Source organism: Oncorhynchus kisutch, linkage group LG30, assembly GCF_002021735.2.
Source record: "Oncorhynchus kisutch isolate 150728-3 linkage group LG30, Okis_V2, whole genome shotgun sequence".
NCBI lineage: Eukaryota > Metazoa > Chordata > Actinopteri > Salmoniformes > Salmonidae > Oncorhynchus > Oncorhynchus kisutch.
The window spans coordinates 14374689-14624689 of NC_034203.2; the positions used below are offsets into that span (position 1 = coordinate 14374689).

Here is a 250001-nt window from a genome sequence, read left to right on the forward strand (position 1 = left end):
CGGGATCGATTTGGAGGTGCAGGATCCGTCATGGACTGGGGCAGTGTGTCACAGCATCATCGGACTGAGCTTGTTGTCATTACAGGCAATCTCAATGCTGTGCGTTACAGGGAAGACATCCTCCTCCCTCGTGGTACCCTTCCTGCAAGCTCATCCTGACATGACCCTCCAGCATGACAATGCCACCAGCCATACTGCTCGTTCTGTGCGTGATTTCCTGCAAGACAGGAATGTCAGTGTTCTGCCATGGCCAGCGAAGAGCCCGGATCTCAATCCCATTGTGCACATCTGGGACCTGTTGGATCGGAGGGTGAGGGCTAGGGCCATTCCCCCCAGAAATGTCAGAGAACTTGCAGGTGCCTTGGTGGAAGAGTGGAGTAATCATCATTAGTCATTTAGGTCAACATTGGATCATTCAGAGATCCTCACTGAACTTCTGGAGAGAGTTTGCTGCACTGAAAGTAAAGGGGCTGAATAATTTTGCACGCCCACTTTTTCAGTTTTTGATTTGTTAAAAAAGTTTGAAATATCCAATAAATGTCATTCCACTTCATGATTGTGTCCCACTTGTTGTTGATTCTTCACAAAAAAATACAGTTTTATATCTTTATGTTTGAAGCCTGAAATGTGGCAAAAGGTCGCAAAGTTCAAGGGGGCCGAATACTTTCACAAGGCACTGTATGTATTTAGTATTTTCATTTTTGATGTAGGGATGTAAGGTTTTGATAATTTTGTATAATATAAACAAAATACATTAAATATAAAAAATTAATTAAAATAAAAACACCGCAATAATGTTTTGCAGCACAACCCCAATACACTAGGTTCATGATCCTAATCCTATGACTGGATGGACAACATGTCAGTTCATACCGCAAAAGCTTTGATTGGTTGGAGGTCGTCCTCCAGAAGTGGTCATAATTACCATGTAGGTCTATGGAAGGAGTGAGGCCTATGAGCCTCCTAGGTTTTGTATTGAAGTCAATGTACCCAGAGGAGGACAGAAGCTAGCTGTCCTGGTGCTACCACAGAGAGTGCTGAAGTTACTTTAGACCTTCATTGCAAAACAGTGTGTTTTAATCAATTATTTGGTGACATTAATATATTTAGTATAGTTTTATCTAAAAAGGATAACTTTTTTGTTTTCACTATTTTTATTACATTTCACTGAGGAGGATGGTCCTCCCCTCCCTCCACTGGTGTGTGTGTGCGCATCCGTGTTGTGGGAGTCGACTCCTTTTGACTCGGGGTCGACTCCAAAAAACCTGGAGTCGTGCACCACCAGCCAGCTAAGCTAACTAGGCGGAGCATTGCATCATTGGAGATTAAATGCACCCTTGGAATTGTAGTATACTTTAGACAAAGGCAATGCAGAAGCTTAAAAAAATACAAAAACAAGGAATATACTAAATACTAACAGCATAATAACTGGTTATAAACGGGTTCATTAACCAGCTCTTCTTAGAAAGAGGAATCATCAGAAGCAGTCATTGCTTGTAATTATTTCTCTAGCCATCTCGGATAGACAGTGCACGGTAACATAGCTCCCATGAACCTGTAGAAACTAGTACCCTGTTTTGAAAAGCCTGCCTTAGAGGGTTGGAACACAATTGGATAAAATAATAGAGCTCCAGTCAGGCAGTAGTCTTCACAAAGCCAAGGAAAAAATGTCAACCTAGATATCCTGCAATGTTGTGACAGATGGGAACATCATTGAGACAAGACCAATGGCTCTACTGAACAATGCCAAACATATCTACTTCCTGCTAGCGTGATCTTGCAATCGGCGAAACACAAAGGCCACACTAATTGCTACAAAACATGACTCCGTTCATTTTTAGATCAGACAGCAGGCTCAATCAACCAACGATGTAATTGGTTGAACTCTCCCAGCACGAAAATGCAAAAATATCACTATGGTGCATAATAATGCAAGTTGAAGACTTAAGACAGGATCCTGATGTTATCTCCAACCTAGCTTGTAATGACCTAGACAGAGTGACCTCCGAGACCGGTTCTGGATCAGCGAACCACGGCTCAGAGAGGGCTCAGAGTGAAGCGCCCTGTTCATCAGCTAATATGCAGGAGCTCCTCTCTAGGGTTCTGAAAGCTCTGGATATTAATCTAGACCCTAACAGCTGCCCGGGAAGAGTGTATATTCCTCAGTGCCCCAAGTTCTTCAATAAACTGTGTCAAACTTGGGCTTAGGTGAACTCGGTCCTCCCAGACAGGCAGATCATTAGTAGGTCTCCCCGCTGTCCTCCGGGAGCTCATTGGGCTGCTGACGATCACACCTTCATGACCTTGGCAATGGTGGCTCACCTCATGAATGAAACCACTCTTCTGCAGGCATACCTACACAGTCTGATAGCTTGCCTGTCCACCGATGGTGGCCCTGAGCTGATGGCTGAAATGACTCAGGTGTCCACATTCCGCTCCCTATTAAACGCTGAGATGTCACGTGCTAATGGAAAAACCCTGCATACTGTCATCTCATCTATTGTTGGCTCTCACAGACAAAGATGTCAGCCTCCGTGAAGAAAACATTTATGGAGCTCCCCATCTCCACAGGCCAAGTTATTGGTCCTGGTGTGGACGCCATTTTGGACCAAACGGCGAAGCTGCAGTAGCACAGAGAGACCCTGCAGTCTTTCATGGGTCCCTCTGCACCGCGTTACCCTACCCAGAGACCATTCAGTCTAGACCTCAGCTCTCCCCTGTCATGAAAGGCCGCTTGGGTCCACCCCCAAACCAGCCACGCCCTGACCAGCCACGCCAACACCAGCACAGGCAGCGGCATAACAAGCACCGTCCCTCTGCTCCGAAGATAGACGGGCCACCTCACTCATCCTGATGGGTGTTGTCACGGCCGCTCCTCTGCAGTGCAGGGGCGGTTCCTCCTGCAGGCAGAGAAGGGTCGTTAGTGGTTGGAGTCACCTGGGCTCAAAGTATTTAAACTGTTTCACTAATCACTCGTCTCTCTGCTCCTCCAGGTATGATCCTGTTTTGTTTGTTCCTTTGTAGTTTTGCATAGTTTTCACTCAGTCATATTCACACACACGCATCCCTGCACTTTACATACACCTTACATTATGATACTTTCACACCTCATTCCTTTTTCTTTGTTTAAAGTTGATAGTTTGGTTTATAATAAAGAACCTTTTTGATTGGCCTATACCTGTTGTTCGTGTCCCCTCATTTTTGCCACAGGCTATGAGCCGGCCTGTGACAGTGTGGCCCCAGCATCGGCCACTTCTTGTGGAGTCCCCCTGGGTGCTGGATACCATACTACAGGGGTACAAACTCCAGTTTCAGAGGGGTTTGGTGAACTACAACAACCGACCCCCTGAGAAGCTCTCCCTTCTGGAGAAGAATGCAATCAGACAACTGGAACCATCAGAACAGCTCAGTGGGTTCTATGGAGAATATTTCCTAGTCCCCAAGAGGGAAGGCGGCTTTCACCCCATCCTGGACTTGAGGCCTTTCGACCGGTGGTTGAAAACCCACCCCTTCAAGATGCTATCTCCGTCCCGTATCCTACAGCCTATCATTCCAGGCCAGTGGGCTGTCGACATTAAAGATGCCTACTTCCACATTCTCATTCACCCGGATCACAGGAAGTTACTGCGCTTTGCATTCAGCGGCATAGTGTACGAGTATCAAGCGTTACCTTTCGGCCTCTCCCTGGCACCAAGAACATTCACAGAATGCATGGATACCACTCTAGCACCCCTAACATCACAAGGGATGATAGTACTAAATTACCTAAATGACTGGCTAATCTGCGCTCAGTCACGTGAACAGACAGCAGCAGACACAACCTCTCCTGAGGCACATCTCGGAGCTAGGCCTCAGGTTGAACATGCAAAAAAGCCACCTGGTCCCCACACAAACTTTGATGTTCATGGGCATGCGAATCGACTCATTTCTATTGAGGGCTCCCTCACCGAAGAGAGAGAGTCCAGAAAATTGTAGATCACCTCAATCCTTTTGTCCAAGACCAGAAGATGACTGTTCTTTGTTGTCAGAGACTAATAGGTCTCCTCTCCGCAGCCTCTCTTTGACCCATTAGGCCTTCTACACTTGAGATCCCTGCCAAGGTGGTTCAATGCTCAAGGTTTACATCCCAAAGAACACAGGTATTGTTGCCTGACTGTGTCCAAGGAATGCACACGAGCACTGGCAAGATGGTGATCCCTGAATTTCCTTTCAAGTGGGATACATCTGGGCAGAGTCCATCGTAGGAAACTGGTTCAAACAAATTCCCCCTTGAGAGACTGGGGAGCAGTATTGAGAGGGACGGTGGCCAGCGAGACATGGAGCCCCAGCTGGTCCAAACTCCACATCAACATGCTGGAGTTGAGAGCAGTCCAACTAGCTCTGCTCAACTTTCTCATACAACTGCGGGATAAACGTGCTGGTACAGACAGCACCACAGTGGTAGCATAATAAACCACCAAGGAGGTCTGGGCTCCATCTGCCTCCACCAGATGGCACATACCCTTCTGCTGTGGTCACATAAGAATCTGGCCCCACTACAAGGGGTATACCTCCCAGGGGTCCTGAACACTGCAGCGGACATGCTGTCCAGGGAAGGCCCTACGGAAGAGGAGTGGTGACTACATCCCCGAATAATGTGGGGATTCTTTGGGAAAGCGGAGGTGGATCTGTTGGCCTCAGAGAGAAACACACAGTGCTCCCTCTGGTTCTCGATATCCAACCCCTCCTGGGCCACTTGGCCTAGATGCAATGAGGAAGAGGCCATACACCTTCCCCCTGATCCCGCTGTTTCCAGTGACTCTGGACTGAATGTTTGCCCCAAGATGGCCGAGACGCCACTGATTCAGCAAAATACAGTCACTCCTAGCGGGGACATCATGGGACCTACTTTAGCCTGTGACAATAGTTCCGGCATCTGAGGGCACATTGTGGCATCTGAATCCCTCCCATCTGCTGCTGTGGGCTTCGCCGCTGAACAGCGTAAATAGTCTGGTTTAGATCTTGAGCCCTCTGTTGTTAATGTCTTACAGAGTGCCAGGGCCCGGCACACCACGTCAACGTATGACACAAGGTGGCCCGTGTTCGATGCTGGCAGAGTTGCATCCATACTTGCATTTCAGCAATTCCATGATGAAGAGCAGGATGGTCCGATTGGCAGACAAAAGGTTTTTTGTAAGGGAATCTGTTGAGTACTGTTAGACCTCCCTTCGAACCGTTAGACGCTATAGACTTGAAATATCTCTCTTAAGACAGCATTTCTGGGTTGGCAAGCTCCATGCTTTATCTGTAAGTGATGAGTGTTATCATCTAGGCCGGGTAAGACAAGCGTTACTCTGCGGCCTAATCCTACCTACCTACCTAATCCTAGTCCTGCCGCCAGGAAATGGTGCTGACAGCCTTGTACACCTCCATGCACCCTGGGGCTCTTGATGTTGATGTACGCGCTCTGTGTCCTGGGAGATTCCTAAATGCGTACATGGAGTGGACTCAGGCGATCTGTCGCTCTGATCAGCTGTTTGTGTACTTTGGAGATAGGCTTACCCTGTACTCTCTCTCAAAACAACGGTTGTCACATTGGATTGTAGACACTACCCTGCAAGCATATAGCCTAGCTGGCCGCCCAGCCCCATCCTCTGTGGTAGCGCACTCCACCAGGGGAGTTGCCACCTCCTGGGCACTGCTTAAGGGAGTCCCTCTCTCGGACATATGAGCGGCTGCCAGCTGGTATCGCCCAGTACCGTTGCAATGTTTTACCAGGTAAATGTGGCTGACCCTCACAGTGTGAGTTTAGATGTGCTTGGTGCTACCCTTCCCTCCCAACAGTAACCTGTGGTTGGGCAGGGTACTGCCTTGAGCAACTGTGGTGATGTGTTGTCCTAGGCCAGTGGTTAGCCTTCCTTTTAGTCTTGACTTGAGCTATTGATAGGGAAGTGCAACATTGTATCAAATCATCACTTGGTCCTGCCAGTCTCTGTCTCTATAGCGAACTTACATTCTATCAACTAGCCTATTCCGGGCCCTCAGAGTTTTCTGCGCCAGTGAGCTCGGGACAGAACGGCGGTCAACTCCTACTCATTCAAGGTTGTTTTTTTGTGTGTTTTTTAAAACTATTTTCTACATTGTAGAATAATAGTGAATACATCAAAATTATGAAATAACAAATATGGAATCATGTAGTAATCAAAAAAAGTGTTAAATAATCTAAATATATTTTATATTTGAGATTCTTCAAATAGCCACCCTTTGCCACACTCTTGGCATTCTCTCAAACAGCTTCACCTGGAATGCTTTTTCAACAGTCTTGAAGGAGTTCCCACATATGCTGAGCACTTGTTGGCTGCTTTTCCTTCACTCTGCAGTCAGACTCATCCCAAACCATCTTGGAGGTCAGGTCATGTGATGCAGCACTCCATCACTCTCCTTCTTGGTAAAATAGCCCTTACACAGCCTGGAGGTGTGTTGGGCCATTGTCCTGTTGAAAAACAAATGATAGTCTCACTAAGCCCAAACCAGATGGGATGGCGTATCGCTGAAGAATGCTGTGGTAGCCATGCTGAATTCTAAATAAATCAGACAGTGTCACCAGCAAAGCACCCCCACACCATCTCACCACCTCCTCCATGCTTTACGGTGGGAAATACTCATGCAGAGATCATCCATTCACCCACACCACATCTCAGAAAGACAGCAGTTGGAACCACAAATCTCTCATTTTAACTCCAGACAAAGGACACATTTCCAACAGTCTAATGTTCATTGTTCAGGTTTCTTGGGTCAAGCAAGTCTCTTCTTATTATTGGTGTCCTTTAGTAGTGGTTTCTTTGCAGCAATTCGACCATGAATGGCTGATTCACAGTCTCCTCTGAAGAGTTGATGTTGAGATGTGTCTGTTACTTGAACTCTGTGAAGCATTTATTTGGGCTGCAATTTCTGAGGCTAGTAACTCTAACATGCTAACCAAAACGGACGTCCGCACATTGATTTTGTTCACCAGCACGAGAAGCGACCAGGACACGTAGGTTGAAATATCAAAATAAACTCAACCAATTATATTAATTTGGGGACAGGTCAAAAAGCATTAAACATGTATGTCAAATTAGCTAGCTAGCTTGTTGTTGCTAGCTAATTTGTCCTGGGATATAAACATTGGGTTGTTATTTTACCTGAAATGCACAAGGTCCACTGCTCCGACAATTAATCCACAGATAAAACATTAAACTGCATTCATTTCTCATCTCTCCTCCTTCCTTCAGGCTTATTTGTCTTTGGACTTTACATGACGGTTGTCAACCAACTTTACAGCATTACTACAACCGACTGGAGTGTGGACCTCCAGTTAATCTTTCAAATCACCCATGTAGGAATATGGTATATGTTCCTAAAAACCAATGAGGTAACGTTGAGCGTACCTTGTCACAACACAACTGATTGGCTCAAACGCATTAAGGAAAGAAATTCCACAAATTAACAAGTCACACCTGTTAATTGAAATGCATTCCAGGTGACTACCTCATGAAGCTGGTTGAGAGAATTCCAAGAGTGTGTCATCAAGGCAAAAGGTGGCTATTTGAAGAATCTCAAATATATTTTGATTTTTTTAACACTTTTTTGGTTACTACATGATTCCATATGTGTTATTTCATAGTTTTGATGTCTTCACTATTATTCCACAATGTAGAAAAATAGTAAAAAATAAAGAAAAACCCTTGAATGAGCAGGTGTTCTAAAACCTTTGACCGGTAGTGTGTGATCATCTGATCATGATATTTTGCTCTTTCACATGGCTTGGTGATTATCGAGGCCGGGCGTGTTGGGAAGATTTTTCAAATACTGAGGAACTATCATTCTCAATGGATGTTTAAAAAACATACTTCGTTGACTTGTGTGAGGTAAAGTAAAAATTAGCGGTGTACGTGGTGAGTAAAGACAATCAGAAATCATACTGCCAAGATGTCACTTACCAACAAATGCAGGCATTCTTGAGAGAGACGCACCATATCTTCGTCACATCCCCCTCCCCTTCTAATTGATGCAACATTTTCAATTATACTCAAGACATTATCCTCACACATATTTTAGACGCTTTTCACTGACCACCGCAACTCAATCAGCTAGACCTATTGCCATGCGCACTACCCAAATCGCGAGTTTCCCCAAACACAATAGTGATGTGAAATAATTCACAGCAACATCAACAAAATGTAGGAAGCTAATGATTTTCTGTGACTAAATCATGCTCCCTGGTGAAGTAGTGCGTATTTTGAACGATTTGATTTAGACCGAAGTAATTATATCATTTTGGCGAAACATCAATTTACTTTAGGGCAGTCCAGCATCCTAACAGTGCACCGTGCACTCGCCAACTTTTATGTCCAATTCGCAGTAGGCTGAAACCAGAGATCTGTATATAATGATGAAATGCTCATACCTCCGCCCTAACATTGGGACTCTGTCCCAAAGGCAGGTTTAGGACTGCATATTATTCCCATATAATCCAATTTTATTTGTCACGTGTACCGAATACTTACAAGCTCTTAACCAACAATGCTTTGAGGTTTTAAGAATAATAAGTGTTAAGTAAAAAAATAAAAAACGTTTAAAAAAATAAATAAAAGTATTTAACAAAGAATTAATCAGCAGCAGTAAAATAGCATTAGCGAGGCTATATACAAGGGGTACCGATACAGAGTCAATGTGCGGGGCACGGGTTAGTCGAGTATAGAGTAGAGTTAAAGTGACTATGCATAGATAAATAACAGACAGCAGCAGCAGCAGCGTAAAATAGGGGTCTGAGTAGCCCTTTAATTAGCTGTTCAGGAGTCTTATGACTTTGGGGTAGAAGCTGTTAAGAAGCCTTTCGGACCTAGACTTGGCACTCCGGTATTGCTTGCTGTGCGGTAGTAGAGAGAACAGTCTATGACTAGGCTGACTGGAGTCTTTGACAATTTTTAGGGCCTTCCTCTGACACCTGGTATAGAGCTTCTGGATGGCAGGAAGCTTGGCCGGAAGCTGGATCATACGCACTATCCTCTGTAGTGCCTTACATTTGGAGGCCATACTAGGCAGTGATGCAACCAGTCCGGATGCTCTCGATGGTGCAGCTGTAGAACCTTTTGAGGATCTGAGGACCCATGCCGAATCTTTTCAGTCTCCTGAGGGGGAATAGGGTTTGTCGTGCCCACTTCATGACTGTCTTGGTGCATTTGGACCATAATAGTTTTTTGGTGATGTGGACACCAAGGAACTTGAAGCTCTCAACCTGCTCCACTACAGCCCCGTCAATGAGAATGGATGCGTGCTTGGTCCTCCCTTTCCTGTAGTCCACAATCATATCCAGTTTCAACTGTTCTGCTTGCGGCTATGGAACCCTGACCTGTTCACCGGACATGCTACCTGTCCCAGACCTGCTGTTTTCAACTCTCTAGAGACAGCAGGAGCAGTAGAGATACTCTTAATGATCGGCTATGAAAAGCCAACTGACATTTACTCCTGAGGTGCTGACTTGCTGCATCCTCGACAACTACTGTGATTATTATTATTTGACCATGCTGGTCATTTATGAACATTTGAACATCTTGGCCATGTTCTGTTATAATCTCTACCCGGCACAGCCAGAAGAGGACTGGCCACCCCTCATAGCCTGGTTTCTTCCTAGGTTTTGGCCTTTCTAGGGAGTTTTTCCCCAGCCACCGTGCTTCTACACCTGCATTGCTTGCTGTTTGGGGTTTTAGGCTGAGTTTCTGTATAGCACTTTGAGATATCAGCTGATGTAAGAAGGGCTATATAAAAAAAAAGATTTGATTTGTCTTGATCACGTTGAGGGAGAGGTTGTTGTCCTGGAACAGGTCTCTGACCTCCTCGATATAGGCTGTCTCGTTGGTGATCAGGCCTACCACTGTTGTGTCATCGGCAAACTTGATGATAGTGTTGGAGTCGTGCTTGGCCATGCAGTCATGGGTGAAAAGGGAGGACAGGAGGGGACTGAGCATGTACCCCTGAGGGGCCCCTGTGTTGAGGATCAATGTGGCAGATGTTACCAACCCTTACCACCTGGGGGTGGCCCGTCAGGAAGTCCAGGATCCAGTTGCAGAGGGAGGTGTTTTGTCCCAGGGTCCTTAGCTTAGTGATGAGCTTTGAGGGCACTATGGTGTTGAACGCGGAGCTGTAGTCAATGAATAGCATTCTCACATAGGTGTTCCTTTTGTCCAGGTGTGAAAGGGCAGTGTGGAGTGCAATAGAGATTGCATCTGTGGATCTGTTGGGGCGTTATGCAAATTGGAGTGGGATAATGGTGTGGATGTGAGCCATGACCAATCTTTCAAAGCACTTCATGGTTACAGATGTGAATGCTACTGGTCGGTAGTCATTTAGACAGGTTACCTTTGTGTTCTTGAGCACAGGGACTATGGTGGTCTGCTTGAAACATGTTGGTATTACAGACTCAGTCAGGGACATGTTGAAAATGTCAGTGAAGACACTTGCCAGTTGGTCAGCGCATGCTCGGAGTACACGTCCTGGTAATCCATCTGGCCCTGTGGCCTTGTGAATGTTGACCTGTTCAAAGGTCTTACTCACATCGGCTGCAGAGAGCGTGATCACACAGTCGTCCGGAACAGCTGATGCTCTCATGCATGGTTCAGTGTTACTTGCCTCGAAGCGAACATAGAAGTAATTTAGCTCGTCTGGTAGTCTCACTGGGTAACTTCCCTTTGTAGTCTGTAATAGTGTGCAAGCCCTGCCACATCCAACGAGCGTCAGAGCCGGTGTAGTACGATACAATCTTAGTATTGGATTGACCCAATGCCTGTTTGATGGTTCGTCAGAGGGCATAGCGGGATTTCTTATAAGCTTCCGGGTTAGAGTCCCACTCTTTGAAAGTGGCAGCTCTACCCTTTAGCTCAGTGCTCAGTATTTTACCTTTATTTAATCAGGTAGGCTAGTTGAGAACAAGTTCTCATTTGCAACTGCGACCTGGCCAAGATAAAGCAAAGAAGTTCAACACATACAACACGTATGTTGTCGAACCGTTCAGTACGCCCCCTACGGTTCAATACACATGTGAACCGCGGGATTACGATATTCCTGTCATTTTCCTAAACTTGCTTATTGCGCTGCAGACTACATGCACGTTGTACATTCAGATCCACAGAACCAGACGTGCAGCTTGTGACCAGGCTTGGCAGGCAACAGCTTGGGGCCCCAAGCCATTAAGGGGCTCCTGAGGGCTGACAAACTTTACTGCACAGCAATGCCTCATTATGTGGCAACCGCAGAGATCGCAACCCCCTCCCCTTAAAACAACCAATGGACGAATTGCAATGACATCTCAGTAGGAAACCTCCCTAAAAGGGCCCCATGAAGAGAGGGCAACTAAAAACAAATATTCTCTCAGCTCCAACTTGACAATGGCAAGCGCTAGCGAGGCAGAGAAGCACATTTGAGGAGGCACCATTGTCTTTCAAATCCACTGTGGGGAACATTTTGGATTCAGCATTCAATACAATGACGAGGGTAAGAAGACCTTAAACAACGAAGTACAGTCTGCAAGCATTGCTTTGCCACTGTCGGCTACTCAAGTGGAAACACTTATAACATGTAATTTACATAACCCGGCCGTATCCCTTGCAGGTGGAGTTGGAGCAAGGAGAGTCCACTTGTTAGCGAAAACACAACAATCTTTCGCTGCTGCCTTCCTACAACAAATTCAGAAAAACAAAAAATAACTGAAGCAGTGAGAGTATTCATAGCCAAAGATTTGCAGCCCTATTCGGTGGTTACTGACTCGGGATTTCGTCACCTGATGAAAAACATTGAACCATGTTATAAAGTCCCCTTCCGCACACATTTCAGCAGCAAAGTAATTCCCAAACTCCATGAAACATCAGAGAGAAATTGGATACGAATTGACAGACACCCTATCTAGCTCTCTCCACTGATAGTTGGACCTCCAGAGCAACTCAAAGCTACCTCACTGTGACAGTTCACTATGTACTGGTTTGGGAGAGCTACGTGTTGCAAACCTGTCCCCTGTATGAGAGTCACACAAGCGCACACTTTTCTTTAAAATAAAGTTACCCACAAACCGTGATACATAGCAAACCATGGGCCCACTGTACCCTTGCATCCCTAGTACGTACTGTCGTGTACTCCTCAATGTCATCGGCTGAATCCCGGAACGTATTCCAGTCTGTGCTAGCAAAACTGTCCTGTAGTGTAGCATCTGACCACTTCCTTGGGGGTGCTGAAGATGGCGGCGAGTGCAGACGAGATTTCAGCTTGCTCCGAGTAACCTTACATTTAAGTACGTTTGAAAGGGATAAAAGTTAACCGAACTTGGCTTATAGTAAACACAATAGAGAACAGCGCTTAGTTGACTGCTAATTTGATCTGAAACTTTGAGAAATGGAAGTAAAGCAATGTGCCAAAGAGCAAAGGGAGGAGACGGCAGTTGCTAGCTGAGCACTCATACATTGGAGAAAAACTGCCACCTGACTCCTCGGGAGAAGACATGGAGGATTCTGGACATTCGGTTGATTCTGAAAATCCAGTCAATAGTCCTGCACCCAAAAAGACACAGAAAGAATAGTATTTGCGCGAACTACAGGTCAACATAATCAATACTGTCTCTGCAAAGATAAACGAAAGAGCCGATGGTCTGGAGAAAATTATATGCGAAAACACATCAAAAATAGTTGACCTTGAGACCTCTCTGAATCATGCATACAAGAGTATCGAAGAACTTAAACTTTCAAACATTGCTACTTCTGAGAAATGTATTGCACAGGAGAAGACCATCACAGACATGCAAGAGCACTTATCGGAAGCAGAGCGATACCGGAGAAGGTGGTGGCTAAGGCTTTACGGTGTCCCCGAGGACCAGGATGAGAATTTGAAGCGCTTTGTAAGAGACATCTGGCACCGAACTTCCCCGATGGATATGGCTGTGGATGTCGCTCATCGTATTGGGAAGAAACAAGATGCCATCGTCAGCCGCTAGATCATTATCCAGTTTGCTTTTCGCACAGCGAGAGATGCAGTTTGGAACCAAGCAAAGGAAAGCGCCTTTCTGAAAGAGAAAAAATGTAGATTCGGTAAGGACTTGACTGCAGCAGACAAGGCAACAAAGCCAAATTGTGGCCTCTTGTACAACCGGCCTGAAATCATGGAAAGGGTGGATACTTGTAACGCTTGTTGTTTGAAGGATCAGACCAAGGTGCAGCGTGGAAAGCGTTCATCATATTTATTAAAGTGAACCAGCAACAAAACAAAATAAATAGTAACAAAACGAAACGTCCAGCTTTGTAGGGCTCAAAAGCAACAATACAAAATCAAGATCCCACAAACAACAGGTGAGAAAAGGCTGCCTAAACATGATCCCCAATGAGACAACGAAAGACAGCTGCCTCTGATTGGGAACCATACCAGGCCAACATAGAAATATACAAACTAGAGTATCCACCCTAGTCACACCCTGACCTAACCAAAATAAATAATAAAAATGCTCTCTAAGGTCAGGGTGTGACAGTACCCCCCCCCCCGAAGGTGCGGACTTCGGCCGCAAAACCTGACTCTATAGGGGAGGGTCCGGTTGGGCATCTAGCCTTGGTGGCGGCTCTGGTTCGGGACGTAGACCCCGCTCCGCTCGTGGATCCCTCCGCTTCCACGGGGACTCCGGGCCGCGGATCGTCGCCGGAGGCTCCGTGCACGGAGCAGGCACAGGACGTACCAGGTTGGAGACATGCACAGGAGGCCGGGTGCGTGGAGCTGGCACAGGATATACTGGACCGTGGAGGCGCACTGGAGGTCTGGAGCGTAGAGCCAGATATAGACCTGACTGCCCTCGACCAGCACAAAAACATCCTGTGGTGGACTGCAATAGCATCGAATAGTCCCCGCGATATGCAACTGTTCAGGGAAGTCAGGAACCAATACACGCAGTCAGTCAGGAAAGCAAAGGCCAGCTTTTTCAAGCAGAAATTTGCATCCTGTAGCTCTAACTCCAAAAGGTTCTGGGACACTGAAAAGTCCATGGAGAACAAGAGCACCTCCTCCCAGCTGCCCACTGCACTGAGGCTAGGTAACACGGTCACCACTGATAAATCCATGATAATCGAAAACTTCAACAAGCAATTGTGTAATGTATATGGAGGACTAGAACAGTATCCATATACATTTAACTTTCATACATTCAATCCAAAACAATTAAAGCTTATCTTCTTGTTAATCTACCCATTGTCTGATTTCAAAAAGGCTTTACAGCGAAAGCATACCATATGATTGTTAGGCCAGAGGCTAGTCACAAAAAAATACATTTTCCAGCCAAAGTCACAAAAAGTAGAAAGAGAGAAAATTAATCACTAACCTTTGATGTTCATCAGATGGCACTCATAGGGCTTCATATTACACAATACATGTTCGATAAAGTTCATATTTATATCCAAAAATCAGTTGGCGCGTTAATGTTGTGCTTCAAAAACATCCGGCGAATTTGCAGAGAGCCACATTAATTTGCAGAATTTCTCATAAACTTTGATAAAAGATACAAGTGTTATGCACAGAATTAAAGATACTTCTCCTTAAGGAACAGGACCAGTTAGAAATGCAAATGCCAGTGCCGGGGACAAAATGGCGCCGTAGAGAGAACACGGTGTCTCAGCGAGCTCTCGTGGCATTCGTAAATTTATATTCTTACATTAATCTCATAGCTTGAAAAAGTGGTAGAATTGGCTAAATAAGTTACCATATAATGAGTCTTGACGACTATTTCGCAAAAATCTCCGACAACATGCCCAATAGACCTACGAAGAAGTCGACCAAAACCACCACCCCTGTGGATGTGCATGAGGAGCTAGCTAACGTTAGCGAAGCTAACACCATTGCGGATCCAGGCACAATGGACCTGATGATTCAAAAGATGACTGATAACATTACTAAAGTGATCGATGCTAGGATAAGAACGGTCTTGGAAGCAATAGCAGGCCATTCAGCTGAACTACAGAGGGTTGTGAAACGTGTTGTTGAGGCGGAAGGAAGAATTGATGCAGTGGAAACTTCAACTACATCTATGGACGCTAAGATAAAAACACTTGAGAAACAGGTGCGCGAAATGGCGGAGCATGTTGACGACTTGGATAATCGAGGACGCAGATGCAATATTCGTGTTGTGGGACTCCCGGAAAATTCTGAAGGGACACGTTCAGTAAAATTCTTTGAGGAATGGATCCCTGGCTACCTACAAATGGACACTAAGGCTGGTCGTGTGAAGCTGGACAGAGCCCATCGCTCTCAAGCACCGATACCCGGTCCCAATCAGCGCCCACGGCCGGTGGTTATAAAGTTCCACAACTTCACCGACAAGCAGCGCGTCATGGATGCGGCTAGAAACATAAAGGTCCAAAGGTCTCATTCTTCAATGATTATTCCACAGCGGTTGTACGAAGATGCAAAGCGTTTGATGAAGCGAAGGCTCGACTCAGGAGAATGAAGATGGACTACGCACTGTTGTACCCGGCCACATTGAAGATTATGGTCAACGGATCACCTAAAAAGCTCTACACACCTGAAGAGGCTGCTGCGTTTATTGACTCTCTCGGGTAAATAACTTTAAGCTGCACCTCCACAGCATTGAATAACTTTGTTTATTTTTGGTTGAATCTGATCATGAAACAGTGGTGTGAGTCCTCACGTACTCTGGCTCAGTAATATTCGTATCTTTATTATTTTTCTTGCTAAAGTAATAGCCGCTATAGCTCAGGCTGAGATATGTGTGAATCCATATTGGTGCCCAGGCTTGGTTTTAGGTGGAAGAGCCTCAATCTTCTTCTATTGATTTTCTTTTTCATATATATAAAGGATGAGGCTATTGAGCGGCAATGCGGACTTAAGAGTCTACATTGGAGAGTTGAAATCCCCTGCATGTTAGCTAGTGGGAAAACCCCCTTTTGGATCTTTACATGTTTAATTTTTGGCTTTCGTATAGTTCGAGTTCAGGGTTCATATCGTTTGTTTATGCTCAGTGAGATAGAGGAGAGTTCAACACATGGAAAAAGGTACCACCCCACTTTTACAGTAGGATCCAGTCTGGATATTGAATGGCCAAGATACAATGGCAGATAACAGACTGAGTGTATGTACATGGAACATTAGAGGGAGCCATAACCCCATTAAAAGGAAGAAAGTACTGTCTTTTTTGAAAAAAGAAAATATTGATATTGCCCTGTTGCAAGAAACTCATTTGGTTGATAAGGAGCGCCTGAAATTACAACAAGGGGGGTTTGGTCAAGTGTTTTTCTCATCATTTACATCCAGAAGTAGAGGTGTAGCAATTCTGGTGAAAAAGAACTTACCACTTAAGGTCTTGAATTGTGTGAAAGATACATTTGGTCGCTTTGTTATCATTAATGGTACTTTACAAGGGCAGAACATTTCCATAATGAATATTTACTTCCCCCCTGCTCACCCCCCTGATTTCCTCAATAAGGCATTTCTAGACTTTTCAGAATTAAACTCGGACACTGCAGTGGTTGGAGGAGATTTTAACTGCTTGTTGAACCCCCTTATTGATACATTTCCCAGCGGTATAGCTTCACTCTCTCCTCAAGCTAAGTCACTTAAAGTTATTTGTGATGATCTGGGGTATGCGGATGTCTGGAGAGCTTTTCATCCCTCCAACAGAGAGTTCACTTTTTTCTCTGCACCTCATGGATGTCAGACTAGAATAAATTATTTTTTTATGCCCAGGACGTCTTTGCAGTCTGTTTTATCCGCTAGGATAGGAAGCATAGTCATATCTGATCATGCTGAGGTGATCCTGGACATAAAACTCAACGGGGCATTCAATCGGTCAAGACATTGTAGGTTGAACACAACCATTCTTAAAGACCATACATTCACATCATATTTTATTACAGAGTTGAAAGCATTTTTCTCTATTAACTCTCAATCAACAGATAACCCCTCGCTCCTTTGGGAGACCTGTAAAGCGTATGCCAGGGGTCTGATTATGTCATACACAGCTACTAAGAGACGGAAAAAGCGTGAAAAGCAAAAAATGTTAGAGGGTGAATTAGGAACTAAAGAGAAGGACTACATTAAAACGCCCACTCCTGCCCTATTAAAGGAAATATCAGTCATTAGATCAACGTTAGACTCTCTCCTAACACAGGACGCTGAAAAGAAAATGAGATTTGTCAGGCAAAAGCTATATGAACATGGCGATAAGCCAGGAAAGTACTTGGCATACCTAGCTAAAAAGAGGGCTGACTCTCAGTCAATTGCTACTATTACTGATTCTGATGGTAATCATTTATATGAAAATAAATTGATAAGTGACTCATTTAAGAAATTTTATACAAACCTTTATGCCTCAGAACTGCCAAAGGATGCACCCAAATTAATGGAGAACGTATTTTGTAAGATTGAGCTCCCTACTATCTCCGAAGAGCAGAGGTCCCTCCTTAATGCCCCTATTACCAAGGAAGAGATAATGTTCGCAATTAAGAATCTGCAAAATGGTAAGGCCCCAGGACCAGACGGGTTTTGTAGTGAGTTCTATAAAGAGTTCCATGGACTGATCCTTGAGCCATTGTGTGATATGTTTAACCACTCATTTTCAAATGGCCAACTCCCTCAAACGCTGAGAGAAGCCAACATTTCACTTATTCTCAAAAAGGGAAAATGTCCAGAGTCTTGTTTCTCGTACAGACCAATTTCCCTTCTGAATGTGGATAGAAAATTGCTTTCTAAAATTCTAGCCACAAGATTAGAGGACTCACTGCCACTAATTGTGAAAGGAGACCAAACTGGCTTCATTAGGGGCTGTAAGTCATGCAACAATGTCAGGCGGCTTCTTAATGTAATTCAAGCCTACCAACAAAGTGCTGTGGATGGTCTTGTGCTCTCCCTAGATGCTGAGAAAGCATTTGATCGTGTGGAGTGGTCTTACCTATTATTTGCTCTAAATAAATTTGGTCTGGGGGACAACTTTATAAAATGGGTGAAAGTTCTATATGATGATCCTCAGGCTGCTGTCCTTACTAATGGGCTACGGTCAAATAGCTTCTCTATACACAGAGGTACCAGACAGGGCTGTCCTTTATCCCCCCTCCTCTTTGCACTCGTTATGGAACCACTGGCCGAGGCCATCAGGGTAACGCCTGCTATACAAGGGCTGCTCATTGGTGATGTTCACCATAAAATAAGCTTGTATGCTGATGATGTCCTGATATTCATCTCTAGTCCCGAGACATCAATTACATCTCTTATTAATATTATTGAATTATTCAGCGAATTCTCAGGCTACAAGATTAACCTTACTAAGTCAGAGGCTATGCCACTTGGTAGCCTACACTCTGTACCTAATACTTCTCCCCCTTCCCTTTTAAATGGTCTCCCTCAGGTTTCATGTATCTGGGTATATTTGTAGCTCCTAAATTCCAGCTAATGTACAAAGCCAATTTTGTTCCCTTGTTTGATACAATAAGACAGGATCCGGAGCGCTGGAACTCTCTCCCGATTTCTTGGTTGGGTAGAATATCCCTCTTGAAAATGAACATTTTACCTAGACTACTTTACCCAATCCAAATGATCCCAGTATTACTCTCCAATAAGGTAATAAAGGATGTAAATGGATGGCTAAGTTCCTTTATATGGAGTAAACGCAAGCCAAGACTTAAGATGGCAATATTGCAGCTGCCAAGTTCTATGGGCGGCTTGGACCTGCCCAATATCAGGTTCTATCAATGGTGTGCCCACCTTTGTTATATTTCTGACTGGATCACAAATGATGACTCCTCTATTTGGTTAGACATTGAGACTTCTCTTTCAAAATACCCCTTACAGGATCTTTTATTTTTCAGAAGTTTCAAGTCTGTAGAAGATCACTGCAATAATCCCGTTACACTTAACACACTCAAAGTATGGAGGTCAGTTCAACACTTCCTGGGAAGGTCCAAACTAACCTCTGCTCTTACCCCAATTCTTAACAACCCAGATTTCAGTCCAGGATTGCTGGATGCTGGCTTTAACTTTTGGCTTAATAAGGGCATACGCAGGCTAAATGACTTATTTGCTGATAAGATTTTGTCATTTGAGCAGATGGTCGAGAAATATCGACTCCAAAAGCAGGACTTTTTCCACTTCCTACAAGTAAGACATATTCTGAAGAGCACCACCTTAATTGGTAACCCTGATGTGTCTGTCATTGAAATAATGCTTTTTTTCCCACAAAGGAAAATGTCTGTAAGTGTTTTATGATACTTTAAGGTCCTTTTCTGCTGTCAACACACAGAGGGTGAAACAAGTGTGGGAGAAATAATTGTCTGTTACTATTGACGAAGAGATTTGGGAGGACATTTGGAGATATGCAAAAACGATATGTAACCGTATTAGAGCAATCCAATTAATACAGATTGCATATATCCCCAAATCGCAGACATGCTTTTAGCCCCACTTCCTGTGTCTTAAATGCAAAACTGATACAGGCACCCTAACACATTGTTTATGGTCATGTACCAAAATACAAAGATACTGGTCTGGTATTCTGCAAGAAATTGAAAAGATCCTAGGGGTTGATCTAGAATTGGACCCCGTTTCTTTACTGTTAGGTCTCCCTAGTAGGCATGTTACTTCTGTGGGTAAAAGGAGGCTTTACAACATCCTTACCTTCGCGAGGAAAAACATCCTTTTACAGTGGATTAGTGATAAGGTTCCTTCTATTAAAGATTGGCATAAGATACTATTTGAATGGGTGCCTCTGGAATATCTGACATGTACATTGCATTCTAAAACAGACCAGTTCTACAAAGTATGGGAACCTTATCTAAATGACCTAGAACCTGAGGTATCAGCTATTATGCTGCAAGGATTCTCTTAGAATGGCGGGGATCTGTATTTCAGAACTACACTGTACGTTCCATGTGTGGAACCTAACCTCTTGGTTTAAACTGAGGTTCTGTTTGTAAGTTTGTTTAAAATGTAGAGAGACGCAATGGGGTGAGAAGCACCGAGCGGGAAGAGGAAAATGGAATGGGTGTGTGCGTATATGCATATATGCATGTAGATGTGTAAGTGGGTGCTGTTTCTTGTTTTTGTTCTGTGTGCTTTCTGTTGTCTCTTAATATGGGTGAAAATTGTGAAATTCCAATAAAAATACTGTTACAAAAAGAAATGCCAGTGCCGATTTCTGGTTCCAGTCCGCCAGTGGAGGTTGAGGGAAGAACGGCACGAATGGCTAACACTTGGAAACCATGGGTTTGATACCATTCCACTGCAGTTACCACAAGCCCTGTCGCCCCAATTAAGGGGCCACTAAACTCCTGTGCAGTCCACCCATTCCTCAGACCCTTCATAGCAAGCCCAATAGCTTACATGCTCAATCAGGAACCTTGGGACAGAGTCACATTAATCCAGGATGTGATGTCTGGCTGCGCAAACACCAATACAGACCAAAGACTAAGCTAGGAAATGTAATTTGGCAGCAACAGGCCCTCACTTTAACACATGAAGGCAATATGTCAGATTACTCTAGCATGTAGTGCATAATGGTGAAGACAAAGTCAGTCGAAGTAGCATTAAATCATTTATTTTTCAAAGAGATTAACAGGCATCTCTTGAGATATCGTCTCGGTGTTGTGGTAGTCCCTTCACTGGTTGAGTTCGCCAGGAGCAGATGTGGTGCTTATGTCACTTTGTTGGAGGGTCATCCGCCTTGTGCTGGGACATCAGGACCGGCACCAACCTCAGTGAGTTGGAGTGTGCTGCTGCTTGGAGCAAGTCTATTATGGGCCACCACGACAACAGCGCCTCCCAATTCTAGAAATTGGATAGTGGACTGGGAACATAACCCTTCCTTATGAAACCACATCAAAAGCAGATATTTAAAAGTGATACTGGCAATTGCCATGTGCAGGTTGACATTTATTGAGACGGTATTGTCCTGGAGGCAGAACTGAGCGATTTCCACTAGATGTGCCAGATGGAAAGTCAAAATTGACTACATTGTAACAATATATGCTTTTAATTTAATGTTAGACATTAGGGTTGGATGTGAGGTTAATGTTTAAAAATCATATTTTATTACCTTGTGGCTGTGCCAGCTAGTGAACATTCTGTGGAGCCATCCCAATAAGTGCTAACCTGCTTGCCATGTGCAGGTTATTTCCCTCTATAATAGCAGTACCATCATCCCATACATACCCTTTCAATTAGGTTCCTATCTCATACTGAGCCTCCTCTTCACCCAGACCCTCTTTCTCTGTGGTAACCTCAAGGTCTCCAATGGGCTCAGGTGAAGGAATCAACTCAGGGTCTGGAGTGGCCTCCAGCTCTGAGAACAGACGATTTAGCACAGAGCCTACATACAATTATCATACATTCAAAACAGTAAGGTACTGTCATTACCTCGTTGGGCGATTAGTTCTTTCTGCCTGATGAAGCCATCATATGTTGCAGAGCTAACGAGACCATGCTTGTTGTTGGGTCCGACCCTTGGGCCCAAGGGACTAGCCTCATTTTGGGATTGGGCGAAATAAGGTCCTGGAATTAAATGTAACAGATTAACACAGCCAGTGTTGGCAGAATTGCTAGCCTATAGGGATAGGAAAAGACAGGTGTCCGAAATGACACCCGATGACCTATAGAGTGCACTACTTTTGACCAGTGCATCATGGTCTGGGCAATAGTCTAGACATCCTGGTGGCCTCCCACACATTTTAAAAGCTGGCTTTACACTTCTGTATGTACTAGAATGCGAGTTTGGCATAGAGGAACTAAGTCTGCCTATGTCACTACCTTATCCGCTTGAATACATACAAAATAGCTAGCAAGATGGAGATAAAAATAACTTGAGTGCATTCTGCAAGTGGCTAGTTTGCCTCAACTACCTTCACTAACACCACTGCAAAGGTATTCCCTGAAAAATTTGGTTTCAGATCATGACGTTCTGCCTCGTGATTTGTTGGGAGAAGTTGCCAAACGAGTCAGTCATTGAAACCAGAACCTAGTTACTGCTGTTGCCTAGGGTTGGGTTCTCAAGAGAACCTGTTCAAAAAGGTAGTGCACCTACATAAGGAATAAGATTATGCCATGTCAGAGTCAAATTACCTCTCTTGAAGTCCATGCCACGCCAACGACTGCCAGGTGATACGGGCTTCCTGTCCCCTGTTGAGGCAGGGAAGCCAGGTATATCGATACCTCCACTCGTCCGTGGAGATAGAGGTGTACTCTTCTGTTTACTTGGGAGGACCATCATGGGGCCCAAAGTAGTATCCTGGTCCCATACTAAAATGACAACATTAAACACATACATTTGCAGTCAAGACACTCAATTAGTTCTCGGATATGGTTGAGATGGAAATTGGGGGAAGGTCCCGCCCCTGAAATGTGTTTTGAGAAGGTGGTGATGGAATAGAGGGATTAAGATGTCAAATATACCTTTCTTGGCCTTCATCCCAATACTCCAATTGTCAGAGGCTGAGGGTTTCTTGCGGTAGACACGTGGTTCAAGTTGGCTACCACCTAGTCTTGGACTGAGGGGACGTTGTGCTGGAGCTTGAACCCCCTTCTGTCTACTCAGGCTTGGACAACGCCCACATAGCAAATCATTCTCATCAGCAGACCTCCATCTGAAATGTATGAAAGATCTACTCATGGACCAAGAACACACCACTTTTTTAAAAAGCTATGGTTATTCCAGTGAATAGGTCACAGCCCAGTAACAGTAGCTAAGGAAATGTGACTTATCCCACCTGCCATCAATGAAGGAGCATGCCTTGTTGCTAGGCTCTGCATGGTCCATGACAGGGACTGCCATAAGGTGGCAGGTGATGTACAGCTGTGAAAAACAGGATAAGCAAAACAAAGATGCAGAATCACAGTAGCCTACATAATGTCTGTAAATTATGTTACTGTAGAATAATTTAACTGCAGTACATAATGGCCTCTACAACATTTTTATTAAATACCGTCCTCACCTCTGCCCTGGCCCCCTGGTGGAACCTAAAGGCATCGATGTGGAACCCGAGCTTGTTGTCCTGGGTTCTACGCATGAAACCAGAGCGGGAACCAGGCAGCTGGGAATCCATCAAGCACCTGGAGGGAGATAATATTAAAATACATATTGGGGCATCTTCCTTAGTAACCAATTGAGAAGTCTCAAAGAAACCAGTTGACTACTTTAAAACTGGTGGAAGCCCTCAAATGGCATATTCCATCGTTCTCTACGGGCCAGCTGGAGAATAGTCAAAGCCATCCCCCCCTGCTTACCCATCACTCTCAATGAAGACATATCTGGGGACAGAGTTGCTATCAGAGCCCAGTGTGGCCACGCAGCTGCTAACAAAGACCCTGAGCCTGGTGTGGTGAGCAACCCTGACAGACGCCTCAATGTTGATGGGATCACCCAGGAAGTAGACTCCAGAACCCCGCTCATAGAGCCAGTCACCTGGAAAGGAAATGGCAGTAAAGAAAGACCGTACTGCAACAGATTAGTTTTAAAGTTACGAACGCGAGTCGCTATTAAAACTACCCCGGACAGAACATATTGTCAATAGGCGCTCAACTAGTGAGCATCTAATAATGGATTAAAATGAGGGCCATGTTTAGGAGGCAAACTGTATAACGTTGCAGATAGAAGTGTCCCCAATAACAGTCTGATGTGATTCTGTATTTTGCATGTCAGAGGGGCATTTGTGCTACATAGTACATTTATAATCTGCCTGCGGCTATGGAACCCTGACCTGTTCGCCGGACGTGCTACCTGTTCCAGACCTGCCGTTTTCAACTCTAGAGACAGCAGGAGCGGTAGAGATCCTCTCAATGATCGGCTATGAAAAGCCAACTGACATTTACTCCTGAGGTGCTGACCTGTTGCACCCTCGACAACTACTGTGATAATTTTTTGACCATGCATAAACATTTGAACATCGTTGCCATGTTCTGTTATAATCTCCACCCGGCACAGCTAGAAGAGGACTGGCCACCCCTCAGAGCCTTTCTAGGGAGTTTCCTAGCCACCGTGCTTCTACACCTACATTGCGTGCGGTTTTAGGCTGGGTTTCTGTACAGCACTTTGACATATCACCTGATGTAAGAAGGGCTATATAAATAAATTTGATATCTTAACATTCAATTCACGGGTTTTTACCAAGCTTCTGGGAGAGCGCCATTGTATCCTTTTGATTCATTATCTGAATGGTCAACAAAATTGTACCCTGCAAAACGCAGCCCGGGATTTATATACCCACTTGTCATAAGCTTCAATGAGAACTGCAGGGTGTCTTCAGCAGACACTGTGGCGGTGAAAGGGATCCAGGTCGGCTGGAGAGAAGAGCTGTCCAAACTGTACTTCCTGAAACAGAAAGTACAGACCGGTAAATACACCAATAGGTCAACGCAGGATTCCTATGACCATCATACAACAGTATAGCCTAAACTCACCTTCCATAATGACACTCAATTGGGATTACAGCACCAGCCATTCGAATAACGCCATCTGGTGTGGTTCTGGGTGTATATCTGAGGAGGTTTGCGTAGATCAATGAGTCTTCGTTCAGCTGTGGAGTCACAAAGCAGCATTTAAGAGAAGGTTGTTTCAAGAAGTCAACTACTGATTTAAAAAAATATATATATATATTACCATGTACTTGGTTCCACAGTCTGAAAGTGCTGCAAATATTCTGTACTCATCTCCGGCTGCTGAAGCTGTAGCCCTACACGGCTCTTGGTCTTGGTACTGTTCAACTCCAAGTCGCAGGTCATCCACGTCGATTAGATTACCGAGTTTAAACAGATCAGCCTTCACAACTATCTCCATGTAGTCTGAATGGCACGACACAGCGACAGTTTCTACTCGAACTGGCCTTGAAACTGTTTGTTGGAGTGGAGGCTGTTTAAATCGTGGACGATTGTCAAATTGCGGTGTTCGCCTTGGAAGTTGTTGCCATGTGTCAGTGCTATAAGTATATGACAAAGCAGGAGAGATTAAGAAGTTTTCCACAAGTAAAAACCAAACCAGTTGCTTGAAGAATAACCTGAGCGTGTTTGCCATCATGAGTCCCATGCCAACAACTAATGTGACTCTGTAGGTTAGAGGACAGCGTGCCTCTACTATGCTACAATTGATGAAACTGAGGTAGCTTTTATCAAACAAACCAGGCTGCACACCTGGGCTGGATTACGCCCTAATTTGGCCTTGCATCTGATTAGTCAAGCTCTTTAATTGGCACACATGTTCAAATCAAATCACATTTTATTTCTCACATACACATGTTTAGCAGATGTTAATGCGAGTGTAGCGAAATGTTTGTGCTTCTGGTTCCCGACAGTGCAGTAATATCTAACAAGTAATCTAACAGTTCCCCAACAACTACAACTAATACACACATCTAAAATGGGTGAATGAGAAAATGTACATATGCGGTTCCACAGTGAACAACGGCCAAGCTGCATAGGCAAGGTGCAATAGATGGTATAAAATACAGTACATAAATATGATATGAGTATTAGAAGATATGTAAACATTATTAAGTGGCATCGTTTAAAGTGACTAATGATCCATTTGTTAACGTGGCCAGTGATTGGGTCTCCATGTAGGCAGCAGCCTCTCTGAGTTAGTGACTGCTGTTAAGCAGTCTGATGGCCTTGAGATGGAAGCTGTTCTTCAGTCTCTCGGTCCCAGCTTCGATGCACCTATACTGACCTCACCTTCTGGATGGTAGCGGGGTGAACAGGCAGTGGCTCGGGTGGCTGTTGTCTTTGATGATCTTATTTTTGCCTACCTGTGACATCGGGTGCTATAGATGTCATGGTGAGCAGGTAGTTTGCCCCCGGTGATGCGTTGTGCAGACCGCACCACCCTCTGGAGAGCCTCTGGAGAGCCTTGCGGTTGAGGGCAAGCATTTGCTGTACCAGGCTGTGATACATCTTGACAGGAGGCTCTCGATTGTGGATCTGTAAAAGTTAGTCAGGGTTTTGGGTGACAAGCCACATATCTTCAGCCTCCTGAGGTTGAAGAGGCGCTGTTGCACCTTCTTCACCACACTGTCTGTGTGGGTGGACCATTTCAGTTTGTCGTTGATGTGTATGCCGAGGAACTTTCCACTTTCCACTTTCTCCACTGGTGTCCCTTCAATGTAGGTGGGGAGGTGGGGGGGCTCCTATAGCTGTTTCCTGATGTCCACGATCATCTTTTTTGACGTTGAGTGAGAAGTTGTTTTCCTGACACCACACTCCACACACTGTTATTTTCCACCATAATTTGCAAAGAAATTCATTAAAAATCCTACAATGTGATTTTCTGGATTTTTTTGTCTCATTTTGTCTGTCATAGTTTAAGTGTACCTATGATGAAAATTACAGGCCTCTCTCATCTTTTTAAGTGGGAGAACTTGCACAATTGGTGGCTGACTAAATACTTTTTTACCCCACTGTATTTAGACTTGTTTATACTGTATTATTGACTGTATGTTTGTTTTACTCCATGTGTAACTCTGTGTCGTTGTATGTGTCAAACTGCTTTGCTTTATCTTGGCCAGGTCGCAATTGTAAATGAGAACTTGTTCTCAACTTGCCTACCTGGTTAAATAAAGGTGAAATAAAATAAATAAAAACTCTGAGTGCCCTCACCTCCTCCCTGTAGGCTGTCTCGTCGTTGTTGGTAATCAAGCCCACTACTGTTGTGTCGTTTGCAAACTTAATGGTTGAGTTACAACGCAGTCGTTGGCCACGCAGTCATGGGGAACAGGGAGTACAGTTGGGGGCTGTGCACGCACCCGTGTGGGGCCCCAGTGTTCAGCGAAGTAGAAATGTTGTTTCTTACGTTCACCACCTGGGGGCAGCCCGTCAGAAATGTCCAGTAATGAATTGCACAGGACGGGGTTGAGGCCCAGGGCCTCCAGCTTGACAATGAGCTTGGAGGGTACTATGGTGTTGAATGCTGAGCTGTAGTCAATGAACAGCATTCTTACATAGGTATTCCTCTTGTCCAGATGGGATAGGGCAGTGTGCAGTGTGATGGCGATTGCATCGTCTGTGGACCTGTTTGGGCGGTATGCAAACTGAAGTGGGTCTAGGGTTGCCGGAAGGTGAAATGATCTGATCCTTGACAAGTCTCTTAAAGCACTTCAGGATGACAGAAGTGAGTGCTACGGGGCGGTAGTCATTTAGTTCAGTTATCTTTGCCTTCCTGGGTACAGGAACCATGGAGGCCATCGTGAAGCATGTGGGGACAGCAGACTGGGATAGGGAATGATTGAATATGTCTGTAAACACACCAGCCAGCTGGTCTGCGCATGCTCTGAGGACGCGGCTAGGTATTCCGTCTGGGCCAGCAGCCCTGCGAGGGTTAACACGTTTAAATGTTTTACTCACGTCGGCCACGGAGAAGAAGAGGGGCGCCTCAGTTCTTGTTAGCGGCTCGCGGCGGTGGCACTGTATTATCCTCAAAACGGGCAAAGAAGGTGTTTAGTTTGTCTGGAAGCGTGACGTTGTCCGTGATGTGGCTGGTTTTCTTTTTGTAGTTCGTGATTTCCTGTAGACCCTGCCACAGACGTGTCATGTCTGAGCCGTTGAATTAGGCCTCCACTTTGTCCCTGTACCGGCATTTCGCTTGTTTGATTGCCTTGCGGAGGGAATAACTACACTGTTTATATTCAGCCAAATTCCCAGACCTTTTTCCATGGTTAAATGCGATGGTTCGTGCTTTCAGTTTTGCGCGAATATGCCATCCATCCACGGTTTCTGTTTAGGGTAGGTTTTAATAGTCACAGTTGGTCCAACATCTCCAATGCACTTCCTAATAAATTCACTCACGAGTCAACGTATAGGTTGATGTTATTCTCTGAAGCTGACCGGAACATATCCCAGTCCGCGTGATCAAAACAATCTTGAAGCATGGATTTCGATTGGTCAGACCAGCGTTGAATAGTTCTAGTCACTGGTACATCCTGTTTGAGTTTCTGCCTATAAGACGGTAGGAGCAAGATGGCGTCGTGGTTGGATTTGCTTGAAGGGAGCGCTTTGTATGCATCGCGGAAGTTAGAGTAGCAGTGGTCGAGTGTATTACCCCTGCGAAAAGTGCAATCAATATGCTGATAGAATTTAGGTAGCCTTGTTCTCAAATTTGCTTTGTTAAAATCTCCAGCTACAATAAATGCAGCTTCAGGAAATATGGTTTCCAGTTTACATAGAGTCCAGTGAATGTCCTTTAGGGCCATCTTGGTGTGTGCTTGAGGGGGGATGTACACAGCTGTGAAGATAACTGACGAGAATTCTCTTGGAGGGTAATATGGCCGGCATTTGATTGTGAGGAATTCTAGGTTGTGTGAGCAGGACTTGAGTTGCTGTATGTTGTTATGATTACACCATGAGTCGTTAATCATGAAGCATACACACCCGCCCTTCCTCTTCCCAGAGAGGTGTTAATGCAACCGCTGTGTCAGATTTCAAAAAAACTTTACGAAAAAAGCACACCATGCAATAATCTGAGTACGGCGCTCAGACACAAAAACAAGCCATACAGATACCCACCATGTTGTAGAGTCAACAGAAGTCAGAAATAGCATTATATATATAATCTTACCTTTGATGATCTTCATCAGAATGCACTCCCAGGAATCCCAGTTCCACAATAAATGTTTGTTTTGTTCGCTAAAGTCCATCATTTATGTCCAAATACCTCCTTTTTGTTAGTGCGTTTAGTTCACAAATTCAAACTCACGAGGCGTGGGAAAGTCCAGGCGAAAGTTCAGACCAAGTCCAAAAAGTTATATTACAGGTCGTAGAAACATGTCAAACGATGTATTGAATAAATCTTTAGGATGTTTTTAACATAAATCTTCAATAATGTCTCAACCGGATAATTCCTTTGTCTTTAGAAAGGAAAAGGAACGCAGCTACCTCTCACGGGCACGCGCGAGACTGAGCTCATGGCACTCTACCAGACCTCTTACTCAATCAGCTCTTATTCTCTTCTCCTTCACAGTAGAAGCCTGAAACAAGGTTCTAAAGACGGGTGACATCTAGTGGAAGCCTTGGAAAGTGCAATATGACCCCATTTACACTGTATATTAGAAAGGCAATGAGTTGAAAAACGACAAACCTCAGATTTCCCACTTTCTGGTTGGATTTTTCTCAGGTTTTCACCTGCCATATGAGTTCTGTTATACTCACAGACATAATTCAAACAGTTTTAGAAACTTCAGAGTGTTTCCTATCCAATACTAGTAATAATATGCATATATTACCTTCTGGGCCTGAGTAGCTGGAAGTTTACTCTGGGTACACTTTTCATCCGAATGTGAAAATGCTGCCCCCTATCCCAAACAGGTTAATTTGAACCCTATAACTGAATCTGTCAACAACAAAAATATCCTCATGGTTAGGGAGGGATTTAAGTCTTCAAGAAAGGGTGCTTTTATCCAAAGCTGAGGGGCTATCTTGTGCATCCTATCTTTTTTCATCTATTGACATTCCCAAATCCACTTGCTGTACCTTAGATAGGCTTTTGTACAACTTCATATGGAAAGACAAGCCACATAAAATAAAAAGAGATGTTATCACCAACAGGGTTTGTGATGACAGTCTAAATGTCTTAGACTTCACTTTCTTTAATCAGATATCAAAGGTCAACTGGATTAAAAGGTACATAAAAAATCTTCATAGTTTCTGGAATATTATACCTCATTTTGTTTTTCAGAAGTTCGGAGGGATTAATTTTTTACTACAATGTCCATATATTGTGGGTAAACTTCCTGTGCAACTGGAGGCTTTTCACAAGAAGGCTTTAATGTGCTGGACTTTGTTGTATAAACACAACTTTTCACCTCATAAATGTTTTATATGGAACAATGGGTCAATATTACAAAGAAACAAGATGTTATTTAACCATAAATGGTTCTCGATAAACATTGTCCTTCTCAGCCAATTAGTTAATATTAGTGGGAATCTATTTACACGGAGATCATTTATGGAAAGATACAACTTTGAGGTTTGACACTGTTATTAAAACTATACCTAGTGTTATTAAAACTATACCTAGTGGAATAAAAACTTTACTTCAGAATAATTCAAATTTTGGAATATCTCCGATTGTAAGTCATATCCAGGTGAATGGCATTGGTCTACTAGATACGAAATTCAACAATAGTTTATTATGGGATATTTTCTACAGGAAGTCTATTCCCTCTGCGATATTTTATTGGGCTTCATTGTTTGATGTAAACTGGCACCATGCTTGTCTCACTCCACACAAATTTATGGTGACCAATAAAGTAAAGGAGATATCCTTTAAGATTATTCTGTCACGCCCTGACCTTAGAAAGCCTTTTTATTTCTCTCTTTGGTTAGGTCAGGGTGTGATTTGGGTGGGCATTCTAGTTTTCTATTTCTTTGTTGGCCGGGTATGGTTCCCAATCAGAGGCAGCTGTCTATCGTTGTCTCTGATTGGGAATCATACTTAGGCAGCCTTTTCCCCACCCGTGTTTGTGGGTAATTATTTATTTTCTGTGAGTGTTTGTGTCCGTCACATTCTGATTCTGGTTTACTTGGTTTTTTTTTTTGTGAAAGGTTTCACTTCAATTAAAGATGTGGAATTACATGCACGCTGCGCCTGGGATCATTTATGACAGGAGTTTGAAGATACCTGATGTTACCAGTGAATGCAGTTTTTGTGAACTAGAAACTGAATCTATTGAACACTTATTCTGTCATTGTTTATATAGTGAAGTGTTCTGGACTAATGTAAAACTATATCTTGGCCTCAAATTGCATACAACCATTGAAATTTCTAAGTTTGACATATTATTTTACTACACTGATTCCACAATTGATTGTGAGTATGTCATAAATCAATTTTATTAGGAAAAATGTTAATACACAAATCAAAATGTATGAAGAAAAGGCCCCTTTTCTTAATTTTATCTGATTTGGAAAAACTATTTAGAGTCTTTAAAACAAAATGTCAAAAAAATGTATTCGCTATATGTTTGTATTTGAATTGATATAATGTGGATTCATTTTATTTTTGTTTAAAAAAATCTAATTTCTTTGTAGAATCCCTCTGGCTGTTATGTTAATGTTTTGCATGTTACTGTAAATAAAAAAATTAAAAAAATCTGACCACTTCCGTATTGAGCGAGTTACTGGTACTTCCTGCTTTAGTTTTTGCTTGTAAGCAGCAATCAGGAGGATATAATTATGGTCAGATTTTCCAAATGGAGGGCAGGGAAGAGTTTTGTATGCATCTCTGTGTGTGGCGTAAAGGTGGTCTAGAGATTTTTTCTCTCCTCTGGTTGCACATGTGACATGCTGGTAAACATTTGGTAAACCTGATTTAAGTTTGCCTGCATTAAAGTCCCCCGGCCACTAGGAGCACCGCTTCTGGATGAGCATTTTCTTGTTTGCTTATGGCCTCATAGAGTTGGTCGAGTGCGGTCTTACGAAAAATATAGATAGTGTGGTCTACAGTTTATCATAAGGTACTCTACCTCAGGCGAGCAATACCTTGAGACTTCTTTAATTTTAGAAATCGCACACCAGCTGTTATTGACAAAAAGACACACACCCCCACCCCTCGTCTTACCAGGCATAGCATCTCTGTTCTGCCGGTGTATGGAAAATCCAGCCAGCTCTATATTATCCGTGTCGTCGTGAAACATAAAATATTATAGCAAAAATTTTTTTTGCCCTTTTTTCTCCCCAATTTCGTGATATCCAATTGGTAGTAGTTACAGTCTTGGCTCATCGCTGCAACTCCTGTACGGACTCGGGAGAGGCGAAGGTCGAGAGCCATGCATGCTCCAAAACACAACCCAACCTAGCTGCACTACTTCTTGACACAATGCACATCCAACCCGGAAACCAGCCACACCAATGTGTCGGGGGATACACCATACACCTGGCGTTCGCAGCCAGGATCTCTATACCAGGCGGTGTCAGAACAAGGCCCTAAAAATTGTCAAAGACTCCAGCACCCTAGTCATAGACCGTTCTCCTTGCTACCGCACGGCAAGTGGTAACGAAGTGCTAAGTCTAGGTGCAAGAGGCTCCTAAATAGCTTCTACCCCCAAACCATAAGACTCCTGAACAGCCAATCAAAAGTCTACCCAGACTATTAGCATTCTCCCCCCCCCCCCCCCTCATCTCTGGAACGCTGCTTCTACTCTCTGTTATTATCTATGCATAGTCAGTTTAATAACTCTACCTACATTTACATATTACCGCAATTACTTTGACACCGGTGCCCCTCCACTTTGACATTGACACCGGTGCACCCTGTATATAGCCCCGCTATTGTTATTTACTGCTGCTCTTGAACTATTTGTTATTCTTATGTCTTACTTTTTTTTTTGTATTTTCTTAAAACTGCATTGTTGATTAAGGGCTTGTAAGTAAGCATGTCACTGTAAGGCCTACACTTGTTGTATTCGGTGAATGTGACAAATACAATTTGATTTGAATAATGAGACCTCTGACCATTTTTATCAAAAGTTTAATCATCATGATCTACTTTTTCCTTTTACAGTCCCTACTACAATTCTGACATTTACATAGGCAGCTCAATTTGGATCTTTTGCCCAATTATTGGCAAAATATCTGTTCTGATTGGCTAAAATGCAAATTAGTGGCAAACGATCAGAATTGGGCTGCCTGTGTGAACGTACCCTATTGATCGAATAACATAGCATTATAAAGTATGGTACTCAGGTTCAAATGGGCAGAGACCTCCAAGTTGGATTGTGTGCAGGGTGGGACTCGCCGGTTGCATTTAGACCAATTCTGATATTCTTTCTACTAATTGGTCTTTTGACCAATCGCATCAGATTGTTTCACATCAGATCTTTTTCAAAGCTGATCTGATTGGTCAAATGACCAATTAGTGAAAAAAATATATCAGAATTGGGCTGCCTGTGGAAACACATGGCCTTTGCCCCCTACATTGTTTGTTTGACCATGATTCTTTTGAACTACCATGACTATAATGTTTTTCAACTGTAAATTGTAATTTTAAAAATGTGTTTTGTGTTAAATCAATTACTGGTAGTTTACTAATGAATCTGAATATTAACCCCACATCATATACTTCCAAGTTATTCCATAAAATAAAACGAGGCTATTTACTAACCTACTCTCAAAATTATAGCCATTATAGTCTGTTCAGTGCGACGTGTTAATTCCCTCCTCATGGATACTAGGCCAGTAATGAATGTATAATTATGCCATTACCCTACCTCGTCACAGAGATAGTGGTTAATCAGGCATTAATTGATTATTTGCTCTTAATTACCGCAGCGCCTTAATTACTCGGGAAATATGTTTTGCGTCTGATTCACATTGAAATAAGTAAAAAGCAAAGGCCAGATCTTTAATTTAGCATTTTTTGTCCGATTCATTTGAAGTGGTAAAATATCTTGCCTATGCTTCCCCACGTTGTTCCTCGTTCCACCACCAGATGGCAGTGCTATCCAAGACCTAGGCGCGTTGATTAGGACGCAAGGTTTTGAAATGTTCAGAACTTCAGATAGAAATGTTCCTCTGACATGTACAATAAGGAATCACATCGTCTCTATTGGTGGAATTTCCTGTCTGCAAAGTTCGACAACGTGGCCTTGAAATCCTCAACCGGATACATTTTAGTCCATTATTTGGTGCACGTGCTTAACTGTGGTGCAAATTATATTTGCAGTCCAAAAATTCAGGCAGGCCTAAAGCTTAGGTAATAGCCTAACATTGATAGCCTAACATTGATTATAGGTAATTATTCATGGTTATTGTGTGGTTTTTATTGCTCTTTTTAGGGTTAACTTTGAGCAAGTTCATTTATAATAATTTAATTGTTGCATACCCCTTAGATCTACAGCATTTGTAATGGATTAATATCCACCGGTCAATTTAGTATTTTATGGGCTCTAGATATAAATCATAATTATGTCCAGACCCCATCAGATACAACACTGCAATACATAATAACAGAACTGTAATATTAAATATTCTAGGCGGCCTCAACTGAGTGGTTTTCTATGGCCTGTCAGCACGATCCATAATGGTGCTTAGTATCACATGACCTGGGGACAAAATCTGTTGTCGGAGCCAGAAGAGTACCCAGTGATGAGAACCCTGGCTGTGGCCAGGGATAATTGTCTTAACCATTGGGAAGTGTGCAGGTGCTTTTTGTAAAATGGCAGTGTGTACAGTCTAGTCTGGAGCAGGAGGATGAGATAACATGTAACCATACCTTACATTTACAGCAGGCCTACTGTATCATCTCATGATATCATCTCATGATAAACTAAACATACTATCTGATGTAGATCAACAGCTTTGCTCAAGTCCCCCATAATTGCACATATAGATCACCCCGGGCAACACACATGAACTATGCAACACTTTAGGGAAAGCCAGGGAATTTGGATCATGTAGTCTACTCCTTCCTCACCATCAGAGATCCCACCCCATTATCCTTTGTGCATGATTACTGACCACGACACATCTGGATGAAGGAGACGATCCGGTCGAAACCCCTCCCCTTAGACACCATTTCTGAAAGGATTGAATGGTTGGAAACAATATGGTGGAAAAACAGTTCACTAAAGCTATCTGGAGATATAACCACGTTTCTCACACCCATCGGGATCCTTTCAGATCCATGTGTCCAGGGGAAGGGGTAAGAGGTTGATTTGGGAGTGATAAGGTATCCCCCCTCACAATCACAAATAAAATAGTAGAGTCCTTTGGAGTGGAGAAAATAGATCCACGTATCTTTTAAATGAAAAGAGAGACGGAAAGGAACTGCCCTAAAAGATTAGTGGAAAATACTCTCTGGAGAATTAAGAGAGAGAAACACGTCTTTATTTAGGAAAGGAGAGGACCGGACACAACTATTTGATGCAACGACAGAAGGAAAGACAGACCATTTTTTATGGAGATGAAAAGAGGGCAGTAGGCCTATAGCACGAGAGGGGAGGAGGAGAAAATGAGAAGAAAAAGAAGACACTTTTCCAGCAGAGAGGAGAGCAACGTCTTCAAAGCGGACCGCATAGATGGGATCGTAACAGTCTGTCCAGTTGCATTCTGTCCCTGTGATATCACGTCTCCACCCCTTCATTACTCACTGGCTCACTAGCGGGGGGGAGAGGTGGGGGTTGAGAGAGGGGGAAGGGTTGTTGTGTGGGAGGGAGGCTCGGGCAGGGGGGCTCTTTTGTGTTATGCAGTGGTGCAGTTAATCTAAAGGCCTGTGATGGACGTCTTTCCTCCATCCCTCCTCCCTTGGAGTCCTGGGTGGTTGGGGGAGGGGATGGATGGCGTGAGGAGGGGGTAGGGTAGGAGATGGAGAGGGAGTAAGAGGGGGAGGGGGATAGGTTATTAGTCAGCATGGCGAAAAGGAGAGCAGCAGGAGATATTCTACTTGTTTTCCTACTTCTCTCTCAATTCAATCCAACGGGCTTTATTGCTGTGCGAAATTTGTGGAATTAGGTAACAAAAAAAAGTGAAATAAACAATCAAAAATGAACAGTAAACATTAAACTCACAAAAGTTTCAAAAGAATAGAGACATTTCAAATGTTATATTATGGCTATGTACAGTGTTATAACAATGTGCAAATAGTTTGGATTTCCAATGGTGTTTGTGCTTCGTTGGTTGCCCTTTTCTTGTGGCAACAGGTCACAAATCTTGCTACTGTGACAGCACACTGGTATTTCAACTAAAGGATATGGGAGTTTATCAAAATTGGATTTGTTTTCGAATTCTCTCTCTCACTCTCACGCACACAGACCAAATCAAATCAAATCAAATTTATTTATATAGCCCTTCGTACATCAGCTGATATCTCAAAGTGCTGTACAGAAACCCAGCCTAAAACCCCAAACAGCAAGCAATGCAGGTGTAGAAGCACGGTGGCTAGGAAAAACTCCCTAGAAAGGCCAATACCTAGGAAGAAACCTAGAGAGGAACCAGGCTATGTGGGGTGGCCAGTCCTCTTCTGGCTGTGCCGGGTGGAGATTATAACAGAACATGGCCAAGATGTTCAAATGTTCATAAATGACCAGCATGGTCGAATAATAATAAGGCAGAACAGTTGAAACTGGAGCAGCAGCACAGTCAGGTGGAAGTTGAAACTGGAGCAGCAGCATGGCCAGGTGGACTGGGGACAGCAAGGAGACAGGTTATATTCTTCTATCCTCGTAGGACCTAAAATTAATTTCCATTCAAAATCTTATTTTCCCTCACCCTTACCATAACCATAACCTAACTCCTAATCCTAACCACTGACCCCTTACCCCAACCCCAACCCTAATCCTAAACCTAACCCTTAAATTTAAAATAGTCTTTGACCTCATGGGGACATCGGAATAGACCCCCACAGGGGAGAATTTTCCTTGTCCCCACAAGGATAGAAGAACCAACCCCGCCCCTACACACACAGACACGCACACACACATACTTATGTGTGCTCTCCAGCCCACTCAACTTTGCTGGCACTCACACATTCACCCTCTCCCCTTTCCTCCTCCTAATGACAGTGTGAGTGTGTGAGGAGTCTCAGTGTGAGGGCCCTAGCTGCTCTCTCCCTCAGGCCCTAGCTCTTTGTAGTATAATGTCGTGGCAGTTCTAAGCAGGGGGCTGAGCTTGTAAATATGTATGCTAAACAATCAGTAGCACCATCTCCTTAGCAACAATCTAAGATGGGGACTGGGGGGTTGGGGGTTGGAGTGATAAACTCACATCAATGCCCCGGTGTGTATGTGTTGTGTGTGTGTGTGTGTGAGGGGGGGGGGGGTCATTGTGTAGGTGTGCGTTTGTGTGTGTGTAGGCTATGTGTGTCACTACCAGAATGTGTTTGTGCATGTCTGTGCAGGCTTGCATGTTCTGCACAGCAGCGTTGTTGATGATATTATGGATGTAATAATTTTTTCCCTTACAGGAATAGTGTGCAACAGCACTAGTGGAAAGTTTTTCAGTGCACTACATTTGTCTGGGTGAACATTTGACGGCGACGGGATAAACCAGTCATGTGAATGAATCCCTAGAAATCATCAAATTAGTACTGCATTATGAGTAAGGCACATACTGGATCCATTAGGTCAAACATAGTCCAACTTCACAAAATCAAATGCACAGAAGCACATTTATCCCATAATACAAGCATGAACTCAAACAGAAAGTACCCAATACGGAAGTGGTTCTGTAACGGTTCTCTCTTGGTAAAGGAGAGTCGGACCAAAATGCGGCGTGTAGATTGCGATCCATGTTTAATCAACAAACGTAAAACACGAATCAATACAAAAACTACAAAAACAACAAACATGGAAACGTAACGAAAACCGAAACAGCCCTATCTGGTGAAAACACAGAGACAGGAAAAATCACCCACCAACACACAGTGAAACCCAGGCTACCTAAATATGGTTCCCAATCAGAGACAATGACTAACACCTGCCACTGATTGAGAACCATATCAGGCCAGACATAGAAATAGACAAACTAGACATGAAACATAGAATGCCCACTCAGCTCACACCCTGACCAACCAAAACATAGAAATATACAAAGTAAACTATGGTCAGGGTGTGACAGTACCCCCCCCCCCCCCCCCCACCCAAGGTGCGGACTCCGGCCGCAAAACCTGAACCTATAGGGGAGGGTCTGGGTGAGCATCTGTCCGCGGTGGCGGCTCTGGTGCTGGACATGGCCCCCACTTCACCGTAGTCTTCCCCCACCTTGTCCGCTTCCGTGACCTCCTAGCCACGGCAACCCTACTTAATAACACGGGACAGAGGGGCAGCTCAGGACAGAGGGGCAGCTCGGGACAGAGGGGCAGCTCGGGACAGAGGGGCAGCTCGGGACAGAGGGGCTCTTCAGACTCCGGCAGCACAGGAGAGGAGGAAGGCTCTGGCAGATCCTGGCTGACTGGCGGATCTGGAAGAGTCTGGCTGACTGGCGGATCTGGAAGAGTCTGGCAGACTGGCGGATCTGGAAGAGTCTGGCAGACTGGCGGATCTGGAAGAGTCTGGCGGATCTGGAAGAGTCTGGCAGACTGGCAGATCTAGAAGAGTCTGGCTGACTGGCGGATCCTGGCTGACTGGCAGATCTGGAAGAGTCTGGCTGACTGGCGGATCTGGAAGAGTCTGGCTGACTGGCGGATCTGGAAGAGTCTGGCTGACTGGCGGATCTGGAAGAGTCTGGCAGACTGGCAGATCTAGAAGAGTCTGGCTGACTGGCGGATCCTGGCTGACTGGCAGATCTGGAAGAGTCTGGCTGACTGGCAGATCTGGAAGAGTCTGGCTGACTGGCGGATCTGGAAGAGTCTGGCTGACTGGCGGATCTGGAAGAGTCTGGCTGACTGGCGGATCTGGAAGAGTCTGGCTGACTGGCGGATCTGGAAGAGTCTGGCTGACTGGCGGATCTGGAAGAGTCTGGCTGACTGACGGCTCTGGCTGCTCCATGCTGACTGGCGGCTCTGGCTGCTCCATGCCGACTGGCGGCTCTGGCTGCTCCATGCTGACTGGCGGCTCTGGCTGCTCCATGCAGACTGGCAGCTCTGGCGGCTTCTTGCAGACTGGCAGCTCTGGCTGCTCCATGCAGACTGGCAGCTCTGGCAGCTCCTTGCAGACTGGCAGCTCCTTGCAGACTGGCAGCTCCTTGCAGACTGGCAGCTCCGGCTGCTCCATGCAGACTGACAGCTCTGGCTGTTCCATGAAGACTGACAGCTCTGGCTGCTCCATGCAGACTGGCAGCTCTGGCTGCTCCATGCAGACTGGCAGCTCTGGCTGCTCCATGCAGACTGGCAGCTCTGGCTGCTCCATGCAGACTGACAGCTCTGGCTGCTCCATGCAGACTGACAGCTCTGGCTGCGCTAAACAGGCAGGAGACTCCGGCAACGCTGTAGAGGCGGAAGGCTCTGGCAGCGCTAAACAGGCGGGAGACTCCGGCAGCACAGGAGAGGAGGAAGGCTCTGGTAGCGCTGAACAGGCGGGAGACTCCGACAGCGCAGGAGAGGAGGAAGGCTCTGGCAGCGCTGGAGAGGCGAGGCGCACTGTAGACCTGATGCGTGGTGCTGGCACTGGTGGTACTGGACCGAGAACACGCACAGGAAGCCTGGTGCGGGGATGTGGTGGGGTGTGGAGGTGGTACTGGATAGACCGGACCGTGCAGGCGCACTGGAGCTCTTGAGCACCGAGCCTGCCCAACCTTACCCGGTTGAATGGTCCCGGTCGCCCTGCCAGTGCGGCGAGGTGGAATAGCCCGCACTGGGCTATGCAGGCGAACCGGAGACACCGTGCGCAAGGCTGGTGCCATGTAAGCCGGCCCAAGGAGACGCACTGGAGACCAGCTGCGTAGAACCGGCTTCATGGCATTTGGCTCGACGCTCAATCTAGCCCGGCCGATACGCGGAGCTGGAATATACCGCACCGGGCTATGCACCCGCACTGGGGACACCGTGCGCACCACTGCATAACACGGTGCCTGCCCGGTCTCTCTAGACCCCCGGTAAGCACAGGGAGTTTGCGCAGGTCTCCTACCTGGCATAGCCATACTCCCTGTGAGCCCCCCCCCAATAAATTTTTTGGGCTGACACTCAGGCTTCCATCCGCGTCGCCCGTGCTGCCTCCTCATACCAGCGCCTCTCCGCTTTCCCCGCCTCCAGTTCTTCCTTGGGACGGCGATATTCTCCAGGCTGAGCCCAGGTCCTTCACCGTCCAGTTCGTCCTCCCATGTCCATAAATCCTTATGTTTCTTCTGCTGTTGCTGTTGCCTGTTACCACACCACTTGGTCCTGTTGTGGTGGGTGATTCTGTAACGGTTCTCTCTTGGTGAAGGAGAGTCGGACCAAAATGCGGCGTGTAGATTGCGATCCATGTTTAATCAACAAACGTAAAACACGAATCAATACAAAAAACTACAAAAACAACAAACGTGGAAACGTAACGAAAACCGAAACAGCCCTATCTGGTGAAAACACAGAGACAGGAACAATCACCCACCAACACACAGTGAAACCCAGGCTACCTAAATATGGTTCCCAATCAGAGACAATGACTAACACCTGCCTCTGATTGAGAACCATATCAGGCCAGACATAGAAATAGACAAACTAGACATGAAACATAGAATGCCCACTCAGCTCACACCCTGACCAACCAAAACATAGAAATATACAAAGTAAACTATGGTCAGGGTGTGACAGGTTCGATGAAGCGGATGCTAAACTACAGCACTGTTTAGCTAGACTAGATTATTTTCCTGGATTCATCCGATGGCATTGAGGAGTTTACCAATTCAGTCACCAGCTTCAATTATAAGTGCATCAACGACGTCATCCCACAGTGACCAATACCACATATCCCAACCAGAAGCCATGAGCTGCCGCTTTTAAAGAGCGGGACACTAATCCGGACGTTTATAAGAAATCCCGCTATGCCCTCCAATGACCCATCAAACAGGCAAAGCATCAATACAGGACCAAGATTGAGTCCTACTATACCCGCTCTGACGCCCGTCGGATGTGGCAGGGCTTGCAAACTATCGCGGAATACAAAGGGAAACCCAGCCGCGAGCTGTCCAGTGATGCGAGCCTACCAGATGAGCTAAATACCTTCTATGCTCACTTCGAGGCTAGCAACACTGAACCATGCATGAGAGCACCAGCTGTTCCGGACGACTGTGAGATCACACTCTGCGTACCCAATGTGAGTAAGACCTTTAAATAGGTTAACATTCACAAGGCCGCAGGGCATGTGCTGATCAGCTGGCAAGTGTCTTCACTGACATTTTCAACCTCTCCCTGACCCAGTCTGTAATATCTACATGTTTCAAGCAGACCACCAAAGTCTGTGTGCCCAAGAACGCCAAGATAAACCTGTCTAAATGACTATCGCCACATAGCACTCACATCTGTAGCCATGAAATGCTTTGAAAGACTGGTCATGGCTCACATCAACACCATCATCCCAGACACCCTGGATCCACTCCAATTCTCATACCACCGCAACAGATCCACAGATGACGCAATCTCTATTGCACTCTACACTGCCTTTTCCCACCTGGACAAAAGGAACAACCTACGTGAGAATGCTGTTCATTGACTACAGCGCAACTTGCAACACCGTAGTGCCCTCTAAACTCATCACTAAGCTAAGGACCCTGGGATTAAACACCTGCCTCTGCAACCGGATTCTTGACTTCCTGACAGGCTGCTCCCAGGTGGTGAGAGTAGGCAACAACACATTGCCACAGTGTGGGGGCCCTTCAGGGGTGTGTGCTTAGTCCCCTCCTGTACTCCCTGTTCACCCATGACTGCGTGGCTGTGCACGACTCCAATGCCATCATTAAGTTTGCAGACGACGCAACAGTGGCAGACCTGATCAGCGATGACAATGAGTGGTTTAGAGACCTGGCAGTGTTGTGCCAGGACAACAACCTGTCCCTCAACGTCAGCAAGATAAAGAAGCTGATCGTGGAATACAGAAAACAGAGGGCAGAGCACGTCCCTATCCACATCGATGGGGCTGTTTTGGAGCAGGTTGAGAGCTTCAAGTTCTCGGTGTCCACATCACTAAGCAATTATCATAGTCCACTCACACCAACACAGTTGTGAAGAAGGCACGACAGTGCCTCTTCTGAAAAGATTTGGCATGGGCCTCAGATCCTCAAAAAGTTCTACAGCTGGACCATTGAAAGCATCTTGACCGGCTGCATCACTGCTTGGTATGGCAACTGCTAGGCATATCTACCCGGACTATTTGTTGACTCTTTTTGCACTCTTTTGACTAATCACATACTCTGCTGTTACTGTTAATTATTGTCTATCCTGTTGCCTAGTCACTTTATCCCTACAAATATGGACATATCTACCTCAACTACCTCTACCTCAATTCGGCACTGGTACCCCGTGTATATACAGTGCATTTGGAAAGTATTCAGACCCCTTGACTTTTTCCAGATTTTGTAACGTTTCAGCCTTATTCTAAAATGTATAAAATCGTTTTTTCCCTCATCAATCTACACACCATACCCCATAATGACAAAGCAAAAACAGTTTTTTAGGAATTTTTGCACAAAACAGAAATATCACATTTACATAGGTATTCAGACCCTTTACTCAGAACTTTGTTGAATCATCTTTGTCAGTAAGAACAGCCTCGAGTCTTCTCGACAACTTTGGAAATAACAACTATATTGCCATTTTGTACCCTTCCCCAGATCTGATGCTACAAGCTTGGCACACCTGTATTTGGGGAGTTTCTCTCATTCTTCTCTGCAGATCCTCTCAAGCTCTGTCAGGTTGGATGATGAGCGTTGCTGCACATTTATTTTCAGGTCTCGTCAGAGATGTTCGATCGGATTCAAGTCCAGGCTCTGGCTGGACCACTCAAGGACATTCAGAGACTTGTCCTGAAGCTACTCCTGCATTGTCTTGACTTTGTGCTTAGGGTCATTGTCCTGTTGGAAGGTGAACCTTCACCCGAGTTGGAGGTCCTGGGCACTCTGGAGCAGATTTGTATCAAGGACCTCTCTGTACTTTTCTCGGTTCATCTTTCCCTAGATCTTGACTAGTCTCCCAGTCCCTGCCGCTGAAAAACAAGTGGAGGAACTCTGGAGCTCTGTCAGAGTGACCATTGGGTTCTTGGTCACCTCCCTAACCAAGGCCCTTCCTCCCCGATTGCTTAGTTTGGTCCTCTTATTATTTTTGAATTTTCTATTATTTTTCTAGTTTTTTCTCTGCATTGTTGGGAAGGGTCTATAAGTAAGCATTTAACTGTTAGTCTACACCCGTTGTTTACGAAGCACGTGACAAATTCAATTTTTTTTTATTTATTCTATTGCTATTTAACAACACATTCTTTAGACACGCACATACACAATTGCATATGCATAAACACACACAGAGAGAGAGAAGGAGGAATGAAGGAAGAGGACTCAATTAAGCCACAAAACAGGCAGGGGAGTGGGAACATCGGTCAACTCACAGCGGAGATCCATCTATCCCCATCTCTTCCCAATCGATACTCAGTGTCATGATGAGATAATTTATGGGGCCACGATCATTATAAAATATTATGGGTCAGAGAGGGATGTGATAAAACACTGTAGCAGTTGCCTGAAGACGGATGCCTCTAAACACCTCCGCTCCTATTTCAGCGCTGCCACTCCTTTCATTTAACACCCGGGTCCTTAAATCCGAGCGATAGCTTTCGCCACGGTAAAGTATGTGTAATGAGTGCTCGATTTGACTGTGAGATACAGGTTGTCCAGATTAGGCCTTCACATTGAATTTACTGCATATCCCAGTGGACTCTCACAGATGTGGGATGCTGAAATGTTTGAATTTATTGTGTATTAGTAATTTTTTGAGAGATTAGAGTGTTTACATTGACTTGAGCCGATTGTGAAACGATTATCTTCAAATCTAATTTTATTTGTCACATGCGCCAAATACAACAGTGAAATGCGTACTAACAAGCCCGTAACCAACAATGCAGTTTTAAGTAAATAAAACAACAACAAAAAAGTAAGAGATAAGACTAACAAATAATTAAAGATCAGCCGTAAATAACAATAGTGAGGCTATATACAGGGGGGTACCGGTACAGAGTCAATGTGCCGGGGCAACGGTGTCGAGGTAATTGAGGTAATATGTGCATGTAGGTAGAGTTATTAAAATGACTATGCATAGATAATAACAGAGAGTAGCAGTAGCGTAGAAGAGGGGGGGCAATGCAAATAGACTGGGTAGCCATTTGATTAGCTGTTCAGGAGTCTTATGGCTTGGGGGGTAGAAGCTGTTTAGAAGCCTCATAGACCTAGACTTGGCGCTCCGGTACAGCTTGCCGTGTGGTAGCAGAGAGAACAGTCTATGACTAAGGTGCTGGAGTCTTTGACCATTTTTAGGGCCATCCTCTGACACCGCCTGTCACGGTCTGACCTTAGTTCCTTTGTGATGTCTTTGTTTTAGTATGGTCAGGGCGTGAGTTGGGTGGGCAGTCTATGTTCTTTTTTCTATGATTTGGTATTTCTCTGTTTGGCCTGGTATGGTTCTCAATCAGAGGCAGCTGTCAATCGTTGTCCCTGATTGAGAACCATACTTAGGCAGCCTATTTTTCACCCTTGAGTTGTGGGTGATTATTTTCTGTGTCTGTGTGTTCCACACGGAACTGTTTCAGTTTTTGTTATTTCATGTTGTTATTTTGTATTTTTCAGTGTTCTATTAAAAGTATCATGAACACTTACCACGCTGCGCATTGGTCCTCCGATCCTTCCTACTACTCCTCGTCAGAGGAGGAAGAAGACCGTTACACCACCTTGGTATAGAGATCCTGGATGGCAGGAAGCTTGGCCCCGGTGATGTACTAGGCGTAAGCACTACTCTCTGTAGTGCCTTGCGGTTGGAGGTCGAGCAGTTGCCATACCAGGCAGTGATGCAACCCGTAAAGGATGCTCTCGATGGTGCAGCTATAAAACCTTTTTGAGGATCTGAGGACCCGTGCCGAATAGGTTTTGTTGTGCACTCTTCATGACTGTCTTGGTGTGCTTGACCATGTTAGTTTGCTGGTGATGTGGACGCCTTGGAACTTAAAGCTCTCAACCTGCTCCACTACAGCCCCGTCGATGAGAATGGGGGCGTGCTCGGTCCTCCTTTTCCTGTAGTCCACAATCATCTCCTTTTTCTTGGTCACGTTGAGGGAGAAGTTATTGTCCTTGAACCACACGGTCAGGTCTCTGACCTCCTATAGGCTGTCTCGTTGTTGTCGGTGATCAGGCCTACCACTGTTGTGTCATCAGCAAACTTGATGATTCTGTTGGAGTTGTGCCTGGCCTTGCAGTCATGAGTGAACAGGTAGTACAGGAGGGGACTGAGCACGCACCCCTGAGGGGCCCCCCTGATGAGGATCAACGTGGTGGATGTGTTGTTGCCGACACTTACCACCTGGGGGCGGCCCGTCAGGAAGTCCAGGATCCAGTTGCAGAGGGAGGTGTTTAGTTCCAGGGTCCTTAGTTTAGTGATAAGATTTGAAGGCACTACGGTGTTGAACGCTGAGCTGTAGTCAATGAATAGCATTCTCACATACAGTTGAAGTCAGAAGTTGACATACACTTAGATTGGAGTCATGAAAACTAGTTTTCAAACACTCCACAAATTTCTTGTTAACAAAGTATAGTTTTGGCCAGTCGGTTAGGACATCTACTTTATGCATGACACAAGTAATTTTTCCAACAGATTATTTCACTTATAAGTCACTATCACAATTCCAGTGAGTCAGAAGTTTACATACACTAAGTTGACTGTGCCTTTAACCAGCTTGGAAAATTCCAGAAAATTATGTCTTTAGAATCGTCTGATAGGCGATCGTCTGACATCATTTGAGTCAATTGGTCAATTGGAGGTGTACCTGTGGATGTATTTCAAGGCCTACCTTCAAACAGTGCCTCGTTGCTTGACATCATGGGAAAATCTAAAATCAGCCAAGACCTCAGAAAGACCTCAGAAAAAATGGTAGACCTCTGCAAGTCTGGTTCATCCTTGGGATGGTACCACGTTCATCTGTACAAACAATAGTACACAAGTATAAACACCATGGGACCATGCAGCCGTCATACCACTCAGGAAGGAGACGCATTCTGTCTCCTAGAGATGAACATACTTTGATGCGAAAAGTGCAAATCAATCCCAGAACAACAGCAAAGGACCTTGTGAAGATGCTGGAGGAAACAGGTACAAAAGCATCTATATCCACAGTAAAACAAGTCCTATATTGACATAACCTGAAAGGCCGCTCAGCAAGGAAGAAGCCACTGCTCCAAAACAGCCATAAAAAAGCCAGACTACGGTTTGCAACTGCACATGGGGACAAAGATCGTACTTTGAAGAAATGTCCTCTGGTCTGATGAAACAAAAATAGAACTGTTTGGCCATAATGACCATCGTTATGATTGGAGGAAAAAGGGGAGGCTTGCAAGCCGAAGAACACCATCCCCACAGTGAAGCACGGGGGTGGCAGCATCATGTTGTGGGGGTGCTTTGCTGCAGGAGGGACTGGTGCACTTCACAAAATAGATGGACTCATGAGGCAGGAAAATGATGTGGATATATTGAAGAAACATCTCAAGACATCAGTTAGGAACAAGGAGAGCAAGGAGGCCTACAATCCTGACTCAGTTACACCAGCTCTGTCAAGCTGAATGGGCCAAAATTCACCCAACTTATTGTGGGAAGCTTGTGGAAGGCTACCCGAAACGTTTGACCCAAGTTAAACAATTTAAAGCCAATGCTACCAAATACTAATTCAGTGTATGTAAACTTGTGACCCACTGGGAATGTGATGAAAGAAATAAAAGCTGAAATAAATAATTATCTCTACTATTATTCTGACATTTCACATTCTTAAAATAAAGTGGTGATCCTAACTGACCTATGACAGGGAAGTTTTACTAGGATTAAATGTCAGGAATTGTGAAGAACTGAGTTTAAATGTATTTGGCTAAGGTGTATTTAATCTTCCGACTTCAACTGTAGGTGTTCCTTTAGTCCAGGTGTGAAAGGGCAGTATGGAGTGCAATAGAGATTGCATCATCTGTGGATCTGTTGGTGCGATATGCAAATTGGAGTGGGTCCAGGGTTTATGGGATAATGGTGTTGATTTGAGCCATGACCAGCCTTTCAATGCATTTCATGGCTCCAGATGTGAGTGCTACGGGTCGGTAGTCATTTAGGCAGGTTACCTTAGTGTTCTTGGACACAGGGATTATGGTGGTCTGCTTGAAACATGTATATATTACAGACTCAGACAGGGAGAGGTTGAAAATGTAATTGAAGACACTTGTAATTGGTCAGTGCATGCTCGGAGTACACGTCCTGGTAATCCGTCTGGCCCTGCGGCCTTGTGAATGTTGACCTCTTCAAAGGTCTTACTCACATCGGCTGCGGAGAGCGTGATCACACAGTCTTCCAGGAACAACTGATACTCTCATGCATGGTTCAGTGTTACTTGCCTCGAAGCGAGAATATAAGTTATTTAGCTCGTCTGGTAGGCTCGTGTCAGTGGACAGCTCTCGGCTGTGCTTCCCTTTGTAGTCTGTAAGTGTTTGCAAGCTCTGCCACATCCGACGAGTGTCGTATCTGGTGTAGTAGGACTTGATTTTGGTCCTGTATTGACGCTTTGCCTGTAAGATGGTTCATCAGAGGGCATAAGGGGATTTCTTATGAGCTTCCGGGTTTGAGTCCTGCTCCTTGAAAGTGGCAGCTCTACCCTTTAGCTCAGTGCGAATGTTGCCTGTAATCCATGGCTTCTGATTTGGGTATGTACAAGCAGTCACTGTGGGTACGACATCCTCAATGCATTGATAAAGCCAGTGACTGTTGTGGTGTACTCCTCAACACCATCGGAAGAATCCCGGAACATATTCCAGTCTGTTTTAGCAAAGCAATCCTGTAGTTTAGCATTTGCTTCACCTGACCACTTTTTTTATAGACCGTCACTGGTGCTTCCTGCTTTAATTTTTGCTTGTAAGCAGGAATCAATCAAATTCTGTTGCCAGGTTTCATGGGTGAATCAAAAGCATCTAAACGTTGTTATGCTGAGAGAATCATTCTTAAGAATGTGTGCAACTAAATTTAACTCAGTACATGTATTCAAACACTTTCTCACCTCATGGGAAGAATGTAATTTATTGACTTTCTCTATAAATACAGTTTACAGTTTTGATTGATTTGGACCCTGAGTCTCTATTGGGCCTTCAAGCTATAGGGAAGCCCTACTTTTAAATACAGTTTATTTCTCAGATTTCACAGCCGTATATCTCCCAGGGCCCCAAGGCTAATAGGGGTTAATTTCTATGAAAAATACTGTTTCTCACTCTGGCCCTCACATTATAGAGATGTTTTAACTGAGAAATACATTATCTCTTGGGCCTTGGAGCTACAGGGAAGCTTTGCTGTGAAATTCATTTTTTTCTGATTTCACAGCTACAGGAGAGAGGGACACTTTCTCTAAAACATCACATCAATCTAGGGAACCAAGACATTAAGAGGGGTTCATTTCCCTGAGATAGGCTGTTTTCTCACTCTGGCCCTAAAACTACAGGCATGCTGAATTTCACTGCTATAAATTCCCTCAGGGGCTGTGTAGTGAAAGGCCCCTGGTTGTTTTTTCTCTGGGTTTTCACAGTTACAGGGGCTACTAAACTTCACAGTAAAATCTGGTGTCACTGTGAAGGCTTGAAGCGACAGTACTGGAGGACTACTTACTGTATGTCTCTCTCTCTCTTTCAATTCAATTACATTTAATGGGCTTTATTGGCATGGGAAACATAGGTATACATTGCCAAAGCAAGTGAAATAGATAATAAACAAAAGTGAAATGAACAATAAAAATTGAACAGTAAACATTACACTCACTAAAGTTCCAAAGGAATAGAGAAATGTCAAATGTCATATCATGGCTATATACAGTGCCGTGCAAAAGTATTCATCCCCCTTGGCGTTTTTCCTGTTGTTGCATTACAACCTGTAATTTAAATGGATTTTTATTTGGATTTTATGTAATGGACTTCCCCAAAATATTCCAAGTTGGGGAAGTGAAATATAAAAATAACTTGTTTAAAAAAATGCATATGTTTTCACCCCCTTTGCTATGAAGCCCCTTAATAAGATCTGGTGCCTTCAGAAGTCACATCATTAGTTAGATTTCACACAGGTGTACGTCATTTAAGTGTCACATGATCTCATTATACAGTTGAAGTCGGAAGTTTACATACACCTTAGCCAAATACATTTAAACTCAGTTTTTCACAATTCCTGACATTTAATCCACATAACAATTTCCTGTCATAGATCAGTTAGGTTCACCACTTTATTTTAAGAATGTGAAATGTCAGAATATTAGAAGAGAGTATGATTTATTTAAGCTTTTATCTCTTTCATCACATTTCCAGTGGGTTAGAAGTTTACGTACACTCAATTAGTATTTGGTAGCATTGCCTTTAAATTGTTTAACTTGAGTCAAATGTTTCGGGTAGCCTTCCACAAGCTTCCCACAATAAGTTGGGTGAAAGTTGGGCCATTCCTCCTAACAAAGCTGATGTGACTGAGTCTGGTTTGTAGGCCTCCTTGCTCACACACACTTTTTCAGTTCTGCCCACAAATCTTCTATAGGATTGAGGTCAGGACTTTGTGATGGCCACTCCAATACCTTGCCTTTGTTGTCCTTAAGCAATTTTGCCAAAACTTTGGAAGTATGCTTGGGGTCATTGTCCATTTGGGCAATGTCTTGAGATGCAAGCAACACCATGAAGACCAAGGTGATCTCCAAACTCCAAAGTTGTGTAAAGTACAGATCAGGGTTGGGTTATAAGAAAATATCCAAAAATGTGAACATCCCAGGGAGCACCATTAAAGCCATTATTAAAAAGGGAAAGAATATGGTACCACAACAAACCTACCAAGAGAGGGCCCCCACCAAAACTCACGGACAAGGCAAGGAGGGCATTAATCAGAGGCAACAAAGAGACCAAAGATAACCCTAAAGGAGCTGCAAAGCTACACAGCAGAGATTGGAGTATCTGTCCATAGGCCCACTTTAAGCCGTACACTCCACAGAGCTGGGCTTTACGGAAGAGTGGCCAGAGAAAAGCCATTGCTTAAAGAAAAAAATTGGCAAACAGGTTTGGTGCTCACCAAAACGCATATGGGAGACTCCCCAAACATATTTAAGAATGTACTCTGGTCAGATGAGACTTAAATTGAGCTTTTTGGCCATCTAGGAAAACGGTAAGTCTGGCGCAAACCCAACACCTCTCATCACCCAGAGAATATCATCCCAACAGTGAAGCATGGTGGTGGCAGCATCATGCTGTGGGGTTGTTTTTCATTGGCATGTACTCAGGAACTGGTCAGAATCGAAGGAATGATGGATGGCACTAAATACAGGGAAATTCTTGAGGGAAACCTGTTTGTCTTCTAGAGATTTGAGACTGGGACAGACGTTCACCTTCCAGCATGACAATAACCCAAAGCATACTGCTAAAGCAACACTCGAGTGGTTTAAGGGGAAATAATTAAATATCTTGGAATGTCCTAGTCAAAGCCCAGACCTCAATCCAATTGAGAATCTGTGGTATGACTTAAAGATTATTGTACACCAGTGGAACCTATCCAACTTGAAGGAGCTGGAGCAGTTTTGCCTTGAAGAATGGGCAAAAATCCCAGTGGCTACATGTGCCAAGCTTTTATAGAGACATTCCCCAAGAGACTTGCAGCTGTAATTGCTGCAAAAGGTGGCTCTACAAAGTATTGATGTTGGGGGGTGAATAGTTATGCACGCTCAAGTTTTCAGTTTTTTGGTCTTATTTCTTGTTTGTTTAACAATAAAAAATATTTTGAGTCTTCAAACTGGTAGGCATGTTGTGTAAATCAAACGATACAAACCCCCCAAAAATCTATTTTAATTCCAGGTTGTAAGGCAACAAAATAGGAAAAATGCCAAGTGGGGTGAATACTTTCGCAAGCCACTGTTACATTGTTGTAACAATGTGCAAATAATCATAAATATGGGTTGTATTTACAGTGGTGTTTGTTCTTCACTGGTTGCCCTTTTCTTGTAGCAACAGGTCACATATCTTGCTGCTTTGACGTCACACTTGTATTTCACCCAAAACATATGGAAGTCTCTCTCTCGCTGTCTCTCTCTCTCTCTCTCTCTCTCTCTCTCTCTCTCTAGGACAGATGAGCAAACACCCATCAACGTGACCAGGATGAGTCGCCACCTTAGGCCGGATTCTAATGACAGTGTTGTGTCGTGGCATATCTTAAACCATAGCTTCGATTAGACAGCAGTAGTAAATTGTGTTGTTGTCGGGGATTGTATCAAATCCCGAAGTGGGTTTGTACCCCTTGTGTATGATACTTTACCTAAACCTTCCCATAATGCTAGCTACATGAATGACACAGGAGAAGTCAAAGAGGGGTTTTCTATTGTGGTGTGAATACAGTATAGGAAAATATATACAGAGCATTCGGAAAGTATTCAGACCCCTTCACTTTTTCCAGATTTGGTTATTTTACAGCCTCATTCATAACGACAAAGCGTTATTTACATAACTATTCAGACCCTTTGCAATGAGACTTGAAACTGAGCTTAGGTGCATCCTGTTTCCATTGATCATCCTTGAGATGTTTCTACAACTTGATTGGAGTCCACCTGTGGTATATTCAATTGATTGGATATGATTTGGAAAGGCATACACCTGTCTATATAAGGTCCCACAGTTCACAGTGCATGTCAGAGCAAAAACCAAGCTATGAGGTCGAAGAAATTGTCTGTAGAGCTCTGAGACAGGATTGTGTCGAGGCTCTGGGGAAGGGTACCAAAAACATGTTTACAGGAATGAAGGTCCCCAAGAACACAGTGGCCTCCATCATTCTAACTGGAAGAAGTTTGGAACCACCAAGACACTTCCTAGAGCTGGTCTCCCGGCCAAACTGAGCAATCGGGGGAGAAGGGCCTTGGTCAGGGAGGTGACCAAGAACCCGATGGTCACTCTGACAGAGCTCCAGAGTTCCTCTGTGGAAATGGGAGAAACTTTCAGAAGGACAACCATCTCTGTAGCACTCCACCAATCAGGCCTTTATGGTAGAGTGGTCAGACAGAAGCCACTCCTCAGTAAAAGGCACATGACAGCATGCTTGGAGTTTGCCAAAAGGCACCGAAAGGACTCAGACAATGAGAAACAAGATTCTCTGGTCTGATGAAACCAAGATTGAACTCTTTGGCCTGAATGCCAAGCGTCACGTCTGGGGGAAACCTGGCACTATCCCTACAGTGAAGCATGGGGGTGGCAGCATCATGCTGTGGGAATGTTTTTCAGCAGCAAGGACTGGGAAACTAGTCAAGATCGAGGGAAACATGAATGGAGCAAAGTACAGAGAGATCCTTGATGAGAACCTGCTCCAGAGTGCTCAGGACCTCAGACTGGGGCGAAGGTTCACCTTCCAACAGGACAACGACCCTAAGCACACAACCAAGACAACGCAGGAACGGCTTCGGGACAAGTCTCTGAATGACCTTGAGTGGCCCAGCCAGAGCCCAGACTTGAACCCGTTCTAACATCTCTGGAGACCTAAAAATAGCTGTACAGCAACACTCCCCATCCAACCTGAGAAACTCCCAGATACAGGTTTTCCAAGCTTGTAGCATACCCAAGAAGACTCAAGGTTGTAATCGCTGCCAAAGGTGCTTCAACCAAGTACTGAGTAAAGGGTCTGAATACTTAAGTAAATGTGCTATTTCAACTGTTTATTTTTTCTACATTTGCAAAAGTAAAAAAAAAACGTGTTTTTGCTTTGTGATTAAGGGTTTTGTTTGTAAATTGATGAGGGGGAAAAAACAATGTAATCCATTTTAGAATAAGGCTGTAAAATAACAAAATGTGGGAAAAGTCAAGATGTCTGAATACTTTCTGAATGCACTGTAATGGTGGCTGTTGTGCTGTTGCTCTCTCAGCAGGACCCATATAGAGCAGCCAGGTCCTGATGGTTGGTTCTCTGAGTGAGAGAGTGTGTGTATTATTGTTAATTTGTAAGTGTAGGGGTGGTCTTATGTGTGTGAGTGTTTAACTGCACACAAGTGTTGTGTGTGTTTGCACATCAGTGGGTTTATGAATGTATGTGTGTGGTGTGAGTTTAAATTAGTCTATGTGTGTGTATCACTGGGTCTGAGTGTTAGTCCACAGAGTGTGTGTGCGAGTGTGTGTATTAGTGTGTCGCTGTGTGTGTGTGTGTGTGTGTGTGTGTGTGTGTGTGTGTGTGTGTGTGTGTGTGTGTGTGTGTGTGCAGTGACAGGAGCAGGGCTCTCTCTGTGACACTCATCATGCAGCCCGCGATTGATGCTCTGCCTCTCGCCCTCAATGTCACGCGCCACACATCCGTCTCCCGGGGAACCGGGTGGTGTGAGAGCATGTGACACTTTTAAATCCCCTCAGGTGGAGAGAAGGACATCTGCCCCCCCTCCATTCCCCTCCTCTTTTCTCTCCTTCCCCCCTACCAACCGGTGTCTCCAGCACAGGTTACCGCGATCAATCACGCTGCCATGACGGTCAGGCTCTGGGTCGTCACGGCGACCGCAGATGGCTCTTTATCTGCAAGGAGCAGAGCCCCCGCCACCATGGAGACCAAAGCAGGAAGTGACACATCCAGTGGGCTGAATGAGGGTTCATCCGGCAGGTCTGCACTGTCAACAAACAGCCGTCTGGACTGATTGGGACTGCAGCCTGCAGCAGTGTCTGGTGAGAGGTGGGCCTCTGGGCAGCTCTAGGCCTCGAATAGCTATTTAGCCTGCCAAAAGACTGGACTGAACAGATCAGTGTTGGGTAGTAGTGAACTACATGTATTTTAACTAGTACTTTAACTACATTTTGAAGTAGCTTAGTGCTAGTTGAACTCAATTCAAATATTGGTAGTGTTTTCAGTAGTTAATTACTTGTTTGCCAAGTAGCAATGTAGCTAACTACTGGAATTAATGGAACACACTACTTTTTTGCTAAAATTAAGTATGGGTGAAGTAGGCAATAATTTATTTTTCACCATCCGACCTGCCTAATTCTCACTGCCTTTTTCTCACCCATTCTGACTCCAGAGTGATCTGTACTTGCAAATTTTCCACAAAGTAGTTTTGATGTAGTGAATTACTTTTTCAAAGTAACTTTAGTTTAGTAAACTATATATTTTTAAAGTGTAGCTTAACTTCTTCCAGTGTGAAGTAATTGGTAGCTTGGTAAACTATTTATTCAGAGTAGCTTCCCCAACAGTGGCAGATCTAGTCCTGGGGTATCTATTTTATTTTGTCTAGATGGGCTGGCTGGATCTAGTCCTGGAATGTCTACAGGTCTATCAGGCAGAAAGGTATATACAGTGTCTTCATGAAGTACATTTTGTTGTGTTACAGGTTGAATTTAAAATGGATAAAAATGACATTGTGTGCCACTGATCTACATCCAATTCCATACAATGTAAAAGTGGAATAATTGTTTTAGAAATGTTTACAAATTAATACAAACCAAAAAGTTGAATTGTCTTGAGTCTAAGTATTCAACCCTTTTGTTATGACAAGCCTAAATACGTTCAGGAGTAAAAATATGCTTAGCAAGTCACATAAGTTGTATGGACTCACTCTGTGTGCAATAATAGTGTTTAAAATGATTTTTAAATGACTACCTCATCTCTGTACCCCACACATACAATTAACTGTAAGGTTCCTCAGTCGAGCAGTGCATTTCAAGCACAGATTCAACCACAAAGACCAGGGAGGTTTTCCAATGGTTCGCAAAGGGAGGCAGCTGGGTAAAAATTAAAGAAGCAGACATTGAATATCCCTTTGAGCGTGGTGCAGTTATTAATAACATTTTGGATGGTGTATCAATTCACCTAGTCACTAGAAAAATACAGGTGCCCTTCCTAACTCAGTTGTGGGAGAGGAAGGAAACCACTCAGGGATTTCACCATGAGGTCAATGGTGATTTTAAAGCAGTTACAGAGTTTCATGGCTGTGATAGGAGATACACTGTGTACAAAACATTAAGCACACCTTCCTAATATTGAGTTGCACCCTCCCCTTTTCCCTCAGAACAGCCTCAATTCATTGGGGCATGTACTCTACAAGGTGTCAAAAGTGTTCCACAGGGATGCTGGCCCATGTTGACTCCAATGCTTCCCACAGTTGTGTCAAGCTGGCTGGAGGTCCTTTGGATGGTGGACCATTCTTGATACACACGGGAAATTGTTGAGCATGAAGAAGTTCTTGACACAAACCCGTGTGCCTACTACCATACCCTGTTCAGAGGCATTTATATTTTTTCTCTTGCCCATTCACCCTCTGACTGCCGCACACACACAATCCATGTCTCAATTGTTTCAATGCTTGAAAATCCTACTTTATTAAATTTTTTACCTCGTTTTCTCCATAATTTTGTGATATCCAATTGGTAGTTACAGTCTTGTCCCATCACTGCAATGATGGGACAACTCCAAAACACAACCCTGCCAAGCCGCACTTCTTCTTGACACACTGTTCACTACAATTGTGTCGGAGGAAACACCATACAGCTTGCAACCAGTCAGCTTGCAGGTGCCCGGCCCGCCACAAGGAGTTGCTAGAGGGTGATGGGACAAGGAAATCCCGGCCGACCAAACCCTCTCCTAACATGGGCGACGCTGGGCCAATTGTGCGCCACCTCATGGGTCTCCCTGTCCGGCTGTGACACAGCCTGGGCTGTAGTGACGCCTCAAGCACTGCGGTGCAGTGCCTTAGACCACTGCACCACTCGGGAGGCTAAAAAGCCTACTTTAACCTGTCTTCTCCCCTTCATCTACACTGATTGATGTGAATTTAACAAGAGACATCAATAAGGGATCATAGCTTTCACCTGGAGTCACCTGGTCAGTCTGTCATGGAAAGAGCAGGTATTCTTTGTACACTGAGTATAGTTACTCCACAATACTAACATAAAGGACAGAGTGAAAAGAAAGAATTCTGCACAGAATAAAAATATTCCAAAACATGCATCCTGTTTTCAATAAGGCACTAAAGTAATACTGCATAAAATGTGACAAAAAAACTAAACTTTTTGTCCTGCATAAAAAGCGTTATGTTTGGTGCAAATCCAACACATCACTGAGTACCACTCTTCATACACTGCTCAAAAAAATTAAGGGAACACTAAAATAACACATCCTAGATCTGAATGAATGAAATATTCTTATTAAATACTTTTTTCTTTACATAGTTGAATGTGCTGACAACAAAATCAACAAATTTATCAACCCATGGAGGTCTGGATTTGGAGTCACACTCAAAATCAAAGTGGAAAACCACACTACAGGCTGATCCAACTTTGATGTAATGTCCTTAAAACAAGTCAAAATGAGGCTCAGTAGTGTGTGTGGCCTCCACGTGCCTGTATGACCTCCCTACAACGCCTGGGCATGCTCCTGATGAGGTGGCGGATGATCTCCTGAGGGATCTCCTCCCAGACCTGGACTAAAGCATCCGCCAACTCCTGGACAGTCTGTGGTGCAACGTGGCGTTGGTGGATGGAGCGAGACATGATGTCCCAGATGTGCTCAATTGGATTCAGGTCTGGGGAACGGGCGGGCCAGTCCATAGCATCAATGCCTTCCTCTTGCAGGAACTGCTGACACACTCCAGCCACATGAGGTCTAGCATTGTCTTGCAGTAGGAGGAACCCAGGGCCAACCACACCAGCATATGGTCTCACAAGGGGTCTGAGGATCTCATCTCGGTACCTAATGGCAGTCAGGCTACCTCTGGCGAGCACATGGAGGGCTGTGCGGCCCCCCAAAGAAATGCCACCCCACACCATGACTGACCCACCGCCAAACCGGTCATGCTGGAGGATGTTGCAGGCAGCAGAACGTTCTCCACGGCGTCTCCAGACTGTCACATCTGTCACATGTGCTCAGTGTGAACCTGCTTTCATCTGTGAAGAGCACAGGGTGCCAGTGGCGAATTTGCCAATCTTGGTATTCTCTGGCAAATGCCAAATGTCCTGCACGGTGTTGGGCTGTAAGCACAACCCCCACCTGTGGACGTCGGACCCTCATACCACCCTCATGGAGTCTGTTTCTGACCGTTTGAGCAGACACATGCACATTTGTGGCCTGCTGGAGGTCATTTTGCAGGGCTCTGGCAGGTCTCCTCCACAAAGGCGGAGGTAGCGGTCCTGCTGCTGGGTTGTTGCCCTCCTACGGCCTCCTCCACATCTCCTGATGTACTGGCCTGTCTCCTGGTAGCGCCTCCATGCTCAGGACACTACACTGACAGACACAGCAAACCTTCTTGCCACAGCTCGCATTGATGTGCCATCCTGGATGAGCTGCACTACCTGAGCCACTTGTGTGGGTTGTAGACTCCGTCTCATGCTACCACTAGAGTGAAAGCACCGCCAGCATTCAAAAGTGACCAAAACAACAGCCAGGAAGCATAGGAACTGAGAAGTGGTCTGTGGTCCCCACCTGCAGAACCACTCCTTTATTGAGGGTGTCTTGCTAAATGCCTGTAATTTCCACCTGTTGTCTTTTCCATTTGCACAACAGCATGTGCAATTTATTGTCAATCAGTGTTGCTTCCTAAGTGGACAGTTTGATTTCACAGAAGTGTGATTGACTTGGAGTTACATTGTGTTGTTTAAGTGTTCCCTTTATTTTTTTGAGCAGTGTATTTTCAAGCATAGTGGTGGCTGCATCATGTTATGGGTATGCTTGTCATCAGCAACAACTAGGGAGTTTATTTCTAAATGAAAATACTTTGAGCTAAGCACAGGCAAAATCCTAGAGGAAAAACTTGGTTTGGTGTGCTTTCCAACAGACACTAGGAGACAAATTCACCTCTTAGCAGGGCAATTACCTAAAACACAAGGCCAAATATAAGCTGGAGTTGCTTACCAAGAAGACATTGAATGTTCCTGAGTTGCTTAGTTACAGCTGTACTTAAATCGTCTTGAAAATTCTATGGTAAGTCTTAAAAATGGCTGTCTAGCAATGATCAACCAACTTGACAGAGCTAGACATTTTTGGTTGTTGAATAATGGGCACATATTGTATAATCCAGGTGTGCAAAGCTCTTAGAGACTTACCCAGAAATGCACTACCAAATGTGATTCTAACATGTTGATTCAGGGGTTTGAATACTTATCTAATCAAGATATATTAGTGTTTTGTTTTCCATTAGAATTTTAACAAATTGTTCTTCCACTTTGACATTAGAGTATTTTGTGTAGATTGTTTTGTAAACAATGACTATTACAATCAAGTTGAATCCCACCTTGCAGCACAACAAAATGTGGAAAAAGTCAAGGGGTGTAAATACTCTGTGAAGGCACTGTTATACTGGTATCTTACCTAGGCTAGGGACAAGGCTAATGCACTAGTACATTCTCCAGTCATGTGAAATAGTCTGAAAAACATGCAGACCAATGGAAAGGTGCAGATGTAGGCCCTCATGGTATCCAGACGTGTAGCAGTCAGACCTGTTGAGGCGACTTACGATATCGCCTCTTTAAGGATGCAAGCATACCCAAATGAACTCACTAGGGCCTCACAATTAGGATTAGTCTCAGACCAGCAAGCCAGCCTTCAAATCAAATCAAAGTTGATTTGTCGCATACAGAGATTGGCAATGTTTAAACTGACCCTCTATTTAGCTTACTTCTTGTGTTCTTATTTTTATTTCTCGTGTTTTTGTTCTACCTTGTTATTTTTAGTACTACATTGATATTGATGACTGCATTTTTGTGTTTAGAGTTTGCAAGAAAAGCACTGCACTTGTACACATGACATTAAAACTTCAAATACCTGAAATAAGGCACGTGCAGCGAATTGCTTGAATCTCGCTCCAGCATTGCAGTAAACGTCTAACAGTACAGACATTTCAGAATGAGCAATATTGGAAAGTTTGGGGTCACTTAGAAACGTCCTTGTTTTTGAAAGAAATGCACCTTTCTTGTCCATTAAAATAACATCAAATTGATCCGAAATACAGTGTAGACATTAATGTTGCAAATGACTATTTTTAATGAAATATCTACATAGGCGTACAGAGGCCCATTATCAGCAACCAACACTCATGTGTCCCAATGGCATGTTGTTAGGTAATCCAAGTTTAACATTTTAAACGGCTAATTGATCATTAGAAAGCCCCTTTGCAACTGTTGTGCTGATTAAAGAAGCAATAAATCTGTCCGCCTTTAGACTAGTTGAGTATCTGGAGCATCAGCATTTGTGGGTTTGATTACAGGCTCAAAATGGCCAGAAACAAATAACTTTCTTCTGAAACTCATCAGTCTATTCTTGTTCTGAGAAATGAAGGCTATTCCATGCAAGAAACTGAAGATCTCGTACAACGCTGTGTACTACACAGAACAGCAAAAACTGGCTCTAATCAGAATAGAAAGAGTGGGAAGCCCCGATGCACAACTGAGCAAGAGGACAAGTCCATTAGTGTCTAGTTTGAGAAACAGATGCCTCACAAGTCCTCAACTGGCAGCTTCATTAAATAGTACCTGCAAAACACCAGTCTCAACGTCAACAGTGAAGAGGCGACTCCGGGATGCTGTCCAGTGTCTGTGTTCTTTTGCCCATCTTTTATTTTTATTGGCCAGTCTGAGATTTGGATTTGTTCTTAACTGACTTGCGTAGTTAAATTTCAAAAATGGAGGGTAATATTGAATAATATGAGAAGTACTGTATATACAGCTGTTATGATTGTTTTTATCTCAATATCAAAGAATTTCCAGGTAACAATTAGGTACCTTACTGTAATAGTTTTCCATAAAAAAGGTCAAAAGTAACAAAAATGGCATTTTAGCAAAATACTATTTCTCTCTGGGAGTGGTCTGAGTGGGTAGGGTAAGGGCACCAAAGCGATGGGAGGGGCTAATGGGAAGGATATGTATTCTTAAAACTAGCTGTTATTATTATTGGAACTCTTAGTTATTGGTCTATTAACATATCGCTTGGTGATGTCACCAGGCAAGCCAAAACTCCATACATCCGAAACCTGTTGAGGTCCTGTGTAGTTTGTATTTTCAACCAGCAACTATCACATTTTTTCACCCTTCTACAGTGTTAGTTTCATCAGCTGTAGTACAATATATTAAATACAGAGGAAACTTAATTTTGACTGCACTGGGCCTTAAAATGAAATAACATTAGATTTGATTTTACAACGCTACCTGCAATGAATTAATCTGTTATTATTTCTCAATATCTTTATATAAAAACATCTTAGTACTGAATAATGACACATTTTTTCCTGGTCAAGTGTCCCTGTCTAACACTGAACGCTTCCCCGACAATACATGCTGGGAAATCACGGGAGACCTATGGATTTCACGACCCACTTCATTGAGAGCGCACGATTATGAGAGACGTCTATCATGGGAAAACCAGTCACCCATCCATCCGCTTGAGTAAACACACAGGGTCTCCAACTCCCCACCATACAGGCTGCTCTCCGCCACACACACACAGCTAGTCTTCCACAGCCACACACACACAGTCTGCCCCTCCTGTCAGTTTGGGTCACATCAGCAGGTCCATTGGGAGAGCTGCCATTTATGACTGCCCGAGTTAGCAGACCGACAGCCCCCAGTCTCTGGAAGCGCTGTAGTGTCTCCCACTAGCCCTACCCCTCCTCTCTCCTGTGCCTCCACCCCACTGGCCCTAGACCCCACCAGCCAACATATGCTTCCAATGGCCCAGTTGGTTGGGGTAGTGTTTTGTGCAGAAATCATATTCGATTCCTGCATGAGCCACACATACGGAATAAATAGGTTGAAAGCATCATCGGAACTACCATTTTATATAAGGCATGAGTTCGAACACTCCAGTAAGAATCCAAGTTGGTTACCCGTAGGACTCTCAATGACTGGTCAAATTCTCAAAATGGCCTAACCACATTCGTTGGCTTCTTCACAGCCATAAAGACACACCTAATTAGGGTTGTATCAGATTGCTTTCACCTATAAATACCTTTCTGATCACAGTCAGAGGTGAGCTGGCATGCAGTCAAGGTAGACATCTCAGCAGGGGCCCCTCTTCTTCCCTCCTGTAGGGTAGGTTGATGGTGTGATTGTTCGGCCAAATTATTATGCTTATTGCGCAATGAAATATTTCTATAATGTGATTAATTGTAGTGGATTTTATTGAATTGTTAGTAGATATCACATTTGGCAAAAATATGTCCATCTGCACTTAAAAAGCCTTTATTTTCCTATTCTGGGGGTAATAACTTCACCACCATGAATCAACCAAGGTCATTTAACACTCAAAATAGACATGTACATTTAACATCCAATTAAAAAAAATAAAAATAAAAAAATAAAATAAACTGGTCAACAAGCACTCCGGGTTTGGTTTCCTAGGCGAATATCATGATTCACTTTTATTAAAAGCATCATAACTACAGTTCATCATACATGATGTAAAAAAGAAAAAAAATGACAAGAAAGAAAACATTTACAACTTATGTCTGTAAACTTCAAGGCTAGTTAGAATTGAGGTAATGCATTTCAGCTTGGTGGCTAAAAGTAACAAAAAGCCCATTCAATAGTTCTAATAAAGGTACCTGATTATTTTACTCTTACACCAGTGCATCAACAGGGATAGTGTGAGACAAATTGATTGCAGTACTTTTTCATGTCATCGTTTATATGCGATTTAGTTTCTCTTTTTCACCGACACTTGTGGTTGTGTTTTAATGGGAGAGCGATGTTTGAGACATTCAAAAGCTGCCTTAGGTTATTGCTGTCTCCTTCCGCGTTGTGGAAGAGAGGTCTCTCCCCTGCTTGGCTTTGTCAGTGTGTCAGACTAAAAACAGTCAGGAGAGTCAGGGCCATCAGTGTGTGAGACTGGAAAACAGTTTCTATAACGAGTGTGACTTGGAAGAGTCAGACAATATGGGTGTTAGTAGTAGTAGTAGTAGTAGTAGTAGTAGGCGGCAGAAAACTGGAACTGGGAAGAATTTGACTGAGAAGGGTAACGGGGTCATTTCATAGACTGGGAGAGGAACGGTGGGTGAGGGTAAGACCGTCCGATTGAGACGGGGAAGAGTCAGAGATTGGATTGTTAGTGTGTAAGATTACAGGAAGAAACAGTCAAGTGTGTGTAGACTTGTGTGGGAGATCATCAGTGTGAGAGACTGGGAACAGTCAGATTATTAGGCCATCTGATATGTGAGGACTTCATCCTGCTCTTCAAGGCAGAACAGTAAAACAGCAACAAAAAAAAAGATCATTTTCATCAGCAGCATATAGACGCTTAATGCCGTTAAATTGTACGCCAATGGAGAGTTACGAGATGCTACTTAATTTCACAATATCAAGAGAGTAAAAAAAAATATACAGAAACAGAAAAGCAGCATAGCACTATTGGAACGATTCATTCCTATAATAATATTTCGGAGGAAATGTTCCATCTCATCTAGTATGCACTGTTCAGAGAGCACAAAGACCAAAAATAACACCCTTTTGACATCTGCAAAACTCTAGTTCAGTTTGCTTTTTCCCTGACTACGCTATTAACGCTACAGTGAGAGCCTTTTAGTTACGTATACTCTCCCTGATTTTCATTTTTACCTGTAAAAGAAAAAGACAAATAAAAGAAAAAAACTAATTTGGATATCAAGTTGGTGTGTAAACGTGTCATGAGAGCACTGGGGGGTGGGGGGGGGGTGGGGGGGTCAAAGGCCAGTTTAGTTTCAGTCACTCTTCTCAGGGGCATCCTCTCCTTCCTCCTCATCCTCGGCCGCTAGGTCTTGCGGCGAGTCAGCTTCCTCAGCCAATGCGGAGGCCTCGTCTTCTAGGGCAGACGACTCGGCCGTCTTCTCCAGGCTCTCTGCTGAGTCACTGTCGTCGGCTGTCTCTGGGTCTGCGGTAGATGCGGCAGGGCGGTCCGGGGCGGGGCCAGCCTGGCTGGGTTCCTTCTCCTGGCCCTGAGCTCCGGAAGCAGCCCCCATGGCTCCAGCCATGGCGCTCTGCAGGTCAGCCAGGGTGGTGGGGGGAAAGCCAGGCATAGTGAGACCTCCCAGGCCAGGGGGCAGGAACATGTAGGGGGAAAAGAGCCCAGGGGCCATGGTGGACAGCAGGAAGGGGTTGAAGGCAAGGGAGCTGGCCGACATGCCGGAGGCGGCCATTGCGGCAGCGGCTGCGTTCAGAGCCGCGGCATCCCTGTTAGCCTCAATCGACTCCGCCTCCAACCCAGTGTCCTTCTCCTTGTCCTCATCCCCCTCTTCTCCTCCCTCCCCGTCATCTCTCTTTGACGTCTCGTCCGAATCGCCCTCGTCATTGGTGCCGTTGGAGGCTGTAGCGGGCGTGGCTGCAGCCGAGGCAGCTGCGGCCAGGTTATTTCCGAACAGGCCTCCCAGGCCAAACATGTTTGGCAGGCCGCCCATACCAGCCATACCAGGCAGCATGAGAGGCAGCATGGCTGAGGCGTGTTTAGAGTCAGCCCCCCCCATGCCGGGGAAGCCCATGAGCTGCAGCTGAAGACTCTGGAAGCTCTGTAGGCCCTGCAGGCTGGTGAGGTCCATGCCTCCAAACAGGCCATTCATCAGCAGAGGGTTTAGGCCCCCGGATGATGCAGCCTGGGCCTGAGCTGCCGCAGCAGCCGCCGTCGCTTTGGCGATCTCCGATTTTGGGCGTCTCCCCCGACGACGGACGCCCTCCTCGCGCACCACGGGCCCAGTCAGGAGACGGTCGAACATGGCCTCAGGGAGGAAGCCCTGTGGAATAGGGGAAGAGACCGTGGTTAGTTAGTCAAACGACTTTTGCAATTCTGCATTCATTTCTCCTCAAACATCAGTTTCCAACTGATAAGGTTAAAATCTAAAACAAGTGCTGATTGGAATCATTTGAGGGCTAACCGGGAGAATGACAAGACTCACCGATTGCTTGACAATGTCGGTCCAGTCAGGAGCGATGGCAAACTCTGGGTTCTCCAGGAGCCATCGGGGCAGTTCCTTCATGGGCGGCGCCATGGCTCCACCCATCTGAAAAAAAAAGAGGAACAAATTGTTTGGCAAGATAGCAATACCTTCAGTTTTGCTATGAAAGGCCAAGTTGAAACTGTTTCCAAATGGTGACCAATGCATTTGTGACAAAGCTAATGTGTACTGTACTGAAAAGAACCCATACCTTTCTGCCGTTTCTCCGGTTGACCACGGGAACCCTCTCTTCTCCGGTGAGAGTGTTGATGTCGATCTTGTTGGGGTTTCGGCAGCGGTGCCGCTTCTGCTTGGGTTTGGGGAACTGGGAGGAGAGGAGCAATTCCTCACTCTTCTACAGAGAGACAGACAGTAGTGTGGACAGGGATTAGGAATCACAAAAGGACCAGACATGAAATTCTTGAATGCTTCATGATAGACACTATAACCGTTACGAATTAGAATAGCTAAATGTTATATTTTGTAACCATATTTTAAAATCACTGAAAGGGATGGTGTAAGATCTGATTTAGGAAAGGGAACAGGGGGTTGAAGGTAGGGGATATGCTCATATTCCACACTGATGGGATAGTTCTACTGTATAGGGACATCTGGTAAACAACTAAACTGTATTCCAGTTTATTGAAGTACATACTGGTGTGTATGCAGTAGGCATGTCCATTGTGTACGTGGGGTGCTGTCTGAGCCAGTCCCTCAGGTCCTTGTCAGAGGGGGTACCAGGGTCCCCGTCCTCCATAGCGCCGACAGAGGGGACGCGGGCGGAGGCGCTGGGACTGGGAATGTTGTGGCGGTAGGAACGCGGGGGCATCTGCACCCCCTCCACTGACGCTTTGGTCCCCTCTGAATCCTCCTATAGAGGGTGGGGGATGAAGACCAGGAAAGGTTAACTCTTCATTCATTACCATGTAAAGTTGAGCTACTCAAATTGTATCTAAAATGTTTGATTTTGTATGAAATTTGATCAAAGTCCTGTCAAGCTTGTATTTAAATGTACGTTAGTCTAATTGAGATATCCCAGGCATACCCGTGTTCATTTAACAATTTCTAAAACCGAATTCAGACTTGTTCCCAGTTGAACCTGTTTTCTATCAGGTTCTTTATAACCATTTAGTAAAAGGTCCAATGCTGTCCGAAACATGATTTCCTGTGTTTTATATACATTTTCGCACTAAGGTTGGAATAATACTGAAATTGTTGAAAATTATGATAATGCCCTTTAAGTATAAGACAACGTTTCCCAAACGTGGTCCTGGGGACCACAAAGGGTGCACATTTTGGTTTTTGCTCTAGCACTACACAACAGATTCAAAAGAAAAAGCTTGATGATTAGTCGAGTCAGCTGTGTAGTTCTAGAAAAAAAAGGGAGATCCCGAGAACAGAGTTTGGGAAGCTCGGTAAGAGCTGCTTGAGTGGAGCTGAAGGGAGGGACTAAAAATAAATCACTAACGTAAAATATACTGTGTATGTAAAATGTATATAGGTTCAGAACGTTTGTGAAACACAATAGTTGAAAAATATATGGCAAATAGATATCAAAACTGGTTGGTCTTCAGATAGATGGGAGGGGTTGAGGGTAACTGAAGGTGGGACTAAAAACAAACAAAAAGATGACCATTGTAAAATGTATACAAGCTGGAAGTAGAAGCCCAAGTGTTGCTGTCCATTAGTTTACTGCAATTAACACATATGGAATCATACATTAACCAAAAACATGTTAAACAAATCAAACATTATATTTGAGATTCCTCTAAGTAAACCACCCTTTGACTTGATGACAGCTTTGCACACTCTTGGCATTCTCTCAACCAGCTTCATGAGGTCGTCACCTGGAACGCATTTCAATTAACAGGTGTGCCTTGTTCAAAGTTAATTTGTGGAATTTTCATTCTTAATGCCTTTGGAGCCAATCAGTTGTGTTGTGACAAGGTACGGGTGGTATACAGAAGATAACCCTATTTGGTAAAAGACAAATTCCATATTATGGCAAGAACAGCTCAAACAAGGAAAGAGAAACAGTCCATTACTTTAAGAAATGGTCAGCCAATCAGGAATATTTCAAGAACGATGAAAGTTTCTTCAAGTGCAGTCTCAAAAACCATCAAGTGCTATGATGAAACTGGCTCGCATGAGTACCGCCACAGGAAAGGAAGCCCAAGAGTAAACTGAGGAAATCAGCAATTAACTGCACTTCAGATAACTGCTTCACCGAGTTCAAGTAAGACATTTCAACATCAAATTGGTCAAATTGCTGCAAAGAAACCACTAAAGGACACCAATAAGAAGACTTGCTTGGGCCAAGAAACACAAGCAATGGACATTAGACCGGTAGACATCTGTAATTTGGTCTGACGAGTCCAAATTTGAGATTATTGGTTCCAAACTCGGTCTTTGAAACGGTTGTTGAACAGATGATCGCCGCATGTGTGGTTCCGACCGTTAAGCATGGAGGCGGTGGTGTGATGGTGCTTTGCTGGTGACACTTATTTAGAATTCAAGGCACACTTAACGAGCAAGGCTACCACAGCATTCTGCAGCAATACGCCATCTTATCTGGTTTGCACTTAGTGGGACTATCATTTGTTTTTCAACAGGACAATGAACCAACACAACGCCAGGCTGTGTAAGTGCTGCATCAGATGACCTGGCCTCCAGAATCACCCAACCTCAAGCCAATTGAGATGGTTTGGGATGATTTGGACTGCAAAGTGAAGGAAAAGCAGCCAACAAGTGCTCAGCATATGTGGGAACTCCAAGACTGTTGGAAAAGCAATCCAGGTGAAGCTGGTTGAGAGAATGCCAAGAGTGAAAAGCTGTCAAGGCAAACGGTGACTACTTTAAAGAATCTCAAATATAATATACATTTTGATTTGTTTAACACTTTTTTGGTTACTACATGATTCCATGTGTTATTTCATAGTTTTGACATCTTCACTATTATTCTACAATGTAGAAAATAGTCAAAATAAAGAAAAACCCTTGAAGTACTGCATATATACATACACATCTCAATTTTTAAAAAAAGAGCTGTTTTGATGGATGGAGTTTTGGCCGGTAAATTAGTAAGACCAATAACAGTTCAAAACCGCTCTGCCAATAAGAGCTAGTTTTCAGTTCCCCCTTCCAACTCAGAACTCTCTCAGACAGGTCTAGCAAAATTGCTCTTTGCTAAGAAGCGGTTTGCTTCTTTTTGACCATTTTAATTTAACACAATCACAGTAACTTAATTGTTACCCAGAACCCATTTGATTTAGCAATTTAAAAAAAACGCTGCATGGACCTTTAATAAATGAATAAAATGTGACTGTTAGTGACCATGCTGTGTACCGTGGCTCCTCTCTTGTTGTTGATAAACAGCAGCTCTAGCCCCTCCACATTTTTCCTGCGGCCTCGTCTCCTCCGGGTGGGCAGGTCAGCATCGGCCAATGAGCCATTGGCCCTATGTCTGGAAGGCGTGGCCGCCTGTAGCAGCTCCATCTGAGCCTTGAGGGTAGCAGAAGGCACCATGCTGCTGCTGGAGTAGCCCGCCAGGGACGACGCTGCCTTGTGGTGATGCATGCCCTGGAGCAGAATAAGTCCCAATGATAAGCAATATGGAAACTTAAAGTCAATGTATAGACTAAAATGCAATGCCTGTAACAAAGAGGTTAATTTACATGGCAACTAATATGACCATAGTGCTTTACATACTTGATTCCTTTATATAAATAGATGTGATAAATATTCAAATGCTTTATTTCAGTGGGATCAATTTTACTCATACATATCAGGGAGACCAGAGGGGTATTCTATGAAGCAAGCTAGATCTACTCAAGTTTTTCTAATGCGAACCAGCTTCAGTTCCCTTCACATTCCAGCTCAGGCTTCATCCGTACTACAATGGTGGGTATTGCTTGTCCGCCTGCCGATAATTCGAGCAGTCTCGCAACTGTGACGCATTTAGATTTGTTGAAATCATAATCAAGGAAAAGTTCTCTTGCGAATTCAGCAGGGTATGGTATGATGAGAAATATGCTTTTAGAAGTGACGCCTTCATTTTATTACGTATCATTAACAACCCTAACAACCTAACCCTAATTATCATTAACGCGCTTATCAATGAATGAGCAACCCCCACCACTATCAATAAAATAATTTTACCAAAATAACATTTCATATAAAAGTCACTGTCCCTGTAAAATACCAAATGCCTTTTGTCATTACTAAATAATGTGATACACTTTTTAATTTATTTTTTTTTACATTTAATACCAACAAAACATTTGATAATTAAAAAAAAATGTCTTCTTCCTCAAATGAAGAGGATGGCACAATCTTTGTGAGAGGGAGGGAATCTGTATTTAATTGGTCCTCAACTCACTGCTCAGACACTTTATTCAGGATAAATGAGTTAGTCATGAGTAACCCAGCCCTGGAAGAGGTTACTTCTGTAGGATTCATTGCCATAGAAATTTACCTGACTGAAAGGTGAGCCACATACATTGGTACGACTGGTTATCCTGAGTTGAATGCAAGAGTTGACCAGGGTTACCTCGCTAACTCGTCAAACCTGATTCGTAGGACACCACTGACCAAAAAGTGTAATTCAAAAAATACAATGCAGTTGTAAAAAGTGATAGATAATTCTAAATTTAGAATTAATTCATAAAATTCTAAAGACCCTACCTTGGTGAGGTCCATGGCCTGGCTCTGGGACTCAGGTTGGTGAGACTCTCTGAGCTGAGCCACCATATCCATCAGGTTCCTTCGTTTGGCGGCGCGCTCCGCCTCAATCTCCACCTTCCTCCGCCTGCGACGACGCTGCTTTGGCAACGACATGCTCAGAGCATCCTCCTTTACAGAGCGAGAGGGAAATATAGGGTTGAGAATTCAAGGTTTTACTGCTATCCTACAAAGCATCACATGGGTTTGCACCTTCCCATTTCTCCGATTTGGTCCTGCCGTACATACCTACACGTACGGTCAAAGCGCAGGCCTCCTAATTGTCCCTAGAATTTCTAAGCAAACAGCAGGAGGCAGGGCTTTCTCCTATAGCGCTCCATTTTTATGGAATGGTCTGCCTATCCATGTGAGAGACGCAGTCTCAACCTTTAAGTCTTTATTGAAGACTCATCTCTTCAGTAGGTCCTATGATTGAGTGTAGTCTGGCCCAGGGGTGACAAGGTGAAAGACAAGGCACTGGAGCGACGAACCGCCCTTGATGTCTCTACCTGACCGGCTTCCCCTCCACTGGGATTCTCTGCTTCAGACCCTATTACAGGGGCTGAGTCACTGGCTTACTAGTGCTCTTCCATGCCGTCCCTAGGAGGGGAGCGACACTTGAGTGGGTTGAGTCACAGACGTGATCTTCCTGTCCGGTTTTGCGCCCCCTCAGGCTTGTGTGGAGGAGATCTTTGTGGTTTATACTCAGCCTTGTCTCAGTGTAGTAAATGGGTAGTCTGTTGATATCCCTCTAGTGGTGTGGGGGCTGTGCTTTGGCAAAGTGGGTGGGGTTATATCTTGCCTGGTTGGCCCCGTCTCAGTCACCAGTAGCTATGCTTCCTTAGTCTATGTGCCCGGCGGGGGGGGCTAGGGTCAGTTTTATATCTGATGTAATTCTCCTGTCTTACACAGGTGTCCTGTGTTAATTTAAGTAGGGTCCCTCTAATTCTCTCGACCCCCTCCCGGAAAACCTGAGTTCTAAGATCATGCCTCTAGACCACCTTGTCTGATGACTCTTTGCTGTCCCCAGTCCACTTGGTCGTGCTGCTGCAACAGTTTCAACTGTTCTGCCTGCGGCTAGGACCCCTGAACTGTTCACCGGCTATGAAAAGCCAACTGACATTTACTCCTGAGGTACTGACATGTTGCACCCTTTACAACCACTGATTATTATTTGACCCCGCAGGTCATCTATGAACATCTTGAAGAACAACCTGGCCTTAATGGCCGTGTACTCTTAGAAATCTCCACCTGGCACAGCCAGAAGAGAACTGGCCACCCCTTGGAACATGGTTCCTTCCTAGGGAGTTATTCCTAGCCACTGTGCTTCTACATCTGCATTGCTTGCTGTTTGGGGGTTTAGGCTGAGTTTCTGTTTAGCACTTTACATCTTCTGATGTAAAAAGGGCTTTATAAATACACTGCTCCAAAAAATAAAGTGAACACTTAAACACAATGTAACTCCAAGTCAATCATACTTCTGTGAAATCAAACTGTCCACTTAGGAAGCAACACTGATTGACAATCAATTTCACATGCTGTTGTGCAAATGGAACAGACAACAGGTGGAAATTATAGGCAATTAGCAAGACACCCCCAATAAAGGAGTGGTTCTGCAGTGGTGACCACAGACCACTTCTCAGTTCCTATGCTTCCTGGCTGATGTTTTGGTCACTTTTGAATGCTGGCGGTGCTTTCACTCTAGTGGTAGCATGAGACGGAGTCTACAACTCACAAGTGGCTCAGGTAGTGCAGCTCATCCAGGATGGCACATCAATGCGAGCTGTGGCAAGAAGGTTTGCTGTGTCTGTCAGCGTGTCTGTCAGTGTCCAGAGCATGGAGGCGCTACCAGGAGACAGGCCAGTACATCAGGAGACGTGGAGGAGGCCAACAACCCAGCAGCAGGACCGCTACCTCCGCCTTTGTGCAAGGAGGAGCACTGCCAGAGCCCTGCAAAATGACCTCCAGCAGGCCACAAATGTGCCACAGTCTGCTCAAACGGTCAGAAACAGACTCCATGAGGGCCCGACATCCACAGGTGGGGGTTGTGCTTACAGCCCAGGATGTTTGGCATTTGCCAGAGAACACCAAGATTGGCAAATTCGCCACTGGCGCCCTGTGCTCTTCACAGATGAAAGCAGGTTCACACTGAGCACATGTGACAGATGTGACAGTCTGGAGACGCCGTGGAGAACGTTCTGCTGCCTGCAACATCCTCAAGCATGACCGGTTTGGCTGTGGGTCAGTCATGGTGTGGGGTGGCATTTCTTTGGGGGGGGCTGCACAGCCCTCCATGTGCTCGCCAGAGGTAGCCTGACTGCCATTAGGTACCGAGATAAGATCCTCAGACCCCTTGTGAGACCATATACTGGTGCGGTTGGCCATGGGTTCCTCCTAATGCAAGACCTCATGTGTCAGCAGTTCCTGCAAGAGGAAGGCATTGATGCTATGGACTGGCCCGCCCGTTCCCCAGACCTGAATCCAATTGAGCACATCTGGGACATCATGTCTCGCTCCATCCACCAACACTACAGACTGCTCCTCATCAGGAGCATGCCCAGGCGTTGTAGGGAGGTCATACAGGCACGTGGAGGCCACACACACTACTGAGCCTCATTTTGACTTGTTTTAAGGACATTACATCAAAGTTGGATCAGCCTGTAGTGTGGTTTTCCACTTTGATTTTGAGTGTGACTCCAAATCCAGACCTCCATGGGTTGATAAATTTGATTTCCATGATTTTGTTGTTAGCACATTCAACTATGTAAAGAAAAAAGTATTTAATAAGAATATTTGTGTTATTTTAGTTCCCTTGGGACACCGGAAAATTGGGACACCGGTTTGAAAGTAAAATTAAGTTATTGAAGTAAATGATGTAGTAATAAGGGAATATTCATTTTCAGACCTCACCCTATATAAATGTATGAATACATTTCATTTCCCAAGACCAATCATCTGAGATGCATGTTATGTTAACCGGTATGTACAAACTAAATCTGTTGAGTGGGCGTTTTAATTATTATTATTATTTTTTACTACTTACGTTAACCTGTGGCGAGAGGGTTAGGTCCTCGCTGCCGCTGAAGCTCGTCTGAGCAGCCGCCACCATTGACAGCTCGGCCAGGCCCCGCCTCTGCAGGGGGCTTTCTGACGCCACGGGGCCAGGGTATCCAGGCAACAGGCCCGGGATGTCGAAGAACTGACGACGGTTGGCGGGCCACTTGCCCTTGATGACCGCCTCGCAGATGTTGTCCATGCGGTTGATCATTACACGATCCTGGAAAGTAAAAATGGCGCACAGAGGAATGGATTAATACAACTAGAGAAGTATATTGATGATAGAGTGGGGTCCAACTTGAACAGGGCTTATCGCTCCAGTTCTCCATTTTATTGCTTTACGTAATCTGATGTTTTATTTCTTTAATACTAAACTGTTCAAGTACCTTATGTTCATAGTGTGTGCCTAGAAAAAGTATTCACCCCCCTCTGCGTTTTTCATATTTTGTTGCAACCTGTAATTTAAATGTATTTTCATGTAATGGACGCACAAAATAGTCCAATTTGGTGAAGTGGAAAAAAAAATAACTTTATAAAATAAAAAAACTGAAAAGTGGTGCATACATATGTAATTCACCCCCTTTGCTATGAAGCCCCTAAATAAGATATGGTGCAACCAATTACCTTCAGAAGTCCCATAATTTGTTAAATATAGTCCACGTGTGCACATGATCTGTCACATGATCTGAGTACGTATGTATGTATATATACATACACACGTTCTGAAAAGCCCCAGAGTCTGCAACACCACTAAGCGAGGGGCACCACCAAGCAAGTGGCACCATGAAGACCAAGGAGCTCTCCAAACAGGTCAGGGACAAAGTTGTGGAGAAGTAGAGATCAGAGTTGGGTCATTGAAAAATGTCTGAAACTGAACATCCCACAGAGCACTATTAAATCCATTATTAAAAAAATGGAAAGAATATGGCACCACAACAAACCTGCCAAAGGAGGGCCACCCACCAAAACTCACAGATCAGGCAAGGAGGGCATTAATCAGAGGCACCAAAGATAACCCTGAAAGAGCTGCAAAACTCCACAGAGGAGATAGTGGTCCTATGGACAGATAATCCTAAGCCGTACGCTACACAGAGCTGGGCTTTATGGAAGAGTGGTCAGAAAAAAGCTGTCTGGCACACAGCCAACACCTCACCCCAAGAACACCATCCACAGAGTGAAGCATGGTGGTGGCAGCATCATGCTGTGGGGATAATTTTCATCAGCAGGGACTGGGAAACTGCAGGAATGATGGATAGTGCTAAATACTTGGAAATTCTTGAAGGGTTAAACCTGTTAAAGATAGGGCTGATTGCTGCCCCCTTTGGGGGGATTGCGTGCCCATAGTAAACAGAAAAAAAATCTGTCAAAAATTGCTAATATATGCATTTAAAAATTATTATTGAATAGAAAACTCTAAAGCTTCTAAAACCATTTAAATTATGTCTGTATGTAAAGCAGAACTCAGGGCACTAATTCTCCCAAACTCTCTCGTCATCATAAAAGTTGGCCCAACTTTGACGTCATCGCCCCCACCCTTCCCAAGCACCTACAGTCCTGGGAACAGTTTCTATGTCTTCAGCGCGATGTCTGCTTTCAATGGGGCTTCTCATTGTGAGAATCGCACGCTCACGAGAGTTTTGGCAGGCCGAAACCTTTCGGTCACGCGAAAAAACAGGTTACTCTCATGCGCACTCTGCTGGACTCCAAGATAGAGCCAAAATGCTAATTCCTGAGCGCCGACTCATATTATAGCCTAGTGAACGAAATCTGTAACGTTAAAAATAAATGTAACACAGCGATTGCATTTAGAAGAAGTGTATCTTTCTATATATATGTAGAACATGCATATTTAGTCTAAGTTTATGTTGTGTATTCCATGTTAGCTGACGGCATCTGCCGGAGCTATCGTCATTTCTCCAGACATTTGAGTAGCAGTTTTTGAACAATGCGTCATTGTAAACAGAGATTTATGGATATATATAGCATATTATTGAAAAAAACATAAATATACTGTGTAACATGTTATATTACTGTCATCTGATGATTTCAAAAGGTAATCCTGCGTTTGGTGATTGCATATTTTGTTCAATTTGGCTATGGAAATGAGCTGTGTCTTCGGTGTGTCTTCGGTGGTGGTTTGACATAAATATGTGCTATGTTTTCGCCGTAAAACATTTTAGAAATCTGACTTGCTGGCTAGATAAACAAGTTGTTTATCTTTCATTTGAGCTATTGGACTTAATGTGTGGAGGTTAAATATTTTTAAGAATATTTTTTTGCGTTCCATGCGCCACATTCCAGCTGACGGTGGGATGGCTGGTTCCCAGTTGGGAACCAAGATCCTCAACAGGTTTTAAACTATTTTAGTCTTCTGGAGATTTGAGACTGGGACAGAGGTTCACCTTTCAGCAAGGCAATAACCCTAAGCATACTGCTAAAGCAACACTTGAGTGGTTTAAGGTGAAACATTTAAATGTCTTGGAATGGCCTAGTCAAAGCCGAGACCTCAATCCAATTGAGAATCTCTGGTGTGACATAAAGATGATTGTACACCAGCAGAACCTATCCAACTTGTAGGAGCTGGAGCAGTTTTGCCCTGAAGAATGGGCAAAAATACCAGTGGCAAGATGTGCCAAGCTTATAGCGACATACCCCAAGAGACTTACAGCTGTAATTTCTGCATTTCTTATTTGATTCACAATAAAAATATTTTGCATCTTCAAAGTGGTAAGGCATGTTGTGTAAATCAAATGATAAAACCCCCCCCCCCCTCCATTTTAATTCCAGGGTGTAAGGCAATAAAATAGGAAAAATGGGGTGAATACTCGCACAAACCACTGTATAGTGTGTGCCTATTATGGGGTATTGTGTCGGTTGAGGAGAAAAAATATTTATTTAATCCATTTTAGAATAAGGCTGTAACGTAACAAAATGTGGAAAAAGTAAAAGGGTCCGAATGAATTCTTTCCAAATGCACTGTACCTTTCATAATATTTCCCTTAAAGTTATTTGCCTACCTAATCTATTGTTGCTTCATTCTTACCTCATTTTCAACATTTGAATGCAATAAGTTTCATTTTCCTTATCTTCATAAATCTAATGTTATCCTTGAATAATATATGACTAGATTCAGAAGGCTTTCACTTCTCTTCGCGAAGATTGAATGTTACAGGTCTGAATAAATGCAAAAAAAAGTCAAGCAAGTTATTCTAGATGAGCTTTTCCTGGGATTCCAAGAGCTAAGGAGTGTTTTTTTAAGTAGAGGCCAGTGGCACACAGGTGCTTGCGTGTTGCGCAAGAAACAGAAGATTATTATGCATAACCCAACATTAATTAGCTAAGGCTAATACGGCATTGAATTAATTACCTGAAAGAGGTTGGCTACGACATCTAGATTGATATATAACCCTACATATATATAGCACAAATTTGTATTTTGGATGCAATTTGAATGGAGTCAAAGCAACAATATTCAAGTCATAAACTGTTTTAACTCTTAAAATAAAATAAAAAGTAATCTTTACAATTAAAAAACAAGCCAGATGGAGATGGGTAACTTCGACGCACATTCAGTCTTTATATTACTGTGGCATAGGTCACAAGAAAAAAAAGTTACCATGAGATGAAAGGTCTACATGCATTGTGAACTGCCGCTCCATACTGAGATGAGTAATCATGCAGAGGCTGTAGAGATGCCAGATTTGGACCACACAATTTAACAGTTCCAATTAATGCCATGCTGTTCATATAAATCATTTATTACAATTGACCAGTTTCACAGTTATTTATACCAGTGAAAGGGAGTGGTAACCGGGTTCTTGTCATTCAACCCTAATCAGGTGTGACCGCCTGATGCAGAGCGGCATCTCCGTTGCATAGAGTTGACCACTTCTCTTCAATGGCTGTGCGAAGTTGCTGAATATTGGCGGGAAATGGAACAAGCTGTCGTACACTTTCATCCAGAGCATCCCAAACAGCTCAATGGGAGACATGTCTGGTGAGCATATGCATGCCGTGACAGAAGTGGGACATTTTCAGCCTCCAGGAATTGTGTACAGATCCTTGTGTCATACATTACCATGCTAAAACATGAGGTGATGTGGCGGATGAATGGCACGACAACGGGCCTCAAGATCTCATTAAGGTAAATCTGGGTATTCAAATTGCCATCGATAATATATTGCGTTGATTGTACGTAGCTTATGCCTGCCCATACCATAACCACCATTTGTTATTTACCCCTTATTTTAATTTTTTTATTTAACTATGCAAGTCCGTTAACACATTCTTATTTACAATGACAGCCTAACCTGGCCAAACCCAAACGACGCTGGGCCAATTGTGCGCCGCCCTATGGCACTCCCAATCACAGCTGGTTGTGAAACAGCCTGGAATTGAACCAGGGTCTGTAGTGATGCCTCTAGATGCTGAGCAGCATCTGGTCTCCCATCCAGGGACCAACCCTGCTTTAACTTAAGTGGTAACCCAGCAGTGGGATGCTGGATGGTATGAAGCAGGCTTCATGGGACACACTGCTCACAAAGTTGACATAAGCAAACCGCTTGCCCACACAACACCAAACTCAATGTCTGCCATCTTGCCTGGCACAGTTAAAACGAGGATTAATACGTGAAGAGCACACTTCTCCAGTGTACTAGCGTCCATCGAAGGTGAGAATTTTTGCCCACTGAATTAAGTTATGATGCCGAACTGGAGTCAAGTCAAGACACTGGTGAGGATGACGAGCACACAGATGAGATTCCCCGAGACTGTTTTTGACAGTTTGTGCAGAAATTCTTTGGTTGAGCAAACCCAGTTTCATCAGCTGTCAGGGTGGCTTGTCTCAGACGATCCCGCAAGTGAAGAAGCCGGATGTGGAAGTCCTGGGCTGGCATGGTTACACGTGGTCTTGGGTTGAGAGACCAGGTGTACGTACTGCCAAATTCTCTAAAATGACGCTGGAGGCAGCTTATGGTAGAGAAATGAACATTAATTTCTCTGGCAACAGTGCTGGTTGAGATTCCTGCAGCCAGCAGGCAAATTACACACTCCCTCAAAACTTGCGACATCTGTGACAGTGTTTTGTTACAAAACTGCACATTTTATAGTGGCCTTGTCCCCAGCACAAGGTGCACCTGTGTATTGATCATGCTGTTTAATCAGCGTTTTGATATGCTACACCTGTCAGGTGGATGGATTATCTTAGCAAAGGAGAAAATGCTCACTAACAGGAATATAAACAAATTTGTGCACAACATTTTAGAGGAATAAGCTTTTTGTGAGTATGGAACATTTCTGGGATGTTTAATTTCAGCTCATGAAACATGGGACCAACACTTTACATGTTGCATTTATATAATTATTTATTCAGTATATATATTTCACCACTAAATGAATATGAGCATGTATCTGTGAATTAATGTACATCTTTGTTCTACAAACCTTTGGCCAGAAAGAGAAGGAGAAGGTTCTCTGGATGGCTGAGGGTTCTCCATCCTCGGGACAGAACCCATCGCGGGTCTCGTCTCTGGCCGTCGTGCTCAGTGAGGCATTGCTCTCCTCGTCAAAGTTCTTCTGCTCAGAGGTGGCACCAACTGAAAAATGACAACGCTTGGTCAATTGCAGCCACAAGAGAATCTAGAAATGGCTTCATGTAGTGCTTTCTCAAAATTAGCAACAGCAGTATACGAGATGGGTCATACAGTGAATCTTCAATTCAACACTAAGCAGCAAGCTTAAATAGACCACATACAGACATATGGTAGTTTCTAAATGCCAGCTAAAGCAGACCAACTACACACAGCCACTTACTGTGTTGGGGCTGGCTTCAACAGAGTAGTTATGAGTCATGCACTTGCATGGCCCAACGGTCTATAGTATAGACCTCTACACAGACCCACGGTTGATAGTTTGCATGAATTCACACCCTAAAATTGAATTTATCCTTGAGAAAAGCTATATTTTTAGCAATGGAGTTGGGAGTAAGACATACCTTCAGCTTGAGACGACTTCTCAGACTTGTCGTCTTCCTCCATCTTCTCCTCATCCTCCTCTTCAAGGCCTTTCTCAGCCACTGGATTGGGAGATTTGGGAGACTTGGCTGGACTCCCTTCTTTCTCCTTCTTGGTTTCCTGGTCTTCCGATGCTTTGGAAGCCTCCGGTTCTTCCTGGAATTCTGGATTCTTGTCCTGGTCCCTGACGTCCTCATTGGGAGTGTCTTCTTTCTCAGGTCCGGCCTCCTTGGAAGACTCTCCGTCAGAATCACCGTTGACCTCCATTTTCTTGTCCTTCAGTTCTTGGTCTTCCTCGTCTTTTAGGTCATCTCCCTCCTCCTTAGCTTTCTCGTCCTTCAACTCCTTCTTGGGAGACGCAGCCTTCTCTTCCTCCATCTCGTCTTCCTTGCCTTCCTGCTCGTCTGGTTTCTCAGCTTTAGTACATGGAAGGTCGTTGTCACCTTCCTCTTTCACCTCCTTGCCTTCCACATCCTCCTCTTTGACATGAGAGGGTTTCTCAGCAGCAGCCTGCTCAGAGGCAGTAGAGGGAGCTCCATCGCGGGGCGGCTGAAGCGCCCCAGCCGATCCCCCCTTGGTGAACTTCCTGTGGGCCTCAAGGAAGCCCAAGGCTGGGTCGTTGAGGATGTGGTAGTCGGTGCGGCTCACGCCGTGCTTAGAGGCGCCCAGGAGGAGGTCGCGGTCGTGACGGCCGCAGTCCCACCACTCCGGCAGGTCAGAGCTGGGCTGGCAGAGGCGCAAGCGTTCGCCCAGCAGGGGGTGGGGCAACACCTGCTCGCGGATGCGGCGCAGCAGCTCGATGCGGTAAAGGGTGCGTGATGCCCGCTCCTCCGTGATGGGGTCAATGATCAGGGTGGGGTCTGGGAGCTCTGCCAGAGAGACAGAGGGAGGGGGTGTGAGGAGAGAGGAAAATAGTTGTTAATCTAGTCAGTCTTTCCAGGGAATGATCCTTTGCTTTAGCTTAATTAAATGTAGGTATGGCTGAAGTTGTGTTCAAGAGCTCTGTAATTAAATGTGTGAGGGCATTTACCTGTGTCGGTCTTGACCTGCATGCGACACACCCGTTTGCACATGGCCACGAAGGAGAAGTAGTATTTCTCTAGGCTCTCGTCAGTCTTCTTGTCCAGACGGGCGAAGGCCCTGAACTGGGTCCAGTCAAAGCGCTGACGGGCCGTGTCATAGATCACTCCAAACGTGGACACCACGCGGTAAAAGTCGGCTTCCTCACGCCTGGTCCACCTGATGACGAGACACGGAAGGGTTAATCCAACAACCAATGGGACGGAAAGCAATGTATGAGTAGTGTATTGATTAGGAGACTGGAGCATTATGGGTACTGTAGTACATACATCATGTTACAAGTAGCGCTTCTCAAACAAGCACCAAACAATACAGGAAGTTGATAGAACTTCAAGAAACTCTTGACTGTACTGCCTTCCATACAGCCGGGTAACAAATTGAAATGTTTATTATATACATATTGTTTATGGTGTATAACATATCCTAAGAAATCTGAATGGAAGTGTGCCTCGAAAACATCTAATCAACCAATCAAACTATTAATGTTTCTATACCTTTGACGCCTCTCTTTGAAGAAGGCCCCTCCTTCCGCCAGGAGAGCCGTCGCCTCGGGAATGAACGCTCCGCCCTTGGCCATATAAGGACTGCCCTCTGCCATGAAGGCTCCGCCCTCATGCACGTAGGCCCCTCCACCATCTGTGACCATGGAGAGTAGCTGTTCTCGGGGCCGGCGGCGGCGGCGGCCGTCGGGCCGGGCCATGGCCTCCTGGCGGAGCTGCTCACGTTTGTGCGTCCGCTGGTAGGCAGTGATGAGGCGGCGGAGTCTAGCGGTGAGGGCCGAAGCTGCCGGCCAGTACAGACGACCCGCCCCTCTGCTGCCTGCTCCATTCTCACCTGGTTTAGCTGTGAGGGGGAGGAGAAAGGGTGGAATATTAAGACTAGGACAAATAAATGTGACTGCATACTGTTGAGATGGTTCTGAAAAGCAACTTTGGTTTCTTTGGGTGCGTACATTGGTGGTTTGATATAAAAATAAATATATACATATTTTGAACTAAGAATTGGTGAATCATCGTCAGACAGATTGCTAGTAAATAATACAATGTCAAGCTTTTTATTGAATTTATCCCAAAAATTGTGGTCAACATAGTGCTACATCATGTGAACGCAGAGATGGCCGCTCCACTTACATTCACCACTCTCAACGTCCATAGCTTCCTCTTTGTCATCAAGGGGAGAGTTAGTGAAGTCATCCATCTCATCTTTAAAGGGCATGCGGAGAGGCTTGTACTCTGGGTCCTCATCCTCTCTGTACACACAAAGAACCAGGGATGGAGGGATGAAGAGAGAGAAGAGAAATTAGTTTTAAACTTAAAACAGAATCAAACAAAGGAGCAAGGGAAAAAGTGGTAGACAGCCAGGAAGAGAATATTGAGGGAAATTGGAGATGGGAGGGAAAGGAAGATCGAGTGGAGAGAGGGAGACCAAGACAGGTCGAAAAACAAACAAATAGGAGGGAGAGACAGGAAGGAAGATGAGTTGGAGGGTGACGGGGACAGGAGGTTGATAAGAAAAAGAGGAGGAGGAAGAGGGGAAAGAGGTGGTGGGTAATTTTGGCTGAGTGTCTTACCCCTCCGGACCATCTGCCATCATGTCCGCCCCCCTCTGCTCTGCAGCGATGGCCTTGGCGTCAGGCATGCCCACCCGCTCCAAGAAACACAGTGCAGGGTCGGCGCGCACCGAGTTATACTTCTCATAGCCTGGGATGGAGAGAGGGAGCGAGAGAGCACGATTGAGAAAGAAGGAGAGAGGTTGAATTAGTTCTACTTCCTACATCCGGTGAAGAGAGAGGGAGTGGGTGAGAGATGATTGCATTGTGACTGGGAAACGACACGCACCAGGCCTAGAACATAGCAGACTGACAATTTACAGTGGAAATACATATACACCTAGGCATTAATCATGATACACAGTAGCATCAATCCTGAAAGACTGAACAAAAAGCAAGAGAAGCCAAATTGAGTTTAAAACAAAACCCATCATGAAGTTCAGAATCACATCCTAAAAACGAACTGCCATCCATATATAGAGATGAGAAAAACAAAAACAGAAGGACAGACCCCAGGGTCCAGATGCAGACAGGGGGGCAGTGCCTGTTGGAGCGTATGTGAGTGCGCGTCTGACTGTGTGTGTGTGTTAATGTGTATAAGAAAATCTGTGTGTCTAAGTGTGTGTGTGTGCCTATCTCAGTATGTGTGTGTATTTGCCCAAGTGTGTGTAGCAGAGAGAAAAGTGCCCGTTGGAGCTTTCCAAGCAGAACAGATTAGAGCCTGCAGATCCCACTGAGCACGGCGGGTGGGAGGAGGGGGAGACAGAGGGGGGCGGGGGGGAAGAGGCACAGGCTGGAGCCCCCTCAACCGTGCCAGTTTGCAGACCAGACTATCCCCCCCCTTCTCCTCCACCTCTCAGCCTGCCCCCCCCCCCTCCACTCCCCAAAGCCCCCACCAGAACATCACATTTCAATTAGGATTTATGCGGTGACACATTGTTCCTAACCGCTGTTGCGCCCCGAGCCAAGCGCTAATCATGAGGGGGTTTATAGGCCATCACTCTTCCTTCTCACAGCCCTGGAGAGTGTGTGTGCCTGTACAGTGTGTACAGTGTGTGTACGGTGTGTGTACCAGACATGTGTGAGGGTTTGGTCTGTGTGCGCATGCTGGTGTATGTGTGTGTGAGAGGCAGAGAGTAGCTTCCTCCCCCGGCCTCCCAAGTGAATGAGGATTATGATAAACTATAGGCTCTCTCTATTGTTTCCATGTGTGTTTGAGAGAGCACCCGTGTGTGTGCGCGCGTCAGGGCTGAGGCCCAGCTCGGATCCATAATTGAATCAGAGAGGGTGGCAATTATGGAGAATAATGACAATTATGACAATTATTCCCAAATTAATATGAATATTTATCACCATCAATACAATTGACACTTAAAATCGTTACAATTCTGGCTTATCTTGTTTTGCACTGTAACAAAAAAAAAAAAAAAGGTGGTTAAATCTAAACCAGCTAGCCCATAGCTAAAAGAGAACTAACCTCATGATAAAGTGCATCAACCAATTGTGGTTGATAGAACACTGGATAACCAGGGACTAGATGGAAGCTGCAACAAGTCTGTGCTCACACACACCTACCTACACAGCCCATCTTCTCGGGCTGCTGGACATAGCCATCAATCAATCTCCTGACGTCTCACTGAGCCAGCTGTGCTCCACGGTCGCTATGGGAACACCAATCAAGCCAAAGCAGCCAGAACTCGGGCGGTGTGCGTATGTGTGTGCGAGTACCGGACGGGTGGGGCTTACCGTGTTTGAAGACACCGATGAGGAGCGATTTGTCCGACTCGCTGTCCCACCAATCGGCAGGGACCTCGGCGTGGAAAGGCTGAGGGATCCAGATATCCATTTCACTGTGGGCCCAGACCAAGGGGAGAGGAAGAGAGAACGAGGGGAAAATGAATTAACAGGGTCTAAAAATCGGCGCGTGTCCGTATTAGGCCCCATCTCCAGGCATCTGGGAGGAAATATGGTCATTAGCCACGCTGCTGGAACATCTCCACTGTGGCCCAAATGGAACCGTATTTCCTACATCGTGCCTCGACCAGAGCCAAAAGTAGTGCGCTATATAGGAAATAGGGTGCCATTTAGAAAGCAGCCCTCATCACTAAGGAGACCTAGGCAGAGCAGGCCTAACCTTATCACCACTAGCAGCCTGCCCTGATGCCTGCAACGCTATCACCACTAGCAGCCTGCCTGGCCTAATCCAATACAGACACACACACAGGCAAGCTGGCACTTATACACAGGCACACACATACACAATAACTGGCACATATATGCGCACACACACACAATAACAGCATTGTAGCTATTCAGCGAAGAGCCTCAGACGCCATTGACATGGTGTGCACGTTTTCGGCATTATATATGCATGCACATCTGGGTGATGGGGTGAAACGAGGGGAGAGGGAGGGAGTGTGAAGATAAAGCAGGCAGGGGCTTGGGAGTGTTGGAGTGAGAGATAAAGGGATGGGAGTGGATGCCAACCTTGAGTCTGTTCCCTCTAGGATCCGGTCGGCTTGGTCACCGATGACTTCCTGTCGCAGATAGTAGAGCATACGGACCCTCAGGAGAACTCTGTGTGTGTGTGGGGCGGGGGGGGAGACAGAAATAGGAAAGAAAGAAAAGGGAAGAGGGGGAGGGTAATAAAAGTGAAACTCTGGTCCCGTGCGCCAGCAGCAGTAGCTGGCTAGAGCGGCTAGCTGCGGCGGCGGATCTTTGGCACTGGCCGTTACCCATCCATCACGCTGCCAGGCCTGATTAGCCACGCCGCGCGCCAGCCCCTGCGCCTGACAGATGGCACCACATAATCGCCCCTGTGTGTGCCGCCTTTCACCCGCTTCCAACAGGTCTGCCTGGCACCTGGCCTGGCGCGGCGCCAGCCTCAACCCCAAAAAACCTGGCCGCCACAAAATCTCCCCGACAACAACAGAGTAGAAAGAAGAGTTGTGGCCAAGGAAGGAGGGAAAGTAAATAGGACACTGGCTAGAACTAAACAAAAGGAGTGTGTGTGTGTGTTGTGTGTGGGGCTAGTTGGAGTGGAGCTATGGAACTCATGTGAAATAGGATTACCGGGGACTAATGGGTGTTCGCTTTTTTGGGAATTATAAAGAAACCACCAACTATCAACGGTGTGTTGGCCTGCTTATCTATGACAATATGGTGGTGTGTGAGTAGGGGTTGTGTTTCCGTTAGGTTAAAGGTCAGAGGTTAGGGTAGACCAGTGTGTTCGAGACCACGTAAAGTGAGACCGGTTCAAGACCAGAGCAAATCGAGGGGGGGGGGGGGGGGGGGGGCAAGAGAGCCAAAACCAGCTAAATATGAGTCCAATTTAAGACAATGACAAAAAAATATATAAAAAAATTCAAGTATTTCTGTGCTCATATTAGAGGAGAACTTGGCAAGTCCGTTAAGAACAAATTTTTATTTACAATGACTGCCTACCCCGGCCAAACCGGACGACGCTGGGCCAATTGTGTGCCGCCCTATGGAACTCCCAATTATAGCCAGATGTGATACAGCCTGGAATCGAACCAGGGACTGTAGCGACGCCTCTTGCACTGATATGCAGCGTCAAAGACCGCGGCGCCACTCGGGAGCCTTCAGAAATTGAGAATGGTGAAAAATGCATGCAGAGGGAAAATAGTCACTCTACAAGTTGTTACTAACCCAAACACAGTAGGGAACAATGACGACCTTCAGAGAATTTGAAAAATAATAAACGTTCTGATTTTATCTCTTCAGTTGTTGTTGGAAAGGAAAGCGTGAACACTGAAGATGAGAAAAAGATCCAATAAGGATTTTTCTTTGGTGGTTTTTGGGAAGATAAATCTAGCTGGCTAAACTCTATTAGGGAATCATTTTGGAGTGACAGTGGACATTCAACCAATCACATGTTGATTTTTAATGGGTTGGGCGTTTAACCAAAACTTACGGAAACGACTTCCTTCAAAGGCCAACAGGTCACTGCGAATAGCGAGCAGTAGTTTTTCCACGATCTAGCTAGCTTTCGTTGTAGACTAGTTTGCAGCAGGTGCTATTCGAAGAGGATGGTAATTTGTTGGTGAGTGGAACTGTTTTTATTTATTGCAGCTCGCAGCCATTTCTTTGAATTTAACTTCAGCGTGAAACGCTGTTGCATCTAAACTTAAGTTCACCGGTCACTTTGTGTGCTGTTTGTGAAAAAGACATTTGCAACGGGAAGTAATAGTTAACGCTTAATGGTTGTGTTTTTGTATTCTTATGATGGGGACCTACTGGCGTATTATGTCAGTGAATGTGCGCCACGTCCTTTAACATCATGCTGTGTGTGACTGCTGTCTATCGGCCCCATGTGTTTAACATAAACTGCACTCTCCTACATAGTGCGCTCTGGTATTACAGCCGCTGTCCATCCGGCATCACGAGCTTGTCTCGCACATCCTTTGACGTGTCACTGTTCTTGCTTTTGGTGATGTGTGATCGTGATGGCGTAAGGCTAGGTTGTTTAAGCAGTGTGGTTGTGGGTAGCATTATACGTGTGGGTGCTATCTGTGTGAGTGGCAGCCAGAAGCTCGATTCAGTTCTGTTTTATTCAGTAGGGTGCATTAAGTGATGGTATGATTTTTGAGTGCAGTACATGTTGGAAGTTGCCACATTTCACCACTGAGCAAACATGTCTATAATAGATATTAAGACTGTTACAATTCCCCCCCTCCCCATTATTAATAGTGAGCACGCAACTTGCAAATAATTCCCCTAACTCTACCCTACTAGTGAATCAAGGAAATTCTGAAGAGCGCAACGAGGTTTGAGGATATTTGTCAATGAAAGTAAAGAACAGTAATGTTACGAGTCAAGTAGGAGGCCCAAGTTTTAATAGGTGATAAGATCGTTTAATGAAAGGTGGGTATGTATATTTCACCTGGCGAAGCAGTTCAACGAGCTGACTAAATGGAAGCTGATAACTACTGAGTTTCTTACGCCACTAGTCTCGGGAAGAAATGACGAGTCCTCACTGTCCGACACAGTCAAAATGTACCAGACAAACATGGGGTCTCGAGACCGGACTCGAGCACAACGACACTGAGCTTGATCAATGGCTAATTTGTTCCTTTGGTGTTTGAAAAACGACAGCGTTGAGGTTAGGATTTAGGGGTGACTTACTTATTACAGTGGTGTTTGAGGTGTCTTTTGTAGCTGTCCTCCTGCAGTAGCAGGTCAGGGTTACAGCTGGCCAGCCACTCTGCCCTGGGGAGCTGGGGAGGGGCAGGCGGGACTGGTTTCCCTTTCTTGCCCTTACGACCCCGTGGTACTGGAGTAGACAGACCTGCAGGAGAGGGGGGGGGGGGAATCACAACAACAGTCAGAGACATTACAATTTAGGGTAATAGATTCATTAGTTCTCATTGAGATCCCTTTATAAAGAGAGACCTGGGTTTGACAAGTCTAGTACAAGCAAGGATTTGATCAATTATGACAATTATTTATTTGAAATGGCCATCTGCAAACTAATTGATAACATTGAAATAGCAAGGAATTGGGCTAACTCTATGGTTCGTGTAACCAAATCAGATTCCAGTTTGCTTAGGCGGGAAACCAATGAGGATCAAGGTCAAATAAGTTATGTAAAGTCAGACTGAACCAGTTTGAGCCGGTTCTAGCCAGCGCTAAACCAGACAGAGCATAAGGTTAAAGCAAGGTCATGTCAGGAGTTGTTGTGGAGGGAATACGTGGGTGAGGGGTTGAGTGAGCGAGCGAGGGAGGGACGTTGGTGGTGGTACTGTGAAAAATCCTATGGAATTCAACGCATGTTTATTCACTACTCCTACTGGGGGCTATTGGGCAGGTCTTAAAGAGCAGCTGGTGAGGTTGCTACTGTGAGACAGTGGAAAGGTGGTGGTGTTTTCATTACGTTTTTGGTTAAGCTAAGGTAATGCTGCAGTAAGGGTGCTTAGGGATACGTACCGGAATGGTTAGTGAGCGTGCGGCTCTGTCCGTCCTCGGTGGGCGTGATGAGGTCCCAGATGAAGCTCTTGATGTTCTCGTCGCCACGGTAGTGCAGCAGGCAGTAGGCCAGCAGGGCGCGGCAGATGGTCTCCACATCTTGCTCGCGCAGGGGCCGCTTGAAACGCCCGTGGGACAGGATGTCTCCCCAGCGACCCCACCTAGCAGGGAGGGGGAGATCATCACAGAGAGAGGGGAAGAAAAAGGGAGGGGAGAGACGGAGGGATAGAAAGTGATAACGGAGAGGGGGGGGGGGGGGGGGGGGGGGGGGGGGGGAAGAAAAAAGGAGAGCGGGAAAGAGAAAACAAGATGAAGGAAATGATAAGAAAAGAAGAATAGACGAACGAAGCAAGGAGAGAGAGGAGAAAGAGATGAGAATTATTTAGTCAGTGTCTCAAGTATTATCATTTATCCCGATGACTCACATTTACAATCTGGAGCTGGAAGGTTTTTTATTTCCATATTCCTCCCCCCACCCAAACTACTACAGTAAGGTTGAGGGGCGGGTATGAATGGGGCGGTGTTATGTCTGGCTCTCTGCCTTTCAACCAGGTTCCAATGTCACACCACGATCTGATTCCGTGACCCCGTTTGCTCATGACCGCACATGCAACCGACAGCACATCTCATTACCGCGGGTGACCCAGAGTAGATTTCTACTTGTGACAACCGAGCGAAGACTCTTGTCTCGCCCTAAAACGTTTCTACACAGCAGTGAGATAACCCCACTGACATCCAGACGATAGGAGTGTGTTTGTGGGTCGAGGGAGGCTGGGGCTGGTCTATGGAGGGAGAGAGAGAGGGAGGGAGTCAATGGCAGCAGCGTCAGTTGAAATGAGTCCTCTCAGACGTGATGGCTCTAATTTGCCCTACAGCCCTGGGGTCTAGACAGTACAGTTGACTCGGTCGCATGTGAAAAACAAACCCCACTGCTGGTCAGATGTGGTGAGTGCATGCAGCCAGCCGTGATCTCTCCCTGTGGAGGGCAGCCGGGCACGGCGACTAATGAGTGTGTGTGTTTATAAGTGCTGGGCCATTGTGTGTGATGTAGGTGCTGGTTGGTTGGTTCACTGTGTGGTTGTGTGTTGGGTCATTATAGGAGTGCACGCAAGATCGATCTGGGCTCGTGTTTGTGTAAGTATACAGGCATGTTTAATGGCCCCTTGCGTGTGGGAGCCTCAGATGGCTAAGTGTTAAATTACTCTACATGGGAGTGTGCAAGCAATAGCGCTCCGTGGGCATCATTTCCCCCCAGACCACCGCAGCATGACCAGACCAGTCGCTTGTGACTGGTGTTTAGGCAAGCACACATCCTCAACCTCCTGAGCCTACAAAGGAGGGAAAGGAAAGATGAGATCGGTACCCTGGAAGCCAGACAAGATATGACATCTCTCAGGAATCAGGTGGACTTCCTGACCGAGAAGATGTAGAGGTGAAAGGATATCCCTCTGTGGTAATATCCCTCTGGTGTGTTTGATTAATTTCTTACATCCATCTAACAGTCTGTAGTGTCTAGCTGTAGATATTGACCACTATGGTGAAAATCTTTCACCAAATTCCCCCCAGAAAAAAAGAAAAAGATTACATTCTTTCAGATCTATCAGGGTTAGCCTTCCAAAGGGACTTGGGGCTTGGAGAACAGTCATCCCTTCCCTAACAAATGTCTAGGTCTTTCAGATGTCCACTCACCCATAAACCAGGAGGTTCTTCTCCACCCTAAAGCACTCGCTGCGGGGGTACCCTTGGGCTCGGTCCTGTGGCCGCCTGGGTTTAGTCAAGGGCTTCTCGTTCTCGCCGTCACTCTCCAGCTCGGAGAACTCCGCCAACTCGTCCTCCTTCATTGAGCTGTAGTGGCGTGTCTGCTTCCGTACCCTCGGCGTGTCAATCACCAGGGTGTTCTAAGAAAATTGTTATTTAAATCACACAAAATTAAATTGTGTCAAACCCCCCCAACCACATTTCCCTCCCTGTTAAAACACTCAAAACAGGTAGCATGTTATTATTGACCTAATTACCAGTTTCCCTGCGGATAGAGATCGATATATTAGGTACAGTACAAGTCAAAGGTTTGGACACCTACACATTCAAGGGGTTTTCCTTCTTCTTACTATAATAACAGAAGACATCAAAACTATGAAAACACACATGGAATCATTTATTATCCCCCCCCCCCCTTTTTTTAAATCAAAACATATTTGAGATTCTTCAAAGTAGGCACTCTTTGCCTTGACAGCTTTGCACACTCTTGGCATTCTCTCAACCAGCTTCACCTGGAATGCTTTTCCAACAGTCTTGAAGGAGTTTCCACATATGCTGAGCACTTGTTAGCTAAACTCCAAGCGGGCTGTCGTGCCTTTTACTGAGGAGTGGCTTCCGTCTGGACACACTACCATAAAGGCCTGATTGGTGGAGTGCTGCAGAGATGGTTGTCCGACTGGAAGGTTCTCCCATCTCCACAGAGGAACTCTGTCAAAGTGACCATCGGGTTCTTGGTCACCTCCCTGAACAAGGCCCATCTCCCCCGATTCCCCAGTTTGGCCGGGGGGGCAGCTCTAGAAAGAGTCTTGGTGGTTCCAAATTTCTTTATTTGAGAATAATGGAGGCCACTGTGTCTTGGGGATTTTTTTTTGTTTCCCTGCCGCAGATTTGTGCCTCGACACAATCCTGTCTCGGAGCTCTACAGACAATTCCTTCGACCTCATGGCTTGAATGTTGCTCTGACATGATTGGATTTTGCTCTGACATGCCGGTCAACTGTGGGACATTATAGACAGGTGTGCGCCTTTCCAAATCATGTTCAATTAATTGAATTTACCACAGGTGGACTCTAATCAATCATCTCACGGATGATACATGGAAATGGGATGCACCTGAGCTCCATTTTGAGTCTCATAGCAACGCATCTGAATACTTAAGTAAATAAGGTATGTTTGACATTATTTATAAATTTGCAACAATTCCTAAAAACCTGTTTTCGCTTCGTCATTATGGGGTATTGCGTGTAGATTGATGAGGATTTTTATTTATTTAATCCATTCAAGAACAAGGCTGTAATGTAACAACATTTGGAGTCAAGGGGTCTGAATAGTTTCCGAATGCATTGTATATATACACACACACATATATAAAAACTCATCCAGGGTGACTTGCAGAGATGACACGTCTGTTTATGCGGCTGGATTAAGTGCTATACTCTAGGGCCCTTGAGAGGGAGGAAAGAGCAAGAGCGGTGTGGGGTAGAGGCGGCGAGGAGAGGAAAAGGACTTGCTCTCTAGACTGACTAAGTGATGTCTCTGTTCCCCTCCGGCAGCAGCATAAGCTGCTTACTGCCTCTGGGTCCACCGAAGAGGGGAATGCGGGGTAATTAAGGAACAGAAAGAGATTCCCACAGCCACCGTTTTAAATGAGCTTGACTTAGCCCAGTTATGACTGGGGTGCCACGCATGGCTAGCCTGGGGGTAATAAGCCATATTAATTAACGCTTTAGATTAGTGTATGTATGAGGGAGATAATACTATTGAGCGCCGATACTTTAGCATGTGGTGTCTAAAGGGAGGGGAAACGCTGGTGTGACCACCCCGGGCTGGGTTTCTCCCATTCCCATAGTAAATACTGCAACTGAGAATTCAGCCCCAGAAGCCAAACTGTCAGCACAAATCGGTAGCCTTACTGTCCTCAAGTAGCCAGTTACTGTACAGTCCTTGAGACTGAAATACTGACCAAGCCAAGTCTCTGCCCTCCTAGGTCACCCCTGTCACACTACATTTCCCACAATTCAATTTCCTGAGGCTCACCCGTCCATTGATAGCATCCATGTCGAGCTCCGCCTTCTTGGCCCACTTCTGCCAGAAGTCTGGGTCCTCCAGGGAAATGTCCGTCCTGTTCCCAGCGGCCACGAAGCTCGCCTGGGGAGAAAGGGAGAAGGAGAAACGGTACCAACGGCGAATCTCCTGAATGCGTTTTCTCCACCTTCTTTTAATCAAATGACACTTTTGATCTCAAAGAAGTGCTGCTGGGTTAGCTCCCACTGACACTGCACAGCTTGGTTCTGAACGAGCCTGGCTCTCTAGTGTTAATGACCATAGAAATAGAATTACTAATAGAATGGGGCGACGGTCCACCCAGGCCCATAGACTTGAAAGGGTAAATCTGTTCTAGTAATTCAATTCCTATGGTAATGACTACTGGATTGAATGAGGGAGCTAAGAATACATAGGAAACAGCGTATTGAAGCTACCTTGGCGAAGGTGGAGCCCTTGCCCTCGGACTCAATGGTGATGGTCTGGGTTCGTCTCTGGAGGATCTGGTCAATGTCTTCCTCGCAAAACTTCGAGCCCTCGTCCTCCTCATCCATCAGAGCGCCGTAAGCTCCTTTGCGGAGGAGGTCCTCTACTTCCTTCTTAGACAGCTGCTGCACCTGAGGTGGTAGAGTACATTTGAGGGTTTAGATCACGGAGCTCGGCACATCAACAGAAGTTTACCTTTATTAAGGTAATGAAGTACAGTTGAGAAGACCATCTTTCCAAAAAGACAGATGAGCAACCTTCACAGGTGACCAACCTTCTATTGCTGCATATATAACTTAGACTATAACAAGATGTCTCAAGCCTGGTCTTGCTATTTGACTGTGTGAGAACTGTGTGTGTGTCGTACCCCGTTGGCTGCGTTCTCTCGGCCACTCATGGATTGCAGCACAGCCTTGTCAAGGCCTAGCTTGAGGCTGGCCTTGTCAAACATCTCCCTCTCATAGGAGTTCCTAGTGATCAGTCTGTAGATCTTCACCGCCTTGCTCTGGCCAATCCTGTGGCATCTGGCTTGGGCCTGAGAGAGAGGAAAAGAGAAAGAGGTATGGAGAAAAAAAAGAAAAAAAAACACGCTTAGATTCCAAAAAGCATAGATCAACTGATAATAAACGAAGTCATGGAGCTGTGTACCAGTGTGATAACATCTCGTCTGCCCTGTTTTGGAACGTTCACTCGTCTGTGCCCTGTGTTTTGTTTAATTTGCAAACATGTGTACTGCATTTTGACTAGTGTCTGTCTACTGTATTTAACAGCACTGTATTGACCTGTGCAGTTATTTGAGTTGTGACCACAGTATTCTCAAAGATAAAAAAAAATTGCATCTTCAACTATCAAACTTAGTAGTGAGACTATTTCCAAGTCCAGCCCAGTCTTCATACCTGTAAGTCATTCTGGGGGTTCCAGTCCGAGTCAAAGATGATGCAGGTGTCTGCAGCAGTCAGGTTGATGCCCAGGCCCCCGGCCCGGGTACACAGCAGGAAGACAAAGCGGTCGGAGTCCGGTCGAGAGAAGCGGTCGATCGCAGCCTGCCGGAGGTTACCCCTCACGCGGCCATCGATACGCTCGTACGGGTACCTAGTCGGATGGAAACGGTCACGTGAGTGTCAACAACACATTCATACTAAAACAACCCACGTTTCTGACTGTCATCGATGTGCTCCTACAGACTACTAGTAATGCGTGTGTGTGTGTGTGTGTGTGTGTGTGTGTGTGTATCTATATACACACACAATGATGTTCAAATGCATCAACTATTCAAAGATAAAACATGGCCAACATTTAAAAAGAAAAAAAAAGAAAAAAGAGGGCTGCATCTGGCACATGGGAAACCAGTTTCAGACACCTGGGTTAGGGGACTGAAGAGAACATCTAAAACAGTCAGATTCACACCGTTTCTGGATGAGGTAGTCCTCCAAGATGTCCAGGCAGCGCACCATCTGGGAGAAGACGAGGACCCTGTGTCCCCCGGCCTTCAGCTTGGGCAGCAGCTTGTCGATCAGCACCAGCTTGCCCGCCGCCTGGATCATGGCCTGCAGGTGGAACTGGGCCATCTCAGCATGGTGGTTCTCGCGGAAGTCCTCCAGGATCTTCTCCTCTGCACCTAGAACATAAGAAGCATCAGAATCATTCAAAGCAGCATGACTAAACCCAGTCAGTTCACAAACAAACCCAAGCCAAGTAGGTGGGGCACAGGACACCAAATTAACATCCAGAGAGTCCAAAATATACACATTCTAAGCCAAACGATTTTTGAATGAGTGTGATCTGCGTTAGTGTGTGTTCAGTACCATTGATGAGGTAGGGGTGGTTGCAGCACTTCCTCAGCTCCATCATGGTGTTGAGCAGGTTGGGGACCTGAGCCCCTCCGCCTCCCCATGCACCACCACCACCTCCCGGTCCTCCTTTAGACAGAAAGGAGAAGTTTTTCTCCAGGATGGCCCGGTAGTACTTCTTCTGGATGTTGGTCAGCTCCACCTGAGAACAGGGGATGGGAACGAAATCAGTCAGCAAGACCTCATAATACAGCAGTAGTAATCTAACAGAGTAGGTAAGATGGCTTGCACGTTGAAAGAATTGACGTTAAGATAATTCCATTCAAGTACAAGGAAATCTCACTATTTGACCATGAGAAACGCACTCAAACACACACCTCGATGATGGTCTCCTCCTTGGGGGCCAGGTTCTTCTCCACATCCTCCTTGAGACGTCGCAGCATCATGGGCTTCAGGATGGCCTGCAGCTTCTGGACCTGCTCCTCAGTCTTGAGGTCTCCAAACTCCTGCATGAAGGTGTTCTCTGAGGGGAAGCGTTCAGGCTCCAGGAAGTTGAGCAGACTGAAGAGCTCCTCCACAGTGTTCTGCAAGGGCGTTCCGGTCAACAGCACCTTGTGCTCCTTCCCAGGGGGAGAGGGGGGGGGGGGGGGGGGGGGGGGTATTTAGTCATTACTGTACTTAGTTCCTTCCAGTAGGTCTTTATATACGTTTTGTTTTATTACTCCTATGATAGGAGAGGAGGAAAGCGGAAACATATTGTCCCATTAATGTCCATGAAATATTAGCATTTCATCATTAAGTTGCATATTTTCCAAAAGTCCAATGGCAAGTAGTCTTTGTATCCACATGTGGTTGTATTGTGCATTTTTTGAATTGTCAAATAAATCATACATTTCTCTCCGTTTCAACTCACCATGTCCATCATCTTGAGTCCCTCGAGCAGTTTGCAGTTCCTGTTTTTGAGGCGGTGAGCTTCGTCGATGACCACACAGCGCCACGGGACGCTGCGCAGCTCCGGGCAGTCCGTCAGGATCATTTCAAACGTGGTGATGACTGCATGAAATTTGTATGCTCCCTTTATCACACGACCCTGAGGACGGAGGGAGAAGAGAGCGAGGGAGAGGAAGGAGTGTTATGGTGAACATTAGATTTTCCTGCCCACGCGACTCAATCAGGGAAAACTCAGGACCCTGGTTATAGGATTACAATGTCTGCCGAGGTATTGGTGGTAATGCAGATGGTCCGCAAATTTTATTATGATTTTATCTTTTTTTTGTTGCCAAAAATAAAAGTTGGGAGTATTAAAAGGTATTGTAATTCATTTTACATTACTTTTCACAATGCTAATTGTAATAATAATAAGCCTTTAATCTGTTACATATACAGATAAAATTGACTCAATTTGGCTGGCAAGATATTTTGGTACAAATTCCATAACTCTGCGAACTTTCGACAGTGATGTGGTGTTCACCGGATCAGAAAAGACGGTGAACCGCTGGGTTAACACATTTAAAATAGTTATTAGAGTAGGTTCCGGTCACATTTTGGTCACTGTAGTCTTTATACGGTCTGGTAAGGTCAGTGTGGCTCTCTGGTTAATGAGGTTAAGTACCTGACAGTCTATCTAAAAGTGCTTACTGTGGGATTATTCTTAGATTAGGGTGAAGAACCTAGTGTACCATACTATAGTCTGACTTAGGCCTAAGCGTGTTGTGAGGTCATGTTTGTTATGCAATGCTAAAGTTGTGATAGAATAAGGTCATGTTGTGCTTGGGATTATCGTTACATTAAGGTCTCGTTACCTGTGCGTCTGGCCTTAATGGTCATGTTACGGTCAGGTTAAATTACGGTATGGTCACGCATATGCGCCGCAGGAGTTCATCTCGTAGGCCTGGATGGTCTTATAGTTGTGCTGTGGTTAGGTCATGGTTAAAGTACGGCCACGTTACGGTCAAGACGTACCTGCGCGTCACGGTAGTTCATCTCGTAGGCCTGGATGGTCTTGCGGCTGGCCTGGCTGCCATGGTAGACGATCACGTTGAGTTCGGTCCAGGTGCGGAACTCCCTCTCCCAGTTTGGAATGGTGGAGAGGGGGGCGATGACCAGGAAGGGCCCGTGGATCCCCTTCAGGTAGATCTCATAGAGGAATGTGATTGACTGGATGGTCTTACCCAGGCCCATTTCATCTGCTAGGATGCAGTTCCGTCTGGGAGGGGGAGAAACATTATGAACATGATGACAGGGAGTCCTCAGTGGCTATTAGCGGTCGTGGGTTCTCAGTGGCTATTAGCGGTCGTGGGTTCTCAGTGGCTATTAGCGGTCGTGGGTTCCCAGTGGCTATTAGCGGTCGTGGGTTCTCAGTGGCTATTAGCGGTCGTGGGTTCTCAGTGGCTATTAGCGGTCGTGGGTTCTCAGTGGCTATTAGCGGTCGTGGGTTCTCAGTGGCTATTAGCGGTCGTGGGTTCTCAGTGGCTATTAGCGGTCGTGGGTTCTCAGTGGCTATTAGCGGTCGTGGGTTCTCAGTGACTATTAGCGGTCGTGGGTTCTCAGTGACTATTAGCGGTCGTGGGTTCTCAGTGACTATTAGCGGTCGTGGGTTCTCAGTGACTATTAGCGGTCGTGGGTTCTCAGTGACTATTTGCGGTCGTGGGTTCTCAGTGACTATTAGCGGTCGTGGGTTCTCAGTGACTATTAGCGGTCGTGGGTTCTCAGTGACTATTAGCGGTCGTGGGTTCTCAGTGACTATTAGCGGTCGTGGGTTCTCAGTGACTATTAGCGGTCGTGGGTTCTCAGTGACTATTAGCGGTAGTGGGTTCTCAGTGACTATTAGCGGTAGTGGGTTCTCAGTGACTATTAGCGGTAGTGGGTTCTCAGTGACTATTAGCGGTAGTGGGTTCTCAGTGACTATTAGCGGTAGTGGGTTCTCAGTGACTATTAGCGGTAGTGGGTTCTCAGTGACTATTAGCGGTAGTGGGTTCTCAGTGACTATTAGCGGTAGTGGGTTCTCAGTGACTATTAGCGGTAGTGGGTTCTCAGTGACTATTAGCGGTAGTGGGTTCTCAGTGACTATTAGCGGTAGTGGGTTCTCAGTGACTATTAGCGGTAGTGGGTTCTCAGTGACTATTAGCGGTAGTGAGTTAAGAGGAAAGAAAACAATGCAATAAATGAGATGTATCCAGGATAGTGTCTCAAATGACACGCTATTGACTATATAGTGCCCTGCCTTTGGCCAAGTAGTCCACTATATGGGCAATAGTGTGTCCTTCACTCTGTTCACTCCATTAGTGAGTGAGTAATCTAATGAACAGTTAAGCTAACCCGGTTAGGGCAGATCAATGACATTCAAATTAAGAAGTGAGTGTGTGTGGAAGCTTTTCTATAGTGTTATACTGATATATTGGGGTAGGCAGGCTACACTGGTGACGGGTTTGTGTGTGTGTGTGGTGAAGGGGTGTCCGTGTGTGCGTGCAGTAGTGTGTCGTGTGCAGCAGCGGTAGATCACACATTAATGATTAGTGTGAGAAAAGCACAGCTTGGGTACACACATGTCCCTATAACACATGGGTTGGAGGACACCCTATGGGGAATGGATGTGTTGATTGTATTCACGCATGTTCGGTGACATGTTTAAGTATTATCCATGCGAATGTGTTGGATAAACATAGCATCTACACTACATGACCATAAGTATGTGGACACCTGTTCATCGAAAATCTCCTTCCAATATGGAGTTGGTCCCCCCTTTGCTGCAATAACAGCCTTCACTCTTCTGGGAAGGCTTTCCACTAGATGTTGGAACATTGCTGTGGGGACTTGCTTCCATTCAGCCACAAGAGCATTAGTGAGGTCGGGCACTGATGTTGAGCGATAAGGCCCTTGCAAGCAGTCAGCATTTTAATTAATCCCAAAGGCATTTGATGGGGTTGATGTCAGGGGTCTGTGCAGGCCAGTCAAGTTCTTCCACACCGATCTTGACAAACTATTTCTGTATGGACCGTGCTTTGTGCAAGGGGGCATTGTCATGCTGAAACAGGAAAGGGCCTTCCCCAAACTGTTGCTAAAGTTGGAAGCATAGAATTGTCTAGAAAGTCATTAAATGCTGTAGTGTAGAACTGCAACTAAGGGGCCTAGCCTGAACCATGAAAAACAGCCCCAGACCATTATTCCTCCTCCACCAAACTTTCTAGCTGGCACTATGCATTGCGGCAGGTAGTGTTCACCTGGCATCCACCAAACCCAGATTCATCCGTCGAATTGCCAGATGGGGAAGCGTGATTCATCATTCCAGAGAATGCGTGTCTGGTGCTCCAGAATCCAACTGCATTGTTGTAAAAGTGGCATTCTATGACGATGCCACATTGATAGTCACTGAGCTCTTCAGTAAGGTAATTCTATTGCCAATGTTTACCTATGGAGATTGCATGGCTGTGTCTTCGATTTTATACACCTGTGAGCAACGGGTGTGGGTGAAATAGCAAAATGCACTAATTTGAAGGGATGTCCACATACTCAATTACAAACAAAGTATTTGTTATTGAGTACCTGTGGGGTTTTAAAAAATCGATATCATGTATATTATACTACTGTTAAATAATAAACGTTGTATAATAGGCGGTCATACAGATACATCATACAGCTTAGCACAAACAGAGAGCGTTATAGTACTTCTCCTTACGTATTGTACCAGTTGAAGAGCAGCCAGTTCACTCCCTCCAGCTGGTATTCCCTGAGTGCGTTGTCGTTTTTATAATCCCTGGAACTCTCGGATTTCTGCCAGCCGTCAGTGGGAGGTCGCTCCTGTTTCAAATAAAAGCCTGCCGTTAGTGGTTTCCGTGCGACTGCAGGAGCGTGGCCTTGCTGGCTCCGAATTAAAGGGCCGGGACCATAAAAAAATGTAAGAAAAAGGTAGCAGGAGAGTCTAGAGTGTTAGTGTGTGTGGAGGTTTTTAATACTCACCACGCGCTTTGTCTCGGGCTGGCGGGCCGAGACGGCCTCGTACTCCTCGATCTTGGCCAGGTCGATGTCGGCCTTCAGCTCCCACGTGCTGTCCTCATAGGGCAGGGAGCACCACTTCACCAGGTACAGGTTGACAGGCTGGGGAAAGAGGAGAGAGAGAGGGTTAGTGTGTCTTTGTGACTCCAACATGAAAGGAAAGGGCAACCAACGTTTGGTCTGAACTTAAAAGGAATGTTCAGCCAATGAACTTCAAAACAAGGATAAGTCAAGGACATAACCATACCTATCCAACTTTGGAGGCCATTTAAAGGCCATAGAGAACAGGTAGAAAAGAAAGGAGGAACAAACCTCGCCGTTCTCATCTGTGCTCTCCGACTCATCCAGGACCCGGTCCACCTCAACATAGTCCGGGTTGAAAGGCTCGTCATCCATCTGCAGGAGGGAGGGAATGAGAGAAGGTTATCTTGACCATTATGATGGCAGATGAAGATGGCAGGAAGAGTGAAGAGCAGAGAAAGTCTAACATTCACCCAACCAAATAACCGTATGTTATTGAATCCTCTGAAGTTGAAAGTAGGAGGAAAGAAACCGATTGTACAACGCGTGTTAAAACGGACACAAAATGGCAGCCAAACAGTGGGGAAGATAAAGGTGCGGGACTAACCTCTGTTACGAAGGTGGCGAGGGCCTGCTTGGCCCTGAACCGCTTGACCTTCTGGTGGATCCTTTTGTCCTTCTCCAGCTCCTCCAGATCTGCCCAGCGACAGTGCAGGTAGGAGCTACACAGAGAGGGAGAAACACAGTTACACACACACCATAAACCATGACACAAACACCATAACAGACATGCCATGATACACACCTCATATCAGACACACACACACTACCAAAAAATGAGCTACTCTAGAGAATTAGAGCATTATATTATAATCTTAATCCAAACAGTAGTCCTGTGGTTTACAGAGCGTGTATTAGATACGTTTTATTACGATGCCATTTATCCTCCATTTCCTCCCCCAAAAGCTTGAGGTAATCAAATGACACGGTGAACTAAGGGCCCTGTATCGTAGTGTGTCGGTACTTTGGTCACTCACAAACTCTTGAACTTCACATAGAATTCTTCCACTTCCGTTTCCTCTCCCGATTCCACCTGTGAAAAAACAACCAAGACGTAAATATCTGTGTCAGCTGTTGTGGATTACAGTTGGGAGATAGGAGTGTGAGTTTTGTGTTAAGATGCAAAGTTTGTCCTTGAGCGTGATTCGCTGATAAAAAAAACTAAAAACTAAATCCAGGCCCCGTTTTCTCTAACATATTAGTAAAGTCTAACAATTGTATCTCGGTACAGAGTTCTCTGTACTGTAGTGGAGAAGAGAACTGACAATAGCCCACCACCCCCATTAAAGACCAACCATCTCTACTGTGTGGTGCTGAGGATGACTCATGAATCACTTCTATGCTCACAGACACACTACACGCACACGGTTCCATTCACAGAGAGCTGACCCGAGGCCTGGCTTCCTGCCAAAACCACAGCGCTACGACAGACGCCAAACTAGCATTTCCTCAGGCAGAGTGTGTGCGTGCTTGCAAGGTGGGGGGGTAACCCATTCGCAGCTGCCTTACTTCGAGTCCCAGCCGCCAGCCAGCCTGCACGAGTGTTCGTATTGTTTTTGGCAGAGGTGAACTAAGCTTTGTTTTGGAGCAGCTTTTGAAATGGAATGAAGAAACACACACCCCGAAGACAGACACACACACACAACTCCCTCACACACACACACCCTGTCTGGAGTGTAATGTACCACATAAAACCAGCCGGTCTTGGGGGAACACAAAGCGCTAGACAGCCTTATACTTCAATTCCCTACACTGCCACTACTGCAGGAGTACAGCGTAGCCCCTTCACTGCCAGCAAGGGATACAGTCACAATGGAAGTATCTAGACTTTAATGCAAAAGAGACTCAAGGCTCATGTCAACTCCAGGGTTGCTAACGTCTGGTCTAATCAAATTACTAGTCCAACCCACAAGTCCAGAGACCCAAGTCCACACAACTCTAACCGGCTTCATTCCACACCCCCGCTAGACTGGTCTATGAAGCGGCTGTCTAGGAGGGAGGATGAGCGCGAGTATAATCTGTTTAGAGCTGGTCGAGCAGCGGTTGTTAAGATGACGCCTGTGCAGGGGTGCCGGTACCCATTTTCTCTCCAGAGACGCAGCTGTGAGTGTTGTGTGCGCGCGCACGAGCCTCACCTCTTTCTTCCCCATGCGCATGGCCATGATCTTCTCTACCACAGGCCCCTCCGTCTCCACCACCTCCTACAGTCACACAGATGGAACAATGTTAGCAGGCCTAAGTAATGGAGGGCAGGGAGCACAAATCTATCCGCAGACGAAACAGAGAGATGATCTGACACACTTTGGCTCTCAGTCTGACAAGCTCCTTCTGACATACACACGCCAGAGCACCTCGCTCTGCCTCTCCGTTGGTGCTGACCTGCTGTTCAGAGTTGTTGGAGGGGGACTTGGGAGCCGGGGAGTCTCCATCATGGTCCTCATCCGAGATCCTGAATTCCAGTTCCTCGGTGTAGCGCTTTCTCTTCACCTGACGACTGGAGCGACGCTTCTATAGAGACGGGAGAGGTCAGAGAGAAGGACGAGGGAGAGAGGAAGGTGATAAGTGAACAATTGTACTTTACAGTACCGCGCTAGCCTGACAATCCCAAAAACAGAATAACCATAACAGAAACGAGATTGACAAAATAAAACCAGGGTGGAAATTGAGGTGAATTCTATGAGTGTTTTTTTTAAACATTTGTATTCTATTGCAGATATGATCAATCAAGTAAAAAAAATAGTAAAAAAATAAAATTCTAGCTTCCACAATCCGCAAGCCCAGTCGAACCGAGGTACCCAGCCACACAACCACACTCTAGCGCAGGGCAGGCCCTCTCTTCAGCGCTCCTAACGGGCTAAATCGTGCCGGCTGCAATCATGGTATTACATCTGTCAGGCCGTGCCTACTGTTTAAGAGTGGTGTAAATTGGACAATGCCTCAGTGTCAGACGGCTGGGTCACCTGGATGTTTGGGTTAGTGAAGTCCTTTGCAGCTAACAGCTCCCATTTGCCTGGCTCAGAGCAGGGTAGTGTGTTTATGTTTGAGTGAGCATCTTGCATTAAGATATTTTTTATTGTATTCACTCCTGAAAAACACCGGGACCAGATGAGGTTAATAATTTAACACCAGGGCCTGTGGCTGAACGCCCGGTAGATCAGGGCCCATCTAGGAAATAGGGTCCCACTTGGGATGCATACATAAGACTTAATCTGGCCCCTTTAGTTCAACCATCATCCATACGGCTGTATTATTAAATCCATATTAAGACCAGAATGAAGTCAATAAATTAGCATGGGGGGTATTTGGTAGCTTCTAACAGGGTTGACATTGTTGGAAAGTGTGCGTTTGTCTGTCTGTACTGTACCACTGATGTTACTCTGTATGTACAACTGACGTTACTGTGTGTGTGTGTGTGTGTGTACCTGGACACCGTCATCATCCTCCTCATCAGAGGGAGGTGGGGGTGACTTCTCCACATCTGAGTTGACCGAGACTGACGGTTCTCTCTTCCTCTTGGTCTCCTTCACACTGCTGCCACTGCCCTCTGCTGCCTCCACCTTCTTAGTGCTGGAGGAAGAAGGGATGAAGAGGGATGAAAGAGAGCAACAGGAGAGGAAGGGGGGATAATGAGAATAATTAAATGAAGAGATGAGTGTGAGAGATGGATAATAAAGAGAAAGATGAGTGAGTCTGAACCCCATCTCCTATCACCACCACTGTGTATTGCACATAAAAAGACATTGCCGCCAGCTTTCGGTCATCTGGGTCTCTGATAGTCTAAAGTCAACAATGGCAAAAGTATAATTACCTTCACAACATGAGGGACAACCTCTTATCATAATCTGCCCCCAATATAAAGGCTGTTACCATAGCATAAGAACCTTAGGAGAGCATTTTCATGACCGTTGGAACAATCAACAAATCACCCTGTACACAAGGAGAACTCAGCAGATGAACCGGTGGTTTCAAAGTTGATGTTCAATACACAAGAAGATGGATGTCATCTGGGATTTCTAGTAAGTAACCATCTTGGAGAGGCCATGTTTTGAATTAACAGTTTGAGGTCCTTTCCTCGAGGCTGGAGGACAGAGGGTTAAAACATGAAAGAGAAGAGGGGGAGAGAAGGAGAGAAGGGGTGTTGTCTCCTCTCTTTCCACTGTGTGTACTACACACACATACACATACACACAGCTCCGCGGCTGCCACAGATTACACAAAGCCCAGGGGGTGGGCAGTCAACCCCCCCTTGCCTTTCTCTCTCTCCCTCCCTCCCCTCTAGGGCCCCCCTCTCCTTTCATTTGCACGCCAAGAGCAATCACATCGCCCTGGTAACCGGCGGTCACATGACCCGCACCTGTTCCTTTGGCTGGACGCCACCGGCTGGAGCCATCTGCTCTACTCAGTCAGTCTCCCTCTCTCTTCTCCTTTTCTTCTTTCCCTCGATCACGCCTCTCCTCTAAAGCCTCTCCTTGCTTTCTCTTCCCCTCCCCGGCCTCTCCATCTCCTACCTTGGCCTCCCCGGCCTCTCCTCCTCCGTGGCCTCCCCTCCCTTGCTTCTCCCGCTTTCTCTCATCTTGTTTAGAAGGGTAATTGTTTAGAAGGGTAATTATACTGAGAGTCCAATTTTTCTATTTAAAATGTATGCCAAACAAAACCATTTGATTTCAAAGTTGAACTATCCAACTCTGACGAAATACAACTTAAGAATTTACACAGAAAATGTAGCAAGAACACATTTACTTGACCGGCGCAGATGCAAAATTTGTTAACAGAATGCCGTCATTCTGTTACCGAATTTTGCATCTGCACTGTTCAAGTAAATGTGTTCCTGTGTAAATTGTAGTCCTTGTGCATAGAGTTGTATGCTTCGCTAAACTACATTTTAAAAGTGAAAAATCTGAGTGTCATACGTCCATAACTGTTGAATTGCCCATAAGCTTCCCCATCTCTTTTCCCCTCCCAATCGTCCACAGATTTACTCTATTTTCCGTCTGTCCATTCTCCACTCATTCTTCTGGGCCAGCTCCTCCAATGTCCATCATTTACCCTCACACGCCATCTTCCTTTCTCATTTTACCGGGCCATCTTAGTGACCAGTTTCATCATCCCTTCTTTCAATCTCTCTTTTCCCCTTCCTTCTCTTCTCCCTTTGGTCGGCCTTTCAATCTCTTCTCCTGCCTTAGTCTTTCTACCCCTCTATCAAGTCTCCATTCCTTCCCTCACCACTCAGTCTCATTCACTCAATTTTCACGACCATCTCCCCATCTTCTTCACCCCCCCCCCCCCCACCGGTCTCCTACTCCATCTCATCCTCCAGTCACAAGGTATTGTGGGCAGGGTTCAAGGAAGGACTCTGGGGCTGTGTGTGTATGCACCCAGGGGAGGAGGGAGGTAGTGAGGCAGAAACACAGAGGGCTAACACCGCTAACCAAAGCTGTTATAGATACAGCACAAGGGCAACAAAACATGACGTTTCATAAGATGGCGTGTGTAGTACCAAAATACCAGTCGGCCATGATGGTGTTGTAACTGCATTAACAAGCAGGATTTGTTCCAACTGCACCACTGAAATGAATCTGGTCTCTGGGGTGTACTGAATGGCATTTAGGCATGTGGTCCTCCAGCAGTGGTGTGTGTGTGTGACTTTGCTCAGTGTGTGTGCGTGTGATGGTCCATGCTGACAGCGAGGAGACGGGAGGAGGAGAGGGAATAGAGTGAGGAGAAGGTCGGAGGAGGGAGGGAGGGAGAGTTATAGGACACCTGCCGTCCGCTGGTGAGATGAGTCATACACAGCTGGACCCCCTGACACTTTCTCCCCGGGCCCACACACACACAGCTTTAGCATACTTGCAAAGGCCAATGAATGCACACAGGAGTACCCACACACACACACACATTGCTTCAGCAGAGCGCTGGCAATAACTCTATGGAGACATTAATAAGGGAAGGTTCTCAGTCATGTGACTGGCTTGGAAGGGGAGGTGCCTCGATGCAGAGCGAGTAGGCAGCAGATTAAGATAAATGGTCCGGTGTGTTGAGAGTGAGGAAGGCCCTTCTATCCTTTCAGTATGAAGGAGACGTTGTGGTATCACACATTTCGAGGGTTAACACAGTGTGTTTGTATTAAGGGAGAGACACAAACACACTCAATGTGATGTGCTGCACGTGCGCTTCCCTCTTCCTGACGGCTGTGTGTACAGCAAACAAATCTGCCAGCACACACACCCCATGTTGCACACACACGGGTGTGGCAGCGAGAGGAGCAACGACGCAGGAGAGGGTGTAGCTATTAATAGCGCAGCTCTCTCCCAGGATGACCGAGCACAGAAACACAAGGTCAAAAGACAGCCTTCTGCATGCCAGCCACTGGCTCACTCTCTCCTGAAGCCCCTCACTCCATCCATGTCAGTGATGCTGGCTAGGGAAGCAGGGGACAGAAAATGAGCACATGCACTCGAGCCAAACTGAGTATCTCTACACAGTGCAAAAGGAGAGGTCTGCTCCGTTTCAGCTGTACTCATGACTTATTCAGATATGGCTTCCACCATATTGCTTTCGCCTATCCTATCATGAAAGGTACTTTAACCTAACCAGTGTATCAAAACACATAGGATTTTTAGGGTGTTTATCTAAAATCAAAAAGTTACAAAAGGAGACCAGGTTGAGAAAGCCACTTTAGACCAGAGACATTCAGACATGGAGGTTCCCTCTGTGTGCTCAGAGAGCAACCCTCTGTGGACAGATGAAATGGCCATTGGCCAAGACAAAGTTAGACAGTGTAGGTCTGGGCAGGCAGATCTAGGATCAGTTCTATTGCTCCCACCTCATGGTTGAGGCCAGGGTTGGCGGTGGAGGATGTCTGATCTCTGATCTGGACAGAGTAGAAAACTTCTGCCTGAAGACTGGGAGAATGTTTAGTCCACCATTACAGGGTGGAGGTTGAGTGAATGAGCTGCCACCATTATCATGCTAAATTAACCCATTGGCCTAGCCATCACAAAATGGAGGAAGGTTATGAAGAATGGTGCTCTCACAATACCAGACTGACTGATACAAGGTTTAGTATCAAGATAGTCAATAAAACGATAACACCAAAATCATACCACAGCAAAAAAAAACTAATGAGTATTAGCTAAAGTTACTGAATAACCACTGGGCTTTATTTCATTTATTTTTAACAATGTTGATAACTAGTATAACAAAAATAACAAAGAACATTACTATTCTATTTTCAATTATTGAAAAAAATTAAACACCATATTAAATAAGAAACTTAACCTTACATCTAAAGTGTTTTAAAATGTTACTTGATACATCGCAGGGTTAATTTGCTCATCTATGACCATAATATTAGGTCAAATGACATTCATTACACTTAAAATAACATTATGTGACAGCTAAATCATTTAATGTATTAAATTAACAGTTTAATTCCAAAACGACAAACATTTAAGTTAATTTCTGAAGCATCTATATTGTTGTAGTCTAGACGTCACACAAATACAATGGGACTTTACATGGCACACTACGATTCCCAGAGTGTATTTCAACTCCCAGGGTGCAATGCCCCACCCAGTGCAGTTGGCTGTCTAATGGTAGAAAGCCCAGACAAACACGAAGTCGGACTAACGTTGACTATGACAGAATTATATGTAAGGTGTGAGTGCATTTCACATTACTTTTGGGATGTAATCATAGTATTTTTTTTGTTGTTTTGCAACTAAACCTCCCTTGCACTGCACTGCTTTTAACACCTTTCGCAGTTGTTTCGGGAGGCTTGCCCTCATCGGTTGTGTAAGCAAAGTATTCCCATAGTTCACTTTTGGAGCCAGTTTTGTCAACAAGCTGCGGGTGTGGAGGTATGTTCGTTAGAAGCCAATGCTGGCGGCATTTGCCCTCTCCTCTCGTTTGCTTCTCAAAAGTGGCTTGCACTGTGTCGGCTGCATGCGCAAGTAGCCTGGCTAGCTTGCTACTAGCCCCGTGAGAAGATCGACAAATTACTAGACATATGGCTTGACAGGATTGAGTCTATGACGTGAGACATTTGAAAGAAGTACCTTTGAAAGAACAAATTCTAGTACCAACCTGTTTTTCATGTTCTAGTATCGAAAACATCTGTACATTTAGGTATACCGTGCAACACTAGTGGAGAAGGGAGTTGGCCCCAATTGATTGGAGCTCATTTAGCTCCCAGAGACAAGAGCCTTTTTGCAGGGCTTCCTTCCGGTGCTGGAGTCAGGCTTGGTGGCTAAATGAGGCCGCATGGCCTTGATTACCATTAGCGGCCATTTTACGCCACAAGATTACCTCCTCCCCCTCTAGGCGCACACACACAAACAGAAACGCACTCACTTCCCTCTACCACACAGCCAGACATGAATCTTTTTTCCTTCCCCCCACCGCTCGCTTCCTCTCTCACACACACACACACACACACACCTCCCCCTCTGCTGACCCCTGCTCCGGTGCTGGGCCACAGATGCGGGGGCTGACTGGCGGCTCTAGCCCCTCCCTCTTCCTCTGGATGAAAGGGGCCAAGCGGCAGGAGGAGTGACAGTACTGCGGAGTAGGGGAAGAGAGGGGGATGAGGGCAGCGGGATAGAGGAAGGAGGGGTGGGGGGGCTCTGCTGACACATTCCTCAGGCAGCTCATGTTACTACCTCCACAATGAAAAGGCCAGATCGCTCACTGGCTCTGCCCACCTGCTTTGCATTTCCACCCAAGGAGGCAGAGAGCGAGAGAGAGAGGTAGACCGAGACACGGGGTCTTTAGCATGCTAAGGGCTCCTGAAGCCGTGTGATAGACGAGAGAGGGTGAGAGAAGCCAACAGCGTCTGAGACATGGTGTTGAGATGGACAGACCAGGTAACATGAAGGAACTCCTCCATCCATCTCCAGCCCTAGATGAATCACTCAGGTTCACGCAATTTCTACCTCATAGGTTAAGTTTACTGGAGATTTTGTTAGGTCATGACTGAATGCTAAAGGCCAACCAACATGTTCCCACTAAAGCATGAGGATGGAAGGTTCCCATCGCTGTGTAAGCCAACGCTCCAAAGCTCTCAGCTTGGTTTGGCAGCAACTTGGTGTGCTACTACTGCTGCTGCTAACGTCAATAGATGGCTGCTTCACAATTCACAATGTACACTCACAAACCCATGGACACTCCACCACACCAGCGGCATAGCTAGTTCACGGAGTCAACCAACCAACCAGTGCCCCTACCGACATGTGCCAAGACACCGAAAATCACTCCTCGTCCACCTGGGTGTTCACAAACTCAGGGTCGTGACCGGTGTTTCCCACTGACTGGTCCCGTGATTGAAGAGCAAGGTTTATCCAACTAAGTACTAAAAGCATAAATACTGACCTGAACACACAGACTGAAATCAGCAAGGCGTTCAATAACAGTAGTTAGAGAGCAGCTTATGTAGAGGTATGTGCCTTGCCTAGATGTAGACCATCAAGTAAATGTAATGCTGCTATTAATAGTTAAGCCTCTACTAGAGTGATGTAGCCTACATTCAGGTCAGGTAATGCAGATGTAACCTACCTGTGCTTCTTGGGCATCTTGGCCTTAGGGGTGGTGCTCCTGGCCTTCTTCTCCTTGGGCTCTTTGGGGGTCTTGGGCATTTTCGGAGTCTTGGGTGGCTTGGGTTCTTTAGGCTCCTTGTCCTTTGGTTTCTTCTTGGTCTTCTTATCCGCCGCCGGCGATTCCTCCAGGGCGCCTGTCAGAGGGTCAACCTCAGCCCCGCAGCTGTCCCCGACGTCTGGCTTCCTCTCCTCGTCACCTTCCTCCATAACTCCTTTCTTCTTCTTCTTCTTCTTCTGCTTCTTCTCCCCGTCTCCACCCTTCTCCCCCTCTCCACCCTTCTCCCCCTCTCCACCCTTCTCCCCCTCCCCAATCACATTGGCTTTCTTCTTCTTCTTCCTTTTTGGCTTCTGCTCTGTGTCCGTGGGCTGCTGGTCACGGTAGGCTGGCTGGAGGTTCGCCCCCGAGGCGGATGTCCTGTCGGAAGCTGTCGTCACGGATGATGGATCTGAAGGGGAATGCTGCCAGGAGAAGAGATGGAATAAGATCAGTAAATATTTTCAGCGGCAGCGGAAAACAAAAATGCTGATCACATAACGACTCTTTAGGGTTGAAACCGTTTTTGTAAAAGATGTGGAAGACATCTTTTTGTTCACAAGTTGCCCCAACCATTACACCTGCCGTTCCCCACCGTAGTCATCACCTCTATCCCGGTAGGGCTATTGCTAGCTTAATACTTTTCTTAAAGCTTCTACCCCCAAGCCATAAGACTGCTAAATAGTTAGCCCAACAGCTAGCTACCTCTTTGCATACTAACATATGCTGCTGCTACTATTTATTATCGATCCTCTTGTTTAGTCACTTGATCCCCACTAGTGCTGAGCGATTAGCTTTTTGAGGTTGGTTCAGTTAGATTATTTGGGTTGAATGCATTAACACAATAAAACATTAATAAAAGTCCCATGATGCTAGTGACTGCTTACCAATTTTTAATTCACATGACTTTAATAAAATATTCCAGTTGTGTATATTACATTTGTTTTATTTGATGACTATTATTTCATTCCAAGACAACTCATCGAGCTGCTGCCTATGTGGCCTGACAACATCACTACTTTCTAGTTCTTCAAAGGCAGGCAGGCATACTTTGACAGCTTAATACAAATCAATCGCAATACCCTCATGATCATGCATTCTTCTCTCTTCCGTAGGAGGAGTAAAATAAAAACAGACCGGACAAGTAGATGCGCAATGGATTATGGTCATTGTAGTTAATTACCACATTCAATGCACTAAACTAGGTAGAACATTGGCTTGTTGGAAACTGTCGCACAGTTCAGGCGGGATGTGATGCATCTCAAAATAAATTGTGCAATGTGCACATTGAGACCACAGAAAAGAAAAAAATATATACCGAACAAAGATATAAATGCAACAATGTCAAGGATTTGACTGAGTTAGTTCATTTAAGGAAGCAGTCATTTGAAATAAGTTCATTAGGCCCTAATCAATGGATTTCACGACTGGGTATACAGATATACCTGCCCATACCATACCCGCACAATGGGGCCCTCTGTTCACAACGTTGACATCAGCAAATCGCTCATCCACACGACACCATACAAGTGGTCTGCAGGTGTGAGTCCGGTTGGAAATACTGCCAAATTCCCTAAAATGACTTTGGAGGCGGCTTATGGAACATTCAATTCTCTGGCAACAGCTCTGGTGGACATTCCTGTAGTCAGAATGCCAATTGCACGCTCCCTCAAAACTTGAGACATCTGTGGCATTGTGTTGTATGACAAAACTGCACATGTTAGAATGGCCTTTTATTGTCCACAGCACAAGGTGCACAAAGTGTATAATGATCATGCTGTTTAATTAATCAGCTTCTTGATATAGGTGGATGGATTATCTTGGCAAAGGAGAAATGCTCATTAACAGGGATATGAAAAAATTTGTCCACAACCTTTGAAAGAAACAAGCTATTTGTGCTTATGGAACATTTCTGGGAACTTTTTTCCAGCAACACTTTACATGTTGCATTTATGCCTTTGTTCAGTGTAATTGAACCGACGTTGACCAATTAGTTTAATTTTGGCTAAATCGCTCAGCACTAACCCCCACTATATGTACACATCTATTTCAATTACCTCATACCCCAGCACATCGACTCCATACTGGTACCCTGTGTATGTATATAGCTTAGTTATCGTTACTCATTGTGTAATTATTCCTTGTCTTATTTTCCAATTTTTACCCCTCTGCATTTTGGGAAGGGCCCGTAATAAAGAGTCGCACTGTTAGTTTACACCCGTTGCTTATGTGACAAATACAAATTGTATTTATTCTTTAGTTCAGCATGGAGACAATCGACTAAATCTAAACCTATAGGTCTATAGCCTTAGAGACAATATATGCAATTTATCCAGGCTGTTGGCTCTAATCTGAATTCTATTGCTAAAGAGTCTGGGGCTAGGTCTAATCTAGCCTCTATTCCTAAAGAGAGAGGGACTTGGTAATTCTAGTCTAGCCTCTATTCCTGTAGAGACAGAAGTAGCTCTCCTCTCCCCTGCTCTCTATCCCCAGTAGAGCTGGGCTGACAGGAAACACGTTGGCAGCTGTTTGGGGCTTCCAGCTGCCCGCAGTCCCAGTAGCAGATGGGGCGAAGGCATTATGACACGAATAAATTATATCCATACTTTTAAAAAATGGGGGGGAGTGCGTTTATGGACATAAGCAAATTTACTGCAATATGCCACAGCTCTTGCCGAAGGAGTCTTCGAAAACATCCCCCTTGTCTGAGCTGGTTGGAGTGTGCGCAAGTATTTTCACTAAAGAGAGTAGAGAAAGAAAGGAAGGAAATTCAGACGAATGAAAGACGAGGTCCCGTTTGTACCGTGCTCGTTTTATCTGGGAGGCCTGCAAAAAAAACAAAAAAAACTTTAGGGAACCACAACTGCGGCAGTCAAATGCAAATTTCCTGTAAACAAGCGGAGACAGATTGGGTGCATGGTGCATGCCAAACATCACCAAGGTCACAGAGAATGCGTTTATGCCCATCCCCAAACAGAGGTGTGCAGAAGACAGGCTGGCCATAGAAATAGAGAGAGGCGAGAGAGGGCTTGGACTGCTGCTTTAATGGATAAACGTCTCCTCTTGCCCAGCTTCCCCGATAATCAATCACATGAATGACAATGGGCCTGGTGCACGCACGCACACACTCACTGCATTGCTAATGTGACAGCAGCAGTGCAGAATACGATACGGACGGTATTGGGTTTCATCTCTCGGAGGGGAAGAGTGATGTGCCGGTTATTCTGGCAGCCAAAGTGCTCTCTCTCTGAGCTAAATACTCCCTGAAGGAGCAGAGCAGAGGGCGGCCACTGCTGCCGAGTGGCTGTGGTCCTTCACCACAACACCTCCAGGGTGAACGACGCCATCGCGATGCTACAAATATGGTCCTTCATTTTTCATATTCCTTGAAGGAAGCATAAAATATGGACAACGATGGCATTAGAAACAGTCAACTGTATCGTCACAGGTGATGGAGAACCACCATCTGGGGTTTGTCAATTCCTTGCGACTAGCAGACCACTGCTCACAGGCTACGGGTAGAAACACCTGGGACCACCTGTCTTTCAGCCCTGTGCAAATCAGTGTTAGGGTCAGTTTCATTTCAATCCAGAATATTTCTTTACCATGTCGGTTGTTCAATTCATTTTGCGGAATTGAAATTGTTCCCGACTGATGCCAATTCGACACTTAAAACAAAAATAGCAGGCGTGTGGCCTAAGGGTGTAAAATACCCAAGATGCCAATCAACCAATGTTTTGTGTCTTTTGGAGTTCAAGCACTTGAGGGACAGGGCTGGATATCCTAAAATGGGCCTTATCCTCCAGTGATGGTAAGTTGGTGATCCAACAGCCCCAAAGAATAAGGCCTTTGACTAAGTTATTTATTTATTTATTTTTTTTAATTTTTTTTTACAGTTTGTTGATGCCAACTAAAAATAACATCCACTGTGTTAGCCAGGAGGTAACCAGGTGCAGAATTCCTACAACAGCTGAAATTGAAAAGGCAGAATGACTCCAAGGACACCTTTTCTTATTCAAAAGTACTCTTGAATTCGTCTTTCAGTCTATCCCCTTGAAAACAAAACGGACTAGAGGGAGCTGAAGTGAAGTGATAAACGTGCCAGCTCCAGCAGTCATGGGAGAAGCCCACATTTGTAAACATTAACTCTGTCAAACGGGTCCAGTTAGCTAGCATCTGCTGATTAAATCTATGGGCTTTTTAAACTCGTCCATTCTCCGAATGGGATCATAATGGACGAAATGCTACTGAAGAATGGAATCCATATTTGTAGCCTTCAACATGTGCAGGTACAGCTTATGGCCTTCCTAATGCACTTTTATAACAAAATAAACATATCTGGCACTGCCAAAATGCAAAGCAAGGCAGATGCATTCATAATATTCCAGGTAGCTTGGTAATCCAATGTTTCCCACATCATTGCTTTGGCAGATGGGGAAATGATGAATCAGAGTAGTCTCCACACACTTGCTCTGCTGCCTCCTTGACTGATGAAAAAAAAAAAAAGGCATTGTGTCGTTCGGTTGGAAGAGTTGATGCCGCCTGCTCTAGATGTCGCTAGGAGCGGGAAACACAGAACACCGATACCGTCAGACCAAGCAGCAATAGTTTTTGCTCAGGCCTATAGTGATATTTACGTGGGTGACTCTTTCTTTAGAGCATGATTGGTTCTGCTTGCTATATAGAAGAAAGTTCATGGAGCCAGTATCCATCAGCTCAGCAACCGTGGCCGACTTAAAGAATAGGTAAACCGCGTGGACTAGACATGGATTGGGCCGATATACGATTGTCATTTGACAGTGACAATATATTGTGCATGACTATCAATTTGAACTTTACAAATCCAAACTGCAGTTTTAGCAGTTAGGCTGTATTAATATGTTGAAAATGACTAAATTAATCAACTAATACCCTGACTACACCGCTCGCAACGTTGCAATTATTGTACCCACACTGCTGGCGCGCCCCAACGAGCATCTGCGTCGCCAAGGGATAAAATAGAAGTCATTCCTATTTCTGACGTAGATCGCGCTGCAAGTCCTGCCTCTCCCATCTCCTCGTTGGTTTACAGAAGCAGGTACCATCTCCTCATTGGTTATACCCAAATGGGTGATTGAAAGCCTAACTTTTGCCGGTTGTTGTGGCAATACTATGAAAGTGTAGATGCCAATCACCATATAAGTTCAAAGATGAAAAGGCCTGGGAGGAAAGATGACTAGGTTGACATTTTTATGTGTGGATTAATTGTCGGAGTAGAGGACCTTGTGCATTTCAGGTCAGATAACAACTCAATGTTTATATCCCAGGACAAATTAGCTAGCAACAGCAAGCTAGCTAAATAGGACAAATTAGCTAAATTGCCATACGTGTTTAATGCTTTGACCTTTCCCCAAATTAATGTCATTGGTTCAGTTAGTTTTGATATTTTAAACCTGAGTATCATGATTGCGTTTGGTGTAGGGGGACAATAAACTTATGCACGATAGCGCAGCCGGTTTGGGTTCCGTATAAGCCTTATTTTTTCAACATACTAAGATTATTTCATGAGAACGCAACTATTTTAAATTAGGACAGCAATTTTACAGTCTGGAATTACCTAGTTATTAACAGTACAAAATAATTATCAGATTGAGGTCTCCCCAAATATGTCCCACCCCTACTAGTGACCCATAAAAGGGTTCTACACTAACTTGTTCCACTGGTGCTTTGAGTTGAACAGGAAGAAAACAGCACAACAATCCCAACCCCTTATTACTCCACCCACCAAGGCATCATACAAAGATATCACAGAAAATTAAAGACAAAAAAAGGTAAAATGGAGAAGAAAAAAACCTGTATCACAATATGGCCACTAGATCAGACATGACTTTTGTAGGGCGCCCAAGCAAAGTGCACCAAACCTTTTCTAGAGGCAGAGATGACATCACCTCCTTAACCCACTGCATAAAGGAAGTTGTCATTTCAGACTACCAGAAAAAGACGACAAGGCAGAGAGCTAGCAGTGAGGCAACTGCTGTTGCATTTGCCTGATGCGTGGTAACATTCTGATCTAGGGGAAGTACTCCAAAATTAGTTGAACAGGTTGGGGTTAATAGTTACACATACAGTAGCAGTCAAAAGTTTGGACACCTACACAAGGGTTTCTACTTATTTTTACTATATTGTAGAATAGTGAACATCAAAACCATGAAATAACCTGTGGCGTTCCTCATGAGAGCCAGTTTCATTATAGCACTTGATGGTTTTTGCGACTGTACTTGAGGTTCTTGAAATTTTCCGTATTGACTGACCTTCATGTCTTAAAGTAATGGACTGTCGTTTCTCTTTGCTTATTTGAGCTGTTCTTGCCATAATATGGACTTGTGGTTAACAAATAGGGCTACCTTCGGTATACCACCACTACCTTTTCACAACTGAATGCCTCAAAAACTAAGGAAAGAAATTCCACAAATGAACAAGGCACACCTGTTAATTGAAATGCATTCCAGGTGACTACCTCATTAAGCTGGTTGAAAGAATGGCAAGTGTGCGCAAACCTGTCATCAAGGCAAAGGGTGGCTATTTGAAGAATCTAATATAAAATATATTTTTAATTGTTAAACCTTTTTGGGATAGGGGGCAGCATTTTCACTTTTGGATGAATAGCGTGCCCAGAGTGAACTGCCTCCTACTCTGTCCCAGATGCTAATATATGCATATTATTATTGGATAGAAAACACTGAAGTTTCTAAAACGGTTTGAATGATGTCTGTGCGTATAACAGAACTCATTTGGCAGGCGAAAATCTGAGAAAAATCCAACCAGGAAGTGGGAAATCTGAGGTTTGCAGTTTTTCCAATTCAGCCCCCATTGAAGATACAGGGTGATATTAGTTATGTTTCACTTCCCAAGGCTTCCACTAGACGTCAACAGTATTTAGAACCTGTTTTGAGGATTCTACTCTAAAGGAGGGGCTCATAAGAGCTTTGAGTGAGTGGTCTGGCCCGCTCACGTGAAAGGTAGGTACTTTCCACTTCATTTGTACAGACAAAGGAATTGTCTGGTTGGAACATTAATGAAGTTATGTTAAATACATCCTAAAGATTGATTCCATACTTAGGTTGGCATGTTTCTACGGGCTGTAACGGAACTTTTTGAACGTTTTGTCCGAAGTTCGGCGCGACCTGGGCATGCTTTTAGATTTGTTTACCAAATGCCCTAACAAAAGAAGATTTGGACATAACTGATGGACATTATCGAACAAATCAAACATTTATGGTGGAACTGGGATTCCTGGGAGTGCATTCTGATGAAGATCAAAAGGTAAGTGAATATTTAAAATTCTATTTCTGAGTAATGTTGACTACCCACTATGGCGGGTATCTTTTGGGCTGCTTTGTTGTCTAAAGGCTGTACTCAGATTATCATTGCACGGTTTGATTTGTTCGATTTCTCAGTAAAGTTTTTGAAATCTGACACAGCGGTTGCATTAACTTCTTATGGCTGGGGGGCAGTATTGAGTAGCTTGGATGAATACGGTGCCTAAAGTAAACGGCCTGCTCCTCAGTCTCAGTTGCTAATATATGCATTTTATTATTAGTATTGGATAGAAAGCACTAAAGTTTCTAAAACTGTTTGAATGATTTTTGAGTATAACAGAACTCATTTGGCAGGCAAAATCCTGAGTTGAAATCAAAACAGGAAGTCAGAAATCTGAGCTTTGTGTGTATTCACCAGAGTCCCCAATGAAATCCCTTTGAGGTATTATTGATGTGGCATAATATACATTATAATGAGACTTCTATGGTGTTGTGGGAGTGAATGATAGCAGAATGAGTCAGGTGTCTGGCAGTCAGCCATTTTCTGATCATGCTTATTCCTCATGGTAGTCACTTACGTTCCATTGCTCACGAAGACAAGGGTTGGAACTTTATTGAAGCTATATGTTAAAAACATCCTCATGATTTTTTCTGTAATCAGTTTGAAACGTTTCTTCGACCGGTAATATAACTTTTTGTCCGATATAACGCTGACCAGAGAATGAGAGTTTGGATATGTATACCAAACGCGCTAACATAAATAACAGACATTTTCGAACAAAAAAGTATTTGAAGAGTTTCTCCCATTCTTCTCTGCAGATCCTCTCAAGCTCTGTTGGATGGGGAGCTTCGCTGCACAGCTATTTTCAGGTCTCTCCAGAGATGTTCGATCGGGTTCAAGTCCGGGCTCTGGCTTGGCCACACAAGGACATTCAGAGACATCCCGAAGCCACTCCTACGTTGTCTTGGCTGTGTGCTTAGGGTCGTTGTCCTGTTCTGCCTGCGGCTATGGAACCCTGACCTGTTCGCCGGACGTGCTACCTGTCCCAGACCTGCTGTTTTCAACTCTCTAGAGACAGCAGGAGCAGTAGATATACTCTTAATGATCGGCTATGAAAAGCCAACTGACATTTACTCCTGAGGTGCTGACTTGCTGCACCCTCGAGAACTACTGTGATTATTATTATTTGACCATGCTGGTCATTTATTAACATTTGAACATCTTGGCCATGTTCTGTTATAATATCCACCCGGCACAGCCAGAAGAGCGATCACTGCCTCATTGCCTGCATCCGTAATGGGTCAGCGGTCAAATGACCTCCACTCATCACTGTAAAACGCTCCCTGAAACACTTCAGCGAGCAGGCCTTTCTATTCGATCTGGCCGGGGTATCCTGAAAGGATATTGATCTCATCCCGTCAGTAGAGGATGCCTGGGTATTTTTTTTAAATGCCTTCCTAACCATCTTAAATAAGAATGCCCCATTCAAGAAATTTAGAATCAGGAACAGATATAGCCCTTGGTTCTCCCCAGACCTGACTGCCCGTAACCAACACAAAAACATCCTATGGCGTTCTGCATTAGCATCGAACAGCCCCCGTGATATGCAGCTGTTCAGGGAAGCTAGAAACCATTATACACAGGCAGTTAGAAAAGCCAAGGCTAGCTTTTTCAAGCAGAAATTTGGTTCCTGCAACACTAACTCAAAAAGTTCTGGGACACTGTAAAGTCTATGGAGAATAAGAACACCTCCTCCCAGCTGCCCACTGCACTGAAGATAGGAAACACTGTCACCACTGATAAATCCACCATAATTGAGAATTTCAATAAGCATTTTTCTACGGCTGGCCATGCTTTCCACCTGGCTACTCCTACCCTGGTCAACAGCACTGCACCCCCAACAGCAACTCGCCCAAGCCTTCCCCATTTCTCCGTCTCCCAAATCCGTTCAGCTGATGTTCTGAAAGAGCTGCAAAATCTGGACCCCTACAAATCAGCCGGGCTAGACAATCTGGACCCTTTCTTTCTAAAATGTTCTGCCGAAATTGTTGCCACCCCTATTACTAGCCTGTTCAACCTCTCTTTCGTGTCGTCTGAGATTCCCAAAGATTGGAAAGCAGCTGCGGTCATCCCCCTCTTCAAAGGGGGGGACACTCTTGACCCAAACTGCTACAGACCTATATCTATCCTACCATGCCTTTCTAAGGTCTTCGAAAGCCAAGTCAACAAACAGATTACCGACCATTTCGAATCTCACCATACCTTCTCTGCTATGGAATCTGGTTTCAGAGCTGGTCATGGGTGCACCTCAGCCACGCTCAAGGTCCTAAACGATATCTTAACCGCCACCGATAAGAAACATTACTGTGCAGCTGTATTCATTGATCTGGCCAAGGCTTTCGACTGTCAATCGACACATCCTCATCGGCAGACTCGACAGCCTTGGTTTCTCAAATGATTGCCTCGCCTGGTTCACCAACTACTTCTCTGATAGAGTTCAGTGTGTCAAATCGGAGGGTCTGCTGTCCGGACCTCTGGCAGTCTATGGGGGTGCCACAGGGTTCAATTCTTGGACCGACTCTTCTCTGTATACATCAATGAGGTCGCTCTTGCTGCTGGTGAGTCTCTGATCCCCCTCTACGCAGACGACACCATTCTGTATACTTCTGGCCCTTCTTTGGACACTGTGTTAACAACCCTCCAGGCAAGCTTCAATGCCATACAACTCTCCTTCCGTGGCCTCCAATTGCTTTTAAATACAAGTAAAACTAAATGCATGCTCTTCAACCGATCGCTACCTGTACCTACCCACCTGTCCAACATCACTACTCTGGACGGCTCTGACTTAGAATACGTGGACAACTACAAATACCTAGGTGTCTGGTTAGACTGTAAACTCTCCTTCCAGACCCATATCAAACTTCTCCAATCCAAAGTTAAATCTAGAATCTGCTTCCTATTTCACAACAAAGCATCTTTCACTCATGCTGCCAAACATACCCTCGTAATACTGACCATCCTACCGATCCTCGACTTTGGCGATGTCATTTTCAAAATAGCCTCCAATACCCTACTCAACAAATTGGATGCAGTCTATCACAGTGCCTTCCGTTTTGTCACCAAAGTCCCATATACTACCCACCATTGCGACCTGTACGCTCTCGTTGGATGGCCCTCGCTTCATACTCGTCGCCAAACCCACTGGCTCCATGTCATCTACAAGACCCTGCTAGGTAAAGTCCCCCCTTATCTCAGCTTGCTGGTCACCATAGCATCACCCACCTGTAGCACGCGCTCCAGCAGGTATATCTCTCTGGTCACCCCCAAAACCAATTATTTCTTTGGCCGCCTCTCCTTCCAGTTCTCTGCTGCCAATGACTGGAACGAACTACAGAAATCTCTGAAACTGGAAACACTTATCTCCCTCACTAGCTTTAAGCACCAACTGTCAGAGCAGCTCACAGATTACTGCACATAGCCCATCTATAATTTAGCCCAAACTACCTCTTTCCCTACTCTAATTAATTAATTTATTTTGCTCCTTTGCACCCCATTATTTGTATTTCTACTTTGCACATTCTTCCATTGCAAATCTACCATTCCAGTATTTTACTTGCTATATTGTATTTACTTTGCCACCATGGCCTTTTTTTGCCTTTACCTCCCTTCTCACCTCATTTGCTCACATCGTATATAGACTTGTTTATACTGTATTATTGACTGTATGTTTGTTTTACTCCATGTGTAACTCTGTGTCGTTGTATCTGTCAAACTGCTTTGCTTTATCTTGGCCAGGTCGCAATTGTAAATGAGAACTTGTTCTCAACTTGCCTACCTGGTTAAATAAAGGTGAAATAAAAAAATTAAAAGAGGACTGGCCATCCCTCATAGCCTGGTTCCTCTCTAGGTTTCTTCCTAGGTTCCAGCCTTTGTAGGGAGTATTTCCTAGCCACCGTGCTTCTACACCTGCATTGCTTGCTGTTTGGGGTTTTGGGCTGGGTTTCTGTACAGCACTTTGAGATATTAGCTGATGTAAGAAGGGCTATATAAATACATTTGATTTGTTGGAAGGTGAACCTTCACCACATCCTGAGGTCCTGAGCGCTCTGGAGTAGGTTTTTAATCTAGGATCTCTGTACTCTGCAACATTCATCTTTCCCTTGATTCTGACAAGTCCCAAGGTCCCTGCCTCTGAAAAACATTCTGACAGCATGATGATGCCGCCACGCTTCGCCTTAGGGATGGTGCCAGGTTCCCTCCAGACATGACGCTTGGCATTCAGGCCAAACTTGGTTTCATCAGACCAGAGAATCTTGATTATCACCACTACCATAAAGGCCTGATTGGTGGAGTGCTGCAGAGAAGGTTGTCCTTCTAGAAGTTTCTCCAATCTCGACAGAGGAACTCTGGAGCTCTGTTAGAGTAACCATCGGGTTCTTGGTCACCTCCTTGACCAAGGCCCTTCTCCCCCGATTGCTCAGTTTAGCCAGGCAGCCAGGAAGAGTCTTGGTGGTTCCAAATCATGTCCAATCAATTGAATTTACCACAGGTGGAGTCCAACCAAGTTGTAGAAACATTTCAAGGATGATCAATGGAAAGAGGATGCACCCGAGCTCAATTTCAAGCCTCACAGAAAAGGGTCTGAGTACTTAAGTCTTAAAAAAAAAAAATATTATTAGCCAAAATGACCAAAAAACTATTATCGTTGTGTCATTTTGGGGCGGCAGCATAGCCTAGTGGTTAGACTGTTGGACTTGTAACCAAAAGGTTGCAAGTTCAAATCCCCGAGCTGACAAGGTACAAATCTGTTGTTCTGCCCCTGAACAGGCAGTTAACCCACTGTTCCTAGGCCGTCATTGAAAATAAGAATTTGTTCTTAACTGACTTGCCTAGTTAAAAAAAGGTACAATAAAATAAAAAATTATGGGGGAGTGTGAAGATCCATTTAATAATAAGACTGGGCGGAAAAGGACTGAATACTTTCTGAATTAACTGTATACGAGTAGGATAATTAGGCTATATCATTTTGACAATTTAATTACATTTACTGTAGAGGAACCTTAGCTTATGACGCACCGCCTTTGTAGCGCACTTTTGATTGAGTTTAAAACAAAATGGTCACCGGATTGATTCTTTAAAAAAAGTTTGTTTTTGTTTTAAATTGCATTTCCATCCACACAAAAGACTGTCAGCAATGCTAACGAATGCCTGACGGCTACACAAAGTGGTAGACCTACAGGACCATATGCGCACTTCAGAAAGTTGGTTTATGTTTGGTCAATTGCACATTACGGTTTGATTAAATCATAATTTAAAAAATCATGAAGGTACAAATATATTTTTAAAACACCCTTTATGACCAATTAAAAATGTGTGTCGCACTGCCAAGTCAAACGTCCGCAAACACGACTGTTCTGGTCGCGATATCGGACCCTGCATAACCATATTACAGCAGCCAGGGCAGACACGGCTGGGAGCTGAAGGAGCTGCTGACTGTCAGGAACCCTATTACCATATTAGAGAGTAGTGATGCAGAGTTGAGAGCTGAAGCGCCAGACACTGCTACCGCGAACGGGGGGGTGAAATCAGATCCACCACAGAAACAATAACGCCATCATGGTCTTGACGTCCTCGGGCGCATTTCCCTCAGCCAGCCTAACATAACGGGGTTACGTTCTTGTAGCCAGGGACTGAAGCAATGCTATGAGGCTTAACTGTGTGCCTAACATCTAGGTCATTCGCATTGGGCAAATTAACTCTGACATCTTAAATGTCAACCACAAAACTCCCTAATAGGAGTCCCCGGTACCAGGGGGATGAGGCGAGGGGGCCACTGCTGGTAAAGGGGAAGAGGAGGAGTGGAGAGTGGTGATGGTGTGAATGAGGAAGAGGACTAATAGAGATGCTAAGTGTTGGATGTGTGTGCTGCCACAGGGCAGCCATTGTATGTGAATGGGTTAGCAGGGAAAGAGGCTTTGAGCACAAAACAAGCTAATGGAAGCCAGGACACACACACAGCAAACTATTGAGAGCTGGTAACCTCCACTCCCCACTGGCTCCCCCCTATCCTCCCCTGCCCCCCTTTCCCCTCTTCTCTCTCTCCCGACAGGGCACATCCTGCTGTACACCATTAACTCACGCATGAGTCCTTCGAGACAGACAAGGCAAACACACACAGAGAGCAGAGAGAGAAAAGAGCGAGACATGGAAAACAACAGGATAGGGTGCAGGGATAGAGGGGGAAAGAGTAAAAGATAGAGGGGCAGACAACGAGAGAGAGAATTAAACAAACAAGAGAGGGAAGTGAGGATGGAATAGAGAGCAGAGCGGGCGGAAAGAGAGCAGACGGGGAGGAGAGAGATGCTTAGAGAGCAGGAAGGGAGTATTCCCCCTCAGAGAGAGGGGGTGGGGATGGGAGGGGGTTAGGAGATTAGTACTGTGGCGCCTGGGTCTTGGGGAGGGCCAGGATATGCAGTGGAGAGGAAACAAACCGCTGTAAAAATCCATTTCCCACACACCTCAAAACTCCCATTCAACCTCCACCCAGAGCACCACTGAGTTTTTAAATGTCACAGACCCCCCCCACACACAAATACCCCACGCACATGAAAACAAACCCACAAAAAAAAAAACACATCAAAGGGAACTCACCTGAATGTGAGGCACTTTCTGGGGGGTTGGAGGCGACTGGTGTGGCGGTGGCGCCCAGGGTGGCTGGTTGGGTGGAGAGTTCTGGTGGTGGGGGCCGGCCAGGTGTGTCTGGGCCTGCGACGGGGGCAAAGCAGCCTGGGCGGGGTGCACCTGCTGCAGCTGCTGGAAGGCTATGGGAGGAGGCTGCAGCTGCTGCCCAGGTCTGGGAGCCTGTTGCTGGAGAGGGAGCAGCCGCTGATCCTGGGGTCCGGTAGGCTCACCGTGGGCCATGGGACCCGGAGGTCTCACCTGGCCGAGTGGAACTCGCTGGTTAGGGGGCATGCCGGGGTAGAGCTGCTGGCCCGGGGGCATGTGGGGGTGCTGCTGCGGGTGGGAAGGGTGCTGAGTGTGGTGTTGCAGGTGGGGGTGTGGCTGCTGAGCACCCATGGGAGTGGGGTTTCTCTGAGGGGGGGCCATGGGGTTAGGGGGCTGGAGTGGGACTCCTGGATAGCCCCCTACCTCTGGAGCCAGGCCGGCACTCGGGGGGCGGCCCTGTTGAGGCGGAGGTGTGCCCCCAGGGGTTCCCATGCCCCTCATTGGGGACATGGAGGGGGGAGAGCCGTAGGATCCCTGAGGCGGTGTGGGGAGGTGGGGCTGCTGTTGGGGGGTGGCCTGGGCCTGAGAGGGGTGCATGGGCTGGGAAGGGTGCATGGGCTGTCCAGTGATTTGGTTGGGGTGGACAGGCTGCTGGTGTACCTGGGGGCCCGTGTAGCGCTGTGGGGGTCCACCTACGTTGGGGTAGCGCTGGACCTGGGCTGGCCCCATGGCGTTACTGTTGTTGCTGGTGCTGCTGAGGCTCATGACGGGACTCATCCCTGCACTGCCGGCTAATCCCTGATTAAGGTTGCCGTACTGGGAGTAGGGGGGGTATTGCCCTGAGCTGGTTACAGCACCAGGGGGGGCTGCCTGGCCGTGCATGTTGAACCCCATGTTCTGGTGGGGCCTCCCGGCCAGGACCTGCTGCTGGCGAGAGGGGCTGTGGGGGAAGCGAGGGGTGTGGGAGGCCATGGGTTCCTGGCTGGGCCGGTGGAGGAACTGCTGGGCAGGCGGTTGCGGGTGCTGCTGTGGAGGCTGCTGTTGCTGGGCTGGGTGGCGCATGGGGGGACCTGTCATGCTAGGGTTCTGCTGGAGCCCCACGTGGCCCATGTAGTGGCTGGGCTCCTGGCCCATACCTTGGGGAAAGTGGTTGATCCTAGGGGGCGTCTGGGTCTGACCAGAGTGGCCCTGCATGGTCGCATAGTCGGCTCGGCCCATGTAGGGGCCCATCTGGTGGCCGTGGCCCTGGGGCCCTGAGGGGCCGTGTTGTTGGTGGGAGGGGGCCTGGGTGGCGGCCTGTTGCTGCTGGAATGGAGGCAGTCCCTGCCCGGGGCCAGCCTGGGGGCCCCACACGGCTCCTCCGTCAGGGAATGGCTGGCCGCGGCCGTCACCCTGCGCCCCGGAATAGACGTGGTGCCCCCCTCCAGGTTGTTGGGGATTGTTGTGGTAGCGCGAATGTGGGGACGCCATGCCGTTTACGGCAGGCCCGTTGCCCAACATCCGGCCCTGCTGCTGCTCGTAGCCCGCGAAGGGGTCGTATGGGTGGCCCATCTTGGGCTGTCCGGGAACAGCCTGCGAGGGGTGGTGGAGGGAGTTGGAGGAGAGCGAACCGTAGCCCTGGTGCTCGTGGGGCATCTGCTGCCCCATGGGGTTGGGCTGGCCCTGGGGGAAGCCACAGTCCCCCAGGCCCTCCAGCCCGTCCGAGAACAGGTTGGCGTCGTCCCCGAACAGGCTCAACATCCCTGGGTCGGCCATGGCTGCTGGGGACCTGGCGGCTGGGGGGAGCGGAGCTCCAGGGAATCTGCGCTCACACAGAGGTGGATGTCCTCAAAGCCGCTAATCCGCTAACTAATCTGCAGCATGTCACTCCATATTTCCCTAATTCTCTCAGAGAATGAGAACGCAGTGTCAGGCAAAGCCAGGTTATGGGACCTGGAGGGAGGGAGAGAGGAGAGCGGTAGGAAGAGGACAGAAGGGGAAGAGAGAGATAGGAACATTAGAATCAGCTATATCAGGTCAATTGTGCAACACCACTCCTGTTCTTTAACCTCCTAACTGAAATAGATTTCTTAAGTGGCACATGTTTAGCAGTTTAATCAGTTGTAAACGCCCCCCCCCCCCCCCCCCCCCAACCTTTCATCCCCATCCCCCAACCCACCTCTGCTTCCATTTACTTTCAAACAAAAGATTTTCTTCCAACACACACACACACACACCAAGCCTAAACTCATTCATTCTTTAGAATGGGTTGTTGGTTGGAAAAGAACAAAGGCCTGGGCAGAAGCAGGGGTGTTTAAACAGCAGCAGCTGCCAGATCAGCCCAGCAGATGTGAGAATACAAGGAGGGGAGCCACCTGCTCAAGCGTGTGTGTGTTTTGTTGGGCAGAGGAGAGAGAGGCAGAGCTCAAGTGTGAGTGTGTAAGAGTGAGTGCACACATGTATATTTTGTGTGTGTTTCTGGGTGCATGGCGAGTAGGTGGGGCTGCACAAATAAATGAATTTTTTAAAATACAAATCGCAATACTGACATGTGCAACATCCATACCGCCAGAAGCAGCAACATTTTGAAATTCCACAGCCATCTCACACCTTTTCTAAACTTTAGATTTATTGTATTGCTCAAGTTGAGTTCTCGCTCAAAACTGCCCAATCCCATACACACAAGACCCGCCCCCGTCACTCCAGCAGGCAGTTCCTGGTGCTCGAGCTGCACTCTGTATGCACTGACTAAACAGTGAGCAGTCATCTGATTTTGAAACAACTCTGTTTTCCACTTTGCTTCTTTATATAAATCCACGTTTCTGTTTTATACTATTTGTTTGTGTAACTTTCTCTCTGCAAAACTCTAGTTGGTTGGTCTTAGCAAGCTGCAAATGTGCCTAGAAAACATGTTAGACCCTTAAGGTAATGACTAGCTAGCTAGCTAAAACCACTTATCTTGCTGACAAACCTTTGCTCTTATACAGGCTGGTACCAGTGGTGAAATACATCAGCACTGCTTGTGCAGCTTGTTCTTAAATGAGAGGGGGAAAGGCAAAAAAATGTTTTTGACATCTTTGAATGTACCCATCTATTTAATCCCAATTAGGGTCCCCTGAGAAACACTGAAAAACAATTTGGTTCCCTACTTCGTCACAACCATCTCCCTTACTTCCATTGTCATGCCAAACTGTATTCTAACCATAAAACTAGAATGATCATCCCAATTTTATGGTTCCAAAAGTTTAGCAAAGTATAAAATAGCAATATTTTGTAATTATTATATTTTTTAAATGTAATTAGATTTTACGCCTATATCGTGTATCCCCTAATCATGCGTGTCCTCAACCTGCGCGTCCGCTGAGCTCTAATCAGATGAGCTGGCGGTATTATGGAGGTGTGAGATAAACCAGGCTGAAAGGAGAGCTAGCAAAGGGATTGGGTGTCCAACTCAACACGTGACGTGTGTTTATGTGTGGGTTAGGCTTGAGGCGGAGTAGGGCCCTATGAAAGCAGCGTTACGGAGTCCAGACATTAAAACGGAATTCAACAATATTACATTTATTGATTTTAGTAGGAAATAAACTGAATCTACTGGACTTATTAGAAAAGGCATTAATTTACCCAAGTAAATCACAAGAAAATGAGCCAGTGATTCATATTTTCATGCAACTTTCTGAAAAGTTTGATGATGCTAATGATAATCTTCTGGTAGAGATGGAAAAGGCTTTCCCGAAAACCTCACTTAAATGTTAACGCCAAAGTAGCCTATGCCTACCTGGCAGAATGCCATTATGATTTGCGTCAATCCAGTGGCCATTTGTTTTGCAAACTCTGCAATCACATGAGCGTTACAGCAACACCGCTTAACCAAACAATGGCTCTTCCTGGTGTGCACTTGCATTACATTTCCCAGACCTCTGAAATAGTCTCCTGATGTGGTTTAAAAATGTTTGTGGACTTAGAAAAACATTATAACCTTGAATGTTATATTTATTTATTTTTTTATGTGATTTTGAGCGAGCCCTAGGAAAGAAAGTGGAAAACGGACACCTGGAAAAATTAAAGAGAACTAAATCAGGCAACAAAAATTTGGGTCCTAGTGTAAGCTTGAGTATGTGAAGAGGATAGTGTAGGCTTGTGTGTGTGTCACAGTACTTATTATGTAGCTTGGGTGCACGAGTGGGGAGGAGGAATGTGTCCCCGAAACTTCAACACTTCACTTCCCCCACTAGAGAAACCCCTCCTTCTCCCCCTGCCCCACCCCCAACTTTCCTCTTTCTTTCAAGCCTCTCCACATGGTTGCTAGCATCAGCCCCACGCACTACTACCACTGACCTTTCTAGTCAATGAGCAGAGGGGAAGCAATTTCCTGCTAAACAGCAACTCTTCAAAAAGGCTACATTAGCATAGTGGTAAGCCTTCGCAAAACAATTCAGAAACCGAATTTCACCTTCTCAAACTCAAAAAGGAAAGACATCGCAAAGGGAAGGAAGAGAATGATGCTCGCAAGTTGCAACACAACAAACTTGCTTTAGCAACAACCGCAAAGGGAATTCAAATAAAAACTGGCTGGGCGACTCACTAGATGAAGAAAGAACAAACCGTAACAGATCTCTAAAGACAAACCACAACACAGCGGGGAGTGTTGACACAGAGAGCGCGTGCACACGCGAGAGAGAGAAAGAGTGAGTGACGAAACATGATTGAGTAGGAAGCGTGCGTAATGTCACATCCGTAGTTAGCCACCAATGTGGCGGAGAGTGGAGTGGCGTGACATGCCTGGAGCTGTCAGACTTCCTGTTTATTGTGGTGAATAGACTCACACTCCACGGCCGCCATGTAGGCCTATGCAGTAACAAAATATATAGTAACAGATATTAGGGCTGTGACGGTCGTGGAATTTTGGATAACGATAATTGAGCAGACAAAATTACAGCAGGCACCATAATAACTGTCAGAATAGCAAAACTTTATTTTTTATTACGCATCGTTTGTCTCCTGACTGCACGTGCTGCCACAGTAGTAGAATGAATCAAACGGGAGTCCCATTTCAAGTCAATGATGGCATATTGCGAGTGTACCATAGGAGCAAAGCAGGAAGTAACATTTTCTAAAACGTGCTGTGATATACTGATTCAACTCAACTGATGTTACAAAAAACACATTACAGTGAATGAGCTATATCAGTTAACATAACCTGAATGACAAGTCTACATTACCATAGACATTGCTTCACAATACCAGGCAGCCATTGCGGGTGTCCTAAGCATGTGACAAATGGACAATGTTTCTTTATAACGCCATTTTGTTATTGGTTCTCTGTTAAACGATAAAATGCTAAATTCCATGTGAATTCACAATTCAGCTGCCAGCAACTGTTAGGTTGTCACATTGCGTCCCTTTCAGATGGTCAAGCATTGCACCTGTACTACCATTACTGTACCTCAATTCCACCTCGCAAAGTTTGCATTTCTTTCTCATTTAACTTCTCATAGTAATGCCATAAAGGACTTCGCTGCTGTTGCTTGTCTTGCTCTGCCATTTTTCCAACTGGTGGAGAGAAGACTCCAAAATAATTGATTACTCGACTCACATTTCTGAGTCTCTAGAAATCAACTCCTATGATTCAGTATTTTTGGAACGGAGGAGACTGATCAGTTGCCATACTTCCGAGAACACAAACACTTGCATCTTTCATAGACGAGGGACGGAGAAAGAGGGGAGAAGCACAGTATAGGCAGGTCGGCCACTAGGCAGACAGAGTCGGAACCATGAACAAGGCCCATTTAACCTGTTTGGGGTAGGGGGCAGTATTTTCACATCCGGATGAAAAGTGCACCCAAAGTAAACTGCCTGCTACTCAGGCCCAGAAGATAGGATATGCATATAATTTGGATAGAAAACTCTAAAGTTTCTAAAACTGTTCAAATGTATGTCTGAGTATAACATAACTTATTTGGCAGTCGAAACACCGAGGACAAACCATCCAGGATTTTTTGTGTGTGTAGGTGACCATGTTTTCAATTGGTTTTCCATGGGAATCTAGATTTCTGAGGCATCTGGTTGCAGTTCCTAGGGCTTCCACTAGATGTCAACAGTCTTTAGAAATTGGTTGATGTTATTCTTGAGTAATGAAGAAGTATGCCTATTCAGAACTCGGATCGAGTGTAGTCTACTGTTGTGTTTGGGGTGCGCGACCTAGCGCTTGCTGCCACTTTCATTTTATCCGCTATTGAACACTTTATTCCGTCTGAAATTTTATCGATAATTTACGGTATAAAATACCTAAAGTTGTATTAGGAAAGTTGTTTGAAATGTTTGGACCAAGATTGCAGGTAACTTATTAGATAATGTTTAGTCATGTTGGGCGATTTGGAATCGTTGTTTTTCTGAATCAAACGCGCCAAATAAATGGACATTCTGGAGATTTAATGACAGAAATAATCGAACAAAAGGAGCATTTGTGATGTTTATGGGACATATTGGAGTGCCAACAGAAGATGATCTTCAAAGGCATGAATTATATCGTTGACGGGTTGAAAGATAATTGTCATGTGTTTGATGGGCCGTTGTCCTCAGATAATAGCATCGTTTGCTTTCGCAGTAAAGCCTTTTTGAAATCTGACACTGTGGCTGGATTAACAAGAAGTTAAGCTTTAATTTGGTGCATCGCACTTGTGATTGTATGAAAGTAAAAAAAATTAAAAGAATTGTGCTCTGCAATTTCACTGGATGTTCTCGAAATGTTCCGCTAGCAGAACCCCCATCCATAACCTAACAGCAATCAAGAGATGTAGATCACAATGAAATGCTGTATCTTGCAATGATTCACAACATCAGTAAAGCAGGGCCTGTCAATGAATTGGCTACGATATTCTACACACAACAGACTGAACACACACCCGCATCATTAGCCAAAAGAAAGAGCAGGCGAGGCAGTGTGAGAGACAGCAAGGAGGGGCAAGTAGTAAGAAATGTGCACATAGGTCTGGGTAATCTGTATCTCACAAGGTCTTGTATGCCTCGCAGATTCACCAAAGTAGCCTAAAGTTAAGACATTTTTATTTAAATAATAGGAGAGGAATAGGCTAGGTTACAACACAGAAAATAATCTGTTTTGTGATAACTGCACTGTGATCTAAGCTGATATATATTTACGGTTATTTTCCAGTCTTCATGCATAACCGTCAGTTATAAGGTACTTGAGCCAGCCCTATGAGCTAAAATACAACTTAGACTAGTAATCTTACAACATTTGAATTATAGGCTACCCATAGTTTTTTCTTAAATCTACGCCAAGTGATTGAACATTGCTTCTAAACCGTCATATAGGCCTACAGCAGACTACGACATTTTACACCAGTCTTCATCTACAGAGTCAACTACAATTATACTCCCACCATCATGCTCTTTAACTTGCCCTGTGTTGTTTATTTCAGCCACACAGTAGAAGCACAGCGAAAATGAAGCAGAAGGTAAATGGCCATAGCAATCAACTACAATCACAAATTCATTTAAAAAGTCACTTGGGCCCCGCGAGGGAAACACTCAAAAACGAGAAAGAGGACGTTCTTCAAAATAAAATGATTGGGAAACTATTCCGTGCTTTGGCCTACATTTCACCAGATTGAGCCTTGTTATGATTTAAACGTCCCAGAATGAGAGCCGAGGGCTCCAGTGTGGCGGGCCTGTGGGCCCTGTGTCGCCGTGACAGCACTAGCCACTTTTATCACCTCACAGCTACGGCTAAGAGCAGGAAGAAGAGTTGCCCTGCTTCCTCTCCTCCTGGCCCATAAATCACCTCTCCTCCCATTAAGCAGCTCAGCTCCTCCAGCACAGAGAGAGCTCCCACCGCCTCCCTATGACATTGCACCGTGGGGGAGGAGATGACAGTGTGTGTGCATGGGGAGGAGTGTGTGCATCCATGTGCGTGTGTGCAGGGTGGTGAGAAGGGTTGGTGTGTGAGTGTGTAGGGAAGTAGGATAGTGGGGGGAGCGAGGTGCGCAGCGGAGCCATGCCAAAAGCTGCAAATTTGAATCCCTGTGATCAGATTTGGCGTCTAAGCCGGAGGGCTGACCGTTCACCTAATTCCCTCTAGAGTGACAGATGTGGCTCGGTGCCAGGGCCTTCTCTACGTCTCTCCCTTCCTCTCGCTTTCTCTGGTAGGAGGGCTACACCCAGGTGTGTGCGTGTCACAGGGAGGGGCTTAGGTGTGTTAGTGAGCGGGAGAGAGAACAAGCTATAGGAAGAGTAGAAGACGGAGCAAGCGAGAGGTGGAGTGGGAGAGAGTTCAATCCGCAGGCTGGGTGCCGACTAATGTGTGTTTGGTGACGTGCGAGTGTGCGGTCAGGCATGCCCTGATGCAGGAGAAACGACGAGTTACCTGCCCGTACAAACACAGAGCCAGACCACCACAGCCATCCTTCAATATCAGACCTGCACATTCCCACCACCACTTGCTCTCTCTTGGGGTTAGACTATGTGTTGTCAACTCATCACTAGGGATGTGAAGAAAAAATGTCTTACCGTTAAAACACTTTTTTGCGGTTTTCTGTTAAACGATAAGAAAAATGCATAGAATTCCACGTGAATTCACAATGCAGCTGTGCTAATGCCAGTGACAATTTGGGCCTCACAGTGTGTCCCTTTCAGATGGTTAAAATGCAGACTAGACCGGGCACGCGCCTGCATGTCGATTTTGTCCATCCATACCAGACGCGATAAGCACACATTGGTTGAAATATCAAAACAAACTATTAAATTTGGGGACAGGTATATATATAAATATATATAAAAAAAATATACATTTTCAGACATTAAGCTAGCTTGCTTTTGCTAGCTAATTTGTCCTGGGATATAAACATTGGGTTGTTTTACCTGAAATGCTAAATGTTTTTTTCTCTGAATCTTTGTAGAATTTTGACCCATTTTGAGTCAAAATCAGGTGTACTCTAATCCAACAATTAATACACAGATAAAAGGGGAAACCTAGTTAGTTTCCAGTAACCTCTCCAAAGAAAAATAGTAAAAATAAAGAAAAGTCCTGGAATGGGTAGGTGTCCAAACTTTTGATTGGTACTCTCATTTTTTCAAAGAGACACATTGTGCAAATGTACAAAGTTAAAACGCATGCTTGTCTGAAGGCAGAACAGTACAGGCTTTGGAGCAGCATGTGTACACGCTGTGTCTGTGTGGAGTCGAGTCGGTAGGGCAACAGTCTGCATGCACTGCGCGGAGAATATGGGGAAGGAGCAGACGGGTCAAGAACTGAGAGGAGAAAAAACACAATCGAAATCAAAAGATCGCAATGGCAGCTGTACAGAAAACTCATCCAAAAGGGCTATGACTTTTCAAACAAAGCAGGAAAAAAAATAAAAATACAACGAAGACCTAAAATGCTTCTTATTGTAATTTCTGCTCGGCTTCAGACGAATTCTGTGCTTCAGTTGCACTTCACTTGGAGGACAATTGACCAACGGGCATTCTGTCAGTAGGCAACACTCGGACTGGTGTGTACCTACTTTTCCCCCCCCAGGTACTTCTCCTCGGAGTAGCCAGTCCACTTTTCTCCAGTATGATGCAAGATTAACTTCAAGCAAAACATAAGGAAATGTAGCCAGTTACATTCTTTCTATGAAAAACATAACAAATTATGTCCATGCATCGTTATGCAAAAATACCTTGCTTTTTCATTGTAAGCTCTTTTACTTGTGTGGCTGCCAGACAAATAGCGTTGCACTTCTGTTGTCATCTGATGAAAATGAATCAATATTCTGCACTAATGTATTGTCTGTGAATGGAAACTATTGTTGCATGTCCCTGATTACTACTGAAAAAAATATATAAAAAAATACTCTACTTTCAATAAACTGCACACCCCTTCTCAATACACATCTGGAATCACCTGCTCCCGCTTTGTCCTATTGTTCTAATTACAAACACAACTGGTTAAACTTTTGGGGGGGATCTACAGTAATGTAAAATAATGTGACAGGTGAAATGAAGAATGCAATCTGCTTTATCTTCTAACGTATTTCACAAGTTGACTGCTAGTATTTACTTAAGTAGCAACAAATACATTTTTTAACTAGTTACCGGTATTGAAAAAACAACCTGTAGCTATTTCCAAATACCCCCGTATACGGTATATACCACCCAAGCCTTCAACAAAACACTTGCATCTTTCATAGCGAGCTAGTGAGAAACGAAAGGGATGGGCACAGTATAGGCGGTTGGCCACAAAGACATAAGCCTAGTGCACGGTTCTATCGGCAATCAAAAGCATTCTCTCGCAATGGAATGATGTATTTTGCAATTTTTTGGGCTTGCGAGGCCTCGCAAATTCAGTAATCATCAACGAATAGGCTAAGATAGAGATGAGCAAGATGCAACACTTTGCTCTCACACAGTGCAAGTGCACAAGTTCACTTCACGCTGTCCACAGCGTGGTGGTAGCCAGGGCACCAAAACAGCGGAGAATTTTTGCCTCGAGCTTCACTCTTAGCTTAACTGTAAAGACCCTTTTTTGTAAAAATAGCCTCGGCTACACATATACTTTAATGTAAACTTGTCGCATTTCGACCACACACTTGTCCGACAGTTGCTAGGCTCTAAGCAGGGCAGTGTAAACAGAATGGTCTCATTTAACCACACAAAGAAAAGTATGAAAAAGATAGAATTGAGTACCTTGAAATAGTAACCTGTTACATTCTGAAAATGTTGCCACACTTTTAAATCTCAAGTCAGGTTTTTTGCTTGACTGCACTGAGCACCCATTTTCTTTTACCTCATGACTTTGCTGATATAGAAAAAACAGGCTTAGTTTGATCTAAGTTAAGCGCTCTAAGGCTACCGCATTAAAGTTATCTAGCTATGGTTCAACTAAAGATTAGAATTTGGCTATAGCCAACACATATTTGATGCAGAAATAAAATTTTGTTTAGCTAGCTAGTTAGCTTGCTAACGTTAAATAGCTGTGTAGCCTATATTATAATAATAATAATGACACCGATAACATTACTGTACTTTTAGATTTGTATATCATTATTGATATGCTAACGTTACTTGATCATGAAGCATGTTCGTTAGCTAGCTGGAGTTAACTGTATTGTCAGCTCATTTAATTTGTACAGAAGAAAAAATAAACTAATTGACTGCACATGGTTGTGGATTGTTGCATTATTGAAGAGTTTGGTTGCATTACTCCATATTGTAAGGTTGTAAGGAAGAAAGGTTGCTTAGATTGTTAAATCATTTGTGCTTACCTGCTAGTGTCTACTGTGATATTTAAAGTCAATTTGAGTGGTGGACAAAGAATTTAGTGTTACCTGCCGCAACGAAAGTTAAGGCAATGACGTAATGTGAATTGAAAAGTAGAAATCTCTTTGGCCACTCTGCTCCTCAGACGCCATCTCTCGTAGTGGGAATAGGGAGGAAATTGACACACTATGCCGTTTACTTTGCACCTACTTCCTATGGCTGAGTCAATATTTAAATTACACTATTTTCCCAGGCCTTTATATCCTATCTTCTAGTAATGCTATAACACAGAAAATATGTTGTGATAACTGCACGGTGATTCATTTAGTGGAAAAATAATAAAATCGACTTTCGATTTTCCCTTGTGGTTAAGATCCCAATTTCGTTTAAATGCTCACACCCATACTCAGGCCTACTTTTTTTTTTTTTACACTAGAACATCCAAACCATAACTGCTAGTCGACAGCTCTGTCAGTAACTACCATTATACGCAAAACTAGTTACGAAATGGACTGTAGCAAGCTTAAAATGCAACAGAATAGAGGGACTAGTTATTTCTCCCTGTACTCTCTTGATGGTTGGAAATGACACTTTTGTTCCAGGAAATCCCCAAAACATAAACAGGAGGCATTTCCTGTGGGCCACATACTAGGCCTGGTTGGGAGGCCATGTCACATACAACAACAATACCATTTTTACTTTATCACCAACAGTCAATGCATCATAATAATTGCCTTTCATTAGAAATACTATCAGAACATGGCCTGGCATGTGGATGGTAGGCAGACCGTGTGGGGGAGGGAAGTTGTAAAGTTGATTGCGTGACCATAGGTCTTTCATAAGAGGTACTCTACTGTTCTGGTTTGAAGGCTGGCTCTCCCAACTGCTCTGCTGCTATTGACAAGAGCACCAGAGTGAAACACACAGACAAGCTTATAGGGGGAGGACTTCAATTCAAATCAGAAAAAACAAACACCACACGTATCAATCTGCACCGTGTCATGGTTGGAAACTTCCTGAATGATTGTTTGTTTCATATGCAAAAGGTCTGATTAAAGTCGTCACAGATTAGTGAAGACAGAAGTTTCCAAAAATGATCTTGTCCACGCCTTTCAACCAAGCCAAAATAAACTAATCGGAGCACTCAAGAAATTATCTTTCGACACGGGAGCAAATTTCTGCCACTCAATTTCACAAGACTACAGAAGCACGGGAATACTTTACAAACATCCTAAGTTAATAACAGCGTATGTTCTTTATCTTTAATGATAACACAAATTAGGTCAAATGTGAGAGTAGTTAGCAAGCTTAACTAAGAGGAAAGTTTCACTTCAGGGTGTCTGAACTAGTTGTTAAGAGGGGCTGTGTCCTCAAGAAATCCCCATGCTACAAGAAGAACACCTGGTCCAAGTTTGTTGGCTACTGGCTGGACCTCTGCTTGGCTAGACGTATGCTTATCGAATGACACTAAGTCATTTTCACTTGGTATGTTGAAAAGATAACCTGCAGAAACTATTTGAAGACAAGTGTAACCTCACGGATCAGTTAGAAGACAAATTACTTCTGAAGTGTCCTAACCAAACTGTAAACATTTCTAGATGAATTGTCGTAATCAACCGTCTGCGCTTTTCTTTGTAGATTCAAAGCAGAGTGAAGTTCAATTGAATAAACACTGCCAGTCTAACCACACTTACTCAAAAACCAAATGTTATAGTCACAGAGGTCTTATAATATGAATAAAGGCCCTACAGAGCTCTTAATGTCTGGGTCCCACTAATCCAAGGCTATGTGATTCAGCAGTGGCCTTAAGAGGCTTGTGGACTGCCATGGTATGGTAGAACCACCTGTGGTGTCTCCCTCCCTGAACCCTAGCCCCAGAGTACAGGCAGTGCATCAGGTCGCAGCAAGGGGCTAGCTCTCCAGAGGCACATCACCAGCATTCCTTTTATCTACCCCACCACCTCCCAGGGCCCCCTCCTTACCTAACCCACTGCAAACTCCCTCCCACCACCTACCCCACAAGCGGCATGCGCCTGAGCATAATTTATACCTCTGCTCCACTGGGGGAGGGGGGGGTGAGCATGCTGATGTGCAGATGGGGAAGAGGGTATGGGATGTGTCTGTTGTGGGTAGCTAACTGCACAAAGAGTGTTTGAATGTGACTGGATGTGAGCAGTGGGGCGATCGAGTAGGGAGGCAGGGGGGGCAAGCAATATGCTTGGGCTGGAATTTGAGTGAGGGGGCAGGAGGGGCTACGGGAATCTGGTTGTTTTACGCACGGCTGCCTTGTTAATGGACTTTATTTTTTCTTTACAGGAGGGAGGGGGAAACAGGAAGGAGTTCTGTTTATGCAATCTGCTCTCTGCTTTAAATATGTGGGCTTAATATCTCCCCCCCAAAAAATATCACTGTCCAAATCAGGGGCCTTTTGTGGTCAAACATGGGCCAAAGGAAGAGTAAGAGCGGTTGTATGTGTGTACACGTGAAAGGTAGAAACAGTCGGCATGGGGAATAGAAGAGTCTGTCAGTGATATATTCAGCAGAACTTTGACCATGACTCCAAGGAAACAGCACCACAACGCCTTCCTCTTTGGCACTCCTCGTCTGACTGGCTACCCAACAGCTGAGGTACCTGCTGCAGGGTCAGCCGGGGTAAAAGCCCCTTTGTGTCAGCCCGTTGCAGGCCTGGGGCAGGAGGGGGAGAAAGAGGAGTTTTAACTTCCTGTCAATGATGTCTGGCCCAGGAGAAGAAAAACATAGAAAGATGGGGAAGAGAAAAGTAGGGTTGGGCGGAATGCAGGTTCATATACAGTCATAACTTGACGTCAAAACGTAACTTCTGCAGATGATATCCTTCTCCTACCCATGGTGTTGGAAGAGGCTGTACTGGGAGGAGGATGCATCAACACTGGAAAGATGGTGGTGCACTCCCTCATAACACTTTGAGTGATAAATAGCTATACTTCAGCTGAGTTTTGTTTGCAAACCTAGGATCATGTGCAATTACAGGTTATTCGTATCTAACAAAATAGGCCAGATCATACTAAGTTTGTTCCAATAAAAATGTTATAGTTATGTTGAGATGACATTTGAGCAATTAACTGGTGCCACAAATAACATGTGCAATGCCAGTCTTAATATGTTACATTTGACAGTTTACAAGACAAACAGTTAAAAAACCCAGAACCTCCATTTATCCCTCCGTTTTCCAAGAATCAATTGCAGGAATCCCGGGGCCTCCCAGTGGAGCTAAATCATTTCCCATGCTGAAAAGTATTCAGACAGTCAGCGGCTGGGTGGGAGGTGGTGGGCTAGACTTACATATGTGCAGGTGAAGGCTGGAAGGCCGGAGCCTCCAGCCAGGGTTACTGGTTTTAAGACACTCCCTCGGGGAAGATGATTTCTGTCCGTGTCTGTCCTGATGCACTTCTGACTGAACAAAGGCCTACACATTGTTCCCAACACCCTGATTAACAGTCAGGTATTTTCATCATGTAAAATGGTTACGGTTGGGATCAGGGTTCAAGGTAAACTGACCCCAGATCTTCTGGTTAAGGGCGTGAGGGACAGGAAGAGGATTACCCTGGGTCAGGATGGGAGGGGGCCGGGGGACTGTGTGCCTCACTTCCTCTTCCACTGCTACTCTGTGTACACTGTAGAGGCTGCATTCACTTCCCACTCCAGTGGTGGGACTCAATTGTCATGAACTGTGCATCCTTTTCTGCTGCTGCACTGATATCACTGGACAGGTGAAAGCGATCCCTTGTTGGTCTTCTGCCGTATTGCTTTCACCCATCATTTCAAATTGATGAAGGAAGGACCTACTTAGACTGTCTATAAAAGGTCTGTAAATCTCCTCTAGGCTATATTGAGATTCATTATCTCTCAGATCTTAACACTTAACCACTATACTGAATCTCGGCTGTGACTGTGCCGTTGTTTGAATGAGGGGATAGTATTGTTGCCTGGCTACCCAAGCGCCTTGCTCTGGCCAAATGCTATGCTACGTCACACACACACACATTACTTTTTCTCCACAATTGGTCTGGATCCGAGTCCCTTCGACAATTTCTAGAACACAAGTGCATTCTAACCATTCTGATTGGTCCCAGAGCCAGAACACAGGTGGGTAAAGCTGCTTTTGGATAATGGGCCATTGGCTTTGATACTCTGGTTAGAGATGATCCAATCACGTATGACTTTGTTTTGTACAACACCCCTAATTTTAACATCGACACACAGACAACGATGGCAGTCTCTGACTGAAGTATGTTGTGAACAGAGCAGCGGAAGAATTCCAGTTGATTAGTCAGGCAAATAGCACTCAGGGAAATGGCAATTCAATGAATGAATGGGATAGACAGAGGGGAAAAAGCCTCTACTTCAGCCATAATAACTAGATGGAGCGACTGCTGTATGAAAATGAGCCATCTAGAAATACATGGTCGACAAAGCTTCCTCGCATGAGCCATACAATGATGATTAGAGTGAATAACAATGCATCTTATCAGCTGTGGCCAATCTATAATATGTTCTGTTTAGAAGAAAGGAACTGTGACACAGAAACAAGACTTAGGGGCTGGCTAGTCTACACTTCAGATAGAAGCAGCATCTCAAATATTCCCTTCAAGAAGAGTGGTCCATAAGGCCCGGACTATGGGAGGTAGAAAAAGGTGGTGCAAGAGAGAGGGGGGGGGGGCAGCAGGGGCTGCTTTTACAGGCACAACGGGCCACCAGAACACTTCTGCAAACCCCGGACCTGGAGAGGAGTGGCAGAGAGGAGCAGAGCGGCGGGGCATGACAGAACTATGCTCAACTTCTTCCACTGAGAGGAGCAACTGCCGCCACATAACTTAACAAAATGGCAGCCATAACAATAAGTGGTCAGATCAGATCCACACAGACAGTGCCCATTGTATTCATACAAGGACTCAGTTGGGATTGAGAGTACCTCTGACACTGGGGATCAGATGAGAATGCCGAGACATGATTAGGACTGCAGTTCCAGGTCAAGGTGTTAGCCAATAGGAGCAAGACAGGAAAGAAAGATGGGCCTACACAGCAGGTGTGTTTCTGACACACATTACTGTAACTCAATAAATCCCGGTTTGAATTTGAATGAAACAACATTAGGTCTACATTTAGAGATTTGTGTGCCACTCAAACTGCTGTGGCAACAATCAGACTGATTTAGTAGATATGGAGGAGAATGAAGTACCTTTCCTTTTACACATGGGCTTATATATGAAATGATAACCATTTATTTCCCTACAAATCTGCCAAAATATCGTTAGACTCCTTTCAAGTGAGAACTTTTCTAAGGATAGCAAGCCAGCTAACTGCCTCTTCAAATGGTGCCTCTGAGCAACTTAAATTGTCATAACAATACTTTACCAATTAAGTCCCAGTAGTAGTTTGAATAATATATAATAACATATGCCAGGGATCATCAACTAGATTTAGCAGTGGGTCCTTTTTTTCTTGAGCGGATGGTCGGAACATAATTACAAATAATTTGTTGACAGCAAACTAACCGCAAGAAGCTCAAACAGATATATTTGACTAAAACAATGTCTAACCTGGATTACATTTGTATAAGATCACATGCGAATATATTATGCACTGGAAAACTAGGGAACAGATTTCCAAAATTAAAATCACTTGGAGCTGATTTTATGGTGTTTACAGTCCAACAATGAAATTTAAAAACAAACGTGTTTTTTGGGGGCTCAGAAAACTTTGGCCCACGTGCCACCAGTTGAGGAACCCTGATCTATGCCATTTAACAAACGTTTATACAAAGTGAATTACAGTGCATACATCGATTCCCAGGTGGTTCTGGGAATCGAACCTACTAAACAGGCTTTACCAGCACCATGCTCTACCAACTGAGCAACAAAGTGACCACTGTGCAACTGAAACCAGAAGCTAATGTAACAGTATTGCTTCCATCCCTCTCCTTGTCCCCGCCTGGGCTCGAACCAGTTACCCTCTGAACACAACTGCCTCCCATTAAGCATTGTTACCCATACCTCCACAGCTGCCACGGACCTAGATTGAAAACGCAACCAGTGCGCAACGCTAATTAGCTAGCCTTTTCACACCGGTTACATAAAGACGCCTTGGACGGGCCACAGCTTCCCAGCATGCATTGCCCTACTCATCAAAGCGGGTTGACGGAAACTAAGCAAATTTTTACAGCAGAAAAAAATAGGTCACCGTACACAAGGCCACCCCAGTGTTCATTGTCAATGGGGCAACTGTCTTAAAATTGTCAAAATAGCTACATCAAATTTGTATTTTTCTCAACTATCTCCCACCTTACAATTTAAGTTTATTTTCTCAGGGCTGGTCTTTAGGGATCCACAGTGTATGCTGGTTAGGGTCCTGTAGTTACATATGCGGCTAAGATCGGTGACTGGGTTTTGCATCTTAAAATAACAAAAACATGATTGGGATTTAAGAGTATTGTTTATACGCAATGCACGACACTTCTAGGCTTCAAATCTGATCTTGAATAGAGATGAACCTGCATAATATCATTCAAATGTTCTCACAGGGAGAAGAGATACCTTTCGAAGTACACTTGTGGCAGGATGGAGCAGAAATTCCAAGTTCATCATCCTACGAATGAGCTTGAACTAATACATGGTCCTGAAAGAAAATTAACCATCTTGTTTTCGGTATACATTTAAAATAAATGTTGAGCTAATAAACTGCTTTATGATAAAGATTTGTCAAAAACAGTTAACTAGTAGTGGGGTATAAAGAACTCCATAGCACTGGTGCCACTGCCAAAAACTTTTGTTCAACAGAAGCCAACCGCACTACACCCGGCCCCTTCATAAAGTCAACGCAGCTATACAAGTCGGAAAGAAGTACCTCAACAACCACAAGAAAATGCAGACTGTGGGAGAAGCCACAATACTGAATAACATCTGTCCCGCCCGCCATACCCGGGGCCTCTTATCTGTTGGCGGAGTGGGCCGACATACATTAGAAGCTGCCATCTTAGGTTAGAGACTCCGCAAAAGGTGGGGGTAGTACTTCGGTGATATTTCGTGGGATTCTCAATTAACGTAGCTTGTTCGTAAAACAAAACATCGTTATTTACTATGCGAATAGTTTTCGTTAAATATCTATTCGTTCTTGTTCTATTATAAAGGGTTGAAAGTAGACACTGGCAACACGCATTATGCGAACTCTGACCGATTACAACATAATGGAGAGGGAGAGCAACACGGTCGGGAAAATGTTGGAAAATAATGCCAGCTTGTATTTAGAAATTCAGCCACCCACGATACAGCAGCAGGTGTTTTAAAATCGAAAAACGCTGGATGAACAGAGGGTAACAAGTTAAGAAAGTTTTCCATAATACTGTAGCTACATATCTCTTGATAAACAAGCTCTCTTATCAAACTTTAAAACGCGGAAACGCATGAAACAAACTGCAACCGGTTTACTTGCTGTTGAACAAAGTGGCATTCGCCATCAAAGTAGCCCATTAGCACATGATTAGCTTCTGGGCTAGCAGCAAGACAATGAGGGCTATGATACAGTGGTCAAATGTTGGCTACAAGCACAACTTCACTATAAGCCACCTCCAACTAGCTAGCAGCAGGCTAATTAAGCTACATTATTAAGCACGTTTTGGACGGAAACGCATCTCTAACCTCGGATTATTCCCTTCAAAATACGACATTCTCTCTAAACATCGAAGCCGAAACTCAGTGTTTTGATTAAAGCCCATGTACTTTAACAATTGTATGGATATATCAGGGCGAAAATGTATAAGGCTAACTAAACAGGGATAACCGTCTGGCCTCAAGCAACCCCCTGTCCATCGTCCTATAAAACACTGCGGTCAGGCTACTTTTCACCCCGTCGTTATCAAGTTAAATCCCATGTGAATACTCAATTTATGAAGTACAAGTTTAACTATAGTCAAAATCCGATTGTGTGGTTTGCAATAACAAATTGCCTGTTAGTCACAGTGCATCCAGGGAATCTCCCCCGCGCTAGCAATCTATACTAAGGTTACTCACTCATTCATCTCGGCCACTGACTCACCTCTACGTTCGAGCCACCTCGTGTCTCACTAGCTAGCGCAACACACAATTAGCTAACCCAAGCTAACGAACACTCACTCTTGCCTATTGTATTACAAAGGAAAAAGTCACAATTCAACATTTCTAAACTCAAGTTGTTCACATTTGTCTGTGCTTACTGAGAGAGCTCACCGTGTTGGCTAATATTCTTCACTTGGTGAAAAAACTCAGGACTCACTCCGCTCAGTGCAGCGGGTTACGAGCTAAACTTGCTAACTGTAGTTAGCATTTTAACATGGTAATTTAGGGACGTTCAATGACTTGTTCTAAATGAGAGAGGGGGAACACAATTCCCTTTTCAGAATAAGTTTTCCACAAAGTTGTTTACTAAATAGACGTCCCAACTACCAAACCAACTTCCATGGTAGATTAAAAGTCGATTGTAAGTGGGATCTAGTTTTCAAACATTACTATAAAATAGTTATTTACAGGTAAGAGTAACACACAACTAGCTAATTTACCATGTGAACAAACTGAACTGAGGGAGTACGGAATCCAACCATTTAAAAAGAGCATTGCTCGCTTACCCAACTAGCTTGGTCAGTTCAGGGTTTCGCAAATTAACTCCCGTAGTAGCTATCTCCAGTAAATTCCTTTCTGGTCCGTTTATAAATAAATTCAAGTTATTTTATAAATTTTCGGCGTGTCGTTATCCCTTCCTCACCGACTCTGCCTCTCTCCTTTGTGTTAATTTCCCTCAAATCGAGTTTAATCCGATCGATCCCGGCGGTCGCGTTCTCGAGTCCTCTCCTCCAGACATTCGCTCACCTTCTACGGGTAGGGGGCGCGTTCATGGCTCCAATGGATAAACATGCGTGCGCGTGATGACCCTACTGGGCTGTGACGAATGTGCACTTTATTATTCATTTATTGTAGACGCTATTAAATATATACCTTTTCATTTCTTATTTCGTCGTAGGGTTGTAGGAGTTATTCATACATTTAGTGGTAATTTTGTAAATAATTTCCCTTGTACAGATGCTAATAAAAGCGTGGCAGAGCAGAGTTGTGTAACGGAGTAAGAAAACATGTGTCGTGGATTCAAGTTGCTTCTCAAATGATAAACCCTATCACTTTTCAGTGGATAATAAAAAAAAAAATATATATATATATATATATATATATAAATCTGTTTCAACCTGAAATGATGGACCTTTAAAAGCTCAACACGAGTTTAAGACAAGCGTTCTCAAATGAAATGGATCTGTAACACCTGCAATGAGTGGATGTTTATTTCTTTTTGTGCATGGTGCATCAGTTCGACCCCCGAGAATTGAGTTTCCTTATTCCATGTCAACTGCAGATTAATAATTATGATAATTAGAGATGGACATCATACACATTTACGATTCATATTTACATATTTGCTCTTCTACCGAGGGAGCATATTATTCTACTTGGTCCCTTGGGCACGTGCAAGGCCAACCCGAGGCCCTGTGGTTTTCAGAGTAGTTTCAGACCTTTTACCACAGCAAAAAGCTAAACATGTGCAACCAATTGCGATAGAAATATATCAAGGTTAAGAAATACGCCTTTCACACAATCACACTTTTGTGAAGGTCTCTTCCTTGATGCATTGCACACTACCTTACATACGAATCATCAGGCAAGTAACCCGGATGTCCCTTGCGCGGCCATTCATTTGCTTATCATAACAATCTGCCCCACAAGACTTGTGTATTTGAAGGCGTACGCACTCCCTTTCTGTATGCCCAATGTCCTCTCAAAACCACTGTTTATTTTACTTACGCTTGTAAATATTCCAATGGATCAGTTAAACATGAAGTTTTTTTACACAGCATTTAATAGTTTGTCTTTAAAAATACATGTAGTTTGTGCTTGTGGGTATAATTTGCCTGTGAGAAGGCCATCTTGATTTCACATCTACTGTGAAGGTCAATACTCTAATTGCATTCACTAAAATCAAACTTTCATTTTCGAAATGGTTCATAAAATTAAATGCAGGCATACTACCTCTACCATTTCAGACAGTTCACTAATCTGTTCAACACAAGCTTTTCACATTTCATTCCTTTACTGCTTTGAAAAGTAGGTCATGAGATGTGTTCACCTTTAACATAAACTGTCGCTGTGCATGACCACCAACAAAAGCCCATTTCGAGTTACATCCAAATGTTGGGCGATATAATAGGGATGAATAAAACAAATATCTCATGAACTGTCTACAAACCATTTCCACCGGAAACTGATTTGCTGTACTGTAAGCCTATTTGAGAAACGGCAGGGTAGCCTAGTGGTTAAAGCATTGGACTAGTAACCGGAAGGTTGCAAGTTCAAATCCCCGAGCTGACAAGGTACAAATCTGTTGTTCTGCCCCTGAACTGTTCCTAAGCAGTCATTGAAAATTGTATTTGTTCTTAGCTGACTTGCCAGGTAAAAAAAAAAAAAGTTGCAGTGTTACTTTCAGATTGGTGGTGAAATCATTTGTATTTTCAGTAATAACCACATAGGAGGCCAAGAAATGAAATCACACATTTGATGTGAAAATATTTGAATTGCACCCGATTGGTTGCCTATACCTGAGAAGCATGCAATGTAGAGAAGTGTGTTGTAAAACCAGTTGAATTGGTACTGGCTGCATGTGGCCCCCCTTTAGTTCATGTTGATATTAGGGAGATCATTTGGGAACGAAGCCTGCAATTCCAAAACTCCACACAGCTCTGAGGACATGCTTTCTGTTTCACTTTATATATATATTGAGAAATCAAAGCTACAATACAGTATGGATCCATATATAATTGTTTCATTCATATACCAACACAGAAAATAACTATAGGGGATCAGAGGCAAAATATCAATTCTAAAAAGGAAATGACAAAATGTACATTTTAGACATAGCATTTTTTTCCCCCCACATGACAATCAAATGATATTTAAGCTTAGAATGTTTTATTATAGTTTATTGTGATAGCATTTTTTCATTTTTAAGAAGAACCAACACAGCAAATAAATGTCGAGGGGGGTCACATATATACTCCAGGTTTGGCTTTTCCCGTGCCCCTCTGACGACAGACGAGATGTTCACCATAATATCTACTAACAGAACGCACAGCCAAAGAAAGCAAGGCTGTACACAGCCACTCACACACACCTACAGGAAAACGCTGCTCTGCACCGACGCTCCACAGCAGACTGCATGAAAAACAAATCCCCGAAGAGAAAAAAAATATGCAGGCTTGTATGTATAGACATACGCAGGTTGTTTGTGTGTAAGGAACACATGTATGCATTTAAGCATGCATGTACTGTCTAAATCTGTGTATGTATACATTTAGAGTATGCAATGTGTGTTTTAATGTAAGAATGTGTCTGAGCAAAATTAAGTTACTGGAATGATTCCGCCGCAACCTGGTTATGTTTCTCATTTTCTTCTGCTTTCCCAATCTTTCCATTAAGGCAAACAGCTGAGATCTCTTATCCGAGCAGAGGTGATCAAATTCTGGTATTTGTGGTTATTGAACACAGGTAAACACAAAATGTTGGCATTAAAATAGATGCAGAATATTGAGCCAAAGTTTCTATACACAGTCATAGCAGATCTAGGGCACAGAGATAGAGAGGGGCAAGGCAGGTGGCAGGACAAAAAGTAAATTAAGTCAAATATGATCTTAAAATGGTGTCAAAGCAGGTTTTTTTTTTGCAATACTGTTGCAGTTTCAAGCTCTATTCGTACAGTATAGATGTTCCCAGCAAATTCAAAGAATTCTAGCTTGGTCAACATACACTAAAGCAAGAAAGGATAACTGTAACTATATATACACACACACAGAATGTGACTGATAAATAGAGATTTAAAAAGAGTCCTGCTTTTTTTTTCCTTTTCTTCTTTTAACTTCACTTTAGACATGGCCGCTACTTCCGACACAGCTGTTTCTTTTATTTCAAACTTCGAGTTCACCCCACTTCCCCAAAGCTTTCTTTCTCCCACATGAAACCGATTAAAATACTATCGATGACCAACATTGTAGTGTTAAATACAATTAAGCTTTTAAGTCAAAAGGGCACAAAAAAAATCCTTACTTGGGAGTGAAAAAAAAAAAGACATTATCCACAACTGTCTGACAGATGTACAGATAGATATGCTGAGTCCCAATCCTAAAGCACCCTGCCTGTTTTAACACAACAGTAACAACCTATCAATCTACAACCAAGACAGGCTCCAATGCTCTTATACAGGGGCATGTTTTGCACCAGGACACTTTAATGTGTTTTGCTTGGTATTTTTGACTGACAGACACCTAGTACACGATTAGACTCTCCATTGGCAAGGCTGTGGGGAGGGGTTAAGAAAATGTTAGTGAGCCCGACCAGTCCAGTAGAAACACAAGGGGCGGGGCAAGGTGGGGTGGTATGGGACAGAGGGGCGAGGGGTGTTCAGCAGCATCCCCCTCCGGCCTGTTGACCCCCCTGGCTACCGGAGAGAGTGGAGTTGGTGGTAGCGTGCTGGGGCCCGATCTTAATACCGTTAGCCTGCCGAGACAAAACCACAACACAATGCAACCGGTTAGTGGATTCAGGCAGTCAGGAAAATGGATCGTGATGGTCAGGTGTGATTTTATGATTCAAGTTTGAGTGTGTGTTTTTATGGGGTGGATGAATTGGACATCATAACAAGCAATATCAATGGTGACAAATTCTCTTTGGCTCACAGTCACAGTCCTTTGTGTGGGAGAGGTGTACACACACACACTCAGCAGCAGCCAGCGGCACTTTCATCCATCGCACTGCTTTCATCTCCCCAGCCCTTCAGTGGCTGAAGAGAGCGCAGAGCGGCGGAAAGGCAGCACTCCACTGTGAGGCTGCTGTGGTTTTCAGCAGTAGTAGTAGCTCTTAAGGAAACTCTGCATCGCTCTAAATCAGATTTATAGTGTTAAGGGAGGAGGTGGAGGGGGTTTCTCAGTACGTTTGCCAGTGAGCGTCAGGGATTCTAGCCAGGGCTTCCCCCTTCGTCAGTCAGCTGATGCGGTTTGGACCGTGTGCCTGGCCTTGTTTTTTCTCTCTCCCCCTCTTTCTTTTTTTTACTCTTTCCTACTACTCTAATAAAAAGCATACCCAATGGCTGCTCAGGGGCTCGCCTCCTTCAGGCTGGCTGTAACCTTGTGGGATGTGAGGAATTTATGCGCTGGCCAGTAGCCAGGGCTAGCGGAGTGAGGCAAGGAGGGAGAGGAGAAGGGAGAAACGGAAGAACACACGGTGGAAGTTTTTCTTGGCAGACTGGAACCTGCTCTGCTTCATCTTTCTCTGAAGGAGGGAGAGAAGGAGTGTGGACTGCTGCAAATAAGCCTCTGCCTCGAAAATTTAAGTGCCGAGAAGGACGCATCGTCTCGCAGAACTATGTGGCTACGTAATAGGTTTAGCTAGCAATGGCTTTCTGGCCTTCAAAATGACCTTTGTTAGATAGGACAATATCCAACGGCTGTTCTGTAAAGGTGTTCTCTTTATTTACGGCCTCTTCACTCGGTTTACGACGTGGACTTAGGGCACTACAAAAGGAGCAAGGGTGTTTGACCACTTGCCCATACCTCAGTTGATGACTTATAATGGAAAAGATAAGCTATGTCAAGAAGATGGTATTTGTCAAAGTAGCAGTGTACAAAATGGACACTAAACGCATTTCTCTATCATGTCAAATTACCTCATTGTTGATGTCGAAGACACCCTCCTGAATCTTCTCGTATATCTCCTTCGCTGTGTTGATGAATGCCTGAAAAGGACACATAGCCAAATTAGTACAGGATCAGAGCTTACATCCACACAACAAACTAGACGTGACACTTAGATTAAAGAAACCAAGCCTCGCCCCAATCAAACCATATAAACTCAGCAAAAAAAAAGAAACGGCCCTTTTTCAGGACAGTCTTTGAAAGATTAATAAAAATCCAAATAACTTCACAGATCTTCATTGTAAAGGGTTTAAACACCGTTTCCCATGCTTGTTCAATGACTCAAACAATTAATGAACATGCACCAGTGGAACGGTCATTAATAAGACACTAACAGCTTACAGACGGTAGGCAATTAAGGTCAGAGTTATGGAAACTTAGGATACTAAAGAGGCCTTTCTACGGACTCTGAAAAACACCAAAAGAAAGATGCCCAGGGTCCCTTGCTCATCTGTGTGAACGTGCCTTAGGCATGCTGCAAGGAGGCATGAGGACTACATGTGTGGCCAGGGCAATAAATTGCAATGTCCGTACTGTGAGAAGCCAAAAGACAGCGCTACAGGGAAACAGGACAGACAGCTTGTAGGCCTGTTGCAAGGCAAATCCTCACCAGACATCACCGGCAACAACGTCGCCTATGGGCACAAACCCACCGTTGCTGGACCAGATAGGACTGGCAAAATGTGCTCTTCACTGACGAGTTGCGGTTTTGTCTCACCAGGGGTGATGGTCGAATTGACGTTTACCGTCGAAGGAAAGAGCGTTCCCCCTCAGCCTGTACTCTGGAGCGGGATCGATTTGGAGGTGGAGGGTCCGTCATGGTCTGGGGCAGTATGTCACAGCATCATCGGACTGAGCTTGTTGTCATTACAGGCAATCTCAACACTGTGCGTTACAGGGAAGACATCCTCCTCCCTCATGTGGTACCCTTCCTGCAGGTTCACCCTGACAGAACCCTCCAACATGACAATGCCACCAGCCATACTGCTCATTCTGTGCGTGATTTCCTGCAAGACAGGAATGTCAGTGTTCTGCCATGGCCAGAGAAGAGCCTGGATCTCAATCCCATTGAGCACGTCTGGGACCTGTTGGATCGGAGGGTGAGGGCTAGGGCCATTCCCCCCAGAAATGTCTGGGAACTTGCAGGTGCCTTGGTGGAAGAGCAGGGTGACATCTCTGGCAAATCTGGTGAAGTCCATGAGGAGGAGATTCACTGCAGCACTTAATGCAGCTGGTGGCCACACCAGGATGACTGTTACCTTTGTTCAGGGACACATTACTCCATTTCTGTTAGTCACAGGTCTGTGGAACTTGTTCAGTTTATGTCTCAGTTGTTGAATCTTATGTTCATATAAAACGCAGTTGACAGTGAGAGGATCTTTCTTTTTTTGCTGAGATATATGGGCCTCGTTGACTGAATAAGCTCTAAAGAGTGGGATATACAGGAGTTTAGGATGAGAGGCATTAGCACATGAGGCTCTGGCTTGTTGCCACAGAAAATCAATCTACAGCACTCCACTGTAAGAACAACGCGAGCAGACGTATAAACAGAAAAATTATCAACTGTAATGACGGATTGGGCCTGTACGATCGGTTTCTTTCAGTTGTACAGTACAAACATTCAAAGACCATTGAATTGGGAGAGCTAGCCTGAATTTACACCCTAGTTTAGGCCATAGTCATAACCTTACGTACACCTCAAAAACGAGCCTAGGGCAGGGCCCGCCTCTACACTAAATTCTGACTGAAATTCATATTTTTTGCACGGAGTGAGTGAGGCCTGCTACAGAATCTGAAAACAAATGTCCACCTCAGCTCAGGAGGCCCGGCCTGGTCCTGTCTCTACCCTCCCTGCCTCTTCATGCATTAACATATTAAACAGCAACAGATGTTTCCCTCCGCCTGAGGCAGAGCGCCCCCACCTGGCCATAGAGACCCAGGGCATAACCCAGGGACCCAGCATTAGCCTCAGCACAGGCAGAGAGCACATCTCTCTTCACATAGTGCTTACCGTAGGGTCAATGGAATATAAAAGAACGTCCACCCACCATGCCTTCTAAAAGATGAGGCATGATTGGCTTTCAGCTGTCGCGGGGGACAGGGGAGCGGAGGAGGGGGGAGGGGAGGTTATGAATATGGATGAGCTATAAGTGGGCGATGTACACGTCACGTCGCGGAGAGGGAGATGGAGGAGGAGAGGTATCGGGAGGATTCAGGGGACACTAATGAGACAAATTAATCATACCAGGGGTTTCTGCAGCAGGGAAGGGGGAAAGGCGGCAGAGGGGGAGGGTTCTATAAACCAGTCTCTCCATTCCTTAACTCCTCAGAAAGAGAGTCTGGCTACCCAGCACACTGGAGAACAGACGTGCATGTGTGCGTTGGTGTGTGTGTGTGTGTATTTGTCTGAGCAAGAAAGGGGGGGGGTATATTAATGGGCAAACGTGTGAGTGTGAGAAAATGTTGACAACACACACACAATAAATAGCACAGTGTGAGCAGGAGGTACCTCTTCTACGTTGGATGCAGTCTTGGCGGAGGTCTCCATGAAGATGAGGCCGTGCTCTCTGGCGAAGGCCTCTCCCTCCTCCTTCTTCACCTCTCTCCTGGACTCCAGGTCACTATGGGGACAACAAAAACACTTGATATATACAGTACCACAGACCTGCGTTACGCTAGTACGGTCTTGTGTTTTGCACCAAATGATCTGCTAATTCATTCTGTCACTTTTGCCAGTTAGGAGATATGTCATCTAACTAGAGGAGACAAGAGCACACACAGGGAGCAGGGGCTGTGAAACTGGGTGGGCGCATTTCAATTGTCAAACAACTACTTCTCCCTTTTTCCTTTCCTTCATCAGCAATTGTATCATAAAATTGACCCGGTGAAAGCAAATTACACAGTCAAGCATCCACCATTTTGATTTGACATCGTCAATAGATCTGAAAGTGTAGGTTAAGAGGAAATTAGGAAAGGGTGACATTTCAGACTTTTGAGGCGCACCCAGTTTAGCCATGACAACCATGACAGGGTTGTTCGGTAACCATGAGTGACAGGGAGATGAATCTGACCTCTTGTTCCCAATGAGCATGATGACCATGTTGGAGTTGGAATGTTGGCGAGCATCCTCTAACCAGGTTGTTAAGTGGTTGAAGGTGTCCCTTCTGTAATAAAAGGAACATTGGAGCAACACTGAGCATAACACAATACATGGTCCTTTCCTAGTAAACTAATACATACAAATGTAATTCATTAGGTGAATGTAGGTCCCTTTTGGAACAACAAAAGTGGATCTACATGAGCAAAATAAAAAGGACATTGGCGGGAGAAAATGCATTCAATTAAACCCCCAATGTAATTATACAAACATCAATCTTAGTCGCTCTAACTACGGTTAAACTGTATTAGCTGGATAATATATTACTTTTCCTTTCCTCCTAAACAAATGCATTAAAAATACATAATTCTCCTTATATCAAGAGCAACAGTCATGACCTGAAGGGAGGACCTTGGGTGAGGAAAGTTGACTTAGTTACCACAGTGGTCCTAGTGTTTATATAGATTGATAAGGTCTGGGGAGAAAATGGCCACAAGACTGACCTTGTGATGTCGTACACTAGCAGGGCGCCGGCTGCCCCTCTGTAGTAGGACCGAGTGATTGAGCGGAAGGATTCTTGGCCGGCCTGAGAAAAACATTTTTTAAATATATTTTTTAAACATGCACACAAACAGATATAGTACACACACAGAGACGCTCAGTTAAAGTAAAGACAGAGCTCGGCACTGAAGCATAGTAACCTATAGTTAAAAGGGTACAAAGAAGAGCCAGCAGTAGCACCAAACAGTGGAAGCAGTAGTAGCAGGGTTAGGCTATTTTACGTTTGCGTTGTCTAGCGACGATTGTTTGACAGCCATTGTCGATGGTGATAACATCGTGATGTCACAAACGATGGTTTAGCATATTTGAATTAGACTGCATCTCCGGAGTCCGCCAGCGCACAACAGCGCAGCGAACACACAGCAGGGCAAAACAGCAGTAGTAAGTATAAATATGAATATAGTATCAACTCTAAAAAGGAGTCTTAGTCCAAGTGCTCAAGGCTGTGTTAGGACAGACAAAATGCTACGGTGTCTGGTACCCTATATTACTAGGGTCAGGGGCTCTTCTGAGCCAAGGTTCTGAAATACTCCTAGCTCAAGCAATGTTTTACTCATTCATGACCTGCCTAGTCCCTACCCCACTCCAGGCTTCCTAGTCCCTACCCCACTCCAGGCTTCCTAGTCCCTACCCCACTCCAGGCTTCCTAGTCCCTACCCCACTCCAGGCTTCCTAGTCCCTACCCCACTCCAGGCTTCCTAGTCCCTACCCCACTCCTCCACTCCAGGCTTCCTAGTCCCTACCCCACTCCTCCACTCCAGGCTTCCTAGTCCCTACCCAACTCTTCCACTCCAGGCTTCCCAGTGTCTTTCCCTAATCCATACACATTCCTAACACAATAGAAATTCTCAACTGGAGCGCCATTATTCCAAAACCAAGCTTCCTGGTTTTCCCTCTGCAGCTAGGAGGAGCACAGGCAAGCCCCTGTCACAGTGTACAAAAGGCTCCTGTCTTTCTCTACGTCCCATCCCTGACTGACTGACTCCTCACAAACAAGGGGCCCACTGTGTTCCACACAGCCCATAACATAACATGCTACAACTTTGGCCAATCACAACTCCCCGTTCTCTCACCACAGTCAGTGGTTGGTTTGTACAGCAGGCAGGCAGACAAGAGCTGTCTGTAGATACCATTGTCAGTGTTTGATAAGGTGGCTTCCCTCTTCCCTGGATAGCTGCTGAAGACTGAGTCTGGATCTTCTCTACCTCTTCTGTTCTGTTTCCTTCTGGCCTGGCAGCAGGTGAGTGCGAGCCAGGCAGCCAATGCCCCAGCACATTTGAATTCAATAAGGCCCAGTCAGTCCCTCCACTAGTCCGTGGCAACAGTCCCCCGAGGCAGCTGCTAACATTGGAGCTAATGGAGGCCATTGTGAATAAATGATGAATGACACTTTTATGCCTGCCATCTGCCAGAGCTCAAAGGTTACAGGAAGGCCAGAAATGCAGATTTTGTCTATTACATCACCCCCAGGGCAGGCAGTGCCTCCCGGCTCCTCCTCCTGTGCACACACACACACACAGGGACACCCACACACTGATAAGGCTACACGGCCAGTACACACACCCTGTGTTTGATTGTGACTCTGTCTTGGCAGGGTGGACATGTGGTGGTCTGGGATGTAGGCTAAACCACAAAGAATTCTAATGGAAGGGATAGTCATAGTGGTGTGTTGAAAATACCCATAAGCCTTTGTTATGTTCGAACCCGGGTCTCCAGATATTACATTTACATCATTTAGCAGACGCTCTTATCCTGTGCGGCTTACAAGAGCAATTAGGGTTACGTGCATTGCTCAAGGGCACACCGGCAGATTTTTCACCTGGTCGGCTCGGGGATTCGAACCAGCGACCTTTTGGTTAGTGACTGAAAAAGTTAACATGTGGCCTAGAAAGTACACAGCAGCAGCAGCAGCAGGCACTACATCGGTGGCCCAGAAGGCCTCTCTAGGGCCTAGGACTCTACTACCACCACCATCCATCAGCATTACTGCTGTGGGATTCTATTCTTATTAGTAGCGCTGTGTCTCCCCCTACAGGCCAACATACATACTACACCAGATCATCTCCTGCAGCATTCATATTTTCTCAGCACTGCACAGGGACTCACCAGAAGGGCACAAAGAGAAACCTTAATTATCACTTCACACGTCAACCTTCACATCTAAAACACCATTCAAAAAGTCTAAATAGTAAATGTCACAAGGACATAGCTGAGAGAGTCTATTTGAAAAGAGGGTGAAACGTGTCAACAGCCAACTGACATAACGCTGTTGTGTAGGCGCAATCATTCTTTCCTTTGCAACATGTCCATGCTGACACATGCATATATCAGAGGGGACAGGGGGGGGGGGGGGGGGGGGGAAGAGCTAGTCCTGCTGTACAAGAGTCCATTAGGGAGATACCCCATATTGGATCTAATATTTAAGACTATTTTAATGCTGTATGTGTTGAAGAGTTCAGAGAAAAAAAAAACATATTAGACTTGTCTTGTTAGACTTGGTGGGTTATATTGGGTGAATTACACACTGAGTGGATGCCACTCATCATACTACATGGATGTGATCGTCACTAGGTGGAAAACCTTCACTTTGATAAGATACTGTTTTTGCGCTAATGTATTCATACATTAATGATTACAGTTTACTCCATAAATTCAATTCAGATAAAGTTCCAATTCCATTTAATTGAAACGGGACCATATAATACTGGCTACATTTAGGGAGTCAAATAAATAATAATAAAACACTGACCAATTTGTAAAATACTAATAATCCTTTCAACATTTTTTTTTCAACGGGGTGACAAAAAAAAGTGGTAAAAAAAAAGGAAAATAGCGTTGCGTCATCTAGGCTGGACGCGGTGGGAGAATTAAGGCTAACTGACAGGCTCACCGCTGAACTCGCCATCGTTCTTCTCGAACACAGAGGACATAAAACAATAGAGTTAAGACTGATATCGATTGAGACATTACATATTTTACTATACGCTTTTCATTCATGCGAAATTCCTGTTATTTTTCGAAACTCTCACAAAAACAAGAGTATGTCTGAAATATCAACGGAACACTGAGCGTAGCGCAAGTTTTTATATTTTCAAAGCCTTTTACATTTAATTCCACTCATGTCATGTTATTTTTGCGACCCGCGGAAACAACTTTGCAGACGACCACCACATGTAAAAATCCTCAAAAGTTGCTGCGAGAAAGCGGCACCGCTCTGTCAACAGACAGTGTACTTATTATCGGACGCATTAGGTTACAAAATCAAACTTTTTGGATATAATGTTAATGAATCATATTTGTCTTGGTAAATGTGTTTATAACATACGTGAAATGACCAAAGCGTTTGTTAAGCCACTCTGGGCAGACATCAATACATTCTTCTTTATCGTTCCTGACAACTGGATGCTATCAAACAGTCCCAAGGCGTTACATAACGTCAATTTCAGTTGCACAACGTTTTGAAATATAGTGCTACACTGTGCCCTAATGAATACCACTAAGGAGTCAACTGTATTCAGGTAAAATCACATCTGTTAATGTGGTACGGGGCAGGTATCTTACCGTGTCCCAGATCTGCAGCTTGATCTGTTTACCATCTATAGTGATCATCCGCGCCCCAAACTCCACACCTGGGAAAGACAACCACCAGGTTACACAGTCAGTCTACATCTCTGTTGGTCCAGGAGTTTTTCCATGGCCACGTGATCGGAGCAGGAAAAAATTAATGAACGGGCCCTTAGTTCTAGGCTAGTATTTCATGGTCAGGAAAAAGTCCTGGTCTTAACCATAAGCTAGATATCAGCTTCCACCACAAATACGCCCTGGCTAAAAGCCTATGGTGTATCGAGGTTACAGTAGATTGTCTGATCTACTACACTAGCAGACACTGGTCAAACTAGTACACATTAAATCTTTAAAATGCTAATACATCTCGCTCTCTCCTAATGCCAACACATCTCCCTCATCTTTACAGGTTAGACCAGAGGCGAGGGATGAAAATCCTTAAGAAATGAATTAATACGCTGAGGGGATCTGAGCAGAATGCTCAGATGATTTAATTGTGGTCCCTCCAGTGCATCAGGGCAGTGCAGAAGCAGGATACATTTTAAAATCGCAGTCGGTCATTAAAACGTTATAATGACGTGTGATATAAAGGAGTCTTACCGATAGTGAGGTCATGCACCGGCTGAAACCGCTTGTCTGTGAACTGTAATAATAGGCATGATTTCCCAACACCTGCAAAACAAACATGCACGGTTAAACAGAGGCACACATACATGAACAAATAGGGGCTCTGTCAGCATAGGGGATATTCTACATTAAGGAAATTACGCAGACTCATGTTTTTCAGTTAAAAATGTCAAAGTTTAACAAAAACCATACAACTACGCACAATTATTCATTTTTTGTACTTAACCCCTATTTCTCCTTAATATCCAACTGGTAGTTACAGTCTTGTCCCGTCGCTGCAACTCCCCTACCGACTCGGGAGAGGCGAAGGTCGAGGGCCTTGCGTCCTGAGAAACAAGACCCAGCCATGCCCCACTGCTTCCTGACACACTGCCTGCTCAATCCGGGAGCCAGCCGCACCAATGTGTCGGAGGAAACACCATACAACCGGAGACCGGATGCGCGTGCATGCGCCCAGCCCGCTACAAGGAGTCGCTAGAGCGCGATGGGACAAGGCCTTCCTGGCCAGCCAAACCCCCCCCCCCCTCCCCCTAACGACACTTGGCCAATTGTGCCTTATGGGTCTACCGGTTGCGGACGGCTGCAACAGCCCGGGATCGAACCCGGGTCTGTAGTGACGCTACACCACTCGGGAGGCTGCACAAGGAGGACTTTTAACAATTAAGACAGAAAATGTGACAGAAACACATTCCCTGGAAGAACAGTGAAGGTGCAAAGTTTGGTAAAAAAAACACAAAAAAAACTAATTTTGTTAGCCTTTATTTAACTAGGCAAGTCAGTTAAGAACAAATTCTTATTTTTAATGACGGCCTAGGAACAGTGGGTTAACTGCCTGTTCAGGGGCAGAACGACAGATTTGTACCTTGTCAGCTCGGGGGTTTGGGGCTCGGGGGTTTCTATTACCAAACTCGGTATCTGCACTGTTCTTCCAAGTAAATGTGTGTCAATTGTTAAAAGTAGTCCTTGTACATAGAGATTTATGGTTCGTTAACCTTAGAAATCAATGGATTTTGTTTGGCATACATTTTAAAGTGAAAAATCAGAGTCGCAGGGTAATTCCTTTACTGTGGAATTTCCCATGACTAACATTAGCTAGTCACACACACACACTCTAAAACCAGCCACTCTAGTCAGCTGTACCTGTGCCCCCCCAAAAAAGTGTCCTTTTTAAATAGTGAAATAACATGTTTTCAGCATTTTTATTTCCACGAATGATCAAAACTCTCAGGCTCTCGTCCCTCTGCAGCAGACACAGTGAGCATTATCTTTGGAACATCAAATTGCAAAACATATAGCATTGTGAGAAATGTTATTTTACCTTTATTTAACCAGGTGGGCCAGTGAAAGAGGTGTTGGCTTTGGGGATGACCAGTGAAATATACCTGCTGGAGCACGTGCTACTGTTGGGTGTTGCTATGGTGACCGGTGAGCTGAGATAAGGCAGAGTTTTACCTAGCAAAGACTTAGATGACCTGAAGCCAGTGGGTTTGGTGACAAATATGTAGCGAGGACCAGCCAACGAGAGCATACAGGTCGCAGTGGTGCGTAGTATATGGGGCTTTGGTGACAAAACGGATGGCACTGATTGACTGCATCCAATTTGCTTAGTAGAGAGTTGGAGGCTAATTTGTAAATGACGTCGCTGAAGTCAAGGATCGGTAGGAGTCAGTTTTACGAGGATATGTTTGGCAGCATGAGTGAAGGAGACTTTGTTGCGAAATAGAAAGCCGATTCTAGATTTAATGTTGGATTGGAGATGCTTAATGTGGGTCTGGAAGGAGAGTTTACAGTCTAACCAGACACCTAGGTATTTATAGTTCTCCACATATTCTAAGTCAGAACTGTCCAGAGTAGTGAAGCTAGTCGGGCAGGCGGGTACGAGCAGCGATCAGTTGAAGAGCACGCATTTCTTTTTACTAGCATTTGAGAGCAGTAGGAGGCCACAGGAGTGGTGTATGGCGTTTATGCTCTTTTGGAGGTTTGTTAGCACAGTGTCCAAAGAAGGGCCAGATGTATATGGTGTCGTCTGCGTAGAGGTGGATCAAAGAATCACCCGCAGCAAGAGCGACATCGTTGATATATACAGAGAAAAGAGTCGGCCCGAGAATTGAATCCTGTGGCAACCCCATGGAGACTGCCAGAGGTCCAGACAACAGGCCCTCCGATTTGACACACTGAACTCTGTCTGAGAAGTAGTTTGTGAACCAGGCGAGGCAGTCATTAGAGAAACCAAGACTGTTGTGTCTGCCGATAAGGATACGGTGATTGACAGAGTCGAAAGTCTTGGCCATGTCGGTGAAGAAGGCTGCACAGTACTGTCTTTTATCGATGGCGGTTATGATATCGTTTAGTACCTTGAGTGTGGCTGAGAAAGGCAGGGTAGGATGGTTATAGGTCTAACAGTTTGGTCTAGAGTGACAACCCCTTTGAAGAGGGGGATGACCACGGCCGCTTTCCAATCAATTGCAATACATATCGTATCGGCACCTAAGTATCGTGATTTCATATTGTGAAGTCCCTGAATCTTTAATTTGACGTTAGACATCAGAGTAATAGAAAGAGTAAATGCCCTACAGCCCTCTGACTACACCCACACAACCGTAGAGAAGCTCAGTCAGACCGGCTGGAGCCTCGCTCTAGTTAGCATATCAAGAGGCTTCTGGCACGTGGCTGGTCAAACAAGTAGAATTCTGTCACGCGTTTCTGGAATTGATAGTGGATGCTTTAAACCACTGATTCAGGGTCGGATATTATTTCATGCCCTCAATGGTTCAGTTTGGGAGTGGGATAGTGTTATCGGTTCTTAGATCTGGGGTTAAGAAGAGCGATCTATTCCAAGATTTCTTCAGAAGGATCCATATCAGAGGCCATGTCAACATGACGCTCTTGATATGGATAAAATGGCCGGCCCTAATGTCAACCCACAAAATGTCAAATGCCACGACTCATGAGGTTGTTTGGTGTGACGAAACCAAGATATTCCTAGGTAGCAATGACCATAATGAATGCAAAAAACTTTTCACAAATTAGACTCAAGGCTTAAATATAACGTGTGACGTGCTCCTGTGAGAGAAAATAACCAAACGTGACCGTGAAACACACCGCCACACAGTGGAGGGGGGACCTGTGAAAACCTGTGTGCTGCACCACATGGTTACAACGCAAACAGGTAGGGCCGGGACGATACCAGTATCGTGATACTCGTTAGTATTGTGGATTTAACTTCTTTAGGAAAACATACCTAATGTTGGAAACAAATGTCATTATGTTGTCACCCAGAGTCACATTAATTTATTTTCCAAGCTATAGCACACAATATTTTACATACAGCAGGTTTTTGAGACCAAAGAGTTGTCTGGTACATATTTTCATTTTTTGCAATGGAAAACATTACGATGATACTGGACACCAGAGAAGGCTTTCATTTGTGTTTTTATGGGTTACCATTGCCATGCAGGGGAGCCAGGGTGATGGAAGACACCATGAGAAGGATGTACAGAAACAACAAAGCAAAGTCACCACAACATTACCATGCACCTGCTAGCCAATCAGCCTCTAGCTCTGAATAGATGTGTGCATGTGGTTCTTTAGTGGTCAGGTCATTATCATTAAAAACAAACTGCAAGTTCAATTAGACTGGCCTGCCAAATCAAAGATTAGCCTAAGCAAGCTGTAGGCTAATTACTATGTTGGACACTATGTCTAGTGTTTTGTGGTGCATATGGTTCTTTGAAAACAGCTGTTGCTTTTTCATGATAGGCCTATATTTTATTTAACCTTTAACTAGTCATTGTAAACTAATTATTATTTACAATGACAGCCTACCCTGGCCAAACCCTAACGACGCTGGACCAATTGTGCACCGCCCTATGGGACTACCAGTCACGGCTGGTTGTGATACAGCCTGGAATCGAACCAGGGTGTATAGTGACCCCTCTAGCACTGAGATGCAGTGCCTTATACCGCTGCGCCACTTGGGAGCCCCCTATATGCTAAGAAGCATTTAAATTGTACTGTGTACCATGTGTAATCTGTGCATATGACAAATAAAATTTCACTCATTGAAATACAGCAATTGATTTGGCACTGATGTGAATATAAACTGTTTCCATTTCATCCAGGTGAAAACACTAGGTTCTGCAGGCTGAGAAAAACATTCATCTTTTTGGACAGAAGGGGATTCTCCACCGTCACCTCATCTAGCCTAGTAAACAACAACAGGATATATCTAACAGCTCCAACAGCTGGGATAGCCATCCCTAAACTGCAGTCATGTAGAATGGGAATGAGCAATATGATAGCTTGGGATGGCCCACAGTGAAGCTAGCGGATGACAGGTCTGTGGTGTTGCAACTGGACTGTTTACTGCTAGGCTTAGTACCAGAGGCAGAGAGGACAGCAGGAGCGATATCGGCTCCCAGCATGCTCGGTCTTTCAGAGAGGGAAAACTCCCATTTATAGATGCTTAATGATTGAGCGGTGTAATTTGGAGTTTCTGACTAGGAAAAAAGTTATGTCTAAGGTCTAGGCGTAAAATGACTTTTGCACAGAAAGGGACATGGGCCTAGGCTACTTAAGGTGGACGGAACATAAAGCTGGGACCAAAATATTTTTGGCACCATCCATACCCATCACTTATCGCAGACATTTTAATACTAGAGAAATGTGAAGTTTGAAAAAATGAAATAAGTTCGCTAATATGGATGATTGTTAATGGGACAATTGACAGCTACAACCATCAAACCAATAGTAATAGTTTAAAGGATGTGGTGCACATTGTTATAAAAGTATCGTTCTATTTATTGTTATCGTATTAATCCAGGCAATTTACACATGACCAAAAGTATGTGGACACCTGCTCGTCAATCTCATTCCAAAATCATGGGCATTAATATGGAGTTGGTCCCCCCTTTGCTGGTATAACAGCCTCCACTCTTCTGGAAAGGCTTTCCACTAGATGTTGGAACATTGCTGCGTGCGACTTGCTTCCATTCAGCCACAAGCATTAGTGAGGTCAGGCACTGATGTTGGGTGATTAGGCCTGGCTTGCAGTCGACGTTCCAATTCATCTCAAAGGTGTTTGATGGGGTTTATAGTCAGGGGTCTGTGCAGGCAAGTTCTTCCACACCGACTGTATGGATCTCGCTTTGTTCACAGGGGCATTGTTGGAAGCACAGAATAATCTAGAATGTCATTGTAGGCTGTGGTGTTAAGATTTCCCTTTACTGGAACTAAGCGGCCAAGCCCGAACCATGAAAAACAGCCCCAGACCATTATTCCTCATCCACCAAACTTTACAGCTGCACTATGCAATCGGGCAGGTAGCGTTCTCCTGGCATCCAGCAAACCCTGCGACTACTCGGCCATGGAAATCCATTTCACGAAGCTCCCGACGAACACTTACTGTCCTGCCGTTGCTTCCAGGGGTAGTTTGGAATCCTGTAGTGAGTGTTGCAACCGAGGACATACAATTTTTACGTGCTACGGGCTTCAGTACTCGGCGGGCCAATTCTGTGAGCTTGTGAGGCCTACCACTTTGCAGCTGAACTGTTGTTGCTCCTAGATATTTCCACTTCACAATAACACTTACAGTTGACCGGGCAGCTCTAGCAGGGTAGACAATTGACAACACGATTTATTGGAAAGGTGGCATCCTATGACATTAACACGCTGAAAGTCACTGTGCTCTTCAGTAAGGCCATTCTACTGCCAATGTTTGTCTACGGAAATTGCATGGCTGTGTGCTATATTTTATACACCTGTCAGCATAAGGTGTGGCTGAAGAAGAATCCACGAATTTGAAGGTGTGTTCACATACTTTTGTATATATAGCATATATATGCCCATATATATGGGCAATATGGATTTTTGTCCATATCGCCCAGCTCTTACAGAACATTCTTATATAGTCTTCCCCAATAGTAACACACGTGCCTAAATTATAACTATACCACCCAACTAATCTCACGTTACATGACAGGCATTACTGATTCTGATCAACTTCTTCATTACACAAATGGGGAATGTGAATTCTTAGTCCATGACAGCAATAGTATTTCGAAGTTGGGCTTGGAGTTTTTTTCTGTTAACTAAAAACTCATGGCCCTAGTTTCTGGTCAGGAAACTCTAGTAATGAGTAATTACACTAATAAACGTAAGGAGTTGGCCTAACTCTCCTAGATGTAGTCGAGTCTGGAAAATAATAAACGGAAAGATTTGTACTACCCCTAAATGCTAACCGCTGAGTTGTGTGTTGGTAATGGCATCTCATGTTTTGAAACAACCATCATATGATATGCTGTCAGCAAATACTTAGTCAAATTCTGCCCTTTCATCTTAGAGAAATGCAGGGGCTCAAGCTGGTAAATCTGTTATTGGCTTCCCTGGGTGCAGGATACACTTCCCTGATACTTTTAAACCGAGTAAAACAGTAGGTTGTTACTTTTAAAGACCTCATACACCCTTGAATGTACAGGCCTTAGTGATCAATCAGTAAAGAGATGGAAGTCATAGCATCACTCCCTGTGGACTCGAGACACCAAAATGGTTACAGGTACACTTAACGTCAGGTGGACCAGCTACATGTGTTTATTTCTCAGCATCATCATAGACTGACATTCTCTCTAGCCAGAGGTTACCTTTAACTATCTCAGTAGATCTTCTGCCCTGGGCAAAATGCTGAGCTATTAGGCTATTTCAGCAAGGATCAGGGTTGAGCTGTTAAGCAACATATTCAAAATAACACTGTTCTAACCAAATAAGACGAAGACGCACATAGCGAAAGTTAGTAGCACGGTTATTGATAAACAAGTACCTACGTTGCCTGCTAAGTCAACCTACGGGAAGATTATATATGCTTGCGTTGGCAGCTTCCACGATATTCCTTCGGTTACAGTTCTAGACCTCGTCTAGCAACAACAAATGACAAACTGTGTAACATTAACCGACACAATACCCGTGTAGGAGTACATTATGTCAGTTAAACACGACCATGAAAGCCTAGACCGCTACTGTAAAACCCTAGCCATGGAGGCGGCCGTAGGAAACCGTATCAAAACTCTGTAAAACGCCATTTCGAGGGAGAGAGGGCTTGTGGCCTTGTTGTGGCTCAGAGATATACGTTACAAGTTCGCAAAAAACAAAAACAGAAAGCCCAGACCATTGATGTGAATGAGTCCAAAGGGGCTGACATGGTCTGTGCAAGCACCCATGTCGTTTAAGTGCTGTCAAATTAGATAACGTTAACTGTTGTTGACAGCTAACGTTAGATACAGCTAGCTAACCAACGACATTAGCCTAGGCTAGTTAGCATTGCTAGCTTAGCACCCCACTCTCACAATGCACAGCGGAAAGACAATAGGCCGTCAGCTTGTTGGTGTTTTCAACAGTTGCTAAATTAGCACACTAGCTGACCACAAATTGTGCGATGTGATGGAAAATAATGTTTTCTATTTCACGTTAAAGACAAGTTAATGACATACTATTAACGCTGTTAGCAAGCGAGAAATAGATATGTCATCCCACCCCTTGCGTCTCCGCTTTTACCACGTCACTGGACTCTCCACCACTGCGGAAATAAAAGATAGCGGTTAACGTTAGCTGTCGTTAGCAATCTTTGCTACCAGTGAATACTTACCCGTGTCTCCGATAATGATGTATTTGAAGAGGTACGCATATGCCATGGCCACTGGGTCCTGTGTCAACCTGCCTCGGCCGTTTACTGTGGCTTCGCTACTTGAAACTATGAAAATTGTCTATATAACCGTCTCGGTAATCGTTATTGCTTTGCCTTACTAGCCTTCTTTCTCTCTTCAAAGGGAAGGAACAATAAACACTTCCAAGCTTCTACTGACGACGTCATATGTTCCGCCCTCGCCACGCACGCAAGAAAAGGAAAAAAAGATAATTTTGCCCCCGGAAGTCCGTCATCTTGCCCTCACCACCCAGTTCTTCTTTTTCTTCTTCTTCTTTGGTATAATGGCGTTACCATAACCATTTGCCACTAACAGTTTTTTATTAAATATTATGTCACTTAGAAGACTCTTCTTTTTATCACATTTTAAAATGTGTATCTTCAAAGTGGTTGGCATGTTGTGTAAATCAAATGATACAAACCCCCCCCAAAATCTATTTTAATTCCAGGTTGTAAGGCAATAAAATAGGAAAAATGCCAAGTGGGGTGAATACTTTCGCAAGTCACTGTATTACCTCAATTACCTAGATTAACGCACATTGACTCTGTACCGGTGCCCCCTGTATAAAGCCTTGTAACTTAATTTTATTGTTGCTCTTTAGTTATTTGCTATTTTCTTTTTTTAAATGTTTATTTATTATTTATTTCTTGTTTACTTCAGTTTATTTAGTAAATACTTTCTGAACACTTATTTTGATGATGATGAAGTCCATGTGTGCGTAATGATGGGCAGCAGGTGTGCGTAATGATGGGGAGCTGGTGTGCTTAATGAAGATTGTGGTTAGTAGACTGGTGACGTCGAGCGCCGGAGCAGGAGTAGGCGTGACAATGGGAAGTTGATGGAATATTCTCCTAACCCACAGAAAACTGGACAAATGAATGTTCTTGCAACGTTCTCATTTAACGTGACTTGAACATGGCAACCATGTTCTGTGTATTTTTGGTGGATGTTGATGGAATCTTCTAACCCACAGAAAACTGGACAGAGTCAGAACGTCACCTGATGGTCCCAAAGAAACGTTCTCGACCCCCAAAAATATTGTTTCATCATTACACATCACCCCTTGTTACTCTGGTCGAGCCAATCAAGGCTCTAATTGGTGAACCACGGATCCATTCACAGTTCTTTATTTGTTGGCAAGGTTGTGGACACTCGTACACACACATACAATGCTTTAACATACAATGTTTTCAACTTACATATTTGGCACACATGATTACCTTGTGCATGTTCATTTTTACTGTAATTATTATTCAACATGTCCTCTTCTGGGACTTTAACTCACAACCTCTTGGTTCATGGTTCATGGCATTCCGATCTTCCTGCTAAAATATTTTTGGGGCTAAATTGACTCTACCGAGAGTTGTTTTATCCCTAAAGAGAGTGATACGCTACCTGGAGTTAGCGTTGATAACTGGAGTTCATTGGGACTGTAAAAAAGGCATTTCTGCTCCTCTCCTCTCTACACTTTCAAAATCCTAAAATTGCTGAGCCTTTCACATTAAACAACCATCATTCCTGTAGTTTTTTTTGTCTTGCCAAACGTAGTGTTGCTCACACTGAACGATGTGGCACAGGCAGGGGTCACACTGGAATATTCTTCACTTGATCGTGAGGATTGTCAATACCACACTGTCTCGCAAAAAAAAAGAGGATGTGATTAGATTTAATGTAGCTAGAACAAGCTGTGGCTCAAAGCAGTTATTATTGTATTGGTTGCACAAGTGCTTATGCAGAAGTTGTTATGTGCTCGTATTTATAAACAGTCTGTTGTATGAGCACGCTAGAGTGTCTTTTCGCGCTTGTATAGTATAGTATAATGCTTGTATCGATGTCAACCCCAATACGTTTACAGTGCATTCGGAAAGTATTCAGACCCCTTGACTTTTTCCACATTTTGTTACTTTACAGCCTTATTCTACAATGGATTAAAAAATCATTTTCCCTCATCAATCTACACACAATACCCCATAATGACAAAGGGGAAAAATGTGGGCAAATTTATAAAATAAAATTAAAAAACAGAAATACCTTATTTACATAAGTATTCAGACCCTTTGCTGTGAGACTCGAAATTGAGCTCAGGTGCATCCTGTTTCCATTGATCATCCTTGAGATGTTTCTACAACTTGAATGGAGTCCACCGGTGGTAAATTCAATTTATTGGACAAGATTTGGAAAGGCATACACCTGTATATATAAGGTCCCACAGTTGACAGTATATTCAGAGAAAAAAAAAAGACATGACGTCGAAGGAATTGTCCGTAGACCTCCGAGGCAGGATTGTGTCGAGGCACAGATCTGGGGAAGGGTACCAAAACATTTCTGCAGCAATGAAGGTCCCCAAGAACACAGTGGCCTCCAACATTCTTAAATGGAAGAAGTTTGGAACCACCAAGACGCTTCCTAGAGCTGGCCGCCTGGCCAAAATGAGCAATAGGGGAAGAAGGGCCTTGGTCAGGGAGGTGACCAAGAACCCGATGTTCACTCTGACAGAGCTCCAGAGTTTCTCTGTGGAGATGGGAGAACCTTCCAGAAGGACAACCATCTCTGGATCACTTCAACTATCAGGCCTTTATCGTAAAGTGGCCAGACAGAAGCCACTCCTCAGTAAAAGGCACATGACAAGTTCAGCTTTCAAAAGGATAACGACCCTAAGCCAATACAACGCAGGAGCATTCTTCGCAGGATTGGCTTCGGGACAATTGGCCCAGCCAGAGCCCGGACTTGAACCCGATCAAACATCTATTGATGCGCCGCTCTCCATCCAACTTGACAGAGCTTGAGAGGATCTGCAGAGAAGAATAGGAGAAACTCCCCAAATACAGGTATGTCAAGTTGTAGTGTCATACCCAAGAAGACTCGAGGCTGTAATTGCTGCCAAAGGTGCTTCAACAAAGTACTGACTAAAGGTTCTGAGTACTTATGTAAATATGATATTTAAGTTTAGTTTGAATACATTTGCAAAATAATTTAAAAAACTGTGTTTGCTTTGTCATTATGTGGTATTGTGTGTTGATTGATGAGAATTTTTAAAAAACAATACATTTTAGAATAGGGCTGTAATGTAACAAAATGTGGAAAAAGTTAAGGGGTTTGAATACTTTCCCAAATGTACTGTATGTCATCATTACCAATCAACTGAATTAGAGTAAAAAATCACTTTGGCTACCACTACAGATTTCTGTGTGCTAGCTATGCTTGCCAGCTTATAATAAAATAGTTTTTCATGTGTACTTTTAACAGACCTTAGATTTATTTCAAAGTGCATTCACCCTATCGCTTAGACCTATCCAGTTGTTTCAAATCTACAGAAGTGCCTAGGGAGAAGGGGTTAGGGGTTGCTTCTCGACAGAGCCTATATAGTATGATAACATTTTGTAACGTTTTGGTGTTCGGCTGTTTGACATTGCACCTTGCATCATAAATAACTTCTCATGATTATTTGTAAGTCAGTCAGTCACCCATAAGTCACCCATAAGTCAATCAGTCACCCAGTTACCCATAATACATCATGGATTTGATGCTCTGGAACACAGCCTTTTTCTTGAGGCAAGCCAAAGTTCGGTAGCCGAAGTCCACGTCACTTCATTGGTCAACAGTAGGGATTCTACAACGAAGTGTTTGTCATTCAACGATAGACGACAAATTTTCACTGAAATACTGCTCCAAACATCTTAGCGAGATGCAAAATTGTGCAACTAAGACCTCGGCAAAAACATTCAAATTAAAAACAGATTTCTTCAGTTATCTTAGATTCATTCTCACTATTCTGAGGAAGTGTACTGGCTACGGCATCTCAAGAGGAACAAACAGTAATATTGTCAATTTTTTCTTGTTTTTCAATCAAAGGTATTTGTATATTTTAAGGGAGTATGCAAGCACAGACGTTCACTTTGCCTAGCCGAGTTCTGGTAGGAGCAAACCAAACCTATGTATGTGTACAGCTTTAATGGGCAGGGTGGATTGGCCATCTGGCAATTCAGGCAAATGCCAGATTGGCTGTACCATTTTATTTGTTGGGGGCTGTGGTTGAAAATTAACAATTGTTTTGGTTTTTAAACATAAAAAAAATAAAAATATGAAAAATATGACATAGCCGGCATCCCATGAGCCTGTTAATATAGTGGCCCAGTTTTCTGATTGGCTGAGCTAAGGTCATGCAAACTCACATTCATCCTCTGTTATCAGTTAGACAGCCAAGATCATGGATTGTAAAAAAAAAAGTGCCTATAAACTTAGAAAGAGCACATTCTACGTTGTCACCTCACTCAACTTCCTATGATTCGGTCAAACAGTGATGCGTTCGGGAGAAAAATGTGTTCTGATCAAATAACATTTCAAAATGCAACTGCGGGGTAAACACAGCTTTGGAAGCTTCTTGTCCTTGTCCTTGTCGAAGAGAGGTGAGTCTCAGCTTTCTGTAGGCGACATGTGCGAAAGAGCAAAGCCTATTAGGTGTCATGGGAAGTAGCATACAACTGCAAAGTTTTTTTAGGACACTTTAAATTGACTGTTGGATGAATACATGGCTACTAGCAGTGGGTATTGTATTTATAGTTAGCAATCTAGATAATGCTTTTTGAGTTTCCACTACCTCAGGTGTTGAACCCCAAATGAATTAGCCTACGATATTAGTTAGTGCACATAAAGATGTATGCAATTTATCGTTATTGATCCCTCCCCCAAAAAATCTGGAAAATCTGGAGCCCTATTTTGACAGTAGAATATAGCAACTGTAGTCTAATTGTCAACCCAATATTCAAGACAATCCCTGGATTAGGTTGTGCGTTAACACATGCTTGGACGTGTTAGATGAAACAACGTATTTATTGAATACCCCGGTAGTCTATTTATTACACTTTTTAATAAAGTACTATGAAATACACTCCAAGATGATTACTCATGATTTGGGTCTGACCAAATCACAGGCTGCTGCGGGAAACTGTTAGCCTGCAGCCCTGTTAAAAGTAATTAACACATATGACAGGCATGCATTTGCAATATAGCCTAAGTAGTTATCTTGGTGTTTATAACGCAGACAGACAGAACAAGAAGAAGCACCGAGTGACCGCAGAGAAGATACGGAGACAGATAGACAGCACAACAGGTCGGCAAACAAAATGACTAGAGCAGAAGCACCATTATAGTGGTGAGTTTTATCTCCAGTGGTGTTTTTACGTATTGTATTTGTTTTAAACAGCTGGTTAAAAGGAGGACCATGTTTTGCCAGTCACTAGTATAGAACTGGTTGAGAAACGCTGTACTGACAATGTTATGTGTCAGCATTATTGCATGTGTATAAGTATGGTGTGTAGGGTCAGGGTGTGTGTTTGGGAATGGGGTGTGTGTGTGTGTATGACTGGGGGTGAGTTGGTGGCGGGTGCAGTGATGTGGGATGGTGTGGATAAAATGCTAGGGCCGAATTATTGTCCCAGTCCACCCCTGTTAATGGGACAGTGGTTAGGGCATTTGTAATCGGTGCTGGTGGCCTACGTTCGAGACCCACTATGGGAGTGTGATGAAGAGGCTTTGCGCCGACATCGCACTGTGACTAGTTCCCTGTTTTGTTAAAGTTTATAGCCAAAGTATTTCTGTATAACAAACACCTGCGCTTACACTTCTGGGTAGCCTCCACTGCGAATAGTTTCTGCGCTCAAAACAACTGGGAACTCAGAAAAATACGAGCTCCGACTTGGATAATCGATTTGAACTGTCATCCAACTCGGAATTTCAACTCAGGAACTCTGAACTCTTTCTAGAGCTCCGACCTGAAGATCACTGACGTCATGATTTGACCTTGTATTTTTCAGAGTTCTCAGTTGTTTTGAATGCGGCAAGTAAACAGATGGCTGCCGGTCAAATGCAGTGGTTATAGGAAAGGTGAAGTCAGCACGTTCTGTGTAAACATCATCACGTTTACACGTCTTACTCTGATATTTAAGAAGTCTGTTGCAGACCTTGAGGAGGAAGGGGCTGTCCCAACAATGACTGGGACATAGATTTGTACATACTGAGTGACCTTTGAAATAATGATCTTTTTTTGGTGGAGATTTTCACTGTAAATAGTTGTTATTGGAGATGGACTCCTTCGCTTGGTGCAAATAAATTAAATATAAAACTAATGTGATGGAAAATGTTATGTTGTAGCTTTTCTTCTTACCAATTTCTGTGTTCTATGTTTGTGCTTTTCTGATAACCATTTTCTGTGTTCATGCAAGTGACTGATTGAACGAACCCTCACTATCAGTATCTGCAATTTGTGATGAAAGATATCTCAGTTTCAAGGTCTCAGTTTAGAGAGAAGATGCCTCGTGAGGTGTTGGTCTGGCACATGTGTGACCCAGTATTGGGTGAAGCAAGCGTTAATGATGAATTAATTATGAATGAATAAGCTAAATAATGCAAATATAAGTTGTCTGTATATAAGGGATCTAACGGGACTGCCCCAGGGGGAGCTCATGACAGACGTTCACTATGGTGCATCAGGTTTGTTGGAACCTCTCCAGTTTACTATTAATAAATTATGATTAATTTCAGATTGACTTTGAGTGTCCCATGCGTGATATTTCCATGACACTAAGAACTTTGTTGTCCTGCGCTTCCCTGACATCTCCCCAGGCCCTCAACATTCTACTTTTCTACATTTGGTGGCAGCAGTGGTCCCAGGCCAGCAGGGGGCCACCTAGAATGAGAAGAAGGTTAGCACCAGGAGCACGCTGACGGAGAACAGCCGCGCTGAATCAGGAGAACAGCCGGAGCAGGAGTTCTGTGAGGTTGAAGAAGAGTATAGGAATCCAGAGGGAGAAAAGGAGAATGATGGTGGCGCCAGGAACGGGGCAGGGCCAGGCACAGAGCCTAGGCCACCAGAAATTGCTGATCTGGGTCAGTCTCTACGGGCCTTCATGTGGAACCAGCATGAGAGGAAGCACCAAGTGAAGGAGTCCATTTCCAAAAACAACTATTTATAGTTACATATTGTTTCTGCCACCATGTCTTATGACTGAAAATTGCTTTTTGACAGCAGAACAGCGAATGCTCACCTCCGACTGGACAAAGATTTTTTTCTTTAATGATTTGGAGGTGAAAGATTTACACCTCCCGGACCAGGCCCAAATCCCCATCATTCGCATGAAGAGGAGATGCCGATACAGAGGCCGCAGATTTGGGTGCTTGATGAGAATTTGTTGGTGAGTGGATAATCCGCCGTTACCATCCGTCCTACTAGTGAACGTGCGATGATTGGAGATTAAACTGGATGAGCTCAATTTGAGACTATCCTACCAATGGGACATAAAACTGTAATATCTTATGTTTCACCGAGTTGTGGCTGAACGAGGACTTGGAAAATATAGAGTTGGCTGAGTTTCCATGCATCAGCAAGACAGAACAGCAACCACCGGGGGGTGGTGGTCTGTGTCTATTTGTCAATAACAGCTGGTGCGCTAAGGAAGTCTTGAGGTTTTGCTCGCCTGAGGTAGAGTACCTCATGATAAGCTCTAGACCACACTATTTACCAAGAGAGTTTTCATCTATATTTCTCGTATCTGTCTATTTACCATCACAAACCGATGCAGGCACTAAGACCGCACTCAACGAGCTGTAAGGCCATAAGAAAACAAGCGAATGCTCACCCAGAAGCGAATTCATCTGATGGCATTGAGGAGAATATGACATCAGTCACCGGCTTAATCAATAATCGCATTGACGACATCGTCCCCACAGTGACACTACGCACGTACGTACACATCCTAACCAGAAGCCATGGATTACAGGCAACATCTGCACTGAGCTAAAGGCTAGAGCTGCTGCTTTCCAGGAGCGGGACACTAATCCAGACGCTCTATAAGAAATCGCTCTATGCCCTCTGACAAACCATCAGGCAAGCGTCCAAACAGGACTAAGATTGAATCCTACTACACCGTCTCTGCTCATCGGATGTAGCAGGGCTTTCAAACTATTGCGGATTACAAAGGGAAACCCAGCCGCAAACTGCCCAGTGACACAAGCCTACCAGACAGAAGAAGGCTAAATGCCTTCTATGCTTGCTTCGAGCCAAATAACACTGAACCATGCATGAGAGCACCAGCTGTTCTGGACGACTGTTTGATCACGCTCTCCGTAGCTTATGTGGGTAAGACCTTTAAACAGGTAAATATTCACAAGGCCGCAGGGCCAAACAGATTACCAGGACGCTTGCGCAGAGCATGCGCTGATCAACTGGCAAGTGTCTTCACTGGTATTTTCAACCTGTCCCTGACGGAGTCTGTAATACCTACATTTTTCAAGCATCAACACCATAATCCCAGAAACCCTAGACACACTACAATTCACATACCTCCCCAACAGATCCACAGATGACACAATCTCTATTGCACTCCATACTGCCCCTTCCCACCTGGACAAAATGAACACCTACATGAGAATGTTGTTTGTTGACTACAGTTCAACACCATAGCGCCCTCAAAGCTCATCACTAAGCTATGGACCCTGGGACTAAACACCTCCCTCTAGAACTGGATCCTGGATTTCTGGACGGGCCACCCCCAGATGGTAAAGATTCGCAACAACACATCTGCCACGCACATCACCCACGACAGCGTGGCCACGCACAACTCCAACACCATCAAGTTTGCCAATGACACAACGGTGGTTGGCCTGATCACCGACAACAATGAGACAGCCTACAGGGAGGAGGTCAGAGACCTTGCAGTGTGGTACCAGGACAACAACCTCTCCCTCAATGTGAGCAAGACAAAATAGCTGATTGTGGACTACAGGAAAAGGAGGGCTGAGCACGCCCCAATTCACATCGACAGGGCTGTAGTGGAGCAAGTTCCTTGGTGTTCACATCACTAACAAAGTATCATGGTCCAAACACACCAAGACAGTTGAGAAGAGGGCATGACAATGCCTATTCCCCCTCAGGAGACTGAAACGATATGGCATGGGTCCTCAGATCCTCAAAAGGTTCTGCAGTTGGAATCAAGAGCATCCTTACTGGTTGCATCACCGCTTCGTATGGCAACTTCTCGGCATCCGACCACAAGGCACTATAGTGGGTAGTGCGCACGGCCCTATACATCACTGGGGCCAAGCTTCCTGCTATCCAGGACCTCTATACAAGGCGGTGTCAGAGGAAGGCCTTACAAATTGTCTAAGACTCCAGCCACCCTAGTCAAAGACTGTTCACTCAGCTACCGCACGGCAAGCAGTACCTTCAGCAGCCTCCTCTGCTACTCTAGATATTTCACTCTTATTCTACACCTGTTGTCTACAAAACATGTGACAAATAAAATTGGATTTGATATGATTTGATGTCACTGTACAGAACAATCCCTAGCTGATGGTAGGAGCATCTCACTATGATACTCTGTAACAACCCAAACTACCCCAAAAGGTATAATAGCCTTACACTCACATTCAAGCTATCACAACTCATTCTATCAACATAGTAATGTTAATTTTGACATCATGTATTGTTACCACTACCATTTAGCATAAGGTTGAAACTTTCTTTTAATTTTATACTCATTCTCCTAAAACATAGGCTGTCTGAAATGCATTTCCCAGAATGCACTGCATCAAACACTACAGTATGGAAGAGAACAATATAACAATATAACAATCTCATGACAAAGAAAAATCATGTTTGAGTTATCTTTGAGTTATAATCAAACACATTTTTTAAACGGTCTGTGTATTCTATGCATAAATGGTCTGTGTATTCCTTTCATATTTCACTTCTCAGTTGAAAAGATTTGAAATGGTTTTAATTAAATTACACTTCCTTTCATTCAAATTCAATTCAAATTATGCTTCCTTTGAGATGTGGCCAATTCAAATTAATTTTTTGGGGTCAATTCCGAATTAATAAAATTCAAACAATCAATTTAAATTGAATTTGAGTTGGCCTCACCCCACAGGTGTGTCAATTGGCCCCCGATGATATCAAAGCAGGACAGAACTTATAGTGTGCATTGTCCCATGAAACGTCATAACCATATATAATCAGTGAACAGAGGCATAGAAAACATTGACCTACTGAGTGTGTGTATATTATAATATTTACAGTAACAAACTAAAATGACCAATTGAAAATGATTGAAATAAAGAGAGACATAAAGAGAATAAAGAGATACAAAATAGTTAAATATTTTTTCTAAAGAATGTAACTCAGGTTTTCCCAAACTCGGACCTGGGGACCCCAAGGTGAATCAGCTGAATCAAGCGTCAAGCTTCGATAATTTGAATCAGCTGTGTAGTGTTTGGTCAAAAACCTAACCGCTGGTGGAACTCATCATTTATAGTCAATCATACTCAGCAAGATAAGTGTACTGCAAGATCCTTTAGTGTCCACTAGAGGGCAGTGTCGTTATTGATTTGCGATCCAAATTGAAAAAGGAGCCTTAGACAGGAGTTGGACCTGGCATATTCCACCGGCTGGAGAATAATAAATAATACCTGCAGCAATAATGGAATTCTAACAGAATTCTTAGCTATAATAATACTATACTATAATACTAATAGACATAGTGAGTATATATGAATGACCAATAATGACTTAAGAAATTGTAGACAAATTAGGCCTGAATGGAAAAATGGTTCTTATATATCAACAAAGAATATGAGAAAAATATGCAATAATATAAAACTTTATGAAAAAGTCAAGATTAGAAAAGAAAGAAAAGTAGACCAGTGTCAACTATGTTCATGATTTATTTGCTGCTGAACAGGGTTATTATGCTAAAAGTCATGCTATTTAAAACCCAATTGTTATAGCATCATATCTGGTCCTCTGGGATCAAAATGACCTCATTAGGAATATTCTGACAGAGTGCGTTATGCAATGTATTCAATTTAGGAAATGAGAAATGAGGGTCAAGGTGGTTTCCTTTTGCAGAATATAAAGCAATTAATCAGTCTTTAACCCTTTGGACAAATTCTACACTTTGGGACAGGAATAAGACACAGCGGGATATATTATATCGTGCCAGAACAGTACTGGTCAGTTCTACTCTGTAAGCTCTATTGAGAATGACAATATACTTTGTATCTATTGAGAAATACATTATTGGTTTACTATTTGCCGATAGAAAAAAACAAAAAACCTAGCCAGTAAAGGACTTTCAAATTCCAAAGGGAGGTTCACATGAAACATTTGACACCAATATTACATAAACCTTAGATCACAGTCTAATAATGAAATGCTGACTGGCACTTTCTTCACCTCAAAAACATCAGGATCATAATATCTGTTCCTAACAGTAACCCCTCTGAAAAGCTCTCCGCCTCTCCCGCCTCTCACGGGGAGTAGTGTTTTCACTACCACTCCCTGTTTCCTTCACCCTTCACCCCAGGCAGAAATATAATTCTGACCTTCCTGCCCCCCTCCAAATGAGATTTGCACAGGCACTTGACTCATCCAATCCAAGCTTACTCTGTAGTTGTGGGGGTGGGGACCCTGTGGTCTGCTGGTGCTTACAGAGAGTTGTGAAACTCTTAGCTGCTTGAGAGAGAGAGAGAGAGAGAGAGAGAGAGAGAGAGCGTTGGAACAATCACTCTCTCCTATGTGATGGACTGAGCCCCCCCCCCTTCACTAGTATTTGGAGCTGAACCGCTGTACCAGCCAATACTGCAGCACCTGACTGAAGACAGGCTCTCAAAGTCACTGGCAACTGACAGAAAACCCTCCCTACCACACAAAGAAAGGAAGGAAGGAAGAAGACAGATTAAGAAGACAGATTAAGAAGATAGATAAGAACAAAAGCCAGAGTGTGACTTCAAATCAAAGCAAGTGTGTTAAGTGAGAAGACTTGTTCCATACTGCCACAGCCATGGCAGACAGTGTGATTGAGGAGTCAGACTACTACCCTGGGAAGGATGAATTGGACTGGGGATATCAAGAAGGTAAGAGATTTGGAGCTTTTAGTATACACTTTGTTTCCTTTCACTCTTTTTCTCGCGCAAAACAGAGCTCAGAAAAATAACATGTTATTCCCCATTTTGGCACCAAACACATGCATTGATATGGGAATGCAGTACTCTCTTCACAGATATAAACAGATATATACTCTTTTCTCTGTTTCTCTCTCTCTCTCTCTCTCTCTCTCTCTCTCTCTCTCTCTCTCTCTCTCTCTCTCTCTCTCTCTCTCTCTCTCTCTCACATACAGTAGGTAAAGAACTTAAAGAAGGTAGGGTCATTTGATCAATGCACTCCTTTTTGGGGTAACTTGATCATGCAAATTAGCTGTCTAGAACTGAACTTGAGATTCTGGAGTCACACCAATGATTTGGTATTCTAAGAGAGTAGTGGTCTAGCTACCATGCTTTCATGGTTTTGAGCTTTACCAGCTCCTGTCCAGGGCTCCATTGTGTGCTTTGCGTGTCTCAAATTTGCCTCTGGGCTCTTAGGGTAATAGTCAAGGTTTCCAGTAACTGGGAAAAGAACACGAGAGATTGTAACATCTAAGTCAAGAGCTGACCTTTTAGTGACTCTAATAGTCATATTGTCATTGGTGTTGACTTGAGAAAACATTTGTTTATCTTGTTGGTAGGGGATAAAGTCATCCGGGACTTGTCTGTAGCGGGTAACACATTAGCCGCTTCATTTACTAACTTCAGAAAGCATGTATTTTGTGCTATGTGCTCCCTCTGCGATTCAAAGCCAGTGTTTTCATCATCTTAATTACAAGGCTAAGTACGTGTGTCGGAGGTCAGACAGTTCAGAGTGGGTCTGTATTTAGATTGGGTCAGTGATGTATGAAGGGAGAGCTTTGATCCTGTTTATGTCCCTCATCATGGGACTAGAGGGAGAGACACTGTAGAATCAAATCAAGTGTATTTGTCACTTGCGCCGAATACAACAGGACCTTACAGTGAAATGCTTACTTACAGGCTCTAACCAATAGTGCAAAAAAGGTATTAGGTGAACAATAGGTAGGTAAAGAAATACAAACAACAGTAAAAAAGACAGGCTATATACAGTAGTGAGGCTATAACAGTAGCGAGGCTACATACAGTAGTGAGGCTATAACAGTAGCGAGGCTACATACAGACACCGGTTAGTCAGGCTGATTGAGGTAGTATGTACATGTAGATGTGGTTAAAGTGACTATGCATATATGATGAACAGAGAGTAGGAGCAGCGTAAAAGTGGGGTTGGTGGGTGGTGGGACACAATGCAGATAGCCCGGTTCGCCAATGTGCGGGAGCAGTGGTTGGTCGGCCCAGTTGAGGTAGTATCTACATGAGTGTATACAGTGGGGCAAAAAATTATTTAGTCAGCCACCAATTGTGCAAGTTCTCCCACTTAAAAAGATGAGAGAGGCCTGTAATTTTCATCATAGGTACACTTCAACTATGACAGACAAAATGAGAAAAAAAATCCAGAAAATCACATTGTAGGTTTTTTAATGAATTTATTTGCAAATTATGGTGGAAAATAAGTATTTGCTGGTAAATTGGATACGTTGTAGTAACATCGTTGTGTGATAAACGGGATACTCTGTCTGTTCCTTCCTAACCCTCGGTTGCATCTGCTGTTGCTAACTCAAAGGCTAGGAGGTATCACTTCTGTAGTGAATAAGAGTTCAAAGTTCATACCATTCACAACCGAAGCTCAAGCTGATGTTGGCTTCGTTCTGTAGTTATTATCTGAACCATTCTGACATCGGACCGTCGTCCTCACGTCCTCGGAAGGAGGTTATATTGTCGTCAAGGCATTATATAGGAAGGGAGAGGAGGGCGTGTTTGAAAAGTTTTATAGCCCATGTCCCTTCACAGGGGCGGGCCACTGATTGAGCAGAGCCCTATCTTATGAAAACCCAAATCTCACATTTTAGAAGCTAAAATCACATTTCATCCCATCACGAATCATTTCATATTCAAACATTTAAATTGAACAACAATTCCATGTGAATCCGAAAACTCTGATGTGTAGACTTTCCACTGTAGAGTTTATGTCATCTTATCATTGATGAATATGTCTCAGATGTCCACCGAACTGACATCATATTCATTAAGTACCACCGCATATGTTCAATTGGTCAGATTACCAGAATATAGTTCATTTCCCCCCACCTTCTGATGTTCCCAGAATCTCTATGTTAACCAAGGGTTTTGCAAATATAACATCAGTAGGGTAGAGAGAGGAAAAAGGGGGAAAGAGGTATTTATGACTGTCATAAACCTACCACCAGGCCAACGTCATGACAATACCAAGGAACTTGAAGCTCTCAACCTGCTCCACTACAGCCCTTCGATGAGAACGGGGGCATGCTCAGTCCTCCTTTTCCTGTAGTCCACAATCATCTCCTTTGTCTTGGTTAAGTTGAGGGATAGGTTGTTATATTGGCATCACCTGGCCAGGTCTCTGGCCTCCTCCCTATAGGCTGTCTCGTCATTGTTGGTGATCAGGCCTACCACTGTTGTGTCGTCTGCAAACTTAATGATGGTGTTGGAGTCATGCCTGGCCATGCAGTCGTGGATGAACAGGGAGTACAGGAGGGGACTGAGCACGCACCCATGGAGAGCTCCAGTGTTGAGGATCAGCGTGGCAGATGTGTTGCTACCTACCCTCACCACCTGGGGGCAGCCTGTCAGGAAGTCCAGGATCCAGTTGCAGAGGGAGGTGTTTAGTCCCAGGATCCTTAGCTTAGTGATGAGCTTTGAGGGTAGTATGGTGTTGAACGCTGAGCTGTAGTCAATGAATAGCATTCTCACATAAGTGTTCCTTTTGTCCAGGTGGGATAGGGCAGTGTGGAGTGCAATAGAGATTGCATCACCTGTGGATCTGTGTGGGCGGTATGCAAATTGAAGTGGGTCCAGGGTTTCTGGGATAATGGTGTTGATGTGAGCCATTACCAAACTTTCAAAGCACTTCATGGCTACGGATGTGAGTGCTACGGGTCTGTAGTCATTTAGGCAGGTTGCCTTTGTGTTCTTGGGCACAGGGACTATGGTGGTCTGCTTGAAACATGTTGGTATTACAGACTGAATCAGGAACATGTTGAAAATATCAGTGAATACACCTGCCAGTTGGTCAGCACATGCCCGGAGCACACGTCTTGGTAATCCGTCTGGCCCCGCAGCCTTGTGTATGTTGACCTGTTTAAAGGTCTTACTCACGTCGGCTACGGAGAGTGTGAACACACAGTCGTCCGGAACAGCTGATGCTCTCATGAATGCCTTAGTGTTGCTTGCCTAGAAGCGAGCATAGAAGTGATTTAGCTGGTCTGGTAGGCTTGTGTCACTGGGAAGCTCGCAGCTGTGCTTCCCTTTGTAGTCTGTAATAGTTTGCAAGAAGGGTGTGTCCCTGACAGATTTGATCTCCTCTGATTCGATTAATTGCATTTTGCACATACAGCAGTGATATGAAATAACTATGAAATAATTCAGGACATGGTATGGAAAGACCAGAGACCAGAGACAGCTAGCTAACAGAGTGCTCTTACAGCGTGTGAAAAGATGTGAAAATTTGATAATGAGGATTTTTTTCACAAACCATTTACACACAGAATGGAGAGATGTGGGACTAACAGTGTGTAATAAATAGAGGGAAAAAGGAGAGGAAAGAAAGTGTGAGAGGTGGGAAGAAGCACAAACTAGAGCGTCCTTGTGTCCCTCTGGTGACAGTTATTCTTGTTACCGACTGCTCAGCGCAGTGACACTGAGGAATTGGTGAACTCTTTAACTCCAGTGTGTGTGGTTGCGTGTGCATGCGTGTGTCGCTGTGTGTGTGTGTGTGTGTGCATGTGCACACATTAGTGCGTCCTCACTTATACACTTTGTTTATGCTGCTTGTGTATTCAAAGGCTGGATTTACACTACACTAGACATACTCCATCACCACTTTGTGACTTCACCACGCACTGCATGAAGGCCTCTGCATGGAGATCTCAGTGCATGCCAGAGCCCAGAAGTTGTAACTTTACGCAAGCATCAGTGACGTTGAGTGTAAGTCTAAGTTGTGCGTGTGTTCAGGTGTAGAGTGGGGTTTGCTGTTCCCTGATGCCAATGGGGAGTACCAGTCACCCATCAACCTGAACTCCCGGGAGGCGCGTTATGACCCCTTGCTCCTGGACGTGGGGCTAACACCCAACTACGTTGTGTGTCGGGACTGTGAGGTCATCAACGATGGACACACCGTACGCATCATGCTGAGGTCCAAATCAGGTGCAGAACACACATCCAAAAAGTTCATTTAACATTACCATGGTACACATAAAAACAATTCATGGGTGGAATTTATGTCAACCCTCCACTATAGTAATGATCTTGAATGCACTTTTTCAACGATATTAGCCGTGACCCCTGAAAGTTGAGTCAATGACTGTGTGCTGCAAGGGACATACACATACACTTCAGAGTTGAATCAGAATTCACGCCTACGTTCAAAACGCAAGATCATCTGATGTGGTCTGCATTTCCTGTGTCTGCTCTCCCATGATGCTCTGGGTTTCCTGTCTGCAGTGGTAACTGGTGGACCGTTGCAAATTGATCATGAGTACGAGCTGCATGAGGTGCGCTTCCACTGGGGCAAAGAGAACCAGCGGGGCTCAGAACACACAGTCAACTTTAAGGCCTTCCCAATGGAGGTATGGGTCTCGGCCAAATACACACACACACACACTGTCTGCTTCAAGGCCCTGACCATGTTTATTTAAGTTGGAGGCCACTGTTACAAATCAAATCAAATTTTATTTGTCACATACACATGTTTAGCAGATATTGTTGCGGGTGTAGCGAAATGCTTGTGCTTCTAGTTCTGACAGTTCAGCAATATCTAACAAGTAATATCTAACAATTTCACAACATATACCCAATACACACAAATCTAAGTAAAGGAATGGAATTAAGAATATATAAATATTTGGACGAGCAATGTCAGTGTGACATAGACTAAGATACAGTTGAAAAGTACAGAATGCAGTTTATACAGTTGAAGTCGGAGGTTTACATATACTTAGGATGGAATCATTACAACTCGTTTTTCAACCACTCCACAAATAGTTTTGGCATGTCGGTTAGGACATCTACTTTGTGCATGACACAGGTAATTTTTCCAACAATTGTTTACAGACAGATTATTTAACTTATAATTCACTGTATCACATTTCCAGTGGGTCAGACGTTGACATGCACTAAGTTGACTGTACCTTTAAACATCTTGGAAAATTCCAGAAAATTATGTCATGGCTTTAAAAGCTTCTAATAGGCTAATTGACATAATTTGAGTCAATTGGAGATGTACCCGTGGATGTATTTCAAGGCCTTCGGTCTGAACGTTAGACTTTGATCTGAAGCCATTCTTGTAATTCTTGTGACTTTGCCATTGTAATTGTTTGTAAGCTTATGTAGTCTAAAATGAATCTATGATCGTATGCTATCCATTTGTTTTTGTATGCTGTTCTTTGTATGCCATTTTAATATTTGAGAATTAACCAATGATATTAGACCACACTTGGCCATGATTACAGACACTTGTGTGTCTTTGAACACTATATAAACGAGTCATCCCGCAGTGTGTGTGATTATACCCTGATGAAGACAGCTTGGCTGTCGCAACATTGGACATTACATTTTTGCATCTGAGCTCTTAGAGTGTGCGGCTCTCTTTTATTTTCAAGTTTTCTACTCCGCTAGCCAGCACCTCGCCTAAATAGGTGTGCATTTCTTTTTCTTCTAGGTTGTATTTCAAGGGCTACCTTCAAACTCAGTGCCTCTTTGCTTGACATGGGAAAAATCTAAAGAAATCAGCCAAGACCTCAGAAAAAAAATTGGAGACCTCCACAAGTCTGATTCATCCTTGGGAGCAAGGAACCACGCTCATCTGCACAAACAATAGTACGCAAGTATAAACACCATGGTACCATGCAGCCGTCATACTGCTCAGTAAGGAGACGCGTTCTGTCTCCTAGAGATGAATGTACTTTGGTGCGAAAGTGCGAAAGTGCAAATCAACAACAGCAAATGACATTGTGAAGATACTGGAGGAAACAGTTACAAAAGTATCTATATCCACAGTAAAACAAGTCCTATATAGACATAACCTGAAAGACCGCTCAGCAAGGAAGAAGCCACTGCTCCAAAACCACCATAAAATAGCCAGACTACGGTTTGCAACTGCACATGGGGACAAAGATCGTACTTTTTGGAGAAATGTCCTCTGGTCTGATGAAACAAAAATAGAACTGTTTGGCCATGATGACAATCGGAATGTTTGAAGGAAAAAGGAGGAGGCTTGCAACCCATTGAACACCATCCCAACTGTGAAGCACGGGGTTGGCAGCATCATGTTGTGGGGGTGCTTTGTTGCAGGAGGGACTGGTGTGCTTCAAAAATAGATGGCATCATGAGGGTGGAAAATTATGTGGATATATTGGAGCATCTCAAGACATCAGTCAGGAAGTTAAAGCTTGTTCGCAAATGGGTCTTCCAAATGGACAATGACCACAAGCATACTTCCAAAGTTGTGGCAAAATGGCTTAAGGACAACAAAGTCAAGGTATTGGAGCGGGCATCACAAAGCACTGACCTCAATCCCATAGGGAATTTGTGGGCAGAACTGAAAAAGTGTGTGCGAGCAAGGAGGCCTAGAAACCAAACTCTGTTACATCAAATCAAATCAAATCAAATTGATTTATATAGCCCTTCGTACATCAGCTTATATCTCAAAGTGCTGTACAGAAACCCAGCCTAAAACCCCAAACAGCAAGCAATGCAGGTGTAGAAGCACGGTGGCTAGGAAAAACTCCCTAGAAAGGCCAAAACCTAGGAAGAAACCTAGAGAGGAACCAGGCTATGTGGGGTGGCCAGTCCTCTTCTGGCTATGCCGGGTGGAGATTATAACAGAACATGGCCAAGATGTTCAAATGTTCCTAAATGACCAGCATGGTTCAATAATAATAAGGCAGAACAGTTGAAACTGGAGCAGCAGCACGGCCAGGTGGACTGGGGACAGCAAGGAGTCATCATGTCAGGCAGTCCTGAGGCATGGTCCTAGGGCTCAGGTCCTCCGAGAGAGAGAAAGAAAGAGAGAAAGAGAGAATTAGAGAGAGGACACTTAAATTCACACAGGACACCGAATAGGACAGGAGAAGTACTCCAGATATAACAAACTGACCCTAGCCCCCCGACACATAAACTACTGCAGCATAAATACTGGAGGCTGAGACAGGAGGGGTCAGGAGACACTGTGGCCCCGTCCGAGGACACCCCCGGACAGGGCCAAACAGGAAGGATATAACCCCACCCACTTTGCCAAAGCACAGCCCCCACACCACTAGAGGGATATCTTCAACCACCAACTTACCATCCTGAGACAAGGCTGAGTATAGCCCACAAAGATCTCCGCCACGGCACAACCCAAGGGGGAGGCGCCAACACAGACAGGATGATCACATCAGTGAGTCAACCCACTCAGGTGACGCACCCCTCCCAGGGACGGTATGAGAGAGCCCCAGTAAGCCAGTGACTCAGCCCCTGTAATAGGGTTAGAGGCAGAGAATCCCAGTGGAAAGAGGGGAACCGGCCAGGCAGAGACAGCAAGGGTGGTTTGTTGCTCCAGAGCCTTTCCGTTCACCTTCCCACTCCTGGGCCAGACTACACTCAATCATATGACCCACTGAAGAGATGAGTCTTCAGTAAAGACTTAAAGGTTGAGACCGAGTTTGCGTCTCTGACACGGGTAGGCAGACCGTTCCATTTAAATGGAGCTCTATAGGAGAAAGCCCTGCCTCCAGCTGTTTGCTTAGAAATTCTAGGGACAATTAGGAGGCCTGCGTCTTGTGACCGTAGCGTACATGTAGATATGTACGGCAGGACCAAATCAGAGAGATAGGTATGAGCAAGCCCATGTAATGCTTTGTAGGTTAGCAGTAAAACCTTGAAATCAGCCCTTGCTTTGACAGGAAGCCAGTGTAGGGAGGATAGCACTGGAGTAATATGATCACATTTTTGGGGGGTTCTAGTCAGGATTCTAGCAGCCGTATTTAGCACTAACTGAAGTATATTTAGTGCTTTATCTGGCTAGCCGGAAAGTAGAGCATTGCAGTAGTCTAACCTAGAAGTGACAAAAGCATTTTTGGACAGAAAGTTTCTGATTTTTGCAATGTTACATAGATGGAAAAAAACTGTCCTTGAAATGGTCTTGATATGTTCTTCAAAAGAGAGATCAGGGTCCAGAGTAACGCCGAGGTCCTTCACAGTTTGATTTGAGACGACTGTACAACCATTAAGATTAATTGTCAGATTCAACAGAAGATCTCTTTGTTTCTTGGGACCTAGAACAAGCATCTCTGTTTAGTCTGAGTTTAAAAGTAGAAAGTTTGCAGCCACCCACTTCCTTATGTCTGAAACACATGCTTCTAGCGAGGGCAATTTTGGGGCTTCACCATGTTTCATTGATATCTACAGCTGTGTGTCTTCCGCATAGCAGTGAAAGTTAACATTATGTATTCGAATGACATCCCCAAGAGGTAAAATATATAGTGACAACAATAGTGGTCCTAAAACGGAACCTTGAGGAACACCTAAATGTACAGTTGATTTGTCAGAGGACAAACCATAAGATCTAAACCAGGCCAGAGCTTGTCCGTGTAGACCAATTTGGGTTTCCAATTTGGCTTTTTCAAGAGAGGCTTTATTACTGCCACTTTTAGTGAGTTTGGTACACATCCGGTGGATAGAGAGCTGTTTATTATGTTCAACATAGGAGGGCCAAGCACAGCAAGCAGCTCTTTCAGTAGTTTAGTTGGAATAGGGTCCAGTATGCAGCTTGAAGGTTTAGAGGCCATGATTATTTTCATCATTGTGTCAAGAGATATAGTACTAAAACACTTGAGCGTCTCTCTTGATCCTAGGTCCTGGCAGAGTTGTGCAGACTCAGGACAACTGAGCTTTGAAGGAATACGCAGATTTAAAGAGGAGTCCGTAATTTGCTTTCTAATAATCATAACCTTTTCCTCAAAGAAGTTCATGAATTTATCACTGCTAAAGTGAAAGTCATCCTCTCTTGGGGAATGCTGCTTTTTAGTTAGCTTTGCGACAGTATCAAAAAGGAATTTCGGATTGTTCTTATTTTCCTCAATTAAGTTAGAAAAATAGGATGATCGAGCAGCAGTAAGGGCTCTTCGGTACTGCACGGTACTGTCTTTCCAAGCTAGTCGGAAGACTTCCAGTCTGGTGTGGCGCCATTTCCGTTCCAATTTTACTCCAGCTCTGTCAGGAGTAATGGGCCAAAATTCACCCAACTTATTGCGGGAAGCTTGTGGAAGTCTACGCGAAATGTTGGACCCAAGTTAATCAATTTAAAGGCAATGCTACCAAATACCAATTGAGTGCATGTAAACTTCTGACCCACTGGTAATGTGATGAAAGAAATAAAAGCTGAAATAAATCATTGTCTCTACTATTATTCTGACATTTCACATTCTTAAAATAAAGTGGTGATCCTAACTGACCTAAACAGGGAATTGTTACGTGGATTAAAAGTCAGGAATTGTGAAAAACTGAGTTTAGGTGTATGTAAACTTCCGACTTCAACTGTACATATGAAATGAGTAACGCAAGATATGTAAACATTATTAAAGTGACTAGTGTTCCATTTATTAAAGTGCCCAATGATTTCAGTCTGTGTATGTAGGCATCAGCCTCTCTGTGCTAGTGATGGCTATTTAACAGTCTGATGGCCTTGAGAACGAGGGACTTGTTATGTTCACATAAAAACAGGTTACTTCGGGTCAGGGCTTTTAAAGCTCATTACTTTGTTTCATATATTTACACATCACTCAGGCCATTGACGCGTTTGAAAGGGCCTGAAGAGGTTATGCCACTGGTGGTTTGGCTTTATAAGCTTTCCTCTCTATCAAAGGTGTTTTGTGCTCTAATTTCAAACTGTAGAGTGCCCTTACGTCCCTTACACCTGCTCTGTCTCGGCCCTGTCTTCTGCAGCCTCCCTCTGCCCATCGTTCTTTCATTTACTTTCTTTAATTTTCTTTAATTTTCTATCTTTACCTGAATATCTTTCTTTCTTTACTTTCTCTGGTTAATATTTTTTTGTGATCAGCTCCACTATAATATGGTACAATACAATACATGTGCTTCACCCCCCCAGCTCCATCTGATCCACTGGAACACAACCTTGTTCAACAGTGTGGAGGAAGCCCTGGGTAAGAAGAACGGAGTTCTCATCATCGCTCTGTTTGTGCAGGTATTGTTTGCTTTGGTCTCAGTCTATAGTCACATGAGAATCCCCTCTTCTCATGCTCTGTATGGTTTTGTTAGGCACTTGGTTTATTATTACTGTATTTTGTACCATATCATATTCATATCAGCTTTGACACTAAATATACTTTTTTTTTATTGTACTGAGAAAAAACACCACATTGAAATAACCATGATAACGTTTGACTGATATGAACTAGCTTGAGGCAATGACTGAATATATGAATGGACAAACACTTAGTGGTGTAAAGTAACTAAGTAAAAATATTTTCGAAGTACTACTTACTACTACTTTAGTACTTACTACTACGAAGTACTACTACTTTACTATTTATATTTTTGACAACTTTTACTTTTACTTCACTTCATTCTTTAAAGAATCTGACCCCCCCCCCCATTTTCATCTAAAATGACATACCCAAATCTAACTGTCTGTAGGTCCTGAGGCAAGGATATGCATATTCTTGATACCATTTGAAACACTTTGACGTTTGTGGAAATATGAAATTAGTGTAGGAGAATATAGCACATTAGATCTGGTAAAGCATAATACACTGATCCCGTAGAGGTTAAGATAATATGTACTTTTTACTCCCATACATTTTCTCTGACACCCAAAAGTCCTTGTTACACTTTGAATGCTTAGCAGGACAGGAAAATTGTTTAATTCACACACTTATCACACTTATCAAAATAACACGTTGTCATCCCTACTGCCTCTGATCAGGCGGACTTACAAAACACAAATGCTTCGGTTGTGAATGATGTCTAAGTGTTGTAGTGTATCCGTAAATGTACTAATAAATACAATTGTGCAGTCTGGTTTGGGATACTTTGGGATTTTGGCAATAAAGCCCTTTATTTACTTCCCCAGAGTCAGATTAACTTGTGAATACCATTTCTATGTCTCTGAGAGCGATTTGAAGGAAGTTGCTAACCAGCACTATCACAATTGCTAACTAGCGTTAGCGCATTGACTGGAAGTTAGCAGATACACATAAACTTCCAGTCATTGAGCTAAAGTTAGTTAGCGCTGGCTCGTGAAACTAACTCTACCTTCCTTCATACAGGACACAGAGACATAAAAATGGTAACCACAAGTTCATCTGACTCTGGGGAAGTAGATAATGGGCCTAATTGCCCAAATCTCAAAGTATCCCTTTAATATAAGGAATTTGAAAGTATTTATTGCATTTACTTTTGACACTTAAGTATATTTTAGCATTGAGTTTTACTTTTGACACTTAAGTATATTTTAGCATTGAGTTTTACTTTTGATAAGTATATTTAAAGCCAGATACTTCTAGACTTTTACTGAAGTAGTATTTTACTGGGTGACTTTCACTTTTAGTTTAGTCATTTTTATTAAAGTATCTTTACTTTTACTCAAGTATGATAATTGAGTACTTTTCCACCGTTTTCACATCCTTTCAGGATGCTCCAAACACGTCAACAGCACCCTGTTAAACTGTGTTAACATCATAACATTACATTGATCTGTTAGGACCATCTTTCATGACTTCTTTTTGACTTGATGCCATTGACATTGTTTCCTTCAGATAGGGAAGGAGCATCTGGGGTTGAAGGCCATAACAGAAGTGCTGCAGGACCTACAATACAAGGTAAGATCTTGGCACCCACATGGTTGACCAAGTCATATTGTTATGGTGATGATGTTATGGTTATGAGTTGTCATGGTGATGAGAGGGCAGAGGTTATGAGAAATTACTGACATGACCTAAGGGGGTAGATACCCAATGCTTAACTGAGAGATCGAGGAAGACATACAGTACAAAGACAATCAAACTTGGCAGTTAACAGAACATCAGTAGAGGTGCAACGATTGGAGCAGGCAGCAATTGATTAATGTATTGATTTTTCAATTAAACCTGATGCAATCAATGCTCCAGATTGACTTGAAACCGTCTGAAACATTTCAGATTAGACAGGTGAAGTGTTGATGCAGAATGTGAAGAAGGAGCTCCAGTAGTAAAGACGATCTGCAATAATACAGTCATGACAAACATGGTGGCGAAATAAACAGTGCATTACAAACGAAGCAGGTCAACAAATATTTGAGTGTGTTGACCTATCTGTACAGGGGAAGACCAAGATCATACCGTGCTTCAATCCCAACACACTACTTCCTGGTGAGTCCTTCTTCTAATTGTGTATGATTCCTGCTTGCGTGTATGGTGTGACACAGTATTGGATGAGGACATGGTATGTGTTTGTTACTCCCTCCAGACCCTCTCCTGAGAGACTACTGGGTGTATGAGGGCTCCCTGACCACCCCTCCATGTAGTGAGAGCGTCACTTGGATCCTGTACCGTTACCCACTCACCATCTCACAGTTACAGGTAAGCCATCTGACACAATGGTCTGGCTCAATTAATCAATCAAATGTATTTTATACAGCCCATTTTACATCAGCAGTTTTCACAAAGTGATTTACAGATACCCATCCTAAAACCCCAAAGAGCAAGCATTGCAGATGCAGAAGCACAATGGCTAGGGAAAACTCCCTACCCTGTTGAAAACCCCAACTGTAGACCAGCAGAATTTTCAAGCTGGTCAGTGCTGGTCTGACCAGCATGGTCTAGCTGGCCGAACAGAATGGTCTAGCTGTCAAACTGGTCTGACCAGCATGGTCTAGCTGGCCGAACAGAATGGTCTAGCTGTCAAACTGGTCTGACCAGCATGGTCTAGCTGGCCGAACAGAATGGTCTAGCTGTCAAACTGGTCTGACCAGCATGGTCTAGTAAGCAAAACCACAACCATAAAGATTATATTTTCCAGGATGCTCTATTGCAGTTCCCTATGTTTTTTTTTACCCCTTTTTCATGGTATCCAATTGGTAGTTACAGTCTTGTCTTGGAGAGGCGAAGGTCGAGAGCTGTACGTCCTCCGAAACACGACCCAGCTAAGCCACACTGCCCACTTAACCTGGAAGCCAGCCGCACCAATATGTTGGAGGAAACATCGTACACCTGGCGACCGTGTCAGCGTGCGTGCGCCTGGCCCGCCACAGGAGTGGCTTGAGCGCGATGGGACTAGCACATCCCAGCCGGCCAAACCCTCCCCTAACCCGGACAACGTTTGGCCAATTGCTGCCTCATGGGTCTCCCGGTCGCGGCCAGCTGCGACAGAACCTGGACTGGAACTAGGATCTCTAGTGGCACAGCTAGTAACTGTGATGCAGTGTCTTAGACTACTGCACCACTCAGGAGGCCCTGCAGTTCGATATTTTTTATTGTTTGTTTCAATATCTGTGTTTTTGTATGTACATTGACTGATTAATTCATCTCATGCAACACAAAGATAAATTGAATTTTTCTCAAGTAATCCAATCTGAATAAGTAGTTGGAATTAGTCGTCTGAATTCAGATTGTGGATGGATGAACATTCATAATGTGACTTCCAGTCCTGATGTGGCCACTTTATTAGGGAAAAACTAGGCCTTCATTTGTGATATATGTAATGTATTGTCTTAAGTGATTAAACCTGCAATATGTATCTTTTTGGGTAACCTAAAATGTACATAGAAATGTGTGTGTTAGATCTATCATTCTCATTTATATGCCTGCCATCCTTCGGTTTTGTATACCAGCCTCAAACAACTGAAAATTCAATATTTTTGGTTATGAAAAATATATTTCACAGTAGATGGTAAAATGATTCTTACTAGTTTTGCCACATAAACAGAAATGAGGGAAACTATTAGAATTTTAGCAACCAGGAAATGGCTGAGCGATTTCGTCATAGTGCATCTTTAAGCACTTTGATGCTTGTTTTGTTGGTAACCAGCATATGCTGGTACTTATGATGATATGCTGGTTGCCAGCATCACCAGCATACCAGTATAAGCTGGTCATCAGCTTATACTGGTATGAAGGCTGGTCACCAGCAAAACCAGCACTAGTCACCAGCATATGCTGGTCTATGCTGTTTTTTTTCAGCAGGAACCTAGTAAGAAACTATCTAGAGAGATACCAGACCTTTTCTGTCTGTACTGGGTGATGCTTTTAGAGTACATGTGGCCATTAAGGCCAGATCATTTTTCAAGACTTTCAAACATTCATAGATGACCAGCAGGGGCAAATAATAAAGAATGTATTCATGTTGGCTTCTAGACACTTGCCCCAGGTCTTACCCCTAGGTCTTATCCCTTCACATGTCAATGGTGATGGCACCTGCTAGCCCTCCAAGTGGCCATATTGCTTTTATACCAAGTGTTATTCAAACCAGCTTTACTTCCATAGATCTTGAGGTTGCTCTAGCTACCTGCATTGAAGTGTGTGTTCTGCTAGAAGGTAAAATACAGTGTTGTGATTGATTTGGCACTTATAAGCCCATATTTATGAAGCAAGGTCCCAACCTCTGATTCAACAGCATTGCACAATACAGTTTGTCCTCCATGTCAGCACACTTTCTACATAGTCTTTGATTCTGAGCAAGCCTTTCATGTAAAGGCCAGACACCTCCCTTTGAGAGGACGGAAAGGTTATGGTGGAGAGCAAAGGCATGAATTGAAATATCAAAAAGCTAAAAAAAAACAGAGCGATTAATGAATTGTTCATACGTATTGAGCGACCAATTATTCACATACAGTAAATAACACAGGACAGCTCATAGAGATCCTGTAATTCAGTGTTCTATGAACTCTGGAGGGCAGTTACCCAATATGCAGCCTGTTTAGGAACACCTTTAAACCTGTGCTGTGATGGTAGATCATTGTTCAATGGAATATTCTATAGAGATTTTCCCATCTCCCAGCTGTAGCATTGCTTTATAACTGTTGACTATTGACTAAAAGCACTACATGTTCCTTATGTGCACCATCTAAGGAAGCCAGAACAAATAAAACGCCTTTCACTACATTTTATTGATAGTAAATGAGTCATCAGTATTGATCGATTAATCTGATAATGGTTGTTAATGGCTCTGTTTATGTAGACAGCTCTATGAAACTCTACTGTTGTCAAGGCTGTGCCTCATAAAATCCTATATTACTGAATCCATCTGTCTTGTTTGTTTCGGGCAAACACTATCCTCCTGCATTGGCAAAGTCTGACTGACCATCCAACCAGATAACTATTAGCTTAGGGCTAGGTGTCCAGTCCAGTACCCAATGAAAATCTTAACGGAGAACGTCTGTCATTTTACTGCTACACACACAAGACCAGACTCAGCTGGAAAGAGGTCTGTAAAATAGACCAGGACAGGAAGAAATGAGCTCTAAAGCCTAAGCATACACGTAGAATGCCAACATGTACAGAACACTGAAAACACAAAATAAGATCAGATATAAGATATACAGTGCATTCGGAAAGCATTCAGACCCCTTGACTTTTTCCACAATTTGTTACGATACAGTCTTACTCTAAAATCGATTCAATAATTTTTTCCCCTCATTATCTGCACACAATACCCCATAATGACAGTGAAAACAGTTTTATAGAAATGTTAGCAAATTTATACAAAAACAGAAATACATTATTTTCATAAGTATTCAGACTCTTTTTTATGAGACTCAAAATTGAGCTCAGGTGCATCCTGTTTCCATTGATCATCCTTGAGATGTTTCTACAACATGAATGGAGTCCACCTGTGGTGATTTGAAAAGGCACACACTTGTCTACATAAGGTCCCATAGTTGACAGTGCATGTCAGAGCAAAAACCAAGCCACAAGATGGACCAAGAACACAGTGGCCTAAATGTAAGAAGTTAGGAACCACCAAGACGCTTCCTAGAGCTGGCCGCCCGGCCAAACTGAGCAATCGGGAGAGAAGGCCCTTGGTCAGGGAGGTGACCAAGAACCTGATGGTCACTCTAACATAGCTCCAGAGTTCATCTGTGGAGATGGGCAAACCTTCCAGAAGGACAACTATCTCTGCAGCAATCCACCAATCAGGCTTTTATGGTAGAGTGGCCAGACAGAAGCCACTCCTCAGTAAAAGGCACATGAAGGCCCACTTGGAGTTTGCCAAAAGTCACCCTAAAGACACTCAGACCATGAGAAACAAGATTCTCGGGTCTGATGAAACCAAGATGGAACTCTTAGGCCTGAATGCCAAGTGTCACATCTGGAGGAAACCTGGCACCATCCCTACGGTGAAGCATGGTGGTGGCAGCATCATGCTAAGGGGATGTTTTTCAGTGGCAGGGACTGGGAGACTAGTCAGGATCGAGGACTAGATGAACAGAGTCAAGTACAGAGCGATCCTTGATGAAAACCTGCTCCAGAGTTCTCAGGACCTCAGACTGTGGCCAAGGATCACCTTCCAACAGGACAATGATCCTAAGCACACAGCCAAGACAACGCAGGAGTGGCTTTGGGACAAGTCTCTTGAGTGGCCCAGCCAGAGCCTGGACTTGAACCGATCGAACATCTCTGGACAGACCTCAAAATATCTGTGCAGTGATGCTCCCCATCCAACCTGACAGAGCTTGAGAGGATCTGCAGAGAAGAATGGGAGAAACTCCCCAAATACAGGTGTGTCAAGCTTGTAGCGTCATACCCAACAAGACTCGAGGCTGTAATCGCTGCCAAAGGTTCTTCAACAAAGTACTGAGTAAAGGGTCTGAATACTAATGTAAATGTCATATTTCCTTTTCATTACATTTTTTATGAATTCACAAAAAAATCTAATCTGTTTATGCTTTGTCATTATGGGTATTGTGTGAAGTTTGATGACGGATAAAAACAATTTAATCCATTTTAGAATTTATAGAATTAAAGTAACAAAATGTGAAAAAAGTGAAGGAGTCTGAATACTTTCTGAATGCACTCTACTTTATTAGTCCACACAAGATGGACATATGCCTTAGGTTTTTATCCACATTAGGTTTGTAAAGGCTGGAGCAGAGGGCAACCGCAGAGTGCAGCTAGACAGTACATTGATCGAAACTAGCCGGAATACTTATCTTAATTAATCCATCACCACTCTTTACCTTTGCCATTCTTTTCATCAACTCTCCCAGATAGAGGAGTTCAGGAGGCTCAGGTCCCATCTGAAAGGTGCTGATCTACCTGAGGGGAATGACGGGATGTTGGGAGACAACTTCCGCCCCTCTCAGCCCCTCAGCGACAGGACCGTCCGGGCTGCCTTCCAGTGACACCCCCCTTCCCTCCACGGGGGATCTTTAGCTCCACGTTTAACAGGTAAATGTCAACCATCTAAATACCAAGTACATCGTTTTTAAATACACTACATGACCAAAAGTATGTGGACACCTGCTTGTCGAACATCTCATTCCAAAATCATGGAGTTGGTCTCCCCTTTACTGCTATAACAGCCACCACTCTTCTGGGAAGGCTTTCCACTAGATGTTGGAACATTGCTGCGGTGACTTGCTTCCATTCAGCCACAAGATAATTAGTGAGGTCGGGCACTGTCGGCATTCCAATTTATCCAAAGGTATTCAATGGAGTTGAGATCAGAGTTCTGTGCAGACCAGTCAAGTTCTTCCACAACAAACTATTTCTGTATGGACCTCGCTTTGTGCACGAGGGCATTGTCCTGCTGAAACAGGAAAGGGCCTTCCCCAAAGTGTTGCCACAAAGTTGGAAGCACAGAATGGTCTAGAATATCATTGTAAGCTGTAGTGTTAAGATTTCCCTTCACTGGAACTAAGGGGCCTAGCCCGAACCATGACAAACAGCCCCAGACCATCATTCCTCTTCCACCAAACTTTACAGTTGGCACTATGCATTGGGGCATTTAGCGTTCTTCTGGCATCCGCCAAACCCAGATTTGTCTGTTGCAACGTTTCCACTGCTCCAGAGCTTTACTCCACTCCAGCTGACGCTTGGCATTGCGCATAGTGATCTTAGGCTTGTGTGTGGCTGCTTGGCCATGGAAACCCATTTTATGAAGCTCCCAATGAACAGTTATTGTGCTGACATTGCTTCCAGATGCAGTTTGGAACTCGGTAATGAGTGTTGCAACCGAGGGCAGACGATTTTTAAGCACTACGCACTTCAGCACTCTCCAGGCCCATTCTCTGAGCTTTTGTGGCCTACCACTTTGTGGCTGAGTTGTTGTTGCTGCTAGATGTTTCCACTCCACAATAACAGCACTTACAGTTGACCGGGGCAGCTCTAGCAGGGCAGCAATTTGATAAAATGACTTGTTAGAAAGCCGGCATCCTATGACAGTGTCACGTTGAATGTCACTAAGCTTTTCAGTGAAGCCATTCTACTGTCAATGTTTGTCTATGGAGATTGCATGGCTGTGTGCTCAATGTTATACACCTGTCAGCAACAGGTGTGGCTGATATAGCTAAGTCAACTAATTTGAAGGTGTCTACATACTTTTGTGTATATAGAGTGTACTTTATATATGTATAGATATTTTCAAAAGTGTTTTTGACATCTGTGGGACTACTAGATACCATCGCTCTTCACAACCACAAACCAGGTTCAAACCTGACGGGAAGTCATTTATACCACAACAACAAAAATAACCATGTTTCAAATGAAATCGGGGCTATATTGTCATGCCCTGGAAGTCATAGTTTAATGGAAATAGGCAAGGCATTTCCCAGAGGTAAAATAATAATGGCACCACTAAACACAGGAGCAGTGTCAGAGCTATAGTAATAATGAGCTAACCCAGTTCTTCTACTAATCTAGGACTAGCTGTGGCGTTGTGTGTGTGTGTGGAGCGGAGGGATATCTATTTTAGAGCTCGCATTGGGAACACCTGGGAAACAACTGGAAAAGTAATCATTTTGAGTGGCTGGATTTGGATGTGCTCAACCGAGGGCACAGGGACAAAGTGTGGCTTGGCCTCAACTGCATTGCGCAAATACTGTAAGTGAAAGAACATGACTGTATCAGAGAGCCAAGGGACACTTGTTTGGTAGTTTGACAGATGTTTTAGTAGCTACTGGCTAAGTATAACAAACTGTGTGGAAATGGTTGTACGATAGTTGAGTAAAAGTAAATATACGTTAATAGAAAATGACTCAAGTAAAAAAGTCACATAGTAAAATACTACTTGAGTAAAAGTCTAAAAGTATCTGGTTTTAAATGTACTTATCACGCCCTGACCTTAGAGAGCTTTTTATGTCTCTATTTTGGTTTGGTCAGGGTGTGATTTAGGTGGGAATTCTATGTTCATTTTTCTATGTTTTGTATTTCTTTGTTTTGGCAGGGTATGGTTCTCAATCAGGGACAGCTGTCTATCGTTGTCTCTGATTGGGAACCATACATAGGTAGCTTTTTCCCACCTGTGTTTGGTGGGTAGTTGTTTTCTGTTTAGTGTTCTGCACCTGACAGGACTGTTTCGGGTTTCGTTTCTCACTTTGTTATTTTGTTCTAGTGTTCAGTGTTAATAAAAATCATGAACACTTACCACGCTGCGCTTTGGTCCGGTCCTTCTTCATCAGACGACCGTTACAGTACTTAACTACAGTGGTGGAAAAATTACTCATATCATACTTGAGAAAAAGTGAAAGTAAATGGAAAACTCTAATTCCTTATATTAAACAAAGCAGATAGCACAATTTTCTTGTTTTTGTTCATTTACGGACAGACCGGGGCACACTCCAACACTCAGACATAAATGTCTAGTGAGTCCGCCAGATCAGAGGCAGTAGGGATGACAACACGTTATATTGATGTGTGTGAATTGATCCATATTGCTGTCCTGCCTGATTTAAAGAAAAAAACTTTTGGGTGCCAGGGAAAATGTAAGGGAGTAAAAAGTTTAAAATATATTTTCTTTAGGAATGTTTTGGAGTAAAAGTTATAAAAAATATAAATAGTGAAGTACAGATACTTCCAAAAAACGATTTAAGTAGTACTTTATTGTATTCATACTTAAGTACTTTACACCACTGGGAAACAGTGTAGCTACAGAGAGAAATGCAGGATAGATAGTGGAGTATTGTCTCTTTGGTAAGGGATATTACCTGACCATACCTGAGAGGGGCCTTGAAAAGGAGGAATAGAGGAAGAAGAAGGAAGGATAGAGAAAGGGGATTCTGAAGGGATAGAGAAAGGGGGTTCTGAAGGGATAGAGAAAGGGGGTTCTGAAGGGATAGAGAAAGGGGGTTCTGAAGGGATAGAGAAAGGGGGTTCTGAAGGGATAGAGAAAGGGGGTTCTGAAGGGATAGAGAAAGGGGGTTCTGAAGGGATAGAGAAAGGGGGTTCTGAAGGGATAGAGAAAGGGGGTTCTGAAGTGATAGAGAAAGGGGGTTCTGAAGGGATAGAGAAAGGGGGTTCTGAAGGGATAGAGAAATGGGGTTCTGAAGGGATAGAGAAAGGGGGTTCTGAAGGGATAGAGAAAGGGGGTTCTGAAGGGATAGAGAAAGGGGGTTCTGAAGGGATAGAGAAAGGGGGTTCTGAAGGGGACCTGACTATTGACTCAAATTGCACAATTCAGCAATACCTTAAATTACATTACCAAACCATTACTTGTTAATCATAAGGTAATAATGCATGTAATTACATTGTAGCACATTTGTAAATGCAGGTAGTTAAATGGGTCTGCCAATTGTCAATACTGTTTACCATGGAAATACAAAAAGTTTGACAGTACTGCATAATTGCATGCACTAACTTAATCTAATCGGCTCGGTACTGGCCCAACGCTCTTAACCTCTAGGCTACCTGCCGCAATGTTGTTTTTATCAACAGATTCAAAATGTTATTGACCCAGTTGGTAATCTGGTTTTGTCACATCTGCTCCTGCAACGCCCTCTACTGCTCATCCTGTGTCTCCTTGACCTGCCGCCACTCCCCCAGTACTCTTTCCCTCTCCCTCTCTTTCTCTCTCTCTCTCTCTCTCTCTCTCTCTCTCTCTCTCTCTCTCTCTCTCTCTCTCTCTGTCTCTCTATGTCTCTCTCTCTCTGTCTGTCTCTCTCTGTCTCTCTCTCTCTCTCTCTCTCTCTCTCTCTCTCTCTCTCTCTCTCTCTCTCTCTCTCTCTCTCTCTCTCTCTCTCTCTCTCTCTCTGTGTGTATGTGATTGTGTGGGCGGAGACAAGTGTGCTGGAGTCAGAGCAGATCCCCACCAGCTGCAACCTGTTCCATAATCAAGACCTCTACAAATACTCAACCCTGCCACTTCCACGCTGCCAGATCGTAATCTCTGCTCAGTCAGTCTACGTTTCTAGCCGTTTGTTACTATTCAGATCCTGTTGTGCCTGTTTTCCTTGCCTGACGCTGTTTTCCTCTCCACTACAGTTCTGCCCGCTGTGACTCTCGTCCCTGTCTCCAGTCCCACGTCTTGTCATTCTACTACTCTGTCCTGGATTCCCCACTCTACTACCCCCTTGGAATCCCCGCCGGACCGGCTTACCCTGTCTCAACCCCTCTCGCTCCAGCCTCCGCACCCTCATCTGGTTTCCAGCAACCCGCCCGAGCTTCCCATGACCTGCACTTCATCTCCCCCTGTGTTTCAATAAATACCTTGGTTATTTCATCCCAGTCTCCTCGTCGGAGTCTGCTACTGGGTTTCACTCCGCGTAACAGGTATAAGGATTCATAAGGATTATGTGACATAAAGTGTGCCTGAAAATGTCATTTCTAGCTCTGTAACCATCATAGCGCATATACAGGAAACAGGACAATAGTTTGTGGATTTATGAGTGGAAAATATTAATATTAATATTGCACAATGTCAAACAACTCTAACCCAAAACATAGGACTTATAAAAAATAACCCTTTGCTCCTCTACCCGCTACCTCTGTGGCCAAACCCAGTCGTAGCGGCGACATGATTGCTGGAATGTTCCATCTGCAAAATATTCCCTTTTTTTATTTTCATAGTGAGAAAGAGAGTGAAAGGAGGGGAGAGGGAGAATGGCCTTGTTGAATCAGCTGGAAGTTATGTTACATTGAATCCCCTGGACTGGTAGTCCAGGGGATTCAACTACCACTATATTGGTAGTTACAGAAGTGTCTGTACAAAATGTTGCTGGACATTTTTCAACTAACCTGGTATTTGCGATACTATCTTCGTCCTCGAATCGTGGAAACAGGCGTTTCATAAAATGGCTGTGTCCAGTTTCAGGGAGTCCATTTGGAATCGATAAAATGCTCTGTTAAAATAAATGTATGTTTGTTTGCTCCATGAAGTAATCTAACAATGTGTACACCACCATCTTGTCTTTTTCAAATCTTCTCTCATTGATTGAGACAGGGTGGTCTACCCTAAAGGGCTGCATGCCAGGATGACAGAAGCCTGTCTCGATTAATGAGAGAAGATTTGTAAAAAGAAGATGACGGCACACACATTGTCGCCAATACCAGGTTAGCTAAAAAATGCCAATGTTTTGTAGAGCCACACCTGTAACTACCAGTATAATGGTCCACATTTCTGTGGTTAAGTCACATTATCTGGTGTTACAATTTATAGCTACTGGACTTGGAGGGAGCTCACAAAGGCACGATTTTACTCTGTTGATTAAGGCAGCGCTGACAGACCAACCAGCTGGCTTCACCTGTGACCTGGAACATAGCCATTCGCTGTTGGCTGGTACAAGATGTATCCATGCTCTGGAAGGAGAGACATGATTGGCTCTGATCCAATATCCTCACTAACAGTAGCATACTAGATGGAAGCACTGGATTGGGCATGCATTCTTACTGGTGTGATAGTGGGGCTATTGGTGGAATGTAGTCCTTGTGATAGGATTTGTGCAGGCTTCATGCAGGTATGCATACTTAGCTTGGGGCATGTAATTGTACTGTACTGTCATGCAGGTTGTGTAATAAGTAGAAAAATGTGTTCCTAGGTAACACCTGTTCCTAGGGATTTTCAAAATATTGAAAATAAATGTACAGTACATTACTTTTTTTTTTAAACTGTTAAAACCTCTCAGAAAAGGAAACACTCTAACAAGCAGAAACATATGTAGTTCTGTATAATATACATGGGCAGGTCAGGTTTAATGACGTCAGGTTTAATGCCATATCATTTCAGATGTCTCAAAGGCTGAAATTTGTTGAGATATTTCCGTCAGCTTCTGGCTCCTGTCCTCGCAGTACTAAACACAGTGTTTTTGTGCTTTTCGATATCTGCTTATCTAGCAATAGGAAGCATGGCAATAGACGATTAGACCACAGTGTGCCCTTTCTTGTAAAAACAAAGGAGACATCCATCAAAGGTAAATGACCTTTTAAGGGCTATAGACAACACAGGACAGCCCAGGGTTATAGGCTATGAAAATGAAACAATGAAGACTTGAATTTTGTTGTGATTTTTTTGTTGACATTTTAAGGTTCTGTAGTTCTTGTACTGACTAATGTGATGATGATGATGATGATGATGATGATAAAGATGGCTCTTACTGTCACTTAACAATAAATGTCAAACTGTTAGTAGTAATACATGTGTCACTGGTGTTATTTCAACTATCTAACCAGTTCAATTTACCATCACACCACTGAAAGAGATCACTACCATTTAATATGGGTAGGTATATGATTAACTTCATTTTAAATAGAATTTTCATTACCAGTCCCTGCCACACTATACCATGTATACATCAGGCCCTACTGTACTAGTGTCCGTCTCCAGCATTCCCTGACGAAGCAACCAAGGGTGTGTTCGTAAATTCCATCTGGAGAGCCAGAGTGCGCTCAGAGTGCGCTCTGTGTGTTTGAAAATTCAGAGCATTGTGTTTCGCTCAGAGCACACAGAGGAGTTGGGTTGATCCGAGCGTTCTGACCTCACAACAGAAGTCAAGCACCCAAGCTAACTGGCTAACATTGGCTAACTTGCTAGCTACTTCTAGACAAAACACCTCACTCTGACCATTTTACTCGCCCTAGCAGAGCTGGTTAGGCTGTTTTTATGTTATCCAGAGCATTGGTGACAACTGTGCTGCTGGCATCAATTTAATTACGCTTTTTCGCCGAGGTTTACTGACACCTTCCATATTCAAGGGGTGTTGAGTGTTCATAAATTCCTCAGTTATTCTGCACTCTGCACACTCTGAAATCAGAGTAGATAGCCAGAGTAAATTTATGAACGCACCCCGAACTGGATCGGTGACATAACAGCCAGTTAATGACATCACACCTACAGCTGGAGGCCATGTTTACAGCAGGATGTGCCCGTTACACGGGCCATAATGAATAGAGTCACTTAAAACAATAACAGGCTTATCCAACCTACCACACCCACCTATCTAATACACAGCTAATCTGCCCATAGGGAGCTCTCTTCTCACAGTGCAACAGTACAACAGAGACCCACCCATATTATTAGTATAAGCCATAAACATACTGGAATACAATACAGGAGAGCGCTTAGAAGTTCCTATGCCAAAAGGTCTTGTTTAATTAAAAAGCATTGCAAGTCGGGCCAGGAGTTTTTCCTGACAATGTGACCTGGTCCAGGAGTTTTTCATGGCCAAGAATAACTAGAAACATGACCAGCATGTTTTACTGTTTTGTGGCCTTGAAGAGTGGAGTAGACTGGAATCACTGCAAAGAAATACAAAACATTCATACACATTTTGGGGTTATTCATAAAAAGGATAATGCTATTTATATATGTTTCACCTGTCATAAAATAGATGCATTGTAATTAATGACATAACTACTACATAGTTATAAGAGCAACTTAATATAAAGTCTGATGGTTTGAGCAGGAAACCATATACAGCTGCGCTATGCTGGAGCATCTATGGTAGGAATGTGAATGAGACCAAACAGGTCTTACAGCGCCCTCCTCTGTCTGAATGACTAATGGCAGCACCGAAACCTAGCCACTTACACCTCATACCATGTCTCATACACTGATAATGACTTACATAGCACTGGAGAAAACACGACACCTGAAAGGTCATTGACAAAGGGGGTCAGCGAGACAACTGTAGTCACATACAGTAGGCTAGTTGGGTGAGTCGCAGTACAAAGACATGTAATTGACCCACATGTACTATCATGACTTTATCTCTTGCACAGTCCTGTGTTGTTGTGATGTTTCCTAACTATTGGTCCAACTGTCTTAAGATTTAAGCTTTCATTCTTTAGAAAGCGTGGAGTTAGTTGTGTGCATGCACCATTCACAGCAAATGCCTCCCTAGCAGTTTCGTTACAAATGTATCTGAGTTGCGGTTATTCAGTGAAACAACAGGGGGCACTCTAATCCAATGCTGTGAGAACCTGGTACGGAGAGGGAGAGGCAGGGAGAGAGAGAAGTAACCGGGGAATGTTCCAACGGGGGAATGTTCCGGGCCACAGGGCATCTAACTGTTTGATCAGGCGTGGCCTTTCACGGACCGAGAGAGAATATCAGCGATGACGGAACATCTCGTCTGACATTTCTATTATTTCGTTTCCATGACTCTCACAGAGGAGGGAGGATAGAAAAAGCGACATTATTCTATGATCAAGAGCACCGAAAGAGAGTGAGAGAGGAGAAGGGACACAGAGGGAAAAGAGAGTGAACAGAAATTGAGCCTTACTGTTGTAAAATGTGCCTCATGCATCCTCAAGAGAGTGCAAATGTCTATTGTCCTCGTCCTTTGATTTTTACCAAGTTGGAGTGGAGCAGCGTGAAATGGATCCTCTTCAGATAACATTGTATAGTACATTTCACTTTCCCATCAGTAGTTGCTCTCTCACGGGCAGGGAAAAAGTTATTCTGGCTAGTTGCATCCATATTTAAATTACTCCAACTACTCCCAAAGTCCTGTCCAGATTCATGGTAGAAAGAAACAGAAATGTACTGATGCAGTACATCATAGTCAATATGAGAGATTAATCAAATCCAATCACATCAAACTTTATTTGTCACATGCCCCGACTACAACAAGTGTAGACTTAACCGTGAAATGCTTACTTACAAGCCCTTAACCGACAGTGCAGTTCAAGAAAAGTTAAGAAAATATTTACCAAGTAGACTAAAATAAAAAGTAATAATTAAAAGTAACACAATAAGAATAAGACTAACAAAGCTATATTCAGGGGGCACCGGTACCGAGTCAGGCTGCGGGGGTACAGGTTAGCTGAGGTAATTTGTACATGTAGGTAGGGGTGAAGTGACTATGCATAGATAATAAACAGCTAGGAGCAGCAGTATACAAAAGGATGTGGGGGTCAATGTACATTGTCCAGTGGCGATTTTATTAATTGTTCAGCAGTCTTATGGCTTGGGGGTAGAAGTTGTTGAGGAGCCTTTGGGTCTAGACTTGGCGCTACCAATACCGCTTGCTGTGCGGTAGCAGAGAAAACAGTCTATAACTTCGGTGACTGGACTCTCTGACAATTTTATGGGCGTAACACTGCCTATTGAATATGTCCTGGATTGCAGGAAGCTTGGCCCCAGTGATGTACTGGGCCGTTGGCACTACCCTCTGTAGCGCTTTACGGTCAGATAACGAGCAGTTGCCATACCAGGCATACCAGCCCCGTTGATGTTAATGGGGGCCTGGTTCAGCCCGTCTTTCCTGTAGTCCATGATCAGCTCCTTTGTCTTGCTCACATTGAGGGAGAGGTTGTTGTCCTGGCACCACACTGCCAGTTCTCTGACCTCCTCCCTATAGGCCATCTCATTGTTGTAGGTGATCAGGCCTACCACTGTTGTGTCATCAGCAAACTTAATGATGGTGTTGGAGTTGTGTTTGGCCACGCAGTCATGGGTGAACAGGGAATACAGGAAGGGACTAAGTACACACCCCTGAGGGGCCCCAGTGTTGAGGATCAGCGTGGCAGGCATGTTGTTGCCTACACTTACCACCTATGGGTGGCCCATCAGGAAGTCCAGGGTCAGTTGCCGAGGGAGGTGTTTAGTCCCAGAGTCCTTAGCTTAGTGATGAGCTTAGTGGGCACCATGGTGTTGAACGCTGAGATGTAGTCAGTGAACAGCATTCTCACATAGGTGTTCCTTTCATCCAGGTGAGAAAGTGCAGTGTGGAGTGCGATTGAGATTGCATCATCTTCGCATACCGCCTGTTAGGGCGGTATGCGAATTGGAGTGGGTCTAGGGTGTCCGGGAGGATGGTGTTGATGTGAGCCATGACCAGCCTTTCAAAGCACTTCATGGCTATTGACGTGAGTGCCATGGGGCGGTAATCATTTAGGCAGGTTACCTTCACTTCCTTGGGCACAAGGACTATGGTGGTCTGCTTGAAACATGTAGGTATTACAGACACGGTCAGGGAGAGGTTGAATATGTCAGTGAAGACACTTTACAGTTGGTCCGCGCATGCTTTGAGAACACGTCCTGGTAATCCGTCTGGCCCAACGGCTTTGTGAATGTTGTCCTGTTTAAAGCTTTTGTTCACATCGGCTACTGAGAGCGTTATCACACAATCATCCAGAACAGCAGGTGTTCTCATGCATGCTTCAGTGTTTCTTGCCTCGAAGCGAGCATAAAAGGCATTTAGCTCATCTGGTAGGCTCGCGTCACTGGGCAGCTCGCGTCTGGGTTTCCCTTTGTACTACGGAATAGTTTTCAAGCCCTGCCACATCCGACAAGCATCAGAGCCAGTATAGTAGGATTCAATCTTAATCTTGTATTGACACTTTGCTTGTTTGATGGTTCGTCTGAAGGCATAGTGGGATTTCTTATAAGCGTCCGGATTAGTCTCCCGCTCCTTGAAAGCGGCAGCTCTAGCCATTCGCTCAATGCGGATGTTGCCTGTAATCCATGGCTTCTGGTTGGGATATGCATGTACAGTCACTGTGTGGACGATGTCGTCAATGCACTTATTGATGAAGACGATGACTGAGGTGGTATACTGCTCAATGCCACTGGATGAATCCTGGAACACTTTCCAGTCTGTGCTATCAAAACAGTCCTGTAGTGTAGCATCCGCATCCGTATTGAGCGAGTCACTGGTACTTCCTGCTTTAGTTTTTGCTTGAAAGCAGGACTCAGGAGGATATAATTGTGGTCAGATTTGCCAAATGGGGGGCGGGGGAGAGCTTTGTATGCATCTCTGCATGTGGAGTAAAGGTGGTCTAGGATTTTTTTTCCCCTGGTTGCACATGTGACATGCTGGCAAAACTTTGGTAAAACTGATTTAAGTTTGCCTGCATGGTTGTCCTCGTCCACTAGGAGCGCCGCTTCTGGGTGAGCATTTTCTTATTTGCTTATGGCCTTATAGAGTTGGTTGAGAGCGGTCTTAGTGCCAGCATTGGTCTGTAATGATAAATAGACGGCTACAAATAATATCGATGAGATCTCTCTTGGTAGATAGTGTGGTCTACAGCTTATCATAAGGTACTCTACCTCAGGCGAGCAAATCCTCAATACTTTTTTTATATTAGATATCGCGCACAAGCTGTTATTGACAAATAGACACACACCCCCACCCCTCGTCTTACCAGAGGTAGCTTTTCCAGTGCATGGAAAATCCCGCTAGCTCTATATTGTCGGTATCGTCATTCAGCCACGTCTAGGTGAAATATAAGATGTTACCGTTTTTGATGTCCCGTTGGTAGGATAATCTTAATCGTAGGTCATCAATCTTATTTTTCAATGATTGCACGTTAGCAAGAAGAACGGATGACAGTGGGAGTTTACTCGCTAGCCTACGGATTCTCAGAAGGCTGCCCGATCTGCTGCCTCTATTCTTGAGTCTTTTCTTCTAAAGAAGAAGCCCATTGTATTTTGACTTACAGATGTGGTATCTCAATTTGATCACTGTTTTGTTGCTGAGAATTTTCCTACACGGCAAGAAATGCGAACTTGTAGTGTATTTTAGTTTTTAAAAGCTTCTAAAGTTTGTAATTTCCACTTTGAAATTTCAGACCTGATTTGCCCTAACAAAAATGCATCAACATCTAAAATAAAAATTCCATTAATTATAATCCACATAATAATTCACATTTCCTGTTGCTGCGGGATTATTTTCCTGCTGTAGCATACTGGCTCAAATTAAGATCCTTCATCTCTATAAATATCTCCCTTCCCTTTCAGAGTAAAAGAGAAAGGCACAAACTAAAACCTTAAAGCTGAACCATAGAATCCTCCATATCCTCCCAGTTGTCCACCTCAGCATTCTCTCACGGCGTCTAAAAGATTTATCTCATAGCAGGAGATGATGTTTGACACAGATGTACTGACCATAGCCCAGCAATGGGCTCTTCTATTGTTCTGCGTCCATTCAAAGGTTTATTGATGTCCCTCCTAACGTGACCCTTTGATTCGAGCCGTTCGGACAATAGAGCCAGAAGCCCAAACAGATGGGCAGGTTTCTACACACAGAGGAGGAGACACTGACCTTGGTAAGCTATAGCTGCCATAACGTTACTCTAACATTATTCTGTATCCAGCCACTCACATCACAGCAAACCTTAACATAATATGATGCAAAATGCATAATACCAGCTGTATTTCTGTATATTGACAGTTATATCATTGACAACTTGATTGCTGACATGCAAACATGTTGGGAGGCATATCAACAATGGACTAATGGAACAAATACCAAAATGTAGTTGTGGGGTGGAGTTTTCCTTTAACCAAGGGTAGTAATGACAATGTAATGACAGGTACTCTGTGAGAGGGTGAATGAGTGTAGATATCTATAGGTATCTCAGAGACTGGTAATAGCTGCTAGACTGTGGGTGTGTTTTTCTGTGTTTGTGCTCTCAGTGGGTATTTACGACTGAATTGGTTCTCTGTGTGTGTGTCTGTTGTGTGTATGTGTGAGTGTGTGTGTCTCTGTGTACATGCGTGCGTGCCTTACCTGAGCACGTACCCCAGGTACCTTCCCCTGTACAGCAGCGTTTCACTATACTGTATAGCAGAGTTTTACTGCAGCCACTGAGGTGTGAGTGGAGTGGGCCATTCCTGGGGTGCAGCGGAGCATCGTAAGGACAGATTGGAGCTGATGTGTGATTGTGTGAGGGCAGGGACCCAGAAAATGGACGGTTATTGAGCCCATGCTATGGGGAGGGTTCAGTGTCCCATTCAAACCCTGGCTTTTGCACAAGTATACTCATGGATACTGATGGTGGAACACAAAAATGGGAAGAGATTTGATAAAAATACAAAATTCACTTCCTGGTTGGTGTGAGACTGAGCCACCCATGGTTGAAATTAGTGTTTGGGTGTGAATGAGGGCACAGACCATTTCATCTTTAATAGTGTCATTATCCATTTGTGTAAAGACTAATCTCTCATGGAAAGACTTCGTCACATAAGAGACCTTAGACTTGTGAGAAATGATGTCTATTCATGAGGCACTCTCAGTTAACAATGGTAAGATCACGGTAAAATCATCATTGATAAAAGAGGTTGGATTGTGGCAGAGCGGTGATCTTTTTCTGACCACACTTCCAAAATAGAAAGTCTCAAAACACCATGATTGTGTAATGAAATCATGAAAAGTATCGCACCTCAACTGAGATCTGGTGTTTGGAGGGTGTTTGAATTTAAACCCAGTGGAAGTGTTTTAATACACAGAATGTGTTTTAAAACAGAAATGACGTACTCTGAAACACCCAAAGTGGTTCTTCCACCTGAATTTTTGAGTTTTTAAAAGACTGTTGTGAAATCACTTTTGGGGGTTTCAGTGCATGTAAAAAGGCTGCATCAAAAACAAAAACTGCGTTTTTCTTTCTTTCTCTAAAAATTGTTTTCACCCCCACCTTTTTTTCCCTCCCCAATTTTGTGGTATCCAATTGGTAGTAGTTACAGTCTTGTCTCATCGCTGTAACTCCTGTATGGACTCAGGAGAGGTGAAGGTCGAGAGCCATGCCTCCTCCGAAACACAACACAACCTAGCCGCACTGCTTCTTGACTGCTTCTTGACACAATGCCCATCTAACCCGGAAGCCAGCTGCACCAATGTGTCAGAGGAAACACCGTACACCTGGCGACCTGGTCAGCGTGCACTCCGCCTGGCCCGCCACAGGAGTCGCAAGTGCACGACGAGACAAGGATATCCCTACTGGCCAAACCCTCCCGGACGAAGCTGGGCCAATTGCGCATCGCCCCATGGGTCTCCCGGTCGCGGCTACGACAGAGCCTTGGCTCGAACACAGAATCTCTGGTGGCACAGCTAGCACTGTGACGCAGTGCCTTAGACCACTGCACCACCCGGGAGGTGACCCGTCATTGATGGCCTGTCATACAATCAGTGTATTGAGCCCCACATTTTTAGCTAAAAAGATGTATATATAAATAAATATACATATTTTTGGGGGGGGCTTGCCTATTTTGTGTTATTTTGCCATTAATATATGTCACATATCAGTTTGCAAACAATGTAATTTTTAAATATATATAATTCAGTTAATAAAGCTGCATACACACATGGTCTCTTTTTGTTTTCTTGAGGAAGGCAGCTCCAAAATGCAGATGTTTCAGCCTAGCTCAGTGCTTTCTGTGGTGGTGGGGCGAGACAGCAGAAAATAGGAGCATTGCGCCATGATTGGCTCAGTGTTCTGTCACTCATAGAGACAGTACGTCATCGTCAGGTTTATGCCCTTTGTTAGGGTAGACATCCCAAATTTCAGCCCAAGCATTGCAAAGCAACCACTAACGATAGCCTGGTATTCAGTGGAGTGGCTGTGTGTTTCTTTTCCCCGAGTTCCCACCATAAATCCACAGAATGACAAACTTTGATAACAAAAATTTACCCACAAAGGACCGCTGCACCACCTTCACAAGGTGAGTCCAAAAATGTTTTGTAAATTATGCAATATGCAAGGAAGATATGTATACTGTAGCTAAGAAAGTAATACTAAGTGTATGTTGTGTAGCAAGCTGTTAGTAGCCCATGTGCCTCACCCTTATAATTTGGTCTATTTTCACCAACGCGATACTGTTAACACATTGTTCGTGGTCCGGTGTGTGCTTGTTTGTCAACTTTTTTGTACAGCTTTGACAGTGCTACTGATAGTAGTGGTGGCGCTTGGCTTGCACGTGCAAATTCAGCACACACAACATTCTATAAGCGAATGCTATTTGACATGTCAAATTAAAAGCTTATTTAACAGGTCAAATAGTGTTATATGACGTGTATCTTTTTTGACACGCAGAGACCCAAACAGCGTTCAATGTACCTCACCCTAATAATTTAGTCTATTTTCACGTTTTAATTTTGTCTACGGTTCTAACTTGGTGGTGCACATGTAGCCTTTAACCTGTTTTAGAGAAATATATGCACTGAATATCATAAGAGCTTTCATTTGTCTGCTTATATGCCCCCTTTATTTATCCACGGTTCTAACTTGGTGTACAGGGAGAACACTGTAAGAATGGCCAAAGTTCTGAATTCTGCTGCTGTACATTTCAAAAGTGCTGAACAAATAGTTATATTGACTACGTCCATCGTCGCTCGCTCATTAATGTCTTAAACGAATTACGGATTGCATCTTATTCCGCTTGTCGTCCCCTTATGCCATCGGTTGTACATCATTTTTTTAAAGGCAGCAAATGAGGCTAAATGAAATGTTTTGCTGCCAGACAAGGCTCTGCTGAAAGCCAGTTGTCGAAGTGGTAAGTTATTGGGACTCTGCTGTTGGGACAGCTTTATGTAGGCCCTAACAGCTTGTGCGCACCGTTTGTCACGGTTATAGTGCAATTAATGTATTGTTTAGTGTTGTGTTTCGTTGTGTAGTGGCTTTGCTGGCATGCATTTTTTTTTTGTCCCACCAAGATTTACATGCTAAAATCACTACTGCATACAATCAATGGTTTATAAATGCAAATGGTTTTTATACTAATTATTGATTGATGATAAGACAGTATGGATAATATTTTTTGTGGAATTCCACCTTAATAATTTCAATGATTTATTTAGACAAATTGGAAACAGGAGGGACAGTAAGATGGTATATTTCCTTGGAACTTGACCCACTCAACCACATAGCTGAACTGTAAGAAATTATTCTGGGGTGAATTGAAATTGACTACATGTAACGCACCCGGCTTTGTCACCCCTCTCCCTACCGAAGACCGGTGTTAAATTCCAGCTGCAACCCTTCAATCTGTTTCTCCCACCGATCTGTATCCCCTCTGTCATTTCAGAACTGCCTTAATAAAGTGTCTAAATACCCCCAAAATATATTAACAGTTTCAATTATTTGTTCATTTCATTCTACCAAAAACAATGTAAGAATAAATCCTACTTCATTTATTGCTCAAAATGTAAGAATCTTTCATGAGGATAACCAAAGAGAGAGAAAAGTGAGTGATCAAACTCATTGGAAGTCTGGTTTTGATCAATTTGCATTTCCTATCTTGCCACTTCATTTTGACTTTGTGATTCTTTCGCACAATGTTGTCTGCATTTTTGAAGAAAGAAAAGTATGTTTATTTATTAGTATTAAGCTTGTTGTGCATTGAGGTGTAATGGATCATGATGAACGGATATCAAAACCGAGAATTGAGGTTCAATGGGGACAGAAACCATTCGCAAACTCATGATTGCCAATGGAAGAGGCAAAGACAGATTCCTCAATTCTTGCAGTTCAGCCTGGACTTAGTGCTGGTGGTTTGAACACTGTGTCTGACAGTGCCTGCAAAAATGGTATAAAATGGCAAATGATCAAATACATAAAACAATGTTAAACATCAGCACATCAGGAAAACATCAGGAAAACGGGTTCTAATTCTGCACTAGAGATGATTCAAAATATCATAATGGTGTTTAGAAGCTATGAACAGAGGAAAGGACACCAAAAGAGAAGGTTCCATTCTGCATGGAACAAGACTCAAACACCAACATAGTGTTTTCAATCTTTTCTGTTAGTGCTCTCAGTCCCTGGCAAGGTGTTGCACAACACTTGATTTAGTGATGTAACAACACACCATGTAATGTTTCAAAACATCTCAGGATGATGTGTTTCAATACCAGAAAGGTTAGGGTTTCGTCTCCTTCAAGTTGGTGGCAGCTCAGTTGCCACTAGTTTTGGTTTTACAAAGCACTTCATTTTCACAGTGCAACAGCAGCTAGGCTAGAGCCTGTCTGTTTCTGCTTAAGCCAACTCATTTGTCTATGTCATGCCTAACAAAGGTAAACACAGCTGCCCCTTATAAAACATTCCTGTCGTTCCCAAACTCACAAGTCAAACATCATGCACTATATACAATTTATTACATGTATTCACTAGATGATTGACAGACCAAACAAGAAAAGGCTCAACTGCTATTTCTCTTCTCCTTTGTGAGCCATTGGTGGCTTGTCATCAATGTATTGATTAGTAATCTATTATGCTTGGGGTATGGGATATGGTCTGGCCCTTCATGCAGAAGGCGAGGTCAGTACAGGTGCATCAAAGCTGGGGCCGAGACTGAAAAACAGCTTACATCTCAAGGGCATCAGACTGTTAAATAGCCATCACTAGCATATTAGAGGCTGCTGCCCTATATACATATACTTGAAATCACTGACCACTATAATAATTGGAACACTAGTCACTATAATAATGTTTACATATTTTGCATTACTCATCTCATATATACTGTATTCTATCTTATTCTACTGTATATACTTTACACTGTAAAGTCCATGGAGAATAAGAACACCTCCTCCCAGCTGCCCACTGCACTGAAGATAGGAAACACTGTCACCACTGATAAATCCACCATAATTGAGAATTTCAATAAGCATTTTTATACGGCTGGCCATGCTTTCCACCTGTCTACTCCTACCCCGGTCAACAGCACTGCACCCACAACAGCAACTCGCCCAAGCCTTCCCCATTTCTCCTTCTCCCAAATCCGTTCAGCTGATGTTCTGAAAGAGCTGCAAAATCTGGACTCCTACAAATCAGCCGGGCTAGACAATCTGGACCCTTTCACTTGCCAAGACCAGAGTCAAGTGCCTTCAGAAAGTATTCACACCCCTTGACTTTTTACACATTAGAGCTTTACACACCTGGATTGTGCAACATTTGCCCATTATTTTTTATTTTTTATTCTTCAAGTTCTGTCAAATTGGTTATTGAGCCATTTTCAGGTCTTGCCATAGATTTTCAAGCAGATTTAAGTCAAAACTGTAATTCGGCCACTCTGGATCATTCAGTGTCTTCTTGGTAAGCAACTCCAGCGTAGATTTGGCCTTGTGTTTTGGGTTATTGTCCTGCTGAAAGGTCAATTAATCTCCAAATCTGGTGGAAAGCAGACTGAATCAGGTTTTCCTCTAAGATTTGCCTGTGCTCGCTAAGATTCCGTTAAAAAAATATCCTGAAAAACTCCCCAGTCCTTAATGATTAAAAGCATACCCATAACATGATACAGCCACCACTATGCTTATAAAATGGAGAGTGGTACTAAGTAATGTGTTGTATTGGATTTTTTGTATCCATGACAAAACGTGAATTGCTTTGCCACATTGTTTGCGGTATTCATTTAGTGCCTTGTTGCAAACAGGATGCACACACACATTCCTTCGGCCCAAAAAAATGCAGCACCCCCACCACAAAACATCTTCCCACTGCTATGAAAATGCGCATATTTTCTTTATGCATATTTTTTTTAATATTTGCATGAAGATCTGTCACCAATTGGATGAAAACCTAGCTATTTAATTGTTACCCCGAAATGGTTTGATATTGAGATAAAACTGTTGCATTGGACCTTTAAACACGGAACCCACATATTGATAACAGCAGTGTACTGTAGTAGTGTAACCTATAACCTCAGCTCTCATAGTTACAGTAGTGTGTTTTGTGTATTCTCAGAAGCATTGATAGTAACAGTTTATTATTTTTCATAGCAGCCAATGTTCTGTGCACTACTCCCCTGGTTCCCTGCAGTCTGGGCTCTACAGTTAGCCTATACAGAGGGCTTTTTGTTCAAGTCCCGCAGGACCAATCTTATTCTATGCTATATCCTTTCCTGACTGCAAGAGTCTGTAGTACACCACCTCAGTGCAAACAAAATCTGCTTAACACAATATTATTACAGATGACCAAAATGAAATCAGATGACCCAAGGCAGTCTACTTCACTGAGGTTTATTGCATCATAATCTTACATTTTTTAAATTAAATCTTTCATTTTTCCCTGTCTCCTTCCTGCTTTTAAACGAAAGGTGATTTGATATCTCAACCAAGATTAGTTTTCTTGCAAGATTACAGCTGGAAACAGTGCCACACCTCGTGGGGTACACTGTAGTGACATGCGGGGGGGAAGTCGGTGGCTAGGTAGGCAATTATCAAAGCCGGATTTACTCACAAATAAACCTTAATGAAGCCCAAGTTCACCATACAACAGATAGCTCCAACAACCAGAGTGATATTGTCTATTAACTAAACTTGAGAAACAATTTTCACTAAAATGTAAATACCAATGTAGCCAAGATACACAAATGATAGCTTTCCGAAAGTGGCATATTTCATGTCATCCAACAAAATGACACACTGCTCAACTCAAGTCAGCCATAGAGCAGTTACAACTAATAGGTGGCACTAAAATATATGGACACGTTTCATCCGAATCATTTGCAACGCAAACTCCATAGCGTTTCACAATGGATTTACAATTCCTCCAATCCACTGTGAGCAGTGTGGGCAAACACAGACATATTCATATGTACAATATTATTGCACACACACATATATAATAAATACAGTTCTAGGGAAAGTCCATATCAACAATCAAATTACTCAATAATGCAGTACAAAATGTTTACAAAATGTTTAAAAACTCTCATCAAAACGAAACCAGCAAATTGCAAAGGAAAATGCATTTAGGCCTACCTTTACTTGTAAATTAAGTCCATTCGTCTGTCTTTTACGGCTTCAATCAAATCATTCTGTATTCTGTTTGATGTACCGAGACAAGGTTGAAGTGTCCATGTGTCTAGCTAACCTTTCGCCTTTTTCAGCAACTCCACATAGTTCAGTTGTCACGTTTACATGAGCTTGTTGCCTTCTTTGAGGTGCAGAACCATAAAATGGTCCCGATAGAGAGGGCAGCCGTGCTTCTAGCCCCTCGGCAACTTTGCAGTATTTTTTTATTTTTATGTGTTATTTCTTATGTTATTAGGCCAGAATTTTGTTTGTGTTATTACATACAGCCGGGAAGAACTTTTGGATATCAGAGTAGTGGTAACTCACCAGCATTACCAGCATTACGGCCAGGAATAAGACTTTCCCAAATCGGGTCCTTTGTTCGTACCCCCCAGGGCAATTGAATTGTTTCCAGAGGCTGACCCAGCGGAAAAGAGGTACTCGGAGTGTACCTCTAGTCCGACTCAGGAGGCGCGCACACCACCCACCACTTCTGAGTATTTTACTCGCAAATGTTCAGTCTCTGGATAATAAAGTTGATGAGTAGAGGGCGAGGATTTCCTTCCAGGGAGACATCAGGAATTGTAACATACTCTGTTTCATGGAAACATGGCTCTCTCCTAGATGTACTGTCTGAGTCCGTACAGCCAGTTGGGATCTCAGTTCATTGCACAGACAGGAATAAATATCTCTCTGGAAAGAAAAAGGGCTGTTGTGTATGTTTCATGATTAACTACTCATTGTGTGATTTTGATAACATACAAGAACTCAAGTCCTTTTCTTCACCTGACCTAGAATACCTCACAATCAAATGCCGACCATATCACCTCCCAAGAGAATTCTCTTCGGTTATAGTCACAGCCGTGTTTATTCCCCCTCATGCCGATACCATGACAGCCCTCAAAGAACTTCACTGGACTTTATGCAAACTGGAAACCACATGTGCTGAGGCCGCATTTACTGTAGCTGGGAATTTTAACAAAGCAAATTTGAGGGAAACGCTACCAAAATTCTATCAATACATTGACTATAGTACTCGCGCTGCCTAAACACTCGATCACTGCTACTTCAACTTCCCGGGATGCCTACAAGGCCCTGCCCGACCTCCCTTCGGGCAAATCTGATCATTTTGCTCCTCCCTTCCTATAGGCTGAAACTCAAACAGGAAGTACCCGTACTAAGGACTATTCAACGCTGGTCTGACCAATCGGAATCCACTCTTCAAAAATGTTTTGACCATGTGGACTGGGACATGTTCTGGGTAGCCTCCGATAAAAACATTGATGAATATAATGATATGCCGACTGAGTTTATCAGGAAGTGTATAGTGGCTGTTGCACCCACTGTGACTATTAAAACCTACCCTAACCAGGAACCATGGATAGATGGCAGCATTCGTGCAAAACTGAATGCGTGAACTACCGCATTTAACCATGGCAAAGTGACTGGGGATATGGCAGAATACAAACAGAGTAGTTATTCCCTACGTAAGGAAATCAAACAGGCAGAATGTCAGTATAGAAACAAAGTGGAGTCGCAATTCAGCGGCTCAGACACGAGACGTATGCGGCAGGGTCTGCATACAATCACGGACTACAAAAGGAAAACCAGCGACGTCGCAGGCATCAACGTCTTGCTCTCGGACAAGCTGAAACATCTTCTTAGCCTGCTTTGAGGATAACACAGTGCCACCGACGCGGCCAGCTACCAAGTACTGTGGGCTCTCCTTCTCCGTGGCTGACGTGAGTAAGACATTTAAGCCTGTTAATCCTCGAAAAGCTGCCGGCCCAGACGGCATCCCTAGCCGCGTCCTCAGAGTGTAACGGCAGATTTCCTCCTCTTCGTCTGAAGAGTGTAGCAGGGATCGGACCAAAACGCAGCGTGGTAAGTGTCCATATCGTTTATTATAGAACATAAACTGAACACTAAGAACTACAAAACAATAAATGTGAACATGAACGAAAACCAAACCGAAACAGTCCCGTGTGGTGACAAACACAGAAACAAACACCCACAAACCAACAGTGAAACCCAGGCTACCTAAGTATGATTCTCAATCAGAGACAACTAACGACACCTGCCTCTGTTTGAGAACCATACTAGGCCGAAACAGAAACCTAAACATAGAAACACAAAACATAGACTGCCCACCCCAACTCACGCCCTGACCATACTACATGAAGACAAAACAAAGGAAAATAAAGGTCAGAACGTGACACAGAGCATGCGCAGACCAGCTGGATGGTGTGTTAATGGACATATTCAATCAATCCTTATCCCACTCTGCTGTCCCCACATGCTTCATGATGGCAACCATTGTTCCTGTACCCAAGAAAGCAAAGGTAACTGAACTTAATGACTATCGCCCCGTAGCACTCACTTCTGTCATAATAAAGAGCTTTGAGAGACAGGTCCAGGATCATATCACCTCTACCCTACCTGACACCCTAGACCCACTTCAAATTGCTTACCGTCCCAATAGATCCACAGACAATCACCATCGCACTGCACACTGCCCTATCCCATCTGGACAAGAGGAATACCTATGTCAGAATGCTGTTCATTGACTATAGCTCAGCATTCAACACCATTGCACCCTCCAAGCTCATCATTAAGCTTGAGGCCCTTGGTCTGAACCCCACCCTGTGCAACTGGGTCCTGGACTTCCTGACGGGCTACCCCCAGGTGGTGAAGGTCGGAAACAACACTTCCACGTCGCTGATCCTCAACACTGGATTCCCACAAGGGTGCATGTTCAGCCCCCTCCTGTACTCCCTGTTCACCCATGACTGCGTGGCCATGTACGCCTCCAACTCAATCATCAAGTATGCAGACGACACAACAGTAGTAGGCTTGGTTACCAACAATGACGAGACAGCCTACAGGGAGGAGGTGAGGGCTCTGGGAGTGTGGTGCCAGGAAAATAACCTCTCACTTAACATCTACAAAACAAAGGGGATGATCATGGACTTGAGGGAGCACCTCCCTATCCACATCAAAGGAACCGCAGTGGAAAAGGTGGAAAGCTTCAAGTTCCTTGGCGTACACATCACTGACAAACTGAAATGGTCCACCTACACAGACAGTGTGGTGAAGAAGGCGCAACAGCGCCTCTTCAACCTCAGGAAGCTGAAGAAATTTGGCTTGGCACCTAAAACCCTCACAAACTTTTACAGATGCACATTTGAGAGCATCCTGTCAGGCTGTATCACCGCCTGATACGGCAACTGCACTGCCTGCACCAGCAGGGCTCTCCAGATGGTGGTGCGGTCTGCCCAACGCATCACCAGGGGCAAACTACTTGCCCTCCAGGACACCTACAGCACCCAATGTCACAGGAAGGCCAAAAGGATCATCAAGGACAACAACCAGCCGAGCCACTGCCTGTTCACCCTGCTATCATCCAGAAGGTGAGGTCAGTACTGGTGCCTCAATGCTGGGACCAAGAGACTGAAAAACAGCTTCTATCTCAAGGCCATCAGACTGTTAAATATCCATAACCAGCCGCTCTGACATTGCTCGTCCATTTATTTATATATTCTTTATTCCATTCCTTTACTTAGATTTGTGTGTATTGTGTGTATTGTTGTGAAATGGTTAGATATTACTTGTTAGATATTACCGCACTGTTGGAGATAGAAACACAAGCATTTCGCTACACCTGCAATAACATCTGCTAAACACATGTATGTAAAATTCTATTTGATTTGATTTGAGTATAGCATCGATTTTGTCAGGTTGTTTTTGCTAGCTAGCTTTGTTCCCTTAGTGCCAATTATAGTCTACATAAAGTGCCAATTATGTAGGCACGCCCCAAATGTGCAGAGCTTATCCCAGGCTTACCCACACAACATGCTTAGGCGATACGCATGCACAAAATATGAAATTGTCTCAATGCAACAAATTAAGCTGCACAAAGCAGCAAGGCCTATGATGACCCTGTCCATATTTCCTGAGGTGTCGCCCATCTTCCCCATTATCCGCAGTGTATTTATACCTGTGTTCTCTGTTTGTCTGTCGCCAGTTCGTTTTGTTCGTCAAGCCTACCAGCGTTTTCCCCTTGCTCCTGTCTGTTTCTAGTTCCTGTTTTCTAGTTTTCCCGGTTTTGACTATTCTGCCTGACCTGACCCTGAGCCTGCCTGCCGTTCTGTGCATTTTGGACTCTGATCTGGATTACTGACCTCTGCCTGCCCTTGACCTGTCGTTTTGCCTGCCCCCTGTTCTAGTAATAAACTTTTGTTACTTCAACGCTGTCTGCATCAGGGTCTTCCCTGAAACGTGATAATTAAACTAATAGCGGTGATGGCCACAGACGCATGGTTGTCTGTACCTGGAAATAGGAGGTTCTACTGTGGTCAAGAGGTTTTATGATATCAATGCACATTGCACAAATGTGTGAAACCCTATGACTCTGCAACCCATTATCATTCAGGCAGGAGATTCTCTCTGATCAAATGTGGTTGTGTTTAATCTTGCATCCTACTCATTTCAGTGTACTACATAGTCTGTGTCAAAAACCAATGTCTATGTGGCCAAAACAGGTTGTATTTTAAAGTCTATGTGGCCTAAACAGGTTGTATTTTAAAGTCTATGTGGGTAAAACAGGTTGTATTTTAAAGTCTATGTGGGTAAAACAGGTTGTATTTTAAAGTCTATGTGGGTAAAACAGGTTGTATTTTAAAGTCTATGTGGGTAAAACAGGTTGTATTTTAAAGTCTATGTGGGTAAAACAGGTTGTATTTTAAAGTCTATGTGGCCTAAACAGGTTGTATTTTAAAGTCTATGTGGGTAAAACAGGTTGTATTTTAAAGTCTATGTGGGTAAAACAGGTTGTATTTTAAAGTCTATGTGGGTAAAACAGGTTGTATTTTAAAGTCTATGTGGGTAAAACAGGTTGTATTTTAAAGTCTATGTGGGTAAAACAGGTTGTATTTTAAAGTCTATGTGGGTAAAACAGGTTGTATTTTAAAGTCTATGTGGGTAAAACAGGTTGTATTTTAAAGTCTATGTGGGTAAAACAGGTTGAATTTTAAAGTCTATGTGGGTAAAACAGGTTGTATTTTAAAGTCTGTGTGTTTCTGCTTTTCTACACTTTAAAAAAGAGTTCCAAAAGGGTTCTTCATCTGTCCCCATAGGATAACCCTTTTTGGTTCCAGGTAGAACAATTTGTTGGTTCCAGGTAGAACTCTTTTAGGTTCCATGTAGAACCAAACTGGTTCTACCTGGAACCAAAAATTGTTATTCAAAGGGTTATCCTATCAGGACAGCCAAATAACCATTTTAGGTTCTAAGAGTGAATCAGCAGCCAGTGTGAGAGAAATAAACCTGATAAACCTGTACAGTGTTGCATGAAAACATCACAAGCGAATTAGGGCCAATTTGACCTGCCTACAACCAGCCTCTCCTCAGGGTCATTACCCAACAACCTCCACATCAACCTCAATCCATCCCCTGATTTGTCTCTAGAAAATTTCCCCCACGAAAAGAACAAAATTAAGTTTGTATTAGAGATGATGGATAGCAACAATTTGCCATTAATTACAGTGGAGGGGAAGGAGAACGACAGAAATTACAAAAATTAAAAAAGAAAGAAAGAAAGAAAGAAAGAAAGAAAGAAAGAAAGAAAGAAAGAAAGAAAGAAAGAAAGAAAGAAAGAAAGAAAGAAAGAAAGAAAGATAGCAGCTGATGGTGGTGGGGTTTTGCTGAGAATGTTTTCCGTGTAGTATTAGTGTAAGCTGGGGCCTGAATACTGCCTTTGAAGGATTGGGGGAACGGGAACTCTGTCTCTGGCAAAGGTCCTAGAATCACAAAGGTAGAGAAGAGGCTAGTGAGGTCATGTGGTTGTCCACAGTAATTGCCCGGTTCACAGAGGTATGCAGCCAGGCCACATTTGGCCCTTTTATTTTGAGCTTTATGACAGATGGAAGCGGAGCCATGGCTTGTGGTGTTGCCAGTGCACTTTACCATCGAGGGTCCTGGAGCTGGAACTATTGAAATAGGCAATGATGTGGGGTATGCTTATACAATGTAGCTTATACATGGACGAATGCTAACTTGAGAGACTAACGTTAACTCAATGCGTGCGATTCTTCCATGCAAATCTTCCATTGACATCAGTCCATCATTTCTTTGAAAGTTTGGGCTGCATACACGTCTTAAGACTGGATTTGAACTTATTGTACATTTGAATGTTGGAATCTCTGTTTGTCATTGTCTATTTGGCTCTTGTATGGATGAACTCCTTCCCCATGAAAGGAGACTGCCGAACCTCCTGAGAATCCCGTTTAGAGCCACTTGGCTGTCAATTATCTGAGCCACATTTGAGCGAAGTGTTTGAATGATAGGGAACGCTTTGGGGCCCTCCATAACAGCTACATAACACATTCATAACCAAATCAACCAAATCAACAAAACACATTCATAACCAAATCAACCAAATCAACATAACACATTCATAACCAAATCAACATAACACATTCATAACCAAATCAAGCAAATCAACATAACACATTCATAACCAAATCAAGCAAATCAACATAACACATTCATAACCAAATCAACATAACACATTCATAACCAAATCAACCAAATCAACATACCACGTTCATAAACAACACAGAGGACATTCACCTTTTACTTATCACCTTTGTGCCCCTCATTGTTATTTTGTGTGCCCCTCACCATTAAAACTCTTTTTAACATGTATAGGAGGTTTCTCCCAGAGCCCACCGGCCAAAAATGCAGCCTTGTCTTCTCGCGGCTTGATAAAGCACTCAAGGTCAAAGTCAAACAGTAGTGGAGAATCCAAAGCCAAGAAGCTATCTTTGTTTATGGAGCTACGATAACTCATCCTGGAGCCAGATGTAAGCACCGTACAGAGAGTATAGAGAGTATATATAAAGAATAAAGAGATCTTGGTGGTTTTACCCTTTGGAGCCGGAATCATTATGGAAAAAAAGTAAGGCATTGTTATAGCACCAACCCCCCACCACCACACAAACCACTCCATTATTTATCGATGCAGATTCCTCTGCCATCGATGGTCTCTTCTGTTGAAGACTCTCATCACATTGACAGTTGAGCATTAATAAAACATAACTTCTTTGCATGATGTCGTCTTTACGCCCAACATCCTCCATCAAAATGGCTGAAAATGATTCTCTCCTTCCCCCCGGCCACGAGGTGACCTGAAGAGAGAGCGAGAGACACTGGGGTTGACGGCTGTTTCACTTCAGAAGACCTGCACAAGTCCTGTTTCAGGTAGCTACGGTATAAATAGTCCTGCTGGTGGAGGTGGGTAGGTCTAATGGTTCAATCGTATTATTTTTTTTTTTAAATGCAGTTGTGTGGTTTTGACCAATCAAAAAGAACTGTTAACTGTCTTGCTTTAATGAAATGACTGTATACACTTTGAGATACCAAATGTGGGAAATCGGCATTGATGTTGAGGGTATGTTTTGTCTGCAGCTGTGCATCAGTAAGAGAACGTATACAGCGAGGTTATTACAGTGAGAAAAGCCTATTCCTTTAGCGGAATGATACGTGGAAAAGCTTTCATTTAGGTCAATGTTCAGACCACAGAAGTAGAATGACTGAATATAATTCATTTTCGTTGCAGTACTGTGTGTGGTTTCATGGTGTTTTCATGGCGCTTGATGAAAACAATAACAACACAGATGATTTTGCACAGCCGCAGTGAACACACACACTCACAAAGCATTTCACTGAACCACTCACCATATACCATTATGGTTGACAGCCCATTCCATCTGAGATTGAAGAGGGGAAATGATTAAGAGTATTGTACTTGGTTGCCATGGCACTGTGGATTTGCTCATCTCGCGGAAGTGTAATCACTACAGTTTCAATGATGCCCAATCACAAAGCACAATAATAAGAAGCAGAGACATGGAGATAGAGGTGCTTGGGTGGAGGAGATGGAGGGAATGTTTCCATGGCAACAGCCATAATAATAATCCTGATGATTGATGTGCCATTCTGCTTTTTCCTGTTTTGGCTGTTGCATTCAAAAGGTTGTTTTCTCTCTCTCTCTCTCTCTCTCTCTCTCTCTCTCTCTCTCTCTCTCTCTCTCTCTCTCTCTCTCTCTCTCTCTCTCTCTCTCTCTCTCTCACACACTCTCGCTCTCTCACACACTCTCTCTCTCTACTCTCCATTCAGTTAGGTTTCATATAGTTTATTAGTCTGTCAGGCTAGTTTATGAAACACTGTTGAGAATGCAATAACCGTGTTCCCTGCCACACTCAGTATTTACACAGTCCTTGGGTATAAAACAACCATCAACAAATTCATCAGTCTTAAACGCATTCTTCTATTGCATCTTGAGTAAACAAACTGTTCCTTATTGTAGTATAGGTAGGTTGTATGAAATGAGAGCAACAGGAGGTCGACGCTCACGCAGAAATAGTTATCCCACGATAGGTTTTTTGATAATTACTTTGACTTAACATGGAAAATGTAACGGTAATGTTATTTGAGCAGATACATTGTGTGTGTGTGTGCGTACCATGCACGTGCGTGCCCAATTGGGTCTGCCTGTGTGTGTGTGTGTGTGTGTGTGTGTGTGTGTGTGTGTGTGTGTGTGTGTGTGTGTGTGTGTGTGTGTGTGTGTGTGTGTGTGTGTGTGTGTGCGTACCATGCACGTGCGTGCCCAATTGGGTCTGCCTGTGTGTGTGTGTGTGTGTGTGTGTGTGTGTGTGTGTGTGTGTGTGTGTGTGTGTGTGTGTGTGTGTGTGTGTGTGTGTGTGTGTGTGTGCGTACCATGCACGTGCGTGCCCAATTGGGTCTGCCTGTGTGTGTGTGTGTGTGTGTGTGTGTGTGTGTGTGTGTGTGTGTGTGTGTGTGTGTGTGTGTGTGTGTGTGTGTGTGTGTGTGTGTGTGTGTGTGTGTGTGTGTGTGTGTGACATGGAGTTGACATGGATGTATTACATCGGCTATATATAATTTGAAAGAGACTTTTATATACCAAATCATAAAAAATATAACACAAATGAAACTGCTCACAAAACATCACTTCTCTGTTTTTCCATTGTAGGGATTGTTATGCACTGTACTGTACCTCATTGATATGAATCTCTTTGGAGGGTTGTATGGGCTGTCTGGTCAGATCTGGCCTACTGCTTTGATGTGTGCTCTGGTTGACTGGAGGAGCTCGCTCTGATGTTTGTGTGTGTGTGTGTGTGTGTGTGTGTGTGTGTGTGTGTGTGTGTGTGTGTGTGTGTGTGTGTGTCCAAACCCTGTGCATAGATCCTCAGTATATGCTCAATAGAACAACGTCTCGCCACACTGGTTCATTCCACTGCTTTGAGGCCGGTAAACTTATTTAGTGAACAAGCTAGTGTTCTTTAGCTCGTTGCTAGGTGTCTCGTGTTTCTATCGCCTGAGCTTCCGTAATTCCACTATTGAGTGGACCACAGTTATCATGTTCTTACTCAATGTCAATGTCTAATCCACACTGAACCAAGAGGTTATCAAACTCTCACCTACCCATTCAGCTACTGCTATTCCACTCTCCACCTGGTAGTAAACCCTGAGCCAGGTATTCTAGCCCTTGCAATGTTACTCCTTGCAACTTTACAAACAAGACCACCGTACCAGCCAAATATAGAAAGGTGCCAGGCCAGGCCATACAGATATTCCATACCCTACCAGATTCAAACCATGAGATCGCTATTGTTATCAAGGTATTTAATTATCACAATTGCATTATCAACATCAAGACTTATCAATCAACACTGATGTCCAGTTGTCCGCGACAATGTAGTACCGCGTGATAAAAACTGGACAACAAAAGACATTTAATAACCCTTCACAGTACTTGAGCTGAAATGAAGAGGTGCTGTAAGGAAGAGAATACAAACTGTGGTGTTGTAGGATTTGGGCTGATGAGAGTAAGAGGGAGGGTGGAGGAATCTCTCCAGCGTGAACCCATGTGACATTATTCAATGTGATGGTGACGTTCCCCATTTACAGTAAGAGACTGAATCAATCTCACTGTGTCATTGTGTTAGAGCACTCAGGCGTTCGCTAATAGTGTCCGTGTGTGTGCGTGCGTGCGCGTGTGCGTGCGTGCGTGTGTGTGTGCTTGCGTGCGTGTGTGCGTGTGTGTGTGTGTGTGTGTGTGTGCTTGCGTGCGTGCGTGTGTGTGTGTGTGTGTGTGTGTGTGTGTGTGTGTGTGTGTGTGTGTGTGTGTGTGTGTGTGTGTGTGTGTGTGTGTGTGTGTGTGTGTGTGCGTGTGTGCGTATGTGTGTACATGCATGCATGCATTTGATGCAATAAAGAAAAATTGATCCACCCCACTCAACAATACCATCAGGGTTACAAATCCATCTATATTGATACAGTTACACGCATTATCATAAAGTCTGTATCATCTGTATAGCTAGTGTGTTTTGCGAATTGTCACTCCATATAAAGAACAACATCACATTAGTTCTAATCAAGCCAAGCATGATCTGTCTCACAAATGGTGACATATTAATCTGTGCGCTAGATAAGGAGAGATCAGTGGGGGAGACGGAGCGACGGATGAACCTTCAGAGAACTCCAATGAGAACTAATGAGCCGGTGACAATTTCGGTCTCCTCTGGATAGACAGACAGGCTCACATCATGGGAGAGGCTTCCTTCACTGTGGCAGGTTCTAGACTGCAGGGATGGTTGGGCATAGGCTACTGTAGAGAAGAGAGTCTACTGACAAGCCATTCAATTGTGACTGGAGAATAAAAAAGTTGGGCAAAAAGGTTAATGAGTTTATGAGTGTATAATGTGCGTAAGGTGTTATGGAAGGTGTGTGTGTGTGTGTGCGTGTGTGTGCGTGTGTGTGTGTGTGTGTGTGTGTGTGTGTGTGTGTGTGTGTGTGTGTGTGTGTGTGTGTGTGTGTGTGTGTGTGTGTGTGTGCGTGTGTGTGTGTGTGTTTGTGTGTGCGCGCCTGCGTGTGTGTATGCATGTGCGTGCGAATGCAACCATGGGCGTGTATTTATGTGCATGTCTGTCTGTCTGGTCTGTTTATAAGTCTGTCCCTGTCTGTCTGTCTTTTTTTCTGTGAGAGGCAGACGCCCTGTCAGATTGTGTTGTCTGCAGACAGAGTACACTTAAGGTATGCTCCGTTTTGACAGGCTCTGCACTCCACATTGGAGAATCACAAGCCAAATTGGATTTGATCAGATGGATTCAAAATAATCCCCTCCTTGGAAGACCTGGTTGTCAAGGTGACGGGGGGGGGGGTTCAGAAAGAAACTGAGCTATCAGAATGAGCTGATGGGTTTGATCAATGCGGGCACTAGATGTGTCACCCTATGCATGCAAAGGTACAAACAAGAACCACAAGATCACCATGTTAATTGTAGTGTAACTACTGTGGTGTTATACGTTGTATGGTAGCATGTTGTAATACAAGGTATAATGTACACACAGTGCAATTTAATATTGTACCTCGCAATCACAGTCAAATGTGTGCAATTGAATGCGCCTCAAGAGGCGCTCTATCACACAAGTGAAGTAAATGCCGTTTACCAATACTGCGGGTTTGTGTATCTATAGCTTATAGAATCAAGTTAGATAAATACAACACATAACTAGCTGTGCTCCAGTAATAGAGCATTCCCTCAGCTACAGGTAGTGACAGCCTGAGACAGTGTATCTGAGAAGAGCACTACCCCACTATACGTATTCCAGTATGGATCCATGTGATGTAAATGTGTCTCCCTTCTCTCCGCAGCACAGTGCTGTAATAAATAGCATGATGAGATATGTGATAAAAAGCACCAGAATAAAAATTGTGTTGAATGATGCATGGGCCTCTGGCAAAAAAAAATGTGCAAATGAATTCCATGTACTTGACATTCATCTATGAGGAGATTGTCAGATCACAGGAATTGTGTGTGTGTGTGTGTGTGTGTGTGTGTGTGTGTGTGTGTGTGTGTGTGTGTGTGTGTGTGTGTGTGTGTGTGTGTGTGTGTGTGTGTGTGTGTGTGTGTGTGTGTGTGTGTGTGTGTGTGTGTGTGTGTGCGTGCGTGCATATGTTTGTGTTTCAGAGAGAGAGAGCGAGTGTGAGAGAGAGAGTGAGAGAGGGAGAGAGAGAGATAGGGTGAGAGAGAGAGAGGGTGAAAGAGAGAGAGAGAGAGAGAGAGAGAGAGAGAGAGAGAGAGAGAGAGAGAGAGAGAGAGAGAGAGAGAAAGAGAGAGGGGGGGCGAGAGAGAGAGGGGGTGAAAGAGGGAGAGAGGGTGAAAGAGAGAGAGAGAGAAAGGAAGAAAGGGTGAAAGAGAGAGAGAGGGTGAGAGAGAGAGAGAGAGAAAGGGGGGGGGGTGAAAGAGAGAGAGAGAAGGTGAAAGAAAGAGAGAGAGAGGGTGAAAGAGAGAGGGTGAAAGGGAGAGAGAGAGAGAGGGAGAGTGTGAAAGAGAGAGAGAGAGAGGGTGAAAGAGAGATGGTGAGAGAGGGAGAGAGAGAGAGAGGGTGAGAAATAGATAGAGCGAGAAAGGGGGTGAGAGAGAGAGAGGGGGGGGGGGTAGTCATCATAGCAGTCATTAATGAATATATTTTCTCAATGTTTGCTTGAGGGGAATTGCACTGTATGAAAACAAGGGGAATATATACTGTATTGATTTAAAGGCTAATAAACTATATCTTAATAAAATTGTCTGTTTTCTTCTTACAATAAAGAAACAAAGTTGTGAATTGGTTGAAATGATTTGGTCTTTCCTATTACAAGTCCATGTCTTCGGAGTATGCATTGGGGGCGTGTAGAAAGTAGCCATTTGTGGAAAGCTATCTTGTGACTTATTTGACTGATTTATGGTATGTCGGTGTATATTCCTAAGCAGGGACATTTTGCGCCGAAATACATAGAGACTATTTACTCTGGGGTAGATGGTAGTTGGTATGGTAGTATTCCATGTCAATAAGGAGACGTATTACGTTTCATGAAATGTTTCTAAAGATAAGCCGGTTTCCACTCAGTGTCTTTCTCTCTGCACAGTGGCTATGAATGTCTAATGTAATGTCAGTTCTATGACACAGATCATTCCAAATCACATCAGTGTTTTCAGGAAAAAAACTGCAGCGAACCTATTTTCTTTGTGTGTGTGCGAGAGAGAGAGAGAGAGAGAGAGAGAGAGAGAGAGAGAGTGTGGGGGAGCAGTATGCATGCGGGTGTGCATGTATTACATTTGGAGGGGGAGGGGTGTGCGTGTGGGGGGGATGGGTGAATGTGAGACTACACTCTTAGAAAAAAGGGTTCCAAAAGGGTTCTTCGGCTGTCCCAATAGGACAACCCTTTATGGATCCACATAGAACCCCTGTAGAAAGGATACTGAGTGTCTGTATGTGTCTGTATACTGAGTGTCTGTATGTGTCTGTATACTGAGTGTCTGTATGTATCTGTAAACTTAGTGTCTGTATGTGTCTGTATACTAAGTGTCTGTATGTGTCTGTATACTGAGTGTCTGTATGTGTCTGTATACTGAGTGTTTGTATGTGTCTGTATAGTGAGTGTCTGTATGTGTCTGTATACTGAGTGTCTGTATACTGAGTGTCTGTATACTTAGTGTCTGTATGTGTCTGTATACTTAGTGTCTGTATGTGTCTGTATACTGAGTGTCTGTATGTGTCTGTATACTGAGTGTCTGTATGTGTCTGTATACTGTGTCTGTATGTGTCTGTATACTGAGTGTCTGTATGTGTCTGTATACTGAGTGTCTGTATGTGTCTGTATACTTAGTGTCTGTATGTGTCTGTATACTGAGTGTCTGTATGTGTCTGTATACTTAGTGTCTGTATGTGTCTGTATACTGAGTGTCTGTATGTGTCTGTATACTGAGTGTCTGTATGTGTCTGTATACTGTGTCTGTATGTGTCTGTAAACTTAGTGTCTGTATGTGTCTGTATACTGAGTGTCTGTATGTGTCTGTATACTGAGTGTCTGTATGTGTCTGTATACTGAGTGTCTGTATGTGTCTGTATACTGAGTGTCTGTATGTATCTGTAAACTTAGTGTCTGTATGTGTCTGTATACTAAGTGTCTGTATGTGTCTGTATACTGAGTGTCTGTATGTGTCTGTATACTGAGTGTTTGTATGTGTCTGTATAGTGAGTGTCTGTATGTGTCTGTATACTGAGTGTCTGTATACTGAGTGTCTGTATACTTAGTGTCTGTATGTGTCTGTATACTTAGTGTCTGTATGTGTCTGTATACTGAGTGTCTGTATGTGTCTGTATACTGAGTGTCTGTATGTGTCTGTATACTGTGTCTGTATGTGTCTGTATACTGAGTGTCTGTATGTGTCTGTATACTGTGTCTGTATGTGGCTGTATACTTAGTGTCTGTATGTGTCTGTATACTGAGTGTCTGTATGTGTCTGTATACTTAGTGTCTGTATGTGTCTGTATACTGAGTGTCTGTATGTGTCTGTATAGTAAGTGTCTGTATGTGTCTGTATACTGTGTCTGTATGTGTCTGTAAACTTAGTGTCTGTATGTGTCTGTATACTGAGTGTCTGTATGTGTCTGTATACTAAGTGTCTGTATGTGTCTGTATACTGAGTGTCTGTATGTGTCTGTATACTGAGTGTCTGTATGTGTCTGTATACTGAGTGTCTGTATGTGTCTGTATACTGAGTGTCTGTATGTGTCTGTATAATGTGTCTGTATGTGTCTGTAAACTTAGTGTCTGTATGTGTCTGTATACTGAGTGTCTGTATGTGTCTGTATACTGAGTGTCTGTATGTGTCTGTATAGTGAGTGTCTGTATGTGTCTGTATACTGAGTGTCTGTATACTGAGTGTCTGTATACTTAGTGTCTGTATGTGTCTGTATACTTAGTGTCTGTATGTGTCTGTATACTGAGTGTCTGTATGTGTCTGTATACTGAGTGTCTGTATGTGTCTGTATACTGTGTCTGTATGTGTCTGTATACTGAGTGTCTGTATGTGTCTGTATACTGAGTGTCTGTATGTGTCTGTATACTTAGTGTCTGTATGTGTCTGTATACTGAGTGTCTGTATGTGTCTGTATACTTAGTGTCTGTATGTGTCTGTATACTGAGTGTCTGTATGTGTCTGTATACTGAGTGTCTGTATGTGTCTGTATACTGTGTCTGTATGTGTCTGTAAACTTAGTGTCTGTATGTGTCTGTATACTGAGTGTCTGTATGTGTCTGTATACTAAGTGTCTGTATGTGTCTGTATACTGAGTGTCTGTATGTGTCTGTATACTTAGTGTCTGTATGTGTCTGTATACTGAGTGTCTGTATGTGTCTGTATACTGAGTGTCTGTATGTGTCTGTATAATGTGTCTGTATGTGTCTGTAAACTTAGTGTCTGTATGTGTCTGTATACTGAGTGTCTGTATGTGTCTGTATACTGAGTGTCTGTATGTGTCTGTATACTGAGTGTCTGTATGTGTCTGTATACTGAGTGTCTGTATGTATCTGTAAACTTAGTGTCTGTATGTGTCTGTATACTAAGTGTCTGTATGTGTCTGTATACTGAGTGTCTGTATGTGTCTGTATAGTGAGTGTCTGTATGTGTCTGTATACTGTGTCTGTATGTGTCTGTATACTTAGTGTCTGTATGTGTCTGTATACTTAGTGTCTGTATGTGTCTGTATACTGAGTGTCTGTATGTGTCTGTATACTGAGTGTCTGTATGTGTCTGTATAATGTGTCTGTATGTGTCTGTATACTGAGTGTCTGTATGTGTCTGTATACTGAGTGTCTGTATGTGTCTGTATACTGAGTGTCTGTATACTGAGTGTCTGTATACTTAGTGTCTGTATACTAAGTGTCTGTATGTGTCTGTATACTGAGTGTCTGTATGTGTCTGTATACTATGTGTCTGTATGTGTCTGTATACTATGTGTCTGTATGTGTCTGTATACTGAGTGTATATATGTGTCTGTATACTATGTGTCTGTATGTGTCTGTATACTATGTGTCTGTATACTGAGTGTCTGTATGTGTCTGTATACTGAGTGTCTGTATGTGTCTGTATACTATGTGTCTGTATGTGTCTGTATACTGAGTGTCTGTATGTGTCTGTATACTGAGTGTCTGTATGTGTCTGTATACTGAGTGTCTGTATGTGTCTGTATACTTAGTGTCTGTATGTGTCTGTATACTGAGTGTCTGTATGTGTCTGTATACTTAGTGTCTGTATGTGTCTGTATACTGAGTGTCTGTATGTATCTGTAAACTTAGTGTCTGTATGTGTCGTATACTTAGTGTCTGTATGTGTCTGTATACTGAGTGTCTGTATGTGTCTGTATACTGAGTGTCTGTATGTGTCTGTATAGTGAGTGTCTGTATGTGTCTGTATACTGTGTCTGTATGTGTCTGTATACTTAGTGTCTGTATGTGTCTGTATACTGAGTGTCTGTATGTGTCTGTATACTGAGTGTCTGTATGTGTCTGTATACTGTGTCTGTATGTGGCTGTATACTTAGTGTCTGTATGTGTCTGTATACTGAGTGTCTGTATGTGTCTGTATACTGAGTGTCTGTATGTGTCTGTATACTTAGTGTCTGTATGTGTCTGTATAGTAAGTGTCTGTATGTGTCTGTATACTGTGTCTGTATGTGTCTGTATACTAAGTGTATATATGTGTTTGTATACTAAGTTTTCTGTATGTGTCTGTATACTTAGTGTCTGTATGTGTCTGTATACTGAGTGTCTGTATGTGTCTGTATACTGAGTGTCTGTATGTGTCTGTATAGTAAGTGTCTGTATGTGTCTGTATACTATGTGTCTGTATGTGTCTGTATACTGAGTGTCTGTATGTGTCTGTATACTGAGTGTCTGTATGTGTCTGTATACTGAGTGTCTGTATGTGTCTGTATACTGAGTGTCTGTATGTGTCTGTATAGTAAGTGTCTGTATGTGTCTGTATACTGAGTGTCTGTATACTAAGTGTCTGTATGTGTCTGTATACTGAGTGTCTGTATACTGAGTGTCTGTATACTTAGTGTCTGTATGTGTCTGTATACTGAGTGTCTGTATGTGTCTGTATACTGAGTGTCTGTATGTGTCTGTATACTTAGTGTCTGTATACTTAGTGTCTGCATACTGAGTGTCTGTATACTAAGTGTCTGTATGTGTATGTATACTGAGTGTCTGTATACTGAGTGTCTGTATACTTAGTGTCTGTATACTAAGTGCCTGTATGTGTCTGTATACTGAGTGTCTGTATGTGTCTGTATACTATGTGTCTGTATGTGTCTGTATACTGAGTGTATATATGTGTCTGTATACTATGTGTCTGTATGTGTCTGTATACTATGTGTCTGTATACTGAGTGTCTGTATGTGTCTGTATACTGAGTGTCTGTATGTGTCTGTATACTGAGTGTCTGTATGTGTCTGTATACTTAGTGTTTGTATGTGTCTGTATACTGAGTGTCTGTATGTGTCTGTATAGTAAGTGTCTGTATGTGTCTGTATACTGAGTGTCTGTATGTGTCTGTATAATGTGTCTGTATGTGTCTGTAAACTTAGTGTCTGTATGTGTCTGTATACTGAGTGTCTGTATGTGTCTGTATACTGAGTGTCTGTATGTGTCTGTATAGTGAGTGTCTGTATGTGTCTGTATACTGAGTGTCTGTATACTGAGTGTCTGTATACTTAGTGTCTGTATGTGTCTGTATACTTAGTGTCTGTATGTGTCTGTATACTGAGTGTCTGTATGTGTCTGTATACTGAGTGTCTGTATGTGTCTGTATACTGTGTCTGTATGTGTCTGTATACTGAGTGTCTGTATGTGTCTGTATACTGAGTGTCTGTATGTGTCTGTATACTTAGTGTCTGTATGTGTCTGTATACTGAGTGTCTGTATGTGTCTGTATACTTAGTGTCTGTATGTGTCTGTATACTGAGTGTCTGTATGTGTCTGTATACTGAGTGTCTGTATGTGTCTGTATACTGTGTCTGTATGTGTCTGTAAACTTAGTGTCTGTATGTGTCTGTATACTGAGTGTCTGTATGTGTCTGTATACTAAGTGTCTGTATGTGTCTGTATACTGAGTGTCTGTATGTGTCTGTATACTTAGTGTCTGTATGTGTCTGTATACTGAGTGTCTGTATGTGTCTGTATACTGAGTGTCTGTATGTGTCTGTATAATGTGTCTGTATGTGTCTGTAAACTTAGTGTCTGTATGTGTCTGTATACTGAGTGTCTGTATGTGTCTGTATACTGAGTGTCTGTATGTGTCTGTATACTGAGTGTCTGTATGTGTCTGTATACTGAGTGTCTGTATGTATCTGTAAACTTAGTGTCTGTATGTGTCTGTATACTAAGTGTCTGTATGTGTCTGTATACTGAGTGTCTGTATGTGTCTGTATAGTGAGTGTCTGTATGTGTCTGTATACTGTGTCTGTATGTGTCTGTATACTTAGTGTCTGTATGTGTCTGTATACTTAGTGTCTGTATGTGTCTGTATACTGAGTGTCTGTATGTGTCTGTATACTGAGTGTCTGTATGTGTCTGTATAATGTGTCTGTATGTGTCTGTATACTGAGTGTCTGTATGTGTCTGTATACTGAGTGTCTGTATGTGTCTGTATACTGAGTGTCTGTATACTGAGTGTCTGTATACTTAGTGTCTGTATACTAAGTGTCTGTATGTGTCTGTATACTGAGTGTCTGTATGTGTCTGTATACTATGTGTCTGTATGTGTCTGTATACTATGTGTCTGTATGTGTCTGTATACTGAGTGTATATATGTGTCTGTATACTATGTCTCTGTATGTGTCTGTATACTATGTGTCTGTATACTGAGTGTCTGTATGTGTCTGTATACTGAGTGTCTGTATGTGTCTGTATACTATGTGTCTGTATGTGTCTGTATACTGAGTGTCTGTATACTGAGTGTCTGTATACTTAGTGTCTGTATACTAAGTGTCTGTATGTGTCTGTATACTGAGTGTCTGTATGTGTCTGTATACTATGTGTCTGTATGTGTCTGTATACTATGTGTCTGTATGTGTCTGTATACTGAGTGTATATATGTGTCTGTATACTATGTGTCTGTATGTGTCTGTATACTATGTGTCTGTATACTGAGTGTCTGTATGTGTCTGTATACTGAGTGTCTGTATGTGTCTGTATACTATGTGTCTGTATGTGTCTGTATACTGAGTGTCTGTATGTGTCTGTATACTGAGTGTCTGTATGTGTCTGTATACTGAGTGTCTGTATGTGTCTGTATACTTAGTGTCTGTATGTGTCTGTATACTGAGTGTCTGTATGTGTCTGTATACTTAGTGTCTGTATGTGTCTGTATACTGAGTGTCTGTATGTATCTGTAAACTTAGTGTCTGTATGTGTCGTATACTTAGTGTCTGTATGTGTCTGTATACTGAGTGTCTGTATGTGTCTGTATACTGAGTGTCTGTATGTGTCTGTATAGTGAGTGTCTGTATGTGTCTGTATACTGTGTCTGTATGTGTCTGTATACTTAGTGTCTGTATGTGTCTGTATACTGAGTGTCTGTATGTGTCTGTATACTGAGTGTCTGTATGTGTCTGTATACTGTGTCTGTATGTGGCTGTATACTTAGTGTCTGTATGTGTCTGTATACTGAGTGTCTGTATGTGTCTGTATACTGAGTGTCTGTATGTGTCTGTATACTTAGTGTCTGTATGTGTCTGTATAGTAAGTGTCTGTATGTGTCTGTATACTGTGTCTGTATGTGTCTGTATACTAAGTGTATATATGTGTTTGTATACTAAGTTTTCTGTATGTGTCTGTATACTTAGTGTCTGTATGTGTCTGTATACTGAGTGTCTGTATGTGTCTGTATACTGAGTGTCTGTATGTGTCTGTATAGTAAGTGTCTGTATGTGTCTGTATACTATGTGTCTGTATGTGTCTGTATACTGAGTGTCTGTATGTGTCTGTATACTGAGTGTCTGTATGTGTCTGTATACTGAGTGTCTGTATGTGTCTGTATACTGAGTGTCTGTATGTGTCTGTATAGTAAGTGTCTGTATGTGTCTGTATACTGAGTGTCTGTATACTAAGTGTCTGTATGTGTCTGTATACTGAGTGTCTGTATACTGAGTGTCTGTATACTTAGTGTCTGTATGTGTCTGTATACTGAGTGTCTGTATGTGTCTGTATACTGAGTGTCTGTATGTGTCTGTATACTTAGTGTCTGTATACTTAGTGTCTGCATACTGAGTGTCTGTATACTAAGTGTCTGTATGTGTCTGTATACTGAGTGTCTGTATACTGAGTGTCTGTATACTTAGTGTCTGTATACTAAGTGCCTGTATGTGTCTGTATACTGAGTGTCTGTATGTGTCTGTATACTATGTGTCTGTATGTGTCTGTATACTGAGTGTATATATGTGTCTGTATACTATGTGTCTGTATGTGTCTGTATACTATGTGTCTGTATACTGAGTGTCTGTATGTGTCTGTATACTGAGTGTCTGTATGTGTCTGTATACTGAGTGTCTGTATGTGTCTGTATACTTAGTGTTTGTATGTGTCTGTATACTGAGTGTCTGTATGTGTCTGTATACTTAGTGTCTGTATGTGTCTGTATACTGAGTGTCTGTATGTGTCTGTATACTTAGTGTCTGTATGTGTCTGTATAGTAAGTGTCTGTATGTGTCTGTATACTGTGTCTGTATGTGTCTGTATACTAAGTGTATATATGTGTTTGTATACTAAGTTTTCTGTATGTGTCTGTATACTAAGTGTATATATGTGTTTGTATACTAAGTTTTCTGTATGTGTCTGTATACTAAGTGTATATATGTGTTTGTATACTAAGTTTTCTGTATGTGTCTGTATACTAAGTGTATATATGTGTTTGTATACTAAGTGTCTGTATGTGTCTGTATACTAAGTTTTCTGTATGTGTCTGTATACTAAGTGTATACATGTGTTTGTATACTAAGTTTTCTGTATGTGTTTGTATACTAAGTGTATATATGTGTTTGTATACTAAGTGTATGTATGTGTCTGTATACTAAGTGTATGTATGTGTCTGTATACTAAGTGTATATATGTGTCTGTATACTAAGTGTCTGTATGTGTTTGTATACTAAGTTTTCTGTATGTGTCTGTATACTAAGTGTATATATGTGTCTGTATATTATGTTGGATGATGGTGTTTGTATATATGTGTCTGTATACTAAGTGTATATATGTGTCTGTATATTATGTTGGATGATGGTGTTTGTATATTATGTTGGATGATGGTGTCTGTATATTATGTTGGATGATGGTGTCTGTATGTGTTTGTGTATTATGTTGGATGATGGTGTCTGTATGTGTTTGTGTATTATGTTGGATGATGGTGTCTGTATGTGTTTGTATATTATGTTGGATGATGGTGTCTGTATGTGTTTGTATATTATGTTGGATGATGGTGTCTGTATGTGTTTGTATATTATGTTGGATGATGGTGTCTGTATGTGTTTGTATATTATGTTGGATGATGGTGTTTTCCCATCTGTCCACACTCTAAAAAGAAAAGGTTCATGGTGTATCCTTCAAGGGATCTTCAAATTGAAATTGTGGGGGAAACCCTATAAGTTCTTCAAAGGACCCCTTTTAATGGCTCCTCGAAGAACAATAATCATAATATGCATCACAATAAGAACAATAACACAATATTTTAGTTGTCAGTTTATTATGATTTTAGCGGCAAAACAGAATAAAAAATCTAAATATGAGGTCAAATCCCAGCAGAGCCCCAAGTCCAATGGGTATATCCTCTGGTGTGTTGATGTAATGTGTTGATGTTAATGTGTTGATGTTCTCCGTATCCATAGCTAGAATGATTTTCCAGTGCGTGGTGATCGAATAGGTTTCCTGTTATATTCATCAGAGGTGTAGTGAGGGTGAAGTCTGTGAACCCCCCCAAAATAGTAATTATACAGATGATTAACAAAACATGCACACAACAGTATTCATACCTTGGTTTTGTGGTGAATGTGAATGAATAAAACTGTTTTGATAATGGTTTTCATACACATACCTTGTCCATAATGTAGAGGCCTAAGGGATATTCATTGAAGAGGAAAGGGAGGAGGATGGTAAATCTGATCTGCATTACATACCAATACCAATTGGCATACCTTTGTATGCCTCCTCATCTGTATACCTACAGACACAGACACAAAAGTGAGCAGTTCAGTCTTCTGCACTCAGTACAGTTAGCCTTCAACATATTCTTATAGCCTACATATTCTTACCCCTTTGTTGATTGTTAACCATTGAATTGTGTCCATGTTCTATTTTAGAAAGGGCAGGTACCCAGGATGTCGGGAGATGCCTTAAAAACCACCCATTATGGGGAGCGCAATAACCATCAACTAGGCGAGCTATGGCACCGAGGGTCGTATGTTCATTCCCAGTGATAGGCACACTCATTTTTAAGCGTAAATCAGGGTTCAGCTGCAGCAGGATGAGCAGCCTAGAGTGTCCAAAACACCTCAAACATTTGACGTTTGGAGAAACGTGGACAAACGTCGGAGTCTGAAGTCAAATTGGTCAAACCGTGAGATCTTGTTGAAAGCTTAGTAAGGGACAAGATGACCTGACGATGTTACTGGATGTATGGAATAATAGGTATCCTATAGAATGTGTACACACACACACACACATGTATGTGTGTCTACGACTAGGTGAGTGTGTTAATTCACAGGCCTGTGTGTGAGCCCACGGAAGTGTGTGTGTGTGTGTGTGTGTGTGCGTGTGTGTGTGACCCGCGCGCCCACGTAAGTGTGTGTGTGTAACACTAAACCCCGTAATATTAGTCTGCAGCCTCCTGCTTTGAGTGCCAGTTCATATTCTAAAAGGTTAATGGAACAAAGAACTCATTGTGTGTTTTGTTCACTGGATGTGGGCATCGTATTGTTCCTTAACCAAATGTCAGGGTTGCTCCAAATGTTAATGATTTCAACTGTTTCTCATGCTTGGGTTGTGTGCAGGGTATTTGTCCAGTCAGTAGACTCAATGCGGTTGTTGTGAATGATTCAGTTTCTTATTCAGAGATCTGTGACTTAGGATGACTCTTATTAAATATATCCAGACCCAAATCCTCTCTGTTTCTAACTTAAATGATGATGGGATAACTGAGGGTAAATAATCAGTAAAAGGCTAAAAGTAGCCTAATAGTCATCAACCTCTATAGGGTTTATTTCTCATTAGTGTCTTAGCTATTCCCAAAGAAACAAATCAGGAATTAATTCATAATTACTATGCAATAAGCATTTTACTTGACCATTTTAACCAGATACTACATAAATGAATAATGGACCAGAAAGCAAAATAAAGAGTAACGTTTTTCGGTGTTCCAGTGTTCTTGATCGGGGTGCTAAACAGGCGAGAGAGATTTCCCACCCAAGAATGTGATGAAGCCGAAGGGTTTTAGAGGCTTGGTTTGTCATATTGTATAGAGATTAACAGTCATTGAATGAAAAGGTGCTGACAAGACATGAATCAGACCGCTGCTTTGAGCTGGCATTCCACACCCACATCTCAACACACAGAGGACACACACACGATATACCATGCACAGATACAGCAGACTGCCATCTTATTACATCACATTTATGTATTTTATTGTTTTATGACCAACTATTTATTTAGTTTAGTCTTTTTTTTCAGTGGGGTTACAAGTACAAAAACAATGAAAGAAATGGGTACAAAGACAACCCCCAACCCATTCCCCCCATCCAGCCGCCCGCATTCCTCCTTCCCCACCCGGGAACCATGCTTCCCATCCTGATGGTTAAATGGGAGAGAGTGAGAGGTGGTTGTCATTTTAGAGCCAACATTTTTTTTCGCAGTAATGATTGATTGAGAGATTCAAGGGGCTATCATCGTTAAGTAACGTAATAGTTGAATAAGTCATGCACTTCTGAATTCATTTGGTAACTTTCCCCCAGAAGTATTTAACTGCATGGCACGCCCACATCATATGAAGGAATGTGCCACTGCCTACCTGATTTAGGGGACACAGTGAACAGTTAGGGCCAATTTCATTGTAGTTACATTTTTTAAATTTAACTAGGCAAGTCAGTTAAGAACAAATTCTTATTTTCAATGACGGCCTAGGAACAGTCTTGTTCAGGGGTAGAACAACAGATTTTTACCTTGTCAGCTCGGGGATTCGATCTTGCAACCTTTCATATACTAGTTCAATGCTCTCACCACTAGGCTACCTGCCGCCCCACGTTATGTAGTTCAAATGTATAAGTTGATGGTTCGAATTACGGGATGCCAATGTCAAATGTTTCCATATTGTGTTCCAGTTAAAGCGTGGTTCAGATTAAATTAACTCAGTCAATCATACTTTTTTAATGGCTAGGCTCGGAATATGAGCTTTCCAAAAGTTGTTTATATATTATAGAGATCAGTCCTTTCGGGAGCCCAGATCATTTATTTATAAATCCCATCACTAGATGTTTTGGTAGCATAGCTGACATAAGCTGACCTAAGTTGTAAATATAGAAAAAAGGAGTTGCCTGTTAATGTGTATGTATCTTTCCAATGAATGTTCCCAAACCATTACTGTCCATGATATTGGTACGGGTACGGGCACATTAGGACGATTGGGGGGATGCAAAAGGCTACCCCCCAGATGGCAAAGCATTATTGTAAAATATTGAAGAAAGGGCATGCCATTTTGATTTTCAATTTGGTCGTTTTTTATTTAGATCCAAACAGAAATTGTGTGAGCAATAATAGAACCAAAGCATAGTTTTAAGGGACATATCAGTGGAGGCCACCTCTTCCAGAGCCATAGGAGATACCATATTTCTCTCTATACTCAGCCAGGGGGCAGAATAATCATGTCTAAAGCAATTTGTTAATTCAATCCGGGATCGTTTATCTTGCAGTATACATTTAGAAACCGCACGATGCATTTTATCCAAATAACCAGAAGAGGGAGCCAAGGGAAGAATTGAAGTAGAGAAATTCAGCTGTGGCAATATTTTCATTTTGACAATAGATATTTTGCCAGTTAAAGCACTGGGATATTATTCCATCTACTGAAGTCGGATTGAATTGATTTGAGGTTTCTGTTAAAGTTTCTGGTAATGGTTTATTCTAAAGAAGGAAATATATCTACTGCCAAATATTTAAAATGGAAAACGGTTGGGATTCTATAAGTAGAGATGGAATATATATATATATATTTTATTTTTATTTTACCCCTTTTTCTCCCCAATTTCGTGGTATTGTTTTTAGTAGCTACTATCTTGTCTCATCGCTACAACTCCCGTACGGGCTCGGGAGAGACGAAGGTTGAAAGTCATGCGTCCTCAGATAAACAACCCAACCAAGCTGCACTGCTTCTTAACACAGCGAGCATCCAACCCGTAAGCCAGCCACACCAATGTGTTGGAGGAAACACCGTGCACCTGGCAACCTTGGTTAGCGCGCACTGCGCCCGGCCCGCCACAGGAGTCGCTGGCGAGCGATGAGACAAGGACATTCCTACCGGCCAAGCCCTCCCTAACCCGGACGACGCTAGGCCAATTGTTCGTCGCCCCACAGACCTCCCGGTCAGTTATGACAGAGCCTGGGCGCAAACCCAGAGTCTCTGATGGCACAGCTGGCGCTGCAGTACAGGGCCCTTAACCACTGCGCCACCCGGGAGGCTAGATGCATTTTTTTACTTGAGATTAAACAGATTTTTATCTATGATTTTCCATGTGTTTGGGAACGATTGAGATACAGTGTTTAGATATAGTAAAATACAATCTGCATATAATGAGATGAAGTGATCAGTAGATTTTAGGGAAAAGGGTGTTATTTCCTTCGATTGACAAATTGCCTGGGCCAGGTGTTACATGTATAATAACAATAACAGAGGAGAAATTGGATCTCTTGGTCTGCTGCTTCCAGTGATTCTGAGTCCTGGACTTACTGACGGTCGACCCCAAGTGGTGAAGATAGGCAACAACACCTCCCCCTTGCTGATCCTCAACACAGGGGCCCCACAGGGGTGCGCGCTCAACCCCCTCCTGTACTCCCTGTTCACCCATGATTGCATGACCACGCACATCTACAACTCAATCATCAAGTTAGCTGAAGACACAACAGTGGAGGGCCTGATTACCAACAAGGATGAGACAGTCTACAGGGAGGAGGTGAGAGCCTTGGCAGAATGATGTCAGGAAAAAAACGTCTCCCTCAACGTCCCAAAAAATGAAGGAGCTGATCATGGACTACAGGACACGGCAGAGCGAGCACGCCCCCATCCACATCCACAGGGCTACAGTGGAGAGGGTCAAAAGCTTCATGTTCATCGGTGTGCACATCACTGACAACCTGAAATTGTCCCTTCACACAGACAGCGTGGTGAAGAAGGCAGAACAGTGCCTCTTCAACCTCAGGAGGCTGAAGAAATTGGGCTTGGCCTCTAAGAACCTCACAAACTTCTACCAATGCACCATTAAGAGCCTCTTGTCAGGCTGTATCTCCGCCTGGTACGGCAATTGTACTGTCTGCGGCAGGGCTCTTCAGAAGGTGGTGCGGTCTGCCCAACGCATCACTGGGGGCACACTGCCTGCCCTCCAGCACCCGGTGTCACAGGAAGGCCAAGAAGATCATCAAGGACCTCAGCCACGGCCATGTGCATCAAAGCTGGAACCGAGAGACTGAGAAACAGCTTATATCTCCAAGTCATCAGACTGTTAAACAGTCACCACTAGCCTTAGTTACTTTTCTAGCTGGCTACCACCCGGTTCTCTACCTTGCACCTTAGACACTGCTGCCCTATGTACACAGAGTCATTGAACACTGGTCACTTTAATAATGTTTACATACTGTTTTACACAATTTCTATGTGTATACTGTATTCTAGTCCTGGCTCATCATATTTTACTACTGCTGTACACACCTTTTCGATTCATATACTATCCATACTGTCTTTACACACCTTTATATGAATATATATTTATATTCCGGTCGCTCGTTCTGATATTTATTCATTTCAAAATGTTTCAGGATTATGTGTGTAATGTTTTTTATGATTATTATCATCGCCAGGTGTTACTGCACTGTTGGAGCTCTAAAAACATGGCTGTATTTCATGTTTAAGAGAAGAGGACTTCTTACAGTTTTTTTCATTGCTAACAATCATCGGTCAATACTGAAGCCACACAGTCTGCATTACCAGCATGCATTCTGTTTTGAATGGGTTTTTAACCGTTTTGGAAACAGTGTGTTAGCATTCGAAAACGTGCTGCAAATATAGAGTTTTGCAGGTGGTGGAGTATGAATGAAAAAAGAGTTCATGGATTTCGGAGAATGTGGTCATTGAATGCATTCTGTGTGAAACCAATGAAAAATGATTTACAGTTTGGTCCATATACACTTCTGTTTTGCTGACTGTGTGAAGAGTTTTGACAATGTGACTTCAGTTTTGACCAATGCATGTTAGCAATTGAAAAGAACTGTAATTATTTTAGAAAGGGCTTAGTTCTTTATGGAAGTGGGATAATTTTTTAGGGATTAATTTGGGTTCTGATAGTAATTCCCCGGTTTCAGATTCAATAGGTGCTATACCAGCTAATTGATCATTACTGCGTAGCTGGTTGGCCAGTTAACGACTGGGACGATTACCATGGAAGTAATGGTTGAGTTTAACTCGATGGATGGCAAATTCTGCTCTCTGTCTTATTGATAGATTTAGTTCTGTCTTGACTTTGGAAAGAGTAATAGCTACCTGGTCCTTGTTGAGAACACTAATGCAGTTAAGAACATTTCCAAATCTAATATCTTATTTAATTGTGATTTATTCAACCCAGATGCAAATGCAGTTGCATTATTTTTAATAAAACCTTTGGTGGCGTGCCATAAAATCCTGGGGTCATCGACTGAATTTGTACTGATCATTATAAATGAATTGAGTTCAATTTCAAAATGATCACAGAATGTAGAATTTTGTAGTCATGAAACGGTGAAACGCCATCCTGTGGCTCTTTAAGTAGATTCTAAGACGTTAAGTTGGCAATAGTAAGCATAGTGGTTAGACAAGCTCATATGTCAAGTTTCTATAAGATATAGGGGCTGAGTCACTGGCTTGCTGGGGCTCTCTCATGCCGTCCCTGGAGGGGGTGCGTCACCTGAGTGGGTTGATTCACTGTTGTGGTCATCCAGCCCCCCTTGGGTTGTGCCGTGGCGGAGATCTTTGTGGGCAATACTCAGCCTTGTCTCAGGATGGTAAGTTGGTGGTTGAAGATATCCCTCTAGTGGTGTGGGGGCTGTGCTTTGGCAAAGTGGGTGGGGTTATATCCTTCCTGTTTGGCCCTGTCCGGGGGTGTCCTCGGATGGGGCCACAGTGTCTCCTGACCCCTCCTGTCTCAGCCTCCAGTATTTATGCTGCAGTAGTTTATGTGTTGGGGGGCTGGGGTCAGTTTGTTATATCTGGAGTACTTCTCCTGTCCTATTCGGTGTCCTGTGTGAATCTAAGTGTGCGTTCTCTAATTCTCTCCTTCTCTCTTTCTTTCTCTCTCTCGGAGGACCTGAGCCCTAGGACCATGCCCCAGGACTACCTGACATGATGACTCCTTGCTGTCCCCAGTCCACCTGGCCATGCTGCTGTTCCAGTTTCAACTGACCTGAGCCCTAGGACCATGCCCCAGGACTACCTGACATGATGACTTCTTGCTGTCCCCAGTCCACCTGGCCATGCTGCTGCTCCAGTTTCAACTTCCACCTGACTGTGCTGCTGCTCCAGTTTCAACTGTTCTGCCTTATTATTATTCGACCATGCTGGTCATTTATGAACATTTGAACATCTTGGCCATGTTCTGTTATAATCTCCACCCGGCACAGCCAGAAGAGGACTGGCCACCCCACATAGCCTGGTTCCTCTCTAGGTTTCTTCCTAGGTATTGGCCTTTCTAGGGAGTTTTTCCTAGCCACCGTGCTTCTACACCTGCATTGCTTGCTGTTTGGGGTTTTAGGCTGGGTTTCTGTACAGCACTTTGAGATATCAGCTGATGTACGAAGGGCTATATAAATACATTTGATTTGATTTGATTTGATGGAGGTAATAGTATGAAATCAACTTGTGTGAATGTTTGAGTAGAAAGTGTACTATTTTGCTTTATGTTATGTGCTCGCCAGGCATCAATGAGGTTGTAATCAGAGAGTACTGTGTATGCCTTGGTTGCATGTGGATTGCAGTTGGTCCTATTACATTCATGACTGTCAACCGAAGAGACAAAGGCAGATTCCTCAGTTCTTGCAGTTCAGCCTGGACTTAGTGCTGGTGGTTTGAACACTGTGTCTGACAGTGCCTGCAAAAATGGTATAAAATGGCAAATGATCAAATACATAAAACAATGTTAAACATCAACACATCAGGAAAACATCAGGAAAACGGGTTCTAATTCTGCACTAGAGATGATTCAAAATATCATAATGGGGTTTAGAAGCTATGAACAGGGGAAAGGACACCAAAAGAAAGGTATTTCATTCTACACTCTTAGAAAAAAAGGTTTACAAAGAGGTTCTTCAGCTGTCCCCATAGGACAGGTAGAACCCGTTTTGGTTCCAGGTAGAACTCTTTTGGGTTCCATGTAGAACCCTCCGTGGAAAGCATTCCACATGGAACTAAAATGGAATCAAAAATAGTTCTTCAAAGGGTTCTCCTATGGGAACACCCAAAGAACCCTTTTAAGATAGAATCGCTTAAGCGACAAGTATATATTTTTTAGTTCTTACGGTATTAAGAACAAAATAAAGTAAAACACAAAATAAAGAAACAATTTACCCCTTAAGACATTTATATTGAAGTTAGGGTGGGTATTGAAAGGAAAAAGTAAGCAACCCTAAACAGTCCAATAGGTTGGCTGTAGGAGCATTAGCTCTTGATCCATTATTATTAGCAACATGGTTTAAATGACCTGAAACATACCCTCAGTTACAGTAAGCACTCAGTTGCTCTATACTATATACAGAACAAGGAAACAAGAAGAGGGTATGACATGCAGTCTATGATCTAAATCTTCACAATAATTCCTCGTAGCCCGTAGGCCTCAACAGGAAGGGAAAAAAACTAACAGAAATGCAATTGTGTGGTAGCCCAAATGGGACTGTTTGTCTATCCTAAATAGTAGTACAATAAACATATTAGGGGAATAGATTACATTATATATATTGCCAAATTTGCCCTATTTAGCCCATATAGGGACGCATGTATCCCCACAAGGAATCAACCCCCGTCTGTATGACACTTCAATATATTGTCTATTGTTAATTCATTAGCGTGGTGTCATTAGAGTCTAAATGTCCTGGAACATACCGTCAAAAGTTTGGACATACCTACTAATTTCTACATTGTAGAATAATAGTGAAGACATCAAATTATATAAAATAAGACATATAGAATCATGTAGTAACCAAAAAACAAATCAAAATATATTTTATATTTGAGACTCTTCAAAGTAGCCACCCTTTGCCTTGAAGACAGCTTTGTACACTCGTGGCATTCTCTCAACCAGCTTCATGAGGAATGCTTTTCCAACTGTCTTGAAGGAGTTCCCACATATGCTGAGCACTTGTTGGCTGCTTTTCCTTCACTTTGCGGTCCAACTCATCCCAAACCATCTCAATTGGGTTGAGGTCGGGTGATTGTGGAGGCCAGGTCATCTGATGCAGCACTCCATCACTCTCCTTGATCAAATACCTCTTATACAGTCTGGAGGTGTGTTTTGGGTCAGTGTCCTGTTGAAAAACAAATGATAGTCCCACTAAGCGCAAACCAGGAGTATCGCTGCAGAATTCTGTGGTAGCCATGCTGGATAAGTGCAACTGAATTCTAAATAAATCACAGACAGTGTCACCAACAAAGCAAACCACACCATCTCACCTCCTCCTTCATGCTTAACAGTGGGAACCACACATCTAGAGATCATCTGTTCACCTACTGCGCGTCTCACAAAAATACAGCAGTTGGAACCAAAAATTGCAAATTTGGACTCATCAGACCAAAGGAAAGATTTCCACCGGTCTAATGTCCGTTGCTCGTGTGTCTTGGCCCAAGCAAGTCTTCTTCTTATTGGTGTCCTTTAGTAGTGGTTTCTTTGCAGCAATTCGACCATGAAGGCCTGATTCACTCAGTCTCCTCTGAACAGCTGATGTTGAGATATGTTTGTTACTTGATCTCTGTGAAGCATTTATTTGAGTTGAAATCTGAGATGCAGTTAATTCTAATATCCTCTGCAGCAGAGGTAACTCTGGGTCTTCCTTTCCTGTGGCGGTCCTCATGAGAGCCAGTTTCATCATTGCACTTGATGGTTTTTGCAACTGCACTTGAAGAAACTTTCAAAGTTCTTGAAATTTTCCGTATTGACTGACCTTCATGTCTTAAAGTAATGGACTGTTTCTCTTTCCTTGTTTGAGCTGTTCTTGCCTTAATATGGACTTGGTCTTTTACCAAATAGAGCTATCTTCTGTATACCACCCCTACCTTTTCACAACACAACTGATTGGCTCAAACGCATTAAGAAGGAAAGAAATTCCACAAATTAACTTTTAACAAGGCACACCTGTTAATTGAAATTCCAGGTGACTACCTCATGAAGCTGTTTGGGAGAATGCCAAGAGTGTGCAAAGCTGCCATCATGGCAAAGGGTGGCTACTCTGAAGAATCTCAAATATAAAATATAGTTTGATTTGTTAAAGAAAATGGTAAAAATAAAGAAAAACCCATGAATGAGTAGGTGTGTCCAAACTTTTGACTGGTACTGTAGGTAATATAATAATAACGAAGTCCAATGTTCCACAATAATAATAATAATAATAGTGGTCATTTTACATTTTAGAGGGTGTCCTATCCTTGTCTTATGCTGAGGGCATCATCATAGCCATAGGCTAGGCTATGTGACTGTGTGTGGACAGCATACCTGAACATTGAGCCAGTCAAATTGGGGTCAGCCCAGATCTGTCAGCTCGTCCCCTTGTGCGTTGGGCTTGAGGTGTTTCTCCAAGAAGTCTTGAGCCTCCTTGGCAGTGGGTGCGTGTGTTGTATTCTGGAAGGTCAAGACGTGTTTTGCTGGGTGGATGAAGCCGCATCTCAGGTTTAGCTTGCGTAGCTGGGATTTCACCCCGTTGTAGGTCACCCTCTGTTTCAGCAGCTCGGAACTCAGATCTGGGTAGATACTGAATATTTATGTCATTTTAGATCACTGCGATGTCACATAAATTCAACTCAACATTTGAATTTGTGTCGGTCCTGTGTTGTGTCATAATGCTGTTGGAAATGTTATAAGATCCTCTTATCTGACAGTCATTGACCAATATCATAATCTTTATCTATCTACTCAAATGTCACTATGTGGTCTCTGTGCCTCTACCACTCCTAAGCTTTTTATGTATTTGTATCTTCAGATAGTTATAATGAGCTAAATTAATTAAATAGAGCAATTACACAACATAATGCTTTGTAAGCTAATGTATTATGGGTAAGATCAAAGAGGAAGTCTACCCTACTGAGTAAACCTGGTACTTACTGTACAAAGGTCAGATTGACCTCTCTGCCTTTTTATATAATCTTTAAATTGAGAACTAGACAGATATACAGGTAACTGCCACCACAAGCCTGAACAGCTTCAAAGCATCTTGACATAGATTCTACAAGTGTCTGGACCTCTATTGAAGGGACGCGACAACATTCTTCCACGACAAATTCCATAATTTGGCGTTTCCTTGATGGTGGTAGAAAACGCTTTCTCGGGCGGCGCTCCAGAATCTCCCGTACTGTAAGTGTTCAGTTGGGTTCAGATCTGGTGACTGAGATGGCCATAGCATATGGTTTATATCGTTTTCCTGCTTATCAAACCTTGTCATTCTATGGGGGCTTAGCCATGGTAGCCAAAATAATGGCCTGCCCAGCATTTTTATATATGACCCTAAGCATGATGGGATGTTAATTGCTTAATTAACTCAGGAATCACACCTGTGTGGAAGCACTTGCTTTCAATATACTTTGTATCCCTCATTTACTCAACTGTTTCCATTATTTTGCAAGTTACCTTCTTACATATCTCTCTCTTTCACTTTCTCTCTCTCCAAGGCCTCTATACGTTTTTGGTTGTTTTATTCTGGTAGCTAGTTGACACTTTCCTGTTGAGTTGTCAGAGACAGAAATAAATGGAGACCTAGAGAAAGAGAGAACCTCCTTCTCGACGGGATCTATGACAATGAACAGCAAAAGTGTTTCAGACTGTCGACCTGGCTCAATAATTATCATCCTGTTTTAGCCATATGTGTTTCTGGTTGATTAAAATGAAAAGCCACAGAGGTCTTATCTTTGGAAAAAAATCCACCAAGGGAGAGCAAAAGGAGAGAGCGGTGGGGACATTTTGGATCCTACAGTAGAATGTCAACTGACAAGTGAATATGACAATGAACTAGCGTGGCCAGTTGTTGGTATCTTAGAAGACAGCGCATTGTAAAAATGGATGAACTAATACATACCAGAACCTTGGAGATTGTGGCCCATGGTCTTGTGACCTGCTAGCATCATTGTTATAATTCAACCTGGACTCAGGGGATGATGTTACATCCTAAACACACATTTTAGTTCCTCCATTTAGTGTGATATGTTGAGATTGTTATCGTTTTTTTATAGGAAGAAGCTTTCACTCCATACAGCCACGTTATCCGTGTCAGTTTGTGGTCACATCACTCAGTATTCTATTTTGAAAAGAGGTCCCTTGAAGCTGCACCCTCTCACAACCTGGCGTAGATCCCCCCCTCCTGGCACCATCAGTACAATCTCAATCCATACTTGAGAACATTGAACACCTCAAAACACTCCATCCCCCCTTACCATTATGTTGAAGTATTTTTTAAATAAACTGCTGCAACTACTGTGAATTTATACTCAGATGCAACTCAGATGCGGCTATATGTGGTTGATATGTAGCCAGAGTCATGCCCCTAGTGGTCACAAGGGCATGTGCCCCCTCAGATTTGTCCTGTTTTTTGGATTTTTCAGATGTTAAATTAATTACGAAACGTTCTTTTCTAAGCCCACGTTCTATAATAATAATTTTTAAATATAAAAATATCTGTCAGCTGTATTTTGAGGAGGGGGCACACTGACTGGACCCTAGTAACTGGTTCCTTCCAAGGTGCACCACGGAGCAAAGATATGCTAGGCAGGACCCTAGATTCTCTAGTGCAGGGGTGTCAAACTCCTTCCATTGAGGGCCTAGTGTCTGCTGTTTTTTTGTTTTTTTTCCTTTCAATTAAGACCTAGACATCGAGGTGAGGGGGGTTTCGTACTAATTAGAGACCTTAACTCATAAATCAAGTTCAAGGAAGGAGCAGACACTCGGCCCTGCGACTCATGTGCTCTAGTGTGTGCAGACAGTATCGTCAGTGGAGGAGAGAGAGTGTAGAGTGACACACACAGCATTTATTTGATTTTAGCTGCCTGTGATGGGCATGACTCGCAGGAGACATGTTGGTAAAGGAATTTGTTTAAGCTATGTAGCCTGTTCATTCCTTCTTGATGTTTTGTTGTTTCTCTGTAATACTAGTCACGTATAGCAATTTGATGAAGTTGGCATAAGCTACCCAGCTATATAGGATCCCAATCTCCCAACGTCATACCAAGCCATTTCAGGCTATTCATCAAGTTAGAGTAGCTTGTCTAACTATCTTAGCTGGCATGCCTGCTGGCAAGGTTACTAGACTTTAGAAAAGCAAGCATTCACTAAATGTACTGAATAAGACACATTCCTTTCAATATTTTACCCAGACTTGAGCAAATTGAACCACCAGTCAGGAGAATATAGACAGTTCAAGGGGTATGCTTAGATATGCAGACAAATACCTGGTTTAAATGCAATCTGGCACCTTATGATAATATCATGAGTATAAAGGATGATGCCATGATATGTGCCTGTATTGATTATATGATATGCATATGCATTATAATGTACTATGGATGTAAGATCCTAGGCATGTTAGTTTGAGATACTTAAAATGTATGCACACATGACTAAGTTGGCATATATAAAGAATATATCTATCTTTAGTTTTTTACATACATTTAGGCATAATAATTATGGCTCTACCCACATGTAGATAATATGGTCTAAATACTGCAGTATTACTATATTTATATACTATAGTATTCACTGTAGTGTTTTTGCTGACATGACTGTAGTATACTGTAGTATTTACTGTAGTGTTTTTGCTGACATGACTGTAGTATACTGTAGTGTTTACTGTAGTGTTCTTGCTGACATGACTGTAGTATACTATTGTATTTGTATTTAATATGGAGCCCCATTAGCTGATGCCAAGGCAGCAGCTACTCTTCCTGGCGTCCAGCAAAATGAAGGCAGTTTATACAACTTTAAAACATAACAATACATTCAAAATTACAATACCATCACAGACTGTGTGCCCTCAGGCCCTCACCACTACCACATATATACAGTACAAAATTCACATGTACGTGTGTGTATAGTGCGTATGTTCATGTGTGTGTGTGTATGCATGTGTCTGTGCCTATGTTTGTGTTGTTTCACAGTCCCCACTGTTCCATAAGGTGTTTGTTTTTCTATTGTTTAATGTTACTTCTTGCATCAGGTACTTGATGGGGAATAGAGTTCCATGTAGTCATGGCTCTATGTAGTACTGTGCGCCTCCCATAGTCTGTTCTGGACGTGGGGACTGTGAAGAGACCTCTGGTGGCATGTCTTGTGGGGTATGCATTGGTGTCCGAGCTGTGTGCCTTAGTTCAAACAGACAGCTCGGTGCATTCAACATGTCAATACCTCTCATAAATACAAGCAGTGATGAGGTCAATCTCTCCTCCACTTTGAGCCAGGCGAGATTGACGTGCATATCATTAATATTAGCTCTCTGTGTAACATCCAAGGGCCAGCAGTGCTGCCCTGTTCTGAGCCAATTGCAATTTTTCTAAGTCCTTTTTTGTGGCACCTGACCACACGACTGAACACCAGTCCAGGTGCGACAAAACTAGGGCCTGTAGGGCCTGCATTGTTGACCGTGCTGTGAAGAAGGTAGAGCAGTGCTTTATCATGGACATACTTCTCCCCATCTTATCTACTGTTGTATCAATATATTTTGACCATGACAGTTTACAATCCATGGTAACGGCAAGCAGTTTAGTCACCTCAACTTGCTCAACTGCCACATTGTTTATTACAAGATTTAGTTGAGGTTTAACTAAAAGCATTGTATTAGTGACAAATCATTCACTAAACCCTAAGTGAATGATTTGTCACTAATACAATGCTTTTAGTTTTAGAAATATTTAGGACAAACTTATTCCTTGCCGCCCACTCTGAAACGAACTGCAACTTTTTGTTAAGTGTTGCAGTCATTTCAGTCTGACATTTCAGCTGACATGTATAGCGTTGAGTCATCCGCATACATAGGCACTCTGGCTTTCCTCAAAGCCAGTGGCAAATCATTATTAAAGATTGAAAAAAGTAATGGGCCTTGACTATAGTATTCACTGTAGTGTTTTTGGACTTTACTGTACTATTCACTGTCGTGTTTATGCCGACATGACTGAAGTAACAAATGCCGACTAGGGTTAGCTAAAATGGCACAACTACCAGACTACACCAGTTACTGTTTAATGAGCGAGAACTCCTCAACCAGAACATAAGACAGGTTCGTGCCAGGCTGATTTGAGTCAACAGTTCTGAGCAGAGCAGCAAACTAACAGAATGTTATTACAATTCTAACATCTAAACGTTAGACAGGTTCTAGGCCAACTAAAGGGAAACAGTATAGAGGCAGACATAAAGAACAAGCAACGTTTATCGAAGCTTAGAGAATTACAGTGCATTCAGAAAGTATTCAAATCAAATCAAATTGTATTGGTCACATACACATGGTTAGCAGATGTTAATGTGAGTGTAGCAAAATGCTTGTGCTTCTAGTTCCGACAGTGCAGTAATATCTAAAAAGTAATCTAACAAATTCACAACGACTACCTTATACACACAAATGTAAAGGGATGAATAAGTATTCAGACTCCTTCACTTTTTCCACATTTAGTTTTTTCTTCTAATCAATCTACCCACAATACCCTACAATGACAAAGCAAAAACAGGTTTTTATGCATTTTTGCAAATTTATAAAACATTTAAACTTAAATATCACAGTTAAATAAGTATTCAGACCCTTTACTCAGTACATTGTTGAAGCACCTGTGGCAGCGATTACAGCCTCGAGTCTTCTTGGGTATGACGCTACAAGCTTAGCACACCTGTATTTGAAGAGTTTCTCCCATTCTCCCGTTCAAGCTTTGTCAGGTTGGATGGGGAGCGTTACAGCCTCGAGTCTCCTTGGGTATGACGCTACAAGCTTGGCACACCTGTATTTGAAGAGTTTCTCTCATTCTCCCGTTCAAGCTCTGTCAGGTTGGATGGGGAGCGTCACCGCACAGCTATTTTCACGTTTCTCCAGAGATGTTCGATCGGGTTCAAGTCCGGGCTTTGGCCGGACCACTTAAGAACAATCAGAGACTTCTCCCGAAGCCACTGCTGCTTTGTCTTGGCTGTGTGCTTAGGGACATTGTCCTGTTGGAAGGTGAACCTTCACCCCAGTCTGAGATCCTGAGTGCTCTGGAGCAGATTTTCATAAAGGATCTCTCCGTACTTTGCTCCATTCATGTTTCCCTCCATTCTGACTAGTATCCCAGTACCTGCAGCTGAAAAACTTTCCCACAACAGGATGCTGCCACCACTATGCTTCACCATAGGGATGGTGCCAGGTTTCCTCCAGACATGACGCTTGGCATTCAGGCCAAATAGTTCAATCTTGGTTTCATCAAACCAGAGAATCTTGTTGCTCATGGTCTGAGAGTCCTTTAGGAGCCTTTTGGCAAACTCCAAGGGGGCTGTCATGTGTCTTTTACTGAGGAGTGGCTTCCTTCTGGCCACTCCACCATAAAGGCCTGATTGATGGAGTGCTGCAGTGATGGTTGCTATTCTGGAAGGTTCTCCCATCGCCACAGATGATCTCTGGAGCTCTGTCAGAGTGACCATCGGTTTCTTGGTCACCTCCCTGACCATGCACTGTCAACTGTGGGACCTTACACTGCTGCTCCCGAGTGGCGCAGCGGTCTAAGGCACTGCATCTCAGTGCAAGAGACATCACTACAGTCCCTGGTTCGAATACATGCTGTATCACATCCGGCCATGATTGGGAATCCCATGGGGCAGAGTACAATTGGCTCAGCGTCGTCCAGGGTTGGCCGGGGTAGGCCATCATTGTAAATAAGAATTTGTTCTTAACTGACTTGCCTAGTTAAATAAAGGTTAGATTTACTAAAAAAATACACTGGTGTGTGCCTTTCCAAATCATGTCCAATCAATTAAATTTACCACAGGGGACTCCAATCAAGTTGAAGAAACATCACAAGGATGATCAATGGAAACAGGATGTACCTGAGCTCAACTTTGAGTATTGTGTGTAGCTTGATGAGAAAAAATAAATATGACAAGATGACAAAAATGGTGACAAACAATACTATGTAGCCATTGATAAATTAGCCTGATATAGCTTCGGCCTACCATGCTGCACGCTATTGCATCCCTTTTCTACTGTATACCAGTCATGTTTGCAAAGCACTATAGTGAATACTATCGCCATAGTATACTGCAGTCATGCCCGCAAAAACACTACAGTGAATACTCTAGTAAAGTCCGCAAAAACAACACAAAGAATAATATTGGACATAAATATAGTAATACTATTACTAATACTATATAGTAATAGTATTTAGACCATAATATACTGTAGTATTTTTTTAATGTGGGTTAGCTGTAAATGTGTAACATGTTTGACGGTTGTACGAGGACATCAATGGAAATACATTTGAAACGTTTTGTTATTCTTGACAAATTCCTAAATGTTAAATTCCTAAATGTTAAATTCCTAAATGTTAAATTCCTAAATGTTAAATTCCTAAATGTTAAATTCCTAAATGTTAAATTCCTAAATGTTAAATTCCTAAATGTTAAATAAGAACAAATTCTTATTTATAATGATGGCCTACCAAAAGGCAAAAGGCTTCCTGCGGAGACAGGGGCCTGGGATTAAAAATAAATACAATATAAATATAGAACAAAACACACATCACAACAAGAGAGACACCACAACACTACATAAAGAGAGACCTAAGGCAACAACATAGCACGGCAGCAACACATGACCCACACAGCATGGTAGCAACACAACATAACAACAACTTGGTAGCAGCACAAAACATAGTACAAACATTATTGGGCACAGACAACAGCACAAAGGGCAAGAAGGTAGAGACATCAAAACATCACACAAAGCATCCACAACTATCAGTAAGTGTCCATGATTGAGTCTTTGAATGAAGAGATTGAGATAAAACTGTCCAGTTTGAGTGTTTGAGTGTTTGTTCCAGCTCGTTCCAGTTGCTAACTGCAGCGAACTGAAAAGAGGAGCGACCCAGGGATGTGTGTGCTTTGGGGACTTTAACAGAATGTGACTGGCAGAATGGGTGTTGTAGGCTGCAGTAGATATCTCAGATAGGGGGGAGTGAGGCCTTAGAGGGTTTTTATAAATAAGCATCAACCAGTGGGTCTTGCGACGGGTATACAGAGATGACCAGTTTACAGAGGAGTATAGAGTGCAGTGATGTGTCCTACAAGGAGCTTTGGTGGCAAATCTGATGGCCGAATGGTAAAGAACATCTAGTCGCTCGAGAACACCCTTACCTGATGATCTATAAATTGTGTCTCCGTAATCTAGCATGGGTAAGATGGTCATCTGAAACCGGGTTAGTTTTGCAGCTGGGGTGAAATAGGAGCAACTGCGATAGAGGGAACC

The 250001-nt window shown here is 43.8% G+C and overlaps 4 protein-coding genes across 12 annotated transcripts; 1 reads left to right on the plus strand and 3 right to left on the minus strand.

Moving 5' to 3' along the window:
• Positions 1 to 20565: 20565 nt before the first annotated feature.
• On the minus strand, positions 20566 to 25108 carry LOC109874529 (zona pellucida sperm-binding protein 3-like). Its single transcript, XM_020466471.2, has 11 exons — positions 24635 to 25108; positions 24436 to 24551; positions 24243 to 24346; positions 23263 to 23440; positions 22971 to 23088; positions 22746 to 22831; positions 22432 to 22622; positions 22102 to 22278; positions 21400 to 21534; positions 21196 to 21325; positions 20566 to 20830 (listed from the first exon to the last, which is right to left on the minus strand). The coding sequence occupies exons 1-10, from the start codon at positions 25055 to 25057 to the stop codon at positions 21204 to 21206; spliced, it is 1650 nt and encodes a 549-aa protein (XP_020322060.1). The 5' UTR covers positions 25058 to 25108; the 3' UTR covers positions 20566 to 20830; positions 21196 to 21203.
• Positions 25109 to 60686: 35578 nt separating this feature from the next.
• On the minus strand, positions 60687 to 140843 carry chd7 (chromodomain helicase DNA binding protein 7). 2 transcript variants are annotated; one of them, XM_031809740.1, is made up of 38 exons: positions 140698 to 140843; positions 120610 to 122616; positions 106585 to 107084; positions 100455 to 100599; positions 99412 to 99540; positions 99168 to 99233; positions 98010 to 98065; positions 97580 to 97694; positions 97264 to 97347; positions 96916 to 97053; positions 96635 to 96756; positions 93922 to 94165; positions 92873 to 93049; positions 92337 to 92579; positions 91975 to 92161; positions 91577 to 91787; positions 91066 to 91261; positions 90537 to 90704; positions 90121 to 90300; positions 89678 to 89788; positions 87573 to 87781; positions 85845 to 86044; positions 85044 to 85206; positions 82386 to 82475; positions 81645 to 81748; positions 79920 to 80049; positions 79480 to 79598; positions 78844 to 79192; positions 78300 to 78508; positions 77251 to 78138; positions 76701 to 76852; positions 71245 to 71478; positions 68166 to 68333; positions 66828 to 67061; positions 64138 to 64353; positions 63694 to 63837; positions 63444 to 63548; positions 60687 to 63281 (listed from the first exon to the last, which is right to left on the minus strand). In XM_031809740.1, exons 2-38 carry the CDS (start codon positions 122437 to 122439, stop codon positions 62259 to 62261), a joined length of 9639 nt encoding a protein of 3212 aa, XP_031665600.1. In that variant the 5' UTR covers positions 122440 to 122616; positions 140698 to 140843; the 3' UTR covers positions 60687 to 62258. The 2 variants fall into 2 exon arrangements, with proteins under 2 accessions (XP_031665600.1, XP_031665599.1); XM_031809739.1 differs by having other exon boundaries at positions 140561 to 140843.
• A 2083-nt stretch (positions 140844 to 142926) lies between these two features.
• On the minus strand, positions 142927 to 161493 carry LOC109875234 (ras-related protein Rab-2A). Of its 2 annotated transcripts, none has more exons than XM_020467495.2 (8): positions 161203 to 161493; positions 153540 to 153611; positions 152937 to 153004; positions 149318 to 149400; positions 148789 to 148881; positions 148227 to 148338; positions 145690 to 145758; positions 142927 to 144524 (listed from the first exon to the last, which is right to left on the minus strand). In XM_020467495.2, the coding sequence occupies exons 1-8, from the start codon at positions 161246 to 161248 to the stop codon at positions 144429 to 144431; spliced, it is 639 nt and encodes a 212-aa protein (XP_020323084.1). In that variant the 5' UTR covers positions 161249 to 161493; the 3' UTR covers positions 142927 to 144428. The 2 variants fall into 2 exon arrangements, with proteins under 2 accessions (XP_020323084.1, XP_031665814.1); XM_031809954.1 differs by lacking the exon at positions 161203 to 161493 and adding an exon at positions 161091 to 161128.
• An 11299-nt stretch (positions 161494 to 172792) lies between these two features.
• LOC109875237 (carbonic anhydrase-related protein-like) lies at positions 172793 to 196828 on the plus strand. Of its 7 annotated transcripts, XR_004206326.1 has the most exons (11): positions 172793 to 173170; positions 173434 to 173454; positions 177245 to 177436; positions 177734 to 177858; positions 183378 to 183473; positions 185047 to 185109; positions 185589 to 185637; positions 185735 to 185847; positions 190473 to 190653; positions 194479 to 194594; positions 194683 to 196828. XR_004206326.1 is itself a non-coding variant. In XM_020467501.2 (10 exons), the coding sequence occupies exons 1-9, from the start codon at positions 173098 to 173100 to the stop codon at positions 190605 to 190607; spliced, it is 867 nt and encodes a 288-aa protein (XP_020323090.1). In that variant the 5' UTR covers positions 172793 to 173097; the 3' UTR covers positions 190608 to 190653; positions 194683 to 196828. The 7 variants fall into 7 exon arrangements, 5 of the variants coding, with proteins under 5 accessions (XP_020323090.1, XP_020323089.1, XP_031665815.1 ...); XR_004206327.1 differs by lacking the exon at positions 173434 to 173454; XM_020467501.2 differs by lacking the exon at positions 194479 to 194594.
• Positions 196829 to 250001: the final 53173 nt, after the last annotated feature.

Coding starts and splice junctions, on each gene's coding strand:
- LOC109874529 (XM_020466471.2), bottom strand. CDS start 25,057: ATGGGACTCATGATGGCAAACACGCTCAGGTTATTCTTCAAGCAACTG. Junction 22,279..22,431: donor TGGGATGAAGGCCAAGAAAG/GTATATTTGACA, acceptor TTGTCATTTTAG/TATGGGACCAGGATACTACT. Junction 21,535..22,101: donor TGGCATGGACTTCAAGAGAG/GTAATTTGACTC, acceptor ATTTAATTCCAG/GACCTTATTTCGCCCAATCC.
- chd7 (XM_031809740.1), bottom strand. CDS start 122,439: ATGGCCGACCCAGGGATGTTGAGCCTGTTCGGGGACGACGCCAACCTG. Junction 99,234..99,411: donor CCAACAACTCTGAACAGCAG/GTCAGCACCAAC, acceptor GTGTGACTGTAG/GAGGTGGTGGAGACGGAGGG. Junction 82,476..85,043: donor CTCAAACACCACTGTAATAA/GTAAGTCACCCC, acceptor ACACACACACAG/AGTTCTCCTGAGGGTCCGTA.
- LOC109875234 (XM_020467495.2), bottom strand. CDS start 161,248: ATGGCATATGCGTACCTCTTCAAATACATCATTATCGGAGACACGG. Junction 149,401..152,936: donor AGCTGCAGATCTGGGACACG/GTAAGATACCTG, acceptor TGTTTTTCTCAG/GCCGGCCAAGAATCCTTCCG. Junction 148,882..149,317: donor CTAGTGTACGACATCACAAG/GTCAGTCTTGTG, acceptor CTTTTATTACAG/AAGGGACACCTTCAACCACT.
- LOC109875237 (XM_020467501.2), top strand. CDS start 173,098: ATGGCAGACAGTGTGATTGAGGAGTCAGACTACTACCCTGGGAAGGAT. Junction 185,638..185,734: donor TCCCAACACACTACTTCCTG/GTGAGTCCTTCT, acceptor TACTCCCTCCAG/ACCCTCTCCTGAGAGACTAC. Junction 185,848..190,472: donor TCACCATCTCACAGTTACAG/GTAAGCCATCTG, acceptor CAACTCTCCCAG/ATAGAGGAGTTCAGGAGGCT.